General features: G+C 38.7%; 1 protein-coding gene and 1 long non-coding RNA gene across 4 annotated transcripts; one reads left to right on the plus strand and one right to left on the minus strand.

The window, feature by feature from the left end:
- Nucleotides 1–1064: 1064 nt before the first annotated feature.
- THSD4 (thrombospondin type 1 domain containing 4) lies at nucleotides 1065–242763 on the plus strand. 3 transcript variants are annotated; one of them, XM_077785884.2, is made up of 18 exons: nucleotides 1065–1083; nucleotides 21406–21512; nucleotides 25410–25479; nucleotides 36358–36761; nucleotides 46794–47190; nucleotides 66050–66152; nucleotides 108156–108292; nucleotides 182990–183194; nucleotides 211452–211627; nucleotides 215353–215449; nucleotides 216316–216558; nucleotides 218737–218866; nucleotides 220523–220727; nucleotides 221012–221185; nucleotides 229583–229756; nucleotides 233857–234036; nucleotides 235911–236055; nucleotides 236893–242763. In XM_077785884.2, the coding sequence occupies exons 2-18, from the start codon at nucleotides 21484–21486 to the stop codon at nucleotides 237033–237035; spliced, it is 3012 nt and encodes a 1003-aa protein (XP_077642010.1). In that variant the 5' UTR covers nucleotides 1065–1083; nucleotides 21406–21483; the 3' UTR covers nucleotides 237036–242763. The 3 variants fall into 3 exon arrangements, with proteins under 3 accessions (XP_077642010.1, XP_085444820.1, XP_085444821.1); XM_085588694.1 differs by lacking the exon at nucleotides 1065–1083 and adding an exon at nucleotides 1650–1813; XM_085588695.1 differs by lacking the exon at nucleotides 1065–1083 and adding an exon at nucleotides 1914–2042.
- Nucleotides 122022–148899, minus strand: LOC146766519 (uncharacterized). Its single transcript, XR_014957597.1, has 2 exons — nucleotides 145838–148899; nucleotides 122022–143235 (listed from the first exon to the last, which is right to left on the minus strand). It is a non-coding gene; the product is annotated as an uncharacterized LOC146766519 (long non-coding RNA).
- Nucleotides 242764–264159: the final 21396 nt, after the last annotated feature.

Raw genomic sequence — 264159 nt, forward strand, 5'->3', positions numbered from 1 at the left:
GAGCTAGTCTTGCTCACATGCTACCTGGCTTAGCAATTAGTCACTTATTTATGTACTTCATTAGATCATAGTCAGAGCAGCACAGTATTTGCTTCATGAGTGATTGTCTACCACTGCCAAACAGCTTCAATCTAGGTTCTGAAGCTCAGGTGAAATTCTACCTGGTAACAAACCACCTTATAACTCAGGAGGTACTGGCAGAATTCTATCTAGATTAAATATGTTGTTTCCAAACCAGTTTTCTTCCTACAAATGAGACCTCTTGGAGGTAGCATAGGTACTCTTCTCTTAGTGTTCTAATGCAGATTTTCTTGGCATTTGAGAAATCGTTGCCGTACAGCTGTGTACAGCTGTCTTTTTGCAACCAGGATCTGCCATGGTGTTTACAAGGCATCTGAAACTGATTGGGAGTGCTGTGCTGTGGCAATTGCCTGGTGAAAACACAGGAGAAAGTAGGTTTTCTGCAGCAGATCTTTTGCTTAGAGCCTTATCTAGAGCCTATACATGAACTTGGGAATGGAGAAGGTTGTTTTTGTGCAATGAATAGCACAGTCAACACATCATCTTTTACTCTTTTTGTCTGGGTTCAAGTGTAATGAAGCCCAAAATGCTGGCAAGAAAAAAAACACCTGTTTTGCTGTGCTTTAAAGTAAATGCATTCACCTGGCTGGGCTAGTTCCAGCATAATAATAATAGTTGTGTGGGTTTTATAAAGGATAAAACTAAATGTTGCAATGAACTGTTGCCAGTGACTATCTGGTTCTGAGGTTTAGAGCTCATGGTGGACACTTTATTGCTCTTTTCAGTGAAAATACCCTTAGGGACTTAGGACCAGGATAGTTAATATAAAGCAGGAACAGAAACGCATTTCCAGGCTTTTTCCTCAGACACTAACTCAGAAGTTACCAAGAGAAGATCCTCCTCATAGCTGCTTATCGGTGGTGTGGTTTTCACAGTGCCAGTATATCACTGTTACTGGCTCGGTTTCAGACCTCAGACTTTTAAGCAAACACTGTCAGGAACACGAATGACTTTCTAGTTGTCAGTATTTTTCCTGGAAGCAGATGGTCTTTCACCCAGCCAGTGAGTAGGCAGATGACAATTGTCTCTCGCATTTTCTTGTAGTGTCCGAGGGCAGCAGTTCGGGGTGCCTTAGTGCCCTCGTCTCGAAGAGCGGAGGGCTGGAAGAACTGAGATCGGCTCCGGTACAATGCGCCCATCACCCGGCTCTGGCCGCGGAGCCGCGGCAGCGGCACCTGCCCGGCCGCTCCTGCCGAGGAGGGTGCGCGGCCAGCCCGGAGCAGCGCTGCGCTCCCTGGCAGCCTCCGAACGCCGCTCCCGCGGCGCGGGGCCGGACGCGGGTGGGCACCTGCGCTCCCGGTCAGCGGGAGACCCGCGGGGCAGCCGCGAGCCGCGCCGGTGGGACCCTCGCATCCCCCGCGCGTCCGTGCAGCGGCGGCGCTGGCGGCGCGGTGCCCCGCGCGGCGTCCTGCGCTCCGCCTCGCAGGTTCCCCGCCGGGCATCGCGGCCGGGGCTCCGGCCCGCCGCGGGAGGGAAGCGCGGGCTGCGCGGGGCGGCCGGCAGGGGGCAGCAGCCGGCGCGCGGCTCCTGCGCGGGCGGCGGGCGGGAGCGAGGGGAGAGGCTGCGCTGAGCCCCGGAGCCGCCGGGAACCTGCTCGGGTCCTGCGGGGCTCCGGCACTCCCGGCCGAGGGCGCACCGCCTCCCATGCGCCGGGGGCCGCGCGGCTCTCAGCCCTCTCGCCCCCGAGAGCGCCTCGTCGCGGGGCGCCCGGACGGGACGCCGGCGCGGAGCGGTGAGGCAAGGCCCGGGAGGGCGGGCGCGCCAGGTGGGGCGGTGGGCGCCGTGCCGGGGCGCGGGCAGTGCGGGGCGGCGGTGCTCGGAGCCGGCGGAGCCCGAGGCCGCGGGGCTGCTCCGCGCCGGTGTGCGCTCGGAGCCGCGGCCCGCGGGCTCTCGCTGTGCCCGGCTGCGGGAGCGCCTTCGGCTCCGCTCCGCGGGACTTTTGCGCCGCGTGTTTTGGCCGCGTAAGTAGCCATTTCAAAACTGCTCTCCTCGCACGCTCGGTTTCCAGGAGCTGCATCCAGGGGCAGCGTAAGGAGCTGCTTCGTTTTGCCTGGGTGTCCCACCAGCAGCCGTAGCTGCACGTAGCCTGAGCCGAATCCAGCAGTTTGTACGGGAGAGGGATAGAACTGGATAACTCGCCGCACGAAGAACGCGTGTTGCAATTGTTCTTGCTTGGGGCCAGATCTTTTGGTCTAACTAAGCACAGTACGCAAAGCATGAACAGTGTTGGCGTTCGGTGTTTCTCTTCACTCTCCTGCCTCAGGCTTTGTTACTATCTCTCCTTTAATTCTCCCAACACTTGAGCTGTTTGTGCAAAGTTGTCAGGCTAGAGGGTATGTGCTGTAACTGAGGAGAATCTTGAAATGCCTTTTCTTCTCCAGCTGTGGCTTTACATTTTTGCAACTGTCAGTGTGTCCACACGTGTGTGTTTCACAGCTCTTGACACACTTGACATTAATTAATCGAAATTATTTTTTTCCAGATGCTAGATACATGAACAGTTTAGAGAGGCTGGCAGCAGTGAATCCTACAGGTTACTATGTTCTGTGGAAAAACTACTTCCTTTTGCCTCTTTTAATTTTTGTGCCTGATTCTGTATAGACTTTATAAGATGAATTATGCTTGATTTTTGCTCACTATCTCTGTGCTGTTTCAGAGCTGTGTACTTTCATTATTTGTCCACCTCAGCCGTTCCTTGTTTTAGGTTAAAGAATTCTTAGCTTTTTAGTCACCTTTCTTCTGTATCTCTTGTTAGTTTAATTTCTCATTTCTGTTTTTTTTTTTTTAATTTTTTCATAATTTTTTAAATCAAGGCATCAGCAAAACCGAGTTATATGCAAGATTTCAATACAACAGGGTTATATAAGGGCATGATGTCTACTAGCAGACATGACTGATAATTTGGTGCATCAATATTGTGAATAGTCATCAAACTAATAGAAGTATTTGTAACTTGATGTGTCACCTGTTGATAGATCATTGTGATTAATTTTTAAAATCAAAAACCACTGTCTAACACACTAGTAGCTCAATACAAGGGTATAAATTTATGGATTAAATAGTTGCCTGATGAGCTCTTAATATTCTGTCAGTCTGCTGTGCATGTTCTTCCTGTCTTCTGTGGCAAGAGCAGGAACAGAAAATAGCCCAAATCTGTCTGTTTACTGCTGTTTGTGGAACTGCCAATGCACTCTTAGAAAGCTGATCTACCAAGCTGTAGCTTGCCAACTTGGACTTCTTTCTGGTGTAAACTTTGTAGTAATCTACTGGTTGATGTGGTTTTCATCTATTCAGTATAATCAGGGATTTAAAATGAAACTGGATATTGCTGATATTCATTAGACACCTGCAATTCTTGATGCTTTCTTTTTCACCAGGGAACTCCATTTCCAGAGACTAGTGGGAGAATGGATTTAAGCAGACTAGGTGGAGAGATTGCCTTTAACAAGAAAAGTGCTGAAAAGTGAGCATTTTTAGCCAAGTTAGAAACATGAGGCCAGCTGGTATGGATTGTCATAGGGAGTCCTTGAAAGTGAGTATAGGCAGGAAATATGGATTATTTATCATTATTGTGTCCTGAACATAACTTACAGGTTTTATTTAGGAGCAGGGCTAACTCCATGTCTTGCTGCTGCTGATTTTAATCTGAAAAATCTCCATTGTAATTGAAGGAACAATTGATTCCTAACTCTCAGAAACACTTGGAGGTGTTGTATGGTGCAAGATTTCAGTCTTTCTGCATTTTATACAGCAGGTTCCTTCAGAACCCCAGCAGATTTAATTGTAGAAAATTAATTAGGTTGCTCCCAGGTAGTGATGGCTTTTATGATCTCAGTACAAAATCTTTGGTTATGCCGTAGGACAAACTGAGTAACTGTTAGAAATGTGCATTAAATGAAGGCTAAAAACAAAATAAGAAAGCAGAATCATCTTGAAGACTCATATTGGCCTCAGTGTGTGGCTCTGTGCACACAGTGACAACAGAAAAGCAGGGTTTCCACACTGTACTCTCAGTTCTCTATGATGTGACATCAGATGTGTGATATTCAGACTATTCACAGTGGCAGTTGTAATAAAAACAGAGGTGAAGTGCTGGTCAGACACTTAGTGGTACTTGGGATTTTCTTTTTTACTTTGAAAATCAGATTTATCATCTACAGTGCAGTCATTGCAGACACTTCTGTAGACATTAAATTCTATACAAGAGAAGTAAGGTTGGGTGGTTAAGCACTTAAAAAACCCAAGGAGCTCCAAAGTCAACCATGCATAAGCAATTTTAGCTGTGTCCCCTGTAGTGTTGTGTTATCATAACAAGCTTCAGGTTTGGAAGGTTGTTATTTTTTGCAAGTAGGAAAAAAAGTAAAAGAAAACTTACTGTGTCAAACCAACTTCTTAAAGAGTTTGGGCCTTGATAGTAGCCCTTTTACCCCAGTGTTGATAGGGAAAGCATTTTGTAGCTTTAAATTGTGAAATGCTTCCAGTGGCAACAGTGCTGCCTGAAGAACAGATTCTCTGACAAGCCTTGTTCCCTTGAGAAGGCACATATTAGTTAGTTAGTAGTTACTACTACATATCAGTAGTTCAGTTATTAGTTCTTTTGTTTTCAAACAGCAGCTCTACCTGAACTAAATGCAGTTTGGACCACGACTTGGGTAAATTATAAAGCTAATTAGGATATGAATATATGTGGTTCAATATGTGACCAGTGAACATGGTTGCATTGTTAGCAGGATACGTAACAATGTTTTGCATTACAATAGCTTGGTTTTTGTTCAGGATAGTTAGTACTTTACATAAAGTTCTGTTCATGTATATTAGATTTTTAGGAAGAATGCATAATTTAGTACTTAATTTAGAAGATTAATTAGAAGGATGTTAAGCAGATATAAAAAAATTTGATTAACAGAATGATCTGATGGACCTGATTTTGCCTTGTATCTTACTCTGTAAAAAGTAAGAGCTGAGACCATGTACTTTAGTGTTGCCTGGTAACTTTTTGTTAATTTTTGTTCTTTGTGTTAGTGACAATAACAGATTCAAATTCTGTAATTTAAACCAACCCAGTTTTCTCCTCCTGGAATGTTCTGTCCCACCCATTTTTCTCTTGGGGACTTGAGTGTCATGTCACAAATCAAATTTGTGTAACCCCTGCAGGGTTATGGCATTCCCAGAGATGGGTCAGTGTTCATAATTCTGGTTGCTGTTAAACAGTCAGCACTTGTCAGCACCATGTACTGACATCTGTTACATATTTTTTAAATGGTGGTACCAAGTGTTAAATGTGGGGCTTCTCCATAGGAGCTGTTCTGGCACTAGAAATGCAGATAGGATCTCAGTCCAGTCCTTGTGAGGGCAAGTAGCCCTGTGGGCTGCTGAGGTGATGGATGTGTGAGTTCCTGGAATGTGGGCTTCTGGTTTCAACACTCCACTGGCTGCTCTCTGCTGCTCATCGAGGCCATTGGCATCTTGCTTTATCTCTGAACTTCTTCCTCTAGCTGTGGACTAGGTATGGTAATTCCAGGATGTTGGTCAACTGTTAGATTTCCTGAAGATAGTTTGCATGCAAAGATACAAAAAAAAAAAGTCATTTGAATAAAAAATATTTATTGTACGTGAATAAACCCAAATTATGTACTATGTGCTTCATAGGTTTATTACTGTGTTTCTCTAAATCACAGCCTAAGGTCTTATTGCTATTTCACATCAGTCCTGTGCTGCTGCTACTACTTGGCATCTCACTTCAGTATTTATTTTGGTCCTGGTTTTGGAATTTCCCTTCACAGGAAGATTCCAGGCTCCTTATATGGAAAATTTTATTTTTAAAAATTTACTTTTTCCATCAGTTCTGTAGATTTTTTCCTCAGTAAATGCAAAAGCCACTATCTCTTTTATTTAAAGCTCTGGTCTAACAGCCAGTAAAGTCAAGGAAAAGGTTATCAGCATCTTCAATGTCTTTCAGATCAAGCCACTCCCACCTGATGTGCTCTTGTCATTGGAAAGCAGGACCACTGATTTCAGCCATGAGTTTCCAGTGTTTTCTTTGACACTACGAGAGTTAGTAACTTATTCTTTAACTTGACAAGCTCTACTTGTTGTATAGTTGGTTCCAGGAACTGGAGCCTTTGGAAGACTCTCTGGGTACCAGAAAAATATTTAACTTACAGGATTTGGTAGAGAAAATAAATCCCTTTGCAGAGGAGCTACTTGTTTGTAACTGTGATCCTTTATTCCCCTTCCTATAAGACTGCTATAAGCTCATGAGTTATATATAGCCATATATGATTAAAGGTAGAGAGAAATACAGAAAACTACCATTTTGTGAGTGATTTAACTTTGCGTACTTTGCTTTTTTCCTAAATCCAAGCTTCTTAAAATACCAACATTAATAAAGGAATAGTCCCTTTTAATAAATACAAGAGATAACTGCTGTGATAACAGAAATTCCAACTTTTGAACTTTCAACTTCTGAACTTTCTTTATCTTTGGCTGGGTTGTATTGACCTCTTTTGGTACCAAAATGAAGTTTAGCAGAGAGACCTGGTAGTGATCAGACTCTCCCAGTTTCTCTGCTGATGAACTGGCAGGGCTGATGCGACACCTTGGACCTGGCTTGCCCAGGAGGTGGGGCAAGGTCAGTCCTTCAGGACTGCATGGCCTGGTGAGATAAGAGAACAGGAGGAGAAGGCTTCCCAAAGTGAAGTGTTTGTTTGGAGCCTGAGTCTGAAACACTGATAGAAGTACTGTGGTTTCCTGCTTGTTCCCTTCTATGTGACTCATGATATCCGAGTTGGAATGTGTTTTCTTTGCTCTGGTTTTGGGAAAAGGATGGATAAAGAAGCCCTTTTTAAAAGTCCTTCTTCATGAAACCTGCTTCTTGGTGAAAAACATCTGTTGTGCTTGGCCTTGCTGGATCAGCACTTGGATATATGTGAGCATGGATACTACTCCCCCAGGAGAAAAACGTCACTTGGATACTTGACTATTGTATGACTAAAATCTGTAATCCTGAATCAGGCGGATTCCCCTGATACTCCCTTTGGATTAGCTGCAGAGAAGTGCATGGAAGGACAAACCTATCTGTAAATGGCAAATTCAGCAAAACCATTGACACTAATCTGAGAGTAAATGTTTACTTGGAAAGCATTCAGATATCCTGGATTTTTTTTTCCACAGTAAAGATGATTGCTGTAGTCCTGACTTGGTAACATCAAATCATTAGTTGGTTGTGCATTATACTTACATTTTTGTTTGGTTATTTTTATCTAAAACATGTAGTTTCTACGAAAGTAAAAAAAAAAAAATTTTTTTGCTTATCAGATTGGCAAAGAGAAGCAAGAGTCTGTCCAATCCCACCCTGCATAATTACAATAAAATGTCATCCCATGACACAAGCTGCCCAAAAGAGTGATAAATTGTATGGAGTGGATGCAATTACTTAATCTGGCAGAAATGAAAGCTGTCTCATTTTCTTGTAGTTCTGTGGAGCTGCATTCAGAAGCTGGGGAAGTGAGTGGGGAATAGTGGGCAAACTTTCTTGCTGATTTTCAGGGGCTCTATGTGAAATTGAAGCACTTTACTAAACCAGCATAAGAATAAGGATTTAAAAGAATAGAGTGGGTTAACCATTAACTTCTAGTATTGTTCAGTTTTGTTGGCCCAGGAAATGCTGTTCATGCATTGAAACACAGGGGTTAAGGCAGGATGTTAGTTTTGATTTTTTTGTAGTGATAAGCAGCCATTAAAAATGTAATTTATTATACTTCTTCTTCGTGCATTACTTGTAGTATTAATACATATTGTACACTGAAAAGATTGTCTATTTTTTAATTTTTTTCTTACTGCCCCCCTTCAGTTCAGAAATTTGCTTAGATTAAGGCAATTGGAGTACTTTCGTTTCAGTGTTGCAGGATCAGGTTCAGATTTATTATATAGGCACTCACAATGCTGCTGTAATTAATTAATCAATTGTCATCAATCTGTGCCTTCTTCCTGTGTTTGTTGCTGGCCAATTCATCACACCATGGCTGAATGCAGTGATAGTTAAGAGCATGTTCAAAATTTAAATAATAATAACTCAGAATTATTTTAAACAAGAAACAATCCTTCAAAACAATGCAGCTTTGAATCATGAGGGCATGAATGCCCAAAATATCTTTGTTGCTTTCATACTATTAAAATTGGACATAAACGATCATTTTCTGATTTCTTTTGAACCTTAGAGCTTGTGATTTAGTTGTGATTGTTTCTACTGCTTTGAAATGGGAATGGGGGAGAAACTGTTTCCAAATGTAGCTTCCTGGCATTGGAAGATTTAGAAAGGTGGGGTTTATTTCTGCTTTTTGTTTTGCTGTTTTCCTAAAGTTATGTTAGAAGGGCTTTTCAAAACTCTGGGCTATGCAAAATGCCTGTTTCCTCAGACCATACAGATGTTATGTTAAAACAGGGAGCACAGTGTGAAGCAGTGCCCAGAGTGATCCCATTCCAGTTGCATTCCTTTCAGCAAGTCTTCACCTATCTCCAACAGTGAGCACTTTAGAAGATTAAAAGTCACTATATAAGACTGCCTGACTCTAAGCAGTTTGTGCAGCAGCAGTAGACTCTGATTAAAAAACCCCAAATCCCCAAAAGACAGCATATGAAATTTGGTCACACATTTTTAAAAGAGCACTCTATCACCTCTGGCATACAGATTTTATAAGGCAGCAAACGAAGTCCACAGTGCTGGAGGAGTTACTTGGTTTCCTTTGTCAGTGTTTTGTAATAGGCTGTTCTTGTTGTCATGCAGATTCAAGAAGTCTTACATTCACATTTTCAGTCCCTGTTTTCTAGTTTGCAGACACATGGGAAGCACTGAGTGATGTCGGGTGAGGGTCAGTGTGCTGTAATAACTTGCCCTCAAGCACAAATAAGCTCAGGCTCTACTGCCAAGAGATGACCTTTGATTTCTTTTTACCTGATGCAATATGGGCCCTATTCACTCTGCTTAGGCCAAGTCCACTTGAATAGATTTTCTTGAGCAGGAATGGTTATGAAAGTCCCAAACTTGGTCTGAGGGTGGCAGAGATTTCTGGATTGTAGATGACTTTGATACACTGAATTAGATTTGGCTGTTATTGTGGTCAGAAGAGAGAAGTGACTTCATTGTGACTAGCACAGCTGCCAACTCTGAAACTACACTATGAAGTACACTTTCTAAGCTGCATCTGATTTACAGGGATAGTGAGCAAAGTTAAAACTTTTGTTATATACAGACAAAAGGTATTCTTATACCTTAATCTGAAATGTCAGTGACTGTAGATAGAGCCAAAAGGCTGGATATGCTGTCAGTGAGTGGACCTGTATTGTGGTAGTCACACCTCCCCCTCTTGGTATCCTCCTCAGCTGCTATATTGTTAAACTGTGAGGTACAGGGTCTAAGTATAATATTTTTGCTCAAACTGCTGTGTTACAAGTATTTTGGGGCTACCTTATTCTGAATAGTGTATGGCTAAATGGGGAGACAGGATGGAGTCACCTCTTTACTATGCAGTTACTAACTGTACTGATGGTTTCCACCGCTCTGTTAAAAAGGGGTTTTCTTTAACCTACCTTTCTCTGCAAGCCCATACAGGAATTACAGGGAAGTATGGTATTTCTTACTGGTTTTTCTCTTCAACCCTTCTGGCTTTTGCAGGTATAAGTGTGGGTACTTGTGTGCATTAGCTCTGGTGAATGACTTTTCAAGTAGCAAAGCTGATTCAGTTCTTTCAAAGTCAGACTACAATCACGTCTTACTCCTGCTCTCTAAGCAAACTACTATTGGAAGCAGTATCAAGTTTACTTATAGGCTGAGAAAAACTCAAGACTAGAACCTGATCTGGAAAAGATGACTGGAAGTCAAAAAGGCATCTTCCTGACTTGTTTAGGTTTTTTTAATAATGCTACTGGCAAGGGTGACAGGGGCTGTTGGTGATTCTGCAAGGTTGGATCTTTTATCTGTCAACCATAAACTCATTCTTCACAGACCACTGGATGGCATCTTCATAAATTTCCTAATAGGGAGATTTTGATTTGCAGCTGGTGAAAGGTTTCAATTTCTCTGTTCACTGAATGATAGCCCAAAATTCCTTGAATAAGTTATTATCTTTGTGTTTTTTGTCAAGGACTGGTATCTCCTGTAGGAGTGTAACTGTTCGTGCAGTTTACACTAAATGGACTGAAATACTAACTGTCATGTAGACCACCAGAGCACATGAGGCATAGCAGCAAGACAAGATTTGTAGGATGTCTAAAATCCCTTTCAAGCTGACAGGATAAGAATAAACAGCTCTCTCTCCCAACACTTAAAGGATCTTGCAGTTCAACTTTAAAATGCAGGAGGCTGAAGGGTTCACCACATGGAGGTTATGATTGATACAAGCATTAGGATATTTCGGGAACCTGAACCATATAAGGACTTCAGAAAAATGATATTCAGTCTTGGCATCAGTCTTGGGGGTAGAACTGAAAATCTAAATTGTTTCTATATTTCTGAACATGGAGATTGTACATTTCTTCAGCTGTCACTAATCATGCTGAATCTTAATTTTCTCTTTCTTGAAAATACACTAGGATAGTGTTGTTTGTCATCTTTACTAATTAAAGCTTAGTAACTTAGTTTTTTCCCCATTTTTCTCCATTAACATCTTCTCATAGAAAAGAGACTCACCTCTGCAAATGTACCCCTTTAAGTGGTAAAGGCTTGGCAGCACAATTGGCATTTGATGCTACTATCTTGGTTGCCAGTCCAGTTTTGGAACTGAACTATTTGTAAGATTCTATATATATCCAGCCCAACAGATAAACATATTGAATGTCTGTGTTGTTGTGCTGGAGACCTCAACTAAATTTTATTGTGGATGAAAGCTAAATAGAACTCTGTGAAACAGCTCTTCAGTGTGTTCTCTGAGTCATCCCTGTATTTACTTGCATTCAGAATTTAATATTTGCAAAAGATGTACAAGATAATTTACTGCCATTCTTCCAGCTGGCTGTCAGAATTCCATTGATAGTTTATTGTTTCATGTTGGGTTGAAGTTCTCTGGTATTCTATTTTAAAATGATGAAAAAAATACTTAATTTCACAGTGCTCTTGCAAGATCCCTTATTAGACCTATTATTCATCATTATGTAGAATCATAAAAGAAAACAATAAATCTTCAAATTCCATTGTTTCATTTCCGTACCAGTATGTGGGAAGCCTCACATCAGAGAGAATTTTAATCAGAAATAAATTAGAATCTCATCATTCTTATAGTATTATTTAATAACAACATAATTTAGACAATCTTGCACAACTCATTCATTTCAAGATGTTTCAGGAATCTAGACTCTGAAATGCACAATGAAGATGTAAGCTATACAGTGAGCTGTTTTTCTCTCTATGATCTAGGAGTTTTCTATACTTCCTCTTAAAAAACAAAACACCTAAGTCTTAGTATATGCCATTTCCTTGATGTGAACAGTTGATTTTTTTTTATGCTTTATTGAGCAAAGGCATGTTCAGCAGTTACCAGGATGACACAATAATCTCAGTGCTGTTTATTTTGGACATGTGTCATTTATTTTTTAGTGGTCCCATATTCCCACATGGGTACCCGAGAAGTTCTACATCCTTGTGTCTGGCCTCTGGTCAGTTGAAGCCTTTTGTTGCTCTCACATACTGAAACTATTTAGTAAGTATTTAGTGCCCAAATGACCCCAAATGCTAGAGGACAAGGTGTTGTTTGAATGTTTAGGATGGTGCCCCTGTGCCACTCCATGCCCCAGTACAGCACAGCCAAGCTGTTGCTCAGCTTTTTCATAACAGCTGAGTTGAACACAGCTGATTGAAGTGAAGCCCAAGTCATGTAGGAATTGCATGATAGAAAAGAGAAATCTCTTCTTTTTTTGCCAAAATAACAGTTTGCTGACTGCAGAAGAGGACTTTCATCATATTTAGAGTCTATTATGAAAGCCTCGGTCACTTTTTCTTGGACATTTGTTAGTAGAAAATGTCTGTCACTGGGTACCTGTGGTGTTTTTCTTCCAGTTTTGGCAGTATTGAAATGTATGTTAAAACACTTGTCCTTGAAAACTTGAGTAGGAAAGGATTTGATGAGTAATTTTGGGATGTGTTCCCACATTAATCTCCATTAGAGAAAGTACAGGAGTCAGTGGTCTGCAGTGCAGTTCTGCATTGGAACACTGGGCATAGTCCTTGGGTTACCAGGACATTGTTCAGGGGAGAGAGACAAGCTGGGTTGTGGCCTGGCCATTTATATCCATTTATAAATGTATTTTATTTCTAAGAGTATGGACTAATAAACTGCCACTGAATTGTCTTGCTTTTACCTCTACAAACAAATAGGTTTTGGTTGGGTTTCTTTGGGGTTTTTTCCCCTGATTTTTCTTCTGTGTCAAAGACAAATTCAGTCTTGAGGGAATGCCAGCCTTCCTTTAGAATGCTTAACCCAAGGCAGAGAGCTGCATAACAGCCAGGGAAATCTCTGAAGTTCCCCAGAAATGGTTTTTATCCCATTTTATAGTTTAGTATATCAAGAATAATGCTATAGAAGCCCTTGGAGTCACTGTAGCTGAAGTTTGAAATTGAATCCCAAGGATGTTCCTTCTAATTTCAATAGAATGCCTGTGTTGTATTTATAGGTACATGTTCCAGTTAGTAACTGTTCCTCTGCATAGAGTTTAACTTTAGAAAATTAAACATCTCTGATGATAGTGGGTATGAATAGCTGCCCAGAAGAGAAATACTGAGTCATTCTTGATAAGTCTGTTTTCTCTGGTAACTGGGAGATGCAAAGTGATCTCCTCCAAGGACTAAGAAGGCTCAGTTTAGCCATTAGAGATTGGCTAACAAGTTTAAAAGAGGTTTGGTTTGACTTTGCAGTGTTCCTTGTTCCTGTACTGAAACACTTCTGTCCTTATCTGCTGTGGATAATATAGGAATATTTCCATAAAGCATTGTTATTTGGAGGTATTACTTATGCAGAGAGATGGTTCCCACTGATACAGCAAAGAAAATATTTCATTTCTGAATAAGCAAGCAAAGATTACAAGTCCACATCTCACACTGTCTTCTATTTTGTGTTCTGACACTGGTCACACCTCAGAAATCATGTCCATAGAACAGAAGGAACTTTGTAAAAGTTAATATTTTGAAATTGTAGGTGCTCAGGAAATATGATGGGGAGAAATTTTTTTAATTAAAAAAATAAAATATGAGGACTGTGATATATTTAAACCTGCTGCTTAATTCCTTCCTTAGGAAGTCACAGCTATGAAATTCAGGATTTTTATATTGTCACAAATGTTTCTGTGAGTTCACAAGAGGAATTGTTGACTCCTTTTACTTCCCTGTTATTGTGAATCAGCTATAATTTATGGAAAGGGTAGTTTACATCAGTTTTTCTATTTGTGTTGGAGCAATGCAGAGAGTTAATTGTGGTAGGTTAATGACACACACATGTATTTATTTACCAGTAAATGAAATATTTCTTTCGGAGGGTACATTAGCAACAGGAACACTTGTTCTTCACCTATAAATGATGTTGAATGTTGCCTAATACTTTAAAATTATTCTCTGAGGCACAGCTTCCTATATTTTGTCCTTTCTTTTACTACATGGAGGATATTGATGCTTAGGCATGTATTTACAGTTTCTTGAACACCATTCTCGTGGGAAGCAGTTTAAAAAAAAGGAGAAAAAAGGACTTGTGTCTGATAGACAGACATTCTTATTAAACAGATTGGTGAAAATCATGTTTCCTTTTTGCAAAAGGAAGGTATCTTCTAGCTTCACAATAATTATGTAATACACATTATTTTTACATAATGAGAGGGGTGTCTGCCAGCTGCATTACTAAGAAATAGCTGATTATACTCCTGAAATATGTTGTGTTTTACTTTCCTTGTACATGTGCCTTCAATTAGCTTTGCTGAAATATTTGTTTTCTTTGACCTTTTTAAACAGGGTGTGTTACAACTCTCTGAGTGGAGCTGGTGGGTCCTTGATTTTCATGCAAAAGACAGGAGGTCCTCTGAACCACCAGTTAAATGCTGTTGGGAGCCTGTGTTTTGAAGGCAGACTAGGAAAAGTTTCTAACTTTCAGCCTTTCTTCAATTCTGAAAATGGCCTTCATTAAAGAAGGTTCAAGATTAAATTTTCTTTTTCTCTTCTGAAAAGAACATACAGAAAGTTAATTTTCTTTCACATACGTACAGGTAAAGAAATCGGTATGGCTAACAGGGGCTCTAAGAAATTTCCATTATTCCTAGTTGTTCTGAAATGCAGTTAGATGCCTTGCAATATCAGTCTCATGAAGACTTTTATTAAATAAATAGATTTGTAGACTGACATTTCATTTATAATCCTTCTCTCAGTTATTTCCATCAAGGGCATTCTAACTACCAGTCACAGCAGACAGTTTTACCTGAGTTTCCACAAAATGGAGTGGGTGTCAAAATAGTACCTGAACCAAATCTAAAGCACCACTCCACCTACTTACACTTAGAAAAGTATTTAGATCAGGAACTTGTTGAAAACAAATTTGTGCTGTTACTGCTCATTTTGTAGGCAAGACTCTCAATGTTCAACCATAGCAGTGTTCACACAGATATGTTTCTGTGTTTCTGTTACATTGCTTTTAATAGCAATGAGGGATTCACCTTTTTTGTATCAGTGCTTATAGAGATTTCAGGTATTTCTACCTGACTTTTTAGGCTGTTCAATGTTATTTTTTTTCCATATCTTTCTACATCAGTAATCAGATAAGTGTTGATCGGGATTATTGAATGGTTAAAAAAGATTGTTTAATGAAAAGGATTTTCTTACATGTTCAGCCCCTTCTACATTCTTGATTTGGAAGATTCAGATTGCAGCAAAAAGCTCTTCACAAGGAAAGGAAAATTCATTAAAATTCATGCAATGTGGTTTGTTAGAAGAGGTAATGATTTCTAATATCTAGAGCTGTGATAGCTTTCATGGTTTTCAAATGCTAAAACTGCTAGAACCTTTCAGTTCTCTGAGGTGGTTAAGTGTGGAACAGGGAGTTCTTAATTGTTGCGTGTGCAATGAGTGTTAGTGGATCTGTGGGAAAGGGAATATTCAGCCACATGTACACAGCACAAGTGGAATATGCCAGTTGAACATTGAGTAAGGTCTTTCATATGGGAACAGAACTGCTCAGTCTCTGCACACTTTGAATCTTCGAATTTGTCTTATATAGGGTCTTTCTAGTTGGTTCTGCACTAGCTATCCCCAACAGTTATGACAAGAATTGAAATTCTTTAAACCAGTGAATGGTGACAAGCTGGTGTCAAGATTCTTACAGTACCTCTTTAGACAGAGAAGGGAAGGTAAAAAAACAATCACCATGTGGTGGTTAAGCACAGTTCTGAAACTAATTTCAGGGATGTACAAAATTGCACAACCTATCACTTTAAAACCTTGAAATGAACTTAAGATAGGTTTGCAATTGTTTCCACACAATTGCATCCCAAAAATCTCTTTGTCTATTTGGAGGGTAATGTGATCTCAATTTTGTGATTCATTTTATGTTTTGCATAATTGTCCTTTGCCTGGAAACTGCACATGAGAATTTTACATGCAGCAAGCTTTTGTGAGAATTATCTAATACTTTCAAAAGGTAAAAAGGGGATAAAATCAGACTAACAAAGGAATTTTGGTGCAGCCTGAATCTTCAGAAAGTATCATTCTTCTGGGTTATTATTTCAAAGATGTAAAAAAGAGCAACTAATTCAGTTTTTCTGACACTCGATTTTGTGTTTTCTGTACTCTTTTTAAAGTTTGGTAAGTCTGAACTCCACATAAACTATCTTTTCAGAGTTTGCTGATTGTAAATCATGTTAGAATTAGTAATTAGTTTGCCACAGCTATTCCAGTGTGTTTTCTTTGCAATTGAACTGGGTGTCAATTAACTAACTATATGTCATATTTTATACCACAACAATATACTTTAATTGATTATCAGACCTATGGTCTTAAGTCCATATTTAGGCCAGTTATTGAGTTCAAGAAGACATTAGTAGGAGTTTTTAGGCCAGGGTCATTATTTTAATCCTTCCAGTTTTATGGTATTTATTACTAATGCACATTCATCAAATATAGAATGTGTTGTGAACAAAGATTAAGAAAAATTAAATGAAACAAATCCTACTACTCAAATTTGAATGCAGCTCATGACCTATAAGCATGCACTTTTCTGCTTCTCCCCTTTACTTACAAGATTAATGTCTGATCTTGTTTGGTCTTAAATTATATATTCTTCAAGAGAGATGGAAGCAAATTTTTTGCATTGTGGAATCCTCCAGAATGACTACGTTTTTAAAAGCCAAAATTTGCATTTTATGAATGGATATTTTTGGACATTGTTGTGTATAGTTACTGTTGGATTCTGCCACCTTTGCCTCCTAGATTTTCAGAGAGCAATTAGATGCTATAGGGTCGGATGCAGACTAATCGAGTTACATGGTTCTTCTGCTGAAATCCAGCCAAATGAGCTGAATTTGCTCTCGGAGAAGCGAAACATTTGCTGAATTACAGCTCTAGAAAAGGGACCAAACTCCTGAGCAGCCCAGGGTGGCTCTGGGCTCTCTGTTACTGCTCTGTTAGGCTTGGGTGCCCTGTGGCAGCCGGGAAGGGCTCCCGGGGAGCAGCACTGGGGCACCCAGCGAGCCCCAAGCATGGCTCAGACACAGCTCAGGGCTTTTGGTGTTTGTGGGGCACTTACTGATCTCTGTGTGTGAGATTTCAGGCAAAGAAGTGAAAACTGGGTCTTGATCAAGCTTACATTGGAGACAGGCACTGAGCTTTCTTGGACTGTGGTAGTTCTGGGCACAGCCAGAAGGAGAACCTGAAAGTTCTCAAAGCATTTAAAATGAAAAAGAAAGGTACCTGCAGGGTTAGGTGGAGCAACTTGCCGTTTTTGTTTAAATAAAATGTTTTCTTCATGTAAGTATCAGAACTTTTCATCAGATCTAATGCTAGATTTCTCTTTTATGCAGCTTTCAGAGACAAGTGTATGTTTTAATACAGTTAATGAATATTTGAAGAGATTAAAACTCTGGTAGTAAGTGTCAACAGCTGCAGTTCAAGCTGTTGGATGTATGCACAAATTATGTAGCTAGATAAACCTGGCAAACTGTGAGTGCTTTATCAAAGTCTTGCAAATGTAGTGAATTTTGGATGCAATCCAAAGGACTTGCAACGAACATGATTTAATAGATTTGAACAACTAAACCAACACTATACTTTACAGATGTGCAAGGCAGCAGATTCAAAGGCAGTGATTCTCTTTAAAACATTTCTAGATATTCTTTATTTATGATTACCCCCCCACCCAAAGCCAAACAAACAAGCAAAAAGCCCCTAAAAAATCAAAACCAAACTAAAACCAACCAACCAAACCGAAACCAAAATGAGAATTTTTCCTGGCAGTGAAAACATGATTTTGAACAATGCTCAATTTTCATACCTGCTTCCAGTTGCTATTGTCAGTAGCTGGCAAGATACATAATCTGACCAAAAAGATAAATACTGAGGGAAAATGAAGTTGCCTTCATACATATGTGACTCACCAATGTGGAAGAGGCTAAAAGCTCAGAGCACTTCTGAACTTGGTTGGGTTACTGTCTGTTTCTATAAGATAAATCTCACATTCCTGTTGTGAGTTAACATAGAGGGGCTTGGATTGATTAAGTAGGTCCTGTAGATGCTCAGATGTTCAGAAATTTCTGTTACAGCTAATACAAAGATGCAGATGTATGTGTTGACAGGACTTACAAGAAGTATGGATTGATGCTAAAATGACATAGGAATTCATGGAAGTGAAATACCATCCACTCTCAATGCACAAAGGGCACAGTCACATGAAAAACCACGTGTGAGTAGTCCCATGATAATTTAGAGGTGGGGATAACATTGGCTTGCTGCAAAATTTCAAACCTCTTAGTAGGAAGACATTTCTTGAAGTTAATTAGCTGAAGGGTAATGCTTATCTTTGATTTCTCAGAAGATCTTTCTTCCTATTTTCTTAACTTTCTGTGTCTGTGCTGTCTGTCCAGATAATTCTGTGTATTGTGTCATTAACTCTCTGAGAAATTGTTTTTTGTCCTTATCAGCAAATTTCTGTGATTGCCTATGAGCCTATTAGATTAGGTTTTTTACTGGCCATCCCCACCCATTTTTTTTTATTTTCTAATGGTGTGAGAAAGAGTCTGGGTAAATGTCAGTAAATATCAAGGGATGGTTATGATTGGCTCATTGCAGTAGGCTAACTGCTGAGACAGCAGCAGCAGTTGGAAGGTGTTACAAGCACTCACCTGCAGTGTGAAAGGGGAGGAGACTTTAAGCAGAGTCCTTTAATAATTTGTGACCTAATGCAGAATTTATTACATGCAATGAATCACTTCTCCCTTTCATTGTCACCCCTTGGTTCTGGAGAGGTTTATATTCTATCCCATCCTGTGAGCTTGTTGGTTGGTTTAGCTGAGTGGTTTTCTGGGAGGGTGTGTTTTTGTTGTTTTTTTTTTTCCCCTCTACCCAGTTTCAATCAAAATAGATCAATCTTGTTTTCATCCAGCTTGGAAGTGAAATAGGGAACATTGCTGAAAGTCAAATGTTCTAATGCAGTGGAGAAAGCCTTTTTGACTCTGTGAAGTAGAAGACTGTGGGTTGTTCCAGTTAAGAAATTAATATATATTCTGCTGTATGCAGGGTTACTAGAGTTTTTGCTAGAAAGATCTATAGTGCTTTTCAGCCCCTTCTGGGAAGGCAGTTTGACTTTTACAATGCAAGACTTATTGAACACAAGTACACTTCATCAGGCTTTTGAAAGTTTCCCTGCCAAATCCGTGTTATTCAATCCCAGTGTTAACTGTATAGCCATTTCAGGTATTCATTTTGCCCTGGATCTTCTGGAGGGAAAATGATTGTCACATTTGCACATTTTCATATCAAAGACACCACTGCCAAAATGACATGCCTTTCAGTAGGCTGTAAGCACCTAAGCTCTTAAAGTCACTTAAATATTTAGCAGTTTTTACACTATGTGCTACAAATGATATTTCAAAAGAAATGCATCTATGAGTTGTGGTAAGAGGTGTTTTGCAAAAGGCATTGAAATGCAGCTGAAAGTAGAGTTAGTTATGCAGCCTGCCATTGACAATGAAGATACAAATGAACTGAAAAAATTGAAAACACATGCATGGACTTTAGGCGCTGTTTTTAAGAACAGTCTCCAGAAACACTCTGGTCCTTCTCTTGTTTCTTTGCAAAACTAGATCTATTGTATTATCTTTCCTGTTTTTCAAATGAGGTGCAGTTTATAGAAGGGATTAGTGGAGTGTACATTGCTTTTTCAATGTTTTTGTATCCCATAGCAGGGTTCTTTTCAGACTGTGTCACTCCATACAAGGTTGTTGGATGAAAAGATTATTATGGAGTGAAAAATCTGAGAGTACATCTGGAAAAAACCCAAGATGATAAGAATACGAAACCATGTTGGTTACAATCCATGTTATAGACAGATCCTCCATCTTCAATAAGTGATATAAACAACTATTGTACCTCAGTATGCCTGGTAGTTAAGAGTCAGGTAGTAGGCAGCGAGACATTTATTTCCTTCTCAGTTCAGAATTAGTAAATGCTGTGTTAGGGGATCTGTCTGGTGGTGGTGCTGGATGTGTAGACTTGTCTGATGTTTAAAGGAATGCAGCTTTTACTGAAAGTGCTAAAATCTCAAATGGTGTGAATTGTTGCAGGAGATCCAGACTAAAAATCTGTTTTCAGAAGTGCTTCCCATCTTACAACAAGCCAATTTTACAGTGTTAAGTAGTGAAAATGGTGAAGAAGTTGGAGAAAACCTCCGAGATCTACTGACAACTGTGAAGCTGCAGGGGAGGATGAAGTTTAGCTCAGCCTTAGTGCTTTCTTCCTCAGGACTAACTCAAACCTGTTACATACGGAACTTTTGTTGTGGTACTTTCCCAAGTACTCAACTTTTAATGCCTTCCATTTAAAAAACTAAACAATCAAATCATTAATCAATTGTGGAATTCTCTTTTGATGATGTTACAAGTATTTTGGGGTTTCCTAAACCAAATTTGTTGTTTGATTTTTAGGAAAGGATGGGGAATATGTAAACTGTCCAGTTACCTGCAAGCAATCTGCACTTTCCTAGAAGCAGGATCTGTACTTTATCTAACTGCACATTTCTTACGTTCTTGTCAGTCCTGTCCCGTTCTAGGCAGTTTTCAACTATCTGGCTGTCTGACAGAAATGGAGAGCTCTTTATCTGTGAACAGCAATGTTCTCTTGTTTCTCTTCACTCCACTGCATTTCAGCATGTAACCACTTGTAAAGGGAAAGATACAGACAGTGGTTGACCAAGTTTTGAAATGTATGATCTATCTTCTAATAGTGTTTTATTCCCTCTTTTCCTCCCTTCTTGCCACTCCCCCACCAGCCCTTCTGATTTATGTTGTATTTCTTTACTGCAAGGATCTCTTTTCCACTTGAAAATCCTGGTGCATTTTAGATGTCCAATATATGATTTCAAATTTAAGAAAATAAGAACTTCCCAGAGGTCTGAACATTTGAAATTATTTACAAACAAATGAAAGTGCGTTAGGGTAATCCTCCCAAGGGCTGGTAGGGTTTCTGTGTGTTCACAGTAGGCGTGATGCACTAATAGTACTTAGAAATAAGGATCAGTTAAATTTATATTCAGAATACAGTTTAACTGCAGATTTCCTCCTTGACTATGGGCAAGGCATTTAACTTCATTGTGGGCAGGTTTTCCATCTGTGGTAGAGGAAACAACACTACTCTTCAGGTTTTTTCTGCAAACTGTGTAAGTACTCACAGTCATCCTTGCATTGCTCTTAAGGTGCAGAGTATATGAATAATATTACTGTACATTAGAAGTTGGTAACCAAGTTTCATTTCTATGAATTTTTTTAACAAAATACTTTAAATGAGATTGTTTGCTTTATTGTTACACAAGTATACCAAGAAGGCAAATTAAAAAGGCAAGTAAGTCTAACATCAGATTTGCCTTCTTGGGAATCAAACCAAGATTTTGCATCCCGCAGTATTTCTGCAGAGCACTTTGGTAATATTGAAATCCTGCTGCAAAAAAACAGTGTGTGTACAGTTTATTTCTGTAACACACACTGGATATTCAGTTGAAGTAGAGATGACTAATGTAGATTTGTATGCAGTTTTATGCAAATCCTGGGAAATACTGAATAAGCAGTATTAATTGTTTTTCTCCTTTCTTTTTTTAGGATTTGTGAGTGATTTTCATTGTGCTGTACCACAGTGAAGAGGTATTTTTCACTTCAAGATACCTTGCATTAAAAATCATGGTAGACAGTTTAATAGTTTCTTTGAGGTAAGTGATGCAATAAAACATTTAAAATCTTATTTAATATGCTCTTAACACACTGCAGTAAATTTCAATTTGGTGGTCTCTTGCTCTGCTGTTAAAAGTGTCTGTATCGTAGGAGGGTAAATAGAAATCTGGTCCCAAGACCAAATACTCAAGTATATGCATACCACACATAGCATTCTTTGGTGATAGTGAAAAAAGAAAGTTCTCAATGTTTGTTCATGCTTAGAGCATCTGTTAGTGTGTGCCAGTGTGATGGTCTATATTACTGGAAGTTCCTGTGTTTTTTGATGAGGCTGTACAATTACAGTCACTGGGCTTAAATTGCTGATTTACATGTTTTAGTACCTGTGCTGCAATTCATTCACGGATTTGTCTTATGCATTCCTGAAACAGTTTGCCAGTGGGCAAACATAGGAAAGACCTTTCAAACAGCTTTTCTAACAAAGGAAACATTCAGCTGTTTCTAAGCTGGTCTGGCCGGTTCTGTCCTGTCCTTGGGCGAGCAGATTCAGAGCAGACAGGCAGCCCTGGTGCCACACAGACACAGGCTGACCTCCTGCAAGAAGACAGCTGAGTGCTCTGTCTTTGGGATGGAGTCACTGTGACACCTCTGCTCCAACCTTGCTTCTCCTGAGTTTGAGACATCAGTATTTGAACTGCAATTTTGGCACCTTCCTAATATGCCAGGGCAGATTTTCAATCAAAATGGATCTGTCACACATTACTGGCACTACCAGCGTTATCTTTCCCCTTGAAAGATGACCTGCATAGCTCCTCCCAAGCTGTCCCAGACTTGGGCTGTTCAGTAGATTTGGGAGGAAGTTGGGAATTTTAGACAAGAGCCATACTGCACTAGTCAGTACTGATCACCTTATCTGGACAATCCACAATTGGCCATAATATTCCTCCATAAAATGTAGCTACTAAGGGATAGCAAGATGTGAGAGATCTGCTTTGGTACCCTCTAGCTTCATTCATGCAGAGCTAACACTCACTGCACTGACTAGGAAGAACTCTGAGAGGTGTTCTAAATGAGGTGCTAAATTGCAATTATTTTCATGCTACTCCTACAATAGACCTAATATTGCTTTGCTTTGTGCTGGTGCCTCCAAACCTTTCCCAGCTGTTTTTATATATGCTTGTATTTAAGTTTCTATTTTATGTTTTTATATTACTGGCAATTGGTGTTGCCAGTAAAAGAAAGTGAGAGAGTTTAAAGTCTGACTTTGCTTCACTGGGTGCTTGGCTCCAAACAGTGCCTTAACTATGAGAGCAGGGGATGTACCAGCAAGGTTCCTAGAGGCCTGATTTATACAGCCATCAACCAGCTGCAGCTGGTACCTCACCTGTTCAGGTATATTTGAAAAGTTTGGCCTTATTTTGAGAAGCCCTTGTTCTTTTTGACTTTTCTGCATTGTGAGGATACCTGAACCAAACACACTGAAATTGGAGAAGCCTATTTTTGTAGCTTGGGAAGCTTAAAGTTAGTCACGCATGACAAATAAAAAAGCCTGGTCCAGAGAACTTAGCCAAAGCAAGCTGCTGAGGGAAATAACATTAAAAAAATTAAATTGCCACACACTGATTTGAAGCTAGGGGCTTACCTCAGGATAGCTTAAGTATTCCTGGCAAATTTCCTGTGTGTTTGAAATAGTTGCTTGATACCATTGTTTCTGACTGATCAAATTGCAGATACAGAAGCACATTGAAAATCTATCTTTATTGTCCTTGAGCCACATACATACAGATGGTGATTGCAGTGCAACCTCCTTAAAGAATGGTCAGGAAAAGCCTGGCACAGAGTAACCACACATATACTAAAAGTTTACTGTTTAGAACTGAAAACTTTAATCTGGTAAGTAATTTGCTTTGAAGATTACAGTTCTCATTCAGCTCACAACTCACAACCTTGTGTATGATTTCAGAAGAATTTACACATGGAAATCTGTAGACTGTCAGACTGATCAGAAAAATCCTGTCCTGATGAGGATGAAATCATTAATTTCCTTATGGAAAGTCTGAACTTTTTTTTACATGCTCTGAGGGATTATAGGGAACAGAAGCCATAAGGGAACAGGGGTGGGTAGGAAGGCTCTGAAATGGAAGTTAAATATAATTTGCAGAGGATGTAGGCTGGGCCTATCAGATACTGCATTCCACCTACTTAGATGCTTGTCATTTTTCATTGAGAAGAGCTGGGAGATCACTTAAACACTTAGAAAAGAGATAGGCAGGTGAGCTGAAGATGGACTTGATGCTTTGATTTTGCAGTTTGGAGGTCTGATTTCTATTTCTGCCTTTGATTTCAGAAGTGATTTGCAAATCAGGTTATTCATTTGTGCCTTTGGCTTCCATGTACCACTTTGTGATTGGTTCCTGCTCTGAACTGCATGTTTTGACTCCTGCTGTGATTTCTTTGTAGTGTCTTACACTGGCTCTGATTTCAGCCACCTCCTCTGTATTTTGTTTTATCACCAATGAACGCTTTGTGAAATATCAGACTTCCTTCTAACACAATTTTTAAAGGGCTTCTTTTTTTTTTTTTACCCTAAAATGATGTGGCAGTAAAGAAGTAATGACTTTTTCTAGCCTTTCACTGGTTTATTGCTTTGATAGAGAGGGGCATAGACGGTGAGGTGATCATAGGCCATGTGCAATCAGTACTTACCTAATAGTTTCTTTTGCAGTATATTAACAAGAACAAACACAGACTACACAAGATAAACATTCTCCCTAGCAGAAGAATATTTGTATTGGTGGCAATTAAATGCTTACTATTAAAAAAAAACCTTTCTCTTTAGGAGGTCTGTCTCAAAAAATACCTGAAACAATAAAAATTTTTTAAAGGGTCACTGGGTAGGGAGCAAAGGAAGGAATAGGAAATGCAGCTGTGAATAGGAAATGCAGCTGGATTTTGTCTGGTCTGTTAGTTTGCAGATGTATTTTATATCCAAATCCATCAGTTTTACTTCTGCATTGAAATTCAGCAAACCATTAACAGCTTTCCCCCTTATACATACTCTTTGTAGACTGAAAAATCAAACTCCTGGTACAAATAAAGATACCTTGATCTTATTTGCCATACCTGTCCATGTCTTCTGGTGAAGGGGCTTGTTAGAAGGAGACAAACCAGTCTCTGTTGCAAATTATAGTAAAAAAATGACTGAGCTAACTGTGCCTAAGTTGTAACAGGCTCCTAGGAGTCACTAAAGGGGTGAGGCTTGACAGAACAGTTTGTTTGGGCTTGGTTCCCATTATGACTCCTTTCACACTGAAGATGTGGGGACTGGGGCGATGCTTGGCTGCTTATCCTGAGTCTCTGGTGGGCTGTGTTTGCTGCTTTCCATCTTCTGTGCCCATTAGGTTATTCAATTTTCACAAGTGTTAGGCAGCTGGGGAAGTACCTATTTTCTGTTCCCTGTGTGCTGAAGGTGGAGTGTTCATCTGTAAAATGAGGAGGCAGAGGTAGAAGCAGATGTGGTCCACAGAATGTGGACCACAGAATGTGGGTGAATTCTTACTTAGCACTTTAGAAAACTTGCAAAGCATATGCCAGTTTCACACCAAATGCTGAGGAGTTAAAATGTGCACTGCCAGGAATTTTTAAATTTAAACATGAAGTTATATGAAATACCATCAATGGATTCAATTTGGTTCACTTTTGCTTTATAGCTGGACAAATCTATGTATGAACCTGGTTCATACGTTCAGGTATGAGCCTGCTGTGAACAGAATTTCATAAGAACATTTCATACACTTTAGTACATCTGCTTTGGTTAGCAATGGTATTCATGTGTTTACATATCTTCTTGCAGTGTGAAGCCCTGTAAGATGTTGTAGATGTGTGGTTTGTATTAGTGGTAATTACCTGTTCTGTTTCACTCTTTGCCTTTTCAGACTTCTCAGTTCCCTAGCAGTGCTGGGATTTCAGCTTGTCATCCCACAGCCTTCAATTGAACACAGAAAGGTAAGCATTAGAAACATTCAGACTTTGTGTACTGAAAGGTAAATGTGAAAGGATTAGAGGAAGATGTGTAAAGCAATGCAATCTGAATAAATTTCTGGGAATGGCTTCTGTTTGTGCATATGAGGCTTTTTGGTTTCTTTTTTTTTTTTTAATGAATATATGTGTGGTTGAAAGAGGCTCATCATGGTTACTTAGCTGAGTAATTGTATAGAGTATTATAGGTCATAAATAGTTACTAAGGCTTTGGAGCATTTTCATCATGCAAGACATGGAAAAAAGAGTTCCTGTGGGTGAGAGCAGACATGGAGTGAGTGGAGAACCACCCAGTTGCTCACAGGCAGCTCTTTCTCTTGCAGAGATAGAAGTGTCTGAAACAGAAGCTGGACCCAAACCACTCTGTTGTTATTCAAATTGCTAGAGATTGGAGCTGGAAACTGCTGGAATTTCCTGTTGTGCTTTTGTGGATGGTTCACTCATCCTAGACATTGGCATCTCTAAGCAGGCTTGCAGCCTGCACACTTTTCACCATGCTCAGCATTTGGGAGATCTTGGCTGGAATCCTTGGGTTTTGCACTGCTTTTCAGGAAAGTAGTGGACAATTTGTAGAGAAACAGAAAGCAGCAGGGATTATCCTTAAGAGATTTTAAAATCTTACCTCTGATGCAAATTTGAACAAATTCATATTGTTTATTCTAAAAATTGGAAGACTGGTGCTGGAGGAAGATATAACCTTCAAATACTTTTGAATACTAAAATGAAGGTTGTTTTTTTCTGTTTGGAGTAGATGAGAAGAAACAGATTTAGACTGAGGCAAAGGAAACTTAGGTTTGACATTATAAAACACTTGCTATGGTAATGATATAAAGAAGATTATATTGATTCAATAATATTTAGAATTTCCATGATGTAGGTCTCTGTGAGTGTGTTGGACAAATGTTTATTTGGAACAATGTGCAGGTGTTGCTAATTCTGCCACAGATGTGAGGCAAGACCCCTTGAATGCTGTTCTGTCTCTTCACACTCTCATCACATTCACTTCATATCAATGTTGTTCTCATATCTTAATACCACTTGGTATCTCATATCTATTGGTATTCAAACACAACCAATTAATTACTGAAGGTATCAAATAACCTGTTTAAAAACAAGTTTGCTTTTTACTATAGGCTTTAATATAATAATCCAGGATGTGTATTTTTTTGAAAACTATACTGGTAGAATGACATAAAAGACAAGTTTGCAGGGTTTGATTTTTTTTTTTTTTGTGCATGTGCCACTGTCTTTAGGGTAAAAAGTGATTTGGACAATAGCCTCACAGGTATGGACTAGAAACCTGAAGCTGTCTCATTGTCAGAGTTCCAGAAGAAGACAGAAGTCCTGTTAACTCCTTGTGCAGCCTATTTGTAAGACAAGTTAAATAAGGTCAGCAGTGATGGGGTCTGAAACTGGCACAGTCCAGTCTGCAGCGAGCTGTCCAAGGGCTCTATTCTAAACTGCAGGGCAATTTAGTATTTTTGCCTATCTTTCATCTCTTCTCTTTTGTTGTGCAGTTGAGATGGTCAGGCTGCTGCTCTGGTTTCAGTATTCTGTCTGATTAGACATTCTTTTGTAACACTGACAGTGGAGAGATGCTTCAGTCCAGCTTCCAAATGGCCTTAGGGGGAATAAATCTACTAACTAAAATAGAGTAACTCAGAGAAACAATTGCTTCATTCTGGGAAGCCCCGGAATTAATTTAGATAAAATCAGATTCTTTGTTTTCAATTGAATGAGAAATGCCACGGGTCTGGAGTGTGTTCTATACTAGTTAAAGGGACTTAAGGGCATGGTAACCACCTTGGAGACATCCCTTTTACTGAGGACAAGGCACAAGTTTCCTAGTGACAATCTCACAGGCCCCCAAGGCTGGCTGTCATTCTCAGCTCTTACCCTAAGGGAGAGGATTCTATTCATGCCAAACTGTGTTTAGACTGGAACTCTGTATTTATTACACTTTTCACAAACTTTCTGCCCTACCTATAAGCTCCATGCAACAGGGGCTGTTAGTAACTCTGAAGGCCAAGTCAGATGTGTTTCTGAGTGTGAGTTCTCAGCTTTGTAGCTCTGGAAGCTCTATCTATTCTTTTCCTGCAGTAACCCCACCATATATTTGCTGACACCTGTGTATTTCTGGGTGGATATCTCTGCTGTTTGGCAGGGTTCTTTCTATCTGAGAGGAGCTCAGTTGTACAGAAAGAAAGAAAGGGAGAGGAGGAGGATGAGGGATCTGATGAACAATTTTAACAAAACACTCAATAATGAAAGTGGTGTTTGCTAACTTTCATATACACACTCATAGGGTACAGTATGGGGAATCAAAAAACTAGAGCTGAAGTCTAATGAAACATTAGACCATACCCCAATTCTTATTGTGTGTTTATTTTGCATTAAGCTAAGCATGATTTAGCAGGTTGGTTCCTCAGATGCACACACAAAAATCTGTTTCTGGCATAACGGCATGAGACTGATAGCTAGAAGAATGAGCCAAATTACTTCCATAGCAGGAAGTGCACATATTGGAATTAAGACTTGGGGAAATGACAAAAGCAGAGGCTGGGAAGGGAGGGCTGTGTTCTTCCTTGCAGTCTAGGCAGGGTGAAGCTCTGCCCCATGGTCAGCAGTGACTCAAGTGTGTAACTTGTCAGGATTTGCTGAGCTGGAACTCAGCTCCTGCTAACAGAACCACAGCAAAGTCACTGTGGTCTGCCTGGCTGGGCTGTGGAACTGAGCTGGGTTGCACTGGAGAGGCTCAGTCACCGTGGGTTTGCACAGCTGCTGTTCCTTTGCAGCAAATGGTTACAGGTGTCACCCCTTCTTTTCTGGCAATGTTTTTGTTTATAGGATAACTGCTGTCCGTTACGATTGTATTTTCATCCACATCACTTATATGAAACACTTCCAGCTGCAAGGGAGTCCATATTTCTCTTGCAGTTTTTCACTGGTCAGTTTATCTGCTTGTCTTCAGCACAGATGCTTGACTTTAACTGTGCAGATATACATCTGCTCCTTTCATAACCCTTGTTATGAAAGTCTTTCTAGCTAATGATGCTGCTATTCTAATTGCAGTAATCCTTAGGAAACAGGAGATGTGATTTAGGCCATGTGAAGACTTTCCCTTTAAAATTAGCCTTTTAGTACAACAGAATATTTAGAACAACAGCTGAAAGAATTTTCTTACTATCTCTGTGTTGTTACTAATTCCCTGTCCTTGATGGTGGGGATTAAAGTGGTTAGGAAATAAAATTCATCTTTGTCTGGGGAAAGGAGACAGGATAAGGATACATTATTTTATGGGAATATACTCTGAAAAATCAAGGCCAGTGTTTTTGTTGCTTTTAATCTGCTTTATCATGGACCTCTCAACTTTTATTTTTATCTTTAAATTAAAAAATACTGACTTCTTTATGCTTAGAGCAGGACTGTGTTTTTCTGGAAGAAAATATTAAAATATCACAGTTCAAGTTGGATTCCAGTGCAGGTGAGCTTTCAAAGTCATAGATAAGTTTTTCATCTTCTTTCAGAGCAGTTCTGCATGCTAGTTCTGTCCAAGCTTTGGATGAGAGTGGGGATAAAGACTAGGAGCTTTTTGGATTCACAGATGAGTTCTTCTGTTAGGGAACGTTGCTTTCTGTTTTATGACAGCTTGTCCTCTCTGCTTCTGGGGTGATCAATTGGTGCATGACTCACCGAGAGGTCTGGGGAGCTGTTACAGCACTTACAGAATAAATAAAATGTGTATTTCTACCACATGTGGATCCCAAAGAATTTTTCTAAGCATAGAAATAAATAGAATGGCAACAAATTTGTCGCAGTTGTAGATGGCTGACCTTGATGGAGGAGGCCAAGGGTAATATAAGCTTAGTGACCTAGGCCACAAATGGTAGTGAATGGTGAGGAAATACTTCTAAGAATAAAGAAACCTAATTTGTGATATAATGAGGGCCTGATTGTTATTGTCTTTACCTTACTGTAAATGAGAAGCAATCCTACCACGGATAAGGAATGGTTGTATAGAAGTGGTAGAAGTGAGGTCAGGACTGAGCTGTCTGTTACTTGAAAGCACTTAATGGTCTCACAGAAGAGTGGAAAGGAACCTCTTCCTTAAAACACTAATCTCCCAGAGTGCAATGGAGGTGGTCTTGGTGTGAAAAATTAGCCACACTTGGAGGAAGCTTCAAACTTTGTTGGCACAAAAACTGTTCTGAACCTTTTTCAGAGCTGTTTACTTTCTAGACTATTCAAATAATGTTAAGGTTTCTTCAGATGTGGTCAGAGTTGGTTGAAGGGGCAGTTAAGCTGTCCAGGCATTGTAACTCCCTTCAGTGATTTGTGAATACAAAGGTCTTCTATTTCCAGGCTTTTTAGCCCTTTAATCTTCACAGGCACAGATGTTCAGACAGAGATTTTATACAAAGAACTGAAAGCCAAATCGTTTAAGCTGGTAATATTTACACTTACCACGTACTGTAAAATTCAATGGTTTACTACTCCTCTGATTAAAGGCTTCCAAAATGCACTGAAGGATTAAAATAGCTGAGCACACGAACTAGGCAGACGTGTACACATTGTGTCATGATGTTTTGTTTGGCCTCTGCTCCATTTTTCTGCTAGCCTTGAGAGAAGTTATCTGCAAGTGTTTTTTTTTTTGGCATGGGGAGGGCTTGGTAAATTGTTTTTTATCAAGCCACCAATGTCCCACATGTTTCTTATAAGAGGGATAAGAAATACAGTTGTTGGAAATGAACATATATATAATGGATTGTAAAGCCTTGCTGGTGGGAAATTGTCATAGCTATATCAGTATGGACTTTATTGGAAATCAGCTGAGCTAATGCTGGAAGAATATTCCCTTAAAATGCTTAGATTGGTGACAGAATTAAAGGACTTTCATAGATCTGTTTACAACACTGGCAGGGAAACATAATAATGTTATACTTGAACAGGTTCTAAAACTAAACTAACATTTCCTCAGCCCATTCAATATTTGGCACACTCTGCCCTGGGCAGCAGTTCAGGTCTCATATCTGGGAGTCTGACTGATTTTGTTTTTACACTCTGGAAATTTTAAGAAGGTAAAGTCCAGCTCTTACTTTGTGGTTTGATCAATTCTATTCACAAAAGGTGAGTGTTCATGAAGAATGTTGTGTTCATCTCATCCCAAGTATGGCCTATGCATTTTAAAGGGTATCAATATACTATTTCACTGGTGTTTTGAATCTTCAGTCAGTCTGAGCCTGGCTGTGGTAAAAGCTGCATGCATATCCTTTGTGACAGGCTGTGCCCTAATGAAACATTTAATTAGTCAGAAGTGTAAGATAAAGAAAGTGCAACCCTGGAGTAATGGAACAAATAAGGAGTCATATTTTCCAAGTCCCTTGATACTCCTTTGCTAACAATAGGGACAGTTTGGTGTCACAGTGTGGGTTATCATATGTGGGGTAATGAGAAGGACCCTGGAAGAGACAGTGAACCAACACCTAAAGCCTGAAGGGTTTTAGGGAAAATTAACAGAATTTACAGGGGCTCTTTGCTCTGGGAAGCACAGGACAAAGAGGGTAGTAGCAGCTGGAAGTAAGACATGCTGGCTTCTGTTAATTCCACTTTACATCCAGTGTATGAACATGGGTTAACTCAGAGAATACCACTGGTAGTGTTTTTCTGAGCAGGTGATAAAATGTTCTTCTGGATACAGTTTCTTTGCCTTTGGGTGAAAGCTTTGCCTGTTATATCCGTTTCAGATGTATATTTAGAAATATGATGTAGTTTTAATTTGTTCATGAGTCCATTTCCATTGTGGGCATTTACCCAGAAAAAAGAAATTACTGGATAATATGTTAAAAATTAAATCTATGAAATCTAATAACGTTGTATCTAAACTGAAACGGTAAAAAATATCAGAAATGTCTGACTTGGTTTAGATATTTCCAAGTTGAAAGCTTGCCATTGTCTTGTTCACCTTTTCAGTTTTGAATTTGGATTGCTATAGCATGCTTAATATCTACAGGATACTTAGTAACATTGGCTAAGGCTATAACAGCTTAATTATTTAGCTGGCTAAAAGGTATATATGTCACCAAGCATTATAATCATGATTACTGTGAAATTCCATCATTGCTTCATATTTGGGGTATGGTATGCAGCACTGCATAGCCGTGTAAGAATGTAGGAGTGGAAAAGGTGCTGAGAATGAGGAATTCCTTACAAAAAGAAATTGAACAGATTAGGACTGCTGAATTTCAGAAAGAGATCTTGGAACTGGATTGTGTTAGCAATTGCAAATCAGACATCATAGCATGGTGAAGGAGAATACAAAATGATCATTCTTCAGTTGTCACTAAGAAAAATCTGGGAGACATAGTGAAATGGCCAGGCTGCATGTATGACCAGAGCAAAGAGAAGCACTTTCTCAATATAAAATGTACAATCTTTTGGAAGTCAAGACTAAAAATATGCTAAAAAATGTATTAATTGTATTCATGGAGAATAAATTCAGTAGTGGGTATGAAAAACAATTGCAATATAGTGTTTAGCTGAAGGAGGCCCTTAAATTACTGTAAGCAGAAGGACCCTGAACATCTCTGAATATGTCCTGGTTCTTACACTGTTTCCTAAAGTTTTGCTTCTTCCACTCAGTCAGAAGCACAGTACTGAGTTAAATGGGCCTCCGATCTAAGCATTTTCCACCCCAAAACTTTTCTGAACAGTTAATTTGTATTTAAGCTATAGTTTAACAGTATTTAAAATTAGGGTTTGTCAGATCACCACTGTGTTGTCTGCCACTGTCTTCCTGCACAACAAGTTACATTTTAAATAGTTGTGGCTTTCAGTTCAAGTGACATTTCCTCTTCAGGGACATTCTTGCATAGTATAGTTTCAACAACTGCTGCTGAAATCCTGAGATGTGGATCTTATTTCTAAATTCTGACAGAGGCAGTACTAGAAATTGGCACTGGATTTCTATACCTTGTGTACTCCTACTTTTTGCAGAATTTTTGACTCAGGATCAGAATGATTGGTGATTACAATGAATTAAAGATAAACAATTTTTCTATTTAAAATGTCATCTATGTCAGCCTGCTGGTAGAATGTTTAATTCCATATGATTTTAGGAAAAAAACCCCAACAAACTCTTATAGAATAAAACCCATATGTAGTGCAGCTCCAGTGTACAAAAGTGACAAAATACAAGAAAACTGGGGAAAGAGAACAGAAAGGGATGCAGAGAACTGGTGAGTAAAGGAAGGTGTGACCCTGAAAGTACCCTTCTGAAAATCCAGCCTCAATTCTGTTTGCCACTCACTGGTCAAAAGGTGGCAGGCTGGAAGATATTTGGTAAGAGTCACTATGAAGAAAATTTCTCATTTAAGGAATCTTTGATAACAGGAGTTGATACAGTTGTAGAAATTGCAAGCACTTGCACACCAGAAAACTTGTCTTTTCTTTACATTGTTTATTGCACAGCTGCATGTAGTGAATGGTATTGTGTCCACTTCCAAACTTCGGCTTAAAATAACTGAAAAATGTGTAGGAAAGAAAGAAAGGGGGAATTAAAGGGAAAAAAATGGAGTAGAGCAAAATATTTGGTTGTGACTAACTTGCAGTAAATAAAAATCTTGGTGGTGTACTTATAGTTAGAATGAGTCTAGGTCTCCTAGAGAAGGAATCACTCAAGAACTAAGGGAAAGTAGATTAAATGGGTTGGTTGATCTCTATTTATGGGCTATGTGATTCTCTTAAAGAATTTACTCTCATTACTTAATTTGGCAAGAGAAGTTCAGTTTGCATTTCACTTATTCCCCAGTGCAGGCTCAGACTCTTCATTTCAGAAAGTGTGCTTTAATGGGCAGTTCTTAAAGCAGGGACCTAATGTCAGGGATCTCTGAGGATATGGTGTGTCCGAGAGGTTCTGAAACACTTCAGCTGAATCCTGTAATTTCACGTGTAATTTCTTGGCTATATCACAGAGCTGTGGCAGAATTTCTTCTTGGTTACTAAGTTATCTGGAAATCACAGGATCAAAGGAAGGGAACCGGCCTGTGAGTGCTGTAACTCAGCTCCTCTGCCCTGGGGAAGGGTCACTAACACCTCGTTTTCCTGATAGAGCTTTAGGATTGCTCTCAGTGCTGCCGGGATCTCCTCGGGCAATTTGTTCCCGGCTTTGTTTGCCTTCTCTCTAAGCAGTTTCTTGGTTTAATTGGGATCACCTTTAATTAAATTTAAATCCGAATGGTTATTCATGTGTTGGCTATAAACAACACACTCAACACATGAGTTTCCTGCAAAGAGAAAAGTAACAGCTCATTTTTATGTTCTTCTTTAACTAGCTGGATTAAACATTCTTGTGCTGTGTCTACAACTCTTTCACTCTGAGGATTAGGGGGTGTGAAATTACTTTACATTGCCTTCGGTCATATGAGCATCATTTTATCTGAACCAATTCTTGCTGCAATGAAGTTTGGCAGCTGGAAGGTTCTCTCTGTAGCAGGTTGACACTTTTCACTATTCAATTTCTATTTCTGCAAAATGGTACATTTCTTATGTTAGTGAGAACCTGAATTGCTTGTAGGTTACAGTTTTTAGTTGTTGCCTGTGTGAGTGTCTTTGGCATTTAAAAAAAAACAGGTGTACTGAGAACCATTGTAGGAATGATTAAGTAGTCCAAACAAGTGAAACCTTGTCTGATTACGAAGAAGTATTAGTTTTATAGTAAGTAAATTTTACTGCAGACTGAGTTCAGACCAGAAAAGTGTCTCTGTTTGTAGTCATTACAATTTTATATCTGAGGTGGAGCACATTAATTCATAGTGTAAGTATGGGCAGTGAATATTCACTGGAAAATTCACAAATTGAAGAATAGTTTGTTTAGTTGGTCAAAGTGCGAGCCAGTGGTGTTCTGTTACTGGATATGGAAGCAAATTTAGCAGCCAGAAGGACCTTGCTGCATGTTCTCAGTTTGACATTATGTGGTATTAGATTGTACAGGCTCTTGGATATTAAAGGTTGATGCCAAATGGGGTATGCACAGGAAAAAATGCATTAAATACAGGGACATCTGCTCCTGTTTTCAAATGACATGGAAGAAATGGGTAACATATCACACTAATGCAGATGCTTTTTATTAATCAGGAGTTATAATTAAATGCAGTTTTTTCTGTGGTTGGTGATGAAAGTGTGATTGCAACCTCAGATGGGGGAACTGTTTCAGATTATGTAGACCACAACTGACTGTGACACAGCAGCAGCACAAACCCTGTGCTGGCTTGCTTGTTGCACTGTAATGCTGTATTCCAGCCATGTTTCAGCCCATGTTCCAGCCCAGCCTGTGTGATGAGGAGGGTGTGCTCCCTGGCACACTGGGGCACAACTCAGTTACCACAGCCTGGTGCCCGTGATGAGACACCCAGTGTGCAGATGGAAATCTTATACAATATACAATACAATACAGTTGTTATACAACAGTTATACAATAGTGCTGTTACACAATAGTGCTGGAGGCAAAATCATTAATGGAAGTTATGGGTTTAGGTTCTCATGCTGTGAAGGGGGAAAAAGAGACAAGACAAGGCTGGCTTTCCAAAGCTCATTTTGAGGTAGCTGCACTAGAATAGGGCTGGAGAGGTACAGCAAACATGTTTGTGGACAGTGCCTTTTCTTGTCTCCCAGCTGAATTGATGTATGTGTGTTCTTGTTGGTACAAAGCTTGTTCAGAGTACTAATAACCTACTTAAAGGATTCTCATTTAAAAGAATGTTCTGCATATTAATACATGTGAGACTCAGATATTGGGAACTTGCTTAAAAACTTGTGATCCAACTTGTTGGCCAAGAGAAGCAAGAGAAAAACTGTAAGTTTGAGTACTTTGCTCAGTGCACAATACTGAGAAATCCTGACTATATCTAGCTTCAAGAATGGGTAAACCTTGGAGATGGGGATGGGTGATTGTAACCTCCTGGTTGTGCTGCTACCTTTCCAATCAAAAGGTCAGGGTGTGTAAAATATTTGCCTTGAGGGGTTAACTCTCCTTGTGGAAAGACCCTGCCCTTCCTAATCCTTCCTAGTGTCCTTCATGAGAAGGGTCCTCTGCCTTGGGGGCTCTTTTTTTCACTTGCCTTGTGCTGCTGAGTGGTGAGTATGGACTAAGTGGCATTGAACTCCAGACCAAGAATTTATCTTTTACTGAGATTTCCGTGCATGTGGGATTGAGTGGATCATCCTGAAGTGGTAATGCGAGAACTGGGGTAAGAGTGGTAACTTAAGTGTTAACTCTAGGAGCATTTTGGGTTGGTTGGAAATCAACCTGTCCTCTTACATTATTGCCTTTGTAAAAGGTTCCACATTAGATGGGAGTTCCTGAAATATTATTGCAACCACCAGCACTCTCCATTGTTGAAGTGTCAGAGTGCAGCAGAGCAGTGAGTGTCTGTTAACCCAATTTCATTACCAAAAATGACCTTATTTCCTGCTTTTGGTAATATTAACACATTTCCAAGCTTTGCATCATGCAATTTTTCCATTGCTGAGAACAAAGAAAATCTATTTTTATCCAGACAGTCCAAAAGGAAAACCAAAAAATAACCCAACCCAAAAAAGCAAACGAACAAAAAACCAGCACAAAACCCAGAACAAGCAACCCCAAACTTTTTGTCTCCATGTTTGATGGCTGTAGGAGACCTCCTATACTGGCAGTCCTTTGGCAGGCAGGGAATAAGACATGTTACTTCCTATGCCATTCTATTTCTCTCGTGACTGCGGAGCGAATGGCTGAACGCCGGGCTATTCGTGCTCCCCTGTTGTCGCAGTGTGAATTCCGGTTGCTAAGGCTGTGCGTTGTGTCCGCAGGTTCCGCAGAGGATAGAGGAGCAGGGCGATGCTCCCGAGGACGGCGGCGGCGGCGCGCCCGGGCTGTGGGGCAGCTGGGGCCCCTGGTCCGCCTGCTCGCGGAGCTGCAGCGGCGGCGTCATGGAGCAGACGCGGCCCTGCCTGCCCGCCTATTACCGGGAGCGCGGCTACCGCCGCCCGGGCCGCCACTTCCCGGCCGCGGACCGCGCCCTGCCCCGCCACGGCGCCCACCACGAGGACCCGCTGTCCGCCTACCCCGGCCACGTCATCTCTGCCATCCGCACCTCCGTGCCGCTGCACAGGAACGAGGAGCAGCCCTGGGCCGCGCTGCGGAACAGCAGCCAGGGCGGGCGGGCGGCGCTGCGGGGCAGCCGGCACTCGCAGGGCGCCGGCCCGGACAGGAGGTACGGGCGTGCCGGGCTCCTGCGGGAGCTGGGCTTTGCACACCGCCAGGGAGCTGTGCAGCCACCCAGAATGGCTTTTACAGTGTTTACTGCCTTCAAGGCCCTCCCTCAACTACTTACGTGATGTCCAAAGGCAGATGGAATTAACCTACCATTTAAGCAAATTATTTCACTTCCCTTTAAGATTTGTGTTGTGATTTATTGAGAGGTTTTTCCTTTTCTGCTGCACTCTCATTTGACATTTCCATTAAATATCAGAACAAATAACTGTTCTCTAATTGTATTCTTAACTTCAGTAGCCAGCCTGTTATTAATTGGTTAAAAAAACTAACTTTTTGTGTAAAGGATGGTCAACTATCTGTTGACTTTAGTTCTACTCAACACTCTAGTTTTGCTTTGTATGTCTATTTGTTGCCTCTTTGTTTTCTGTTTTTTCTTTTTTTATCCTACCACCTCTTTTAGCAAAATTTCCTGTTTGTTTAATACATAAAGTATTTGAAACACTATAAGTTTTTATTAATTTAACAGTAACAGTCTTTAAGGCTGGGTGAAGCTGTGCTGTTACAAGTAATTCCAATTAATTTTCCCGCTGTTGGAGAAACACTGCTTTATCCACTTAGATACCAATGTATCAGATTTGATTTTTTTTTTTTTTTTTTTTTTTTTTTTTTTTTTTAATATGTGTGAAAGGAAAATAGATGTGTTTCCAGTCTGGAGGCTGAGCAGAACAGGCATGGAGATCCCCTTGGATGGAGCACTCCTTTAATGTCTGTTCTCTCTGTCTTTCCTCTGAATATGTATTCCAGCAGCTCTCTGATTCTTTCTCTCTCAGCTCTCTTCTAGGAGATACATGAAGAAAAGTTTTTTGGGGTAGATGACAAAAACACCCAAACCAAGCAGAACCCAGTCCCTGCCCACAAACATAACCAAAGAAACCTTCCTTCATGGCATCTGCATCTTTAAGATTCCTAGTGAAGCAGTCAATTGTAATTCCCTTTCTAAAGATATTCTTCTGTCCTTAACAGCCTAAGAAAGAATATTACCTTGAGGCAGTATTCCAGCCTGACTGGAATAAGACAGTAGATCTCTGTTGCTGCTGATAAAGACATTCTCAACCCCTGCAAGAAACTCTGTCCATATAAAAGAATACTTGAAAATACAATTAACCTGTTAAGCTCCTGCCTGTCTCAGTGAAGCAAGAGTTTCAAAAATTGGGACCAAATGTTCAGATGTTGATCTTCTCTGGTGTTGCCAATTTCCTTCATCACTGGCTTTGTCTTTGTGTCAAACCCATGCAAATGATAGCCTAGACCTGCTGAATATAAATTCAGTGTGGCACTGATGGTCTTACAGAAGCTCAGGGAGTGCCAGAGACAGGATTAGTAGTGTTAACATGAATGCATTGAGACAAAAGTTGTATTTTATTTTTTCTGTTTTCCTACTTAATAACTGGCTGTAATGCACTTCAGTTCTGGGCTGTGCAGTGTGAGAGCCCCAGGTTGTGGTGCATGGCTGGGTTATTGCTGGCACTGAACTGTCAGCACAAAGTCATCCAGAGGCTCTTTGCTCTAGCCCTTGGCACCTCTGTCTCCCAGGGAATCCCAGCTGGCCTGCCTCTGCTGCCTCTGCTGGGCTTCCATCCCCACTGCTGGGCTGTCCCTGCTGCTCTGGTGGCCTCTGCAGGCCAGCACAGGCTGGAAGGGTTTGGAGCAGTCACTGCAGGATTGGCTGGAACATGAGAGGATGGTGAGCAGAAAATGATACTGACTGTGTGCAGAACTGGAGCTGTGGTATTTCCTAAGAAATGCCTTGCCATATGAAATATTAAAATGCTCACTTTCCTGTATGATGGAGGTGTTTGCTTTTGAAAATTCTTGTGCTTTCCTAAGCACAGTACAAGCTTCTGTACTACAGTTGATTTTCCACCCCCACACACTCTGCCCCTTGGCAAAAGACTGGATTCAAGGTCAGTGTTTTAATCTTACTTGCATAATAAGTTATTTCCATCTTGTGTTAGGAGTTCCCTGGTGGCTTTAAAGCCTGTTGTATTGCATAACTTTCAGATTCCTTGGTGGTGACTGTAAAAACAGAATGAGAACAAAAAATGTTATTTGAAAATGGAATCATTTTGAATGACAAACCTAATAGTTTTCCTTGATTTACAAAATCCAGAGTAAAAACTTTCTTTAAAAAGGAAATTACTGTTCCCATCAGGTATATGGAAAATGGATTTCAAAATGTGAGTTACTCTACACATAATTTTTATACTGTAGAACTGTTTAGTGTTCACTAAAAGGATGATACTGGAAATTCATGTCAGTCTGTTAAATAACACTTGTGTTTTCACAATTTGTACAGTCAGTGGAAACTTTTTGGGGTATTTTTATTTACTGTACTGAACTTTTTCTGAAAGCTGTAATTTTAGCAGACTTCCATAAAACAATAAGAGAGGAATGGACATCTGTGACTGAGATAAGCTCACATTGATAACATGGTAAAATGAAATTGGATGGCTGCCAAGGCAAAGACTTTTGACAGCAATAGCAGCCCTATACAGCAGACCAGTGTGTTTGTATCATTTACCAGCAAGTGGAAATGTTCTCTGCCTGCTTTCAGGCAGCTGACAAAGAAATTATTATGTTTTTTTTTTATCAAAATCCAAAATAGAATTTGTATATAACAAAATTTGCTGTACCTTGTCTTGAAGAGGATATTCACATTTTCAGCTTTTGAAATTTACTTTAGTTAGGCATTAGAAGTCAAAACTGCATGAGAAGTTCAGGGAGAGTGAGGTTTGAGGTACCTACAATTAGAAGTCTGGTTTAAAAAATTTCAGTGCTCCCCTATTTAACTCGGTGAAGTAAGAAGGTTCTTGCATGATTGAAATGTGTTAATTGCAATCACTGTTTGTACACTGGCAAAGGCAGGGAGCTTCCCCACCTTTGAAGAGCTGAGTTTCCTGTAGCACAGACTTGGTTTGTTATTTTTTACCTAGCTAAAGTGCATGAAGAACACCACACACTAAGACCAAACAGGAAAGAGAAGATAGTGAAAAAATATTAAAGCATTTAGACATCTTTATTGAGAGGCACATAGAGAAAAGTAATAAGGGCATGCAGAAAGATAAGATGCTTTAAGAGAAAAAGGAAATCTTGAAGGAAATATTATTCATGGACTAGGTTTTAGTACTTCTTAAATGTTGCATTTTCAATTCTCTGTTTTGGTGATGGAGAAGACAGAACCACAATTTCTCACCAATGTGTTGAATGTAGGATGTTTACAGCTGCCAAATTCACTTTCTCTTCACCTAAGCTTTGGTGGCAGAGCAACAAAGCTCAGTGTCCACTTGTGTAAGCATGATACGTACTTTGTATCTGGGGTCATAGGAGCAGAAAGAAAAAAAACTACAATTATCACCAGAATAATGAAATAACTAAAGCATTCTTGCATAAATAGTGCAAGTTAAAGAAGTATGTTAGTAAGGAAAGGGCTTCCCTAAAGCAGTTCTTGTGTATGTGGAAGAAGAGTGAGAGGAAAAATTTGCAGTGAGGAAATAATCCAAAAATCATCAACTCACATGGCTGTAGCTCTGGGTCTTTATTCTGCTGCCAGCAGCTGACGTGCAAGTGTGCTGTGCTGCTCTGTACCCTGCATAGGGTCACTTTGCATTTCTGGGCCTTTGAGCAATGGAAAGGAAGAGTGCATCATTTAATGTCAAACCAGAATTTCCTCTCTGAAAGTATTTCTTTTGCCCACTCCCAAAGATGCTCTGACCAGGCAAATGTAGGTCACTCTGCTGGCAGGGCTACAGTTAACTTTTAAAAGGACAATTCTGTTATTTCCTTAACCAGTAGTCACAGTGTTGTGATGCAATTTCTGTGACCCGTGCTAGTCAGTTTTGATTCCTAGAGGTGGAAAAATGTGTGACTGCTGGACCTCCACATTCAAGAAGGTATTATTTTCTGAAGTTGTGAGGCTTTATATTTATTGGCATGAGTGTTTGCTTTTCTTAGTATCTGGAATGAAACCCAGCTCAAGTACTTAGCTACCCCTGTTTTCATTAAATCTCTCATAGAATGAAAATGTGATGGAGCCCACTGTGGTTATTAAAGCTTATTGTGGGTTGGTGTGTGTACAGAAGGAAGATAGGAAGAGAAGGGTTGGATCCCTTTGTTAGGACAAATTTTCCAGAAATATCTAAGAGCAGCAGTGGTAATCAAGGAATTCATGTTGGTAGCACTTGGTGGATATAAAGCTGTGTGAAGAAGGTGTTTATTTTCCTTCTGAACAAAATTCTGGACAGGATCTAGTAGCAATAATGGTCAAATGAGGTGTTTCTTCACAAAATGAGTAGCTAGTTGGGATGGTTGAGGCCTCAGGTTGACTTTTTGCTGACACACTTCTCATCAGGGCATTAATCCCCGTGACATGCTCTAGGTCTCATTATTATCAAATTAATACCAGTTTTTATTATGCTACTGCAAGCATGCTTTGAGTGGGATTACCAGAAATAACCCCCTAACACAATGCTGTTATTGCAAACCACCTGAGTTTTCTTATTCTTAATACTGACCATTTCAACCCTTCCTGAGCTGGACACATTGAAGGAGGGGAAGTGAGAGCACTGCTGCTGTTTAGTCAGGTACCACTGAATTATTGCCCCATCAGTGAGGGCTAGAAAGAACCAAACCTCCTATAAGGAGGTAGGGCATCTCAGCAGAGGTATGAGGTCACTTGCATTGAGTTTTTGCTGGTTTACCTGCCAACTGCATGGTTGCATTATTCAATCAAATCTTAAGAGGTTAAGAATTGCCTGGGATCAGAGGTATTATTGAAAAAGAGGATTGAAGTATTTGGGTTTGAATTTTGAAATCCTATCTCGGTGTTGAATGTCACATAAATGAGGTTATACAGCATTTGCTGAGAGATCAGTAAAAGCAAATATACTAAGTTATTGTACTGGGCATATTGCAGCTATGCTGAACTGGGATATCAGTGGTGATCTCTGAGGATGGAAAATTTCATTTAAGATAGTCCACATCCCATTAATTAAACCTGTTCCCAAGAGACAGGTTATTTAGTGACCTTACTCTTTGATTTTACTATCTCAAAAAAATGTAAATATCTTTTCCTCCTAACGTGATATAGAAATGAGAATTTTTGTGGTGTAATCTTGTATAATCCATTTTTCTTCAGAAGAAACACTTTTTAGGCATTGTTGGCTACTGTGTGAATTCTAGCAGTTGAATTTGTTAGGACAAATATGCTCACAATGATTTTACTACTTTTATGTATGTGTGATACATGGAAAGCAGTGTGTATCCACAAATCATGTGTGGTTACCAAAGTTACCAAAATAAAAAAGGCAGTTAGTCCCCTTGCTTTAGTTAATGAAAATGCCAATAGTGAGATGCAGTGACAGCCTGCCCTGTTGAGCTGCCCTGCAGTGTGCTGCTGAAGGGAACAGTGTGCTGCAGTGTGACAGAATTTGGTGCTGCTGAAGGGAACAGTGTGCTGCAGTGTGACAGAATTTGGTGCTGCTGAAGGGAACAGTGTGCTGCAGTGTGACAGAATTTGGTGCTGCTGAAGGGAACAGTGTGCTGCAGTGTGACAGAATTTGGTGCTGCTGAAGGGAACAGTGTGCTGCAGTGTGACAGAATTTGGTGCTGCTGAAGGGAACAGTGTGCTGCAGTGTGGCACAGGTTGGTGCTGCTGAAGGGAACAATGTGCTGCAGTGTGGCACAGGTTGGTGCTGCTGAAAGGAACAATGTGCTGCAGTGTGGCACAGGTCGGTGCTGCTGAAGGGAACAGTGTGCTGCAGTGTGACAGAATTTGGTGCTGCTGAAGGGAACAGTGTGCTGCAGTGTGGCACAGGTTGGTGCTGCTGAAGGGAACAATGTGCTGGTGTGGCACAGGTCAGTGCTGTTGGCCCTGCTTTGCAGTGTGTGATGCTCTCTCAGAAGGGCTGCCTGAGCTCTTGTGGTCAAACATTTCACAGGGGTGTCTGTTCACTGCTGTAAGGCCGGTTTCTAGACCAGTGAGCAGACAGGCATGCATTTTGTAACATGAAACAGTCAAAGGGCTCCCTTCTTTCATTCATGTTTAAATGATTTTCTCCAGATTGATTCTGAGCCAGTGAAAAGTGAGTACATGGAATGCAGAGCAGCACAGGCTGTGGTGCAGTGGAAGTGGCAATGCACAGTGGCTTTTGATAGGAATCAGCCTGAGTGGTGGGAGCTCTCCTTAAGTAGATGGAAACCTGTTCCCAGATCCAGTAGATCAATCATTTTTGTTAAAAAATTATTCCTGTCAAAGAATCTGCTGAAAGACTGTTGGGTATAAACTCACTAATAGTTATGAGCAGTATAAGACAGTTTATTCTGTGACTTAAGGGGGAAAAAATTTATGGTGGAATCTTTTTAAAGTACACCTTGTTAACTGTGGGCCTAATAATATACAAAGCGTGAAAGAAAATTAAAAGCAGTAGGAGGGCTGGAAAGTAAATGATTGACTTGGGCAATTGTAGGCCAGTCACAGTTTTGAATTATGGAGGAAATGCCATGGATTAAGAGTGCATGTCTGAAATTATTTTAAGAACATTATCTAGTAATAAAAAAAAGTACATTAAAAATATATGTCCACAGTGATCCTGTTAGCAGAAATTCACATAATTAGGACTAGGCTTTTTCCAAGTTGACATTTTGTGTCTCCAAGGACTTTTCCATCTCCCCCCTTTTTTTTTTCTTAATCACATTTTAAATATTTGAGTAATATTTCAATAGCTTAATTGCTGACAGGAATAGCCAATAAGTCACTTTCAGTTCTTCAGAAAAAGAATCAAGGCAACTCTGTACTAAATAGTCGAACTGTGAGTAGCTGGGTAGTGTCCTTTAAAACCTTTCAATTAATTACAGTAATGTAGTGCTGCAAAACAGATAATTTGCTATGACCTCAAGTATTAGGTTAAATATTGGTACAGTTCTCCACAGAAATAGATTTAATTAAGTTAGAATGTATGTAATTGATTCAGTTACAGAGGACTTTGCCTACTAAAAAGCAGTTCTGTTAAAACCATAATGAGTAGATAAATTTAAGTCAAAGAGCTTTGATAGGCATCTAAGGGGACTCAGCTCCTTTAGAACTAATTTTCTACCCAAAATCAAAGAACTGCAGTTTTGGAGCATTTTTTAAAATGGAAATTAATAACAGCAATGCCAAAGCACAGATCAGCATAATTTAAAAGACTTTTGCAGTGGTAAATAATGTGGAATATCTTTTGGGAAATAAAATATAAATAAAATTTGTAACCTGTTTTCTGTCTTCCACTTTCATCTTGCCCATAAAACCTCTGTTTCTTCTGATAGATCAGTGTTAAGTTCAGCTTGAGCAGGTGTTAGCTCTGGGTGGATTGATGTGCTGATAGAGCACAACCACAGCCAGCAATACTTCAGAGAATGGATTATTCTGAATTCCCAGGTGAGGAGAACCCACAAGAACCCAGAAAATGCCAGGCCCTGGGCACCCAGAAGTGCAGCTGGACCAGGCTCACTGAGGACAGGGGTTTCCTTAGCATATTAGAAGACTTCAGTGTTCATTCCAGGACAGGACTCCTGGTAAAGGAAGCCTTTGAAGGTTTTGAAAAAAGCATCAAACTTGACCAAACTTGATAAAATTAAAAGAAAGATATAGATGTTGTTATTACTCTATCTGCAGATCTGTGGTGAGATTCTGTTGTCTTTTCATTAGTGTGGTTGTTGTGACTGGGAATACAGGGAAGAAAACCATCTCCCTCTGCTTGTGAAATTATTTCTGCCAATAGACAAGAAAAAATCTTGGGGAAAGTATTCCTATGCAATCCTTTTCTCCTTATCCCTGTGAAACCGGTGGCTGAAGGTTGTTACCTTTCCAAAACATGACATTATTTCTTCAGAAACAGTGAAATGTTGTGAATTGAAAATGTGAGAAATCAGAAGCTTCTTTGGGCTCATTCTAAGGAAACTTTTCCAGCAGTTGTACAACAAGTCTTCCTTGTTGTCATAAATGAATGGTTTTGCTAATGTTCACCCTTGCAGTTTTTCATTTACAAGAGAAGTACTTTGATACTAGAAGATAAGATAAATGAAATGCTGAAAAGCTCATGGAAGTACATTCTTTATTCTGCCTGACATCAGAAGAGAAATAAAACGAGTTATGCTTCAGCTGGAAGTAAGCCAGGGAACCTCCATTTAGAGGCAGTGGGAGAAATGTAAGGAGAAGGGAAGTGATGGAAAAAGGGAAAAAATGAAAAAGGTATGTAGGAGAAAGACTGTATAAAGTGCACTTAAGAGAAGAGGTGGAGGACCAGGAAATTTGTAATCTTACCTGTGTATTTTAAAGACACTGTATATCCTTAGTTCAAAGAGGGTTTCTATTCAATATAAATAACCAGCCCACCAGCTCTGAAAGTGCTTCAGTCTTGAAGACCACTTCAGGTTCAAAGCATTGTTCTTAGCATGAAGTCTGTGAGACAGTGATAATGCATTGATTGCCAAGGCACATGTTTGCTTATGGCTAAAATTAGAAAAAGCTATGACAACCAAATTCCTTTTTGACACTGCAAATGTGCTAAGAGGGGCCAATTTCTACTACTCACAGCTGACATATTCTCAGCATTAGAGAAATTGTTAAAAGTTAGAACAGTAAGAATGCTACATCATCATCATCATCATCATCATCATCATGTTTGCTACAACCCTTACATTAATAGCACAAAACCTGATTTTCTTACTTGTCTGGGCAAATGCATTTTTTGAAATAAAGAATATATTTAGGTTGGCTTAAGTTTAAAGGGCCCATCATTTTTCTTATCAAAGTGCTAAAGAGATTTGTCTGAGCAATCAAAGAGGTGTATATGTTTATGAGAATTATGCCCAAAGAAAGGAGATTGTCAGATCTGCATTAAGCAGCTGTTATGCCTCTGCTAGAGATGAACAGAGTAGATCAGAGATGTCTGCTGGCTGTGGACAGACATGAATTACGTGATGCTTTTCTGCAAATATTTTTCTGTTAAGCAGTAATTTACCTTTAGATAGTAACTCCATTCTTGTTGGCATTTCCCCCCCTCCCTTTTGTCCTAGTTGACTGCAAATATTGTTGAATACTCGCTTTCCTCTTACTCTGTCTTACTCTTCTTCAGTTTAGGGAGCAATAGAAAAGCTAATGCTGTGTAATCTCACTCTTGTTTAGATCTGGCTAAGTAAGCACAAGGCTCACGAGTTCTCTTTCTTTCCTCTCCTGTATAGTTCTGGGAAGCTTTAATTTCCCTCCCTTAATACCAAAAATCATTATACTACTCTCTCTGCTGTAACTACCAAAAGCTTCCTTCAACAATGACTGTCATGGTCAGAGAGCAGATTAACAGGGATAAACTGTTCAAGAGTGCTGGTGGCTTATCTGCTAGGGCAAATCAGCACTCTATTCACACATCTTGAGCCAGGAAGATTGATTAAAAGCCCCATGTGGCCATAAGGCTGGAATGGGAGGTAAATGACTTTCAGGGTTCCCAGCTAGCAAGAGTCCTGGGAGAATATAAGACTTAGGAAGAAAACAAACCCAAATAAAAACAAACCCAAAGAAAGGTCCCTTTGATCTGATGGCTGTCTGACATCTGTAGCACTTCTGTTTCTAGAAAATAAAAGCATGTCAATTTATAATCTCTGGTTTTCACTGGAGTTCAAGTCTGTTTTGCATATATATTAAAAACACAAATGTATTTTATGTACAGAAAGAATTTTTTTTTTTTTTTAATGGTGTCTCCCTTCCTGTGCTGCAAATGTCACCCAGAATAGATGAATTCACTCATTGCTCTGAACTGGAAGAAATGTTTTTTACCAACTTGTCAGACTACAGGGTTAGGATCAAGGCCTTCTGAGATTCCTAATATATCAAGCTAGACTACATCTTGTTGATATTTATTACAGGTCCTGTAAATACCTAACTGCTCTTTTGCTTATGGAGTCAGTAACTGTTTTCTCTCTCTTTCTCTGTTTTTAGAAGCAGAAACAGAAATCCTATTGGTCCAGGAAAGTATGGCTATGGAAAAGTGCCATACATTTTACCTTTACAAACTGACACTGGCCAGCAGCCGCAGAAGCTGCGGAGGCAGCGGCAGTCGTCGAGGAAGCAGCTGTTCCACCCGAGCCCCTACAGCCAGGCTGCTGCTCCTTCCCTGCAGCACGGGAGCCTTTACCAGGAGCCAGGCGGGCCTCAGGCAGGGCACCAGGCCCTGGGGCCCTCGGTTTATCAGCCCCCTTCGTTCCCCGTGTCTCAGAGCCTGTTCCACGGCCGTGACTCCAACCCTCAGGCCCTGCAGGGCCAGCCCCAGCCGCAGCGGGCTGCAGCCATCGTGTGCATTGGTGCCTACAAGCAATATAAACTCTGCAACACAAATGTAAGTCTGCTTTGCCTCTGTTTCCTGTGTTGGACAGCTGTTGGTTTTCCCTAGTATGCAAAATGTTCCCCTAATTGTCAAGTTAACTTGAATTTTTAAAAAATTTAGTTTGATAATTATTTTTGTGAACTTATGTTAGAGTGTGTTGGGGAATACTGAAAGTAGATCCATAATATTACATTTACCTAATACTGTACCTTCAAGGCCTTTAATCAGTCACTTCATCTACCAATACATAGAGTTCTAATTTGATGAAACCTGGGAACATGAAGGAATTTGAGATAAGTATAGTAATCGAGAGAGGGACAAACATGGGCTGAAAAATATCAGAGAATGCAATAATGGTGGAAAATTTTAGTTGTAATTGTGGTGAAGGGACAAGACAATTTAGTGTAAATTTTTCACTTTCATTCAGTGTTATTTTGATTTGTGTGATGAATGTGAATTTTTATGGTAATTCTTAAGTATGTGATTCACAGTGGTGAGGAGTGGAGCATGTTGGATTTGTGTGGCCAGGTTTTGGTGGAGGGGAGGGATGGGGGGACTGCAGGTGTGGCTTCCATGAGAAGCTGCCAGAAGCTTCCCCCATGTCCAGCAGGGATGCCAATGCCAGCCAGCTCCAGGATGGAGCCACTGCTGGCCAAGGCCAAGCCCAGCAGCCATGGCAGTACCATCTCTGTGATGCTGTACTTCTGAAGGGAAAAAAGCTGTTGTGCAGGTGTGATGTAGCCAGAGGAGAGCAGAGTGAGAATGTGTGAGAGGAACAGCTCTGCAGAGGCCAAGATCAGTGGAGAAGGAGGGGCAGGAGGTGCTCCAAGCCCTAGACTGAGATTCCCCTGCAGCCTGTGGGGCAGCCCATGGAGGGCACTGGGGCAGGTGATGCCCTGAGGAGCTGCCACCCCATGGAATGCCCGTGCTGGAGCAGGCTCCTGCCAGGGACCTGCAGACCCATGGAGAGAGAGGAGCCCACACTGGAGAGGTTTGATGGCAGGAGTTGTGACCCTGTGGGGACCCACAGAGGAGCAGTTAATGAAGGGCTGTAGCCCATGGGAAGTGCTCACACTGGAGAAATTTGTGGAGAACTGTGTCTCATGGGAGGGACCCCGTGCTGCAGCAGGGGGGAAGGACTTTTATCTCTGAGCAGCAGCAGAAACAACCTGTGATGAACTGACCATAACCCCATTTTGTCTCCCTATGCCACTGAGGGAAAGAGGTAGAGCTGGGAAGAAGGGAGGGCTAGGGGGAAGGTGTTTTTAGGACTGGTTTTATTTCATGCTCTGATTTTGATTGGTAATAAATTTAGTCAACTTTCCCAAGTCAGGTTTGTTCTGTGCATGACAATAATGGGTGAGTGGTCTCTTCTGATCCTTATCTCAACCCATTAACCCTTTGTTTTATTTGCCATTCCCTGTTCAGTTGTGTTAGGGAGTGATAGAGTGGCTTTAGTGGGTATCTGTCATCTTGCTGGGTGCAGCAAGGGTGAAACCACCACAGTCACTGACAAATCTGATGTTTTTCCAGAAACTGAAAAATGGAGTTTGGATAGGCCATGTTACAAAGGCTGTCTAATTCTCAGTCCCATAAGATGAGGTTATCCTTTTGTGAGTGCTATTCATGTTCTAAACAACATTTAGAGACAGCTCCCAGTAGCATGGACCAGTCCAGTGCCTTTCCATGGTGCTCTGTGCATTCTGTTTCAGATGATACTTTTACCAGCATTCAGTTCTACATGCTTTGATTTTAACTTCCTAATTTATTGGAGTGAAAATCTGTTCTGTGTTAATTTTTAAATAAAACTTATTCTGTTATTATTTGGTTCAGAGATGTTTGTCTGGGTGTAGCTCCATGCTCCAGGCAGTCTCCCATTGTATGTGGGAGGCAAGTGAGGTTTTGTTCTTTGTCCCCATTAGTTGTTTTCATCCTGCTAAAATTTCCAGTTTCTGCCCTTTTAGTATTTTCCTAATAGTATATCTTCCTAATATGTTTTTCTTATTTGTCCTGCTAATCTTACTGAGTGTTGCAAAGATGAAGTTGTCTGTATTTGCATATTAGAAGCAGAATATTCAGGAGAGATCTGGATAAGTTGACATAACTGACCATATTTTTTGTATAGGTGAACATCTTATTCTTCTGCCCCCTAGAAATCCTGATTTGTTTAATGGAACGTGCATAGTGGAATATGTAACAATAGAACACAGGATAACAAAAACATAACCTAAACAAATCAGATGAGTTCCTTTTTGCTTCTTAGTTATGAGTCTTGCTTTATTTATGAATAAAGTCCATTGATTGAGACTAGAGCAGTTGATTGAAAAGACCGAATGTCAAGAAAGCTTTAGTGTATTTGTCTGGAATGGAAAACACGAACGGCTAATTTGAGCCTCTGAGAATAGTCTCTGGGACAAATTCCTCTTTCAAAAAACAGTTTCTGTTTTTTGAAGGAAATGGGAAATGACCTTAGTGCATGGGCATTAATTTGGAAAGTTTTCTGAGCTAAATTTGCTCACTGTGTCCAAGCGATACACAAATGTCCCAGTCTGTATTTCATCCCTCACACATTGGTGAACAAAGTTGGACAGTATTCTGCCTGACTTAATCTGACAAAATTGTTTCCAGGAAAAGAGGTCTTTTCAGAGGGTAAGGGGTAAGAGATGAGGAAGTTAGAAATTAGGTGGAAGAAAGAAGCAATGTGAGATTGCCAGGGTATGGAGAAGGAAGGTTTATAGAGAGCATTTGTTGAGAATGGCAAGTGGGCTGCAGAGTAGAGGGCAGTGAGCTTGTGAATTGGACAGTGGTTGGACATGCAGGTCAGCATGGTGAGTGGTTTGGCCACTGGTAGATGTCTTTTGATAGCAGAGAACAGGAGTGAAAATATTTTCATGTTAGTTTTAGAATCTCTTGTTCAAACAGAAGAATTCAACTGATGAAGAGAAAACACAGATGAGCACACTGCTGCTGCCTCTTTGCCATTGTTGCTTGTATAAATACAGTTATAAAGAAATCTGTAGTGCAGGAGACTTAATAGCAAAGAGAAACTGTAGCTGAAGTAACTTCTTCTAGCTACATAATGATATTCTTTATTTAGTAATGTTTCTGTTACCCTTAGAGAGGCTGTAATTGCTATTCAGGGTTATTTTGCTCCTCAGAATGCGGTAATTAATGTAATTATAAAAAAGAAGTCGCTAAGAACAGTTTTAGTATAAGGCCAGGATGAGAACAAAACAAGGCTGATAGTGTTTCACTTTGTTTGCTTATTCTTTCTGATTAAATGCTTCTGCACGCGGGCTTTAATTTAATTTATCAGCAGCGACATGTACCAATGGTCTTGCCAGCAAGCAGAGAACAGTATATTTTTATTTCTTTCTTTTCTTTGATTCTTCCTGGAGCATACCAAAACAGAAAATCTCATTTATTGGAATTATTCTGTTAACCCTTATCCTGGTGTTTGGCCACTCCCTCTACAGTTTCTCCTGAGGGCATCTAATTAATAACAAATTAAGTTAATCTGCTTTGGTCCATTAGGTAATTTCCTCATTACTGTACATTTATTGTTTTTTCGTTGATAGCTGAACTCATTTCACATGACTGACAGATTGATTCATTAAAGGTAAACTTGTGAGGTTTGGTTAGGGAGAGCCTCGGAAGTGCTTGTATTTGTTCAAGTGTTCTTGGAGGTCATTAAACCTATTTTCTTATTATATAAGTGGCTTCCTCTGTTCAGCACCTTGCATTACAAGCTCACCTCAGAACACACAGCTACCTGTCACCCTCTTTGGCAGGAAACAGGCAGCAAACATCTCTCCTTACCCCACAAACAGCTCTGGCTGATCTAACTGAAACCATAAGCTACCTGCAATACAATAGGATTCTTCTAATGTAGTCTCAATTCCTTCAGAAATAGGGAAGTGGTGAGTAAATCTCCCTTATTTCCCCTGCATTAAAGGAGAAGGAATTATATGCATGTGTGGCTGAAGGAGAATTTGAATTCAACCTTTGTGTGGTTTGTCACCAGAACAAAGCAAGCAACTCAAATGGAACATTTGTTTACTGAGCACTTTCTGTAATTAATTGCCTCGAGCATTGCCAAGTCACTAGCTCTTCACGAGTGCCTGAATGTGTGAGAATATATTTGTAAACCAGCTCCAGGCTGCAGGTCTCTTGGACAGTGTACACAAGGAAGCTTTCAGGCTTCTGGATATTCCAGACTACTTAAGGTAGTTTTGTGACAGTGGACACATGACTGATGCTGAAAATGGTGGCAAGCATCAGCCCTTTATTATTCCCCAGTACAACTTTTTATACCTTTTTTTCTCACATGCATAACACCTTTTACTCTTTTGTTACTGGTTAATCAGCTTTCCACACTTCTCCTTCATTGCTGGCCACCTGTCTTACACAGCTCCACCCCATTGGGGATGAAGCTTGGCCACAGCCCCATTCCTATTCTGCCACAGTTTCTGCATGAAGGGTTATACTAAATAGATCTAAAATATGAATTTTCATTAGCTATGGCTTGAGGTGTGAATTTTTGGCCAAATTCATATAGGACTTTGGAAAAGTCAAGATAAAATGTATGAAAGAGTAACTCCTGAGGGCTTAGTGAAATATTTATGGATGAAATTTTGCTGAGCTTGTCCAGTTCCATTCCCAGTTGCTAGTTTGCCTACTGGTTCATGTGGATTACTGTCATGTCTCCAGTTACACTGTGTTGTTTTTCTCAGTATTTTATGTGACTGGTGTTTAGCAAAACGTCAGTTTTGTTGTGGGGAAGTGTCTAGATAGGATCAGAAGACAATAACAATGTTTTTACTTTCTTGGCCTTGCCTCTTCAGCTATGCCTGCTATTACTGTGGTAGCACAGCTATGGAAAAGTTGGGTTTTGGTTCTGAATAAGAGTCCTCTGCTTGGATCTGTGGTCCTGTGTGCAGAGCTTTTGAGAACAGCACCTGAGCAGGGAATGGGAAACATCTGAAAGCCAATTCTGAAAATAGAAAGAGGTTTTACAGTAGAAGAGATGAGGTGAGGTAAAAGACTCAGGATCAGTCCTCAGTTCTATCAAGATGGGACAAATTAAAATATTTGATTTCCCAAAGAACCTTACTGATGATATTGATGCTGAGTTACAACTGTGCCATTGAAAGGCTTTTTTTGGATGCAGAACCCTAATTAAATAGAATTACAATGTCCTGCCGGAATGTGTTGAGTCCATTAAACAGTGATGTGCTTTTCTGTCACCTAAGGATATAGGTAGTTGTTGGCAGGGTCCCCTGGCACCTGGGATCTTGGGCCATCTACCAGCTCACTGGTGTTCTGCCCAACAGTTTTGAAAATTTTCCACTCTGTAGAAACTGAAACATTTCCAGTGCTTCAGGTTTTAGCTATGGTAGAAAGGGAAATGTTTAAATTTGTATGGAACAGAAAATATAATTTCCAGACAAGTATTTTCAGAGTTGATATGAGGTGCTGCAAGTGTGCACTCTTTAATGTGGTTGGGATGCTCACACTTGAGGTGAAGACTAACAAAAGTCTATGTATTTTTTAGGTGAACATTTTTTTAGACTGAAAAGCTCCTTCTTATTCCCAAGGAGTTACTGTAGGGTTTATTCTTCTTTTGAGATTTGTATAGAGTAGGTGTTTGACATAAGTGGCAAAGTGAGGTTAAGATGACATATCTTTTCCTGAGGAAATTTAAACTTGACTTTATTTGAGGAATTTTCCATGCAAACACTGTGGGATTGTGTGTAGGTTTGGTAGTCTGACATTCTGTGGGTGCAAGGAAACTTATTGAAAGCTTGCATTACTTTGGGCTATACTGTCCTTCTTTTTGAACTTTTTGCTATTTGCAGCAAAGGTGTGCAAATATTAATTCAGAATGATTTGTCACCAGTACAGGCTGAACTTACCAGAGGCTGGCACAGAGATATTGCTTATAAAGGGTCTCATGTAGTTTGATCAGTTGTCATTTGTGTACAAAAGAATCACAGAGAGACATCTTTGATGAAGCTCTTGGACCACAATTGTTCCCTCTGTATCTCTGCACTGTGGTTATGTGACATCCCCTTCAACATCTGAGGACCCTGTATTAGAAAGTGTTTTGCATTATGACATTCTTATTAAAGCGCAAATAATGATGGGAAACTGTCTGCTGTAAATCATTAGGAAAAGTATGTTAAGGTAACTTTAAAAGCTCTCTCCAAGAATTTTATTATGCAAAAAAAAAAAAAAATACTACTGTAGCAGTAAGACAGCTATTTTACATAAAGTTATTATTGCTAGGTTAATTACTTACTAAGGTAGTAAAATGTTCATAAGTCCAAAATCACGCAATTCAGGAAACCTTGATGTCTAGAGGCTTGTTGATTTTAATTGAAAATTGAGTTACTTAGTTTGATCAATAAACCTAAGCCACTTTAAACTAATTAAACATCTAGGAATCCAGGAGTCATGCCCTGTTGTGACAAGAACTATAAAAGCATGGACCAAAAGGAAAGGTGCAGGTGAAAATTGGTAATTTATACATGGCAGGTCAGGGAGAAGTGACCAGTCAGATCTGTAACATTCTAATGGATCACATCTTTGACTTTATTCAAGGGCAGTAAGATATAAATAAACTACAGTAGAGCCTAGGATAGAATAAACACCTTAAGGCCATAAAACAGAAATATTCCACTGGAAAACAAAGGTTAAGAGTATGTATCAGTGATTAAAAAATCTACTAAATGTGTTAGTTAGCCAGTTCATACATTCAATGTCATTCATATGTTTGGATTTTAGCTTGAATGCTCAGGGAGCTGAATTTTCCATGGACTTTGTTAACTTCCCAATATATATTTTCTAGATTTTTAATGTAAAGGAGTAATTCAGAAGGTATGGGTAGCACTAGTACTTCAGTATGTTATGGTACTGCAGGAAGCATTGAGCTGCCTTTTTCTTCTGTGGGGTTTATTTTGAAGTTCTGAGCCTGTTGCATGGGTTGCATGATTAGCTGGAGAAGTCTGCCTCAAGTGGAGTGAATTTGTGTCTGTGAATAGCTGAAGATTCAGACCCTCATTTTTGTGTAATGTCACTGTGACATAAAAATGTTAATAATTCATCTAACGCCTCAAAATCAAAATAAAAATCAGTTGCCTAAAGCTCTTCTTTCCTAACTTCTTGGTGAACTTTGAATGGGAGGTTTCATTAGCAGTTGGAATTGTCTGAGAAGTTACCTTGCTAATTCTTGGAATAAATGGAATACATGTGTCTTGGAGAAGAGGAAAGAGGAAAAAGATCCACAGTTATTCCATCACTTCATCAGTTATGAATAGCAGCATTAGCACTTAAAATCCTGTGGAGTGATTTGGAAACTTCATTGGGATCTTTGTTGAAACAGAATAGGGGTTTTTGTTCTGCAGTAGAACAGGACTCAGGGTGATTTAGGTTGCCTGGTTATCATTCAGATGTAACTTCTGTGCCAAGTTTTAAAAGAGGAAGCTCATCAATGAAAATTGGGACTTCTGAGTTGTAACCAGATGGTTGCATTCCTGCTACATCTGTAGTTTTGTTTAATAGTGCATTGTAAATTTGAGTAGTGTCATTTATCAATATAGGCAAGTGTTGTGGGAGAGATTTGAAGGCATTCCAGCTTGTCTTTGTTTCTTCTTGTCAATTCATATTGACAAAAGTGTTTGTCTGAAATTCCGGTGTGGAATTTTTCAACACTCACATAATTTGAACAAGAAATGTGCTTTTTGTTCATATGACAGTTTAATTGTATCCAGGTTTTCAAAGCAGAGGAGGCTCTAGATGTCATGGTTAATTTACAAAAAACTTTTTAATGCTGTTTAGATGAATATTTGTTAACTATTCCCATTAATTACAGGTATAAAAAACATGGTTTGTTAGTGTCTGCTTTGGCACATGAAAGGAGTAGCTTTTTCCTGGTATTTCTAGGAGATTAGTTCAGTTATTGCTGGTATCAGTGCATAAGTGTGAGACATTTTCCAGCCAGGTAGCAGGAAAAGAACTTATATTGCATGAATACAGGAACTTGCAGTGAAACTACCACCAGTACAACCCCAGTCCTCTCTTGTGCTGGCCAAGGCGAGTAGAGGAAGAAGGAAGTGCAGGAGAAGCTGCCAAAGTTAAGCTGTGGATACTGAAAAAGTTGTTAGCAGTGCTGTCAAGGTTTTAGTTTTAGTTTTGTGTGTTTTGGGAAAGATGGGGTGTTGGTTAGTTTTTTTGTTTTGTTTGGGGTTTCTTGTTTGGGTTTTTTGTTTGGTTGGTTTTTTAATTTTTAATAACAAAAATCCAAACCAGTCTGGTGTGCTTTGTCTCATCTACTTCATCTGTTTCATCAGTTGTGCTGTCTGTCCAGACTTCAGCATATTGCCCATGTAGAGACATACAAGTGTAATTAGTGAAACAGAGCTTCTTTCTAGTGATAAGTTGGTAATGCTGTTTATCTTCAAACTCTTGACTTACATTGGTGGAAAAACCCATCCTGTGTTGTTTATATCTGTCAAGCAGTGTTGGAGGCACTGAGTGATATGTAGGGGGAAGAGGCCAGGGAAACATCCCTGGCACATTCTGCAAAGCAGCTTTGGCTTTTGGCTGCAGCATTCAGGAAGTTACCAGCCAACTCACATACTGCTTTTCCTGAATTTCTGTTTGCATCTTCATTGTTAAAACAACAAGGAATGCTGATGGTCTTGCTGGCTTTTTTGAGACCTCAGTTTAGGTCACTTTCTGAGGACAGTTTTTTTGGATGATGTGAGGTTTTAGTTTGAGCAACAAAATGCCATTAGAAGGACAAAGTCAAACCTGCAGAGGTTTAGAGCTTTCAAAACTGTGTGAGCAATCCTCTGGTAACTCTTGTGTTAAGAAAACTATTTAATTTCCTGATAATATAATTTTTTACCTCAGGGTCCCTGCATCGATCAAGTGCTTAGTTATGACTGATACACTATGCAATGTTATCCTCTTTTTATTCAGCCTTTGGCTTCTTGCCTTAAAAATGCTCTGTGCAGAAGGTGAGAAAAAAAGGCTTCTCTAAGGACTAGTTGTTGATGCTATTACTGCAGTGTTTGCTTTAATATTCACAAAGCTGCTGTGTGATAGCACGACCTAATATGTTGTAAGAAATGGAGCTGCCCTATGGAAGAATGGGGTTTAAGAGAAGTGTTCCATAATTAGTGCCTCGTGTCAAGTAGCTTGAATTGATTTTTTTTTCCCCATGCTCAGTATTATATTTATCACTTGGCAATAGCCAAAGCAAAATTTGTGTTGCCAAAACTGTAATTATGATTTGGCAGCTTGTCTTCAGAACATGTCTAGAGGTTTTCAGTCAGACCCCCAAAACAGTTCACAAATTGAGAAAGGATTGGATTAAGTAATTGCACCATAGGTGACTTTTTTTCCCCTCAAAACTGGTAGAGTAGCTATTCCAGAAACTGCAGACTGTCCTTCATGTTCCTTATTCTGTAAGTCCATTTATATCTACCAGGTTTTACTGTGAATGAGGCAGAGATTATGTAAATAACCCTTCCAGCTAAACATTCCCCAGAGTAAGTCCATTCTGCACACTGAATGAGTCACAGATCATATGGGGAAAATGGTGTGCACTCATGGAATTGAGAATGGACCTCACAGGCACGAAGAGCCAAGTGATACAGTAATTGCACGGATAGTCTCTTCCAGCTTGAGATTAAACATTCTTTTAATGTCACTTACTTTATAGTGTTTAAACAAACAAAAAAAGCCTTCAAAAGCAGAATGCTGTCATGAGATACATCAGTATTCACAGAACTCCTCAGGTCATTGCAGCTGAGGCACTGGCAGAGGGCATTTGCTCTCTTGAGTACTGCAGGGCAGTGAAATGCTTTGCTGTGGTGTGCTTAGGTCTTTCTCATCACAGCCCTTTCTGCCCTTTCTGCATGGACAGCCTATCTCTGCTCCTTCCCTCTGGCTGGAGCTGTCCCACTCTATTTTATCTTCAGTCACACTTCTCACTTCCTTAGTGCTTTGTCTCATATTTTCATCTTTTCTCTCCATCTCTTCTGCCTCCAGTCTCTCCTTTTTCTGCTTCTTTGCAGTTCCATCCAGTTTCAGTTTCTTCTTCTCAGTACCTTCTTCAGCTGACTTGCTCATCCAGCCTCATCCTTGAACGTCAGTCCCTAGATTTTTCTGTTTTTCCAATGTATTCCATGCATTTTAGGTACAGGCTCAAGTGGTTATTAAGAGCAGAAGAGAGATGTTTTCATTTTCAGTCCTTACCCTATTACAGACCTCAGGAGCACTTTCCAATAACTGCTGGAACGCTGCTCAGCCTCTTTGAGCCTCAGGTATGGAACACGCTTGTGAACAGATTGTTCCTCCAGGTTAGATGCAGAACTTTAAAAAGTTTTAATTGGAAGTGTACGAAGTATGTTATCAGCATTATTTTAAAAATTCTTGTGGTCTGACTATAACTGAGTGGATTTCCATAGAAAAAGCAGATGGTGCATTTTTGACAAAAAACCCACTTTCCTGGCTGACATAATTTCACTAATTGAAATAGAATAGGCAGTTACGGTTGGGGAAAAAAAAAGTCATAATATTGGCAACATGGGAAAAAATAAAACACTTTTTCCTTTTGTTTTCCTTCGGGCTCACTCTGGGATGAAATGCTTCAGTCAAAAAAAGAAAGACTAAAACAGATAACAGGAGTGGAAAGTTTTAGTCCGAGAGGTTAAAGTTGGAACAAACTCATCAGTAAATGAACAGTGCTACCAGCTGCAGCTATATTAAACCATTCTAAAATAAGACAAATGTATCTGCCAGTTGGTTTGAGGTGCTTTTTTTCTTTTTCTTTGAAGTATATGACCTACGAGGAAAGAATATACCACAGAAACAGTTTTAGTGTGTGTTGTATCAGAAACTCATTTTTAATGGAAACAAGAACTCTAAAATCTGAATAATGCTTCAATTTCTGTTTACAGACTGGGTTCCTGCAAGCTGATAGTTGTTTTTAAGTTGTATTTACATTGCTCTGAAGGTGTTCACTTTTTGTGGAAAACAAATTGTTCCATATCCTAGATTTCTTTTTTTTTAAACAAAAACGAACAAAAGAAATTGTCCCAACAGAATTATTTCAAATTCCCCCTGGTTGTAGTAACAGCTGTACATTTGCCTGTATGTTTCTGTCTCATGTAACACCACATTGATATTTCTGTTGCCTGGTTGGTCCTTAGACTGGAGCTAGTTCTCTAAAAATATTGTGATTACTGCTGCAGTATGAATTTTTAATTAAAAAGTAGATTATCGTGGTAATACCAATCTGAAACTTCCTTAAAGTTTTAGTCCTCCTGCCGGAAACATTCAGGTAGTGCCTCCTCCTACACAAAGACCAGTCATTTAAATGGAATGCACTAAAATTGAGTTTCCATTGAAGTTGATTGGGCTTTCATAGGGAAAACTGCTGGAGGATTACTCCTGCCCACTGCTGAAGCTCATAGAATGAGATTCACATAAAAACTGCTCCCCAGAAGGAGCAGGCAGCTCCAAGAACAATACTTTTAAAAAATGTAATAAAATACTGCTGGAAGCTCTAGAGTAGATGTTTTATCACAGTGTCATAATTTTCTACAAACTATGAGGACTAGATACATCAACTTTACTTCATGTCTGTAAACTTTACTAAAGCTGGATCAAGCATGAGTTTGTCTCAGGGTCTTTCATAGCTGGTATTGGTGGTGCCTTTCAGAGAGGGTTTTGGAGTGGCTGATATTTCTAGAATAAAGAAGGCTACTGCTAGTATATGAAAGCAACTATTCTTAGTACATAAACCTCCCATTTTCTGAGAAGGACTAATAAAGCATGTTCCATTTTGCAGGTATATTTGAATAATGTAGACAGATGAGACCGTGCAAGATGATAAAGCTGAAAGCTTCCATGTTAAGGCATTCTTCATTTGAACCCGAGTGTGTGAAGTGGAAGTAGCTTTTAATTGATTTCCCATTAAATGAGGCAATAGCTTGCAGTTTAGGCACCTTGAGCACTATGTATTGTTTCTATAAACAGGTATTTGATTGGAGGGATTCTTGTATCTGTGGGATTTTTTAATGCAGCATATTTATATAGAAAGGTGATAGCACTACTGAGAGTGGGAACAGTAGCTGTAGAAAGCAGTTATGATTTCTGATGCAAACTTTTGATGGTTGCTTGGGAGCATGGAAGGAATATTCTGTGTTAACTCCAATCTCGATACTGAAGTAGCTCTTTGCTCAGGGGCCTGGGTACTGAAAGAAATCTGGGACAGCAAAGCAGTAACTTTGCTTTAAAAAACCCCCAACTTTAAAAAGACCAGTCATCTGGTCTTTTGCTGGATCAAAAAAGACTAGCAACAGTCTTCAGTGTGCAGGTGTGAGTTGACATAGGCCTGACTTTCAGGACATACCTTGTGTATTGCTTTACAGCAGATAATGCTCTTTTCCAGCATGGTCTGTTTCCAGTATTTGCCTTCCATTTTCTAACTGCTCAGCTTCCAGCTTATAGAAACCAATTATTGTTTCTCAGAATTTTTTGGTTGGTTGGTTGCTTAGTTTTTTTTGGAATAGTATTTGTAAACTTTTAGCATTAAACATAACTGGAGTATTTTCTTGACACATTTTTGGTATTGCTGAGGAAATGTACTGTTAATTTTCCTATTATAGCTCCTTGATTAGCCCCTCCTAAGGTAGTAGTTCCAAATGTTTCCAGTCGTGCACATTAGATCATTTGGGATGCTTTGCGTGGGATGGATGAGTGACTAACATTTTATTTTAAACCAAAGCTGGATTTGAATCTTTTACAAGTTGCTGTAAATCTGAAATAAAATAAGTTATTTCAGTTTAATCAGATGGATCTGTCAGTGAGAATTTAAAAAGAAAAAAGCCACAAACCTGTGAAGTTAAGCAGAAATACTTCTTTTTTTCCATCTGTTTGGTTGAGCTTTCTTCCCCATTATTAGATGGACTGCATTTTCAGATGTAAAGTGCTACAAAATGGAAAAATGTAAAGCAGTAATAGATGCACTTGCCACATTATGCATTAATGCCTTATGTGTCTGATAGATTGCAGTTAATAAAGATCAGGTTTGGATAGCACTTCAAAGACTTTCCTAGTTAAATTCAGACGACCTTCTTGTTGCAAAGCTGAAATCATTAATGGAAAAAAGGGTTCAGCTGCAGGCTGAGAGGGCAGCAGTTCCCTGGCCCATGGCAGTGGCAGCCAGCAGGCAGCCCATAGCTCTGCCAGGGCCCATCTTCCTTGATCCAAACACAAGCTCATTGCTACCTGGATGGGATTTGGGTAGAAGTACAGCGATTTTGTATTGTGCACACATCTAAGGTCCTTACCATCTGTGACAGGCAGCCCTTGAAAGGAGTGAGGGGGAAGAGAAAGGCTGCAGTCCCCTATAGCTGCCACAGGCTCTGCATGGCCTGGAGTCTGTGGTTAGCAAAGCTCACTGGAGTTCACAGCGACTGTCATTACTCTGCTTGTCTCCATCGCAGCAGACACGGAGGTGTAAATTCATGGCTTGAGGCAGTGCAGAGTCTGCCAGTACAGGTGCTCCTTCCTCATAAACTTGTGCAGATACCACTGCATTCCCAGATGGAAATTCTCCTTGCATGTCAGGCCAGACATTTACAGTGCACTGTCTGTGGCTGTGCACTGTAACCAGAGCTGGCTAGCACTATTTTTACTGCAGAGCTGTTCTTCACATGCATTTTAAAATTTCTTGCACAATTTGGTTTTTCAGGAGCATCAGTTCCATTTGAATTGTGTCTGGTATTTTGTGCCACAGATAACTAGACATATTTAATATGCCTTATATTTTTTTTTTTTTTGGTTGGCAGACAGTTGTCTTTATGTTCTCTTACCATTTTATAAAATTAAAACTATTGGGGAAGTCAGAGAGTCTCTAGGATTTTAAATAGATCATTTCTCTCTTTCAGTGTGTGTTCAGGTGGACAAAACTAGGTTGCCTTGATTTGAGGTAGTACCTATGGGGCAAGCGCAGTCCTTGGCTATTTAAAGAGAAACAGCCTATCTGGAAAATTAACATTTGCAGGACCCTGTATTCCACTTTCTTAAGTGGACTTGGAACTTCTGTAGGTTTTAGGAGAAACAAGACACCAGCAGTTCAGAGCAGAAGTTCAAAGTTCACTGCAGAAGTGGTGACTTGTTGTGTAAAGAACTGGAATTTATAGACTATGCATATTGAAGAACACAATATATTTAAGAGTAAGCTCTGCACAGGAATGAACAATCTTCAGATTGCTGTTTCAGAAACAAGTATTGAAATTATTTTTCTTTGGAGATGTGTTTTTCCTTTGGGATTCCAAAGGATTAAAATGATTATATAGAACCGCTACAAAAATGAAAACGAGTACAACTAGATTATTTGGACTTAATTGAACATGTAGTATTGCACACAGAAAAAATATTAATTATTAATTATGTCTGAACTTGGAGAATCAAGGGATATGGGGCCTTGGAAAAAGCATTTGCCAGTTACTGTAGGTCATAAGAATGAAACATTGCCAAAAATCTTAGTCAATGTTTTAATTGCTTGTAGAGGTGGTTTCAGGACCAAATCAGCCCCTTACACATTTCCAGAAGTGTTATCTCAGCACAGCTTTGACACAAATTTGCTAATGGCAGATGTGAGCCCACAGCTGGCAGACTGATAATTTTCTGGTGTTTTGCCAGCACTTCTTTAATTAAACCACGTGTCAAGGATTTGTTAAAAACTGTGCTTTTCAAATGTTAACCAAAAGCTAAAAGACTAATTGGGTGGTTTCTTTGTTTTATAGTCTTTACTAGCAGCTCATTTTAAGAAAACTCTAATGGTACATTACAAAGAAAATACAGTGTGTTGCTGTCCCTCAGACTACTTTCATACCTGCATATTTCAGAAGAAACTGAGGCATAACTAAAGCTGCTGTTTCCAAAGCACAAAGTTTCTATCAACAGCAGGCACAGTGCATTTCAAGAAGTTTGGCCCGAGGTCCCACAAGACAAAGGAATCCTTCTAAAATTTAGTCTTGAGTGCTGCCTGCCCCATCACTGTGCTGCTGCTGCTGCTGATTTCCTCACGCTCTGAAGGCGCAGGAGGGAATTCTGGCCCGGGTGTCCTCCTTGAAACAGCCGTGTGCAAGTGCAGCAGCCCTGAGACACCTGACCCTGTGTGAAAATACCCGTATCCAGCACTTTGAAGGCACTTCGTTGAGTGCAGCCCCACATGCTAAATTTACATCATTGTGTTGTCCAAGCAGCATATTTTAAGTAGGAGAAAGATCATCTAAAAACATACAAAATTATGCATTCTAGATGCTGTATCTAATTTTGCAGTGCACAGCTGAAAGAACAACGATTTAAAAACCCTCTCCCAGCAGAAAGTATGTATTTCTAGATAATTTATATCTGCCTCTACTCAAAGGAATCTGAGATTTATCTTAGTAGATGCAGAGTATATTTTTTGCTGCTTTGGCCTCCCTAGTCTTAAAAAAGACTCCCTTAATAACCCTCTTATTAATCACAGGACAGAGTTTTTGAGGAAAAAAAGGAGAAATTCCAGATCCATCACTAACAAAACCCTGAATCCAAGTCAACATTTTGTTTACCAAAAAACTGTTTTCAAGTCTCCAACAGGCAGCACAATTTTAATGCCTTGATGTCACTGAGGGGAAACCGAGGGAGAATCACACAGTAAGTTAAATATCACAGCAAAGTTCATTCCAAAAGTCTCTGGGAAATTTTGGAAAGAGATCTGGGCTGTTTAAATCCTAGTCCTCTGGCTTAGCCAGAGAACATTCTTCACCTGCAGCCATGCCAATGTGCCTGCTGGCTGCAGCACTTTGCCTTGGCTGGGCAGGGGCTGTGCTGGCAGAGCTGCAGCCCCAGCGCCGCCACCTGCCCGCTCCACTTCTGCCTGGGAAGGGAAATAGGAGCTGCCTTTGGGCTTGCCATCTTCTCATCACAGATGCTTCTTCCTGTATCTTAGGAGTTTTAGTCAAGCTAGATATGACAGAAATAGTAATTAAATTGAAGTATAAAAATAGCTTGTACTCTCAGGGAACAAATAAAAAAATAGGATCTACAGGACCCCCTGTACTGAAGCTTCACTTTTGATTGTACAGGGTCTTGCTTTTTTATTTTAGGGTTTTCTGCCTACAAAAGTGCTGAAAAGCTAGAGAGGCCAAGAGAAAGTGTATGGCACATGTAGGTCTTTGAGAAAGGCTCAAGGATTTCATTTTCAGGGAGGCTGAGCTGTAGGCAGCATAAAACAGTCATTGCATTCAGCTGTGCATTAACAATTTAGGTGGGGTTAGTAAATGGTGTATTGATGTTAACTAGTATATACCTAGAGTATAATATAACTCTTAAGCCTTGGTGATTCATGGACTATAGTAATTTTGCCTACTTGTACTTCATAGCTGAAGAATATTTTAGAAGACATTAAAAATATAAATTAATATAATCTGTATCAAGAACAAAACAAAGTGTTTTTGCAGACCAGTTTGCTCATATTTTTCCTCAAAATTTTATATTGCAATTAAACCTTGATGAATGAAATGAAGGAAGGGCAATTGAGTTGGGGCTTCTAAAGCAGTAGGGATGTTCTGAGTTAGCCTGTTCTTCTGATTTTTGCTTGATCCACACAGAGTTTAGTGTATTTGTCTCTCCTTGGTCTTGCTTTAAAGCACTGAGGTCTCTGTCTTGTGGGCAACTGTCAGTAAGTTTAAAAACAGAAATGGTAGCTATATGAAAAGGATCTTAGAAGGGATGGGTGTCATTATTTGTTGGCAACAGCAATGAATATTTTGATATTTTTACTCATACATTGCCTGCAGTTGGTGTGAGTGGGGTGTGCAGGAAATGGTTTATGAGCCAGAAATACTGGTACAGAAGAACATGAGCTCAAGGGTCAGAAAAGGAAAAACAAGAAGCAACTAAACTTCACAATAGGCTGGTAGAGAAGGTATGCCAAAAAAAGGGAAAAGCATTCCAGAAAGAAACCCTTCAGGCTGACTTCTTGGCTGGTACAAACTGATGTTTGTTCTGCTGTAATTTAGTGTAGTGACCTTAATTTATGCCAGCTCAGGTTCTATCCCTTCACCTTTAGGACATGTGCAATAATTGGTTTCTGTGAAAAATAAATTTCCTTGCCTTGGATGGTGGTTGTGGTGAATAAATGTTCTGCATTGCTGTACCACACATGGAAGGAGCTGTGCTTCAGTTGTGGGAATATAGCTTTGCTTTCTGCATTTGGCACTAGAAAGACTTTTGATCCCACCCTTCCAGTGGGGTGGTTCATGGTCCTGTTTTCAGGGAAGGCTTTTTGTTTGTTTATTTTTAGGTTTTCTTGGGTTTTGGTGGGGTTTTTTTGTTGGTTTTTTTTTTTTGTTTGTTTGTTTGTTTGTTTTTTTTTTAATAGAAGGTTTGTTGAGGAAATCAGTATTTGCATGTACTTGGAGATCTCAATAGGGTGGGCAAAGAAGCACAGATGGCTGCTTGGCCAGAAACAGTGTTTATTCTAGAAGACTTGTTACCATGATTTTAGTAGAAGATAAAGTAGTCCATGAACCTTCCCCTGGGCATGTCTTTGGTACAGTTTATAGCCCGCTTGAAAACTCTTGACTTTGACATCTCTTTGATCTAGTTACAAGCATCTTTTTAGGGAGATGGTGGATACAAAGCAAGAATTCCTCTGGGACCTCTGATGTGCCTGGCTTCCCCAGCAGACAACCAGTCTTTTTTACTATACAGACATAAGAGAACTGACTTGCAGTTGCAACAAGAGTTGTTTTTAGTGATTCTCTTCTGTTCCCTTTGAAAATACAGTTACTTAGCCATGTACTTAATATGATTTCTAATGTTTTTGAATAGTATTTTTAGTAGTCATTTTTATTATCTAAAGGCTATGCAAAAAAAATGCATCTGTGCCCAATGCTTGCCTATTTTGGCCAGGCATAGAAATTGTTCTAATTAACCCCCTGCATTTGGTAGAAGTCTTTCTCCCTTTTGTATGTGTCCACACACACTTCTGCTGTAACTGCCGTGAGGAATCAGGCAGAACAAAGTCGTTAAGTATTTAACTTGTATTTGCTTTTGGAATCTACTTCACATGCAAACAAGGCTGGTCTGCCAAAGGTGTGCATTGCAGGTGGAACTAAGGAAGGATGATACTTCCACCTGTTAAACCTGCCCTGCCTCAATATCTGTGTGCACACATGCTTGTAGAAAAGCAGCACTTAGTTGCAAAACTCCTATACCAACTCCTGAGTTGCAAGAGCTCAGGATCGGAAGGCATGACTTGAAATGCAAAGTCATGCAGTGGCTATAGTAGCAGCATGTAGAAATACAAAAGGAAAAGTGGAAGTATGGTATGGAAGCATAGGATGAGAATAAGAAGCTGCTGTGGTCAACTTTTAATAAGTTATGGAAACATGTACATTGAGTGTTTCAACTCTGTTGAATCTGAGCCCAAAAAGTTAATGAAGAAAAATGTGAAGCTGTTGTGAAAAGGAAGTAATTCTAATCTAGTATTGAATTTATTTTGAAGTGTGCTGTTGCTGAGGAAAATGACAGCTCAATAGAAGCTTTATTTTTTTTTTTAGAACTGTTGCTTCATTAACTTCACAAATTAATTTTTTTCAACAGGCACTTTTGATACTGTTACTTACAGCACAGCTTGTTACCTGTTTTAAAGAGGTCTCCTGATGTTTATATCATTCATCCGGATTAGAATTTTGCAATGCCTTCACTAACCTTCTAAAGTTCATTAATAGGAAGGCAAAAATAACTCTGCTGTTGATTATAATGCTACTTTTTTTTTTTTTTTTAATCTAAACAGATGTGTCCTGAAAGCAGCAGGAATATTAGAGAGGTACAGTGTGCATCATACAATAACAAGCCATTTATGGGTCGATTTTATGAATGGGAACCTTTTGCAGAAGGTAAGGGAAAACAACTTGGTTTTGCATTATTATACAGATTGTGTTTTGAAAAGGCAGATGTGATTTTTACTTAGTGGGAGCCATCAGGCAGCTTTGATCCACAGCTGATGTTACCTGTTTTTACAGCTGAACATGAGTCAGTGCAGATGAGGGTAGGATTATATCTGATACCCAGTTAAATCTGATAATGTTTGTTTCTAATGTAGCCATGTCTCAGTCCTTATCTATTGTGGGCAAAGTGAGGACTGACAGAGCTGCACCTCTTTATCTCCAATTAAGAACATTCAGTGTATGCTGTTCCTAATTAAAGCCATGTTTGCCCAAAAGGAAGTTTCAGAGCTGTACAACTCTGGTACTTTGTACCATGCCTTTAGGCAGAGCAAGGAGCCAGGTATCCCTGCAAGCACACGGCTGAAGGCACATTCTGCAGACAGCATTACTTCTGCAAGGTGGCCCTGAAGAGTTATGATGTGTTAGCTTTGATGCATCCCTTTTCAAACCCCAGCTGAGAAGACCCAGCCAATGCTGAGCCCAAATCCCTCTCCTTGCTTCCTACACAGCAGCTTTGACTCACTCCATCTTTTGCCAGGAAAGATGAATCAGGGGATCTAGAACATGCCGTGATCATTTCTTTTTCCCTCCCCTGCATAGAACAGCTTGCTCCTAATGTTTATACTGGATCAAGAAGGGCAATTAAACTGTAATTCACAGCACTGTCTTGCTGGTGAGTTAAGTGTAATTATTATTGTTTTTTAAAAAGTTTGCATATTTTTATTTCTCCCTTGTTCAGATTGGTGATGTACATCACAGTGATGTAACAATAACATCTGCAAGGAAGTTTAAAGAAATAGTGAATGTTTTAATCATTCTTATAATTGAACTCTTTAATTTGAAATCTTAAATTCAGTTAACTTTCATTTTTAATTGTGATGAAAATTCCATAACCTTTTGATGGCTGAATAAAAAATCTATTGAAAAGAAAGATCCTGTTGATGGATTGAAAAGGCTACTGTGGGGATCTGGCCACAGGAGTCTCTCTTAGTGAAAAAAGGCTGCATTTGTTGAAAGGAGGGAGACAGCTGTGGACTTTTTTGTCAGAAATTCTCTATAAGGTTAAATATGGAAAAAAGTTTCTCTCCAGGAGAACCTTTGCCTGATATTTTGCCTTCAGGAGGATACCTAGATATTCTTGTGCATCCAAAATATACCATCAAAATGCAGTATTTTCAAATCATCAACTGCAAAAAGTCCTGGTCAGCTGCAGACTTCTTGCTTTGGCTTCTGTTTGAAAATGTCAGCCAGGTATGTGTAATAAACAGCCTTTTAAGCAGCAGGTTTCTGGGTTTCTGTTCCAGCTGGTAGAGTTACACCTGTACAGACACAGGCACTGTGAGCTCTGCTCTCTGCAGGGTCCTGCAGGGATGTTGGGCTTTGCTGGCCTCTTCAGAATGGTGACAGTCAGGGCTGCCCCTCAAGTGTGTAAAACTTGAAAAAGCTAAAAATGTATTCTTTGGGGACTTGGCTTTTTTCTTCCTTCTAAGTGAAGGATATTACAAGGAGAAAAAGACTGCAAAGTTTGAGCAATTTCATTTTCTTAGAGAAAAAGAGAGCTTTTGCAAATCAGAACTTGGTTCACTGAAAATCAAACATGGTTTACCCTAACAGATATTGAGGCTCTTCCCTCAAAGTAAAGCAAATGTTAAATTTAAATGGAAATAGTTCTGTTAATTTTTTTGTTTTATTATTTTACAATGAATTTTTAATGGGAAGTTTTCCAAAATGCATACTTGACCAAGTATTCCCTCCAAATGATGTTTTGGTTTGCTTTTTGTTGTAAATTAATCAGCTCTAGTTTCGGAGCTCTCCTTTCAGGTGACTGCACTTGTCTGCAGGGCAGGACATTTATTTCCCAGGAATCCTGACTGTTTCCAATGTGTGTGTGATTTCACATGTGCAGCTGTGGCTTGTGTTAGGGCTGACTGATGTTGGCTCTGGAGGCTATAGTAGGAGCAGGGACGTGGCTCAGGGATCATCCCGGTGGTGTCTGTACACTTGATTCCGTTCCACTTGGTAGAGTCAAGATGTCTTTGGCTGAAGTGCTGGATGAAGCCAGCCGAGTTTCTAGGAGCAGAGCCACGCTCAGGTCTCGGGAGCAGTTGGAAGAGCTCGCTGCTGGCAGCCAGGCCTGGAGGCCGGAGAGCTGCGCGCAGCTGCCCCGGTCCCATTCCCAGAGCGGCCCTGGTCCCGTTCCCGGAGCGGCCCCGGTCCTGTTCCCAGAGCGGCCCCGTTCCCATTCCCGGTGCGGTCCCGTTCCCATTCCCGGAGCGGTCCCGGTCCTGTTCCTGTTCCCGGAGCGGTCCCGGTCCCGTTCCCGGAGCGGCCCCGGTCCTGTTCCCGGAGCAGCCCCGGTCCTGTTCCTGGAGCAGCCCCGGTCCTGTTCCCGTTCCCGGAGCAGCCCTGGTCCTGTTCCCGTTCCCGGAGCGGTCCCGGTCCCGTTCCCGGAGCAGCCCCGGTCCTGTTCCCGTTCCCGGAGCAGCCCCGGTCCTGTTCCTGTTCCCGGAGCGGTCCCGGTCCCGTTCCCGGAGCGGCCCCGTTCCCGTTCCCGGAGTGGCCCCGTTCCCGCTGGGTGCTCCCGGGGCTGCGCCTCCACCTGCTGCGGGCCCGGCTGGCTCTGGCAGCCAGCAGCAGCTCTGCGAGGCCTGGCAGCCTTTCTTCCATTCCTTCTGCCGGGCCTGGCTGGCTCCTGTGAGCTCCCTGTTCTGGGTGCTGCTGACACACAGGACTTGTTACGGAGCCTGTAACACCACCTTGCTCCTGGAGCAGAGTCGGAGTCAGGCTGAGTTTCAGCTGGGATGAAAATTCCTGTGCCTGAAAGCAGGGTGTGTCAAATGGCACTGGTGTCACTGCTGCATTTTCTGTGGGGGAAAAATGTGTCCTCAGTGTCCCTCAGTGTTGTTGCTGCCAAACCTAACTACTGATGGGCACCACAAAGAATGATTCAAAATCAGCTGGGGCAAAAGAGGCTGACAGAGCTGGGAATCAGCACCCAGCCTTGTGATAGGTCAGGAGGCATCTCAGCTGGCTTCTCTTTACTTGAAATGTGTCAGAATCCAAGCATTGAATGAATGGAGGGATATTTGGTCAGCATGGTTTTTCATGCTGAACTTCAATGGCACTTTTTTCTCTAAAATGACACTCATGTCAATACTCCATCCTGAAGCCTGTGTTGTGTTCACAGAACTCACTGTACAGGTAAATCTGTACATGCTGTAAAATCATTTATCAGTTCACTTTTGTCTTAAAATACCTCCTAGTAACCTGCCTTCTAGCTAGAGATGTCTGCCTGCTACAGCTGGGATAAATATAAGCTCTGAAGAAAATGATATTTATAGCTTCCACAAGGTTTAGTAAATACTGCAACTTCAATACTTTGTGTCAGACGAGAAGCATTTAAGATTTAGTATGAATCAGTTTGAGTATTAAGATGGAGATTGAAGAATAAAGCAAAGCTGCTGCATTTATTGATTTGTGGTTTTTTTCTTGCTGGATTTTTAAGTTTTCACTCATTTTGAATGACAAATTATCTTTTTCTAGCAGATCAAAATGTAGTGGTCCTACGTAAGATGTTGAAGTTGCTAAGAAACTTCTTCAGTCTGCTGGCAATTGATGACACTGAAGACACAGAGTGAGGTCTGATTAATATGATTTAAGTAATTATAAAATAGAAGAAAAGCATAAGATCTCTTAAGAATCTTGGTCAGGTGCTGCAAGATACAATAGCATCAAGCACTTGGAGTACCCAGGAGTCAGAGAGAGCTGGTGTCAGAGAGGAGGTCAGGGAGTGCAGTTACCAGGACATTGCAGAAGCTGCATATGGATCCTGGACAGTCAGCTGTAGGCAGAGAGCAGCTGTGCTGATGTTTTAGGCTTGGGAGGTTGTGGTTCAGTTGCCTGGGCTTTGTGCAGACTAGAAGGGTATAAGGGCTTGAGAGGAGACCATTTATTCACTTCTATATTCTCATCAATAAGATGTTTTGTGGAGTATTTTCCATTCAGTGATGGAACAGCAGAAAGCTGTTCCAAGGCCAAACCTGAATCTATTATACTTGGATTTGGTGGTTGGAGTTCATTACATCTTGGTATGAAACCATTCTAGAAACACTGTGTAGGTTGATATATATGGAGAAATGTAATATTTGTGTCATCTGTTTATGTTAACTGGAAGTGGAACTTCAGTTTAGAGTACTCAGAGAATTGATTGTTGTGTATGGGTCAGGAAGGTGGGTCCTGGTGTGTTTTCTGAATGCCTGTGAACCTTGGCAGTGCAGTCCTTGAGACCCAAAGATAACTGAGTCCCAGTTTATTAATGCTTGGCCTTCCCTGATTTGTGACTGCCAGCTCCCTGGGGCTTAGGAGAGGCTGTGCTGAGCTACATTTACATTCTCTTAGCTTTGTGTGCAATACTTGGACAACCTAATGTTTTCACCCAGAGGACAAGAAGTCATCTTAATATTGTATTTATACTTTCTCAAGTAACTTACTTCTAGTTAGTGAGCATACACATATACATATATCCTTCGACTATATATGTATATATACATATAAACTGGGAATCTATACACAGTATCTCTAGAAATAATCCAGCTGTGCTGCAGTTCACCCAGCTGCAAGTTATTATATTCAATGAGGCAGCTGCTTGAAGTCTTCATTTCTCATTGCAGCAGACCATACTTCTCTGCTTCTCTTTTGCCTCCACCTGTTAGAAATTTCTTGATGGCTTCTATTCCAGTCTGTGGCTAGTTGTACTTTACAGTGCATGTCCTTTAATTGCATGCACTTTATTTCCTAAGACAATTTGGTTTTGCTTCTCCTGTTTTATGTGAAATGCTGTAGGCAGACAGATTCATCAATGAGGCATCAGTTTTGGGAGACTTGGAATGTAACGAGTAGATGGTGTTTATTTTTATTGACTAGTTACAATTCAAATAGTGCCTGCTTCCATAATGATAGGATACAAGACATCCTGAAGCATATACCTGTAATTACTGACAAGAGCTTAGGCACTATAGGCATAAAATCCCTCTTGAATTCTGATGGAATATGATCTCTAATTTCCTTCAGACTCAGTGGAAATCCTTTGTGAGGCAGTGAAATATCCATTTTTTCACACATTACTGAAAATTCTATTTCACTTTTAACGGAAATGTTTTTGAAATATTGGTCACTTATGAGACTAAGATTTATTCAAATGCAGAACAAGAAGTTCACTTATGCTATGTCCCTGTTTCCTCCTTTATTTATTGCTTGTTTGTGAATGGATCACAAGAGAAAGCCCATGGAAGTTTGTAGTTTTATTAGTACAGTTGTGGTAAAGTATCTGAGGCATTTCTTTGACTTCATCTATAAATCTGCTTCCTGAACATCTGTTGTGTTGAGCTTGACCTGGAAATTGTAAATATCCTGTGTATTACTGAAATATGTAACTACTTCTATAGAAAGCTTTAATAAAAAAAATTGCTTAGATATTTATGTATATGGAAACCTAGTGCTTCCACATGGCAACTTACCTTTTATAGCTATTCTTTCTTTATAATTTCATTAATATACATATTTTGATTTGCATTTCTAAGAAGCTTAGTGATAGTAGAGCTTGGCTTTTACAATAATTAATAATGCATATAAATTTTTAAGTGGACTATTTTAAGCAGGGCCCACCATACTCTGGTGACTGAAGTGAGCCATTTCTCTGTAATAGATCACATGCACCACAGGTAATGTTTCTAATTCATTGTGCATACTTTAATTTCCTTACTTTTCTATGTGCTCTTTGGAGGGGAAAGTGGGTTAAGAGTGGTGAGAGCAAGAAGTTGGTGTTTATCGATGAACACCTGGATGAGCTTCAAGAATTGGAAATGGTTGTTAGTGCCTTTAGGAAAATGGGAAATTATCCATCAAAGGTTGTCATTCAGCTGTAAATTCAAGACACTCTGAAGTGCAATGGAAGATAAACCATCTAAACAGAATGTATTTGTAAAAGAAAGTGAGAGAAAGCAGACAGGTCATATCTGTCAGGTCATATTCTTACAGGCTTTAGATAAATGTAGCCTAGGTTTGCTGTAAGAGACACTGCCCTCTGTGTCCAGATGACCAATATTTACAGGTGTGTTTTAGAGTAACTGACCTATACAATTGTATTAATTGTGAGTTGGGGAAATGCCCCAGGAAGAATGATGCCCTCATTTCACTTTTTAGTTCTTTTGGTTGGAGCAGAAAGTTAAGATGGATGTTGTGGCTTTCAGGCTCAGATATAGAAACAAAATTGTATCCAGATTGTGTGATACTGAAGATTCTTAGGCTAGAACAGAATGTAGAAGGAAGATTTCTTATTTGCAAAGCATGTGAAGCAGTGAGTGGTACAGATGCTTTGATACAATGAGTCTGTTTTATCTATTAGTGTCCCTTGAAACAAGATGCAGACATCCAATATTCAAAAATGAATTAAAGACAAACACCTGCACCCCAAAAAATGGAATCAATGGAATGCTTTGATCCACAAAACACAAGCTATTGGTATTAAGTACTTAGTAGCTTTATCACAACTTTCTCAATGTCTGACTTGGCTGTCAGGCAGTCCGTAATAAGTGGTGCTACATGAATCAACAGTATATGAGCTCACATAATCAATCTGTACCAGTCCTTATCTGTCTAAGCTTCTTACATAGCTTCATTGTGTCCAGTGGCTGTGCTGAGCAGCCTAAAACTCGCTGCAAGTGGACAGCAGAGGATTTGGATCTCTTTGATTTGGGGAACAATCTGAGTTGTGTAAAGATGGGCAAGAGAATACCCTGGAAACAGAGGCCTACTAGGGATTGAGGATGTGGTTATGGATGTGATTATCTAGGAGTGAAAATTAGCATAGAGCAATCTTGCTTTAAATTAACATAGCCTAAGAATTTAATCTGCCCTGGCAGTTCCAGGGGCTTGTCTCCATCTTTTCTGAGTCCTCCATTTTGGATCAAGCGCAGCTTTCTCAGCAGCAAAACCTCTGCCATGTATGAATAAGAAATAAAGATAATGCTGATTCCTCTTTTCTGTCAGTTCTCCCAAAGGTTATGTGGTAACCTTTAATCCTACCCACTGGAAGGATAAAAAACTCTTTTAGAATTTCCATTTCATTTTGTAGCACCCAGTCTTTTGTATGTTGTGTTTGCCAAGGTAGGGGAGAGAACAGGGACAAATGAAGATGTTGACTATGCTATTTCTCCCCCTCTGCAGTGGATGGTTACTGTGTCCAAGTAACTGTTACTGCATAATGACTACTGAGCTTTGGGATGCTTTAGTCTTGTTTGCTGGTATCTATTGACTCCTATTGTCCACGGGAAATGTCCTCCATTAAGCATCAGAGACAAAATTTCACTCAAAAAGTTTGGTTTTGCTGTCGAATCAACAATGTTACTTCCTTTGAATTCTTTACAGCAAAGCACCAATGAAAAGAAGGCACCCTGTCCTACACCTCTCTGGGGATACAAAAATTGAGTCAGTCTGAATTCTCCTAAATCTGTTCTGTTTGGTTATAGATTCCTTTCGTAGCAGAGCCATGGAAGATCAGATGCTCTGAGCAGATGGATTTTATAGCTTCACGAGGAAACTATTTTGTATGAGTTCCATGTTTGTATTCCTAGGAGTCCTTGTCATGTAGACCTGCACCACCATTTCTTATAGTGTGAGGACAAGAAAGGGGGGGAACTTGGGGTTCACAGTGTTTTGCAGGTGTGCACTGCTTGCATGAACCCCAGTGATCCTGCCCTATCTCCCAAATTTATGAAACAGTCTGGAGAATAAAATGGAGCTCCAAGGTCAAGACTGTAATAATTTTAACATGTTATGCATTAACTTTGGGGAGTATTGAATAAACAGGGCAGCAGTTAAGCAAAGGATTATCAAGACATGTTCCATTTTTGTTGTTAAATGCATGAAATATTTATTCAACATTCCGTATACAATTGAGCACATTTCTTTTACAATTTGCAGTTTCAAAAATCAAGTGAATACACAATCTTTGCCTCAGTTAATGTGTGTGGAAATGTTTTTTGTTGATTCAATTATGCATTTCGAAAGGTTTGAAATAGTTTCATAGTATTTTCCACGTGTTTGATTTCAGAAAAGCTTTCACATTTATCTATTCCAGCCAAGAGCAATTGTCCTAATGTGGTGCTGTGTGTGTAGCAGGCTGCAGAGCTCCCAGTCAGGTTGCTGCTGAAGGTAAAGAAAAGCAATATAAATATAACTTTTTATAGGTCCTAATGGTATAAGAATTGTTCAGGTCAGCATGAGTTTTTCCCATTCTCTTCAATGGCTTTTGGATGAGGTAATTTAGAAGAAAATTCCACATGTAACTAAAAAAGTGAACAAAACTTATCCTGAAAAACTGTTGCAGGCTGATAATATCCAGATTTCTTTGTTTTCAGAGAATTGGTATGTACATAATTCCATGGAGGCTCAGGAACTCACTAGAAATTTTCAGTTTCTTTGAAAAATGATGAGTTCAAAGAGTGCACCTGCAGCCTCTGCTCTGCTCAGAGGTTCTCTTAAGCAGGGACTTGGAAAACAGTGACATAAACGTGGGATTCAGACTCTTCTTTCATTCTGTGAACAAATTACAGGTACACAAAGAAGGGCTTCAGGATCATCTCAGACACCAAAGTACTTTACTTCCTAACCCCTCCCCAAAATGTGTCTGTCTTTTGTTTTGCTGTGTTCCTGAGTAATTAAAATGGTGACTAGAAATGAAACGTTTATTCTACTGAACTTTTAAAGTACTGACAATTGTCCTAAAAACGGAAAATAGTACATGTATTTCTAGTTCTAAAAAGCTCCAAGCACTGAAGTAATGGAGAAATGGAAAAATGAACTATAAAAAGGGTCTTAGTAAACAGAGACTTTCCCATCTACTATGGAAGACTGATTTTTTCTGAGTATGTTACATTATATTGAAAGAATTACATATTAAGATACTTTTCACTTACAGTTTGTTCATTTTGAGCCCGTTCCAGTCTCAGCTAATATGAAAGAAAGCAATAACTTCAGAGAGACTCAAATGTGAATCTAAGCATTTATGTTCACAGTTTCCATTTGTGTACTGAAAAATTCATGATGCACACTGTCAGTAGTAGAACTTGCACTTTCCAGAAGATTTAGGTGTAAAATTCTGTTTTCTTAATGTAATTTCTATGGCATAAAATGGGTTTCAGAAATTAACACCTATGTATACTGAAAGGGTAAATATATAAGTTCTTGTTCCACTAAAATTTCTGGATTTTACCTGTTTAACATTCTAAATATTTCTCAGTTTTGAAAATAAGTTTTGGGTCAGTTTAAAGTGTGGCCAAAGCCTTTGGTCATAGTTACCAACAGCAGTGTGATGTGAGGTGACAGGTCAGAAGTTCTGGCTAGTTGAAAATTTTAGGAAGCCAGCTGAAGTCTGGAATCTGTTTGGTTTCAGATCTGGCAAGGCTGCTGCTGCTGCTGTGTTTTCCTCATTGGTGGCTTACTGGTATTTGATATTTAAGCATGGTGTGGGGCACTTAAAGCACGAGCAGTTTTTGCCAAAGGGAGATATCCAGGCTGCCTCAGGTGGGCCCGAATCCCAGGTGCAGCCAGCCCTGCCTGCGGGTTCCTGCTGCCCCACATCAGCTGGTTGAAAATGTGCCAGCTGCCATGGCCTGGACAAATGCAAGGTAGAAGTCATTTGCTCAAGCCTCACCTGTTCAGGTAAAACCACTGTCTGTGGGCTGGGAGGAGAAGACTCCATGGTTTGTGGTGTAGGAAAGCCAAGCTAGTCCCTGTGGCTGCAGCTCAGGGCTGAGACTCGCCGAGCTCAGGCTTAGCTTGAAGTCACTGTGCAGGATGTTGAGATTGGGGGAAGGGATGTGATTTTGTAAAGATAAACTGCTACTGAGGGTTCAAAAGGATTAAGGATTACAGTGTATTTTTTAATGTGGCATTCCTTTAAGAGCTCTCAGATTGATGATTTCCAACTTCATCTCACAGGCTTTCAAAGGAGCAGAGTTCACAGCTCTCACTGATGTTACTGTTTGCTAGAAAAATGAGGCTACATATTAATATGAATGTGGGTGCCTACTGCACATTATTAATTAAATATTGGCATTTTTGTGTTCTCTGGAATGTTCTGTTAGTGTTTTGATGGAGTTACTTGGTAGTGCTGAGTGTTATAAAGGGAATTAAAAAGATTTTGCCAATTTAGACAGTATAAGTAGTTGGACTGGCATTTATATATGCTCCTTCTTGTTCTGATGAATTACTATTTTCAAAGCAAGGAAACTCTTACCCACTGTGAAGAAAAAACTTACAATATGGATGAACATCAGAAGAAAGAGATTCCCAGTGGTAGTATATAAAATGAAAAGCAGAACTGGCTTCTATTGTGCTGTTTCCATTAGACATCTTGGAAGTTTTATAAGTGTGGTGCATAATAAATATCTAAGCCACAGTTTGAGGTCTTTTACAAAGGACAGACAATTCTTGTTAATATTTTTCTGGATCAGTCCTCACTCTTACATAGAGATTGATACAAATCTCTGGCATTTGTCCACCGAGCCAACTTGTGAATTTGTTAATTTACTTTCCATATTGCACTGTGTAACTCTGAATTTAAATCCAAACATCACAAATTTAAAATTGAATTTGAAAGAGCCAGAAAAACTGTGTATTAAATTTGCTCATATATCTACACAGCGAGGAGATCTGCCTCTGCATAATTTTGGTTAGAAGCCTAAAAACTCTGAGGTGCAACCCACTCTGGTTGGTTCTGCTGCAATAGTACAGTGATTCCTCTGGAGAGAGATCACAAAGAGCTAACTGTTTGGACCCATTGCACCACTGAGGTGAATATCAAGTATAAAAACAGAAACAGACCTCTAAAAGTTGAGCTTGATCTTTTTTCAGATGTAATAATATGAGTCTGGTGACATCATCAGATCTGAAAAGTAATGTGGACTTTTACTGTATTTTCTTTTCATTGCTCCAGTATAAATGTAACTCCATGTATGTAAAATGCATTACAGCAAATCCACAAGCAATTTCCTTCATTGTAACAAATACTGCATCTCATTAGAGCAAAACAAACCCCCAGTTATGGTGCAGAACATCTGCTTAATAATTTCAAGCTCCTCCAACTATGCTGCCAAAACATCTAAAAAGTCAACATCTAGTCCATTACTTTGATCAACTGAAGTAGTAAAATTATAAACAATGCACCAAATGCTGATCTGGTGAAAGGCAGAGCAGTGCTGCTGGCCCTGAGCTCGGGGGCTGGGACTGGTGGGGATGTGGCACAAGGCACTGGGACTGGGATGCTCAGGGAAGGCAGGGTGGGATGCAGAACTGCATTTCAGGCTTGCACAGGTTTCCGATCTAGCAGTGAGAAAGTTAGTTAATCTTTCTGTGTCCTGATCCCAACTGTAAATTCAGTTTCAAATACCCTCTATGTCTCATGGGTTTTCTGTAATGCATATGAGGTGCTTTAACATTACTGACAAGAGCCAAAGCATTCCTTAAGCAAACAACAGGTCATGGTTTACGTAAAAATTGGCATGTGTAATGCAACTTATTGTTTGTCTACTCTGTGTCTTAGGGAGAGGATCACATTGTGTTATTGCAGTGTTAACATTTTCACTACTTGTGTTCATTCCAACTTTGAACAAAAGCTCAAAATGGGAAAATGTTCCAGGAATAGAAAACATTTTTAAGTATCAAATTATTTGGGATCAGTATTGTCAAAACTTCAAAATATATATATATATATATATATAATTGTAATATTATTAGGATGTAAAATTATTTTAGTTTTCAGTGTAATAAGGTATTTCAGCATTGAAGTGAAACAAGAAAGTTAAAATTATTTTGACATCCTGGTGTTCATTTTCAGCAAAACAAACATATTGTGAGGAAAGATTTCAGTTTTCACAAAATTAAAAATTTTGAAAAAATGGGAAAAATACCAGTTGAATGACTCCACTGTATTTGTAGCTAGATTGAAAAATATGCTGAAAATACAATATGTAAAATGCAATATATCAAAGAGATTCTTGCACATGGCCAAGTCATTTGAATAGAAGAAAAGCTTGATTCTGAACAGAAACTGTCACGGGAAAGCAGAAATACCAGCCAGTTTCCTATTCCTCGTCTTTTATCCAGCATGGTTACATCTGTCTGCACACAGACTGACAAATTCAATTGTGGTGTAGATGATGGAATTTGATTCAGGAAGGTGGCTGGCTTTGCTGGGCCAGGTCCAGCTGGGATTGACTGTGGCAGTTCGGGCAGGTCAGAGGAGGAGGATCCTTTTCAAACCCTGCTTCCCCTTAGACCGAGCCCAGCGTGTTTGAAGATGATGAAGATGATCTGCTCCCTGAGCTGCTGCTACAGGGCTGCTGTTTCTCACCACAGGACAGTTGTTGCCATGGAGTTCCAAGAGCATGAGAGAGAACATGACTCCCAGTGTTTGTCCATTAATCAAACCTGAATCTCAGCAGCCAAACACAGAATAAAAACCCATTGATTTTAGCTCAGTGAACATACAGAACATTAGTAGGGAAATGAGTAAAAAAAGACATGCTGATTAGCCTAATTTGTCTATCCATAGTTTCACTATGTATTTAGAACTTGGTATTCTGAGTTTATAAGGTCTTAATTCTCCTTGAGAGGGTTCTCAATTATTTAACAATCTTGCTATCAAGTGTTTGCTTTTTCTTTTAATTAGTTAGGTTCTGGGCTTGGTTTTGAGGGTTTTATTTTGGTCTTATTCCAAAACCCATATCAGCATTACTGAACATTCTTAATCCTTTATTTCATACAGTATTTTCAAATGTTTATGCATGACTGTCACATATACCATATATGTTTAGCTTAAAAATAATTGGAAGGAAAGTCTAGTTATTTCTTTCATCATTTATGAAAAGAATAGCCGAGTCTTAGACTTAAAAAAAAATCTGGCTTTCTCTAGTGACTGTTCATAAGTGTTGATTTTCTAGCACCATGGTTAGATCTGATACTGCAGAGTAATAAGGATTATTTTTTGCTCAGTATATTGAATTTCTTCCCTCCCCTTTCTCTCTGATTTATCCTTCTTTTATATGGACAATCTCTTCGTCCCCCCTGTTTCAAATCCAAAGGCACATCCTGGAGCTAATGTGCAATGTGTTGCTCATTCCCACAGGTAAATTGGGCAGGCTCAGCTTCCTGCGTGTTTGTACAGCCCAGCCCAAGCACATTTCACCATTATCTGCTTTACAATTACAGCCAAACGACATTTCTTAGCACATTCTGCAAGGAGAACAAGCCCCAGCTCTGTAAAGTGTCAGGGGGCTGTGTTTAGGTTGAAAATCTTGTTCTGTGCAGCCTGCTACAGAGCATGGGGAATTCATCAGTAAACATGCTTGGCACCAGCCCCGCGGGCTGAGACAGAGGAAATGGGATCCTGGTGCTGTACGTGAAGCTATGCCTGCCCTCACTGCACAGCCCGGAGCAAGATCTCAATCTCCAGCTCACATTTAGCATTATTCTTCAGGACATTTTGGGGATAGGAATGATCTTTTAATACAGGAGTGCTTTTTGCCCTTTTTCTAATACACAATGTTTTGTAAAGTCACCTCTGGCTTATCCAATAGTAGCAGTAATTCTGAAATTTTGCTGCTACTGCCACAAAAATTACTTCAGTACTTGGGGACAACACATGTTGCATTCCAAATGCAACAATAGGAGTGGTGGGTTGATGTTAGAGACCTGCGAAATTCAAATCATAACAAAAATATAGTCAAGGCCTTAAATATTTTGAAATTCAAAATCAGGTTATCTGACTTGTGAAGTTCTATGGATGCTGCCTAATGCATGCAGACAAAACTGTTCACACAAATTAATTTTTACTTTTATCCTTACGTGTTGATAGTAATTCTGATGAAGTGTACCTCTAATAGATCTTTTTATTTGAGATTAATTTTCATGAGAGGAGTGTTTACAAAGGGTTAGCAGTAGTCAGAACTGAAATATGTTTTTTAGTTTACTGAAATGTACAAACAGATTTTAAAACCATGTGTCTAAACCTAAGCAGTTAATGTTATTTATGCACTGGTAAATCCCTGTCCACCATTTAATTGAGAATTATGTGTATGCAAGCTTGGGTAGTGTTTGTATATGAAGGAGGTTCTGCATGTTTGTATAGAACATATAATATATTCTAGATGTTGGTCAATTTATGATTTATGAAACTATACTGCAATACATATTACGTTGTTTATTACAGCATTTAGATTATTGACTAATTCACTAAATTATTGCAATTTGCAATAATTTACCCTGACATTTCAATAGATACTTATTGCTTAATTGCTTATTGAAATATTTATTGCATTCACAGGAAAGTGGAAATTTTGCTGATCAGACCACCTGTTTATATTGGCTATTGGTCACAGTTAGTGCTGGATATTGAATTTGGAAGGCCAAGTGAAAACAGCACATGTTCTATATCCAGTTAGCACGGGCATCAACTGCAGGGAAAATACAATGGCCTGAGGATTTGTGTGTGTTGGCAACTGGTATATGCACCTACACCACAGACAGCTTAAAATCTGTATACATTTGTCTTCACAGCTGCTTCTAATCATATTAGCAAGATTGATATTCTTGTACATGCCAGAGGCGATCCCTCTGCTCTCTGTTAAAGCAGAACAATGCAGGACAGGGGCCTGAATTACAAATACAGATTGGAGAGCAGGTGTTAAGTTTTCAAAGAAGAAAAGACTGTGTTGTTAAGAACAAATCCGAGTTTCAAAAGGATTTTTCTACTGCCTGGGATATTGGATCTCTTGAGATAAGATTCAAGTGGTTGTGAAAACATGGGTATTATAGGCATGTCCTGCTATTATCAAAGAGATACTTTATTAATGTTCCTGTTTGGCTGTGAACTCATTCTTCTGTGTTTCTTTTTCTGTGAATTGCAATCAGGCCCATTGCTTCTGAGACTATTGCCTCTTGACAATTTGTGAGACAAAGTTGGCACCAGGACAAATAAGTCGTTTCCTGAAAGACCTTTTTTCTAGGATCATTCATGGTAATTTTTTCTGTGGAAGTCTGCTTCTGAAGAGGCCCCTGCACTTATATCCTCCAGAGTGAGACTTCAGTAAAAGCAGTTATTGCATTACTGTACCTTACTGGGCTTTGGCCACATTTCATGTAACACAGTCTGTGTCTTTAATCAGTCCATAACATAGGAAACTGTTCTGCAGTGTGGTGACCTTCCCAGATGTTAGACATCCTAGCCCAGGGCTGGTGCAAATGGGCAGGTCAGCAAGATATTTTGGGACATAGGAAGTAATAAAAAAAAAAAAAGTTAATATTCTTTTAACTTCATAGGTCGAGATTTCTGTGACATAGAAAATATTTATCCTTAGGATGCAAAGGTTTTGGGTCTTCAACTTTTGCAGAATCACAGAATCAAGTAGGATATAAATTGAAAAATTAATAAGAATCCATGGCAATAATCTTAGGTGAACTGCTGAGTAGAAAGTTTCAGGAACAGGATGGAGATGTGTCTGTGTGAGCCCCTCTGGGGGACAACCTGGATGTGTGGGTGTGAAGATGCACAAAGGAAATTGAGCATCCTGAGCTGTGCTCTGCTCCTTATCCAGAGTGCAGTAGGAATTAGAACTGTGGGGCTTTGCATGAGCTCATGAGCTGGAGAGCTGCTTTCCTGCTCTAAGGGTGGGGAAGGCATGCCAAGTATTTAGGGTACGTGTCCATGCATGTCCTGTAGATCCTGCTCTGTGTACCACAGCAAAGAAAAGGAGAGAATTTCTTGTCAGAACAAAAACTATGTTTATTTCCTTTTTCCAAGGACAATTTTTTCTTCGGGCTTCTTTTACACTACCTTCTACCATGTAGTTAGTTATCTTATAAATAGTCAAGCTAAAGCCTTGAAAAACATGAACACTGCACTGAAATGGTGACGCCTCAACGACTGTATTTTGGGGAGGGATTTTTGTTCACTTACTGAATTTTGTCCTTTAATGGAGTTACTTTTTCAAAATATTGTGCACATGAAAATCAAGAAGTCTTTAAAAAATGGGCCCAGATGTTGTCCTTTTTGTCTGTAGTTTCTAGAGGCAATTTTTGTCTGCAATTTCTACAGCAATCTACCAAAAAAGAAAAGAGAAAAAATACCAAATATTGTGATGTTTTAGATGAAGTCCAAACAGCTGGGAGAGCAGTGCTGGCTAGTTTTGGTACAGAAAAACATTGGTGATAAAACCCATAGGAGTTAGAACATACATGATACCCAGCAGAAATGGGTCTGACTTACTGTCTGGATGAACTCTGAGTGAAGATCCATTAGTCAGTCTCAGAAACATTAGAATTAATTTTATTACCTGATTTGAGGCACTTAAACTAAAAATGGAAGTTCAACTGTTTTGTTGTTTGATATTCTGTGGTACATTGCATGGAATAATCACAATCCTGTGGTAAGAAGACGTAATTGTTATGTGTACTTTTGCTGAAGTACAATATACATGAGGGGTTTTGGCAAGATCTCAGAGCAAGGTGGTGGTTTTTGGATACAAAGAGTAAGATTCTCCTGCTCATTAGGGGAAATTGGAGAGAAAACATGAGCTGCAGTTGTAAATCACAGAACAGCTGACATCAGAAGGGACCTCTGGAGATTGTCTGGGTCAACTCCCCAGCTCATTTGGGGTAACCTTCAGCAGATCTATGAGACCATGTCTGGTTGGGTTTTAAAATAACAGACCCATGTAATAGCAGATCTGTTGCATACTTTAGAGTTAAAACCACAGCTTATTTTGAACAAGAGATCTGGATAAACTCTTAAGGCTGATACTTTGCAAAAAAAGCTGATGTAGCTGAATCCTTGAGAAGTGGCTCCTGTACCCTAACAACAAAATTACTTATTAAAGATGTTTTAATTAGAAACTTTTTCGGTAGTGCATGCCTGAGTAGCAAATAAGTATTACCACTATAGACCTTAATAACTCCATTGGGCAAATGCATATTTTAAAGCTATTGCCCAGCCATTTAGAGGTCCAGTGGGGCTCCAAACTGCCCATTCAAAGCCTCAGTATGTTTTAAAGAGAGAACTTAGAGATGTCAATTGATGTAACTGTGCAGTTCCCAGAGGCAGCATATGTGAAAGTTGGTCTTTCCAGTCTCAGGGACATCAGGAAAATTTTCCTTTATATTCACTGTAGATTTGTGTGGCTTTTTAGCACCCACAGTAATTTTAGATGGAATGGTTGTGGATGTTCAAAACCAAAAGCCAGAAGGTGAGCTTGTAATACTTACTGGAGTAATTCAAATATGACAGCTGGAGGCATTAGATGTGGTCCCATGTGTGTAATTCATTAGTGTAAAATGAGATTTGTCCTTCCAAAATCTGAAACTGAGATAGTTTCATACAGCCTTGAATCCAGTAGCAAAGCTTTCATTCATCTTTGTCAAGGGCTACTCCTAGAACTTCTATCCAGAAGGTTAATGCAGGAGCAGTCAGTTGTCAGACACATGGGAGGAAAGGTCTTTCAGTAATAAGGACCTAACTGAGCTAGGATCTGCCCTAGCTTAAAGGCTGAGTCCTTAACCAGGGCAGGTTTCCATTATGAGCCACCCTGCAGGTGAGGGCTGAGAAAGCTGCTTAGTTCAGCATGGGATTCCTCATCTTTCCCCTGGCCCAAACTGAAAGAAGCTGTGCAAAGCAGAGGCCTTCCACAACCAATCACACAGGTATGAAAACTTCTGACAGCATGTCCCAAAAAACTTGAAAACACCCGCTATTTGCTGGAAAATGAAGGAAGCAGAAACACTTTGTTACCCTTTCAGTCAGCTGATCTCTCCTCCTAGGCCCCCTACAACTGGATAATATTTGCTAGATGCTACACATTTTTACAATGTATATATTGTTATAAATATTTTTCAGTCATAAAAGGATCTTCTGTTTCCTATAGAAACTCACTTAGGGTCCAACTGCTTCCATCAAAGCGTAAAACTCATAATAATGAATGAAATCACATCAGGATCAGACTCTTAAAAAATAAAAAAATCAAAGTACAGTAACAAAACTGTTGAGATTGGATTTGTGCCTATTGTCATGCTGTTGGAACTTAAACTTATCAAGACAAAGCACCAAATGTGCGAAAGCTTAATTCACATGATAGAGAATAGCAAGATAACAATTATCATTGTTCTTTCTCCAGAGACTTTTTAGATTGTTAGGCACAGCAATATTTGGGTAGTATTTCACATCTAAACAGCATCATTTGCCTTTGTCTAGAATGAAATTTGTCATTACAAATACCCTGGAGTAAACCCTTATCCCAACTCAGAAATTAAAGCAGCTATTTAAATGTAAACAAATATGTAATAATACTAACTACAAAATAATCTAGCATGTGGTTATGCACTGTCCAGAGTTGTGGCTGGTGCCACAATATGTTAATAAACCAAACCCAGGTGTGGAAGGCACATTCTTCTCTCCTTCATGATTTTTCATAGAGGAGCACAGAGGAAAGAAGGAGAAAACAATTTCTATTTCTGCTCCTTGTTTTTCCCATGTGGAATGTGTTTGGAGAATTGTTTACTTGGGGTGATTGCTTGATTGGATTCTGGTGAGGATTGTTTGAGCCGGATGGTCAATCCAATCCATCTGTGTCTGGACTCTCATGAGAGGGTTGCGGGTTGTGAGTGAGTTAGATATGGTAGTTAGAAAAGTAGGTATGTAGTTTTAGTATCTCCTTTAAATAGTATATTAATGTACTATAGTATAGTTATAAGAAAGAAATCATTCAGCCTTCTGAACTGGAGTCAGACATGATCATTTCTTCCCTCCAGGTTCACCTGCATTTACAACACCGGGTGATGTAAAGAAGACTCTTTATGTTTTTTTTTTAGCATCCCCAGATTTCAGGTGTTACAACTTTTCAGAGTGAATATGGCATTTTATAGAAAATTCCTACCTTGTCACTGGAATGCTTAGTATTTTTCAGTTGATTATTTCATTAGCATTTTATAGACTGTAGTTTATAATTTTCTCTTAGTATTAAGGGTGACAGTCTGCCCTTTAGCTTGTACATCCAAAATGCATTTGATACTAGCTGTTTAACAAAATCTATGTACTAATGAAAGCAGTGATATACACCATAATTTAAATATTTCCATATATGTGAAGGTATAGGGAACTTATCATTAGATGTTATAAAAGGATAATTTTATTTATTGTTTTTAAACAAGTGGGTTAATTTGAAAGAGCATTGTTAACTGTTTCAAGCATTTGGAAGAAACTGTGTTGTGTCAGCAAGTAAGACCTGGAAGCTTTTGTTTCAAAAGGTTTATATGTTTCATTATTAGTGTTTTTAAATCAAAGTATTTAGCACTTCTGGTTTCTGAGACTGGTGGAGATTGTTGGCCCTTCTCCCTAACCCAGGAGGAGTTGACACCACGCCCAGAGTCTGAAGCAACCCCTCTTCTGCAGAGCTTAATTTATTACTTGGACATGAGACTTGCTCTGTGGTCTACCAAAGGAATCAAGAGGCTCCCTGTAGGTTCACTCCTCCTTAGGTAGAAATAATTTGGCTCCCTCCCAGTTGTGTCTTGATAATTGATCCCTCTGCCTTTTTCCTTAGGAGGGCAGCATGTGCTACTGCCCATAGATGTAGGCTTGTAGGGCTGTGCTTTCTTATACCTTGGAATTCATAGGAAAAAGGGAATTAAACGTGTTCCTGGACCTTGCAGCTGCACAGCTGGGCTGGTAGGTCAGCTTCTACTAAGGCCCTGCAGAAAAAAAGAGGAGCCAAGCATGGGGGAACAGGGGAGCAGAGGAAGCTGATCATTCTTTTCACAGACACCTTGTATACAGAACACAGATGCATCTCTAAGATATGCTTGGCAAAAGTTGCCTTGACTTCAGGAGGCTGATTGGTGAAAGCAGAGGGAAGCACATGGTCAGCTCACCATGCCAGTGCTGCAGTACAGTTTAGGCAGACACCTGGATTGCATCCCTGTGGAAATAAAGCAGAGAGGCTTTAGGGAAGAGGAAATGTCTTGCATCCCACTGAGGACCTGAGCTAGTCCTTGTGGGAGGATGCTGGGTGTAGGTTTTGTATGAACTGCATCAAGCTCTGTATGTCATGATGGTTTATTCCTTATTCTGTCTTCAGGCTGGGGAGCCTTGGGAAATGGGAGCTCAGCAGTGTAGTCAACCTTGCACCTGTGATTTCTCAAAGTAGTTTTGTGAAGCATCACTAAGGATCTTCAACATACATATAATGATTTCATTTGTCTTTGGTTCTTAAGACAAGGAAAGTCTTGTCTGTTCTTTTGAATGTAAGAGAAATATGAGCTATCAGTGCCTTGAAGGATGGAGAGAGTGGTATTTTTTGTTTCCCAAGAGTTAAAAAAAAAGAAAAAGAAAATGCTGTATGTATATGCTGTCCTGTTGGATCTTTTTTACCCTTCACTTCATGTTGATGTGGTTACAATTTTCAGGAATTCTGATAATATATAGATGGTTATACGAATTTAAGATCTTGAACATGTGGAGTATCTGCTGAACATGATCTTGTTTTAGATCCAGAGTGGAGATTTTAATGCCTTAATGCTTCTAATAAATCACCAGTTGAAATGATGAGTTTACTTCATAGAAAGACGTGAATTGCTCCTTGCTGCTTCTTCCAAGAGTTGCCTCACTTATTCTGAATTTGGAAACTTTTCGAGTGGGCTGGAAGTGCTTTCTGAATTGCTAGATTACCCATGTATACAGGCCAGATCAGGATTCATTTATTTCTAAAACTGTTGTATATTTATGCTAAGTTGTTTGTCTGGGAGGTTTGCTCTCTGCTGCCTTTAGTTTATTGTTGGGGTCCTGCATGTGTCCTTCTGCTCCCATTTCCATGTGCACCCTTCTTCTGAAGGAATCAGTTCATATAGAGGAGTGGAAACTTCTGTGAAACCAGTGACCTACATACAAGTGATGATGGGCTCAGAGTCTAAGAATGTGAGCTGTGAGCAGTAAACATTTTGTGGGATGCTGATATTGTCCCTGAGTGCTTAAAGTCTTTCAATGTAGATGTCTTTCCAAGGGCCAGATAAAATAGGTAAATTTTAAGCACAGTTTAGAGCCTCTGTTATTTTTGGTGTAGAAGTTGGTTGCTAACCAAGTCTTCTACAATCACAGAATCATTTAAGTTGAAAAAGGTCATTAGGATCATGAAGTCCATATTAAACTAGTCACAAATACAGAAACAAAATAAATTCAGTGCAAGAAAAATTTGTGTTTTTCAAAAGAAATTGACTGGTAGAGAAAAGTGGTTAATTCACAGAATTTCAAAGGCTATTGCAAAGGGACAGCTCTTAAAGAAAAGAAACTAAATAAATACTCAAAAATGTGGTTTAATTATGCAGTAATTCTTCTTATTGAGAAACACAATAGAAGAAAAAGGGTCACTGAGTCACATATTGTTTGCAAGCTCTAGAAGAGCAATGCATGAAGCGATGTAAAACAGAAGAATGGGAAGAAATTGAGCAAGATTTTGGGGAAGAAGAGTTAACTTTGCCATGTGATTCAGCATAAAGAACTGCAGGAACAAGAAAGAGTGGGTGGGAGCTGTCATCCTTATTGGGGCCATTTGCTTCTGGATTACCTTGGACAATCAACATGATCTCTGTGAGCTTCAGCAGATGGAAATAGGCAAAAACCAAGCTGAAACATTTGTGGTCACTTCTCTGCAATTTCTACAGCAATCTACCAAAAAGAAAAGAGAAAAAAGCTGAGCCTTCCAGCATCCCAACAACAAAGCCAAGTGCCACTCAAATGTTTCTTATTGCCCCTCTCTGTAGGTCCCTTTAGTCAGGTAAATATTCCAGATAAATGAGGGACTGTTAACATTCTAGTAATATGTATGCAGAAATACAATTACAGAATCAGAGTCTAAAAATGAAACAGCAAATAAGTCAGTGCTACTTATTTCAGGATTTTAGGCTACTGCTCCCAAGAACTAGATGTGAGGTCTACAGGCTACCATTAAAACACAGAACTCTCAAAGTGGACTCACTCATATTGTCTCAGAAAATATCCACAGGCTTGCTGGCTGACTGACTTACTGGAAATCTTTTTTTGATCTGCAGACTTTCTGAACTTCAATAAATGAAATAATAGGAGTCATGTGTTGCAAAAAACCAGCACAGTTGGTCCTACTACTGACTTCATGGTAGTCAGTGGGAATTTTGTCATTCTACCTTTTTCCACCACATGATGGTGGAAGATTATTTTTATGGTGCTCAGATCTGTTCATCTTCAGGAGAGAGAACTGTATGAGGCTGTGGTCCTGTACGGAATACAGGGTGGGAGAGCTGGTGGTTCATTAGTGTGGGTGTATATGTTTAACTTTGTACAGTATCTGCCAGCCAGCAGCAAAATCTGGCAGATCATTAACATAAATCCCAGAAAATAGAATTACTGGAATGTTGATGATACTACCTGACTGGCAGTACAGTGGATTCCAGCTCTGCTTTAACAGCATGTTATTAGTGGGCATTACCCAGCTAATTGGAAATGTGCACTCCTGGTACATATAGAACCAAGGAAACCAATGGTATTTGACTTTTCACTTCTGTAAGAAAATATGGTTTAAAGAAGCACATTGTATGAACAGATTTCTGTGGAGTTTGATTATATGTAACTTGTTCAAATGGTAATCTAGGAAAGCAATGAATGAAAAATTACAGTAAAAACACCTAGTTTTGCATCATCACAATTTCCATTTATTCTCTGATATATATTTAATATATAGAGTTGATTATGAACTGTAATCTAATTTACTTATATTTCTTGCTTTGAAATTGTGTAAACAGTTTTTTTGTTCAAACATTTCAAATCTTCATGTACTTGCATAACACAGAAAAAAAAAATTTCTATAATTTTGGTTTTCTCAATTTTCTGAAATTTCAAGTGGATGAAAATCTTAGTTATTTCCAGAAGTAGTTTATTTTAGTAACTCAGACCAAATTTTCTGTGTTAGTTTTTTTCCCAAGAATTGTTATATTGATAATTGTGAAAACACACGATTCTAATATATAATAGATTATTATGAAAATTTACTGTCCTGTATTTATCTCCACAAAAATAAGTGTGAGGAATGAGGTCAGTAGCTACACAGAAGCCAATACATGCTTCTTAATGGGAATAACAGGCAGTGTTTACACTGCATTTATTCCCAGGCAGACCTGATGCTCTGTGTCTGTCCACATCTTCCTCGTTTTCTGGTTCAAGCTCTCCTTGTAACAGCTCTGTGTGTGAGCTGGAACTGTGCTGGGAAACTGCCCTGGCTGTTCCTAGGGACATCAAATGCTTCTTTGACATTTCCCATTAGAACAAAAAGAAAAAAAAAAAAATATACTGTCACCTGCTGAACTGGGTTAGAACAGTGACATCCCAGCACCCCAAGGTTGAGGCTTTCTAGTTTTCTTGCCAGCTCTGGTTGTCCAGATGGTTGGCAATGACTCGGCAGCAGGACTGTGGTATTTGTGGCTGGAGTGCAGAAGTCCTGCTGGGGGACTCTGGCTGTCTTTGGTGTGAGGCTCACTGAGAGTGGGCTGGGGAGAATTTCCATCAGTGGAAGAGCCTGCAGAGGACAGGTGCTGTGGCAGTGCTGCCCAGCTGCTCTGGCTGTGTTTGGCTGTAGCTCCAGCGCTGGGGATGAAGGTTTAAACTCACCTGATGTCAGCACATCCCTCAGCTGATGGTGCTCGTTGGGCTGCAGTGGAGGAGAGCACAGAGGGGTTCTTCAGCACTTTCATCCTTGGGGCTTAAATTTCCTGTCAGTCACGTGGAAGTCTGTGAAATGAGGCTTTTTCAGTCCTAACAAGGTTCTGCTTTTCTGTGCTTCAAAACTGCAATGGGACATGGTCACCTTGGGGAAGCCCCGGGACCAGGCAGGTGTGTGAAGATGAGGATGGAGAGGCATTGCAAAGAGTCTAGGATCTCTTGCAGATCCTGTGCCAAATCCAACAATCCTTACCTCAAATGATTTCAACCACTTGAATTTCAGATTTTTCCTTTTATTTCAGTAGGTGTCTCTCCCCTGAGCAAGGACTATGTGATTATTTGCTGGATTTGATTTCCTCCAATGCTAATTTCTCAATCAGCTTTGATAGTCACCTACCAGTTTTGGAGGAAGGAATGCTCTCATCCTTTCGTTGTTGAATCTAGTCACATGAAGAACCTAAATACAAACAGATGTCCATTTTTAAAAAGTCAGCATATTGCTGAAATTTAATATTTTTGTTAGCGTCACTGACAGAGATTTTATTGCAGAACACTCAATCTCTGGTTTGTATTCAAACAATATTAAGAGATTATTGCTCTACTAAAATTTGGAGGGTTTTCAGTAAGATCATTCTGCTGTATTTATTTATTTATTTATTTAGTGTCCTGACTGGCAGAAACTGGAATTACAGAGTTCCTTTGGCTACTGCTGCTCACCTTGGGGAATGGGGTGGGGTGAGTGGCTTGTGCTCTGTCTCTGCCTTTCCTCTTGCACAGAGGAGGAGGCAGCTGTGCTGAACCATGGCCTCCTTTGTATCCTGTATAGGAAGCAAGAAGATTTCAATCAGGTCTCAGGAGCAGAACCAAGGGATTTCTTTGTGGAGGGTGGTGGCTCAATGAAGTGTCTTGGCAGTGCAAGGGGATATGCATAGGGACAGGGTTCCTGTTCCAGAGCAGGAGCACAGGGAAAACGTGAGCAAATGGAACCATGAAAAAAGTCCAAATTCTTTCAGGTATACAGGGTCATTAGCTACAATTCAGCTAAGCAATATCTAAATACTTCAAGTGTGGGTGAATCTGAGTGGGTCCAAACCAACACGTTTGTTTTCATGTATGCAATTTAGCTTGCTGAGGTGATTATCCACCACAATGACATTTGAGTAGCTCCTCTTAAAAATCAGTGAGAGTTATCTAGAAAATTGTTTTCAGTGATTTCTCAGCATGTTTGCAGCATCCTCATTAAAAAAAAAAAAAATTAAAGTTTTTTCAAGTGATAACAGCTAAGTTGGAAACTTTAACTTAAAAATGTCAAAGGTCTTATTGTCTGGGGACAGCAGCTTTTGCTGCATAAATCTGCATTTAGCCAGATGGAAAGTTCTTTTGGTTGGCTGGGTCAACACATTTAGCCCTTGTGTGCCTCAAGTTCTGTTTTCATTTGGGGCGGGAGCTGGGAACACAGAGAAGATGCAGCATATACAGGAAGAAGGTGAACTTTCTAAATTAAAAGCTTTGGCTTTCTTTACTAGATTAAAACATTATGTTGATGGAAACAGCATACATTAGTCACTGGGAAATTAAAGAAGATATTTGAAGTATGTTGGATCTGTTCTGCGAAAATCAGTTCAGAAGTTGTCAGTGGATCAAGTCTCCTTGGGGTTATTGCAGGAATACTGGAAAAAATCCAGTTTAAAATGAAGTCAGATTATACTTGCAGTAATATCCAAACTATGGGGTTTGCTTTTCTTGCCTGAAACAGCTGCAGATAGAATTGATGCTGTGTCTGCTGGCTGAAGATGGACATTTGTGTGCAGTGCTCCTTGTTAGGAATTCTTCTTTTTAAAAAACAAGAAGACCCAGATGCCATTTTTTGTTGAGCTTTCTCAATTTGAATATTGTCTGAGCATAAATCTGCTTTAATCACAGTGATATCTTGTTGGATATGATGCTAATCAATATTAGGGAGCGGGAGACTCCATTTGGCTCTTTTCACAGTACTTTGTGAGCATCCCAGAAATTATGGGAGTACTTCTGGAAAAAAAGGAAGTTTTATCCTGATTTTGTGGTTTGTAATTTATAGAACATGTCTGGTTACTATTTTGTTCAATGCAATAAAGCAAGTCTTAGTTATGGCAGTATTTAATATGAAGCATTCTGCCTAAAATGCTGTTTATTCTATCTATCATCCTGAAGCCATGAAAGGAGAAGCTAAATGTCATGATTAATTTAATTCTTACAATCATAAATGAGTTTTCAGTTGAAAAACTGATGAGAAAAACTTCTATCTTAGCAATGCTGTAAGCATTTGGGGAATTTCTCTGAAACCAGCTTGACAACTTCCAGTGGAAATACAGAAGAAAAATACAGTTAATTGCTCATCTTTGCTGTTAGCTATTTGATCTAAACTAAGCATATTGAATCATATATAACCAGCAGACATCCTTCTTCCCATTCCCAGTCCTGCCGTGGTGTGCCAAGCCACACGTCAGTACCATCAGCACTCCATCCACAATCACCACCCTCGTCGAAGGGATGCTCTTGCAGTGGAAATAAAATATTAGCTCAAGATTTGCTTTCTGACTCCAGTTGTCTTCTAACATGCTTAGCTCGGTTGAAATGCATTTCATTCACATCTCATTCCTATAAACCATCTTATTGTCTTTTGAGGGACTCACAGTCAATGTTGAAGAGATTCTCAGGGAATTTTTTCTGCCTGTATTTGCTGCCTGCTGCAGAATGGAATCATGGCCTTTGCTCACAGAGGTCTTTGCAAATGGAAATGGATATCAAGAATCAGTGAAAGAATTTGACCAAACACATACAGACTGGACATGCAAGAGAGTTGGAAAATATTTAGAAGATAAATAAGTTTTAATAAATATATGTATTGTAAAATGCAAATTAATACCTGCACATTTGCATTTATTTTTTTCTGAACTTTATATGGATATGTCTGTCTGTAGGTCCAACCATCTGCATTTCTGTTGTGTAGTTTAAAACCAACATGATTGACCTTAGTTGCTGTGAACTAACTTGTTAGTATAAAGTCTAGTTTTGGAAATGGAGAGACAGCTGAGGTAAGAGTCTTCTGTGCTGTAGAAGTATTGAGAGAAAGAATTGGAATCTGAACTGAAACTCACTATTAAGAGGACTGATCTGGTGTAAGAAATACCAGCTAGAGTACCAGGGCTGTGTATAGCAGGTTTTTCATCCCATGAAACAAGCTGTGCTACTTCACATTATTTACTTCATGGCATAACTTAAAGCTTAGAAGGTTTTCCAGTCAGGATAAAAGGAGAAACAGTTTTCTTGATGCATCTGTGCACCCCAAGGCAGTGCAAATTTCTGGATCAAGCCCTCATGTGCACTGGAGATGTTCTAATGTTAAACATCATATACTGCACTGTCTGTGGCTGATACCTGTCTACAGTAATTCCCAGCTGTAACTAATACATCTTCCTATTTAATACAGTTCATAGGAAAAGACCTCCATATGTTTTGAATTCTCTTGCATCTTCACTGGAGTTCTCAAGAGTATGCTGTTAATTTAATATATGATTTTGTTCCATATTTGTATCTTGTGTAACCTGGTCAATATACAGGCAACAAACTTGGAATAGCTGAAGTGTTAGTGTATGTAAGGTTTATTTAGTAAAATACTTGATAGGGTCAATGTCCTTGGCTGTATTGTAAGAAGCTCAGTGGGCTATTAGAGAGCCACAAAATTCAAAATATTTATTTCATCAGTAATCTCCTTCTCAGAATCTATCTCAATAGGTCATTTGCTTGGCAACATCTCTTGTTCCATAATTATTAATTCCAGAAGAATAACAGTTAATGTAGCTTGAGATCTCCTGTGTTTTCCTCTGACTCTTGTTTTCTTTTAAAGGCACAGGGGTTGTACTAGTACAATGAGGCTGTTCCCTTGCAGGGACAGGGCAGTGCCAGTTCATGTCTGTGCTCCTGTTTCCCTGCCAAGCATCTTGGAGTTTAGGAAAATGCCAAATAAAAGAGAGTATTGAACGAGGATGGATATTTAATTGCTTTTACAGGTCTGGATATTGAATCACAGTGCAAAACCCTCTTGTGTTTCTTGTTAAAAGAAGTGGATTTTTCCCCCAAATCCATGATTATGCACTATGGATTGGGCATCATATTGAGCAGGCTGCTTACAGGACTTAACCAGCTTATTTTCACCAGAGGAGCAGGCAATATTTCAGAAAGGGGGAGGGTGAGCTGCTGAAAGCTTGAGTGTGCATATATAGTTTTATAGTGTTTGAGCCAGTACAGAATGGTTTCAATGGAAAATGGATAATCGTTAACATCAGCTTTTGTACAGCTGCTTTTTGGCTAAAAGAGAGGTATTTTAAAGTCTGAGAGTGTGATCCATTATTTTTCACAACAGTGTTTTGCTGAAGTTTCCCCTCTTTTCCCCTCAGATTCTTTAGTTAATAAGGCTACCTCTGCTGTTCCAGCCCAGTTTCTTCCTCTGAAAGGTCTGTACCAGGTGAACCCTAAATCACAAACTGTGCTTGCCCTTTGTTTTTGGATAATATTTGTGAATAGCTTACATATTTGGCTGCAGTCTTACTGCGAGACTTGAAAGGATTTCTGCATTACTGTGTTGCACTGAATCCAACTTGAGATAGGGGCAGAGAGAAGAGCTTTAGCAAATTTTAAGGGAGCTGTAGTGATGTCCCTCTTTCTGTGCTATGTTAGCAAGCATTAATTGATACAGACATTTAAAAATCACCCGCACAATTAAACATTCATTCCCTCTCCCCTCTAATTGCTTTGGGAAGAATGAATGTAACTAGGCTGGACATGGTTTATTAATTTAGCTTTCCTGAGGGTTTGGAAACTTTTTTGCTATGTCCCAGTCTCCAGTAAAATTCAGTATTGTTTTGTGTGGAGTAGCCTGGCTGCATAGACACAAAGCTATAGGCTAATCTGCCTCACACCATCATTTTAAGGTGATTATAAATGTAATACCTTAAAGTTAATTTTCAGAAGAGTGAGTAATTTTATTGTTTCAGGTCTTTGGAAGGGTTTAGATACTTTCACACAGAGGTAATTGTTGGTTATTGTGGTATGGAAAGGAAAAAGTGAAGCATTATCTGCATTGCCTCCTGTTGGTAGTAACAAGTCTTACCTTCAAGAGAAGGAGTTTCTAGTTTTTAAGGCTCTATTTAACTACTATGTGATCATCCTGATATTTTCATTATTACAGATTCATGGTTTGACCTCCAGAATCCAATTAAGCCATTTATTGTGACATAGTTCAAGGGGCAAATCTTAGGTTGGTAGAAGCTAAGGTGTTTCAGGGTATGTGAGATAATTGAAGCAGTCACAGCACATGCCATTACAGAAACCTTTAAATCAACAGCCTGAAACCTAGATATGTGAGTTTGATGTTTTCTAGGCATTTGAGGTAGCAGTTACTCTCTGGGATGCTTTTGGTGTAATATTTAAGATAACAGGTGATAACATTTTTACAAATATTTTAAAGTGTTACATTAGTTTTACTGTGTTGGACTCAGGGCTGTACATTGATCAGGCTGTAGATACTTTCCATGTATAACTGTGGGGACAGAAAATGATGCACTTTTATTATGCTTTCTGCAGTCCAGAATGAGAGGTAGAATTTGCAAGACTGTGAAATTTCACAATTTATTGCTTTCCAGAGGAAAAAACTAACCTATTGGAAATATTTTTTTCAATTAAAACTTTATGTTCCTTGGTCCAATTCTCTGGGACAGAGTCCACAGAGGTGCAAGAAAATCTTCCTTATTTATCATTTTGAATCTGAACATCTGTGTATCTAGGACTGCACTTGAGCATTGACATTTCTTTGGGGAAAAGCTGCAGAGAGAGGTTTGTTCATGCAGAAACTGTTTGTATGAATGGTAACAGTTTCCTTGATGGGGAACAGCAGTATCTGAACAGTTCTCACATGACAGCAAATATATTTTGAGCAAAAGGACTGCTGTGTCTATTATAACTAGGCACTGTGGAAGGAGACATAAGTCAATAAATAAAGATAGGAAGGCTTGTGTGCTCTGTAAGATCTGAGTTTAGGAAATGGAGCCCTTTAGAACAGCACAGTTTGTGCTTGTTCAGTTTGTCCAGTTCCAGTTTTCAGTGGTGGAGATTCTGCCATTTCTGAAAACAAATGGTGCTTAGTTATTCCTTTCAGTGGAAGACTTCTGTGAATTGTAATATTTCATGGTACAGTTTTGGCCTATTACCTCCTGTCTGTTCAACAGCACACATAGGAAGACTTCTATTCCCTTTTGTATTTTATCTCTGCCTAGAGACTGTAATGCCTTCTGCTTTTTCAAAACACAACTATTATTTGAATCTTCCCTCTTTAGCTATGCTTAGTAAAGCGCTGGTCTCTCACTGTCTCCTCTGGATTGTCTTCTCATGGCCCATCAGGAGTGGACAGTGCTGCCCTGAATGTTGCTCTCTGCTGTGATTTGCACATTGCCTTCTGGTTACAGTGTTTGCTTTTCTTTTTTTAAGTTCACACCTTCAGTGCCTCACATTAAATGGCACCCACTGTCACTGCTCCGGATTCCTTGTAGAATTACTGCTTCTCCATTAGTTTTTTTAGTCTGTGTTTGTGCAGGTGGTTGTTTTGTCACAAGTGTAGGATATCATACCAATCCCTATTATATTTCATCCTGCCTTTTCAGACCCTTTCCCCAAGCTGTCAGCATATTTTTTGAGCTCTAATCCTTCCCTCCAGTATTGCTGCCTTTCCCAGCTTGGGGTTACCTGTGAATCTCTCTTGCTATCACATGATCTGCCTCATGCATGAATACCTAAGCTGGAGCTGTATTTGTGAAAGATCTTGCAGATTCTTATTCAGTAGGTACCAAAATTGAACCAGTGAATTACTGAGTAGTAATTAGGAAGTAGTTTTCAAAACAACTTTATGCATCCCTTACAGTAACTTCCAGATGTGATTTTTCACTGAAGTGTCAGACACCTTTGAAAAGCCAAGCTAAATCACAGCACTGCTTCTCCTGCATGCAGAGCCTGTTTGTAGAAGGAAATTAAAGGGGTTTGACAACATTTTTATCTTGGCACCTCCACACTGATTTCTACTGCTGTGCTCGGAGGAGTGGGATGTAGAGTGATGCCACAGATGAATACAGGAGAGACAGAGCCTAGTTTCACAGGACAGAATTCTCAATGTGAAAACACAGACACCCGTTTTCCCCTTGGCTGAGAGAGATGCAGAAGATGAGATAACTTGAGCTTTGTTGTTCTGCAGTAAGAGCATGGAGGCTCCAAGTGCTGCAGTCAGAGCTGGTGGAGCCCAGCTGCCAGCATCAGGGAGCAAAGCTGCCTCCCAGTGCCATCCAGTTAGACTTTCCCTGAGAAAAGATAATTGAGTTGGTGCCTTTCAGTTTTCTGCAGGAGTCTTTACATCAAACAATCAAGGCATGCAAAGATTGAAAACCCAGAAGAAAAATTAGAAGCAAAGTTGCTAAGAAATCTGGAGTCTTATCAATGATGATTATAGCTTTTATATAGGAATAGTCTTAAAAATGAAATGTAATGTGAAACACAATGTTTAGGGTTTTATCTGCTACCAGAAGGGAAGCAGCTTTCAAGTTAGCTGACTGAGCTCCAGGTCGCTGGCATCCTACTGAAAACATTGCTCTAATGAACATTCATGTTTTAAACTGATGTTTATGAGAGTGAAGGAAATAAATATCTTTGAGTATGTAAATAAAAGCACAGAATGTTTTAAGTAATCCTTAAGAATTTATTTGCCTATTAAAGGACTGTGGGAAGAGGCCATGGAAATACAGTTAGGACATTTTAGACCAAATAATAGCTATATTAATATTTAAATGAAGATAAGTCTTCTTTATTATTTCAGAAACACTCCTCACCCCACAATAGTATTTTTTTAATCTTAAGGCAATGTGTAAATGTATGAGGCTCAGTCAGAACATATTGATAAGTGTTTCCCAAGGGACAGTGACCATGAGTCTGGGGCTGACTTTGAGCTGCTGCTTGTTTCTTAATTCATTCTTTCTGCTGTGGCTCCTCGGTGGTAATAACTTGGTGTTGTTCCAAAGAAAAGATTCTTCAGTTACAAACCTTCCAGCAAAGGAGTTTAGTCTTTTTTTCTTGCTTTTCACATTGATCCATGTGTATTCTGTGTATAACAAGTATAAAACAAGTAGTAGATAGTAGATCTTAAGTCTGTGTTCATCAAAGTGGCCATGTTCATGTCAGCATAGAAGACTGTAAATGATGAGGTTATCAATCAGAGGGGTATGAAATGAGTCCAGGAACTGGATTTTTGAGGGTGGGGAAGCATTTCTAAGTGACTGCTTCCTCTGGAGATAGCAAGAAAAAAGAGGCAGGGAATGACAAGGATTCTTGTGAGTTTATCCAAAATTATTTCTCTGGGAAATTTTGGTAAAATCAGTCTGTTTAAGGAAACAAAAAAAAAAAACAACCCAAAAAACCAAACCAAAACAAAACAAAAAAGCAGATTGAGATAACCAAAAACATTATTATTATTGTCTCTGAATTGTGCAATTAAAGTAAAATGAAAGTTGATTTCTATATACAATGATTTTCAAAATGTTGTGTCATTATTTCTTGTAAATAATGATGTAAAAATTTTTATTTTTAAAGACAAAATGTTAGGTTTCTTGGCCCCTAGCTAAATAACTCAGAAAAGTATAACTTCAGAAATCATTTAGACTTTAATTCAAACTCTACAGCTCAGAGCAAGTTTTGTTTAAAAAAGAAAATAAAGATTTTTTTTTTTTTTTTGCCAATCATGTAACAAAGTGAGAGCTGGCTCATTTTGTGTGGGAGCTGATATTGAGAGACAGCAGCATTGTGCTCCCTCCTTTCCCTGCTGTCACTTTTGGCTGCTTGGTCCTTCTTTATCTTCATAGTAAAGAAAGCTTAGGGAACACTTCAGTGAGGAGGGCATGGAGAAGAGTGTGCCATCCATTTACGTGAGGCAAGGCTTTCTGTGGAGCCTTGTTTGGAGTTTGATTAAATACTAGAGATTTGAGTATTATGGTCTATTCATGATAGGCATTACTTTGGGAGTTTTTAGTGTTCATGTGTAGAATTCATGTTTTAATAGGAGAGGGACTTCTAATACATTTAATTTTAAATATGCTTCCTTAAGAGATGACTGAAAGCTTTTGTCTGGAATGCTGCTGGGGGAATCACAAGCCTAAACTTGAATCTCCTTTCTTGCCATCTACCTTTGGCATTTATTATTCTGAAGCATGACATGAAGTCCTCCAGCAGTAGAACAGATATGAATAAAATTGACCAAGCTTGCTGTGGAAAGTCTGAAGGCAGAATTTGAAGGTTCATTTTAAAGTTGCCAAAATACTGATTTATACCATTTAACATTATTTGACGTTCCGGGTTTTTGGGGCTACTAGTGTGCTGATGGAGATAAAATCACATTTCAAATTACAGATCTGGATGCAAGCTGAGATTCCAGAGGCCAATAAGATTTTAATACAGACAAACAGAAATAGGCAGTTCTTTCCACTTGTAAAGACACACAGAAAGCAGTATCAAGTTCCTTCCAGAACATCCCAAGCTAAGAGCAGTTGGGAATGATAGCTCTCAGTGTCCCTCAGGAAGTGGTCAGCACTTCAGGGGATGGAGCATGTTCTGGTATTTTTCCAGATGAGAAGTTGCACTGTATGTAGCAGGTTTACTTCTCTGATTAGTGCCAGTATAAATAAATATATATATATGGCCAGCAAATGAGATTATTTAGACTAGTTGTATTATTTGTCCTCTGTAATTTTGGCTATAATAGTATGTTTCCTAAATATTTTATTTTAAATAAAATCTGTATAATATACTGCAAGAAAGGGCATCTTTCATTAAATCCTATTAGTTTGATGATATTATTTATTGATTTATTTGATTTATTGATACAGTTTTAACTATTGTTGAATATAAACAGAAACAAAATGTTTTGAGCTCAAGAAATTGCTATTTGGTTTTCTTCTACTTACCTAGCCACACCTTAATAATTCTGATCTAAACTCTGAGAGCTGCTCTGAGAAACCTCACCAGAAGTGCAGTCCCCGTGAAGCTGCCATCCCCTGCCTGTGCTGAGGGCCAGAGAGGGCAGCTCTGTGTGGCTGCTGTGCACTCTGGAAAGTGTAAGTGATGGCTTGTAAACCAGATAAACGGCTTTAAAAAGAGCTTTCACTGATGGAGAACTTTGATCTGTTTGCATGGGCCTGTGGAGACATCCAGTGGCCACTGGCTGACAGATGGTTGTCTCTGGATTGTGACTGCAGACACATGAAAGGCTGATGTGAAAAAATGCATTTTTAGGAGTTAGGGTTTTTTTTCTCCCTTCAATTCAGAAAGGAGTTCCAGATGTAACACAGTAAAAACTGAGGTCTGTGGAAGAAACAAAATTACCTGGTTATGTCATTTAAAGGGGGTCTGGCCAGGAGCCTCTGTTAAACATTTAACTTGTGGCAGCTGTACTGAAGCCAGCAGTACTTACTGGTCAGGTGCCCATGTGAGCCACTCAGCTGAGTGCTTTGCTGCACTGAAATTTCATAGAAGCACATCAAACTGAAATATTTTGCTGATTTTCACACATCCAACTGATTAAGAGAGACTCATATGCATGTGGTTTTATGAATTACTTGTTTCTAGTTGATTTCTTTTAATTGCATTGAATAATAATAAAAGTTCCAGTTACTTTTAATGAATGACAGCAAATCTCTAAGATATTATTAATAGTTTTTTAATGACAGAGGTACTTGGGAGGAATGGAGACACCAGGGAAATTGAAGTAAATTACAATGTTTGCAAATTTCTTATTGCCTTAAACACTAATTATGAAGACAAGTTCATAGAACATTGTGGCCTTTCAGAAATATCCTGTTCACTGAAGAGTAAAAAAAAAAAAAAAAAAGTGATATATTCAGGTAAAGGTGAGGAATTTGTTGGGATGGTATCTTCCTTTTAGGCTTCATGCTTTTTAAAATGTATAAGCACATTCATTATAAAAGTCTGATTTTTTTTTTTTTCATTTAATATCAAAACCCCAGTGCAGACAGTATTTCAAATATATATTAAATTGTTGAGACAAGGTAAAGTAATAAACATCTTTATTATATGAGAAAATGAAAAGTGGAAGTAGGAAAAAAAAAGGGCAATGTTTTTCCATCACTGGAATGAAGAATGGAAAATGTTTTTAGAAAAAAATATCTGAACCAGAGTAATAAAACTTTATAAGAAGTTAACAAAACTGAGAGGGACAAAGAAAAAAAATAAACACGACCTTTTCTGGTTATTGTCAGGAGATGTTCCCAGACCTAATAAGGACAAAGTATCAAAAGAGGCTCAAATAAAACAGACCACATCACATTACTATTTCTTTTGGAGAGCCCAGATGTAGTTACATGATAATTATTTCCTGGAAAATGTTTGCATATTGTTATTTAGAAATCTGGCATATGATAACAGCTGTAAAAAGCATTATTCCTCTGGCCACCTCAAAAACTTGTAACTGTCCATCAGTGAAAAACCAGCCTAATTTGGGATCAGTTTTCTGTCATGAACCTTATAGACTCCTAAACTGCAGAGCCTGAGCTCATGCTCCAGTCTGATAACTAAGCTCACATAGTCTATTAGCCTGAACAGGGAAATCTTAAATAAAGTAGCTCTGCTTTCTTGAAGGCTTTTGTAGAGGATGTGGTGTGTTTCGTGTGCATTTTCCTTTGTATAGGAAGCTGTGTAAACTGGTTTGGTAGTACACCAGCACTTGCCATTCTCCACAGGGGATCGCTGCTGGCTCCGTGTGCAGTGGTCACATTGAGCTCTTCCTGGCCTGGTGTAGACTCTAGAGTGGAGCTGCCAGCTGCCAGCCACAGCAGTGTGTGAAAGCACCAGACTTCTGCTGTTGTGTACTGGACCTGTCTTTGCTCCCTCGTGTGTGCATGTGTCTTGAAGCACATCCTGTATGAAAAGCAAATCTTGAAGGGGCTTTAAAGACCATGTAATTCCAACTCCCCTGCTGTGGGCAGGGTCTTCTTTCACTAGACCAGGTTGTTCAGAGTCCCATCCAGTCTGAGCTCTAGCACTTCCAGGAATGGGGCATCTGCAGCTTCTCTGGGCAGCCTGTGCCAGGGCTCACCACTCTCACGGGGACTAATGTCGGTCACCTGCGTGTCTATTGCTGAAATCCCACCCAATCTCAGCATTGATAAGCTTTAATTAAAGGTAATGTTACATGGATTGACATAAGCACATCTCTTAAAAGTTTTTCCTGTTCTGCTATGCTTCATTACACTTCCTGTAAAGCAGATTGATTGTTTTTATCATGAGTAAATACTGAATTACAGTCCATGGCAAGTTGGGCCCTGAAAATTGAGCTGTGCAGAGACAACTTGTTCCTGGAACAATTGCTTCTGACACATCATGGGTGAGTGTATCTTGGCTTGTGATGGAGAAGCACTGAAGTTGACTTTACAAGGCAGTTTGCACACAGAATGAAGCCTAATTTAAATTTGGTTAATCTCATAATGTAGTATTAACATGATTGTGATATTTGCTTGCCAAGAGTGTGCATGCCACTTCTGTGTGGGCACCCTCAAGGCACGTTTCTCAAATTTCACAGCTTGTTATTAACTATTTTTAGCTGTTTAGGCAAACTTACAAAAACTGACAAATGGTAAAAGCATTCTGTAATGTTCTGTGGAGAACTAGAACTGCTATGTAGATAACAACAGGGAGTCTGGCTCTCACATTAAATTAAGATTTGTACTAAGGAACCATCAAGGAGGTTTTGTATATTCCAGTTCCTACCTCATGGCCTGAGGAACGTAAAATTCCTTTGTTGTATCGTTTATTCTGATTGCACCTACAGCCAGCATTATCTGTGGCAGGAGATTTAATGTGCGTGCTGTGAGGGGCAGTACGTGCTCCAAGCAGCTTGAAGTCTTTGGAGCTGAGACAGAAAGGAAGAATGTGGTACATTCTTTAAGGACAGTCAGTGTCATTTAGTTCACTGATAGTTCCATTCTTATTTGATTTGGGTATTATTTCCTGGAGTTTTTTGGTCTGTGGCTATTTTTAATTTCCCTTTGAACAACTGAATACATTATTTATCAAAGGTATTGTGTAATGCTTTTTCTTCTGACATTCTTTTTCCTAAGAATATCACTAGATTGCAGTTCTGTGCACTGGCAAGCTGCCTGCCAAGCTCTTTCTGTATCCCTTCAAGCTCAATCACAGCCTGGCCTCCTTATCCACCATGCCCATGTGCCTCTCCACAGCCTTTCCTTGGGCGGGGGCTTGCTGAGGATGGCAGAACACGTTGGAAAAGGAAGCTGAAGGAGGGGAGGAGCTGACATGAAGTACAAAAGTCCTCCCACACACTCGGTGGTGTGCAGGTGGAGGGTCAGGAGGCAGAAGGCCTGGCTGGAGAGTGGGACATGGGGGCTGTGCTATGCTGAGGGATTCTGGTTGTGTGGAAGGTGGAGTGCCTGTGGTTCAGGGTCACCACACCGGGGACCGGCCATGGTGACCGGCTGTGGTGTCCAGCCGTGGTGACCTGCTGTGATGACCAGCCGTGGTGACCAGCCGTGGTGACCAGCCATGGTGACTGGCTGTGGCATCCAGCCCCGGTGTCCAGCCCCAGTGACCAGCCATGGTGACCAGCCGTGGTGACCGACTGTAGTGTCCAGCCCTGGTGACCAGCCGTGGTGTCCAGCCCCGGTGTCCAGCCCCGGTGACCGGCTGTGGTGTCCAGCCCCGGTGACCTGCTGTGGTGTCCAGCCCCGGTGTCCAGCCCCGGTGACCAGCCGTGGGCTGTGCCAGCCCTGTCCAGCCCAGGGGAGGTGGCTGGAGCTGGGGGACTGTGCATCCCACCGTGCTGCTCCAGGGCCCCTCAGCATGGCACTGGGACAGGCCAGCACAGTGCTAAGATGTGAAAAATGCTCTTTCTCGCTGACATGCAAACAGGTCTATTCACAAACTCATGCAAGTAAGAAATGTTTCTGAATGTTTCTGTCTTCCTGCCTTGTTCTGCCGTGGGTGGGGTGTTTTGTGAGGGCTTTGATTACACTTTAGCGTGAGGAAGGCGCGGGTGAGGGGCGGGCGCGCAGCGGGGCTGGCTCGCGCCGGGCAGCGGCGGAGGGCGCGCGCGGCCGTCGCTGGGTCCGCGGCGGCCATCGGCTCCCTCAGGGACGAGCTCCCGGGGAGCGGCTGGACCCGGGCCGGGAACAAGAGAAGAACGTGTTCAGTTGCAGGGAGTTTTCGCTTGTTCTCGCTCTCCCGGGAGTTTTCTCTCGGGCCGCGCCGCCTTTGGCCCGCGCTCGGTGCTGGTCTCGCCTCATGGCGGGCACACGGCCGGGACCTCGGGCCGGCAGCGTGTCGTGGGCGCGGATACGCCAATGCTTTCCCTGTCGTGGGGGTAAAAGATCAGGGCTGGTTCTTGACTGTTAGCCTGTGAATCCCGGTGGAGGGCAGACAGACACTTCTCCCTTGCTCTTTGATTCCCAGCGGCGTGCGGCTGCCGTCCCCTCTGCAGGGCCTGAGGAGAGGCCTCAGCCCCAAATGCTGCTGGAGACACAGTTTGAACTCCAGCCACTAGTTGTAGTGTGATGCACATAAATTACTCCTTCCCCTTTGAAAAATGTGTGGATACGTATTTTTCTCATCAATCCTCTACTGCACTGAAATCTGCAATGAAATGTGTTGTTACTTGTGATTTAAGTTTGGTCAGTAAAACCAGTCTTAGGAGAATGGTGGAAAGTTTTCACTGCAATGTGTGCTGTGTGATGTGCAGTTTTGGAAGGTGAAGTCTTTGTGTTCTTACTGGGGGCGTGGAAGGCAGTAGAACTGTGCTGTAGTTCTGCTTTAGCATGCCTGGCTCTTATTCCTCCTAGGGAAAGGTGGAAGGTAAGTTTCAACAGAGAACTTGGGAAAAAACCAACTCCTGAGGCTTGCAGTTTGGAGAAGACCAGAATGTCCCTGAGGTACTTAAGGATAGTTTAGTAAGGATGTTTTAAGGAAAGTACTAATTTGTTGATTTAGATACTTTTTCAGTCTGTAAAATGAAAACCAAACATTACATGTTATCAAGATTTTTCACTAAAGGCACCTTCAGTTAAATCAATAATTAGTGTGTCTGGCAGAACCTGTGTGGCAACATTAAACTTCACCCAAGTTCACTATTTAATTAGGTGGGATAAGGTGAGACTTTGCACAAAGACTTGGTTATGCTAAGGTAAGCATACAAATAAACAACGAATACACTAGGAGGACATGTTAAACGGTACTTGTGTAATTAATTGTCCTAGAAACTTCAAAAGAACTGAGTTGGTTTTTTTTTTGTGGAATGTGTCTTGCTGCCAGCTAGTTGGGAAGATATATACTTTTGTGAAGTGTAGGATAAACTGACATGGGAATCAAAAATGTGACCTGTGTGGAATCAGTTGCCTCACAGCTCTTTGTTTAATTGACATCTTATGTCCAGTTGCCAAGCCAGTAGTGTATCTTGACCTACCACCTAAACTGTAAAACCTCAGGAGTTGTGGCAGAACACAGGGTAAGGGAGGTTTTTCTATTAGTGTGGTATCTTGTTCTACATGGGAATTCTAAAATGTGTTGGTTCTGCTGTAATTTCTGCATCTTACACAATAATACATAATGCTTACATAAAATTCTTATGGGAAATGCCTGTCATTCAGCAGGGACAATTCAGTTTACAGATTTTGCTCTCTGGAGACTATATGCCTAGTCAAGGCAGTACTTTACAGGTACTCATCAAAAGAATCTGAATATTGAAGGCCAGAGGGTAATAGGGCATGTTTGTTTTTAAAGCCTGATTTGTTTGTGGTCAGAGACAGTGACTGTTCTAATACTTCTTTTTGTATGACTGGGAACAAAGTTCCTGATGAGAAAGAATGAAACACAGAAATAATGAAATGGGAATTATATTTTTACACAGCAAGTAATCTCAGCCTGCTTGGGGTTGTTACTTAGCTGCATTAGCAATGCAGTAGGCTGACCTGTCGCAGCAGAAGTGAAGGAGAGAGATCCAGGAAAAAATACCATGCTCCAACAGGTAATTTTTTCATCTCCAAGTACCACTAAACTTTCAACTGGCATCTAGAAGGCCAGCTAATAATTTAAATAACAAATATTTTAAAGTATCAAAACTATGGGGGAGATGGTGAGAGGAAAAATATGGGAACGTGAGGCTTCAGGATACTGAACTTAAGGGAACAAACACAGATGATAAAGACATTTCAGAAACCCTAAATAGCTTGTTTGACTTGATTTTAGAGAATGGAAAGATAAGAAAATGTACTCTCCAGAGGTGCTGCTTGATTGCTTTGTGTGTTATGAAAATAGGACACTTTCAGACAGAGAAAAGGACAAGTTGACTTAAATTGTAATGAATCTCTGAAACTGGGTTATATTTATTTGAGAACTCTGAATATAGTTATGTGTGAAGTGATGAAGCTACTAAGAATAAAGCTCAGTTTATCGTTAGACTTGACTGTTACACTTGGAGATTGAACTGCAGGAAATGCCTCAGTTTGGGATGGTTTTTTTTTTGTTTTGTTTTGGTTTTTTTGGGGGGTGGGGGAGTTGGATTTTTTTTTTTGTAATAACTAAATGAAGTCATTGGAATCATAAGCTGGTGAATTTAAAAAATGTCATCCATTGGCCAATGGATGAATGACCTAGTTGAACATGGCATGCCTGGCTTCTGCAAAAAACCCAAACTCGGTAAACAGATGTTTGACCTCTCTTAAAATTCGTGGATGCTTTTGTGGATTTTATCAGAAGATTGCCAGACACAGTACATGATGTATATGTGTGGCAGTTAAATGAGTTCAGCTGTATGAGGCAAAATGGAGGATACAGAATTGTTCTGCATTAATCCTATGTCTGCATAGGGGGTAACTGAAGTTACCCCCTGAAAACAGTTGTTTAATATATATTTGAAGTGATTGCTTTTATTTATTTTGGCTTTTTGTTATGTCTTAGCTGAAGATTCAAAAATACACTGAAGTCAAGTAGAAAATCTTTTGAACACAATGTTTTAGCATTAGATGAGGGCATATAGATTAAATAGGTGTCCTTTGACACACAGATTAAATAGTAGGTATCAGCTTCAGTATAGGGGATGAGCTGAAGTGAGAGGAATTTCAGTTCATTATTGTGGCAGCAATGAAAGTATTGTCATAAAAGAGGATTTCTGTTTGGACCTCGCTGCCACTGAGTATCAACATTACTCTCGGTTGGAAAGAAACTGAAGATACTGTTATGTCAGTTAGCAAATGGGGTAATAAGCTGAGAGCAACTCTGACATGACAGATGATTTGCAACAGAAAGGCTACACAAATGTGTTAACAAACCTGATAAGATGTGGGGACTGTTAGACTCTATCTTCTCAAGGAACAGATTTTCACAGGAGAAGATAACATTTCTTGCTTCTTGTCTCCTGTGTTCCTCTCACCTAGAGTTTAGTGGACTGATTTCCTCTTGGTTCTTGCATGTTAGCAGAAATCACAGGGTTTTTAATGATAATGAATTTTATACATTTTTGAAAATGAAATTTAGTGGAATAGAATGTAAGAGTTGAGGGTTTTTTTAGTGGAATACCCACTAAAGTGTAACTTGTAAAAATGAAGAGAAAAAACAATGGAATTTAAAAAAATGTGCATCTCTCTTGTTTAGAATGTATCTCAGTGCTGTATGTTTGTATGCCTAATGGACCTGAACAGACTGGGGACTATAAGTGAGCCTGATTTGGTGCACATCCTTCTGATTATGGTGTAATTTGTCTGGCACTCAAGAGTTATGAAATGCCATAACATGTTACTAGGCTTTAAGAAGACAGCTGGGCAATGTGTTTGAGGAACTAAAAGTACTCTTGGTCATTTAGGGAAGTGACATTTGTCAACAATCGAGGTACTGTTTACATTGTCATAAGGTGTGCTGGAATGCTTACCTTGGAGCTGGTTCATTTGATGTGGTCACTTACAATGCATTGTTTGCATACTTGTTTCTTCCCCTCAGACCTTACTGCTCGTTTAAGGAGCTTTTCCTTTTGCGATCTCCTGCTGTGCTCTTTGTAACGGGGCCTTGCATTGTGTCCACAGTGAAGGGGAGTCAGAAGTGCGAGCTGAACTGCCGGGCCATCGGCTACCGATTCTACGTGCGCCAGGCGGAGACCGTGATCGACGGCACGCCCTGCGACCCCAACGGCACGGCCATCTGTGTGGCAGGGCAGTGCAAGGTAAGGCAGGGCTGCCTCAGCTGCCAGAACCTGGCCAATGCTGGCTTCAGCTTGCTTCTTCTTCACAATTTTGTTTTTATTAAAGTAGATGTGAAAAACATTAGCTGTTATTATTACAGGTTGGGTGATTTCCTAACTAACGTGTGTATTTACTGAGAACAAATTAAGGAGTGCTGAAGGGATGGATTCAGGAGGTGTTTTAGCCACAATTAAGGTGTCTGGCAATGAGTTTTTTCCACATATTTTACTTTCTACAGAAGAGGTTCTTTGAAAGAACCAGAACAAAAAGATTGAAAGCTTAAATAAGAACAAAATACAATATCTTTCTTTGATTCAGAGTGGAGATATTTTTCAGAGTCTGCAACAGAATGGTTTCTTTGGATTGCCTTATAGCTGCTTGTAGTCTAACTTTTCTGATTGGGCCACATTTGCCTCAGGTCTTACTGACTTTCACTCAGCACTGATTTCTCTTAGAGAGCAATTGAGTGGCTGCTTTTCATGGGTTCAGAAAGAGCTGCTGTGTTGACTTTTTGCACTCTGCTGTGTAGATTCCATTTGCAATGAATAAATACAGTTTTTTGCAAGATGGTAGCAATCTTAAACAAAATGTTACAGTGTTTAGAAGAAAAAATTGTAATCTTTCAAGTAAGGTTAGTGAAAGAAATAAATTCCTAGTGAGGGGCACTTGATGCTTGGCTGATGTTTCCTATATATGTTGGCAAAAGCTGCAGAAGTGGCTCAGATGTGACTCATGAACTCAAATAGTGAGAGGTCATGTTCAGTTTAAATAGTTGGTTTGCCAGGGGAAATCACTGATGAATACAGCCTTGTCCTCTGCATGTCCCAGTTCCTCTTACTTGTGCACATCTGGACAATGCCATGTTTGTCCCTGTTCTGTGTTTCTTAGTGCAAGCAAAGCCATAGCTTTGAATTCCCTTTGTACAGGTTAGATCTGGGTGAAGTTGGTTGTGCTTTAAAGCTTTCATTGATCTCAAACTAATTCAGCAAGGGCCAGAAACTTGTTTTAATTGCATTTCTGATCTATGACTCATAAAACTGATGAGTTGTGTCTAACAAATGCATGGTCTCTATCACCCTCTGTTGGACATTCTTTTACATTACCAGAACAATAATATCCTTGTGTTACAAACCATTATTTATATTGTTCCCAGGACCATTGTTTTTGGTTAGTATTTTCAGCCTACCTTATCTTTAAGAGGAAAAAAAATGGAAAATGTTGATATAATAAAAATCACTCAGAAATATAGTAAAAAAATATGATATATGAGATGAAATAGTCCTTTAAAAAGCTTGAAGTGAAAATACCCAAAAATTAGGGTATTTCATCATAAGACTGTATTTCTGTGTAAGTTTGGTTTTCTGCACACTTGAACAATATTATTTCTGATGGATTTTTTTAAGTGAACAAATGTTTTCATTGATAGTCCTATTGAGTTCCACTTCTGTTTTTTAATAGTTTTTATTTGGTGCCACAGCAGGTTATTCCTAACACATATGCTTGGAATGTGTTTCAGTATTATTGAGTAGATGCTGTTTTTGTAAATATATTTGCTACTTCTCTTCCAACCCTACATTTTAACAGTGCTATTAAATTAAAGAGTGACTGCCAATGGAACTTCCTTCAGCTTGCTATTTAGTCAGAAGTGTCAGGTTTTTTCCCTTCAAGTTTTTTTTTTTTTTCTTCTTTTGTGTGAAATGAGTGTATCCTTATAATTTTTCTGGAGACAGTGGGTTGGTCCTACTCAGTAACTTTTAAGCTTAGAAGAAAAATTGAGAGAGAATACTGAGGAGACTTTAATAAACAAGGTATGAGAAAAGAATGTTCTTAATAATTTTGACCTTGCCCATAGATTGAGAAACTGCCTCTAGGGCAGAGTGTTGCATGTGTTTTTACATGTGTCTGGGACACTCCCACTCAGAGAAGTCGTCCCAGTACCGGGGCAGGTGTGAGCACCGACTCGAAGTAGTTTTGGAGACCGAAATGTTACCTGGGAGCTGTGAAGAAAATTAGTTTTGCAGAGATGTCGGTTACCACGCGGGGGCGCGCTTTACAAGGGATCATTGAGCATTTCACCCAAAATTCTGTTTGAGTGCGGGCTGTAGCTACCTCCAAAAGGTGCGTGAAACAACTATTTTCTGTCTCCTGGTATTACATTTTCTCTTGCAATGTAGTTCGTTTTCATCTTCCAGCGAACTGCTGACATTAATAGAAAAATATCTAAGCAGTTTTAAAATGCACACTGGAACTTAAGTAGCAAAATGATTGATAATAGAGATTTTACCTGCCTAATACAAAAATAGTGCATCAGATATTGAAAAGCCTGCAAACTATCTAGGGAGGTAATTTGCGTCAGCTATAGGAAGCCTAGCCAACCATGCTTAAATGTGAAAAACCTATGATTACAATAGAACATTCTCTCCTCCTTTCTGCTTTTTCATAGATACCATTGTAATTTCTTGGCTGTTGGAAATAGGACTCTTCATTGTTTCTCTTCATAATGACTTGCTAATGCCAAGCTCTGCATTGTGGAACACCTGCCAGGCATTAATAAGATGTTAATGGAAGAAACAGGTTCCTGGGAGCTAAGATACAACTGCTTATTGCCACTTCTTCCCTCTGTTTGAGTAGTTTTTGTTAAATGTTTTACAGAGTGAACCTCTGTGAGGTTTCTTGGCCACATGCTCTATAAAGTCTTGTATCCTTCTGTCATTTATGAAGCAACAATGAAATTTTTTGGTATATGATCTTTGACCATGACCTAATTTGTTTCTGATAGTTGGATACACAGGAGCAGCAACCACCACGTGTAGAACCAGTGAAAAGATAACTCTGCTGACTTTGAAATGATGTGAAATCTGGTGGTAGGTGGTTGTGAGTAGCAAATATTCCAGTTCAGACAAAATGACTAAGCACTGGATCTGTATATTTGTTCTTTTCCTATTGTCTAGCAGCCTCGTGTGAGAAGACCTCACAATCTAAAGGATGGAGCTCCTCACTCTTCCATGGAGCTGCTGCCTGAATCTATAGTTCTGCATCTTCAGTTTTGCTATAAACGATCCTGTACAACAGACCTTATCAGGTTCACATGTTGCTTACAATGCATTTAACATTTGAAAAAAATGAAGCCCAAACCAAACAAAATGGTATTACAAAATATCTTCATTCTAAAAGGTTTTTAACTGCTTTTATATGTGCCACATATATAGCATGTGTCTTGGGAAAGGTTTGTTTTGCTTCAGTTTGAAGCAAAAGTAGGTGCTGAAGTGCAGCATAGAATGGCTAATCTAGATTCTGGTTCTCTCTGTGCTCCACACTCTGTTCTCCTGTCAAATGTGCTCAGTAATGTCTATCCTGCCTATCAGAAGCAGCTTGAGATACAGCAAAGTAATAGAGAGTTGTGTACCTTTATTTTGTTCTTATTTCTGCAATTTTTAAAACAATAATATTTCAGGTGTGGTTGTCTTTATAAAAAGGTAGAATGTAATCCTTATCTGCAGTATGCCTTTGTAGATTGGCTGACAGTAGAAAATACATCCCAGCTATGAGCTTAATTGTGTCACTAGAGAAATTGTTCTGAAATGCTGTTATCTCTAATGATTAAGTGACACAATTAGGGAATTTTATTATCCTTGAGTTATGCTTCTCTTTGAACTAGTTTGAAAAGGATAAATCCAAAGTAAATCTGAGAAAAATCTGAAGTATTCAAGAATGCTGGGGATAGCAGTGGAGTAGAAAATAAAATCTTGCATGTTGTTGGGCCTTGATTTTTTCTTAAACAGTTTGATGTATATCAGATTGAAAGTGAAGTCGGGTGAATAATTAATGAATAATTAATTATTTCTTAGCTTGGAATAATTAAATCACTCCAGTTTAGTTTTAAACAAACAAGATAAAGTCCTGTGGTACAGTGGTATAAAAGGAGGCTGGGAATGTTAATGAAGAAACATTCAGTAATTCACCAATCCCTTCACACAGTTGTTCATAAAAAAACCTGAACTCATGATCACTGATTTTTTTCTGAAATACTGGCTTTCTGTGATGGAGAAATTAAGTGTAGACAAGAAAAAAGGAGTTTGGATAAAAATAGAAAATAAATATGGTCTCAGCTGTTCCTTTTTCTCAGTCCATTGCCAAGTATTCATGGATGCACTCTAACAAAACAAGCTATGTTAGCCCATAGGAAGACAGGTTGCTTCACTGTCCTGCAGTCACAAAAGAGGAAACCAATGAAGAGCTGTGTACTCTGTATCATGGGGGAGGTACAGGGTTTGATGTCATGTCTTTTATACAGAAATTACTAAGATGTAGTTAATGCCTTTTAAGTAACTACTGGAATCAAACCTGATTTGTGTTACATTACAGCAGTTCAAAGAAAAAAAAAAAACAACAAGAAATTCCAGCCAGTTGAAATACATTTGATTTCAATGAATGTATGGGAAAGCAGTTGTAAAAGAAAGTAATGTAGCTAGTGCAAGACCCCTCTTCTGAGGTTAAATAGCAAAAGGAAACAAAGCAATTTAGATTTTATTGTAAAGGAACAAAGAGGGGTGCAGCAGAAGTAAAGTTCTGAAACTCACATTTAAGGGATCTGTTAAACACCTGGACAAGCAAGCAGTGGAGAGAAAGCTATTAAGAAAGGGTCTGGCTGCATAAGTATTCATTCTTGTTCTCCTATTTAGAAGAGGAATGAAAACTTTGCAATTACTCCTGCATATAAATGATACCTTTTGCTGTTAATTGGTTGAATTATATTTCTCGTCCTAGAAGTGTTCAAGCCATTTGACTTTCAGCATCGCATTGGGGTGGTTAGCTTGGAACTCCCAAAAAGGGCTTATAGATTCCTCTCTGCAGAATGCTTAAAAAGATCCTTAGTTAGCTGCCTGAAAGTAGACATTGCCAGCAGACCCCTTCAGACAGGTGTTAACATGGGAGCATCTGAATTTGGCTTTCTGACCATGTGTTCTAAGGCAGTAGAGGCTCTGAATGGGCAGAATCAGCTTTGTACCATTTACCCAGAGAAATTCTGGAAAGGGGAACTCACTTACTGGGGAAGTAGGGTTATGTCATGCACAAAAATAAAAATGAAGAAGTTCTTCTTGAATTTATTGTTGTTTGCTAATGTTTATACCAGAAGACTGTCACTGTAAACAGTCAAAAATTATGTTATCATAATAAATATAAGAGCAAGGGGAATAAAAAAGAATTGTACAGTATTAGAGCAGGCTTGTATATCACATATTTAATGACAATTCTCCTTTGGTTGTGTACTTACTCTCTCCTTGCTTGCATGGTGTCTGTTGCTAGAATTTGACCTGCAGTTGAGTTGGAATGTGCAGTAAAACTTTTAAGTTACTGTACATTAAAAAAAATGACATATGTAGCTAGAGACAGCTCATTAGCAGATTGATGTGTTCTCATGGCAGGTGGGGTCATGAAGTAGAAGGGGGGCTATTTATGAACATTTGTGAGGAAAAATAAAGGCTTTCATGTGTGAGGATTTATGAGGTAAGTGCTAAAACAATAATTGAAGCAATAAATGGAATTAGTATTTCATTTTAATTTGATTTGTTTTGTTAATTTCTCTGTCACTTTCAATCCATGCTGCCTCCTGTGATGTCCATGGTCTGGGTGTCAGGCTTTTTTCTCTGTTTGCACTTGTACTCCCTTGTGCTAGCAGTGTTAGCTTTGTTGACTAGTGATATTTCAGGCCTCACCTAAAAGTCAGAGTTCTTAGAAATACAGTATGGAAGTGTATTTACTGCTAAAGGTTTGTTCATCTCTCTTTTTTTTTTTTTTTTTTTTTTTTTTTTGTTTGTTTGTTTGTTTAATACTCTTATACTTGGTGACAGGTGAGTACTAGTAGTATTTAAATTATTGTTATCACTGATGATATGAAAATTTTACTACAATGCAATAGTTTCAGGAACTTCAGAATTGAGGCACTAAGACTTTTTCTTTGTTAATTATAATAAACTATCAGAAGCAAATAACCCAGAAGTCTTAGTGAAAATAGAGGAAGTTTTAGAAAGCGATGACAGTGCAGCAAAATGTTGTCTGACCTAAGCTGATTTTTATCAAGGAGCCAAAGAGTAAGTTAATGCTTAATTTTGTTTTGATGACTTTTAGGAGCAAATTGAAAATGCTAATAGCTGTAACAGAATATTCCAAAATACCTATTCTTTAGTCAGGAAACCGAAACAGCAATCTTGGAAATCTACAGGAAATTAAGTATTTAGGCTTTGTTTTCATTTAACTACATTATAATATTGCTCTAGAGCCTGGAAAGGGTCCAGTATGTTTTTAGGCACTTCTATTAAAACAAAGATTACAGTTTTGGTAGACTGGGATAGGCAAACTTGTCACATGAATAAATAAATCCTTGGGAAGAAGGTCCATAGAGGCTCTAGTTGTGTGTATATATCTATTTTTCTTTCTGTGCAGCACTTGCACCCACAGATATAGATGCACCCAGAGCAAATAGTTAAGGAGCTGTTCTGTTTTAAAATATGCTTGAAGTATTGACTTATTGTGTTAGACCAAAACTGTGGAAACTGTAACTCTTGAGTTAGGCAGGTGCTGTTGTGTCACTGAGTCCCTGGGCTGAGCAGAGTGGCTGCGTGGTGCTTCAGAGAGCTGGTATGGATGCAGATCCCTATTCCAGCCAAAGTATCCAGGCTGCTCCGCAGTGGATTTCCTGTGGGACCTTGGATATTTCATTTACCCTCTGGTTGTTGTTAGTCTAGCATTGTGCAAGGGCACTGAGTGCTGAGTGTGCAAACTGCACCCAGAACTGTTTTTTCAGACTCTGCAGCCCTGTTTAACCGAGGTGGAGCCCAGTAGTTTTGTGACTTCCCTCCCTTGGGTTGCTTGCTGGCAACTGGTTCTCATCTCTTCCATGTGATACATCTTTGTCCAAATGTGTTTTTAATGTCCAGGTTCTCCACTTCAAAATGAGAATTATGTGGCAAATCTTTGTTTCACATGATTAATGTGATTTGTGTGTCCTAGTGGTAGTGAAATGTACTAAGGCCAAATTAACAGCAGAGTGTTGTGCTTCCTTGTAACTAGCTGGGGTTTGTATAATTTATGTGTATTTTGACCATATTCATCTGCAAGAAGTTATGCTTTGCCTTTCAGCCAACCATAGGTGTGGGAAAGCAAGAATCTGAGTCTTAACCCTTTGCTGAGACCAGAATTTGAATTTTTGTGCAGCAGCTCATGTTTACAAGATACAATTTAGTTTCACAGGAGTCTATGCAGAGTTCCCTTCAGTTTAAATTTCACATTACTTAAGCTTTCACATTAAGGTTTTGAGCTCTTTTCAAAAGTTCAGAATCAAAAAGTATCCTGGATGCCATCTGGTACCACCTCAGTCTGTGAAATTTAATAAGATTAGAGGTTGGAAAATGGTGTATAGCTAGGTCAAAATGAGCTTGTTTAAACTACACTGAAATTGAATTTTTAAGAGAACCTGAAATCAGCCAGATTTTCATATGGCTTCACTCTGAAACTGCCACTGAACAGCTCTCTTTTTTCTCCCCACAAGTGCCAGGGTGTCTTGACTTTTGAAGTCCTAGTGAGCAAAGTCACTAATGTATGTATGATAAATGAATGTATGATAAATTAGTTTTTCATTTAAAGTAATGTAAATTTCCATAATTCCATGTTTGCTGAGAGAAATCACAAACTGACAAGATCACACTTAATGGCTCATACTTCACAAAACAAGTGATGTGAGCTCAAAACCTTCTTCAAAAGTCTTTTGGTTGCAAGCCCGTCTATTTTGGCATCTCAAACATTTTATTATTGCAACAACAGATTTTTCCTATCTGCAGAGATAACATGAAAACTTGAACAAAACAGAGATGTGATGGTATTACATAAGACTGACACATTTATCCTTTTTATGGCCACAGGCTTCTCCGCAGTCACAGGACTATACCATGTTCTTGCTGATGAAGAAGCAGTCCAATTTCCTGGGGTTCTGATAGTACGGTGTCTTTGAACAAGAGCATTTATACCTTGTTCAGTGAGGTCATCATAATGCTTGTGAATAACTTCCTGTTCTCTTTGTAACATAGTAACATGTAACTCTTTGAACTGATCCGTTTAAAGCCTCCTGTAAAAACCTACTTGACCACATGCATTAAAATGGATCAATTTTATTTTTAAAGTATGATGTATTTAAATGTATCAATAATGTTTGCCATGTGACATTGTTGGCTTCTAGTTTGAAGCAGCTTAATGTGGCATCTAGGTGCATTTCATGAATTAAAAATGTGACCAAGGTTAAAGTTGTTGTGTCCACCATCAAGCAATACTAATAGTTCACTGGGAGTGTTTTAGTGTGGTTTCCCTTGTGTGTAGTTTTTACAAATCCTGTGAAGTGGAAATCAGAAACATATATCTTATGTATCGTATTATACATGAGATACATGTTATGTATCTCATAACAGGGAAAGATAAATTTGAAACCAAAATGTGTTTTCTTCTATAAAATACAAAATGTTTTTACACATTGTCTTTTTGTTTCCATACTAGAGCTGTGTCTATAATCATAGTAGCTGCTCTGTGCCAGGCTGTTGACCTTGCAGAAATCAGAAATGTCAGACTTTTTAGTTACTGATATTGGACTGTTGCTGATGCTATTTATATGTAGTCTAGCTTATTCTTATCAAGGTCATGAATACACAAGGAACTGTGGTGATAGAGGTGGGAACGTGCAGATCAGTTTGGTTCCTGTGTAAATGTGGAAAATATCTGCAGAATTCTAGTGAGCAACTTAAGAAACTAGCTGTGACTAAAAGCAGTCCTCTAGTCCCAAACGTTTCTGTGACAGAGGCACTTCCCTTCCCTTCCTGTCTGTGCTTATTCCCTGTACTCCAAACTGTAGCAGGGTGTGAGCCTTTACACACAAATATAATGTAGTTCTGTAGATGTTTCAAGAGTGCCTTGGTGATATGCAAAGTGGAAGCATTGCTTAGCAGAACATTTTTTAATGGGACTAAGTTCCTGCTGTGATATTAAATGTATGTTCTTGCAATGGAGATGCTTCTTCTTCAACGTTATCTTGACATAAGATCCCAATAAATTAATGTAGTCTTGTTTTCCTTAAAGCCTTTCCCCCGCCATATCTGTATGACTGATTTGTACCCTTTGGCACACAGAGTTTGATCCAGTTATGTAGAGTGGAAAGTGCAATGAAAAGATGAATTGGGATTCTTTAGTTGCAACCTACTTGGTGATTTTGTTGATGATATTCAGAACAGAACTAAATCTAGACAGTTCTGTCATGGATTTGCAGTCACACAGGTAAGAAAGAGCATTCTGTGGAGGAGATAATAAGGCACTTTGGAGTCTTACAGAGGTTAGGTAGTATGAGAAGGAAATGTTTGTTTCACACGCCTGTATAGTATGTGCAGTGTGGTAAATATCTTGAAGAAAACATGGCTTTAAATCAGCTGCTGTTGGCTAAGGTTAGAATGTACTTAGGGGCTGGATGTGAGACTACATTATTGCAGATTCCCCAGAAAACAGTAGCCACCTGTGACTATGATGCTTGTTCATCAAGTAGGAAATAATGCAGCCTGGAATTAATGCAGCTAGAGACTTAAGATAATAGGTTTGCCTTCCATTTGCTGTGGGTAAAGGGTTATAAAATTACTGTAGTTCTGTTCCTCATTTAAGTAACTAGCTGTGGCTCGAATATTGATTTTACTCATACTAAAAAATTAAGTTTCCTAAAAGAAGTCAACCTTTTGGAAAAAAGTAATCTTTTTAGAATAGCTCTTAATTTTTCTGTGAGCTTTCATGACCCAAAACAATATGAATAAGAGGCAGTGACACTGTTCCCTCGAGGAAGAGAGGTAGCTGATAGGGAAAAATAGAGTAAACATACTTATTAGAAGAGAATCCAGGCCTGCATCTCAACAAAGTCTGCAGCAAATTTATCCATTTTTAGCAATTTCATTGCTGCTGAAGCCATTTTAGGCTAAAACTAATTAGTTCCATTAACTATTGTGCTGGAGCTTGAGATGGTGACCTTATGAAGAACAGAAAGATATCATGAACCTCTAATTTATCTATCTGGTCCATCAGGATTCAGCACACCTTTTCTGTTGTTGCTGAGGAAATTGTCACTTCAATGAGAATACTCCAGGCAACACATTGATTATACTGGAAAAGCATCTTGGTTTTTTTTACTGTTTTTTTCCCCTTTTGGGATGCATTTAATGGTGAATTGTTTCCTTTTTGGCAGGTTCTTTGTGATCAGACAAATTTTTAGAGTGATGGATGTCTCTGTGCTGAAGAGAACATTATTTTAGGGGGAAACAATGAATTTCATGGAGCTATCAGCAATTCTGTAGAAACAAATAAATTTTATTCATGCCTTGAAATTCAGTGCAATAAACATGCATGAATTTTTTCTGAGAGCATTACTAGCTAGTATGTATTGCATGACTTCAAAAAGATATGATTCAATGTAGGCTTTTGGGCATGCCTCACCTTCCCCCTGCTTCTGGTGCCATTTGACTTCAGTGATTCTACATTGCTTACATACATTTCTGTATTTTAGAGACTACATTAAGCTATTTGATCAACACTTGAATTGTCTTGAGGTAAAAGTCCTACATTTTTGTCTTACGGAGTATTTTTCTTCAGGTGGTTCAAGCCAGATGTACCATACACACATAGAGGTAGTCCTTTATGTGAAGTAGAAATGTGGTTTTGGGTTTCTATAATTTTCTGTGCTTAAATGCAAAGACCACTATGTCTGAATTTACTTCAGCCACTGCAGAAGATCTCTTTGGGGTTTGTGTTGATAGACCAGATTTCATTGTTATGCTTTGTATGTGACCAAAGCTGAAGAATTTGGTGAACCTTTCTCACATTTTTAAAAATAGAAATCCTCATATTCATGCAGTTATTTTCTGATTTAAAATTCTCATAAACAGTGCAAGTAAAAAAATTTCCATCTTATGTGGTAAAATAGTTAGAAAGACTGAATGTGAAATATCAAGAGGTATGAAAGAATAGGCATTCACTAAAGCTTATTTAAGTGAAATGTGGACACGGGCAAATTGGGCCCTAAATTTGGGGTCTTAATATAAAAATATTAATTTCAAAGTGTGTAGAGAGGGAGGAAACAATTTATAAAATATAAATATATTCACGTGGTCTTGCCCAACCATTGAGTATTATAAGGAAGTGTAATCTCATTGTTGTGTTGAATGGAGGAACTACATATGCACTGCAGCAGTATTAGTGTCTGAACAGCTGGCATTTAGAACCTTAAGTTGGCATGCTGACCTGCATGGAAGCATCCTAAAATATCTGTATTCTATATGACTAGAAAACAGTCATTATTGTATATACCTCCTACCGTGACAAGGCTTCATTTTAAAGGGATTGTTGCAGTTTATGCTCACATTTCAAGAAATGGGGCATGACTGAAAAGTCTTTGACCTGTGGAAATCTTACCTGCATGAGGATATTGTTTTACAGCCTATAGAATTTTATTGAAACAAATAAATTTTTTTACTGCAAGATTTGTTTGTTTGGAGTGAGCTGTATGTGGCAGATGCAGTTTATCTTACGTGCCTGAAGTTTGTTAAGTCCCTTTGCCAACACAAAGTCCCAGTGTGATGGACATGACTTCTGAACTCTGGAATGTTTGCAGTGGACTCCTGGACTGCTCCAAGGTCATTCACCTCTGTTATGGACACTAATGAATTTGTACAGCTACTGAGGCTAGATTGGAGCTTGGAATGGCTTTTGTAGGTTGTTTCCCCCATCTGGTACATTTATAAAGCTTAAATTTCTATTTTCTAGGAGAGCAAGACATTTCTTTTAAAGTTACTGTTTTGCAAGTAGTAGTTGGACATTGTGATATACATCATGGATGTTTTACTGCTACTGTTTATACTGATGGAGACCAGATACTGGATAGAACCAATTAAACCAGTCCAAAAGGAGATTATAAACAGCAGTGTTAACTAACTGCATCTTGCTGGACTGTAAAATGCTTGACTTCTTGTGTAGGGCTTTTTAAAATGTGTGCTTCCAGTTGTTGCTTAACCTTTCAATTGTACCAGATACTTGAAGCACTGGACATTTCTTTACTTTTCAGGAGCTATTACAGCAAAATATGATGTATTTTCTGTGAATCTAATGTATTAGGAGTTTAAAGTCTTGTGTTTTTGTAGTTATATTAGTGAAAACAGTACTTAAGAAAAGCTTCGGGCTTATTTTGCACTATGAGTCATTGTTAAAAAATGGGTTCATGTTATTTGTTTTCTCCTGCAAGGCAGCTTTGCTGAGTAAAGTATAAGTATAACTGAAACTTGATCCGTCAGAAAATGTGTTGTTTAATTGTTCTTCTAATGTTAAATGATTTCTGGTAACCATTTTATAAAATCACATAAATATCTTATCTATCAGGTTTTTGGTCATTTGAACTGTCATGTCTAAGTGCCCTTCTGAAAGAGAAATAATTATTCTGGTTTTATAAGATAGAAAGCTTTTGGGTTTGTTTTTGTCAGAACCCTTTTATCGTTATCTACCCTGATTGTTAGGAAGCATGAGGAGGACTCATCAGTCTTGGAAAAATCTCACTCCTTGTTATGTTTAAATCATCTTAACAAGATGAATGAAACCATTGGCACTTCATATACTAGAGACAGCTGCCTTTGTCACTATTCTCTTGAACATCTGTGATGCAAAGGGGAGGAAAAGTTCTCAGTTTCACCATTGTGCTCCAGGTTTTTCTGTGTCTAACTTGCTGTAGAAGTTTAAGCTGCAGGGCTGAATTCTTGATTACAGCAGTGCACCTTGTTGAAATTATATTCCAAATGTAGACTTTGCATACATTGTTCTAAAACTATTTAATATTAAGTTCAACCCAATAACAAGGGAGAGAGTTGTCAGTGCTTAGCAGCATTGGAGAATTGTATTCCTTAATAATTGGATAAATTATGAGAAACAACATAAGCACACAAAATGCTTGCAGCTTTTCTTTTACTTATGATTTCTAACAACTTTATTGAATGAATATTCCTAAAAGTGCTCAATTTAGGTTTGAAAATATCTTGGTAGAATTCAAGAATTGGATTGCCAGCTAACTCTGATTATTGGGACCTTCTGTAAAGATAGTGAAATTATTTGTTGTGTTGTGCATATTTCCTAGAAAACTGCTGTGCCTTCTCACAGTTTTGCTGAACATTTGTTCTCCATTCTGCCTTTTTCCTTTTTTAAGGGTTTGGGACCAGGCCAAAGAGCACAATTATGCTTACATGGACCTTGATTTTTAAATGCATGCCTAACTAAGCAAGTAAGCAGTCCCATTAATGTCAATGGGATTAGGTGCATATTTGGAGTTAGGTGCAGGCTTAAGTGCTTTGATGAATTGAAGCTTTACTGACTGACTCTTGTAACACAAGAAAGCATTTCTAAGCACAGATATACTAATGAAAATGCTTAACTAATGTATCTCACATGGATACAATCAGAAACACATACTTAATAGGGGGAAAAGTTACAGTAGATGAAAAAATAGTTAATGACACAAAATCCTCGAGGAATAGTGGCCACTATTATTGCACTGAAGTAGGAAGTACAGCATGTGCTGCATTTTTTTTTGTTTATTTTGGTTGGAAACAATTGCAGCCAACGTAACACAGAGTTGTGGTGGCAGTAGTTTATCAAATCTTGAACAGCATCATTCCAAAATCTGGCAATTACTCACATGGGACTTTTGGCTCTGTATTTTTACTGGATTTCTGCAAACTAGCAATTTCCTTGAGTGATCTTACTTCTGAATCTAACATTTTCTCTGGCTTTTTAGTGATTCCCAAGCAGAAATCTGTATTTAGGTAAACAAAGCCATGCTGTGACTGTTTTCCAGCAAAAAGAGAATTCATACAAAGAATAAAGCAAATAAATCTGTTTCTGAAGTGGAGTCTTTGAGAGAGATCTCACAGCCCTGTAGTGATCAGCACATCCTGTAACAGCGAGATGATGTAATCAAGGCTGTGTTCACTTGCAGTCAAACCCACGCTTTGTATCTTTTTTGCACCAGTGCCTTGCATGCCAATCAGCCCTCAACCTTCCCAGCTGTGGGAGCTCACCTTTGCCTGTTGACTTTGAAGTAGTCTCACATGATTGCTCTGATTGTGCGTGTGGCAGGGAAACAGCTGACTCTGCTTGGGAGGGGAAGGCCAAAAGCTGTGACAGGACTAGGAGCGCTGCTTTATCCCTGCAGCTCGTTGCTGTCTGCTTCTCTCTAGGAATAAAGCAGGAGCACTGACAGGGCACAAGGAGGCAGGTGAGAATGGAACCCATCCTATCCAGGTTGCTCAAATAACTCCCCAGACAAGGATATAAGAGATGTTTCCATACCCATTTTTTTTCTGTTGCCATGGCATCATCAAAATAAATATTGTTCAGATCTTAACTCATATGAGCATTCTAAATTGTCAGTTTATGCTTCTGCACATACTGTGAAACCAGATGATCTTTTCTTAATTTCTGAAGACTTGGTTGTTCTGGAGACCCTTTCCCCCCTCTAACAAGCCCATTTAAGTAACTGCACAAGTTTACAAGCAAAATCAAGGAACTTTGCAAAGCCCTAGAAGGTCTTTACTGGTCTCATGAGGGCAGTGGGCTCTAGTTTGAGAACATCTGCTGTACACAGTATCAGGTATTATGTAATTGAATGCTTTTCAGATGCCAAACTATCAAGTTTTTTATTTTTGTTGTAACATAAAGTTGTAACTAATAAATAACAAGCCAAAATGCACTGAATGTTTTGATACTGTTTAATTGCTCTTTGCTGCTGTTTTTGACTGAATTTTTCCTTCTAGGAAATAAATATTAATTTAGGGAATAAGTAGATTTGTGCTAAGGCTTGTGAGAACAAAGATGTCGGTTGAAATCACACTGTTTCTCTTTTTTATATGTGTTTTCTTGTTTTGACTTGGGGACTTGAGAAGTTTTGGGAAATGCATACATTTAGGTTTTGGGATTTAATAGTGAAACACATTAATTCTGTGTACAGCAAAGAAAAACATCACATTTTATAAATTCTGTTTGTGGAGTGTTAGAGGTGTAAGTAAAAGAACATAGGCAGATTTTTAATCCCTTCACATACTCCCAATGCCAGACTTTCATCTAAAACAGTGAATTTTGCAAATGTACCTGCAAAAGTAGCATCAGTGTTCTGATAGACCCAGTTGTTTTTTTCTAGGTACTTTGTGTCATGTACTTGTGCTACAAAACAAGTAGAGCAGATAAAATTACGTCTGTAGGGGTTTTTTTACTTGTCTGAGACTAGAATATGTAAACCACTCTTTTTTGTTTTAAGCCTGTCTGCTCCTTGGAGGTTTTTTTTTACTTGCTATTTTGGGTTGTAGTTTTGTTAATACTTTTAGCAAAATTTATCTTGATAGTTTTGGCCCAGTAGCTGAGTAATTTTATGTCAGTGTAGCTATTTGGTTTTTATAAATGTCTTCTGTCCTAATATTCTGACTTCTGAGCTTTTCAGTAAATCAGATTTAATAACTGCAGCCTGTTCTCTTGGACTGGCATATTTAGGATTCTTGCTGCATTATTCCTAATGATTTTGATGAAAACCCAGGAAGCCTGTGATCAGGCTGTTTGTTGAAATGAACTTGGGTTCAGAAACTGTTGGGTAAGTCTTTTGCCTATTGGTCGTAGCTGGTGTGGTGGAGCCCAGAGGATGACATGCCTGGCTGCAATGACATTTTGTAAAAACATTTGGAGGTGCAAGAAGTGGGAGAACTGACTGTACTATAAGAATGGTAACCTTCATAATAACCTTCTGCTTTAAAAACCTCCAGAATTTAATGGATTACATGAAAGCCAGAAGTCAGTTATACATGCACATTTGTTGAATTATTTTTCTTACACTAAACATAGTCTTATACTGTGATTTTTGATGCAGTGAGTATTGAGTTTATTTCCATGTCCACGATCCAGAAGGTGATGTGGTGTCTCTGCAGAGAGATTTAATTCAGAAGCTTTATTTCCTGTGTTTTCACTTCCTTTTTGCATTTTTTTTTGTTTTTTTGTTTGAGTCTCTTGTAAGATAATAGTTAAAGTTGCACCCCTGAGACTGAGGTATGCATATGACATCCAGTAAAAAAATTTTCAGCCAAAAGCCTCAGGCGCTCAAATAATCTACTTCTAGCTTGCTTTGAAGTAATCTTTTGCCATGCTTTTTGGCAGGCAGATACAAGGTTTTTTGGCTCATGCTCCTTGCCATGCAGAAGCTTTGTAGCCACATGATGCTGATCCTGAGTGTGCCTGGTACTTTGTCTCAGAAAGGCATGTGGTCCCACTGTTAAATTTTACACTTTCACCCTTGCTCTGTTCAGGGAAATTTGGCATCTGGTGAGTTTGAAGGAGGACAGAGTGAGTTGCATCTGCTGCAAACTATCATGTAGTTATTTCTGTAACTGTATAGAAAAAATTGCAAAATGTACCATCTTTGGCTGTAAGGCAGCAGTACTCAGTGGAAAACTGTAAGCAGGAATCCTTGGATGTTGCTGTGTGGTGTTTGTGTTGAGTGGCTGCACTGATTTATGAAAATCTTTTGTGGAAGTTTTTACCAGTAAACCTCAGTTTTCACATGGTGGACGATTATTTTAGCAGCTGTGCCTAAGGCTGTCATCTAGAGAATATTATGGTTCTGAAAACATTTTAGCATGCCAGCCTTCTACTCAGGAGTAATTAATTTCTATAATAAGGTTTTAGAAGGCTTAGTTAGTAGTTTACAGTTTACTGTGTTCAGGTTGGCTTTTTTGGGATCATATGAACCCTTCAGTGACTTGAGTCTCTGGTTAATTCCTTGGTACCATTGCCAGTGAACCTTGTGTGGAGAAACCTGACTCCTGGCACAGGAGGACTGTGTGTCCCAGAGCTGGTACAGCTGCACAGAGCTCAGGTCAAACAATTCAGCAGGAGTGACCTGCATCGCTGTTTGCAGGGCAGCCTCAAACCCTCCAGGGGCTGATGGTACCCAAGAGCAGGAGAGGGAAATTGGCTCATGTGTTCTCAGTTCAAAGAGTGCTGTTAAGGAAAGCTATGCAGCCTGCTTGTAGGGTGGGTATGTTGGAAATAAAGACCCAGATATTTTTCAAACTTTTGACCCCATAGCATTTAGTGCATGCTTTTTTATGTCGAGGACTCTTGAAATTTTGGGTTTTTTTTTTTTCCCTTTGAAGATCTTTTTTAGGGACAAAGAAAGAATAAGAATTTGATTGCATACAAAATGTAAATATGTCATCAGGAGTTCATTTTGAACACAGTTGCAGATTTCCTGCACAAACTCTTTTCTCTTTATCCTACTGAGCATTTGTTTTTCAGTGCTATGCCAGCTGTAATAGCTCTGGGCATAACATGGGTAAAAAGTCTTGAGATTTTTGGACATGTTCCTTTTGGAACAATGGTGGAAGCCATTTGCCAACACAGACCTGACCCAGTAGTTGTTAGTTTAGCTTGTCACAGCTAAATTATGTTCTGTACTCAGAGCAGATCCCTTGATCACTCCCTCAGGGGTCTCTGCCTTGCACAGCAATGTGTGTGCTGCTGAAGACCTTCAGCAACCTGGGAGTTTGGGGTCCTGAAGTCACTGGTGCCTTGCTTAAAAAAGTGCTCCAAGTACTTACTCATGAATGCTTTGTTGGGATTTTGAAATACTGAGCTGGAAAAGTAGTTTACATTTGTAATTTAAATTTTTAAATTTATTCTTGAAATAAAAAAGTGCTTACACTCCAAAGAGTAGCACTCTTAGAAGCACATCAGAAATCTAATGCTGAATACGTGGAACAGTAATTTTTGAGCAAAGGATGCTTTTAGAGATGTTTTTACATTTGTGTTGCTTTATGGGGGAGATTTTCTCAAAGCACTGGGAAAGATGAACACAACAGATGTACTGACTTGCACTAGGATCTCTGGTTTTCTTGCACTTCAGGTGCTTTTGAAAATTTCCCCTAGGACAAGGTGGGTTGTTGACTGAATGGATTTCATCAACTTCTCTTTGGATTTGCTAAACATTAAATATTAATTACTGAAAGTAGAATGTGAAATTTAAGATGAAGTTTGGCTTCTGGAAATCTTTCATAGCAGTGCCTTGTTTAATGAGCAGATCTTTTAGTGAATTTAAGAAACTCAAACCTCACAGGGTGAGCTCCAGTTTTCTACTTGTCCTTATCTTTGATGTCAGTGGCAATCCCTTGAGGATTGTGAAGGAAACATTCTTAAGAGCTCTGTGGGTCAGAAGTGCATGTTGTGATTCTGATCATTCTCACTGTCACCCCTCTGCTCCCCAAAGAGGAAGGGCATTTCTGTGAAAGTTGATGTATGTTTAGGAATGTCTTTTTCTGTAGCCATTGCATCTGCAGTCTGTGTCTTACTGCATGGGGGAAATGTTATTGCCACCCACAGATTCTGTCAGGAAAGGATTTAAAGTTCAGGAAAACAATGGAAAAGCAATATAATTTTTAATTACTTGATAAACTACAGATCAAGGCCTTTCATGATTATAATGTTAATGAAATATGATGGTTACAGTACTTGTGTCATTTAGAGAAAGAAAAAACCTCTTTCAAAATTGTCAGTAGAGAGAACCTGGCCTTGTTTGTTTCTAAATGACAAAAGTGTTATAGCCTGGTGCACAGTTTTTGTATTTGACATCCTTACTTGTTAAATAACTAATTTAAGGTGTTCAGTTGAGTTTTGCAAGTATGTACTTTTAGTGTTTTATGAAGGGTGGTTCTTAAATACATTCGTTAATTTTCCATTCTATTTTTTTTTTGTTTTGCCCATTTGGTAAGCATTTTAAATCATGACCTGAATAATTTTATGCAATCTCTCTCAATATATACCGAGATAATCACTTCAAAAGTATTACTTCAAATGCCTTTGCTTGGATATAAAGTGCTAATAGTAGATTATTGAAAGGACGTTGCATTCCTATTTCACAGGATGCTGGGAAGAAGCACTTACCTGGGAGTTCACACTAAAGTAGTGAGAGTCCGCCTCTAACCCATTTAGCTCCTGCACCTTTTTTCATCATCACACTTGTCTTTCAGTATATCCTCTCAGTGAATCATGAGTATTAGTCAGAGTCCTTCTCCTCCCACTTGACTCCCATCTTTTCATTATCAGCTTCTTCATTCCATTGTCGAGTCTGAGCTTTTGTTACCAACAAGCCTTACCCCTGCTGCAGTAGGTGTTCTCTTGCCTCTCCTTACTCCTCATCACTGCAACGTCAAAAGTCCTCCAGGAATGTTTTTCATTTTAGCCAAGGGACCACACAGCTAGAAAGAAATCTACACAGGTAATAAGAACATAGTGCAAAAAGAATATAATCCTTTGTTTTGCCATTTTTAATGGCCCTTTTCTGTGCACACTTAGGTTTGGCTGGAATGTTCATATTTGAAAACTTGCAATGCAACTACGCTGCCTTCTTGTCTTTCCACAATTCTAAGAAACCCTTTATTCACTGTTTTCTGGTTAGGGTCTCTTGTGCCAGGGGATGGGTAGTGGATGCATTCATGATAATGTTTTTATGTAGTAATACTGGTTAAAAAGTTATTACTCTATAGACAGCTGCCTATTGTAAACAAAAACAAAATTAGGAATAATCTGTAAAATATCTTAAGCTAGCCTGGCTTTGGAAAGTCTAAAGCTTTGGTTTTTTTTTGATGGAGCAGGGAAAAATTATTAGATCACACCTTATTAAAATGCAGAATTTTTAGTGGCTCATGACTAGCTCAGACAAACAGTAACTTGCCCAATGTTTGAGTTAAATTAAAAATACTTTAAAATAGCTGACATTTGTTACATTCATATTGTACTTAAATAAACAGTAATGACATCAGATGTCAGTTTGAATTTATGACATTAATCGCTATTATAAGTTGCTCTCCTGACCTGTATATTTTCTATACTAATCCTGACTTTTGCTGGAAACGGAATTAAACTATAGTTAGCTGTTAAAGCTGCATAGCCAAAACCAGAAATCTGATTGGTATAAGACTATATTTTATAAGTATTAGTCCACAGCTTAGAAACAATGTGGTGAAAAGTCCAAGTTTTGAAACGCTGATAAAAAAGTTTGTATGTGGTAGACCAATCAGTATGGGTTAGAACAAACAAAAGTCACGTGCCTGAGTTAGCCAATTGCTCTGTCAGCCTGACAACATGAATGTCATAATGTATATTTCTTAAACAGATGCTAAACTGACCACAATGTTCTAAGTCTCTTAATTGCTGAGCTCTTTGCTGCTTAATAAGTCACCTGAATTTAATCTTGCATGAAGTATCTTAAATGTGCAGTGTTGTGATCCTTCTGTTAAGTCAACAACTACCCCAGTGATACTGTGTAATCCTGTGGATTTCAGTTGAAAAGTTGCCTAGTTTTGCCTCTTTAGTTCATCAGTTTGATGTTTGTGCCAGATTTTGTTCTGTTTGTTGAATAAAATAATGTAGAACACAAGACATGAAATTAACACAAATATCAGCCTACCAAGGGAAAGAAAAAGTTGTTAATGTATTCACAACAACCACTTAATTACCCATTAAAGTTGTTGGCATAATTTTTCATACTATATTAGTAGAAGTATATTCAATAGACATTAAGTGACATCTGTCTGAAATGTGCCCTTCCTTTTTTCAGCTATTACAAAGAACATTCTGTTTAGTTTTCATTTTGGTTTGTTTGCATAGTGACAGCAGTCTAAAATAATTTCCAGCTTACTTGCGTATGTATACTAAATTTCCCTAGTGTCACCAGCTATTTGATCACAGAATCGTAGTAGTTGTCCTTGACAGATAGTTCATGCAGAAGTGTATCTCAAGCTGTGTAATGTGAATTATAAATCAATCTCTTCAGTTTTCTTGGTTTGTATAGTACACGCTCTCAAGAATATACGTTATCCTGCATATATAAACTGTCAGCATCAAATGTTTGGAATCTGTATTAATGTCTGTGTAGGATTCAAAACATACCTGCATAAGAAGAGAACTGGGGATCACCAAAACTTTTGGTAAATAAGTTGCTAATAATTTTCTAGAGAAGTGGTATATAATTTTTTCATATTGTTCTGAAAATCTTTGCAGAACTGTCATTATTGCAATTACCTGAAAATAACTATTGGGCTAGAAGGAACTCTTGCCAAAATAAGCAGCTTCTATGAGCTAAAAGAATATCGTACAAAAGTCATGAGAACATTTGCATGGCTCTCTAATAAGAAAAGAGACACATGAGTAGTAAAGACCTATAGAGGCTTTTCTGTTACTTCTTGGCAACAACTGCAGAAAGACTGTGAAAGAGGAAAGCTGTCGTTGTTGGGAGGAAATCTGGGCACTTTAAGAACTTGTGCTTGTCATTTCTCTCTTCATTTAGGGATTGACCAGAAGGAATGTTGAATGTAAACCCACTGTAACTTTGAAAGTGATGATTGGAACTGCATCTTCAAATCAAGCTATCACAGCCTAGCAGTTTTCTATCATGTTAGATTTCTCTAAAGTTTTCTAATTCTCTAAATTCACTAATATTTTCAAAATTGTGAAATTTGGTCTTCATTCAATGCTGGCTGTCCATCTAGGAACACAGACAGCTCATTTCCCTTGTGCTTATGTGTAAGAACCTAGCTTTTCACAGTCCCTGACCATTGCCATAAACACAAGATCCCCATTAGCCCTTCTCATCTGGCACAATGAAGAGAGGACAGAGGGAGCTTTATATGGTATGTAGCAACAGAACACGAAGCTTAACAGAATTGCTTCTCTGTACAACTGCAGTTCTTTCTTATTGTAAAGCAAATTTAAGACAAGCCTCATTTAGGGAAACCAATCCCAAATCCTCAAGTCAGAGGTGGAAGAGACACATTTTTAAAGGGTTATTTGCCTCTGGCTGAAAAAATACTAAGGTAGCTGCAAAGAAAGATTGAACTTCTCTAATACAGCAGTTCATAACAAGTATTAAAGCCCCTGTAGGAATAGTTTCATACTGTCTGATTGTCGTGTCCAACGTTTTTATTGCACAAGTGCTTAAGGTGCTGTACTTCTGCCAACACACAAATTAATTCTTTCTAATGTTTGCTAGAGGATATATGGTCAATGTCCTGGTAGTTCATATGCTTTTACAGTGGAGTTTTGATCTTGATTTATGCAGTTCTCTGGCTTAATTTTTAAAATATCAGAATTGTCCACTCAATTTGCCATAAGATATTTTAGTTCTAATGGTGAACCTGTGCATTTTATCCAGTATGTGTTTTCAGGAATGAGTATTTTGTCTTAGTTTGAACTCTTAAATCACTTCAGGCACACAAGCACACAGAATATTCAGTGTTCACTAACTTCTCTTGTATGAAATACTGATTAGAAAAAAAATGTGTTACATAAAGACCATCACTTTCATGTCACATGGTGGCCAGACACAGCAGCTGAAACCCACATTTAGAAATGAAAACATTTTAATATAGTGAGAGTCGATAGACATGCATCAAAGTGAAATGTTATTTTTGTAGTGATCAGCAGGCTTCAGACCTCCCAAGCTAATCATAAACTTTCCAGGCCAATACAGCTAATTTGTTCTCCTATTGCCACTGGCCTCCAACTCCCTTTCCAAAGGGAGATGTCACACTTGCTGCTAGCTAGAAAATTAGCAAAAGGCCTTCTATTTCTGCTTTTTTCTTCAAGCCTGTTATGTGTGTGATACTTTGGTTGTATATACAGTGTCTATTGGTGTGTCTTAGATGTATTCCTGAATAGAACTTGGACGAGCTACCCTCTCCTTCTCTCAGCTTATGTTGCACAGGTTACAGCAACCATATGTTCAAGGCCTCAGCTCTTCCTCTAAATCATGACCTCTTTTCTTCCTGGAAATGTTAACCTGGGAGACTAAGAAGGGGTTTTGTGTATTTGTCTAGGCTATCCAGATGTAGAATATTTTGCCCAGTGTTACAAAACAGTGAATTTCTACGAAGTTACACCGACCATTTTAACTTATGTGGAAAAGGCACTTTGAGATGCAGAACAGGTATTCCAGAGGACAGCTTAAGATGATTAAAGTTGCCAGATTGCATCAAGTCAGTCTGGTCAGAGCTGCTTTGAATTGGCAGATGCTGTTCGTCAGTGTGTCAGCAGGCTGGAGTTGAACAAGATACAGACTCTAGAGGTGCTGGACATTTGCAGTTCTCTAAGAAAAAAAAAGGCAGAATTTGAAATAGCACCAACCAAATGAAAACCAGTCTGAATCTCTGTACAGGAGATGGTCACAGTTTGGCCCCTCTGCTGACAGAATACAATTCCTGTGATGCTTTGGTAGCTGTATCTGTTACTGCTTACATGTTAAATGGGGCATCCCTGAGTATGCTTTCCTTTTGAAGCTTAAATAAGCTTTTTATCATCATGATTTCATTTTTTTTCTTCAGCATTTTGATGGGTGAAATGAGCACGTTTTAATCAGATAAAGAAGAGAGATTTGTGTGTAGCGTGTGCCTATAAAACACTAGGTTCAAAGAGCAGATGAGTGTATAAGTTGGACAGAGGACCTTGATATCAATTATTAAGAGAAAGCAGAATTCATCACAGATAGAAGTGTAGAATTTTTATTTTCTCAAAAATATTTCTGAATTTCTGTTTAAATTCAGATTTGAATGGAATTTTAGTTGTAAAGGAAAGTTATCTACAAAGATGTATTGTAATATGATTTTAAAGATTTTGATTTTGCTGTGGTTTCTTTTCCAAATGGAGACAGAACCAGGTGCATTTTTAAGATTTCATAGCCTGTTATATGAAATGATAGGGAGATAATATAAGAATCTTAAGATTGTGTCTGCAAAAGTGTGTTACAGAAGATTGGAAAAAGTAAAATCAGTCTATTTCAGAAGCAGTGTATTTATACTGCTGCTGTTTTATTGGATTTAATTGCATGGAATAGGTGGGTTCACATGCTCAGTATGTTCCTGGGAATTCCTGTATTCCAGTGTTCCCACACATTATGCAAGTGTATGTTCAGAGTAAACATTGTGTGATTGATGTGAATAGTAATAGTGGTGGTAAACTGGGGTGTGCTATAGCCTGATTGAATTTATGGCAGAATGCAGAATTAGATGGAAGAGTTGTCATGCATTGTATAAAAAGTCTCTTCTAGAGAAAATTCATTAGAACTTAATTTCATATAAAATTAAGAGTTTGTATTTCTTAAGTGTAATCCCAATCCACTTTTCTGAACTTGAAAGTAATTCAAAAAGAACTTCCAGCTCAGAAACTTGTTGCAAATCTGTCAGTTAATACACATACTGTACAAAGAATGACCAAGATGGGTGCAGCATGCAATACTTTCAGATGTTTGACTCTTACAAAAATGTTCTCCATAGTCTTACTACAGCCCAAATAAAAACAGAACTACCTTAAAATAATTTTTCCAAACTTCTCTGTGGTCAGCTGATCACATCTGATAAACTAGTAACAGTCCTTATTGCAGAGCAACTGTTAGCTGTCTTTTCTCCTTGTGCTTTAGGAATTTCATTCATGAGTTTGACTTAAAATTCTTAGATACTTAAATGCAAGGAGAGATTTCATTTTCAGCTCTTTCAGAATCACACTTTTGACAATTTTCTTTGTCCCTTTAAGTGTAAGATGCAGCATCCTGTAACTGATCAAACTGTCCTCCTGTTCATTTTCAGTTTGGAAGAGGAATGTCAAATTCAGCATAATGGGGATGTCTTTTGGATTAAAACCCTATATATTCTTCCAATTGAAACATTGTGTTAGAATACTCATAACATGAAGTTGCTTAGAGAAGACATTTGTTAAGGTAGGGGTGTCTGTGTGTTGGGTTTTTTTTCAGCCATATAATGGACAGTCTTTGCTTCCCACTATTGTATCCAACTAAAAAAACAGGGTTTTTTGTCTAGAGTTACCCTTTATGGTACTGCTGTGGAATATTGGCTGGTATATTTCTGTAGGGATTTTTTTCCCTTCTAATTTTTATGCAAAATGACCAGGTGACAGCAGTAGACTTCCTCAATTTTAAAATTTGCTGGGAAAGCTATATTTGATTTCAAATCTAAACCTATCCATCACTTTGTGTTCCCATGTAAGTACAAGTTGTTTTTGTAATATGGCTATTGTATGAAGGTGAAAACTAAGTACTGCTGTTGGATTCTCCATGCGGGTCTCTGTTTTGAAAGCTCTGCTTGCCAAAGATGTTCTTGTACTTAAATAAGCCTTATAGGCCGGATAATATTGCAAGAGGAATGTGAAGGAGCATTAATATGGCTGAGTGAGGGCATATATATTTTCCTTTGAAATATCTTCCCTGCTTGCCAAACCGCCTTGGCAGGGAATAGCATGATCATAGCCTAGATGGGGAATTGTGGATGTGTCCTGTATTTTTCTCCATGATGAAAGGAATAGTCTGTGGCTTCTGCACAGATTGAAAGGCAGTGATTGAAAGTGTTGGGGTGGTAGGACAGATGTACTGAAGGGCCTAACTGGTAATCTTCTAAAATACCCTCAGAAGCTGATTATGCTCTGCCTAATAATACATAGAATAGGTGATCTTGCATCTAAAAAACTTTTATCTTCTTAAATATATTATCCTTCTAGATATGGATATGAGAATATTTACCAAAACTAAGCATAGTATCTGACTTTGAATCCTTCACGGTTAAAGTTTTTAAGAGTAAATTAAAAAGTCAAGTTTTTTTCCTAGAAAGAAAGGTTACCAACTTGAAATCCAATCTTTACTAAGCACATTCTTTAGTGTTTCTATGTTGCAAAAAAAATCTTGATAAGTTATATTGCATGTCCTAAGAATGAGATTTTAAAAGCTTTTTTAAGACAAATGCCTATTATTCTGTAGTAATACTTCATAATAAATATTCTCATTCAAAGAATAGTGCTTGATTTAATTCTTTGTCTATTTTGGCTTTGGATGAGTAGTCACTAGGGTTCCATGGCAGACTGAATTTGTTTAATGCCATTTACTGCCACATTTTAGCCTGTGTACTAAATTATTGTCTTGATCCACTTGCACATAATGTGTTTTGGAATTTGAAACATTACATATTTTGTATGAATTAGACTTCTGGTCTAACATATTGTGCAGAATTTTGCAATCCAAACTTTTATCTATGAAATCTTTCATAAGAAAGAAGAATATCAGTTCTTTATAGTAAAAGTAAAAAAGAGAAAAATCTGTGTGTCATATTAGTAAAATGAATGAAATGGTTACTGAGCCTGAAAGAGAAGCAGTTTCCAATCAACCCCACCTTTTCTGATTAAATATAAATTAACTAAGGCACTATAAAACAGCTACTTACTTTGCAAGATCGAGAGAAAAAAATATATCACAGACCCAGCAGTTCAAAACATTATTTAGATATTTGTGGTTAAGAACAGATGCTGAAAACATTATCATTGCACTTTATTTGGTGTTTTCTTGGAAAGAGATAAAATGACCATACTTAATTGTAAACTTGCTTCTAAAACAAGTAACGACAAATATGCAAACTTAAATAGACAAAACGGCCAGTGTGGAAATGATGGCTGGATTTGTTTTCTTATTTGTCACTGGGGGAATTTTTTTATCTGTGTGTGCCTTCATTCTCCATGCAGCTGTCCAACATCATGGCAAAACCCAAAAAACTACAAGTGGACAAAAAAGTAAAGATGAGATATATATTTTTTTTTTTTCAAAATTCTTAGTTTTGTCATTGTTTTGGATGCTTGCACAAATCCCTTGACAGTATATCTAAACCAGCAGTGGTAAATGGTTTGCAAAACACATGTGAAAAAGGCAAATCAAATATAAACCAGCTATGCTCCCAATGGGCTAGCAGGGTTCTAACACTGATACCCCAGGCAAATAAGTACCTGCTGAGTACTATGAGTATTATGGCATTGGACATGATCTAGCATATGGAGCTGTACCTAAAAATAAGTGATATATTCATTGAGCAGTAGCTCATTGTGAAAAAATCTTCATTGTGAGGAAATCTGAAACATTGTTGGAAAATTATTTGAGATATGCTCCACACAAATATGAAATTATCATATTGAAGAGATTTAGAACTGTGTAGGAAATCTTCCAAAGGAAATCTTCCTTCCACAATGAAGGAATTTTCTGTGAGTTTTATTCACTTGATTCTTGTTGGAATTCTGATTGTTTTCCAGCCATGTGATGGTGTTGGCTGCACAGATGTGCTTTTACAACCAGATTTCTTAAGCAGTCTGATTTTATGTCTCTCCACGGGCCTTTAAGATTAGAACTGGTATTATTGCTAGCTTTAACCCACGTAGACAGTCTGAGTATGGGGATAAAGTAATCAGCACCATTTGTGTCTTTCAAAATGCACATGGAGAATGTTTCCTCACTTCTTTTGTTCTAGGTGACCTTTTAAGAAGTAATTTTTTTCTTTGTGTTCCTACTGGAGTTATTTCTATACTACTGGAATTATTTCTACATTTATTTATACCTTGTTACCAACAAACAGTGTTTCCAGATTTTGTGCCATTGTTTAGAGATTTTACACTGTAAAATTAAAACTGAAGCCTTTATATACACACACACACACTTGTTTTAATATACCAAGGTGTAATAGTTATATATAACTGCTGACAGATAAAATGGCATGCTAAGTGACTTCTTAAGAAAAGTTTTCAGAGTACCAAAAAACTTCATGCAATCATTTTGGGCTTAACTCTCCCCCTTATATAGTAGAGAAGTGAATTTGCCTGCATTTAGACACGTTGTTTGTCCAATGAGAAAATCTGGCAGTACTGAATTTGTTTCATGTATGGAGTCAGTAAGGGAAATTTCAGGTTAAATTATACTGGATGTGCTCTGGGTACTCAGAGACTCATCATCTTTTTATTCAGGTATTTATCAGTTTGTGAGTTGCTAATCCAGTAGTAAATGAAATATTTGAGACACAAGGATGCATAATTATTTTAAGATGCTCCTTATCTAGTTTGAGCTGCATATGAATTTTCAGAATTCATACACATGCCATTTAGCTGAAGATTTAACATAATCTGTAGCTATATGGTTCCAATTTCCTGTGTAGCAGAAATCAGCCACGCAGAACTGGTCATTTTCAGAAATGGTATGTGTACTTGAAAGACACCTAGAAAAACTGAATGAAGTCTGCTCTAGCTGTGTGCTTCCCAAGCTTTTAAGCATGTGGGACCACTGTCCAGATGGCTGGAAGACTACACTTGCACTGAAGGTTCACTTGCTTCTAATGGGCAGCATGTGTTTAATAGGATTACTTTGAAAGCAAGCACATTTATAAGATAAACTATCCACAGAATCTACTGTATAAACAATTAGATTCTCTAGATTTTTTTTATCAAGGCAATAAAGATGTGCAGTTTCTATTTATTTAGAAAGAGTTTATTCAATGTTATACATTATAGATCTGCAGAGAAAGAGAAGCCTTGTTCTAGCACTGCAGCTATGCTTCTAATTTGTACCTAATTTGCACCAGCAGTGTAACTGATCTGCTGGTGCTGTGTGTTTTTGACCTGGCGTGGACCCCCAGTGATGAAAAATGAGCCTTTAGCCTACTAACAGGGTAGATTTTGACCTAGGCTGGTGTTAATTCTTTTAATTTGCAATGCATTAGAGGCAGGCAGTATGCTAAGATCAGACAGTCCTGTTGGTAGAGGTGGTGAATTGGGAAGATGGAATCAAACAGAATATGGAGAGATTTTTGGGAAGGAATAACTGCATCTTGGACTCAGGAGTTTAGTAACTGGATGGAAAAAGTTGAGATGTGCTTGCTGCTCAAAGCGTAGGCTACAGTACTATGAGATTAGTTCTCTCTGCTCAGTTCAGGTAACTTGGGATGTGTAATGAAATTACTTTGGAAACCTTCTTCCTCTTTCTTCTTGTATTTGGATTCTGGATGCGTGTTGCATCCAGTGTATTTTGACCAGCATTGCAGTTAAATCCCAAGTTTTCTGTGAAACATATACATTTCCTCTGGCAACTAAACAGTTATTTTCCTTTTTGTTTTTCTATCAGAATAGGGTGGAAGCTTGGTATTCCTATAAACTATCAAAAATGCAATACATCATGATACAAGTCTTCCAAGATTCTTTCTATTCATCCTTTGGATCTTAATCTGTGATTTAGTACCTCTGTGACATCAGAGAACAGAGGTGCCTGTGCTGTAGGTTTGTCCTTGGCTCTGGTTCTCCAGCTGTATGACTTCTGCTGGGATGTTGACTTTCTTTTGCTCCGTGGAATGCTGCTCAAGTCCTGTCCCCTCATTAGTCTGTGTGATACGTACAGTACTGACTCCTTATTGGTTACCTCTGTTTCAAGATTGTTGTTCAAGATTGTATCTGCTGCCAGATACAGTCTCCTACCTTCTTCCTTTTGCTTCGTTGATTTCTGCTTCTGCTGGCCCTCTATACACATGGCTAGAAAAGTGAATTTTGGCCTGGACACAGATGTTCAGGGCTCTGACCAGCCTCAGCTTGGTGCTCACACAGGCTACCTCAGCAGCCACATTTAAATTCAGCCCTGGGCCTCCAGTCCCAGTTTGAGCTGCCTGGGAGGCAGCCTCAGTGTGGCTCAGCCTCAGTCCTGTGTGCCCTGGCCAAGATCCTGCTGGTCTGCAGCCTGCTCCATGGACTGGCTGCTTGGCTTGGCCCTGGGCCTGCCTTGGCACTACAGACTTGTTTGACCCTGGACCTGCCCTCCCTGGATCTGCCTGTCTCTGACTTGCAGTGGCAGTGGGGAGTCCTGGCCAGTGAAAGCACCTGCCTTGCTTCCCTTGTTGGAGCTTGACACCTGACTCCCCATCCCTTTAGGGAGCTGCTGTCACTGCTGTCACTGCTCCCTGACAGTTTTTGAAGGTGGCTGATACTGTTTTATTGCTTTAGGAAAGTAGAAAGCATGAAAAATACTGGCCAGCTTTTGCAGAGCTTTCTCTTCATCTTTAGTTGGCAGGAGGTGATGCTCTTTTCTTCAAAAGTAGATTTTACCATAATGTTTTTTACACAGCTCTTATCTGCATATTGGCCTAGCATGTGTTACACTTGATCCACTCCTGGGAAGGACTCACAGTGATCTTCAAAGTTCTGGTTTCTTCTGTCTCAAAGAATATCATTAATGCTTTGAGAATTTTTACCACTGTAGAAGATGACTGGTCAGGGGATGTATATGCAGGAAAAGATGTTCTACTAGGGCTTCATCCTCTGAAAGAATTTCAGGAAAGTTTCCAAGCAAAACTGAAAATTACTATTGCATTCACAATCCTACCTGGTTAGTTTTCTCTTGGAGACGCTTGTTCCCATCAGTTTATGATGGCATGTTTAAGGTAGCTGTGGTTTGCCAGCCGGACACTTGGGAAAATGGGAGTTGCCACTAACATCTAATTTCCAAGCTTTTCGTTCTGGATCTCAAGAGGCTTTCCTTTATAATTCTGTTCTCACAGGAGGATGTATGGAGTAGGTTGTGGCATATTGTGTTATGCCATTCGGTATTTTTTTTTGTACTTTTCTGTTTATTTGATTTTATAGTTAAAACAAGTATACTTACATGATCCATATCTTTAAATTACTTTCTACATGTAGAATTAGAAGAATCAACCTTTATGCCTCATGAAGAAGTGAAAGATTTGAAAATACCCTGATTCAAACTCATATTTAGATTGTTTTACCTAGGAGGAGGCTTACTGTCCCCAGGAAATAGATATGTATTATTTGTATGATTTATAATTAATTATATATAGTTACAGATTATTTAGAATTTTTCATGGGGATTGATTCAATTTTTTTAATGGACCAACAGATTTAGTCTAATTTCTTATTTTAGGTAAAATATCCAAATATAGCACTGGTACCAAGTATAGGTTTATTCCAGGTTTCTGGCAGTTGCAAAGGAATGGGTTCTAATATTTTAAAAGGTAAGGTCTGCTTTTCCTTTGGGTTCTACTTTTAGTGGCTGCTCATTTGCCACACTTCAACAGGAAACACAGATCCAAATGCCTTATGTGAAACTTGGGTGATGAGAGGTAATTTTCTAGAAATATGTGTCACTTTTTTTCATGCATATAGAAAAGGAGATTAAATAGGATCCATCAAAGAGCTCTCTTCCTTTTGGTTTCATGACTCTTGTGTATAGGAAGAATAATGTTGAATAATATGTTATGAAAATACTTAAGAAAATATTATCAAAGTTTAAGTGTGAGGAGAAACAGATTATGGTACTAAAATATTAATGCCTTATTAGGAAAACAAAGACATTGATTAACAAATTCAGAAATAAGAATTTTTGCCACAAGATGAATGGTAGTCATAAAAATTCGAAGTTCAAATAATGGTGTCCACTTGTTCTGTAGTCAAAATGTTGTGTTTGTCAAAGGAAGGAATGCCTCATAAATGTCATCTTATTCTCCTTGCGCTATGCAACTACTGTCTGGGGAGGCAAAGAGGTGCTCTGAGAACCTGGGATATAAACCAGAATTCTATCATCAAAATAGAAAATTGGAATATGGCCATGAAAAATACACATTCTAGCCCAGCCCTGGGCAGGTGATAACCAAAGGTCCTATCCTCCCTCTAGCACATTGTAAGGCCAGAAAGGGGAGAGGCATAATAGATTCAGTAGCAAAGAAAAGATTCAAGATGATAAATCAATTTGAGGTTAATATTCAGCTCTTTGAAGTTGGACTTTCTTAGTAAAGTCTGGCTTTGTAATCAAAAGTTTTAGCTTTAGGAAGTCAAGAGCAGGGAGAAGAGGGAGGAAATGCTCAGATTTCCTTTTAAGGGTTTGAGTGTAGTTTAAAGCACTGTGCAGTGCCAGTACCATGGCAGTAAGAGGAGAAAATGGGATGGTCATGAAGGTAACTTGTTATTATGGAAGCAACTGACAACTTCCACTGCTGTAACCTATGCTGGGTTGACCTAGGCATAGACCAATGTTTGACACTTGCTTTGTAATGCTGTTCTCGTAGGATGTTGTAATACCTTTATAACAGTGTGTACTTTCTAAACTGATCTCTATTTCCTCACAAAAGAGAAAGAACAAGGTGAAAAACAGAGAAGTGAAACTTGGAGTGACTTTAGATTACAAACAAGTGGAAAAATGAGGATTGTGCAGTTTAGGAAGGGAAATAAGCAGGAACAGAAGTTGGAAAGTTGCCCAAAAAAAGTATCAGTCAGAACACAAAGTGACTGTATGGAATAATTGATTACAAACTCTTTAAAGAGCATTTATGCACAGCAACACTTTGTCTTTTCCATAACTGTAAAGTGGAATAAAAAAATTATTAGACATACAGATTGAGAAGTAAATCTCCAGCTTCATTATATGAAGTAGCAGCAGGAGACATGCTGCTCCACGCCGTGGAGTATTCTGGTAGCCAAACAATATTTCAGTTTTAGGGACATGGCTATCCCCTTAAATACTTATTTTGTACAAGAAATTGTGTGAAGTCAGCTGCTTTTCTAACAAAACACTTGAGCAAAAGGGTACAAATAAAAGCTGTGAGTTACTTGAGAAAGTGTTGGTATTTCATATACTAAATGGAGTTAAAACTTCAACCAAGAGAGAATGCTGAGGTGCAGTGGAATATGTGTGCGGGTCTGGAACTTGTTTCCTCCAAGGTGCTGCACGTCTGGGCTTCAATGCACAGGGCTCCATGTACTTAACCCCCAGGCTGCAATCATAGCTCACCCTTTGCCTTCCTCCCCAAGCTGTGTGGGTTTGGTTTTGTTCAGTAGCATCCATAAAAGTCCAGGTCCTTCTTGTACCTATTGTGATTTCATCTGCTGAAATCCAGATTCAGTGTGATCATGGCTCTTCCAAAAGGACTGCAATAGCAAGAACTGCTTTAGGTGTAGAAGGCAGAGGATAGGAGAGTATCTCTTGCCCTCTTTCATCACCCTGTCTGCCAGGGAAATGCAGAAACCAGGGGAGTGGATGTATACACCTTTGCAGGGATAAAGAAATCCCTCAGTGCTTCAGCTGTAGCATTTCCTGAATCCAAGAAGGTAGGGTAGGGAAAGGCATTTTTCTGTCTCCATCCTTCTCAAGTACACTGGGTTTTTTTCAAGTAAAACACATTCTTTCTGCAGTCTAAATTATCTGTTTGCTCAAGCACACATAATGTGGCAAGGGACTTCTTTATTTCAAGTGTTTAACATAAACATTATTTTTAAAATAAAATAACCTCATAAAAGAAATTTTGAGTAAAATGTTATGGCCAGTGTCTTTCAGTAGTTCAGGCTAAAGCATAGTGGTAATTTATTTTAACCTTAATACATCTGAATAATTAATTCAGAAAGGAATTCTTCCTGGAAAAATGAGATGAGGTAATCATTGGAAATGCCTATCTGACAGCAATAAATATGGCAGCCATCTTTACACATGACTTCATCAACATAAAAATTTTCTCCCTTCCTTCTTTTTTTAAAGTAACCTGTAGATCATCAACTGGAAAAAAAATGACCAATTAAAATAAAACCAAAGCATACAAGATTTTCCACTTGATTATGTAATTTGTATTGAATTTCTTGTACATTCAGCCTTTTTCCTCCTCTGTTAAATTTTGACATGAAATACTGAAATAAAAAGCTAACACCTTAAATAGTAGTAGAATATGCAGTATCTACTGCTTTTCCTGTTAGTAATTCCTGGAAGATGGTGTCTGTCCAAAGCAAATGAATGCTATTTTAAATACTTGTTTTAAGAAACAGTTAAAGGACTTGTTGGTTATGCTGCAGCAGCAAATTTGTTTTGGCCTTCATCTTACTTTTAAATAGTTCTTTGGTTTAGGTGTGTCAGCTGAGCTGGCATTGATTCAGTGGCATTGATGTTGCACCTGTAGTGACAAAACATGAATTAGAGTAATTATTTTCACTTGTATGCAAAATGCACAGAAATCGTCATTGTCTCGTTCTAAAGTAACTCAGTCTGAAATATGTAGTCATCCTCCATGTTATCTTGCTTTAAGAATTTGAGAGATAAACTCTACAAACATTGAGGCTATAGGAAGTAGAAGTCTTTAAAAGCTTGTTTTGACTCGTGTTTTGCCTATTATTACTTTTATATTAGGAATTTGGTCAACTTTCTAAGCTAATATACCTTTAGCAGAAAGAGTAGAGGTGATACTTTTGAGAAGTTTAACAAACTTGTCCTCTTTGAAATTCAGGTACCATTGCCTCAGGAGGAAGGTAGTAAGCAAACTTCATAAACTAATCAATATTTACAAACCCTTTGAGACTGACAGCTAATTTTTTCAGAGATGAATGTCAGTACTTTCTTAATAAGAACTTTACTATCCAAAGGTTCTTTTTTTGTTTTGTGTATTTTTATTTCTGAGAATAAGAGATAGGAACTTTTCCCCAAAACATTGTGATGGCTTTTTCTGGTTTTGGTTTTTGTTTTTCTTTTTTTAAACTATAATCTCAATTATACACCTAAAATAGATATGCTATTATTTTGCTATGTTTCTAAGTAATAGTGTTTTTATGTTGAAATTACTGACATCTTATTTCTTACATTTTACTGTTGCAAGGTATTTTGGTCTCTCTATCTGCTGCTGCACAACTTCATATCTGAAATAGCTCATCAGTCATAAGCTGATTTTTTCTGTTGCCCCAGTACTTTTGTAATCTCCAGTGTAGTGATTGTTGAGGTTTGCAGAAAAGTCTTGATCATGGCTGCAGCAGTGGAAGTTGTGCATGGTGTTAAGTTTCAATTTGCTCTGTGCTGCAAAGCAAGGCTGCACTTGTGCCTATGGACCAGCACAATTTCATCCAGTTCAGTGGGATAAAGCTTGAAGGCACAGGAGCGTGTATAAGCAGATCTCTTGTCTTAACATGGAGAACAGTGCACCAGCTTCTGAAATTCAGGGAATTCTGCCTGTATTTTTCATAGAGGGAAAATGAAATGCATATGGAAAGAATTAGTTATATGACTTATTAAATGGGAATGTTAGTACAGTTTTCTGTGTTCAGAAATTCATCCTAAGTTAGATTTCAGTTCAGTTAGACTTTAGTAAGATTATTCATTATTTATAGAAAATACAGTGCTCTGGGGAATGATCAACAGAAAGGAGACTAAAATCACGGGCACTCTTCATTTCCTTAAATTTGCTTTTCTGCCTGCCCTTAAAGAAGAAAAGATGGGCAATATTGTGCCCATGCTATGTATTATTCAGAAAAACAAATTCACTTTGTGAAGAACAGCAAAGCAAGACAGAGTTTAATTTTATGGAAGCAGTGGTCAATCTGCATGGAGGAGTTTTCATCATTGGAGCTTCTGTTATACACTGCAATCTGAAATGGTGTGTACTTTTAAAACTTTTTCAAGCCCTGAATCTATTTTAAGAGTATCATAGTTGCAGCTCTTCTATTGGAAGTGTTTTGAACTCCAGTTTAGTTGGCAGTTTGCTCACTTTCCTTTTTCCTTTTGTGGTACATCTAGATATTTCAGAAAAATATGGAAGGACAGATTGGCTTCCTGACAGGGTTTTGATGGAAAATTTCCTTAAGTTTATTCAGCTTTACATTTTTATTCTCAAGACTTTGCCATAGGCAACCAGTGTACAAAGTACCTGTAATGGCAGCTCTGCATTTAGCTGTCAGCACCATGGTATAATCTGCAAACGTTCAACTTGCCTTAAAAGGGGAGAAAATACTTCTTTACTGTAGGTCTTGAAGGGAGGTGTTGTATTTGTGAGAACAACATAGTAATGGAGAGCTCTCAATTGTTTTTGTCAGAAAGTACCATTGAGTGTCAAGTTTTCAGAAGCTGCAGATTTGGGCTGTCAGTCACCATTCTTAAGAGTCCCCAGCTGACCCCTGTGGTCATTCAGATCACTGGGGAGAGCCACTCTTGAGGTCCATACTGAAACTCTCATTCTGGCTCCTGAATGTTCTGAAGCTTGCACTCCTTCCTCAAGGGGAGTCACCTGAAGAAGATTCCACTGGGAGCCCAGTCCTGGCCAGCCTGCATTGCAGGGCCTCCTCCCTGTCCTCCCTGGTGTGCCCTCGCTGAGCATGGTGCTCGCAGGTACTGCAGTGGTGCTGCCACCACCACAGCACTGCAAAGCTTTGTATCAGAAGGGGAAGAAAGGTGTGACCTGTGAAAGGTGGTCTTCTGATCTGAGAGGTAAAAATGAGCAGGGTTTTCTGGAGGTGCTGAACAAACACAGCATTGTGAGGTTAGGCAGGAGAAGGTGGGATCTTTATGGGCAATAGTGGGAGTCTGTAAAAGGAAAGAACTGAGAGGGAAGATGTACAGTGGCAATCATGTCTAATTAACAGAGGTCAGATTTTGCCTTGCTTGAGAACCAGATATCCAAATGCAAATAGAACAGAATTTGGACTTTTCAGCAGTAGTGCGAATGCTAATTTTCTATACTGCTTTGGGAGTTTGACTGTATTTAATTGCAGCTCTGAGGAAGACTATTTTATCTTTCACCTCTCATAGTAGAGGAAAAGACAGGTTGGTAAAACTAGTTTAAAAATAGCCTGAGGAGGCTGACATACTCAGCTGTGTATACAAAGTTCACCAAATTACAAAAAGAAATATAATACTTAATAATGGTGTTCTTCTCAATTTCACCACCTTTTTTACTTCCTGCCTCCTAAAATTTCGAGATATTTTCAAGTACCTGTATTGTGAGTTCAAGTGGTTTACTGTCTGACATATGAGACCAGGTTATTCTTGGGTCATATTTTTGAGATATCCCCTGGAACCATATGGATAAGAGCTATGTATTTACATGAAAGATGAGAATATAGTGTGGTTTTTTGAATTTAGGAGTTGGAACTTTAAGAAAGGCTTGCGATACTGCTTACTTAGTCAAAGCAGATTATTTGATGGGTTGGATCATTATAAATCAAAATTTCTTTTCTTCAGCTATAATATACAAATGAAAGAAAGACTACATCCATAGCCTACTCCAGGATTATTCTAAAGAAAGGAGGTCCATTTCAAGAAGCAGTTGTGATGTTCTAGAGAGTGAATGGGCACCTGGGTTCCCCTGGGCTGTTGCCCTGGGGCAGGGATGAGAGGCAGCAGGTTCTGACAGATAAGGCAGGATCAGGCCGTTCAGGTTGCAGGACTGTGCTGGTGTAGGGCTGACTGTAAAACCATAGGTTGCTTCCTGGTTAGATTTTAATTTGTGATTTATTTATTATAAACTTGTTAATAAAAGGAGGTGCTGTACCTTTAAGTAGCACATACCGTCTAACCATCAACAGGCATCTCTTGCAGCAGCTTTAGCCTGTTTCTCCAATCATGCCTGCCTAAGTCAATAACGCTTTGCCAAAGCTCCTCGTGCATTAAAGGTTACCGTTTAGCTTGTTCCATGAATCACAGCAGATGCATAACTTGGCAGTGACCATTTCTGTCCCTCCCCTTCTTCGCTTCATACTGACTGCAGCCCCCCAGCTCAGGACTGGCCGAGCCCCCTCCCCCAGCAGGGAGAAGTCATTACATGAAGAGATCAACTTACCAGTTGTCTTCAGAGCAGTGGCTGAGAGCAAAGCTCCTGGTCGGACCGTGAGTGCGAGAGAAAGGGGGAGAGGGAGACAGACTCGTACCTACAAGAGCTCAGGGCTGTGATCCTGAGACACAAGTGCATCTGCTAGCTGTTAGTACTTGGCAGAGGGTTTGCTCCTCCAGGGTAGCTCTAACTTTGGGTAATAATGTTTGTCAGCTACCTGATACTAACGTTGCTCTGCTTTCAAACAGCAATGTTAGCAAGACCTGGGGGTGAGGTAAGCAAAGTACAATATCTTGTCAAAAATAGTCTTGTCACAATTGCATTTTTCTTCGTGTCTGTTAAGATGGACTGTGGATGATTTTTATGCTGTTAGACATTTTAGAATTGTGTTGTGTTGTTTAAAAAGCTTTTGCTTTGGTTTAGTTTTGGGGGTTTGTTTTGTTTGGGGGATTTTTGTTTGCTTTTTTGCTTTGGGTCTGTTTTTTTTTTCCTTTTTTCCTTTGCAAAAGCCAAAAGGTACTAAAGGAGAATAATCTGAAACTTAACTTCTCTGGATTTGATATACAATACGCTTTCTATGAGAGATGACTAATTTGTGAATTTTTCTTTACTAACATACAGAGAAACATGATACTCTGCAGCAGTAGATGGTATTGTTTTGTTCATATTTTCTGCAAAAATGTGTGTTAGAAAAAAAGTTTTTGCACAGCTTACATTTTGGGGATGTGAGCATGTAAAAACTCCAGGCTTCATTACTTTAATAATATTCTTTTTGTGCAAATATATGTAATGTTTAGTCTGGGGCAGGGCAGAAAGAACTTCATTTTTTAAAACTGTATATCACATAATTAAAGAGGGACTCTATGCGTTCCTAGTATTCCTGATTCCTAAATCTTCAGCAGTGGAATAGAACAGCTCTTTATATGCTTTAAAAAGTTGCTGCTTGATTTATGAAGAGCCATTTTCCAGATTTTTTGTCCTCATCAGAGCAGTTTGTCATCAAGTACTTATTTCATACCAAAGCAGAAATTTTCTGCTACTCTTTGCCATTTAGGAAATAACTTAGCAGGCTTGGTACTATTAGATGTAAAATATTCCATCTAATGAAATTACTTGCAGAAAACACATTTGATACTCATTCTCCATTGCTCTACCTGAAATGGGATGTGTAGCTGTGCATTTTAAATTGAATCATTGGATAATTTTGTTCCATAAATATGCCTTCCTTAAGTAAATCTTCTGAAAACAGTGATTCTACTTTAAAGCTTTATTGTGCTGTCATAACTTAATAGTTGCCTAATGAAGTCCAGATCAATTACTTTCCCTGGTAAAGGTGGAAGTGAACTGGAAAAAAACCACCTCGTCCAACACTGTGTGGTTGACACTCTCTGTAGCTCACATGTCTAGAAATAAACTTTATTTTGCTTTCAGAGTGTTTTAATAAGAGAATCTGTAACAGCTTTGTTTCAAGAAAATGTCTCTTAATGAAATCTTGTGCTGCCTTTGATCTAGTTAAAGCACGGAAAGGTTTTCAGCAGTGTCTCAACAAATTTAAATGGTTTGATGAACAGAGCAACTGGAAGCTGATCATTGCCCTCTAGTTGTCACAGAAGTTTTTAACTTCCTGCTTGATTGTTATGGAGCATAGAAAATGATAGATGGACTCACCTTGTTCAGACTGAGGGACCTTAAAATCTGTGGTGGCTCATATGGAAAATATTTCTGTCACCACTGCATGCACATGTGGTCTTCAGAGATCCATATAAAGAACAAATCTAGAGCAGCAGCAGTGTTGCCTGCCAATTATCCTCGTTAGTAAGTAAAATAAAAGCAATGCTGTGTTCTTACCTGGAAATTAATTTCTGCTGTAAAAGTGCAATGTGGAATGTTTTAGCACTGTGATCCATATGCCAAGTGCTTTAAACTGGACTGTTATTCTTAGTTTTTCAGCTAATACAGCGGACAGAATATAAAAAATTGGTCTGTTGCTTTAGCAATGAATTTTGAGTTGTAGATTTTAGCATAGGTAGTGAGAAATTTTCTCCTTTATTATGTTCATATGCATAATTGTGGAAATTTCATAATAAAAATATACTGTGTCTATTGTTATTAATATAATATTTTTTTGTCCTGTATTGTAAGAGACCACCCGATAATCTTGTGCATTTCCCTGGTCCAGCTGCAGAACCTTGACTACATAAATATTATTTCTCTAGGAAATTACTCAGTAAAGATTTTTCCTTTGGTTGACATGAAGACAGAGAAAATAAGTGAGAAGCCATTTTTTAAAGGAACCTGAATTGTCATTTTGTGCTCCTTTGGACTGTTTTGTATACCTCTCTGAATATTTTAATTGATTTATAGGTATGTATCTTTGAAAGTTCTGCCCATAAAAGTGTCAGTTTTTGATAGATTATGAAGTCAATGGGAAGTTGCTTTTCTTGCCAGCTTGTTTTGTCTGTTTTTTAATGCTGGAAAACTTTAACTGTTCACAAAACAGAAAATAACAAAAAATTCAAGTATTATGTTTTTTTCCCATATAATTCTTAAGGAACCCCTAACACTTGTTCTAATGTGTGTATGGTTATGTTCTGCTTTTCATTTGTTGTTGATTTAAGGCATGACTTGGCATGAAGTCAGTGAAACTATGTTGCATCACTTTTCCATCCAGGAAGGAAATAAAGTTGTATAGATTTGCAACTTGTACCACATTTGTATGGCCAAGCCCAGAGCTTGTGTGTGTGCTTCTCAGCAAATGAACACTCTGAACTCCTAGCAAAACAATGCTTAATCAAGGTTTCCTCCTTCTCACTTCTTTAATCTGCTGGTTTGGAATCAGCTCTAGCAGGAAAATTGTTGGTTTGACTAGATACATTGGGCTTGAGAAATCTTTGAGCAAGCAGGGAGTTTTCCTGAGGAATAACCCATCCCTGTATTTTCAGGTATTCCTAAGTCATTATTCTTCACTCAAAAGTAGGTAGCCTTTTAAACTCTGTTTTCTCAGCGTACTTATCAGATATTTGTGCATGCCTTGGGATTTTAGTTGATTCAACTGAATTTTCCTATTTTAGTAGCTTCTTTTAATCCCATATAAATTGACCATAAATCAGTACTGTCAGCCCTATCTGCCTCAGTACTGGTGTCAGTGAAGCTGTGCAAGTGCTCCAAAGTCACCAGCCTGGCCTTCTCAGCAACAAAGCAAAACCAAATGGTGCCATTCTGAGTTTGGTTTGAATTGTTTTCTATTAGTTTTTTAAAAAATCAGTCTAGCTGACAAAATGTGTGGGCAATGGGAAGGAAGCCTCACATATAACTTCTGTGTTGATTTGATCTGTATTTTAATGGATAAATAATCATAATCTAATCATCAAAATACATAATATATGACTTAACACAGAACTTTCAGCATGTTTACATGAACAGGACAGGTTTTAAGATACTTCATTATTTTCAGTTCTTGAGTAACTGTTGTTCAGATAACAGCATGTTTTGCCACATTAATCAAGCTGTTTATAGAAGCAAGTTTTGTTTAAATAAGTAGATACTGTTTAGCTTCAGAGTACTGAATACTAGATGCTGTTCAGCTTTCTTCATAAAGTAGTTCAACATGAAGTGTAGAAGATACTAAACAGTGTCCTTGAGAGTTGTTTTAATATATTTTTATTATAAATAAATTTCACAGATGTGAAATGCTTCCCTTTGGAATTTGGGCATAAAGAAGGTGAAAAAGTCACACTCCACCCTCTAAAATGAGTAAAGGGAGCCTGAGCAACTCTGGGTGAGATTCTTGGTGTGCTGCAGACACTGCTGGTTCTCATCTGTGGCTTGTGGGCCAACAAGTTGAGCAGTTGTCCTACACAGTGTCGCAAGCTGCAAGATGAGGAATAAACAGACAGGAGTGTGGAGGGAGCTTAGTGCCATGAGCTCCTGTTCATCTCCACCTCCACACTGCCTGGCCTCTCTGCACTGTGTGAACTTGTCCACAGGAGCCAGGGAGGCAAAGCGAACTTAACTAGCAGCATTTTAAAAGATCATTCACTGAACAGGGTCAGGTGTCACAATCCCCACTGCACAAATGCAACCCATTGCAAGCAGTAACTCTCTTCATCTCAGTGAACAACTCAGTGTTGTTACTTATTTCCATGTGGTACAATATGAATGGAGCTCTCCCTTGTTGATTTTGCTCAAGCAAGAAAGAATACAAAAAAAGAAGCAAACCACAAAATACCCTAAACACCTTGAGGTCATGGTCTTTTTGACACTGTCTCTTGATTGACTGTTCTCTTGTCAAGGAGGAGCTCTCTTTCCTGAGACTGACTGGAGTACAATTTCTGACGTTACTCAGTGGAATCTTCTGGTGTTCTGTGGTTAGACCTGCTGCACTTGTGAAGAGGCAGGGAGCTCCCCAGCAGGTCACTTCTGCAGCAGCTGATGTGAATTTAGCCAATTCTCTGAAAGGGCAGCATGGAGAACGAACATGGCAACGCTTATGCTGCATGATTGTTGGTGGTCTTCTTTTATTGCATTCAGCTGTACCTTACCAGCCATACAGGGCTGGCCATAATGACTGTTGTATCTGTGGATTTTGTAATCTTCAATTTTTTTATCCTTATGATAATTCTGTGAGGTTGTGCTGTTATACAGCTGTTACTTATAAATTCTTGGACCACATAGGTAAAATACAATTCAGAGGCTCAAAACATTATCAGTAAGAATTTTACATATGCCTGAAAAATCAGCCTTTCTAGCACATGAATGCTTTTATATCTGAGCACTGTCTCAAGGAATCTCTGTATGGCCAGAAGATGAACAGTTCAGTTGTGTCTGCTCAGTCTCCAGGATGGAGTTTAGCTGATGCCACACCTTCAATCATGGGCAGGGAGCTCATGATGTGGCCCAATAAAACAAGCATTTCCATCTCTGACTTCCACAAGGCCAGCATATAAGAAAACGTAATTTCTCTCACTGACATATGGGCAAAAATAATTCCTCATCTCTGTACCTGAGTGTTTCCATCTGCAAGCCAAGGTTAATAGGGTTTCCATTGAGTCTCTTGAGAAATTTATGCATCACCTTGACTGTTACTTTCCCATAAAACATCACCCTTAACCCTTCTGTTTATGAAGCATGAGAATGTTTGAGAATATCTGTGGACTGGTAACTAAAGAGGGATTTAACCATTTATTTATTTAGCATACATAAAAGAGAGTTGTTTGGATTTTCTTTAAAATTACCTGATTAGAAAAAATATATGGTAATTTACATATGGCAATAACTGCTGACATCAGCATTAAAACATCTTAAAGTAAGACGTATGGTAGTTGAAGAATAATCCTGTCAAGTAAATATCCACAGCATTGGCAAATTATAAGAATATGCTCTATGTATTGGTGTAAGTACCACAGTACTCTTTTATTTGACCTCTGACATTCTTGCCTCACTCTCCCTAGCTTTATTGTCTATCTCAACTTCAGTATTAGTAGTAAAACCCTGGTTTGTTTTGAAAACTCTGGTGTAAACTTGGTGTAGTAGAATGTTCAGTTTAGAGTTAATTACATCCTAGCAAAATGACTCCAAGTGTGTTCTTTTACCCTATGTGCTTAGGGGGAACAAATGTTCTTCCCATTTTATTCTCAGGATTTCTGTATGGCATTAGTTCTTCCTGTTAGTTGTATCTGTGCCTATTCTTGTGGAAATACAGGACTGCAATCCCAGCAGAGTGGTGTGCACTGACCAAAGTCCATAAGGGTACTTCCCTAGTAGTTCTCTAGATCCAAAGTCATTTGGCTTTGGGCTTTGGGCTCTGGTTCAGGCTGTGCTGAGCTTCTTGTTCCATGTTGTAAACATCTAAAAGATGGATTGAGGGCTACAGTAATTCCCACAGTAATTACAGCATCATGCTCACTCCTAGCATGGTGAAGCTAAATTCATTAAGTCATTACCAAAGAAATGGTTACGTGTGATGGATGAGCTAATTTGTTTCTGAGACATGGTTCATAGACCATTTTCTTAAAAGCAGTTCCAGAAACTTGTTGGATTGCTTATTAGATAGACATATGTTTAAATGACTTTACCATGAATTTTACACCTGGAAATACTATTTTCCCTAGAAACTAATAGTTTACAAAATACTTTGCTAATCATGTTTCATTATCAGTATCCATTCTTTTGATTTGCTTGATTTTTTTTTCACCTTTGCTTTTTGAAGTAATAATTCTCTTATTGAATTGTAATGGATGTATTTTTATCACTAATGTAAATGCTCTTTCTTCTGGCTCAGTGAGTTTAGCTCCTTTTCTGAGGATTTTAATATTTGCTCCAAACATGCTGAGCATATAAATGGAGCAATGGATTTAGAATGCAGGTAGTTTATACTAGAATGTATTGAAAGGTAGTCACAAACAACAGAAAAGGAGGAAATAAAGATATAGTAAGTAAAATAAGTCACACTAATTGTTTTGTAAATCATAACAGTCATTATATAAATAGATTTTTCTTCTACAGGCTCCCTTGGTTTTCCTATCTCTTCATGGCAATTTTATAAGGGTCTGAATTTTTAAGTGCTCTGATGTATAATAGGGCACAGGAATGTGTTCCAAGACTCATAAAATCTTTAATTAAAAGAATGGAAATTCTTGTAAACTCCTGGTGGTTGCCTTTAAGTGATAGCACTCCTTAAAACACTTTCCGCTCCCCTCAGCCTGTGAGATTATCTTGCACTTTGTTACAGCACTGTTAGGTTCTGCCCATGGATGATGTACCCATTTTAGGGAAACAAGCTGATTATTAGAATTCCCTGGCTTTTCTGGAAGGGAGACCTGGCACACAAAAGAGACTCTGCTGAGTAACTAAACAAATGCTTTGCTGTTAAAAGTTGAAATGGCATTTCGTTAGCAGCTTTCCTGCAGGCACTGCTGTACGTGGGTTACTGGCAGTGCTCACCAAGCTGTTGCTCAGAGCCTCGGAGTCCAGAGTTGGGGGCACTTGTGCAGCCATCAGGAACATAAAACAAGTATTCAATGCATGGTGGAAAGACAGTGGCCAGAAGAGTACTGGTATGTGACACATATCCCTGTCCTTACTTGATCTGTAGCTTTCTCCATTTTTCCTTCAGTATCACTTGCTGTTCATGGCAGCCAAAACGACAGCAGCAGGGATCAATCATCCTTCACTGGTGTGTAAGGACCCAAGGGCACCAACACAGCAATTATATCACTGACAGCAGCTACATTGCTTCTCTTTAAAGAGCCCTGCTAAATGAGACACATGAAAGTGAAGCATGAGAGAGAATTAAATTAAAGGTTTGCCTGTGTATGTCATTGCCTGAAGCTGTCGATCTGTTTCTTCATGGGTTACAGGTATTATTTTCCCAGCATGTGGGTTGTGAGGAAGGTTTTATCAAGAGACAGAAGTTTTTGACAAATTTCCACTCCTACCTATTTGGCAGTCACAGGAGAATGAGGTGAATTAGGAGTCAGTAAATTAATCCTTCTACCATAACTGCTTTTTGACTGAAGCATATGTTTACCTACATATTTAATGAGATTTCTTCCCTAAATGTCATGATGATGGGAATAAATCCTCAAACATTTTTGACTTCAAGACAAATCCTTTTGTTATTCAAATTCTTAATCAAAATGAAAAGTTTTTTTTTTTTTAAAGTGCTGACTAATATCACAGGTAGATGATAATGTATAGTAGGAAGCTTGGTATTTAATATAAAATTGCCTCCTTGCACCTTGGAAATTGAAATTACAGAAGCAATGCTAAAAGCATGTGGAAATGTTGCGTTTTGATCCCAAACAGTTAATAGATTTACCATAAGAAATCACCGCCTCTGAGGAAAGGGCTCTTCTTTCTATTAATGTAGTTATTTCACTATACATTTCAAATGAGCTTTAAGTAACTGCTGCAGAGACAAGAAAGCCACATTTGATAACATTTGGTGTGTGGAGGATGTATTAACATCTGTATATGAATAGAATGTCTGCAACACGTGCTGGACTCTTGCTTGTAAGTACTTGAAAACTGAGATTTATTTAGTGCTCGAATGAGCAGGTGATAGTGAAGCATTGTAGCCAGGGGCACCAACTGTTTTGATGTTGTTAACTACGAGCTGGTATCCTCTAGAAAAGCACAAGGACACAGACTAACTATATAAATAACTTTTCTTATTTCCTCATTAAATGGAAGATTCTTGCTGAAATGGAAGAATTATCTTGTTGGAGCCAATGCATTAAACTGAAGATCCTTTCTTTAAACATTTCCTTAAATATTTTGATAATGAGAACTTCAGGCACAGATTCTCTTGGTGATGTGGAGGAACTGAAGAGAAGAGGTGATACGTACATGGTGCCCAGGTGACACAGAGGTGATGAGTGCATGGTGCCCAGGTGACACAGGTGATGTATCCTTGGTGCCCAGGTGACACAGAGGTGATGAGTGCATGGTGCCCAGGTGACACAGGTGATGTATCCTTGGTGCCCAGGTGACACAGAGGCGATGAGTGCATGGTGCCCATGCAATTGAGGATTGCTCTCATGTACTCTGCTCATGACATGAGGTGGTTACAGTGTCATTTGCTGTGTGACTGCATCTCATCCTTTTGAAAATTTTGAGGATTCAGGTGATTGTTCAGTACTTCAAGGTTAACTCTTCAGTGTTTTCCCAAGGATTTCTGTTATCCTGAGCATTTACCAAATGCTTGTAATGGATTATGTTTGTTGAGGTGCTTGGCTATTGGTGATGAACAGTGCATTACCAAAGAAACCAATAATTAGGAAGGATCAACACAAGAAATAGAAATATTTCTTCAGCTGCTTTATTATGGTTCAGGAAATGAACAAAGCTAAACCAAAGCAAGATGGTAAGCATTGGGTCATTGTGGTAGTGAAAGTAAGAAAATTCCTAATGCATCCAGCTGTCACAATGTCGCTATTGGGCATTATCTCTACTTAGACCATGTCAGCAGAGGCTGCCTTGTGTCCTGCCACTTCTTTCTGAATGGCCACCACTTCTGATTTTCAGATGAGAGTGCGAAATACTGGGAATGACAACTAATGCCATGATGTTTTATTTGTAATCATAGAAATTGGTTTCGAACCATGTAAAAATGGTTAATAACTAAGTAAAACCATGCTTAGGATTCAGTTTAAGGTAAACAGTAATAATGACTTGTTCAGAAGTAATTAAAAAGTTTTAGAGGTACTAACCTCCCTCTACATAGGTGGATCAATACTGAGAGGTTTTAAAGGAACCTCTCAGGTACAGTTCTAGTCTCTTCTTTCTTACTCCTGACAAATTACCTAACTGTCACACTATTTTAAGGGTGTTAATAAATGTTATTTCTTATGTGTGGGTTTTTCCTGTCCATCATTATTGCTTTAGTAGTGGATACATTGAATCATTTGGCATCTTTCAGTTTTGTCATTCTCACTGCAGTATATTCCTCTTGTGACAAATGGGCCATCTAGTTTTTTATGAATTCCCCAAAGGCAATTTTAGGAAAGAAGAATCTCTAAATATCTGTTTATAAGACATTCAGTGCACTGAAAAAGTGGGAGTTGCTTGAAAACTCGAATTCATTTTTCCATGTTGTCAGAAGCCAGTATTGATGCACAGAAGTCCATTAGTCCTTGGAAAGAATGGCAGTTGGTGTAGCTCCAGCTGTATATGCAGCCTTTCATTTTAAGAATTGATTGAGAGCAGATGAGATCAAAAGTTACCATCTGCAGCTGTTTCTAGCTGCTAAATAAGCATTAAGGACCTGGTGAAGCTGTATTTTAGTGAAGAATAAACACTACAGAACTTGCAAGTAAAAATTTCAACGTTAATAGTACTGTAGCACTGGTCTCACTCAAGTTTCAAGTTTTGGGTTCTTCCCTGTGTTGACGAGAAGGCTGGGAATGACTAGTGAGCAAGTTAAAATTCACACAACTTCACATCTTCCTGTAATTACAAGATAGTTCTTGGGGAACAAACTAATGGTGCTAGAAAAATGGTGCTCCAACTTCTGCTTCAAGTCAGAAGGAAATTTCTACTTCATTTTAAGCAGTTTGGCAATATTTTATAAAATAAGATGTGAATGCTGTTAAAACATTGTTTGCTTTGGGAGGATTTGGCCAAGGAAAGTAAGGAAATGACCTGAAAAATAATCAGCCTTGTGGAAACTACTGCAGACTTCATTAGGGAGACATTGCAGGGAAGCAAGTGGAGGATCACCACTGGGAATGTCAAGGTGAAGTCTTGGCTCAGATAAAGATTCTGAAAGCCAAATTGTCACTGATTTAAAGCTGTCATTATTAGGGTTTTGATCTCAATGACTGAAGATTTAGGAAAGATGTCATTAGCCAAATCGTGCTGCCTTGATTAGATGCAAATTTCCCTATGTGCATTGTACAAATATCTGTACAATGTCTGAGTTGTAAGTGCATTGGTTGGGAGGATCTGGAAATAAATGTGGTATCCTGCAACATAAGGAATGAAAAAAACATCTGGTGTGGGACATTGCTAAAAATAACAGGAGCTTACTAAAGTCCGTGCAAGTCCTTTTAAATTTTAGAATAGAGCTAAAATTCAGTAGACATGCTGTCCCTCTTTCATTTGTAAAAGTCCTGCAGTTTAATAAGTTTCTGATTTTTATGAATTTATTTATTAAATTACATTTTAATGATAAAAAACTTTAATAACATCTGCCATTACTTGCTTTGAATCTATGAAAATATTAAGCCTTTGTCTCAGGGATCACTTAGCACTTTTAATACATTATTCACTCACTGAATTATAAAAATTAGAGATAAGTAAAAGGAGTTAATTTTTATCCAAATAATTATATGATAATTACCTGATAATTACAGATAATTATCATACAATTACCTCTGAGACACCATTGCTGGGCTGCTTCAGAAGATCAGAGTGATGCTTACCAGTGTATTCACATATACATATAAATGCAATCATTGTGTCTCATTGTGGTCTCTATTCTTTCAGCATAGTATCCCATTTTAAAAAGACTTCCTGACTCAGACAAAGAATAGAGTTTTTCACTCATTTTTATATTACTTGTTATTGACAAGGTGTGTCAATAACAGTATTCATTGTGTCTGTGAGACAAGTGAACATGAACTGCTATTTTAACTGTATTTTATGGCATCTTCTGGATAGAAGGTGTAATCTAGTATTGCTCCTGAGTTAAGGAGACACCATTTCTAGTGGATTGCAGCCTTGGTGTATATCCTTGGTGGCTGCATAAAGCCCAAACTACAAACCCCAGTTTGTGAGGTCACATCAGCAGTTGTACAACATGATCAGATGCATGTTTGGATTGCTAGTTGGGTGGATGGAGTTTTCTTGGATTTTGGTTTTATTTTTCTACTTTCATATCTATCCTTTAGGTTGGTTTCTACTACAGATTTGTTGAACCTCTTCATATAAAATGGAAACTGAGGAAACATTATAATTTCTTATCAGGAATCAAACTAAACTTCATGTCCTTGAATCTCTAAAAAGTTTAACTAGATTTTCTTCCTGGTATTTTTATTGTTTTGTCTGGAGAGAAAGGGACAAAATAGGAGTTTTAATAGTCATATTGGAATATAACACTTGAAATGTCCTTGTAGGTAAGGGTGTCCAAGTTCCTGTTTCAGGTCACCTTCTCTTATCATCTTTCTTATGACAATTTCCATTTTCCTTCCTGTTATATTTTCTTCTATCCCTGAAGGTTCAGAGATAAGTAGTTAAATTTAGGAATACACTTTTTGTTTGGAAAGAAAACTGAAAAAGTTGCATAGTTTGAATATTTGACAATTTCCCAGAAAATGTGTAAGATCATGAAGTTTACAATAGTAACAAAGAGAAAAGGAAACCTTCAGATATTTTGGGATGTTTTTTTCTGATTTGGAATGTCATCAGAATTGTTCTGTCAGCTTTAGTTACATCTATGCATACCTTAATTTCAGCTGCAGCTGCTTCAGTTTTGATGGCACAGGCTGACCCTCTTAGCCTTGTCGTGTATTGCCTTGTACCATAGGGATCTTTTATTATCTGGTTAATGAAATATCTCCAATAAAGCTTTTCTGACATTGTGGCATTAAGAACTGATAGTTTCTGTAGGGATGTTCTAACAGAGGTAAGATTGGCTTGTGCTGTCAGGTGTTCCTGATGGACTTCTAATAGGATCCCTGTTTCCTCCTTTGTCTCCTGTTCTCCAAAACTGTGGTACCTGTCTCAAATGCATAGGGAAGCTAGTTAACTTTTCCAGGGTGTTTGAAACTGGCCAGGTCTTAAAACTTCCCACTGACTAGTTGCTGTTCTGCCAGTATGTTTCTTGTCTTTTCTTATGCTTAAGAAATAGGAAGCTTATGGTTGAGTTTTCACAAAACACTACTCAGCTATAGATACTCTTCCTTGTAAACTCTGCTTCATGAGAATAGACCTTTTCTCATCTATTAAATAGGGATACACAAAACTTTTAGATGGTAGAATGCCTACAAAGAAACTGTATGTCATGACTCTCTGGAAGTTATTTCCATTTTCAAGTCCACCATGCCATTCACTTCTGAGATGTTCTATTCACTTTGCCATCTAAGGTTCATCTGGAAATCCTAAGGTAAAATAAGGGAGTCCCAAGGCACAGAGCAGCATCAAAGTGTCCACAAATGGTCTTAAAAATTGCTGGTGTCACTAATCCCTTGTTAGATATAATGAGGCCCTAAAATTTCTTTTTGAATTGCCTTCATTAACCTGAATCCTGTGTAACTTGGAGAGGCAGATTTTAAATGTCTTTGTTAACATAGCAGGAGAGGTTATTACAGGTTAATCCCTGAAGCATGACAGTTTTTATGCAGCCATAAATTTATTTGTGTACATTAAAAATACAAATGGTTTAAAGTTCAGCCCTTGCAGTCTGTCTGGAGCTTAACTCAATGCACAATCATGGCACATTTCCAGGTAGTGGTTGTGCCAGGCTACAAGAGTTGGTTTCCCTGTAGTGGTGAAGCTGAAATCATCTGACTCCACATAGCTGAAGTCAGTTTACTGTTGAATTGGCAGCAGTTGTGGTCAGGCTTCAGTTGTAAGAAAATGCTTTATTGCTTCCAAGTTTCCCTTTCAGCAAAGAACACTTATAAGACCATAAAACTGTCTGTGTCTTTCTAAGATCTATCATGGCAGCCTGGTAGAACAGCATGTATTTTTTATTTGAAGAGTTAGTGTTTTCTAGTTATGTAGAAGGCTTAAGTAGCAATATTTATTTGTCCTCTGACTTGTTTCCTGTTATCCTCTGTCCCTTCTGAAATGCACTGATCTGCATCGACAACAGGGAGAGTTTAATTCCTCTACTGGTTTTAAAACAGCAGGAGATGCAATTGATGGGAATATCTGCTGCAGAATAGTTCAGCACTTGCCAAAAAGAAAAGGAGGAAAGTGCCACAGAGGTTTAAACCAACACTGTGTGAAGTGGCACAAGGTGATACCTCAGTGTTAATTTCCAAGATAAATTCCATCCCCACTGCTTTTGTGTGTACTAACTCTGCCTGCAAATCCATTTGCAGGACCACTGACTTTACAAATTCTATTTTTGCTTGCCTTTGGCCACATTTTTAGTTAAGTACAAGAGCGGCATAACATGTTATCACACATGGCTTCTGTCTCAGATGTGTTTGTTGGCTTTCAGATAAACCTGACATAAATCTTTTGGAAAATAAAGTGTGTTGTTGATACATTGTTGAGAATGGTTTTTCTTGGTTTTTTACAGGTGCAGAACAGAGAAAACTGATGAAAGAACTTAAGGTGTTAGATTGTTTTGTTAGTGGTATGTCATTCAGTCTTATCAAGGTCTTAAGCTCAAGTTGAATAAAAGTATTCAGTTAATATATCAAAAGTTGAGTTTATATAGGTTGGAAACCTACTTATAAATTTGAATCTAAACTTAGAAGCTAAAAAGGAGGGGGAAGGAAAACATTCAGAAAAATTAAAATTAAGCACGACATTTAAAATGCAGTTCTGTGTAATGTCAAAGAGTGGCTTACATGGGTTTAATCAAATAATGCTTCATTGTAAAGCTTTTAAATGTTTCCCTTCTGTATGGACTAGTTTTCACTCTTTACCCCACATCTGTTTTCTCACAACACTGATTGTGTTTAGGACTGTCCAAATCTGAGAACACAGACCAAATTCACACAGAGTGCATGTACCTATGTGTCAGAGAAAATATACTTATTCAGGCAAGTGCAAGCATGCTGGGATGCCTTGAAGACCCAGAATGGACATGTCACAGCAGTGATACTATGTCTATAAAGTAGCAAAGTGTTGTATTTTCTACAAAGCATTTCTTTGAACCTAAATTTTCTAGAGGGGCTATGGGACATGCTGAAGAATAGGTTTTCATTAGTTGTCATAGATTCTCATGAGTTTTCAATAGGACATCTATTGATGAGGTTTTAAGCAGAGCTTCCCACTCAAAAGATACACAGGTCTAAGCAGAGATGCATGTTCAAGAAATCATTGCCTGCCTTCTTTTGCAGAGAAGCTTTTATTCTAGGTCCTAGATTTTTTTTTCTCATGATTGCTATGTTAGAAGTTGTACTTAAAAGCTTTAACTACACACACAGTTAGTGTCATCCTGGTCACTTAAGTCTTTCAAATTGTCATACAAGCCTTTCTCTCTTCCTTTTGTTACATGTGTTCTACAACCTAATGTAAGTAATATGAAATTATTAGGATGCTCACTGGTATATCAAGGTAAGTTTAGATTAGATAGAAGAGAGAGGTTCTTCCCAGTGAGGGTGGTTGAACACTCTCCCAGGTTGCCTGGAGAAGCTGTGGATGCCCTGTTCTTGCAAGTGTTCAAGGCCCTGTTGAATGGGGCTTGGGACAGTGGAAGGTGTCCCTGCTTATGGCAGGGGGGCTGGAACTGGATCATCTTCAAGGTCCCTTCCAACTCAAACCATTCTATGTTTTTGTGTTTTAAAGTAATTTATGATCTTCATGTGTGGAAACATGAGCTACTTACATGCAGCCATGACTTTCACTCACATTGTCCTCAGCTTCCAGAGCCATGGATATTCTGAGCCAAACTCAGTGGTTGTTACCCAGGCAAAACTCCCACTGACTTCAGTGGGAGTTTTGCACAAGTAAAGACTGAAGGATTTGGTTCACCAAACTTAGAACATAAAGTTTTCTATAACCCTACGCTGAATTCCACAGAAGACAGTGGGTGTTTGAAGGAAAAAGGAAATACACTTTTTTTCTACAATAATTTCAGCCCTGTTAATGCTGAAGTTGAAAACATTCCTTTTGAGAAAGCCTAACTTCTAAACTCTGCCAGTATTTTGGACTGGGGATGTTAAGAATTACATTTGGAATTCTTTCTACTGCACTGCCAAGTTTAAAGAGATACTCTTCAATGAATTAGAGTAATTATTAGTATGGTTGGTGTTTTTGTCATGTGGTAACAGGATAGATGTTCTGTGAAATATAGCAGTGTACTTGCTTTTTCTTGCTTTAAATTTTTAAAACAAATATCACAAATACAAAAGCCTTGAACCAAGTCCAGGAAAATTCTGTTTATTTATACAATACAATAAATATACAAAAAGTCCATCTTAAAATTATTAACTGCTTACAACGTGTTTTAAAATCTCCAGTAAAATGCAATTAGAAGAGTTTTCTTCATCACAGTGTTTGCTGCCCAGGTAGCATATGCCCAGATGAGTGTCTAGTTTGTACACAACAGTGCAGAATAAGTACTACATACGGATAAATAAGAATATTAGTGTGTTTCACCCACTTTTCTCTTGTGTTTGTGTCCCATCAAAATGAAAGACACTGCAGAAGCAAGCCTGGAATACTTACATAGCAAAAATGTAGCAGTAGCACCTCCCTAGTTACTCTATAATGGAATTGAGGAATTCCACACTGAACAGGATGTGAGGAATATTTCCTGTGGATCTAGGTTTTATGCTTTCCTGCTCAGAGAGGCTGAGCATATCATAAACGTGGCCTGTTGAAATGTTTCTGTGGGCCAAGGTGGTGATTGATGGGAATTGTATAGGCATGTTTGCTTTTCTAGGATCACTTTATCTGCTCTCTTGGTGGTTAGATTAGGTACCACAGTAGCTCTAATCTATGATGTTCTGCATAGCACTGGAGAAAGTAAAGGAATGTGGAAATGGAACAGGGAAACCTTGACGAAACCTCATGTTGTGAACCCTGGCATCCTGAAACCCTGCCTCTGGATATAAATCCTGTGGTGGATCTGTGGCCCAGGCTGGGAGGAAGGGAAGCCTGCCAGGGAGGTCTGAAGCCATACAGGACTGTAGAGAGGGGGTGGAAGGGCTGGATCCTAAACCACAGATAGTTTCTTCAGCCCTACAAATGTCATTGTTCGTTTTATGCAGTGAACATTACCCGGACTCCTTGTTAAGGTTAGGCAGGCTTTGAAAATTTTGTGTTAGAGCTTCAAAGTGCTGCAAATTTTGCTCTAGGGTATAAAGTAGACTCTTTTTTAGTTCTAGCATCAGGTTTCTAAAGCTCTCTATGATACAACTTTCATTTATACTGAGATACTATGCATTGTATCCAGAATAATGGAAATAATTTTTGGAAGCTAATCATCACAAAGGCACCAACTGACTTAAATAATGTTTTCTTTGAATTCTAATCTACACCTAGAAAATTTTAACAAATATATAGTAAGAAACATTGTGTAGTGACTTTTTTACAGCTTCATATGAAATGGTAGTTGCAATCTGAGCTAAATTCTTCAGAAAGAAAGTATTTTAAATGTAATATGATGAGTACATAATAGGCTTCATTCTGTGGTCTTTATAAAGTTTCCTTTGCCTATATTTTGCAAATCTGTGCTCCTTGCATAAGCTATTTGAATTTCCTGGTCATTGATCCTGCACAGTGTAGTGAAGGAGCAGAGAATTACTTTTCCTCCTGTCCTGTTAGCTGTGGGCTTGAATATCTATTTGGTCTTAAGCTGCAGAGCACACAGAGGTGGAAACTCTTGGCTCTGCTTCATGTACAGAGCATGGAGGAGTGGAAACTTCTGGCTCTGCTTCATGTTAGTTTGCACTTCAGGCAATTTATTCAGCACCACTGTTGGATCACAGAATCTTTGCTGCTAGCATGCCATCTTGGTAGTCTGACAGGTACAATGGTCCCCACTACCACACAGCTCACTGACCTTCACTTCTTGAGCAGGAGAGACATTGGCAGAAACTCATCTGCTCCAGGCCTGCAGAGGTCTGGTGAATTTTAAAGCTGTCAGGCAGAACTTTCCAATGAAGAAGTATCTCACATTGTAACTGTCATTACTAGAAGCACTGCTGTGCTTTATCAGTGTGAAATGACAAAACAATGTAAAGACATTTTAACTGAAAGTTTCTTGTAATTACCTCCACTAGTAGCGATTGCGTTGTCTTTGAGTTGTCATTTTTACATAACACACCCATTGTTTTTAAACTGTTATAAAGAGAAGCAAAAGAGTGAAATCTGTGTTAAAAGCTATATTAGATTTCCATAAAGAATGAGGCTATCAGGCCAACCACATCTCTCAGTCAATGGGCCTTACTGTTCAGGAAGCAAAGATTAATACTCAGCAGTGCTTGCCAGGCAAAACAAATTGGATGTGCAGTCAATTCTGCAAATTGAGAGGACAGGTCTTGAAAAATTATGTGTTAATCCACAGCCTTAAAATCAAGACTCTTCCATAGTCCTGACAAAACTCAGAAATGTGAGATAACATATTTTAAAATGAGCTGCAAGTAGAATGAGGGTAGGTGAGATGCTTTGTGTTGTCCTACTTTGGCAAGACTGAAGTAGTGATTGATTTAATGTCAGAATAATATACTTAAGGATCTAAATGTATTATAATTCTTACTTTAATTATTTTAAATTGCAATTGGTTTAATTCCTGATATAAAGGGTTCAATTATTTGCATTTACTTAACACAGATTATTCTTGCACACAAAACCTTTTTTCAATCTAGCATTAAGAAATAGTCTGTATTTCAAGTTGCCATGTGTCTTCCATATATTTAGTGATTTTTTTCTAAAAAACATGAATTATGATTATAGTTGGTGTTATAATTATATGGTCTCTTTCCAATTAACAGTTTTAAGCCTTTACTGGCTTTTAACAGAGCCAGGAAAACTGTTTTCAATTGATGATTTGGTTTAGAACTGATGGATAGTAAGTAATAACTTGTGAGTAATAATGGATTTTCAGCTTCATTAAAGATAAAGAAAAGTTTTAGAATTCTAGAAAGCTTTCCAAATTTATCCAGCAAATCAGAGGTTTTGTAAAAGTAGCAAGAAAATATGGCTTACTATGGACCTTTGCCTACTTCTCCCTGGAAATTAAGGTAATAAAACTGTACAGTGGCTTTTGTCAGTGGTTTTTGTGTTTAAATCTCAAGTCACATTGATTTTACCACTGGCACAAGACATCCCCACGTCACTCTGAAACACCAAGACGTATCTATCCAAGGACTTTGGCTGGGATCACTTCTGTGCAAGGTGGAGGGCAAGGAGTGCCCTCTCCAGTCCTCGCTGTCTCCTGGGTTGGCTCTTGCTTGTGAGGAGGACTTGGGGATTTTGGCTGAATTTGTCTAACCTTATAGTTAGGAGTGACTTTTTGACTCATGAACTCGCTCCATAAATCCAAAGAAGAGTTGCAGGGCATTGTCCCCTTTTCTTGCTCATGGTAACTTCATGGTAATGGTGCTTGCACCTGTTGCAGCAACAGGAGCAGGAAGGGTGAATGTGACCTGCTGTAACACCCAGCCCTCCTGCTCCTGCCAGAGTGCAGAGCTGTGATGCACTGGCTATCTGATCTGGACATGAACATTATGTTTCTCAATTGAATTGCAATGAATAGTGTCCCTTGTTGGCAGCACATGCCTTTTCTTTTAAACTGTTGCTTGGCTGTTCTGGAGCTCATACATATTTTCATCCGCAACAATCTGAATATTTTTGGTACAATTCTGTACCTAGACTTCTGTGTATTTTGAAGATGTCAGTCAGTGTTATGGCTTTACATCTGCAAATATTATGATGATGCTCTGTGTCTTACTGTCTTTTGGAATACTTCAATAAGCTGCTTTTGTAACTTTTTTTTTAGTGTATTCTCTAGACATAACTGTAATCTAACTAATGAAAAATGGTTCAGAATTCCTTATAGGAATAGAATGACTCGTCAACTATCAACTGGCATCAGAATGGAGACTAGTCTGCGCAATCTGCTTTCTTGTTAAATTCTCTCATTGTATCCTCTGTTCATCTGATTACTAAGCTTCAATTGACTGCTTTACTTTCAAACTGTTTTTCCTCAGCCAGCACTGATGTCTTTGCAATCTGCTGTAATTTCACAGCCAGTCTGTCGTCACTAAAAATACAGTTTGGTAGTATTATGTAATATAATTTTCCTTCCTTTATGCACTTCAAATAGTTTCCACTTACATAAATTTTATTAAAACAACATCGTACTATCAGTCTTTTGTTTCAGCTCTGGAGTTTAATTTGTACTGAACTATCAGGCAATTTTTCCAAGTTTTGTATTTATTTTGCTAATGATATGTATGTTAAATGTAGATGTAAGTAATATAAATGCAGTCTGGAATGTTCATATGGAAATATATTTATTCTTATGCAATAAGTTGCCTGTATAACATGGCTGCAGACACATTTGGATAATAAAATGCCTGATTAGAGCATTGGTTTTCAGCAAATTGACAACACCTTGTTGACAGCAATTTATATAGCCCTTCAGGGATTTTGGCACAAGGGGATATTGCACATTTTGATAGTGGTCCCTTATTATTTTAAAGACTAGGGAGGGCATTATCCTGTGACTCTCCAGTTCCAACGTTACGTAAAATAAAACTGCCTAGAAATTGTTCTGGTGGACTGTTTTGTTCAGGTGAATCTTAGAGAAGGAAAGATCCAGGTTGTGTAGAATTGTACTCTGTAATGTTTTTGAAAACATTACTTGCACTTTAGTCCTTCTCCTTATAACCATCTAGCTGACTTAAGGCAATCTTTAGGACTCATGAAAGAGTTGGAATTTTCGGATTGACTTTCAGTTGATTTCAAGGGCATCGCTTTACTTGCTTTGTGTAATGGTATGGTTTGATTGATTAATTTTCCCCCTTTTTTATTCCTTTGTGTTTGTATTGTATTTAATCTCAAGTTTGTTGTGGGTTTCTTAATACTTTGTTGTATTATTGCACACATTTTTAAATTATGTGCTTCATGTATCATTGCCTTTTTCAGTCACAGCTGCTTGTGCACTGTGAACAGTTTGCTGTGTAATGGAATTGCTGAAACTGCTCATGGTTGGTTGTGCGTGGTTCTGCATGCACACTTTGCATGATGCTCACATGCTGAGAGAAAGTTTGGTTCCCTCCACTTCCTCTTGCAGAGAGCTGCTGGGAAACCCTCATTATTATGGTTCCCCTGAGGCTGAAGAATTGTCCTCCTCAGTGCATACAAGTTCCTCCATTGCCTCAGATGGAGCTGTGCTTCTTGGATATTTACATAGGGGTGAATGCAGAAAACAGATGCTTGCCTGAGTGTTGCCAAATTTGATCAGGATATTGATTCAGTATAACAGCAAATACAGCTGCCAGAATTCTGTGCTCTGGACTATTTTATGAATTTGTTCCAGGTGGAAATTCACCTCTCTTCCTTCTCTCCTTCCTCTATGGGAAACCAAACTGTGTGTTGGCTTGGCTGACTCTTTCCTTGCTTGCCATTGGTATTTTGTTGGCTCTTTCCATATAGCTTTTGGCGGTGTCTCTAATTGGAACAAATCTAAGTTTGCCAGAAGTACTATTGACACTGTACTTCCCTGCTTTTGCAGTTACTTGTTTTGTACTACTTTATGCTAGGGAAAAGAGAGAGTTTATTTTGCTTTTTTGTGTTTGCGAGTCTGTGTGTGTGTGTTAAATGAGTCATGAGGAAATCATTCAGATGTGGGTTTTTTTCTCAGTTGTACAAATTCATGCTATAGTTAGTTTCATTTTTGCAACAACTAATTATTAAGATATTTATGAAATACCAGAATTAGATACCTTATGACATCCATTTGGGCAACCTAATTGCATTTGTAAGCCCTTAAATGTGTATATCAGCTTATTTTTCTGGATGTTGTATAGTTTTTGTTGCTACTGTACACACTTCTATGACATTTCTGTTTAATTTGTGACACACTCTTGAGTTAGGGCTCAGTCCTAAAGACCTCATTCAGGGTCTTATTCAGAGTAAGGTCTCCACTGGAGTCATAAATTGCAGGTCTTCATACCTGGCAGTATTGTTTCCCTTTAGTTGGCCACTGATTGTTTGGTGATGCACACTCGAGTAGATTTTTAGGAGAATGACAATTAAACAGCATTTCTAAAGAATTGAATACTATTTCAAATTCAGAGAGAAGTCGTATGCAAGTTAGAATCTGATAAGGATACAGAAACCCTAGCAAATATATGTACCATAAAAGTTTAGATGTGTAAATGTGCTCAAAATAGATTTTTAATTCTATTTTGTTGAATAGCATAAAAATTATTTCAGAGTTTTTAGGCTGTTGGCTTCTAGAAGACAGAGCAACCAGAACAGTCTTGGGCAGGAGGACAGTTGTCAGGGATGTCTGGCTGGTTGTCAAAGAATTTGCACTGTTCATACTGTTCATACAATTGTGTTTGCATTGGACAGTTGAAATTGCTATACCAAAGCAAATATTAGTCAGGGTGCCTGCTGGTTGTGTAGGACCAGTTCAGTAAATCCCACTCCAGAGGCACTGGGAAATGGAGGTAGGTGGGACACACATCTCTTTAGCTGTTGATGAATTATATTCTGGAAAAGTGCTACATTTTTTCCATAGAGTTTGCCTGATTGAAAAATATGTGGGTTTTTTCCAAGAAATGAAGTAGCAGAATTACTGTTGAATACAGTGCCCAAAAATAAAGTATTCAGGAGGCTAAGCACAACACTATTTATCATTTCTCTTTCCCTACCCCCTGCTATGAAAAAACAGACACTTGAGTGATAAACTAGAGGGAAAAGCATGCGGGATTGAAAAAGGAATGGGACTCAAATTCTTCACAGCAGCTCACAAAGTAATGTTTTTGCCTGCAAGCCACAGCAGGTACAATAGAACTAAGTGAAAGAAATGAACAGTTTTCTATTTGAAAAGCACTCACTGGCAGAGTAATAAATTTTAAAAAGGCAGAATTAAATGGAAGAAAATCCTCAGTTTACAGCCAGAGGAAAATTTTTATTTATTTTCAGCAAGAGCGTAAATGTGGCTTGAATAAAAATGCTGAGTTACTTTGGCTTCCTATAATGTGCTCTATCAGGGACTTGGAGTAGAAAGAATAAGCCTAAAGAGCAAGAGCCCTAGAAGAGTTGTTTTTGTGATTTTGCTGGGGATCAAGGATGGGCAGACTGATTAATCCAAACTGTCATGTCTTGGCACAAATAATGTGTAATAATTAAATTACATCAGTGAGTTTGCTGGGACTTTGGAGTGAGAGATTCTAAAATGTCTAAAGTACAACCGAAACTGAAATTGTATGTAATTGGTGCCATACAGTGAGTGAGTGAGAATATATATTTAATCCCTGAGGCTGAGCTAATTTACTAATAGATGGATTGTACATTCTAAGAACAGAAGTGCTAGGAAAAAGATGCATGTGCTTTGCTGTTACAATAGCTTCCAGTTTTTAGTGTAGAAATCAAGCTAGGAAATTACGTCCCATTGTTGATACTAGTTTCTTGAAAGAACAGCTCAGTTCTTGTTGCTGCAAGATGTCAGTGATTGATAATTTCTCCATCAAAGGAGATAGGGGTTACTTGGTTAGGCATTCCATAAATGTTCTTTTTGCCCAAGGCCAAACCTGTTAACTTTTACTTTACCTTGTTTGGGGGGTGTCATTTTCAGCTCAGGGTAGGGAGAATATTGGATTGGAGTTCCTTGCTCCAGAGTATTAGGGTGACTTTGCATGTTATGACTTAATCAAATCACAGAGAGGACAGAGGTGTTGTATATACATAGGCAGCCTGAAGGTGAAATTGTGGTGATCCCACTTCCTTCCATGAGCTGTTTATGACTTTCTGGTATTTAAAGAGCTGGAATGTTTCTTCAGGGGAGGACTGAGGTCAGGCCACAGTAGGTGTCTCTAAACCTCCTCTCTTAGGCCTTGGCCAGATGCTGTTGTGGAACACGAGCGAGGCTGTGCAGCCTCAGGAGCAGTCCAGGGATGACCATGAGAACTTGAAAAAATGAGCTTGAGCAGTCAAGAATGAGAGCACTGCTTGCTTGCACTCTGCCCCGTTTGGAACTCAGATTCTGAAGCCTGGACTCTTTCTGCCTATTCCCCTTCACCATGCCTTGGGCCAAAAGAACATTTTTGGAATGCCTAACCAAGTAACTGGCAAGCCAGATCTTTCAATAAGATATGTAGCATTTTCTTACAAAGAAAGGATGTTTCTTACCTCCTGGTGGTACCATCCCACCTCCTTACTATGGGTGAAGTGTTAGGGTGCACCTCTAGCTGACCTTGGAAATTCATATGGAGTTTGGATAAAGAGTTTGAGAACTTACTGAGAGATATACTTGAATATTGTAATTTTTGGGTATTTGGAACAGTCATAAAAACTTATTTGTTTTTAAAGAAGGAAAGCTGTGAATTCCTGCTCCTCCAAGAGGTTTCATCAGGAAATCGCCTTGACTCTCATGAAGGCCAACAGTCATTAGATAAAAAGCCACTGGATATCAGCTGTTTGCTGAACAGCTGAAGTGTTAAGACTCAGTACAGTACTTTGTACAGTACTTTGGTACAGTTTCTGCAGGTTCTGGCTGTAAATGACTCATCCTCTCCTCTTTTGTCCTCTTCTGTGCTGGGAAAGCATGTCTGCTGTTGCTGTGCTCCAGTGTGTTTCTGTCCTCATCACGCACTGACCGTGTGTTCCTCAGTCGTGTACAGCAGAACACACAACTTCTGAGCTGCCTCAGGGACTGTTTCCCTGCACTTCTGGCATGACACTACCAGTTTGTAGGCTGAGGCTGGAACTTACCTGAAAGTCTGGAGCATGCACAGTGTTTTCAGTGTTGTACTGCCCAGTCCCTAACTTGTGCATTGTATTGACCATATGCCATGGTGATGGTCAGAGCTTTAAATCTTGACTAGACACAGGAGAGAAAGGATCACATCCTTCATACCATCTCAGTCTCCTTGCCAATTTTGAGCCCCTAATCTTAAAAAGCATTTCTGAGTAAACCAGTCATAAGTTCTTTTAAAAATATTTGCAAAACACACAATTTTATTTAATCCTAGGTTTTGAAAAAAAAAAACAACCACCAAAATTATTTTTGCTGTTTATTTTCTTTGAAAATAAATGTTCAGCTTGTTTCAAGTCCCTGGCAAGGAAATTTTCAGTGTGGGTTGTTAAGTTTTTGGCAGAGCTATAACAATCTAAAAGCAACAGAGATACTATTGGAAAGCATTTGAAAATATTAGCCATTGCTGTAGTTACCAGCTCTGCTTGTGTTTCTTTCTTGGGCATGAAATTGTATCAGGTCAAGTAGTCTCGAAGGTGGGTACACCAAGATGGAGAGGAAGGACATGAGCCAAGTGTCAGTGAGCAGTGCAGGATGAAGCACAGGTCATGGTGGTCCTTGGGTTCAGAGGAGATTCTCAAGGTATCGAGTTCCTGGGTGCTGCTGCTGTTGGGGTCATGCATCTCACAGCTCTTGGTAGCACAGTTCCAAGTCTAAGAGACACAATTAAACCCCTGGAGGGAAAAAAAAACAAACCCAAACACTTGTTATTGAATTTCAGATTTATTAGAATTAAAGAAATTAATTAAAGTTGTCCCAGGAGATAATAGAGAACACTGTATTCTGTGCTACCTTTTTTGTGAGCAACATAATGGATAAAAAGAAATACATGCAGTTGAAAGAGAGAGCTAATGAGTAAGTATTTTGTGCACATATATATTCTGGCTATGTTAGCTGCTGTTTCAAGATCAGACATCTGTCCTTAAAATATTTTGCTGCTTGAAGGTTTTTTTTCTTTACCTTGAAATGAAGCCAAGTTTTTCCTTCATAAAGGAGAACACTTGAATAAACACAACCCTAGCATAAAGCCAGTTGGGACTAGTCTCTTGGCAAGGGCTAGAGTTCTTTTCACATAGGGAATTATTAGAAAGACAGTGAATCTAACTTCTCCCCTCTCAAGGGTCCCTCACATAGTCTCTATTCTTGACTTCTGTAATACTAAGCAGCATGGAACAGAGTTTACAGGAGAATTACACTGGGAAATTTTTATATATTGTCCCTTATTTTTCAGAAAAAATGAAATATTTCTTTGTTTTAACTTTGAAATTGCGACAGATGCAAGTACTTGTTAACTATGGTATACCCACAGAGACATTTATTTACACATAGCAAGCAGGTAAAACTTATTACAGAACAAAGCTGAGAATTCTGTGTGGCTTAGAAAGGTTTATGTATTCTGGGGAGCAGTGTTGGGACTATGAATTGGATTCTGCAGAAGTTGGCACACATTTGTTTTTCCTACAAAATTGCTTCTAAGAGTTGGATTTTCTGTATGGTAGACCAGGTCACAAGAGTTGTAAAGCTAATAATGTCTGAAACCAGTTCAGACATAATTTCCAGTCTCCTTTGTCTTCATTTATATAAAATGATTCTTCAGTGAGACCTCTTGGTTTCTAAGTTTGGGGAGTAGCTACACAATACAAAACCCTCTACTCTTTTTGCTATCATGAGAAAAAGCACTTGGAAATAAAACCCCCAAGATTCAAGTAGACAGAATTTACTCCTGTATTTCCATTAATTTTTCTCATTCACCCCATTAGTCATCAAACTTGCTGCACAGTCCCATCTTAAGTAATCAGTGAGACATGGAATGACAACGGTACTATCTCTATTTTTATACTTTTATGTTTAAAATGTAAGAAAATGCTGTTGTCAAAATTATTTTCCAAGTATTAAGAGAAAGAACATTATATATATATATATATATATATATATATATTCTTTCCTCTTATTCATCATTGCTGAAAAAATCTGAATACCTGATCCATGTTTAGATGACTACTCAAAAATTGTTTCTTTTCCCTCTCCAGTATATCAATCCAGGAAGTAGAAATGCGTAAAAGACAGAGAACCATGAACTCTCACCTTTGGAGCTGGGGAATGTAAGGGCTGAAAGCTGGCAGATGACAGATGGGACTCAGAGGATATCTCATCACATTATGAACACAGCCAGTCCTCTGTCTCCTATTGTGTAACATATGTCCCTCTCTGGGAAGATAACCTGCCTCAAATGTGGATCCTTCTTTCTATGTATTCTCTGGTACAACCATGTGCAGACACTGCAGTGGCCAAAGAAATGGATGCGTTCCTTGTGAATGCCTTGTGCAGGCTGGATGCAGCTCCAGGAGCAGGCAGTGGCCATGGTGCTGTTGTAGGTACTCGTAGTGCAAACCCTGGGATGTAAAGTGTTTACAGGAACCATCGTCAGATTAAACTTGCTTAAATCCTAGTGGCAGGATTTTTGTTCAAGTAGTAATGATACAAAGGGCATAGCAAATACATGGTGACTATGTGCTAACTTCGGGCAACACAGAGAAAAGTAAAACTCCTGAAATCTGATCTTTGTTGCATATATATCCATCTAATCATTAGGAAGCACTGTATTGCATTCCTTTTAGCTGTTTTCCTGGTTTACAAGGGGCATCTTTGTGTTTGAAATTCAGATGATGTTTGACACAACAAAATTTAAACTCAGATCTGTGTATTTGAATGGTTCTTGAGTCTACAGTGAGGAGACTCAGTAATTCTCAGGTGCCCTTGATTTATCTAGCTTGATTCTCCCCCATTCACTGATAACTAAAGGAAATCCAAGGAAATCAGATTTGAGGTTGCATTTGTGATTGTCCTTGCTATAGCACAAAAACTGAAGAACTTGTGGAATCTAATTGCAGCTCTTTGAACTTCGGTGCTCTGGGAAAAGTTAGATGGGCTATTTCAAAACCCAGAAAAGAACCCAAGTGTCATGGCTGTGACTTTTACAGAGCGTTCCAAAATGGATGATGCTCTGGAGAAAAAATTTCACCTTGTAAAACTGCTTGCAGTTTTCGTATCTATTTTGACCTGGCAAGATGTCAAAAAAAAAAAAAAACAAACCAAAAGATGTTGAGAAGTAGTTCCAGTGAGATAGGGAAATGGTGTTTGAGATCAAGAGCTCTTAAGTGATTCGAAGAAAGGTAGTAGAAGAAGGAATTACTGTCTCTAAACATTTTAGAGCAAACAATGTAGTAAGAATATGAGGGATAGCAGTAGGCTGAACTCAGAAATGATTGGGTCAGTTGTGAAAGTGGTGCAATTGCATTTGTTTGCAAGCATATCAGATTTTTGCTTAACCTGCCAAAATTAACCAAACCTTTAATGAGTTCCATCCTGAGAAAACACTGTGAATGTGTTTGTGGCTCTGCACAGAGCCTGTAATGATATTTAAACCAGGACTGAACTTTTGAAAAATGTGCATTCCTAAAGAACATCTTAAAACCAGTTAGCTTTATTAAAACTATTAGATGTAACAGCCTCCTGCATAGGCACTAAAGTAAGTAATATTCAGAGAATGAGATTAGGAAAGGAAGGCTATGAGTGTTGAAATGAACATAATGCTTCAAAAAAAAAAAAAAGTTAGGAATGAAGAAAGCAAACCAGAGCAGGTTGCTCTGTGTGTGTTTCTGTGTAGGAGTGTGTATAGATGGATGAATATGCGTGTGGCATCTCAAATGCATGGCCTCCCCAGCTCAGGTGGGACTGCTCAGAAGCACACAAGGTGCAGTTATGCCAATGAAGATGACAAGAGAATGGAATAACATGAGCAGGATTCCATAAGCTGAATATTTCAGTCTGGAAAAACAATAACTTGGGTGAGAATGACTGAGTGAAGTCCATAAAACCTGAGAGTTCATGGAGAATGTGAAGAGGAAATTATTGTCATTGTCTGTCTCAGTACAAGATCTCTGAGTCATTGGCAGAAAGTACCCAGTGCTATTCTCAAACGAAGATGATGTGGCATGTAGTGGAACTGACTGACACAGGAATTAGGCACATGCAATTTCAGGAAGGAAGCTAAGCATATTCAATAAAGGACTACTAAATGATAGAAAGACATTATGTTTGACTGAGGAAGTCTTTGTGCCTCAAAGTAAAAATGTAGCCTGGAAACATATTCTGACAAAATAGCATACATTTTTCCTAGCTTTAGGATCACTCTTATGGACCCATTATTGGTGCCTTTGGATAATGGACCTTTTGATGTGACTTGCAAGGACTTAATGTTTCTGTGTTCTTGTAATATGATGGGAGAGTTTTGGTGATTGAGTCTAACAATTCAAAGGGCCTTGAGATTCTTCTGAAGCTCTTCATACTTTTTTTTTTTTTTTTTTTTTGCTAACCTGAATATCTTCACATTAGCTAGAAAATACTAAGAGTCAGGAATTTCTAGAACAAATTAAGGATGAAGTAATTATTGACACAATGGTGAAGTTGAACGTGCTTTTCTGAGGAGGCCATAAGACCCCATTTTTTTCCTTATTTATAAGCCAATCAAAATAGAGAAATGCATACAGTTTTCTATTACTCAGGGACCTCATCACTGGTGGTTTGCACGTCTTCTCTCTGATTAATAGAAATAAAAATATTTAAAGAGCTGCAGCACTGGAATATGTCAAAATACTGAATGCAGAGTATTGCTTATACCTGACCATATGTCTTGATCTGGCAAGTACTATGAAGCTGCTAAAATACAGAAAAATGTTGAATATTTACAAGGGAATTTATTTTAGATCTTAAGTAATAGGCAGGTCAAATCACTGTGAATTCTAGTATTGCCTTTTCATGTCTACTTTAAGTTGTTTAAAACAGCTTAGTTTAATAGCAGCTTTAAAACCCCCTTCAGTTTCAGGAATACCTCTTTTGTAATACAAGCTGCTAAATCTAACCCCTATGCAAGTCCTGTTAAGTCCTATACACAGGAAACTGAGGAAGGAACTTGGTGCATTCAGTGGCATTATCTAGAGAAAGATCATTCTTAAGTTTTGGTTTTCTGTGAGAAACCGCTTCACTCTTGTCTAAATAGGTTTAGAAGTCAGGAAAAGGTATTTTGGTCTATAATTCTGAGTTACAGGAAAATCTGCATCCTAAGAATTGGACTTGATCAAGGCGGAGAACAGACAAATTATAAATAATCAAATTCCCTGTTTTCTGGCTGCAAAAATGTCACTCAAAACATAAATTCCATTATTTGATAGTGTTTAAGCATGACAAATGATGTAAACTGGTTTGTCCCATGTAAGAAGTCTATTAAAACACATAAAGGAGGGATTGGTTTTGTCTAAAAATATACTGTTCTATATAACTATTATCTTTATATGAATCATGCTCATTGTTATAGAAAGAGGCATGATTTTAATGAATGGTTTCCCAGAACTTTGTTCTGCCCCTCTTTACACAAGCTCTACAAGTAGGGATGAGGTGCTGGTGTTCTCTCATTTCAAGTCTGTTACCACAAACTCCCATTGTAAAAAGAAAACTCATCTCTGCAAATAATTTCTCACAAGCAGGTGAAGATCACATAGTAGGAAAACCTCCTGCTGCAGTACAAACCAGAAGTATTTAGAACAGTGTTTTAGTGTGTTGTATAGACAAGGATTTGTTTGGGCAAAACTCCTTTAAACCCAGGAGCAGTAAACCAGGGTGGAGAATGTGAGCCAAGGGAATCTACTGCACACCTTGGTTGCAGGATTATCAAGGAAGAGCTTGAACAGGTAACAGAGTAGCTGCTGGAAATACTGTTTCATATGATAGTAAATGTATTTTTTTTCTTTTGATAAGAAGGGATGTTTCTGAACAATCAGCATAGGACTGTGGCACAAACCTTCCAGCAACTCTGTGTTCAGAAGCAGGTGCTAGTTAAATCCAGTCCTTGCTGGCTGAAGAGCAAAGGATTATCTCTTTTTAAGATAAATCTAAGAGGTCTGATAAATGCTCAGGGCCACATGAGATTCTGAAGAGAAGTGATCTGCAGCTCTGTGGAGTCTTCCACAAAGAAATGTTCATAGGTATTTGTTGTATTCATAGGAAATGAGTGTTCCTATTTCTGCCAGTTGTGATGTGGTCACACGCCTGGAAGGAGCTTTATGTGCCATCACATCTTCTGCTCTTGTGGTCTCCTCCCTCTTATATTTGCACATTTCCTCCCCCTACAGCATTGATGTGCAGCCAAAAATGCAGATGCCTGAGTGTTAAATGGACTTTGTACTTAACTCATGTAACAGGGCTAGGGTGCACTGCCTCCTTTCCTAAATTCTGATCAACAGGAGTACATAAAACTCCAGAAAATTGAGATTCCATGTGTTTTCCAAGGCATTTGCACAACACTCCTCCCCTGCCCCCAACTTGATGTTTAAGAGCTATTATTTTCAATAGGATAGGCAGAACTTTAATTTTTCAGTCCTGCAAGTTCAAATAGAGCTTTGCAAGAATAAAATTATAAAGTAGAAAAGTTGAATCTATAAGATTCCTTTGAAAGACTCCTTTGCAAGTATTTGCAAGTATGCATTTACAGCTGCTTATAGTGAGAAGATAGCATCTGTATTTGTGTAAATACATAAATTGTGTGTATTTGGGTGAATCACCCATATTACTTAAAAGGATTTAATTGGGGTGCTACTTAGCTCTTTAACACCAAGGATGGAGAAAATAGAACTGTGTTGAATGGAGGCTTCCACTCCAGGCTGTGCCAATGGAGGTGTCTCCTGCACTGTGGAGTGGGTGCTCTGCCACTTCTGATTTTTCAGAAGAAACAGATTGTATTTTTGCCTCATTCAAATAGCAAACTGGACTGGTATCTTTTCCATCTCTTGTTCCTAAAGGGCAGGACAAAAACAGCATCAAAAGACTGGCATGCCAAAGTAGTTCCTTTGAAACAATGAAATAGTTGCCATAGAAGCAGTGACTCACTGCTGTGTGGGAGAGGGGAGTGTTTGCCTGGAAGTGGCTCAGGAAGCTGTTCTGAACACCACTCATAACTGAAACAATTTGTGTTCTTCACTCTCTTCCTCAGGTTGGCTTCAAATGTTATTACTGTTTTTTTCTGCTCCTTATAACATTCATGAACCAGAAAATAATAATGGCAGGTATTGTAAAGCTCAGGAAAGAATTAAAAGGCAGAATTTTGGGGTTGGCAGGGAGTCAGTGTGTGGCATTGAGGAAATAGCTCCAACTTTGGTGAGGTTATATGGGGTTTTACACTTGTTCTCTGAAGTACCACCCTTTTGAAGAGAATTGTGGAGACCTTTCATTGAATCCTGAAATGGCACAGTACTACTTGCCAACAATAATATGAGATATGATCGGAGTGGCACTGACATGCATTAGCTTTAGCCACTTAGATAAGAGGTGTTTTATAAAGGCAAAGAGTTGACATCAACTACGTGAATTGTATTATTTTGTTTAACTGTTTCTTGTCATTGCCAACAAGGTCAGTTTAGGCTAGATTTGGAGAATCATTTAATGAATTTTCAGATTGCACTGTTACTGAATTCAGTACATCTGTATATTCAAGCCCTGTCTGCAGTTTTGAAGGCTTTACCCTTATGATCTGCATCATAAATATGCACTTTGTATACAAATTTTAGTAAAGAAGATACCCTTCTTAAAGAACTATATTGTGTGGAGCTGCTATTTGACCTTAGATATTGAAATGGTTTTCTGCTTTTCCAGTTGAGTTGTTTAAATAGAAGCATAGATTTTGCTTATTCTTGCTGAATCTGGGCTATCAAGTAATCTGGCAGACATGAGTGCTTTGTTAATATGTGATCTAGGAATATTTATTTCAGATTATTTTTAGTCTGCTTTTGTACTAGAGCAGCTTTAATATCCTTGTGGTTTTAAATTTCCTGAAGTGAAAAAACAATTAGTGCATTTTAGAGGTGCATATATTATTTGGACCTATTGTACCTCTTGAGCATTAGAACTTTTAGGGTATGGAGCTTCTAGTTGTAAATTTAACATTCAGATAACAACAACAACAACAAAAAAGGTCAGCCTTTCAATTTGAGGTATTTCTGGTAGTTTTTTCTATCATAGTATGTGAGCAATCTGATCAGTTTGAAAGTACAAAGCCTCAGAACTGAAGCCCCAGGACCCTGGATGTGCTTGTGAGTGTTCTAGCAGCAGGTATGTATGGGAGCAGCCTGGCCCAGGGTCCAGCCATGGTGAAACTCCTTCTGTGTGGGGCCATGTGCCTGTGGATTCAGTGCCAGAGCCTCCTGGGAGTGGATACAACAGATTCCTCCTAACCAAGGCAGAAGTGAGAGCTGCTGATGGAACTGTACGGGATCAAATGGGGACATGTCCACAAGCCCTGCACTCACTTTCTAGAGGTGTGTTTGCCAAAGGAATGTACATATTAGGATTATTCTTCATCTTCTTTACTCTTAAAAGCTGCTAACACAGCTACTTCAAAACACTTGAGTAAACTTCTTTAATAAGCTCTTTGTAGAGTGAGGTCTCAAAGCTGAATAGCTCTCTTGACTTTGATGGGTGACAGACAGCAACTGTCTGTTTGTATTTCAGGTCTTTGGGGGTTTAGGCAGATTTCATAGACCCTAAATTGGGTTTGTGTATGGGAGAGCTACAAGTTCCATTTAGAGCATCTTCCCTCAAAACAACAGGAGAGAAGTTGTTTTCCTGTCTGAGGTATCAGTGTGAGATTCATACTTTAGATTTTTCAATCCTTTTTTATTAGCTGTTATTAGTTGATATCTCTAAGACCATCTTTTCACATTATTACTTTTTCTGGATGACTTTACTTTTTCCATTGTAACAAGAATAAAACCTTTTTTCTCTCAAGTAATTTTCTAGCCAGTAAGAAACTATTGAATATCTTGGTGAAAGAAAGAGTCTTTATATGTCTTCACATGAGTAGCTTTTTTTTTTTTTGCTAAACTGGTGCATATCCACATACTATAAATGTAATTTAAATTCTAAAGGTTGTCAAAAATCAATAGCTTACTTCTTCTTACTGTCTGAAATTTATCTGACCAAATGAAGTTCAGCTTAAAGCACAGATAGGTAATGAAACCAACTATTGTGCAGGTAAAAAAATCTGTGATTAATTAAGTGGACCACATCTGGATATGACCACAATCTAATCGTGAGGGGCTGTAAATAGCATCAAAGATTTGTGAGTGTTAGGTCTGTGGACAGCAGGAAATATTTGAAAGCCAAAGCAGGATCAAATGTTTGGGTAAAAATTATGGTTATAGCTAACCACAAATCAAGTGAGAGCCATTAGAATGTTGTTTGTTATCCTGTGGTCGAATGTAAATTCTCAACATTGCTCCTTTGATTCGTAAAGCAAATGAGGGTTAGGCTGTGACCTTGAAGACATGTGAGAATTGAAGTGAGACAAGCAGGCTCTGCTGCCTTTCTTGTTCTCTGCTCTGGGAGGTTTTCTGAACTATGAGGTTTACCTCCTGCTCAAGTATAGCCATGGCTACTCATTGCTGAGCAGCCTGTTCAGTTTGTTTCTACTGAAGGACATCCACCACCAAACCTTCACTGGTGTCTGTACACATGCAGTGCCTCCTACAGTAAAATGCTGCAAACATGGGCTGTGCTGGCATTTCCCTGCTGTGCTGTTAAAATGGCACATGCTGGCTAGTACTCTCTAGCAGTCATAACATCTTCATTGGTGTCTCATTTAATACCCTTCACAGACACAGAAATGGAAAGAATTATGTTTATCTAATTGAAGGAGTTAAGGTCATACATGAAGGTCAAAGATTCTAACAGCAGCCAGAGAAAAGTAGTAGTGTTATGCTCAGCTTCTTCACACATTGAGGGGAGAGCCATCTAGCCAATCTCTAGGCAGACCTGCTTAGACTTCAGAGGAAAAAACTCAGAAAAAGTAGTGTCCTTCCTAATAGAGAGGAGAGAGACTTACCAAAGGCAAGAAATAAAAGTTGGGGTGAAAATATCAGAAACTGACTGTCTGGGAAAGGAATCTAAGTCCTCTAATGCAAACTGTAATTCTGAAAGATGAGGAGCCAGAGCTTTCAGATGCCAAAGCAGTATGTGCTTCCTTGTTCCTAATTTGCTGTACCTCCTGCCTGGAGGGAAAGGATTACATGAGCAGTATGTCTGTAATACCTTACTGTCAATACCTTATTGCCAACTTCGCCAGTCTTAATTTCTCCAGTGTGGCTGTTAGACACTGAAGGAGACTCTGAAGGCCTTGTTAAAGTCAACGCACAGAATATTAATTTCTCTCCATTAATGTGCGGAACTTGTGAATTGCAAGTTCAGACACAATTTGAGCTTGATACATCCATGATGGTTTATCTCAGTCTTCTTTTTTGGGGCTTTTTTTTTTTTTCTTTTGTCCTTACTACATTTGGAAATGGCTTCCGGGAGGGATTGGCTCTGCAGTCTTTCTGAGGGCTGTTAGGGTGACCAACCTGCAGGTGAGCCTGAGGTCCTCTTGCCCTAAATGAAGATGGATGTGGCAGTTACGTTTGAGGCATCATTGCCAATCACCATGACCTCATCTGGTCCCAAAGATTTGTATACATAAAATTTTCTCAGGTGCTTCCTAACTTGATCTTTCTCATTTTCCCAAACTCAGTGGAAGTGATTTAATTTTACACAAAAATTCACGTGAATGAAAAATTATATACATACTTCCATTTGACACAGTTAAATCCAAAAGTCTTTTACATTTATTAGTAAATTTTGCTTTGTGAAGACCATGGAATTGATAGAATTCTGCCCTGTCAAATCCATAAAGAGGCTGACTTCTGTGACTTGGCAAATTTCCAGTTGATGTCAACTTTGAAGTCAGTGAGGATTTCTTTGGAGGAAAGATATGAGGATTTGGATTAAAATATTTATTTATGATTGATAAGTGAAGTCCACCTGGTCACCAGACAAGGAGAACATATGATACAAGAAGAAACAGTTTGAGATTTCTTTTCAATTTCAGTTTAGTAGACCATTTAATTTCATTCCAAAGCAAAAGAAATCCTGGGCTGACTGAAAAATTTAAAAGAATGTATTACTGGTAACAAAGCAGCAGGAGTTGTTACTCATGTGGTAAAGGCTAATTTGAAAAGAAATGCTTTTCAAAGAAAGAAAAAATTTCATGTTTAGGTGTAAGAAATTAAATTTTGTTGTTGTTTTGCAAAGACCTACATTTTGATTTCATGAGGATTGTAAGTGCCACCTTGTGGACATCATTACTCTTGTAGCTCATTGTAGGACACCATAGTGAAGCAGAATAATAAAATTTAGTTTCAAAATCTCTAACAGAAATTAGTTATGTTTTCTTTGAGGTTTGGGAGATTTTGATTGATTTTCCAATATTGCTGTTGATGTGCTGAGGTGGAAGAACACACTACTTCAATGTCTGTAAATAAAGCCAATACTTGTCTTACTGTGGAGTCCTACTACTTCATGATATTTGTAGTTCTTACAGGAATTCCTTTGTTGATCACTCTCAGATCTTTCTCCTGAGTAAGCTATCAATGGATTACTGTGGGAGTGAAACCCCAGATGTCTGGTATTCTGACAAACTCCTTATGTTGTGACTCCCGATGTCCTTGTGTGAAAGTGGCTGGATAAAATGGTTCATGCAATGTCAGGAAGTAGCCTGTGCCATTTTTGGGGGTGTGTGTGTTGCAGGGGTTTTGTTGCTGGACATCCTGGCCCTGGGTAGATAAGCTATGCCATGTTTGTAAAGGGTTTGGGGAATGTCTTGTCTCCAATGCGTAGGTTCAGTGATGCCTGAGGTGATACATAGGTACAGCAAGCCCTGAGTTGGGCATTTCTACCCTTTTCACAAATAAAATCAAATTTTATTTTGAGGAATACAGAGTTTCTAATTCCATGCAGCTGATTTTCTGCTCGTTAATAACTTAAAGGTATTGTGATAAGATATATTAAATATCTGCTGCTTATCTTAAAGCTGTCTTCTAAGGATCTGCAGCTTCCTCGCTAGCCAAATCAAACTGAAGCCTGTACTCTATAAGTAAATCCCGTGTGGTTTGTCTGTATGCTGCTTAGCTGTCAGCCAGTCACAAATTCCTACTTATCTCCAGGCTATACTTAGGCCACAACCAATATCAAAATTCCAGGACATTAAATCTCTTCCTTGGCTTGCTGCTGAAGTGTTTTCTATGTTGTCACAAAACAGAAGCTGATTTATCTCAGATAAGTTGTTTTTTAAACCGTTAGAAAAAACAAAACTGTTAGTGTTGTTTGCAAAAACAGTTACATCCCCGGTCACCCAGGATTCCTTTAGCATCTCATCTTAGGGAAGCTGTTTTATGGATTTTACAAATCAAGATCAGTTGGATGGGGATTGGAACAATCTGGTTTAGAGGAAGGTGTCCCTGCCCATGGCAAAGGGGCTGGAACTGGATCATCTTCAAGGTTCCCTTCCAACCCAAAATATTCTGTGATTCTAGGAAATTATTTTGTTTTAAACTGTCCTGTCCAGGTGTGTGTTACTAAGTGGATTGAAGGTTTTCTACTTGATGAACAGGTGGGTTTCTTCTCTAACTGTCTAGATGCAGTATAAAGATTTCTCTTTATACGTCTTTTGGTGAGAATAGGCTGAGTGCTCACTTTTAGAGGAGATTGAGACAAGACTATAGAGAAAGTAGTCCTGCTTCTGTAGAAAGCCTATTTTGAATTATAACAAAATCAAAGCTCTCCACCTCTTTCCTGAGTAGCAGCTGTGGGAACTATGTTTTTTTGGCTTTGCTTTCAGCTGAGGAGTATGCAGTCAGCATGATCAATGCATTACTGCTTGTGGTGTGTTCTTGGATTTTGCCTGGCAGGATGTAAGAACTGTTGGCTACCTTGAAAACACCAAGTCTGAGAACCCTTTGGGTTTTATTGCTTTTTTCCCTATAGAAGACATTGCTGAAATGCTAATTCACAAAATCATTTCAGAATTGATTCTCCTTTGAAAGTCATGATATTCTCGGTTGTTGTGTCCAAAGTCTGCAGTTATAAGATCTTGGAAAAAGAAATCTTACTTTATTTTGCAGAGCATTGGCTGTGACGACTATCTGGGTTCTGACAAGGTGATTGACAAGTGTGGAATATGTGGAGGGGACAACACTGCTTGCAAAGTTGTGTCTGGAGTTTTCAAACACACGCTAACAAATCTTGGCTACCACAAGATAGTGGAAATTCCTGAAGGAGCTACTAAAATCAACATTACTGAGATGTCAAAGAGCAACAACTATTTGGGTAAGTTGCATCTCAGTGAATGAAGAATGGTTTGTGTGCTAGTGCAATGGGGTGGAGGTTATGCCAGGAAAGGCCCTCTGAGCAGTGTGAAATTAATGTCAAGAAGAAGGGAGGAAAGAAAATAAATTGTTAAACAGGTGTTTTGATCAGAACTAACTGGCTGGTTTTAATTCTACATTGATCTTGCATGACAAACATTATAGACCTGTTACAGTCTATTTCCCTGCCTGTCTGACTTGGCTTTAGTTTCTCCTTTCAATCCGTTCCGCTGTGCTGTTTCCCTTTCCCACATCATTAACCTTCTCTGATCAGTCAAGAATCCAGCCAAGCAGATGCTTGTGTATATAAAAGGCTGCTTGAGTAGAAAAGAGCATCTTCTGATTGCCAAAGAGTTTCAGTTCTTTTAAAGTGAGATAATTTGATATTGAGGAGATATTCAGAGAATCCAAGGTCTTTGTACAGTTATTTATTCAGAAGCAGGTCCTTAATTCAAAACCACGGAGGATCCTGGAATATTTATAGTAACATAACATTTTAATGTATACTTCTAGATATGTATAGTGGGTTTCAAATTAGAGATTATGTGGAATTTATACCAGATCTATATCAGTCTTATGTGTATTTATGAACTATTGCATTCCCCACTGTAACCTGTAATGTTCCCAGGTTACAAAGCCCTTAGTTTGTCTACATTTGTGCATGTTTTGTAGGTAATTCTGATGAGTGGACTGGAGAGACAAGAGTTACTTATTATTTATAAAATCTACTCCTCACCCTTCGGTTTTCTCTTCACCATCCTTAGATCTGTCTTTAAAATCACTATTGCAGATGATAAAATTGGAGCCACCTGAGAAATTCTGTGCTAGCTTGGTGTGGTTATTGCTAGAAACTGTCTAGCTGTACTAGAAGTTTCAAATGCCAGTCCTCTTGTTGGACAGCCGCTTTATCTCCCCTCTGGTAGGTAAAGCATCTCAGCTGCTGCTCAGGTACAAAAAAAGGAAGGTGCTCATTATGGAATTGCTTTTACTCTTTTCTACTTTCTTCCCCTTAATTCCTGCTGAAGCTGAAATGAATTCCACAGAAAAATTGCCTGTAGATTAATATGAGGAACAGTCTGAACTGGAAAGTGTGTTCCATAATTTTACCAAAAATTTACTTCAAAATTGAAGAAATAGTATAAGCTACCCACAGTCCAAGAAAGCCAAATGTTTTGAACCTATTGTCTGGGTGGTCTCTGTTCTTATTTGTCCTGGTTTCATCCAAATGAGGTTTTGATACATTATATACCAACATACACCAGCATTTGTTTTTTTTATGAGAACATCAACACTAACTTAATTGATGATGAACTAAACCAATCATTCTTTCTAAAGAATTTCCATGGATACGTACACATTTGGTAGAAAATGGGTGAGAACATAGCTGAATTGGCAGTACAGTGAAAGTAGTCACATTACTAATATATAAAATCATGGAGTTGAATGTAATTTTTCTGTCAGATTTATGTGCCAGCATCTGAAAACAGCTGACAGAAAAACTCCCTTAACTATATTAAAATGTCCTGAGCCACTTGAACATTTTTGTAATGGGCAGGACAGAAAGAGAGTAACATTTTTGTTCGAAAATAACCAGGCTGTTGGCATGTATGGGAAAGTGACAGAGTTTTACTTTCCCATGCTACTCCTTAACTTCTTATGCCCTGAGCTCTTGGTTTATGCTATCATCTTTTCTTTCTCTCTTTTTTTTTTTTATCCATTTCATATGTTTTATTTAAAAGTGCTGGTATGAATTTAGTCTGCTAAATTTGCCAGCTCCCTCCCATGTTAGGAATTCTTGAGGATGTAATTCCAGCCTAGAAGAATTCCAGCCACTCTGCTTACATTGTTACACAATAAACTTGGTTTATTAAAGCAGGTGTGTTACACCAGGACAAAAATGAACATGTTCGAGCAGATCAGAAAGCTGAAAATAAGAGAAAGGCTTATCAAACAACTTATTGGACAAGTGAAATGGTAATTATGAAGTTGGTTTCTTGGCATATTGGATAAAATAACATTCAGAATTGAAACATTTTTATAGTACACGTAACACTGGTGGAGCTGGGAAACTTGAAAACTCGAACTGTTTGCTCTATATTTATGGTAATAAGCAGAAGTCTTGAACTTTTAAAATAAAAAAATTAAAATTGTTCTTATGCTGCAGCAGCAATGAGAAAATTAACCCAGCAGCCATTCCTTTAAGGATGTAGCTCAGTGCTTTGCAAAACTGAATTTTCAATACCCTATTCTGTCACAATGCAGTTGTAGCCATCAGAGCTGCTTGTAAGGACCATTCCCCCTTTTTTTTTTTTTCCAAGGCGCATCAGTTGGTTGCTTTTGGTTTTTCTTTCACTTTGTACATTTTCGTTTCTTCAATGCAAAATTGGAAGTCAGCTCAAGGTCATTAAGATTTTTTTTTTTAGGAGATGATGGCAGGTGTTCCTAAGTGTCAGTTACTCTGTTTTTCTCTGTTTGGGAGATTGTCTTGAGTTCCATGTGGTTTCATTAAGCAGGGTTACCAAGCTCAACACTTTCCTCTAAAGTACTAAGCAAGTGAGCAATCAGGAGTGTTCACAAGGAGATATTTCTTTAAAATCAGGAGGTGCTGGAAAAAGCAGGCAAGAATATGATTTTCAAACTTGGCTACAAGTCATCCAGATGTTTGAAAGCTTCTCCATACTGCTTTTGTGAACTATTTTGTATTAGTCTATTGCTCATTTTTGTAAAGCCCTCATAAAAAGCACAGTTCTAACATTTCTGCTGAATATGATTCAGCTTACTGAGTTTTCTCATTTTGAGGACTGCATTTTTGGCTTTTGCACACAAGCTGGAGTGATTCCAGAATAACATTTTTAAGTTCTTGCCACTGGAAAACAATAAACTTCTGTTAAAAAGAGAAAGTATGACAGTGCTTTAAAGTGTTTCTGGAATGTTATCTGGGTCGTCAGAATATACAGATTAAAGGAGATGGGCTAATTGGTTGTTCATGGAATTCTGTAATTAACTTTTAATAAAATCCCAGTTTAGAATGGAGTGAATTTCATACAGCACAAATAGAGTATTTTCTTCTCCCCCTGCCCAAGTATTCCAATTCTTTTTAGGCTTTGCACTTCTTGCAGATCTTTACTGTAGGAGGAGTGTCGATGTGAGAAAGGAAAATATTTTAGCAGTCAAGTTGGGAATGGGCTACAGCATTAACTAGTGTGTCTTAGTGAGCCAAAACAGACTAAGAGAGCCATGAGGTGTATCTGAAATTGCCCAGGAAACATCTCGTGCTGGTTTTCTAGTGTGTGTTTGTTGGGAAAGAAAGCAGTCCAGTTTTGGAGTGCTATATAATAGCTATTCATAACTATTAATGATGTATTCCTCAGTCTGTATATTTACTCTAGGGTTTTTTTTTTACAGTTAAGAGAAAAAGCTGTGTATTAGCAACTCTATAAAGTGTAGAGAAGGCTATAGGCTGCACAGCCCTGAGCTATGTCAGAATGACTTATCAAAGTCGTTTTCAGCAGTATTTTCTTACTGGCTCATGTGTAACAGAACCTTTTGGTAACAGAACTGCTGACCTTGGACAGACCTTTCCATTGGCAAAGCACTTCTGTCACATGCTAGAGACAAAGACATACTTTTTATCCCACTGGTAATCATCAGCTGGACAGTTCTCATACCCCGACATGGGAAACTTGCCACTGAATTAAGTAGGACCATGATACCTTCAGTGGGACCAGCACATTACAGCACTTGTGCTGCAAAACATGTGGGTTGGAGTAGAAATATTTCTGCATCTTTGGGATTGGGATTTGAGATAACAGCAGAATTTAAAGCCAGATAACAGATCTGAAGTGATTAGTTGGAATGTAGTTTTTTTTGCATGTTGTGTCTTGAGAACCTAATTGAAAGAAGCTGGTTGCTATCCATATCCACAGCCTCAAATGCAAGGCAATCTATTGGGAAGGAAGTGTCAGCAGTTCAAATTAAAATTTAGCTTAATACAGAGTTGAAAGATACAATGCACTTTAATGAACTTTAGTTGAGATAATCTGGTAATGTCTGTAACTCAAGGAGCAGTTTGTTTCTGGAGCAGTTGTCTGAGTGTGGAGTCCTGTGGGTTTGGGATTGAGAGCAGGAAAAGGTAGCAGACATGCTGCCTGCCATCAGAGGCCTGCAGGGCTCTGAGGTGCCCCATCCAAGGGAAGGTGGATAATTCCCAGTGTGGGCAAGTCTTCTAGCATTTTCTTTCTTACCTGAATGCTATTTTCCACAAAGATGTTTGTTTCATAGTGAATGTATTTAACTGCTAATTGTAAAGCTCATTACAGTTCCTTCAGGGAATATATTATGTATTTCAGTTTTGTTTTTAATGGAGTTCAGTCATTTCAGTCACTAAATGAGATAGAGACATCTTTGTATCTAATTAATTTTCCCTGCTTTCTGTAAAATGATACTCTGCTATTTCTAGCATCTCCTATTAGCACATGCCAGTATACACATTTTATGATTAAAATAAAAGTTGCAGATTAATATTTTTTTAAACAAAGGTCCAAGGGGTGTTAATAGTACTATTGTGAATATTGGTGTGCCTGAACATGAATATGATTTTAAGGAATTTGTTGTATGAAAACAGGGCCTGAGACTACTGGTGCTGAGAAAAGGTGCTCTGAAAACCATTTTTATTCAATGTTCCCTGCAGCAGATAATATTCAAACAGTACATCTCATGATGAAAGATTGTTAGCAACTCTTGAACTTAAAATAACATTTCAAAATCACTTTAGAGATTCTAAATTACAGCAAATAAAGGTGTTAGATTCGAACACTGGCAAGAATTTAGAAGATAAACATTGCTAGAGGCACTGCTGTGATCATGTGAAGAGCTTTATAATATATATATTCATTGTTTTCCTTCATGTGGTGCTTATTAAGTCAACTAATATGCCTCAAAATATAATTTTTAAATTGCTGTTAATTAATTTTTTACACAAGATTAAATGTTTCTGTGCAAAAAAAGATACAATGAATATAGTAATATGGAGGAGAGGATGCAGGTTTTAGGGCTTGGAATGAACTTTATACAAGGAATCTGCTTATAATAAACTTCTGTTTCAGTGCTTCAGTGTGCCTTGGGCTCAGTGGCTCTCCCACTGCATGAGAGCTGTCAGTGCTCCATTGATAGTTCTCACATTTCTGCTCAAAACCAAAGCCTGCAGTTTATCATTTGAGTTTGTGCAGTGCTGTAACCCAGAGCTATGCTATTATGTATGTTTATTGTGATGGATTTGAGACCTTCCCAAGGACTTGAACATTGTATTAATCATTGAGTGCATCCCTGTGTGTGTCAGTGAATTTGAGTTGGAGTGTCTCTCTTGCATCTGTGGCTTTCTGAATGCATTGCTTAAAAACAAATGTAATTACAATATCTGGATAAGAATAACTATTTTTTTTACCTTTTGTCCTTTGTACTCTTGACTGTTCTCTGCTGGTGTTAAACAACAAAGATATTTCTTAGTACAGCCAACAATGTGCTCCAAAGTGCAGAGAAAAGATTTAAGGAATCACTTCTCAAATAAACTGAACTTAGACACAGCAAGTTCAAACCATAAGGAAACTTCAGAGTGAATTATTAGTGTCTGCAGAGGCAGTTACAATCAGTGTGTAAACTTCAGCAGCACATTTTGAATAATGTTCTTAAGAAATGCTTTTTATGATTAGGTATCCTAGTGAAACTGTTGTGTCCCTATTTCCTGAATACTGAACTGGAAAGTCAGGAAATACTACTCAGGAAGAGAAGAACTTGGGGGGGTTTTGGAAAATATTTGCAAATCAATTGTTCTGATAAAAACATGGAACTGGAAATATAAGTTGATAACTCCTGGTTATTGGCTTCTAGCCTACCTCTTTGTCTCCACTCAGTCTTGTCCTTCAGTGCTTCAGATTCTACATTTGGTCAAATATTTTCTGACTCTACAAGACTGGCCATTAATAGCTTCTTTAGAAATTTTGTGGCACCTTAAAAGTTCCAATTCAATGTCAGTTTTAGAAGAGACCTGATGAGCAGAGAAGAGTCTTAACTTTTTCCACTTAATTCAGTTTAGTTAGCTAGCACTGCTTGTTGTAGATATGGTGATTCTCTGAATTAATAATGATTTTAGTTAATTGCTCTCTGTGTGGCCATGCCTTAATTCAAAAGCAACACAGGTCTCCTAAGAGGCTCATCTGTCTCAACAGGGATTTAAAAACAGCCTTAAACTAAAGTGTCTAATGCTGACTTATCCAGGAATGTACTTTTCCATGGCTGTTATTTTCTGCACAGAAGCCCAGGGTCTGATCAGACAAACATGCATTTTTTAGCAGCTACCCAGTTTAGCCTGTGATTTAATATTACAGTAATTGCTGACAGATTCCCTGCAGGATTTATGTTTAACTGGGTATGCTGGCCTGAGAAATTTAATAGGTCACATTTCCTTGAGCTGAAAAGTGTGGTATTGTGGTTGGTTGGTTATGGCTAAATGGGTTTATATGGTGATTTTTAATAATTTCATGGTCTTCTTCTGCAAACTGCAGTTTCAGTATGTGTGGGGCCTGCAGCTTGCTCTGACATTAAGTGGTGTTAATTACCTTTACCATAGCCAGTCTGGCTCCCATATTCTTTGTGAAGGGTTCAAGGCAATGGTGGAGAGGGATGAGGAGTCTCTGGTTTATGCCTGGAGATGACAGGAATCTTAGAAGCATATTCTGGCAAGAAGTTTTGGATCAGCCTGAGTTTGGATCTTGCTTTTCGTGGTTGTATTCCTGTGTTGGTTGATAATGTATGTATAGATAAGCTAGGAGGAAAATGAAGATCAACACAAGTTTGCTTCTAATGCAGAAGGGTTATAAACCCTATTTCTCACCTGTAGTTCATTATTAGGATGTCCAGTTCTCCCTGTACACACTTACACTTCTATACACTTTCAGTTATTGTCCCTAAAATGGTTTCAAATTGATTTTCTGCAGGGAATGTTTCTTTCACTAAGTAAATGTTCATCTTACTATAGCCAACATGTATTACTTGGCTGGGATGACCACTAACTAAAACCCTTGAAGCTGTTAAGAGTTTGGATGAAATTCAACCCTAATGAATTCAACTCCACTGAATTAAAGTTGCACAAGCATCTTACCTAGTGTAATGACCTGTAGTTGGAACAGAATATATCCACGACATTATTCTTTGCTGACCATATATTTTTTCAACTACTGCTGTTGCTTAAATAATTACAATTTAGAGTTTCTGGCAGGGTTATCTTATTATAGTGAATTCCAAAGTGACCTTTTCCCTTCTGGCTTCATTAAATAGCCAGCTGGTATCTAAACTCTGTATAGTGGTCTGTAGGGTTCCAGGCACATTTTGAAAACATACAAAAGAAATACTTTCTCAAAAACTAGTTTGTTTATTTTTATATATTAAATGGCTGATCTTAAAAGAATTACAAAAAGACAGACTTTGCTGCTCCTCTGGATGATGGAAATACTCTTACATCTGGCTTCAGGTTAAGTCTTGATGGCTAGATTAACTTGTATGTGCCGGCTTTCCACCACTGTCTCACAAAACAGTTCTCTGCAGGTCACTTGCCATCAGTGTTTTCACTCAGGAGCTTTGAAATAAGTTTTTCCTTTTTTCCTGAGGGCAGGAGGTCTGAGGGGTAACCCTGAGCTGGGGTGCTGAACAAGAAATGCCATGACTTTGCACCTAGTCTGAATCTGCAGGAGAATTCTCCATGTTACTGTTTTTCCAGGTAAATGGCTTCTTGTTTCTTTCCAGCTGCCAGTTCTGGCTGTGCTTTTTGGCTCATACCTGCTCACTGGTGGCAGTGGTCATGACCAATTTTGGAACCCATAAAAATCACATTTTCATTTCCTAGTTGTGTCATCATATGACAGAGGTGGTGGTGTATTCTTTTACCATTTGTTTATAAGCATTGTTCTTATAAAAACAGCCCTTATTACGCAGAGCAGCAGCTGAAACCTGCTGTTGCTTTGATGATCTGCCCTGTAAATACATCATCTGAACAGCAGCCAGCAGCAATGAGTCCCACTGAGGTGTTGGTTTCAAAAGTTCTGTGTTAAAAGAATTGTTTTTTCTTACTCATTAAATAGGGAAAGATTGCTTTGAAAGGCAAGGAAAGGATAAAGAGCAATATGCAAAATAGTGAGAGGAAACTCAGAAAGGCTGGTTGTTCAGTTTAACTTGTAAAACACCCAGCAATCTGGTTGCTTATATAACTTTGCAAACCCCCTTGGCATAGAAGCCTCTAGAGAACTGACTCTGCAAGATTTTCAGTATTTCCTGCTTCTTGTCAGACCCCAAAATCTTTAATTTCAGCCTTCCTCACAGTGTTTTGATTAGATTTCTGTTTCCAGTTATGGACAGAACCAAGAAACTTGAATGCAAAAATTTCAAAGAAGATGCATTAAAACATGAAAGAGATGGTCTGTTTGAACAGTTTTTATTAATCTGAACCCAATTAATGGGACCTTTTTAGATCTTGAAGGTTTAGATTATTTTTGTCTTCTAGATAATGACCAAACCACCAAGCAGTTTCCATGCAAACACTCCCTTGAAGGGTGCACAGTATTTGGAATATCAACTCATTGTTTGTTCAAAGCTTCTTAAAATACCTAAGCTCTCTGAACAGTGGGTGCTAATGGGGCATCTTTTGGTGGATGCATTTCATGGCACTGGCCAATACTCAATAAAATGAATTCTCCTCTAACTAATGCAGCTGACTATCTGCTTTCACTCCATTCTTCCTTTGTCCCTATAAAGGCCAAGAGAGGACTGTGTTGGAAATGTCATGTACTCTTTGGAAGTTATTACCTTTGCGAGTTGATTGAAATCTTTGCATGTAATTGGTTGCTCAGCTGTATTTTACCTGGAAAAAACACTACTTTATAAAGTTGTTAGCAAGGTGTGGTCATTGGCCTGATACAATACTATTCTCCTTTTCTTATAAATTTTAATTCAAAATTAATTTTATTCTGTGACTTAGCTGTGCATAAAGAATGATCAGAATCTGTCCAAATTCATGAACTATCCATAGGCAAATTCCCAAATCTCATGAAGACACAATTCTTCCTTTTCATGCCAAGAGGAGAAGTTGTTACTAATTTAAATAGTTGTTCAACTGCTACATAACAAAACTTAGGAAAAAATGGTTGAGAACCTGGTTTCAATTGTCACAGATATTTATGTGCAGCATTCTTTGATTCCATAATCTTATTTTATTCTGAGCAAAATTCTCTTTTGGATTGAGAAAAACCCTTCTTTGTTCCTTAAGCATCCCTTGATCTAGTCAGATAGAATGTGTTCTTACGTCTTTGATTCTGTAAAAGAAACTTTCTTGGGTTTTTTTTTCCCTGTTCCTTCTCTTATTTCCCTTTGAACTGCTCAATTTCAACATTTTTGGGTTTTACCCTTTTCAAAATCTCTTTTAGTAAAATAATCATGCAGTTGAAATTCTACATGATTAGTGGCTTCATGGTTGGAACCAATAAAGAGATTTCATCTGCAGAGAATATTTTTATATTGCAGCATTAAATTCCAAAAGAAATCCAAGTCCTTTCTAATACACAATATATATGGGGATTTAAATCTTGATTTATAGACTGTATGATTAAGTTAGTCAAGGTAGATTAAACTTTATCCTTTATTTCTTAGCTTGCCCAGTGTCTTTGTTTTCTGTTGAATATTACTTCAAACACTTTGTGTCAGAAGAATTTGGGTGCTTAGAAGCACTATGGACCCAGTCTCGTTTTCATATTTGTACCCATGGCAGCAATAGTTGCCCCTTGGTCATAACTCCATTTTTTGAGTACCAAATTACTGTAATTCTGAAAATGCTGTGAATGTGTTGAGAGATGTGGGTCAGGTGAATGTCTGCTGTGAGATTATGGGCTGGCTTTTAATCAGCTACCTGGCAAAGGTTACCAGCTTGCATGGCTAATCAGGACACAGCTTAGGGACCTCAAGACTGAACAACTGAATATCTGTTAAGCACTGATAACCATGAAGTGCTAGGGGAAGCGTTTTAAAGGTGTAGCAGTCCAGCTGCAGTTGTTGTTGTTTGGGTTGTTCCTTAGTCCATTGCCTTCAGTCCATTCCCCTACTCCAGCTCTTCTGTGGGAGAGAAGAGCGCGGCCCTGAGGCAGCGCGCGCTCACTCGGTGTGAGTGTGGCACCTGCAGAACCTCCTGCGGGTCCTGAGCAAGGAACACCTGAACTTCAATCAGGATTCTGGGCAGGAGTCTCCTTGAAATCATGAGGGAGGTGAACCTCAGGGAGGAGCATGAGCAGAACTGTTAGGAGGACTCTAACCAGGCATGGGGACATTTAAATTATAGGCCACACCAGAGCTTTGGAAAACTTGGAAAAGAGATGTGCTTTATTGGTGAAATGAGGCCTTGTCATTGCAATTACTTTTAAAGACCTAAGGCAACAACACCTTAGTGTGTGATGTGTCTGCTGATGTTCAGTCAGACTGCAGAATTAAGATTCCTTCAATAAGAGAAACTGAAAGTTTACTGTTGAATTTCTGTCATAACACTTCATCATTCTCTTTTAGGCTTATATTGCAGAGGACTGGGGGGATTGAATTTTTCTCAAGTGTCTTTCTAGGCCAAACTAGAAGGGGCTCTATTCATAATGATAGTTCCTCAGATTTTTTGATTGTTCTTACAAAATACCTTTTCTTTCCTTCCCCAAGTCTAATTAATACAGGGGAAGACCAAGTAATGGAAATTTGTTTGGCGTGAGTTTAAATTTATGAACAGACAATACCTTTTTTCATTTGTCTCTGCCAATTTAAAAGGGAAAAAAAAATACAGTGAAATATGATGCAGTCCTACATTTGTGTCAAGAGGTTGTAACTTGTCAGCATCAAAATTTTCTTTTGCATTTTTAGCAAAGCAGACTTCTGAAGAAAAGTCTCTGACGTATCTATTGAAACAAAAGCACCTAGTCTTAAGAACTTGTGGTTCCTTCTGTCTTTTTCTATTGATACAGTGAGAAATAGATTTTTCTTCTAACTTTTGCCTCGCTAAATAGCACATCCCTGAAGCTTTCAAGTCTCTAGTTCAGAAAAATTACTGATGGATTGTTTTGAAACTGTTCATAGAGTCCTAATGAGCACCAGACCTAGTTTATTGTTCTGCCAGCAGTTAGCTTTATTAGAGGGAGAGCTATTTTGCATTGAAACTTCAAAGTTTGTGAATTACTTTAAGCAAAGGTTCACTGCTTTATGAATGAACAGAGGATTCCTTCCCCATGCTTGTTTATGTGAGTTCAGTTCTGAGCAGTTGTGCAGATTTTGGAGAACAACGAAGGAAAATTACAGCATTTTATTGTGCTCTGTTTGTTTGTAAAGAAGTGTCACATGTTTGTAATTTAGTACATTGCTATGAACCTTATAGATAGTATAATTTATAAAGATAAACATGGGAAATTCCATTAATGTGTTCAGATTAACATTGAATTAACTTGTCTTGACAGTGGCCGTTGGGAGTGTTCCTTTATGGCAAAAATCTGTCTTTAGCATCTCCACTGCACACATTATTGAAGCAAAGGTGAAATCAAACTGAATCATTTTTTTTCCTACCTTGGAATATATCTAAAGGTTGAGGAGAAAGAGACAGGGACTGTGGAGTGGGATAGGATATAAGCATTTGTGTTTTATTTCAGTATCATCCCTAATGCAGATGTAGCAATAGAAGTTTGACACTTCCACAGAGGTGAGTTGATGAAGGCTTTTTTCAGTCTTTCAGCTTTATCACTTGTTTTAAGCAGAAAACAATGGTAATATGGTCAGGATAGCTATGAGGTCTAACCCACATCAGGCATGTTGGAATGTAGCTAACCTTTTAAATTTATTATATGCATCTCCAGTGGCCTTAATTCTGTAAGTGATGGGGGGTACTCTGTAGAGACCCTCAGCTCTGCTTAGTATTAAAGTGTTAATAAACTGTCTGTCAGATTGTAAGGTGTGAAAATCTAAACCTCAGAGTGCTGCATGGTAGAACACAGGAATACTGTGACAGAGCACATAGACCTGATTATACAGTGATGTTATACAATTTTTAGTGTTTCTTTAGTGTATTTTGTGTATGTGTCTGAAATGCAGATTTTCCTGATGAATTTGGTGTTATTGATTGTAGAGTTGTGTTTGCACTGTATATCCCCTCATAATGGTTTGTCCCTCCATATCCCCTCTTTGTTCCTGTTTGGTTCATCCCAGCTTTTCCATCAGTACCTGCATGTCCATCACACCCCAACCCATCCCCCTGTCTCCTCCCAGGTGATGTGTCCATCACCTGGTGACCCTTCCCCTTTGTCCAGATCCTTCCCCCAGGGTCACCAGGTGACTGGACCCCGGCTGGGACTCCTCCCTGACCCCCTCCTCAGGGGTCACTCTGGGGCCTTACCCCCAGAGAGCCACTCCCATGTCCTTCCCCCTCGGGTTTCCCGCTCCCCCTATATCTGGCTGCTCCGGGCTGGGAGACCCTCTCTCTTGCTCTGGATGCCTTTTGAGGTCAGATGTGGCCTGGGATCTCTCCAGGCCCTCATTAAACTAATCCTGAGGGAGAGCACCTCTTCCTTTGCTTGTGGGACCTGCTTGTCTTTGGACTCACGTGGGAGCTTCTCCAAGCCCCCCGGGATCCAAGGAGAAGTTCCTTCCCTCTGCCTACCTCGCCCCACTCCCCAGCTGGCCGACGTCCACAGGGGATCTGTCCCTGTGGATTCGAGGGAGAGATGGAGCAATTAGTAATGGACTAATGCTGCTTTCTTTCCACTTGGTTGAATTGTGTCATTTTAATTTACTATGTTGGAATTTTCATCCTGTCTTAGAGGTAGAATGAATGAACACTCAGCTGTGAATTTATATGATCAGACTGTGGCATCTGCTCATATGTGTGTCATCTGTTGCTGTGGTCTTAACATTGGTACAGCATTGTTAATGTGGAGTCAAATTCCTGTTGGGTTTTGTTTTTATCAGGAACTGGTATCTGTTCTGTATCACCACCTACTTGGGCTTTTTCTTCCCTCCTCCAGTACAAAACAACCATCCTGTGACTTTCTTCCCTTGAAAACCATGAAAAAGCCTTTAATTTCCGAGTTGCAGTTCTTATTTCTTGTTCTGCTCTCCTTCTAAGGCAGTTCAATGCCACCCCTTGCAGGGGTGAAACTTCTATCACTAATTGTGCAGAATAATACAGTAGTGGAATTCACTAGATCTGCGTAAGTGCTGACTATGACATCTTAAAACCTTAAAAACACACTCCATAAGTAAGGTTATTTAAGCAAAAGTTTAATGTTAATAGTAATGTGTGTAATTGGTCTGAGTGAGCAAAGTCCAGGCTCTGTTTTTGCATGTTGTACATCCAGTAAATTACAGTCATCTTTTACAAAGCACTGAGTTAAAATCAAAGATAAAAGTGAGGTGCAACCAGAGGTGCTGCTTGTTGGCATTCCCAGCAGGAATGACGGAATGGAATTAAATGTTTATTTAGAACCTCTTGGCTGTCATGATGATCCAGCTTTCACAGAGTCCATATCCATGGACTAGGTGATCTTCTGAGGGAATGCAATAACAGGCCAGAGCTTTCATCTCATCTCCTGCATGGCTGAACATTCACAGTGCCTGTGAGCAGAAGCAGAGCTGCCCAGGTTTCCCGGTCTTTGAAAGACTCCCACACTTAAGTAGATCATTAAGATATTCCAGAAGTATTTAAAAACACTGCCTCTTAAAATTAATCATAAATAGCAGTGTAGCTGTTTAGGGCTTAAAATCCATTCAGCATGCTGAGTAGTTCCAGAGGGAAAGTGGGAACAATAACTAAAACTCCTTGCTATGCAACGCTGCCTCCTTTACCTTCTCTCAGTGGTGTTTTCTGCTGAAATCCACCAGTGTATGGGTTTGTGTTTCATGCCTCCATCCAGAGTTTGGCTTTTGAAACAAAAGCTCCTTGGTTCTTTGAGAAAATCATCACAGAAAGTGCTTCTTATCTTCAATGTTTTTCTGACATTAATTAATTGGATCCTCACCATCCTGTGAGAAGGGTGAAGGAGCAGCCTGGAAACGCCCATCAAGCACTCCTACTGTACTGAACACTTCTGCAGCCTAGCTGGAAGAAATGTTTTGTTTTGTTTTGTTTTTCTCAACTGCCCAAATAACTTTAATAGTGTTTGAAAAGCAAGGAAAATTAAAACTACTTTTGAACTTCCAGCAGACTTTTATGCATTTGTGCTTGTGGATGTAAAAAAGCTGCTGTTAAACAAGCAGGGGCAGATCCTGTACAGCTCCCAAATTACAACAGTGCCATTGATTTCCTTGGGCCTGGGCTGCCACAGGCCAGCTGAAGGGCCTGGCTCCTTGCTTGGGAAGCAAAGCAGTGTATAGTAAGATCTGATGTGAATAAAGAGCTTTAAGATCTGTTCATCATAATGGGAGTACCTAAAATGAAGATGTACTCAGAAACAGATGGAATAGATTTTGTGTGAGAGTCAAGAGAAAGACACGTTAAATTAATGGAAAAGGAAAACAAAACAAAATAAAGTTATCAGTATTTGTGGATATAACCTAGTATGGACTTGGAAAATATTTTATCTCTCCACTGAATTACTGAAAATTCCTTTCTCTCTGAAATGACCATTATCCTAAACTGTATCTGACAGTAAGTAAAGGGAACCATTTTATATTTTGGTATGTAGGGTGGGGTTTGTTTCTGTCTTCACTGAAGTTAATCAGGAAATGCTGTTAACCGCTGAAGTTGTGTGGATTTTTGATAGGATTATAAATGAAAAAATGTGCAGTGTTGAAACACACTGGACTTGGAATAAATGCATGTCATAATAAAAATAATAAATAATAAATAATAAATGCATCTAGTTTACATTGTTAATTCATGATCAGATGTTTTCTTAGAATTAATGTTCCTTTAAGATAATACATGATGCTAAATTTGGAAGTGGAGTAGTTGTTAATTGAATGGGTTGGGAACTTGGAAACATTGAAACAGTGATTGATTAAAAGACTGATAAATGCCATGCTAGACTATGCGTAACATTTCAATCTACAATTTTAATGAGCAGTGTTACCTTCACTCAGTCAGGTTTGTAACATCTTCCTGTTTAGTGCAGGCAGAAATGAGCCTAAGAGATGGGAGAAGAGCTCTTGATAAATTTGTGGTCTACTAATTTTGGTATGTTTGCATAAGGGTGAGCTTGCAGTAACGTGCTGTCTTTCTTGGTCATTGGCAGCCAGGGGGACTGAGGGGACCCCTCAGAGTGCAGCAGTAATCCTGGGGTGTGAACAGGTTTTAGGGTGGATGTGGTGGTGGCTCTTTGATCTGTTTGTTTGCATGCACAAACACCAATTAGAAGACTGCTGCTTTTGTGCAATAGGTATAGAAGGTCCTCATTCTTTACAAATTTAATCCAATTATGTGTCCCCCTTTTTCTGCTGCTTTATTGTACCTACTCAGCTTAAGTAAGCATTAGAAACCATTACTGATCAGTGCCTTGAAGTTCTTATGCTGTTTCCAGCATTAGTTGCTGGATAAAGTGCTGAGCTTCCTGCCCTACTCCTGGCTGAGAGTGATGAAGAAGCCTTGTCCCTGTGTGGTTAACACTGAGCTCAGTGTGCTGCAGCACCAGCAGCCACCTATTCAGGGTGGTAATAACTGAAAAATGGTGTTACAAAGCCCTACAGTCTTCATGATGCTGTTAGAAGTGGAAAGAAACTGTGTTTATATTCATATTTGAGAAAGGAATTGAATCCTTTTGTTGCTTTTTTGTTGGTTTTGTTTATTTTTGGGCATTTGGGTTGGTTTGGGGTTGTGTTTTGGTGGGTTCTTTGAGCAGAAAAGAATCTCAATACAGATGCATGTAATGATTTTACCAGCTGGAATGGAAGAGATATTGTTGGATCAGCTAGTTATGGCTTCTTTAGATGAGATGGGCAGGGTTTATGTTTTAGGTCAGTTTTTTTTAGGCAGCTAGTCTAGAAACAAAAATGATAAATGGAAAAGGTTAGAGGAAGTAAGGAAAGAAAATTCTAGGTGAAAGGCAGTATAAAGGGAAATACCAAAACTCATTCAAATAAAAACTCACACTACCAATGCGTCTTTTAAAATGCTAGTAAATATTTTAACCTGGATTTATATCTAATAAAATCATCAAGGAAGTATCTGGGGATTGCTGATTACATGGATTGGTAATAATAGTCTCTGATACAGACTCTTTTGGTTCAATTAATTTGTTCAAGCTTACCTTGTGCATTTTTTTAAAATGTAGGTGACTCAATAGTTTTATTCAGTGACTGTATGTGAAATTCAATTGCTTTAACTACCCAAGCTCTGCAAGCTTGACAGTTAGTCCCAGCCCACTGTGCTGTGCACAAAATAGTTGCATTCTACGTGTCTAGCCTCTAAAGGATCTCAAAGCTACTCTGAAGTTTATACAGTTGATTCTCTTTGCTTTTTTTCTCTCCCAAAGCTTTTCTTGGTTCTTTGGTCAGCAATGAGACCATTACAGTGTTTCCTTAGTCAGAAATAAGAGGCGAAGTGGAGGCTGCAGCCTGTCCTTCCAGTTTAACACCTGTAATTAAGCAAAGGCCATGCACAGTTGTTCAGCAGATATTACAGTGCAGCAAAGCAGTTTCTCCCAAGCCATGGCCTTTCCCACAGGATCCCAGGGTGTGCAGATAAACAGCTGAGCCACCCAAGGAGGGGCAGCCTCCCCTGCTCATGTGTTAGGCTTTGGGAGAGGCTCTCTGAGGTCCTGTCACTGGAATACAATGTGCACAGAAACATCACGGCCTTGATGTGTGACTTGGCAGTGACCTGTGAGTGTAACCACTTGAAATTATGGCAGTCATTATGGTCTAGTCCACAAAAAACTGGATTAAAAAGGTGGATTTCTTTCTGTTTACCCTCTCCCTGATAAAACTCCTGGTTTTGCTTGAGTCATATTGAAATAGGTTATGTAAAGTTGAGCACTTTGTACCATTGGTTAAGAGTGTGTGCTATCATTCAGCAGCATCAAGTATTTCCTAGACATGTGTAACATGTTACATTGCAGTAATTGTTTCATTTGTGTTTATAACGGGAAGCTAGTTTAAATTACTATTGGGAGGGTGGATATTTAAAAGGCTCTTCACTCACAGACAGCATTCATAAAAAGACTTGCTTATTTATCTCAAACATGGAAAAAATGTTCCAGCTGAGTATGAAACTACATGTGCTGGATGTACTTTCACAAAAAATTAAATTCACTATTAATGTAAACAGTGTGAAAAATGCTGTCTCAAATGCAGAAAAAAATAGATTATGGAGTATATGAATTTTGGTTTAAGCAAAAATTGGGGCTGTATTTAATAACTTTTTTATGGTTTTGAAAAAGTGGTACTGGAGATATTCTATTAAAGGGAGAAGGTAGAGCTTATCAAACTTTAATAAGACTTAATCAAAGACAGAAAGATAAGGATTTTTTTTCCTAAGGTGAAATTGTAAAGGAGATATTAAAAACTGGCTTATGAAATGGTGAATGTTTAATGTTCAGAATGATAAATTAACTTCAGTCGTGTTTCGTAGTTTGAAACCAATGTATATAACAATCCCTGTACAATGTATTGATCGGGAAACCTGTGGGACTGATGCAGAAGGTCTAGAAGATCAAACTTGAGAATTAGGAGCAACTGTCTGCAGAACTGTTTGCAAGTGATCTGCTTGCACACTGTAGGGGGGAAAAATTAGTTACTTCTTATATTCTTTCGCACGTATGCTTGCAAAAACTTAAATTCAGTTCCTGATGGCAAAGTAATTCCACAGTTTGTACTAGCTATACTTATCTAATTTTCTCCTATTGTCTATTTGTAATCTGGACTGCACTGTTTCATCTGTGCTGCAGACAAAATGCTGCCCTTAATTTGCCAGAATTATCTGATGAGCTGAGCTTAGACTCACAACATGCAAACTCATAATTTTTTCCTGTGTTTCTGTGAATAGTTTGATCAGAGAATTTTTTTTTTCATTACCTTAGTAGGTAGCTTGGGAATAAAGAACAGCAATAGAATGAGATGTGATCTGAAATGCTCTTTGTATTTGGAATGATCTTGTGCTACTTTTTGTGAAATATTTCAGTCATATTCTGTGTTGGTTTTGGAGCTATAAAAGTCATCAATAAAATGTGATGATTTCTGGTTTTGTCATGTCTACATATTTCTGGGCTTACCTCCAGGTATCAGTTGTGTGTTTCACAGAGTTTGATGGCTTTGTCAAATAAATATCAAATCAGTTCCACCCCAGAACATCTTTTTTATATTTAAATGTGTGGACTGACATAAACATTAAGATGAGTGATACCACTCCAAGCCTTTATAGCCAGAAGATAATGCCTGAGTAAGCAATACCAGTGCTGTATTTCCAGCTTTCCTCTGACCACCCAGCTCATTGTGCCAGATTTCCTCTTCTGCCAGAGTGTACTCAGGTAAATGGAGACAGCCTCTCACAAGTGTCTATGTCATTTTTCCTCACTAGGAGCCAAATAGTCCAGAGGATCTGTGAGAAATGATTGTTGTTTGAAGTGAAAGACGAAGTTTTACATGCTGCTGTCAACTTTTTTTGAAAGACAGGATGAGTTAAGAGCTGGATTATTTTGTTCAGGGCTGCACATGGGCAGTCTGTCTGCTTTAGTTTGTGGCCTGTATCCTTACTGTAATAGGCACTGAATTAATCAAAGCACCTGTATCCTTACCCCAGAGGCAACTAAATTAATCAAAGCCCATCTTCTCCCACCCAGTCTGGTCTCTGTTTGCTCTCAGGTCTCCGTGCCCATGCCCTGATCTCCCCTGGTCCCAGGTTTGCCTGCACTGCTGGGTCCGTGGCTGCCTGACCCCACAGACCCTGTGGATCCTGCTCCACCCTGCTGCCAGGACAGGAAAACCATTGCAGATTTCTCCTCCCTGCTGGTGTCAGTATTCACTCAGACCTGACTGTACCTGGGACTTGAGTGTCTGTGTCAGCCCAGCCTGAAATCAGGCACGAGGTGTGAGAGGCCTCCAGAGAGCAGCAGTATCAGCCACTGGGCCAGAGCAACTCGTGTCTAAGCTAGGGGACCCAGCAGTGCTTTGAAGCTCACAGACTGTGTGTTTTGAGTTACAGTGTTTAACTTTACCACACAGAGCATCCAAAATTCTTGAGAAATTCCACTTGAAATTCAAAACAGCTTAGGAGAATTCATTAGCTCCAATTTTTCATAGCAAGGAACAAAAGCTATTTAGCAAACAAAAGAAGCAGTTTCTACTTCAGCTTTTAATTCTCGTGAGATAAAGTGCTCTTTTCTGCAGAGATGTCACAATCTGCTGGTTTAGTTTAGCTGTCATACAATTATTCTAATTCTTGGCAGTTGTCAGGAGAGCAAAGAGGTACAAAACACTTTTTGTTATGCTAGCTGGAGAAAAAAGTGGGTTATTTACACATGTGCATTTCAGGAGTCTGGCCCTTCTGACTGAAGCAGTGTCTAGATTAGAAGATAATTCAATTGCATTTATCTACCCAAAGGACTTTTGCCAAATGTGTGCTGAGTTTCTGTGCTGGGTTCATTGTGTGTGCTGGACTGTGCCAGAAGGCTCAGCTATCATGTTCAGAGCCATTAGCAGCCAGTCCAATCAACTCCTGAAATACAAGAACAGATTCTAACTGAAATAATGTAACTAAGACAAATCATATCATCTTCAGGTTCAGCTGGAGCTGCATGTCTAAAATATCACAGCTACATTGGAAATGTATCCCTGTTGGAGACTACCAATGAATATTGTTTGTTATTTCTAAATCCTTGATTTACAGCTATTGCCAGTGGAGAGTATTTCCTGATGTTACTGACATAGGGTAGGAAATACACTGCTATGAATTTGAGCCCTGCTTTTTCACTGGGTTTAGACAAAAATTCCAATTATGCTCTATACGAACTGATGTTCTGAGGCTGCCACTTAGAAACTGTAACCTCAGTTATGTCCTGCCTTCTTTACAGAAATAAATTAAGAATGTATTAGTAAGAATGGGAAGAGAAATTTTGGATTTCTGTATTTTAAAAAAGCCCACAATTTGAATTATATTCCACTGATTAATTTCGAGAGTCTTCTGAACCATAGGAGTTCCCTTTGAGGTGCTGCATTTCCCAAAACAAAATAGTAGATATGCAATGGGCTATACATTTAACATAGCTACAGATATAAGACACATATGATTCTTACTCCGGTTCTCTGGGGCTTAGTGTTGTCCTTCTTTTCATATTTAATTCCTCTCAGTCTATTTTCATGCCAGTCCTTTTGTCCTTCCCCTTCAGTATTTTCAGGGCAACAGTAAAATTACATACAAACTAAATAGCAGGAAATTTACAGACTTTAGTGGAGTTGGGAATTTAGTCAACCACTGGTACCCCTTCAACTCAAGGAAAATTTTTGTTCAAGTTAGAAGAGAGAGATTTTTATATATTATTTTAATAGGACTTAATAAAATGTATTTGAGGTATATAATTATAGAGAATGGCTAGGTAAAACTAAATGGAAAGTTCATCATTCTTATAATGCACTGTCATTGTGTATATTAATTGTGTAAGTCCTTTTCGGTTAGGTCATTTGCAGACTAATGGAATCTGCTCTTTTCAGATCTTATTGGATGACCTATAAAATGCAGGAATTGTTCAGGAGTGATGGCATTTCTAACAGGAGTTCTTTACTCATTGCAGTCCATTCCTCAATACAAAGTAGGAATTGAAGCACTCTTGATGAAGAACTTGGTTGCTGTCTATTTAATTGTGGTGGTTATTGAGATGCAGTGCTAATATTTGCATATGTCATGAACAGCATAGACCATTAATGCCTTCACATTTCCCTGACTTTCATAAAGCCTGTAATGCTAAAGAGGCCTAGGCAGGTTTATTTTTGTGCTAGAGACCTCATAAACATAGCATTAGCCTAAAGATAAACTTCATCTGTGTTGTTTCCTCTTATTTTTTCATTTGCTTTCCTGGTAAGTGTTAGTTTGGCCTCCAATAAATGCTTTTAGAAATTAATTCTATGATCTGGGTAGGGATATCTTCAGTGTTCCCTAATTCTCTGCTATTTAGAGCTGTGTCTGAACATTCAGAATTACTGCCTTGGCATAACTTACTCCCCACGGAAAGCATTGAAATCATGTAAGTGTTACTAGCTTTGTACTTAGAAATAATAATATTGAAAGTCGTCAATCACTCAAGAGCACCTGCTTGGAAAATGGGAAAAGGCATTTTATTAGAGCAATTTTAAAGAAGGGAAACAGTAGGAGGAAGAAAACTGAAAACGAAGCCCATGATGAATTCATAAGGAGTGCTTATGCCCTGCACTGCAAGAATTAACAAAATGCTGAAATTCTGCTTTGATTAATGTTTTTACTTGCATCATCAAATCTGCTTCATGAATTCCCTATTTCCAAAGCTCCAGGCTGTACACAGACACAGGTTGACAGTCTTTGTGTAGCAGCTGGGTAATAGGATGCAAAACATCCCCTGTTAGAGTAACACTACTGTTTATATGGGTTTTCCAAATGTCTGTATAGCACACTGCTTCCCACTGGGACTGAGGATGATGTGTGGGAGAGCAGCAGTGACATTGAAGCACAATAAATGGCATATGTCACATTTAGCAAATGTCAGGACATATATCTGTGTGTATTTTGCAGTGCCTCGTGTGACAAGGTCTCAGAAGTTGCAGCATGAGAATGCTGTAGTCAGATGGGGGGTTTCTCAAATTTTGCTTCTCATCTCACCAAAAAGACAGAAGAGGAAGCCTAGACTAGCTAATGTGGTTTCTTAGACTAGCTAATGTGTTTTTGTTTCATGGGTTGTTAATAATACCTATCAGGGAAGACTGCTAAAAAACATGGGGAAATCCTGCATCCTCTCCTGACAGAAGCTCAAGATTTGGTAACATGCAGATTGACTCTGCTCTTCCTTTGGAAATTTTACTGAAGCCATGGAGACTTCAAACCTGCTGTAGTGTCTGGGCCTGAACAGACTGTACAGCTATAGGATAAATCTGGCTTTTTTCTCAAAGCCTGTAATACTTATTTGCAACAGTAGTTAATTGTCTGTTCTGCTTTGCTGCCACAACATTTTCCTTTAGCTGATGTATCAACAGGGCTTTTGAAATCAAGCACAAAAAGCAACAGGCACAACTGAGAGAAGTGGAAGATTCTCTCTGAGGGAACTGGGGAAGCAGTAGTTCAGTGGATCCTCCAAAATAGAAAATGACTGCTGCAGTGCAGAAAAAGAGCATTTCTGTTTGCAGTGATTAACTGCAAAACAATTGCGTTTAAACAAATAAAAAGTATTTTCTTGCAGGTAAAAAAAAAAAAAAAATTCAGGAGTCTTTTAAAAGTGATAGTGGGATTTGCTGCTCTCAGAATCATTAGGAAATGCACCCAGAGGGTGCCTGCTTTCTCAAAACTGGAACAACGCTGAATTAGACCTAAGGCAACAGAATAGGAATCTCATGTACTTGCCTTTTTTTGACACTGTCATGATGGAGGGATAAAACCTGCCAAAGTGGGACCTCAGGACAAACTTGGAAAATTGGTTTAATGAAATTACTGTTTCAAATTTATTCCCCTTTGATGCAGGTTTTCTTTTATATGATAGCTCCCTAAGGAGAATATCTAAATAACTTACTGAGCAGGATTATGCTGTTGACCTGAAGTTCTACTGTTAATATTTTAGATAAGAAAGAAAACTGTGCCTTGGAAAACCTTTCCTTGGAAATAATAGTATACTTGAATTATCATTTCCTTGTAATAGTGTTGGGAATCTGGTACTTTTATCTAGTGCCTACTGTGAAAATATTTAAGCAATTACTCGAATGCTAATGGTAGCAATAAATACTAAATACTATGTGTCATATTTAATTTATATTGTTATGACAACTACTCAGTTCATGGATAAATGCAACAGTACCTTTACAAAATAAGCACATGTCCAAGCTATTCAAAGCTGTAAGCAAAGATGCTTGTTGGATTTCTAAAAAGCAGATTTTGAAGTTTCTTCTAGGTGAAAAAATATTTGTAAGAATAGGGATCTATATTACAGTGTAGTTGTATACAAAGGCGACAACCAAAATTTCAGATGCTTTGCACATCCATATATGAAGTGCCTAAAATTTGAATCCTTGTGCAGGAATTCTGATTCCTAGGCTTTGAAAAAGGACTGGAAATACCAGAGGATCCAATTTACTCTTTAAAGATCTTAGAAGCACATGCTTCTAAGGCATTATTATTCTTGTGTGTTATGTTTGTTTCTGGTAGTTCCTGGATTATGAATAGTAGAGGCATACCCTGGTTTTTCTCTTCAATTTTCTATTAGAAAATAGTGGTTTGCATTAGGATTATGTAAGGCCATAGCACATTTCTTAGTGGAGAGTCCCACTCACTGGTCCATGTCCTTTCTGACACAGATAAAGTGACCAGTAATGGCTTTGAACTTCCAAAATGGTTGGCAGTTCCTGAACACTTTACCTCAGCTATGCACTGTTAGAGGATGCCCCATTTTTGTTACAGATCTGTACCCTTACCCTGTCTTGGTTTCCAGAGAAGAAACTAAATACAGTGCAAGAGCTAAAGGTGTTGAAGCTGCAGGGACACTGGGTTTTGATTTATGCAATCTGATCCTAATTGAAGGGCAGTAAGTAAACTGCAGAGCATTTTCTAATATCCTCCATTGGCTCTGAAATAAGAGGTTTGTAGGATCAGATTGTTAAAATAATTTGGCTCTTGCTAATCATGGCATCTTAGCCCTACTCGTATTTCTTGAATTTAGATCAGGGTCCTCTGGGAGCTTTGACATGACCTTAATAGGAGTCTGAATTGAAAAATTCAGAGGCAAATAATTGCTAATTCAGTTCATGAGAAATGTGCCAAATTTCTCCTGAACATTCTGTAACTAAGATGTGTTCTAATAATCAGCAAATATCCATGCTTCTGAAAAGGAGTTTTTTTTCAGAGAATACACTTGAACTAATGAATATTTCATTATTTTAAAACTGCCTATTATTGAGTTTCTAGGCATTTGGCTTTTTCCTCGTTATGCAGAGGTACTTTAAAGTAGCCTAGAAGCTGTGTGCTGTGGCTTAAGAGTATTTCTAGACTGTGGTCTATGTGCTCCCTCTTTAGTGACCTAAAATGTATTGTGTATTCCATCCTGCAAGATTGACAGACATGAAGGCAGACTGTGTTTTGTGACACTGTATAGTTTTTTGGATTTTTTTTGAGTTTTTTTTTTTTTTTTTTTAATGTCTGAAGCCCTCTTCAAGTCCTTTTGGTGCAGAGAGTTTTACAATCTGTGTGCATTCAGAATTAAGCACTGGTTTTAGGAGTTGCACTGGTGTGACAGCTGGTCAGCAGGCTGTAGGTATGGCTCAGAGCAGAGGCCAACTCTGTGCATTTTGCTGGACTTTTCCACTTTCTGGACTTCTCCATTTGCTGCACTCTTCCAACAAACCCCTCCCTTCCAAGTTTTTCTTCCTGTTACATTCCTCATGGTTTGTACTGTGAAGGAGACGTCGCCAAAGGCTATCTGTGAAGGCTATCTGTACAAGATGCACCACCCTGCACTGATTTTTATAATGCAGTATCTGAATATTTTAGATTTGTCTCTGAAAGCTCCATATAATGTATTTCGTGCAGGAAAGATAAACAGAAGTTGCATGTTTCTTTCACTTCTTTCATCAAAGTGGTTACTCCAAAGTAGTCTGATTATTTACTGCAGCTATATCTGGGCACTTTCTTTAAAGTTGCTGGGAAAGTGGTGTTTCTATAGAAAGCTAGTATGGCCAAGACATTCTTGGACTTTAATTCAACTTTAATTCAACAGCAACAGGATTGAATATTTAAAAGCTTGTTAAAATAAAATACAAAGAAAATGCTTCTAATGTGATATGTCAAGTAAAAATTGTGCTTATGGTATAAAAATAAGATAGTTGCTGCACTTTGCCTATAAGATGCTTTGGTTTTTGATTGGCAGCTGCAAAGCAAATGCAGCCTGAGCGCCCCATCCATCTCACCCACTCGTCTGTTCAAGGTGCCTTTGCTGAGGACCTTTATCAGAGAGCATTTTATTATGTCTTTTCAATCTTTGACTTGCACCTTGAGTGCATCTGCAGCTTGTCAAGGTTCCCTGGATTAAATCACCAGTGGAGCATTTGCAATTGAGTTCAGTGGCCAAGCCTTGACCTGGATTCCCCCTGGCCACAGTTGCAAGGCTGCTGCCTCTTCCCAGAGAGAGGAACTGCTGCTCCCTGCTTCACTCTCTGTGGGTCAGGGCCAAATGGGAGACACTTCATGTGTGTGGGAAAGAACTTCAATTCTGTCTGTCTACAGCTTTAATAGGGCTTGTAAAGCAATTAAGTAGGACTTAGGACACTGTTCTCCCAGACAGAAAAGCCTTAGGACAGAAAAATATATTGTATTGCTCTGCATGTTAGTGCTGTTGCCAGATTTGAGAAGTTTCATTTCATTATTGGTACTGTGCCTATTTTGGGTGAAAATGAACAGCAAATAGCGAGGTACTATACCCACACCTAAAATATTTCTCTTCAGATATGGTTAGGAAAATAGGAGTCATTCAGCAAGACACATGAAATATATATCAAACTGCTAATATGGAGAAGTTAATCAGAATTGTATCCTAAAAACCTCCATATCACTTGTGCGAAGCATTATTGAAGGCCACTGTAAACAACACAGTTTTAGTTAAAGCTGTTTCCAAGATGAAAGATAGATTAAATGAGCTACAGCCTGTACAGGGAATTCCTCATGAGGACTTAATGGTAAAGCTTCTCATAATCTTTCATGCTTTGGCTAAAAATATTAGCACCATAAAAATTCTTCAGGGGGCAGACTTGAGGTGGTGGATGCAAAGTGATCAAAACATAAAAGAGGCACATTTTCCCTTTTTATGGAGAGGCCTCTTTCAAATGTGTCATATGATGGATTTGAAATGAAAGTTTAATGTGCACTCAGTTTTTTGGACAGCCATCTTTCTACAGCTTCTTTATTAATAACAATTTAATCTTAGCCAGCTCTCTTTTTTAATTTTTTTTTCTTGAGCTCTTGATGATTCATTTATCTTACTTGTTTAGCATCAATCTAAGAAAAAATACTCAGATCATAAAGTTAAGAAAGTGTTCCACATTAATAAACCAATGTAAAATCAGTCTCCAATGCATTTTGCAGAAGTTTTAAATCCATAGTTGTTTAAATTAAAAAGTAACAAAGTGTAAATAGTGTATAAATAGCAAATAATGTGACTGGATTTCCTATTTAACCTCTATGCAATAATTTTTGAGCTGTAATTTTTCCTCTCAGGACAATATGAGGAATGATGAAGCCATTTCAATGGCTGATATTGTATAAAACATTTTTAAAGTAATGTCCACAGTATAGAGATTGTTTTGTTGGCATGTCAGTAAATGAGACCTAGGAAGCAAGTGGATGTATGGCAGCTCTTGGGAAAATAAACATGTAGCATTAAGTAAAATAAAAGTTCAAAATGTGTGGTTACATTTACAGAGCCTCATCCAAAGCCATTAAATTAATTGACATTTTTGCTTTTATAAAAATATTTCATCAATATTAAGCAAACTGTAAATAGTTGGGTAGTCAGCAGCAACCCCTCCAAGTCAAAAGATTTTGAATTTTACAACCTAACAAGACAAGGGAGTGTCATTGTCCCTTCTGTCAGGACATTCTGTTCCAAGTCCTGCAGCAAAGCACAAAGACTGCTTCTATTGATTAGTTGAGTTAATTCAGATGTCTGGAATATGTACAAACAACAAAAGTTTCGTCTTGAATGTGTATTACTTTGGAATTAGTGGCATAAATTTAATTTCCCATCATTTAGGCTATGCATGTAACTTTTTCCTAGTAGCATAAATAGTTGCGTATAATGTTGAGAGCATTTTAACTGAATATCACTGTTGTTGAGACAGATTGAAGAAGAAGCAAATTGGAATAACTGTGACCTTGTCCCTAAATTTTTTTTATATTCAAAGCTTGTACCTTGAATTTGGATTTTAAGAAGTAAATTACCAAGCAAGATACAGCCAAGGGTATTACTAGATTTTGTTGTCTCTTTTAAAGTTTTTATTTAAAAGCAAATTCTTTTGTAATAAAATTGAAAATCTATGAGTAGAACCCTTAGAGAAAAGGTTTTCTTGTTCCTGTGTACTTAAGCAATGTCTGATAGGGTTTCAGCCTCAATATATCTTTTTTTTGTTAAATAATGCAACTGTAATAGTGTTTAAATTATGCCTGTATGTGGCAGGAATTTCTGACCTTAAGGACTGAAAATTATAGTCACATAGACAGATAAAGAAAGTAGGAATGAGGAGGAACAGAAGCTCCTGTGTTACCAAACCACTGACTAGCCCGTAATAACAAAGGGAAGGTACTGCCCAGTGGGACACCAAATCATATTTAGTCAATCCCTGGCTAGTATCTGATTTGCAAGTGACTTCTTTAATGCAAGAGATCCTACAGGCATTTTCAGAATGCTCAGCACTCCAAGCAGTGCTGCAGATGTTCTGACAAAAAAATTTTGTTCTGAAAAGTAAGTGGAGGGACCAGCCAAAGGGCTTCACAAAGAACAGGAACATTTGGCAACTCAGGGTACTCATGTGGCCCCTATATTGTTTGTCCTTCTACCTCGTGTTATGCACTGGATTTAGGCAGAACAGAGCACAGAGTCAGATACAGAAAGCCAGTGCATAAATCACAAAATAGTCCATGCAATGGGAAGAGAGTGCAGGAAAACCACTTCCTTGGCATCCATGTGTGTTGTGTGTGCTGCTGGCTGGCTGAGAGTCACGTGGCCACCTGGGAGAAACTGTTGAAAAAGGTTTCCAGGCTGTCTTTGATTTTTCTTTCTTTTCCTACAGCATAAACATACGAAGTGTTGAGACACAGTTTTCTAAGATTGGTTTGTGTTTGATTTGTTGAGGTTTTTTTTCCCCACAACTACTAATATAACTCTGTTCTTTCACCAGCTTTGTTCTCTGGCATCAGGAATAGCTGAGAGTGTTCTGGGCAGCTGTGGGGAGCTGGTTGGGCAGCAGTGTGGGAAGGTGCTTTCCTCTGACCAAATGTTGTGTTTGTGTCCCCCTCCAGCCCTGCGGAGCCGCTCAGGACGCTCCATCATCAATGGCAACTGGGCCATCGATCGGCCGGGCAGGTACGAAGGTGGTGGGACAATGTTCACTTACAGACGCCCCAATGAGATCTCCAGCACCGCAGGGGAGTCGTTTTTAGCTGATGGGCCAACAAATGAAGTCCTTGATGTCTATGTGAGTTAGTATTTAAATTATTCTTCCTGATGGAAAAGAAATTGTTCAGCTCATGGTTAACATGCAACACTAAAATGGTATTCAGTAGCAACACTTTGTTACTTTAATTCTGAAATGTTAGTTTTGATATTTTATACTTGTTTGCTGTGGTATCCATTTTGCTCCAGATCATAGGAAATCTACATAAAGCCTTTTTTCCCTCAGACTTCACTGATCCAGTTAAACCAATTGAACTTGCTCAGTAAAGTAGAAATAAGGCATACAAATGTTCAAGGCATTTCTTTTGTGAACTGGATTTCCTTCTGGTAATTTCCTATTGAAATAAATTTGGTATAGTTTAATTTTACAGTGAAGAAGTAAATACTTAGGCCAGACAAGACCTCTCATCATCTCAGTTTCCTTTAAAATAAACAAGTCCACAAACCTATAGAATGTAGGATTTGAAGCAGGGCAGTTTTAATATGAAGCTGTGATGGGAGACCATAGATAATGGCTATTTGAGAAAGGAAGACAAAAGACAAATTGTGTCTAAGGGGGAGAAATATTGAGAAAGCTTTTTACTTCAGATGGGATGGGGTTTTAGTTCATCATACTGAAATAAAAAACATAACTGGAATTGATTACAACTTCTTCCAAGATAAATGGTGTGTTCTGAGATTATACACTCCCACACAGTAATATTAATTTCTTGAAAAAACTAGATTAACTGAATATATTATTCTTTCCTACAGGCTTTTTTGTCCTTGAGTGCAATATGGGGCAGAAAAGTGAATGTGCTGGAAAATTTCATAGAAAATAATTAATAGTAACTACCCTGATTACTAAGATGGAAAAAGTTAGATGTTGGCAAAGTTATTCCCCATATGCTATATGGTGTCTAATAAAGCAATGTAATAATTATACTAATACTAGAATCATTAAGGTTGAAAAATATTTCTAAGATCATCAAGTCCAACCGATCCAAACTTCTTTTCCAATTGATTGTAATGAATGACTGGGAAAAACCTGGGGAAATAAACAATTTGGCTCCTAAACTGTGCAATGCAGACTCTGTGTTTTTCAGATGCTTGTGTTTTTGTGAGGCTCCAAGGTTTGTGAGTTGAGGCTTGGCCCTGAGTTATTTTTTTTCAGCCAATTAATGCCTAATATGCAGTGACCCAGAGAGCAATGGGTTAGGAAATGGATCAAACAGATATTTCCAAAGTAAAATCATAAAAAAGCCTTAAGTTTTGATGTTTGATATTGTAATGTTTTTGTGTAGGCTTAGGGAGTGTAAGAAAGCTGCCACGATGGGTGTAGCTTTACCAGCTTTGCTCTGTGGATGCTGCTCTGGATTGCCACTTCTCATTTGACAGGGCTCTCACTGGAGATGTTTCTGGTTGATAGGAGGTATTCTACAATTCAGTATAAAATGATAGTTTAGCCTCCTTCTTAATATACTGTGGGAAGATAAGTGCTAGATGGAAAAATATCAATGCTCAATATGACACAGCCTCTCTCCTGGGTTTGAAAGGTGTAGCCAAGCAGATATAGATGTCTTTTTTCAGACTTCATCTTACTGTCCCTGAGTCATGTAATTCTCCATTCACCCATACTCATGATCTTTATGTTCCGTGTAGAAAAATGAAGAGATTTCCAGATGGGAACTTCAAATGGCTTTCTGTTCTGTGAGATCAGGCTATCTTTCTTCCACTCTGAAATATAAAATTAAAAGCTTTCTAATTTACAAGAGATTAAAAGTAACAAGAAAGAGATTCAATATCTGTCCAAGTGTGCATACATTGCTACAAAAACTTAGGTCCACTAAGTCAAAGCAAAACTGTTCTATTATTTCAGGTATTTTCGTGCAGGAAAGCTGGAACAATATACTAATTAGGGACTTCATCAGTTAAGCTCTGTCTAAAATATGCCTTTCTGTTTTGAGAAATATGATGGAAAAACCATCACATGTGAACCAGTGGGAAGTTGTTCCTGGAACCATCTAAAGAACAGGGTCCTGGTTCTGGAAGGGGAAGTTTACTCTGCTGATGAAGTTAGTTCACAGTTCTTGGTTCTCTCAGGACCACAAAGAGGGTGTATTTTTTGGATAAGAAGGTGACATTGGAAGGACCCAACCTTACAAAAAAAAAATACTGGAGGCAGTGCATTATTAGATGGTTCAGAAAAGTGAGCGTTCTCTGAGGGACAGTGTTTAGAGGAACAGATATTACATTTGGCAAGGAAAGAGTGACTTTGACATAAGTTAAAACAGAAGTCTGAATCCCTAGTTGATATTAATAGATGTGAATTTAGTGAAACCTTGACACATTAGTTGTCCTCCGCTGGGTCACTGGGCCATTAGCAGGACTTCTAGGTCCATGAATCCTTGAGTTTCATTGGTGAGAACCAAAAAGTCAGAGATAGCTCTGGTTTGCTTGTGGGTTTGTTGTTTTGGGTTTTTGTTTGTGTTCTGATTTGATTTGGTTTGGTTTTAAAATGTACTTTGGGTATAGTCTGAAGCTTCTATCAGACTAATCTCCACAGAGAGTTCAGGCTAAAACATAAGTGTCAGTAGTAGCAGTACTGAAGTAATCAGAGCTAAAGTGCTGAAACTAGCTGCTCATGAGAGCCCTGCATTTGTAGTCTGGGTGTGCTCAGGCTCAGAGCAGCAGTGCAGTAAAATTCAGTTGGGAATGGAGTGTGCTGCTCACAGTTTATAAAATCTGTCCTAAAGTCCTATCTTTCTCAGGTCCTATTATGCCCAACTGCTTAAACAAGCACACCTGGAGTAACAGTGACTGTCAGAGTCATGCTCCTGTCAGCTCACGTGGGCTTGTGCAGCAGCATTCTCAAAACACTGAGCTTCATTTTCACATTTAAAGGAGAAAACCTACTGGTTACTGCCTGTGTTTCATAAAGAACACATTGATGGAATTGTGGTTTGTTGTAAGGCATCTTTGTTCAGTTGAAAATGAATGTGGAAGGATGCAGGAGGGCTGTGGGTGATCTTCAGCTGCTGCAGCAGGTCCATGGGCCTTTGGGATCTGCTCCCTGACCTTTGCTGAGCCGTGCTCCTGGGGAGGGCAGCAGGATGGCTCCAGTTTGAGCTGGTGGGTTGTTGGGCTCCATGGGGTGCTGAGGAGCTGCAGGGGCTGGAAGCAGCAGCTGGGTTGTGATGGGCACAGAGTAATGTGTGTGTGCTGTCTGCAGGTGTGCTCCTTGAGCCACTGGGGAGCTTTAAAAACACAGTAGGCTGCATGTGTAGGGCTGGGGGCTGCGGTGTTTTGTTTTTTCTGCTTTGTTTCTTCTTTAATTTGTTTCCTCAGGCTTCTGTCAAGTTCCTGCTATCTGAGAGTGTTTTGATGACCTTAGGACCATTTCTTCTGCTTCTGAGGCCTGGTGTGAGCCTCTGCTGCTCCCATTGCTGAGGGGGGAGGCTGGCACAGCCCACAGCACACCTTGGCCCCCAGCATGGCAGTCTTAAGTTTTTCAGAGAAGATTTAGACAGTTTCTTTGCCATCGAAAAAGCTAGCTCAGTTTGCAAACACAGGAACTTGCATTTTCTTCTTTGCAAACAGTAACTTGTATTTTCTCATTTTTGTGTTTTTTGGAGGCAGTCATTAACCATTGCTTCTATCCCAAAGAGTGATAAATAATGTTATGCAGCTGATCAGTTCAAGTTGACATTTAAGTATTAGTAAAATAAAAAGCGGAAGAACTCAATGTATGGCTGGTTTTCTTTTTAGATGATTCATCAGCAGCCTAACCCGGGTATACATTATGAATATATCATTCCAGGAGACAATGTCATTAGTCCTCAGTTGCTTGCTCACAGGAGGCCAGGTAAAATGCCACCATTTCCTTTTATCAAATACTTTTTGTTATTTAATAATCTAATTGAGAAATTCATACCAATGAATTAGTGTAAATCCTGTCATTGATGTGGGAGAGGCCCAGAATTTCCCCCTACATGTTGAATGAGGACTCACCACAGATTTGTTAAAACTTCAGTGAATTAAAACTGGCAGGGTTTATTACGCTTTAGCTGGGAAAATTACTACTTTGAGTAGGAGTGTTGTAACCATGTCTCAGAAATAAAATAGAACATGATCTTTCTTTTCAGAGTGTTTTTATTTCTGAGATAATTTAAAACAACCCTCTACAGTTCCCCTTTCTTCTGGCAACTGGAGAGGATCAAACAGAACAGTGTTCTCTTCCCAAGCAAGAATTTGGGCAGCTCCTGCCTGAGCTGTGGGTATGTGCTGTGTGTACATCTAGGAAGTTCTGAAGGACAGGAGAAACTTTGCTAGTGAATTTGGTCCTTGCATTAACATTCGTGACTTGCTTTGACAAATTCTGAGTGTTTGGTATGTCCATAATGAGGAGCAGCTGTTCTGTGACATGGGGAGGCACAGAATGCAGAGCAAGGAACAAAACAAAAATGCTTTGGGAAATTTTGACACTGGGTGTTTTAACTCTACATTTTCTTTGGAGATTCTTCAGATTTTAGTTTTTAATGTACTTGCTGGCTAAGACTTGTTTATCTTAGTTTAAAACAATACAATCTTTGCAGGTCACTATTAGCAGACTCTGCATAGCAGAATAAAGCTGCTTCCAAGTTTAGTACTACTCCAGCTCTAATTATCAGAGAATCATAACATAGAATAATATGCTCATTATTTTACTTTTTTATTATTTTCCATCATCAGGGGAGCCATTGAATGGTCAGTTAGGAATGCCAGAAAGTACAAGTCATGAGGATGAGGATTTGCATAGAGAGACAGACATTCTCACTGGACAGTCAGCTGGAACTTTTCCAGTTATTCAGCCAGGAAGATTTCCTTCTCATCAGCCAGAAAACCAGGTGCCTGCTATGCAACCACCAAGACAAAACCGAGAATACAACTGGAAACAGGTTGGAAAAACTGAGTGCACTACTACATGTGGGAAAGGTAAGTGCTTTGCGTATGCACAAAACCTTGTTAGACCTGCTGTTTTCTGTTCTCTTACAAACAAAAGTCATGTAATTACTATTACCTGTGCTTATATTTAAATCAGTAAAGCCAGCAAAATTAGAAATAGAAAGCATGGAAATTATAAGGAGATATATGGCTTTGCCTCTAAAAGGAAATACTTCAGCATTTATGGCAAGCTGCTCTTTCCCATGCCCTTGATACACAGCTATTTTCCTCAGCATCCTTTGGCATTCTTTACCATTCCTTTTGCCTCTCCAACTTTGTTAGATACACCCACCATGCTTTTTGTATCTTTGTCAACAGTTTTCTGATCTTCATGGGTAGGTTTCACAGGCATTTCATCAGACATATCTTTATCTCATTGGATGTTGCTGGAGCAGCAACTACAGAAATCTGAGGTTTTAACAGGGACAAAGTGGGAAGGAAAAGGGATGTAAAGGGCCTGGGGAGCTTTTGGGAAGTGGTGCATACACTGCTTGCATATACTGCAAAGATTAAGCTTTGCTGACAGACATTCACAGTGGCCACAGATTTTGTGATGTTAAAAGCGAAATCTTCTGTACTATACATAGCCACCCACTACCATACCCATAAAACTGCAGAGGTTTAAAATAAACATGTACCAGTGTGGGAGCTCAGCTGACTGTCACCAATTCATATACATGTAGAACATCTTCTTCTTAATTAGTTTTAGAGGACACTTTGTAAATTTGGTTCAAGGCCAGATGGGTGTGCATGTTATAGGTACATACAGCTGAAAAAATACAGCAATATTAATAGCAATCAAAACTGCTTCTCAGTTTAAAAAAAAAAGAAAAGAAAACTCCTTGGAGTAATTACTGCGAAAGTACTAGAGTTAAAATACTACCAGTAAAATTCAGACTTCCTTAAGTCAGCCCTTTTGTGAAGAAAAATATTTTAGTTGGCATTTAAGCACACTGTGCTTTTACTACAAGTCATGTAGGCAGAATCCATAATTGGGTCTGATTATTGGCTAGCAGCAATCTGTATCAACTACTGAATGACTGAATTCCCACACTCAAGGAGAATTTTAGTATCCAAATCATGTAGTTTATGGTGTAGTTGCAGGAACACATCAAGGTAAATGTATTCTTTCCACCATAGAAATCTTGGTTGTGTATGCCTGTAGCCTTTATCAACATTGGCACATGGTTCTTGTCCTTTCTGCAGGATCCCTCTTGGCAGTAGTATTAATGATGTCTGAGTCAAAATGAAGATAGAAAAACTGTAGGACTTAAGAAAAAAAGTTAAAATAAAAAAATTAATTTCAGCCTCCTATTTATTCCATGAAATTTAGCAACAGAACTGCCAGAAATTAGTGTCTCTTTTCCCATTATATGAAGAATGTGTGCATGTTCTGATTAATTTCAAAAGAAACTGGATCTTGAGAGCTGGATCCTGAGACTATTGAGACTGTATGAACATTTCTTGTGATCTTGCTGTGATATGCTCCTGACTCTCTGATGGCCCTAAGGCATTTCAAGCCAAACTAGGTTATATAGACTGACAAGGAAAGGAGTGGAAAAATCAGGAAAAAAATTGTACTATTAAAGTCTTTGTTTTAATTTTGAAGCATTCAGTATAGGACACTTTCTGCTTTTTTCTTTCCTCTATGTTTTCCATTTTCTTCTACTTTATTTCTTCATGAAGAAGTATAGATGATGGTTTTTAATTATTCTTTTTAAGATCCACTGAAGTTAAATGACCTTAGGAAATTCCAAGTTTGCAAGAAAAAAAAAAAAAGATATTTTTGTGCTACCAAAAGAAAAGGGAGGCTAAGTTAACAGTTTTGATGAAAACCTGAGAGATTTCAAAGCACGTTTGTAAAACTTTGTCTCAGAAGAAGACTGTTATCTTTTTTTCACAAAGTGAAAATGCTTCCCATGAGAACTGCCACCATCTCTTGTCCTAAATTTCTATTTAAGATGACTGAGCAAATAGATCTGCTGGGATTTGGACAGTGCAGAAATTGCTACCGCATCCTGTCAGCTCTTACATTTGGAAATTTTGGATAAAACCTTTGTCTCTATTTCCTGTTTTCAATTTATGCTTTTCCTTTGTGCATCAATGTTGGATGCTGCTCTTCTTGCTATAGAGTGTTTTGCAATTCTTTACCTAATTGTTTAATTTCAGGATCACAGTACCCAATTTTCCACTGCGTCAACAGAATCACTCACGATGAGGTACCTGAGGGTTACTGTGACAGCAGCACCAAACCCATTCCAGAAGAGGAGGCCTGCAATCTCTTCCCATGCCCTGCCTTGTAAGATACTATAACTTAAGTGAAGAGAAATAAGCCAATATCATTGAGATCATGCACATCAAGGAGGCTATTCTAAATAGGAAAGTAGTTTGAGCTTGCACTTTTGTTGTAAATTGCAGTGGGTTTTTTTTCCATAGTTGTTGATGGCCTTCTTCCCCTTCACAGAGGGCAATAGCATGCAGAGTAGACAAAAGGGAGCCTGGAAACTAGTAGGTGTAGCAGTTTCTCAAAATGTGTGTGATTGTTCAGGCAGACACTCTCTACGTGGTCTCTGTGGGTACACATTTTTCAAGTGAGAGGTTTCTGCATATGCCTGTGTAAAGAAGAGGCAGTGCAGGTTCTGTCACTCCACGTGAGATCAGCATGCTCTAGTGGCCATACTTTCATTATTTAAGGATGAGATAGTGATCACAACAGCCCCCTTGTACATTCATGTCTCTTCCCTGAATTGAGCAGTTCTTGGGCTCCAAGACTGGGTTCTGAGGTGGTGGTCCTTCTTTCCAGCACATGGATACAACCAGCTCAGGTGTGGTTTCCTTCTGAATCTACTTGCTGTTGGGAGACTGTGAATTGCTATTGGCTGAGCAACTTCTTTGAAACACTCAAAAATTTAAAATATAAATAAAAATATAAAAAACAACCAAAACAACAGTCCATCCAGGGCGTATCCCAAGAAGAGAAAAGGGTTAAACCCAGTTGCCATTAGAGCAACTTCATTTTAGCTCAGTTTTCCATCTTTCTTGTGGTTATACTCTTCAGCTCTCTTCTGAGCAGCAAGTGGTCATTCCTTATCCCAAGGAAGTTTCTAATGATGTAAGTGCCCTTACAGGCTCAGAGATGTCTCTGATGAGCAATTTCCTAGTGCATATTAGTTACTCAGGAACTTCTGAAGATAGCTTCTCTCACCAAAAGCATTTTCCTTACCTTTTTCATTCTAACAACTCATAGTCATTCAGGATAATATCAAGAGTATAAACGAAGAAATGTAAATATTTAAATGCAGAGATTTTGCTTGCTGCCCACAAGAGTTCTGAAATAAAATGTGTAAACAGTTTAGATACCTCCTTTAGGTGTGTGCCTGTCTTCATGCTTGTAAAGATATTTATATGAAGGTGACTAAATAAATACAGTGACTTTTGGAATGAGAAGGATCTATTTAGAGATTTTTTTCAGCCTTTAAAATTAATTCTATTTGTTCATTGCTTATAATTTATTATTTCAGTTTTACTGATGAATGAATGTCTGGATTCATTTCACGATTTTGTGTTGTTGTCTTTTTTAGAGCCTTTGCTGCAGAAAAAATTTATGCAGAACATCTTAAAGCTTTTGGGAAGTGTCATTAGAGCAATAATATATATTATAGACAGATTGTTTTAAAAACCAAGCGGCTGTTATAGGCTTGAGTAACATTTGTAATATGTCTTGAGACCATGAATTGTGCAGTCTGTATCCATGCTCATAATTAGCAGCCTCTGCAGGAAGGCTGTGTAAACAAGTGTGTGATGGTGCCTCCTAAGGGATTGTTGCACACACAGAGCCTGAAGTATGATTTTATAAGATTCTGGACCAGCATAAGGATCATGTCATTTCAATTCTGTTAAGATCAGTGTTAGAGAATTCTTTGTGGAACAAAGATATCCTTTTTTTGCACTTCAGCTGGGATATAGGAGAGTGGTCTGAGTGCAGCAAAACCTGCGGGCTGGGCATGCAGCACCGGCAGATCCTGTGCCGGCAGATCTACGCCAACCGCACGCTGACAGTGCAGCAGTACCGCTGCCAGCACCTGGAGAAGCCTGACACAACCAGCACCTGCCAGCTCAAGATCTGCAGTGAGTGGCAGATCAGGACAGAGTGGACCTCAGTAAGTAGGATCCATTCATTTGGGGTAGAATACCTCAGAAAGAATACAAATTTTCTTCCAGGTATCACTAATCAAACATCAATTTGGTTTTGTTTAAAACAAAGTGGAATATTAAAAATCTTCGAAATAAGCAAATCTTATTTGCTACTTGACTATGACCATCAGTTCCCTAACCAGAAAAATGTCTTAGCAGGAATAAATGAATGAACAGTATGGTCCCAGCTCCCTGGTAAACCACTGCAGTCCTTGCAGAGAGTCCTGATGCAACCTCCCTTTTGTCACAGTGTTCAGTGCCTTGTGGAGTGGGGCAGAGGACTCGAGATGTGAAGTGTGTCAGCAACCTTGGGGACATTGTTGATGATGAGGAATGTAACATGAAGCTGCGGCCAAATGACATCGAGAACTGCGACATGGGCCCCTGTGCCAAGAGCTGGTTCCTTACAGAATGGAGTGACAGGGTAAGGCTTCTCAGTATCTTTATCCTGCCAAACATTCTAAAACAAGAGCATCAGAATTTTAAAAATACACATCTGTACAGCCATAAAAGGAGTAATCTTATTTTCCATGTTTATTCTTGGTCTTTTAAACAGGCAAAAGCAAACAAAAAAATAATGATCCCATGGGCTTCTTGAGTTTGTGTTAAGATACAAGAATGCATAGAAAGGGCAAGCCTGTGCTTACATGGCCAAACGTCCAGACTTAGAATTGGCTCTGAGTCTAAACTTTCCAAAATATTGAGTGTACTGAGATTTATTATTCTTCCTTGCTTAGTGTTGAATCTCGGGATTCAGACTTTTAAAAGTTTCCCCACTGTTTTCTTAAGGGATATAGATTTGAGGCCTGATATCTGGGTTTAAGTTCAATCCATAAACCAATTATCTCATAGGTGTAAAAAGAGGAGAACAACTTCATAAACTCAAGCAGGCTTGATTCAGGCTCTTGTATTTTGTGAACATGGATGGGTTTAATTTTCTTCTAATGAGTCAGATTCTCTGCATGAAAGCAGTAAAACCAGTGGTGATTTAACTTGTTTCGTGATTTAGCTCAGAGCTGTTGTTCAGTGGTGATATTTATATGCTTTCACTAAGAGGCTTACAATCATGGGCTAAGAAAAGCCTGATAATTTGGTCCCTCTGATGGATGCTTGCATATCAGTTTCATCTGTAGGCAAGTTCAGCCTTCAGTCTGTAACATCCTGGTTGCATCTCCCTTTGCTTTGACAGACAAGTAATGTAATTTTTCAGTGAAGCTGTAAGATTACATTTATAACTTCATGATTTCATTGTTTAGATCACTTTGTGATAGTACCTCTGAAAGCCAGGAATGTCAAGCTCACAGGCTGGGCTTTAGTTTGGACATTCAGAAGATTTTCCACATGGTTTAGATGCCGAGATGGATCAGGTACTTCACAAGTAGGGCAGATATCTGCTATATTGCAGAACTTTAAAAGGCTGATCAGATTCTTGTTATAAGGTCTGCAAAATTTTCAGCCCTCAGACAACTCAAATAGATTTTATAAAGAAAACAAAAATACAGATTACTGAATCCATGTCATTGTGACTTTTTTTCCAGTGTATGCTCCTGCATAGTATGGACAGAATGATACCAGGAGGAGTAGAGGTATTAGTGCAAAGGGCAAAGATTTTGCTGTAGGGAAATGGCAGTGCTTTTTTTCTTCCTTTTTTTTATTTTTTTCTTATAGATCTGTTCTTTGTACAGTGCTGTTAAATCCATTTTACCCTCAAAGACATCATTTTGACCAGCTGCTATCGTCCAGTGCAGTTCCACCACATAAAGCACAGACATTGCAATGAAAACTCTAGCATCATCCTCTTGATTATTCTACCCTGATATTTAGTCCTCTGCAGAATTAAAAGCAGCTTTTGAGCTGAAGGTTATAACTGTAGAATGTTATTATGCTTATTTATACATGTTAAATGAGACGTGGAAGTGAAGCAGGTAATGTGGAAAATGTTGGAGGGTTTTTTTTTTTTACCACAGACTTTTTAGGGCTGGAGAGTAAAGAATGGATTTTGTTACCTTCTCAGTTTATATAAGTGTACAGATTAATTTCTTCCAAATGCTTGCTACTGTAGTTGGCATTATTCACCATCACTTCTGCCAGGAGTGGGTTTGGAGTTTGATTCACAAAGAGGATGTAAGAAACAGCTTATTTCAGGAAAAAAAGTAGATTTGAGGTGGAACATGCAGGATCTCCTCAGATTCACACATAACCTGTAACTCGGATGTTGAGACACTCAGGGGCAGTGATTCCAGTGGCAGGCAGTGAAATACAGCAGCAGTGAACAGATTTGCAAGGCCAGGCCATTGGCTGTTAGCTGTCTTCTTGTGCCTTGAAAGGGCTGCATCTTAGGAGCAGAAATTTCTCTTTCTTTCTAGAGGAGTGTGTTTCTGTTGAAAAATAAGAGAAGAATTCCATCATGGAATAGAAATGGTCATTCCCAGGTGTATGCACTTTGCATGTGTCATTTCCCCAAACAATTCCTTAAAAAGTACTTTAAGCCAAGCCACAGTTTAGCAATAAGCATAGATCAGCGATGGGCAGCCACAAATGGTTCAGATAAGCAGCCAAAAGTTCAAATGTTTAAAAAAGCTTGTTCAAACCTCTTGAGTCTGCAAAACTGTGCTGGAAATCTCACAAGAACAGACCTTCTTTGTGAGATTTATTACATGCCTACTTCAAGTCCCAGCTGGAAATACCACAGAACAGTCTTTCCCATTGTATTTTGACATTTCAGCCATGCCTAGAAATAAGAGGTAAAAGAACTTATCATAACTTCTGGAACTTTGAAATGGTTGAGTTCAAACTTAGTTACAGCTGGAAGAGAAGGCCTTTCCTGAACCCACTTTGCAAACACTTCATGTGTACAGTTGCGCATGCAGCAAGTAGAGATTTCCAGAAGCCTGTCAGAGATTGGTTAGGCATGTACTTCCTCTTTCAGCAAGGGATAGATCAGACTTCCCTGTCTGGATTGATGGGATGCATGGGCCATTACAATATAACCTTGGTTAACTAGCAAAATATCAATTAAAAAACAGAGCAACATAAAAATTACCATTGTCTTTGCTGACAGCAGATCTTCAATTTCAGGATTTTATATTGGTGCAGGATTTGACATGGGAATTCTTTAACACTGTTTTAAGAACAGAACATGGTCTAATTTAGGAATGATGAAAAGATTTTGTTTTCTTATTTTACTGAGACCATACAAAATTCTAATTGATGCAGAAATCACGCTAGTTATTTATATTATCATTAATAGTTTGTGTGGTTCTGGGCTAGATTATTATATCATTGTTTTTCCCTAAATGTGACGTCAGCAGTATTACATATGTGCACTTAAAAAATCTGTAGAACACATACAAATTTGTGTGTAGGAGTTGTGTTTCCTTCCCGGGGTGGGCTATATGTTGCTTTATCCTGTAAATAACACTTGGCTGCCTTCTTGCTGTGTTCTCCAGTCTTGATTTCCCACAATGTATTTATGTATTTTATGGGCCACCTGTTTTGCCCCATGGCATTGACCTCCTTGGTGTTATTTTTTGCACACACTGAATTTTTATATATGTAATTAAAAACCCCTTCATGTTCCTAATACAATGCAGTTCTTGGTTTGTGGTATTTTGATAAACAGGTATCAGAGTCCATTGAATGTATGTTATACAAACACTTTTACCTACAAAGCTTTCGAGGTGTGTGGCCACCATGTGCACTCTGGAAAGGAAGGAGGGAAAGCAGTTTGTCCTTGGGAAACATTAATTTTCTGAAAAAGTATATTCTGTTGTTCCTTGTATGGGAAATAGGTCTAAACACCATCTATTGATACCCCCAGGCTCAATCTTGAGAGAAGCAGAAATTTTTACCCACTTAAATGGAAAAGATTACAGGTTAAAATAGTAGTAGCAAAATGAGACTGGTTGGTCGTACTTTGTCTTTATCTTGAGCATAAATAAGACAATTAACTTAAGTTTCATGACTTTGACTTCTATGTGATCTTTAACCTCTTTTGCCTATAGAGAGTCTGGACAAACTTTTGTGATATTTTTATGTGCATTTGTAGAAAGATTGCTTCCTGTCTCATAATTCTCTAAAGATGTCATCCTGCATTAAAGCAGCAGAGTTCCACCAAACAGCGTCCATTAATCAGTAGAGTAAATCTGGTGAACCTTACTGAACTTAGCAACAAAATGGGATTGATGGGAGCAGATGAGATTCTTGCAAACATTTCACATGACTGATTATTTGACAGCTCTAATTGCTGGAAAGTTTATTTCTCCTATGGGTCAGGAGCGGGAAACTGCATTCTCCTGATTTACAGCAATGGGAGACTCACCAATGTTTCCTTCCAGCTAACTGGAGCATTTCCCTCCTGCATTTTTGTTTATTCCTCATTTCCATCTCCTCTTTTCATTTGTTTCTCATTTTATGTTTAGAGCCTACTTAGAAAAGAGGCCAAAATACAAACAATTCTTAGATGTTAATGAGATTCTGTGGCCAAAATAAAATCTTGGGAAGAAAGAAAAAATGCTGCACATCAGGGAACATAATCAAAACAAACCAAACACATGCTCTGGATTTTACTCTTCATTAAAAGGAGTAACAGCAATGCTTCTGTAATAATCTCCTGCAAGAGAGAACTTCATAAAAATCAATGCAGTCTTCCTCTCAATTCTAAACATTGCCTAAAAGGTTCAAGTGTGTTTGTTGACCAGTCAAATGTGGAACTACCAATTAATATTGTAGCTTACACTCTGCTTTCACTGCTTTTTATTTAAATCTGGATACTTCACTTAAAATCTCCTGAATCTTCGGGGAAAAAAGAAAAATCACCATTAAGCTTGTGCTTTATTTTTTATTATCACTGTTTATTTGTTTTAGTATAAAATAAAAGCAAGATAAAATACCCTTTTTCACTGATTTCATGTGGGATTTATATGGAAATAGAAGGTTTGCATTCTTTATGTATAAATATGTAACTCGGTTCATATTTGCAATGAAACATACAGCCAGGAGGGTTTGATAGAAGGGAGATTTTGTGTTTCCTGCTCTAGTCCTGGCCTTGTTTTCCCCAGTTCAGCCCCTAAAGCCTGCCTGGCTGTACCTGTGGTTGGAAGGACAGCACTCTAAGGGAAACTGTTTAAATCTAGGTATGAGAAAATGTTTTGACAGTGCAAAAAGATATTTCTTCTGTCATTCCCTTTTAATTTTTTTTTTTCCTTTTCTAAGAAATCAAGGCAGGTCTCAGTGGGTTTATGTTTTTCGAAAATCCACCCCAGTCTGCTGTGGCAGAAGTGATCTTCTGAAATACAATTCTGAGTGTATTATTGGAAAAACAAAGGTTCCATAATCTGTCTAAAATCCCTTCTGAAATGGATTTTCTCAGAGTAGGTAGAATCATGCTAAGGAGTTTTATAAATGTATTTGAAACATAAATTTTTATTTTTATATTTTTGCAGTATATCAGGAGGATGACTGTAAAAGTCTTTACTATCTTGTGGGAGATAAAAAGGTGATGAAGGTTAAAAGTTTGGTAGACAGAAATCCTGCACAAATGGGGGTGTTTTACTCAAATTCAATTGGTTGTTATTTAAAATTTTAATTAAGGCTAGCAGTGATGCTGAAGCCTGTGTGAAAGCTCTCTGGAGGCCCAGGAGAATTCCTGCTGCCACTCTCCTGTGGTCTGCTGCCACATTTGAGTGTAATGAGTAGGGCTGGCACATTAGTGAAGAGGAACCAGCACTGCTAAAAGGGATTTTTTTTTGTTCTACCCTTGTCTTTTAGCTGTGACAAAAATTCAGGCTTCCACTTAGAGTTTTCCAAGTTTGCAGGAACTTGCCTTATTTTCCTGGACTGCTGCTCATTTGCTTTCCGACAACTATCAGAGCCCTGAATGAAGGGTTTTATTTTTAGTTTTTAATGGGTATGGAAAGCTTCTGAAATTGAACTCATGAGGGAAGGACCTCAGGAAGAGGAAAAATGGCAGACTCCTTAAAACTCAGACGGAGGTTTCTGAGGAATTTGTGCCAATTAAAACAGGACTGTGAAACAAAATATCTTTAATAATAGGACCAGAATAAAGTTGCAGCTTGTGAAAGTTCCTCATGTTTCACAATGTTAGGTTATGGCAGTTATTATGTATTAATGCAACAAATCAATGGCGCCAAATTGAAAGTAATGGGTGTGTCACTTGTGAAAAACAAGGGGAAAAGATTCATTATCCAATTCCCTACACCCTGCCTTGGACCTTAGAAATCCATGATTTTCACAGAGAAGATTTTTTGCTGAAAAGGAGATAAAAACATGAAAAAACAAATGCATAATGTGAAACATTCAGGTTTAAGTTTGCTTTGTAAATCCTTAGAGGGTAGTTAATCTGTAGCAAAATCTTGCAGCAGAGAGTGGAACAACCCTATACCTTCCCATTTGGTATTTCCTCTGTTATTTGATATGCAAGCCTAGTTCATAGCATAATCATTTAAAACATAAGACTAGGGAGATTTTCTGGATGACTTTACAGACTAAATTTGTTCCCAGCTCTGGTTTGCAAAGCAGAAAAGCAAACTAGATTGTCAAATGAAAATTAGTTATCAATAAGAAAAGTATTTGCAGAGTATATGCATAAGTTCTCTCTGTTTAATGTAATTGGACACACTTGGAATGGGAACAGGCACAGAATTGATTTCCACACTGTAGGTTTGAGTGGGAGCCACGGGGTGGGGCTCAGCTCACCTGCGAGTGGCCTGTCTGAAATGGGTGTAGTTTAGTTGTAGTTTATATGAACAGGAAAATGTTCACTGCTAGCACAATTTATGTTATTCTTCTATTTTCAAGATTTTTACCAGTTTACCTTGAAAAGGTTTCCTTAGCCATGAAATTGATTTGCTGAGGAGGTGAATATATTTTACATACCTGCTTGAAGGTGGAAAACTTTGTTGTGCACCACCAACAGAAAGGTTCATTATGTTACTTCTAGCCATCATTTAAGAGATGCTTAATTACTTGATGTTGCAGATGGAGGAAGAAACCTGAATTTCTAGTTTTTCAAAAATTGTACTTTGTTAGAAAAAATGTTTCTAAAGAGATGAATCACTTCTTTAGTTTTCTAGGTATTCCTTTTCAGTAAAGCTTTGCTATTCTATTTGTTTCTTTCCTGTGAAAGATTAACTTGCTGATAGGAAAAGTGGTTTTCTATTCTGTATCAGTGGAATAAGTGTAACATGACTACATGTTTCACACAAGTAGCCAGTGTTCCTCCCTGCAAGTGAGTAAAGAGCAGTTTTGCTACCAATGGCATTTTCAGTCACTGAGCTCTCTCAAGAAGATGAGTGGCTGTTTTTGTTGGTCTTGTTAATAGTGGTGTTATCGTGGCATCTGCTGTTTTGCAGCTGAACTATTGGAAATGAACCCTGACACTGTTACCAATGGCAGCTAAATCAAGTACATGATCAACTTTGTGTCTCATTACCAGTTTTTTGACTCATTTTTAGTCAACAAAATTTTTTAAATGTTCTAATGCAGAGTTATATCCATTTATAAGGAATGTGGTACTCATTGTGGAAGTAATACACAGTTCCTCCTAATTACATTGTATGTTTAAAATCTGAAATAGAAATCAAATGCATCTTTTTCTATCATATATTATGTATTTATATGTGGGTTTATTTGCATGTGGAATATAATTGCTTTGTTTAAATTCCATTGTATACATATCTTTCAGTGAGCTGCACATAGGTTTTTCTTCTTTGTTAATGGTCTGTACACGGAATGCTAAATGCATTTTAACAGAAAACAAAAGGGAAGATCAAGAAATAACTAAGCAACAAAGGAACAGTCAAACATAAGACTTTATTTCCTTGGCATGTTTCTGGTTTTTAAATGTCAATAGTTTGATGCTGCTTAGGACAGTGAAATACCAGAGACTTTCCTGCTTCAGTAGATGAAAGAACGAACTCTAAGGGCATAAATGGAACTTATCCTGTGATTTGTGAATGACATGCATACTGTCTCTGAATAGGTGGTATAAGAATCTACATATCACTGTTTAGTAAGAGATTTCAGAATTTAGCAGTGTAACTTTCAGAATGGTGAACATTAGTTATTGGAAAGTCATATCATTAAAATGCAACAGGGACTAGATGTAAGCTTCTATGGGCACCTCTTCTAAACAAATTTAAAACTTACAGTTGAAATAGGTTGGGCAATAACTCTTGGTAGTTACAGTCATTTACTGAGGATTTACCTGAATCTTTTGAAATTACCTGTCAAAATAATTTATATTTTTCTACTTTATTGTGCTGTCATACTCTGTCAGTTTGTTATATGGAAGAGTTCCAGGATGTGTTGTGCAGTCACTTTACTCCCAGTGCCACAAGCCCTTGCCTTGTCCTTTCAGCCAGTGTAAGATCCACCTGGCTGACAGCTTGAATGCTTGGAGGAGAAACCCGGAGAGCAAAACAAAGGCTGAAATAGGACTGCTGTCCTATTTTTATTGAAATTACCCATTCTCAGAGCTACTAATTAGTGTGAAAAAAAATGAATAAAATGAAAAATGGAAGAATTTGTGGACAAGAAGAAGAAAGGAAAGTAAGAAAGCTAACAAAAAGCTGTAAACCAAGAGATTTCTTTCTTAGCTAATCCTTTCATTTCTGACTGTAAAGACAGGTACTACTTGTAGTGTTTTCAGAAGTATGAAACTGTAAGACAATTTTCTACAGCTGTATTACAAGTACAAATAATTGGCTTTGCATGAATGACAACTTCCATGGCTGTCACTTGTCATTTCCCTGTGCAGTCGGAGGGCCCACAAGTGACCGTGTTGTGTCTCTCGCTGCAGTGCTCCGCAGAGTGCGGGGACGGGATCCGCACGCGCTCCGTGGTCTGCATGACCAACCACGTCAGCAGTTTGCCTCTGGAAGGCTGTGGCAACAACAGACCCTCGGAAACAACTCCCTGTAATAATGGGCCCTGCGCTGGCAAAGTGGAGTGGTTTGCTGGGGGCTGGACACAGGTAAACCAGGCACCAAATCTAACATATCTGTTGCTTTTCTATTGGTATTTTACTTTTAAACCGGTATTTGGATGCAATAAAGATGTGTACCATAAGGTATTTCTTCATCTCTCTAGAGTATTTTTTGGTATTTTAGAATAAACAAATACTGACAGATTATCTGACAGAGTATCTAAATACTGACAATCTAAAGTATTTCTCTCAAGAGTATTTGGTATTTTTTCGTGTATTTTACTGAGTTGATGTTTAATACTTTTCAGCATCTGCTCAGTTTTTTTACTTTGATGAAAAAAAAATGTTCTTCTTCTCCTCTCTATCTTCATTTTTTGCTTTTCACCTACTGACCCAGCGTATTTATTAAAAGAATGGTGATAGAATTCTGCTCAGCATGTTCAGGTAAACACAAAAGCAATGGATTTGCAATTCTTAAAGTAGAGCCTTTGTGATCATGCATAAATGCAGGGCGATACATACCTATACATATGTATGCATATGAAATTTCTAAAAGATAAAGAAGGCAAAAAGCAATGGCTAAATCCAAAAGTTAGCTTTGGTATTGTTGTACTGAAAGCCATTAACAAAACAGGCAAAATAACAAATTTTGGTTAGTGGCCTCTATACTGATGCTCTTTCCTCAATGTAAATTCTTCCCTTCATCCACATCTAGTAGCCCTTGTTCCAAATGAACATTTCTTCTGTCAGGTACAAAAGCATTTCAGAAGCTGTTAACTCATGCCCAGGCATTTGTGTCCCTTTGTGTAGGCTCTGGCATAGCCTGGAGAGCTTTGGGACTGCTGGAGCTCTGCTGTTAACTGACTGCACTGCAGATCCCACAGTCCTTCCAGGAGATAAGGAGCTGGAAGTTAAACTGGTACAGCTGAGGGGGAGATTACAGAGCTAATACTGTGCTAATGCTTTCAAGTGCAAGTAATAATTATTGTGTATAAGAATATGTGCAACAAAAATAACATATTCAGATTTTTAAAATCTTTATATGCAGTTCTAATAACAGATGAAACCCAGGCCTTGTTACTCAGGCTGCTCCAGATAGTGAATAGGAACTCTGTACCCATTTTTTCTGTGCTGGAGAAGTGTTCAGTCAGACCATCCTGACTATTCTTTTAATTCACCTTCTTTCTTTGCATGGAATTGAATTGTTTGATGGACACAAGGGTACAGTCTTTCCCAATCTGAAAGTTGAGTCTGACAACATCAATTCTACCAGCCAAGTCCTGGCTAGTCTATCTGGTTTTCAATAACAAAATGAGAGCAGTTGGTAGCGCAGAGCAGGAGGGAGCACTGAGGGCTGGCCTTCCTCTGCCAGAGCTAAGGTTGGGTGTTCAGATGGTGCCTGTCATGGTTTGACACTGGCACAATGCCAGCATCCCATGAAAATGCAACCTGTCATCTGAATGCTGTGAAATGCAATCTAGAACAGAGCAAAGCCGGCCAAACTTAATAACAAGAGGAAAACTTTATTACGCTACTACTACAACTACTACTACTATAAAAGAAAAAAGGAAGAAAAGAAAAACCACACAAAATTCAAAATGAAAACCTTCCAAAACATTCCTCCTCCCACCACCCAACTCCAACAAACCACAGCGAGACACATTTGGACCCTTAATCAAGTCTTCACCCTTCAATATAATCAATACTGAGTCCATCAGGGGAGAGAGGAGTCTCCCTTGCACCATAGACCCCCAGGAAACACAGATGCCACCTCTTGTGTTTCCATGTCACACATGGCACCGCCCAAACACACCGAGCCAGTGTGACACTCTCCTCTCCATGTCACAGTGCTCTCACCACTGTGCATGGACAGAGACTGCTTATAGGGCCCCTTTAAGGATGCTTTGGCAAGGACCAACAGGAACAACAGTCCAGTGTCTCATTTTGGGACTACAGTCCCCCCCCATTTTCCCCTGGGGCCGAGGGTCCAAGAACAGAGATCGTCTTCTCTTCTTCTCTGGAGACAGAGGGCATCCTCACACCCTCCTCTGCTTTCCTCTGTTCATTCCTGAACTGGTAGTTGCTGAAGGAGTCTCTTGGCTCACCATTGCATCCCCCTAAAATGCAGTCCCTCTTGGAAGAAGGAGTGGTTTAGTCTATGGTTAACAAGAAGAGTACAGCCAAAAGCCACTCCATCATCTCCCCACAACCTTCTTTTCCTAACATCTGAGGTCCCAGGCTGTCTGTCTTTCCTTCAAATTGAGGAGGAGCAATATTTCATAAAGCCTTCATTTCACAGGAAAGGGTTAAAATTCCTGGACTCCCTGGACAGCTGAAATCTCTGGCCCAGGACTCTGTCTCCTGTCTCCCAGGCTGGGCATCTTCCCCCCACACTCCTTCTCCTCTGCCAGCAAACTCCCAGGTGTCTGCAGGCTCTCCATGTCTTTTCCTCTAGGTTGGGGGGGAACAAAGGCATCTCAGACGTTCTCCACCCTTCCGTCCGCAGGAGCTGGCCCAGCTCGGTTCCCAATTCTTCATCCCCTGGTCTACCTCTGCAGGCCACATGGCTTCCACTCCCCCACCCAGCTCGTGGCTGGGCAGGGGAGGTCTGCACCCTCCAATGACCAGAACCAAAGAGAGCGAGTGTAGAAAATAGCAGGCTCCAGCACGGTGTAGATGAAAGGAGGCAGAGATCTCTGAAGGTTGCTCTTGGGGAAAGAGGTTTATTGGGGGTGCAGAGGGTTCTGCCTCGTGCTCCCAGGCGCAGCACGTGGCCGGGCCTGAGAGGGTGGCAGAGGGGAGAGACAAAAGGAGGGTCTAGGAGAGGGGAAGCTCCAAGAGAGGGGAGGAGGTTCCAAGAGGGGAGGAGGTTCCAAGAGACCGCGTGGCCCCTCAAAGCCTCCTTATTAAGGGGCTTCAAGGTGGCTTGGAATAAGGCATGGTCAATGGGGTTGCATGCACTAATGTTTTAAGGGAGGGATAGAGGTGCGGGGTGAACCATACATCTTTTGGGGGGTGGGATGGAACAGTCCATTTCACCCCAGGACCCATCCAAAGGCAGGGGTGTCATCCGGCCAGCTGGGAGAACTTTTCATCCTAGCTGTATTATTTATGAACAATCATATTTATCTATCATCTGCAACAATTCCCCCGTTTCGTTAAACCATTTGAAAGCTAAACACTGACTTAATTACTACTTTCCAAGTTCTCCTGGGAATTCTGCTTTTAACCCCACTGTGTTCTCACAGGCGTGTCCACCTTCAATTGGTCACCCCGAGTGTCAGTATCCAAACCTGACCTCTGTCTGGATTGACCTCTTCCTTCCAAAAGAATTATTTTTATTTTTCCATGTCAAACCACGACAGTGCCTGTAGGAGGAACCATTGAAAGAGATGTTTTGTGTTAAAGAACATGCAGTTGTTGTACTTCTTAAGGTTCTTCATTCAGCTCAAGAGTTTTGTGGGAATCTGGTAAAGGGATTGTAAATTCTACCAAAGATATAAAGAAGATCTCCAGTGTTAGGAACATTTCATTAGTTTAGGCTGGAAAAACTTTCTGAAAATCATAGTCCTTTATACAACCTAGAAACCAGTATGTTGCTGTAATCATCTTCTAAAAACCTTTATACAAGTGCCAGAAACAGTATTGTGTGTGTACTTAACCTTTAAATGGGCAGTAGGAATCCAAGTGAGTCAAATTCACTTTTCAGAACTGGAACCAACACTACATCACATAGATACCTGAAAGCATGAATATAACACCCTGGCAAATTAAGGCATTTTCTAAAAACAGCACAGAATGTGAGGCTTTGTAAAGCTACAAAGCTGTGCTCTAACCTTATAACCCTCTGAAGTTCAGAAGATCCTGCTTCAGCAAGAAACAGTAACACTGTTTATGGAGAAAGTGAGTTATGCTTCTCTGTTGATTGGAAAAATAAATACCAGTTTCTTGTTGTTGCTGCAGGTAAAACCACACTTTGAGACTTTTCCAGAAGTACACTTAGTCATATGTCTTCTTCATGAAGATAATTAGAAATATGTTTTGAGTCCATGGTAGCATGTGATGTGGAGAAAAGTTACTTTGTAAACAAGTTGAAGGACATGAAAAGAGTAACAGATTTGCCCACTTTGTTTTGTTCCCTGATACAGTGTTCTACTGAATGTGGTAGTGGAACTCAGCAGAGAGAAGTGATTTGTGTTAGGAAAACTGAAGGTAATTTTGATGTTTTGAACCCCTATGAATGTTCATATCTGGAAAAACCTCCCAGCCAGCAGTCCTGCTACCTCAAACCATGTGGATCTAAGTGGTTTCATACAGAATGGAGCACAGTAAGTCTATAATATTTTCCTGTATCTGTACTTTGTTTGATACATATTTTTCTGTTTCTGTTGAAAGAAAACACCATTTGCATACAACCACCCATCTTGAAATTGATTTAACTTTGCACGGGAGTGATAATAAAAAGAAAGCATACTCTTTGCCTGTTGGAACATAGAAAATTCAGGAAGTATCTTGACCAGAAAGAGACACTGCACAGTTGTCTTTGTATCATTGATGTCTTCTTCATAGAATCTTCCTGTTTTATAAAGTTAGTTTGGCCCTTACAGTGAGACTGTGTGGTGCACTTAGAAGTTCCTTTCAGATCTCTAGTTTCAATACAGTTAAGGAGCATTTAATAAAGAATAAGGGATGAATTAATTTCTTAAGAGTCAGTTTTACCATAATATTTTACTGTAAACTCTTCACTGTAATACTTAGAATTTCACTGAGAGAAAATGTGTTGTATGACTTCATGTATCTTCAGTTTCCCCTGGAAGTGGATCAGCTACATTCACCACTGTGCCACGAAACACTTCAGTTACATCTGTCTTTTTATAATTTCTTGTATCTGACATAGATTATTGGTTTTCTACCAAAAAAGTCAACATTATTGTCCTAAATTAAAATCAGAAAGTCTGTTGTCCTCTTAGAATGAGATGACACTGTATTGAGTCCACTGGACCTTTAGTAAATCAGATTGCCACTGGCAGCTCTGCTATGTGGATGCAGCTCAGAATGGTTTGATGTGAGTCTTGGTTCCATTCTAAGTGCTTAAAATCTCTGCAGACCTGAAGTCCTTATGGCTGGATGTGGATGTGGAATAATTACAGTGTTCTGTACAGGCATGTAACTGGAGTAATTCTAGAAAAAAACATGTTCTGTTACTGTTACATATGGCTGCCCTTTCAAATGTAGGTAAGGGTTGTGCTTAAAGATGAAAAAGCAGTCAAAAAATACAATATTGAGATACTTCAGTTAGTTTCTTACAATATGTGATTTTATTATCATTGTAAGTTGTTTATGCAATGTTAGGAAAAGAAATAATTATGCCAAAAAAAGTGAGAAAGAAAACATTCTTACTAGTTTTGGGCTATTAAGGTTTTAATCATAAATGACTCAAGTTTAATTAAGTTTTTGAGCATTAGGTCAAACTGGACAGTGAGCCAAATCTCAAAGACCTCACTCAGGCAAAATCCTTGGCCAGTGGGGATTTGCTTCAGTATGGCCAGAAATGTGTAATAATTGGCTTTAAAAGTACCATAACAAGCAAGTACAAAAGTCTCTGCTTCATAACAGACCCTGAAGGAGAACAGAAATATTTTCCTTAGAAATTCAAAGAAACATAAAATGCTTAGTAAAATCATTGTGTTGCAAGAAATGAAAAATAATTGAGTGCAAGACAAAAAAAAAAGGTAATTAAAATTATTCTTGCTTTTATATAAATAGCAAAAGGGACGGAGGAGGGCAGGGCAGTCAAGTAATAAAGTTCAGTGCAGTTAAGTTCTTAAAGCAGGAAATGTGAACACTATGGAAAGAGTAGATTTGGGAAATACATCTAAATGAGTAGAGAACAACCAGACTAATTAAAGAAGCAGATGCTAAGTAATAGATTCCAAAAGGGAACTGTTCTAGCTTGATTTCAATTGCACAGCATCCACTATGTTTATTTGTCCTCTTGTTGTTCCTGTGGTCAAAAATGTTTGGGAATGTTGAAGATTTTACCTGTATAATAAGGGCTTCCTAGGTAGAAAATGAAAGCCAGTAGGGTGAAGTTGATAAAAGGCTGCAGTGATCCCTGGGTCTGGCATCAGGGTTCCCTTGGTTTCTTTCTGTAATTACACATCTCCTATGGCCTTCATGAACTTCAGCTTCATTGTTTCAGTGTTCCAAGTCCTGTGAAGGAGGATTTCGGGTTCGGGAGGTGCGGTGTCTGTCGGATGACATGGCAGCCAGTACTCAGTGTGATCCACAGCTCAAACCTGAAGAGAAAGAACCATGTAATACACAGGACTGTGTCCCTGAAATAGGTAAGGCAAAGGAAACTTCTGTTTTAACTGTGGAACTCCATCTAGTGGAGAAGTTATTTTACAGTCTTGCAGAGGCTTTAATAGTGTATTTTCTTTATTGAGTTCAGGGTTTTATTTTTACACAAAATACAGCTCTTTTCTGTGATTTAAAAGTAGGTTTCCAATAAAAATGTTTTCCTTGTAATGTGTAAGAAACTGGCTTATTCTTGAAGTTGCTGAGAATGTGAGTAATCTGCTTCTGTGAAAATGGGACATAGAGGGTGTTTTTCTGCAGCCTCCTTGCATTCTCCAAGGTTTCTCTTGGAAGAGTATTTAAAACAAAAAAAAGGATCATTATATACTGTATTTGGAAACAGGTTCTATAAGAACCAACAAAATTAAACTAAGGTATTAAGTGCAATGAAGCAATTCGCTTTCCTTTTGTATATAGTAAATACAGGGATGCACTTAATTTGCATTGGAATTACTTATTCCTCTCATACAGATTTGATTTTTATAGTAATGAGGATGGCTAGGAAGAGAAAGATGCAAGAATTCAGAGACAGTTTTAACTCTGAATGGTCTCCAACAACTTTCAGTTGAGAATTATTCAACATACTTTAAGATAACCTTAAAACCTGGGGAAATGGAGATAGCTACATTTCTTACGTGCTTTATGTATCTTTATATGAAATCCTAAATAAACTAACTTATTTGCTTAGATAACGTGTTTTAACCTGAAAATGAATGTTTAAATACAGGTCCAAGGGGTTTTACATGGTAAAAGGAAGAGAACTGATTATTTGTTGCTCTAGTACTGTTTTCTTTAGTTTCTTCTCTCTTCCTGTCTCTCCACAGATGAGAACTGCAAGGATAAGTACTACAACTGCAACGTGGTGGTTCAGGCCAGGCTCTGTGTGTACACCTATTACAAAACTGCCTGCTGTGCCTCCTGTAGCCGTGTAGCAAACAGACAGCCCGGCTTCCTGGGGCGCAGATAACACCTCCTGCTCTGCTCCCAGCAGCAGGGGCACTTCACACGGAGCTTGGGCACTGCTGCTTGGACTGCAGCAGTTGTAGCTTCTTAGAGATGGGGTTTATATTGCTGAGTGCATCAAGACTATGGTTAAATCTCACACCCTTTCAGTTACAATTATTGTGCAGTTATCTCTTTTAGGATGTTTGTTGTAAAATCATGATTTTTTTAAAGCATTCATTTTTAATGATACTATTATTTGCACCTGCTCATCAGATACTTATTTAAGGAACATGCTGGCCTTAAGATTGTGAAATTAATGAAAACTAAAATCAATTGCAGGCAATTACTGGAGATAATTGACCAGTATGGATGCAGCTGCTCCAGTATTTTCTGAGTGCTTACTTTTACTTGGTGTTTTGGACTGCCTTAAGTTAGAGGACTAAATCAATGAAACATGCATGAGAAAAATGACTTCCCAAAGAATAAAACCCTTGAAAAGCATTTATCATCAGTTTCCTAGCACTCTACCATATATTTTTAACTTCTTCAGTCCATTCATAATAAATCAGAGTCACTGTTAAGCTCTCTCAGTTGTCGTTTTAACTGATGCCCTGTCCTTAGGCAGCAAATACATACACACTTGACTGCCAGAAGGTGCCTTTATATTTAATTAATAAACTCGTAAAGATATGCTTTCATAATTTTGTATGGAATTTAAAATACATTCCCTACCAGAGTGACACTAGTGTCTAGCTCCTTAAGTCTTTAACAGCTGCAGCCGTCAGTGAGACAGGTTAACCAGAAGAGTCAAGAGCCTTTGCTGGTATAAAAAGTGATAGTTTCCATTGGTGAGGTCTCTTTTCTGTAGGGGACTTATTTCAGAACTGGGATCTTGCCTAATTCTTGTCTCTGCACTATTGTTTAACAACTCCAAACCAAAGTACTTTGTTCAGATCTAGTCTGGATATGTCACCAGTTTCTGAAACAACCACCAAAGGAGAGAGGCCTGTGTGCCTCATAGCAGTCTGTTACTCCTGGTATCAGGCAGCAGTATGAGTCTAGTAACTGAGTATCTGTGCAAAGGGGATCTAGCTATTGGCATTCTTCAGGTCTTGATCACTTATTACAACATACTTGTCTTTTTTTGCTCAGTGTTTCATTGCACAGATCTATTCATACCACTCATCTTCTATAATTTAAGAATGGCTGCAGACTTAGAGCTGAATTTAAGTGGTGATTTTTCACTTCTGCAATTACTGTACTAAGCCTTGAGACTTGCTAAAGGCAAATAGTATACTATGCAGTGCAGATGAGGTTTTGAATTATCTGCATGTTCTCTAGCCTTTTTTTGAGAGGTCTTTCAAATGTGTAAATAAGGCTGAGGGGGAAAAAATAAACACCTCTGCTTATTCAGCTGTTTATTACAGCATATTGCTTGTAAATTAGTGATGCCCATCTATGCATCTGTTCCTAAAGTGCCTGATGTCCGAGTTGCAAAGCAGCTGTAATAATCTATGTTCAGTCAATCCCAGAGGTGTGGTTAAGGTATCCTGCCACTGATGCAGAGCCATGTTTGAGCCTCATTGTGTATCCTTTTCTTCTTGCTGCTTTGGTGGAGAGGAATGCTGGGAGGCGAAGGTTGCTGGGTGTGAAACCAGTCACATCAGTTTATGTGCTGGGAGTTACAGGAAGGTAGAATTCCTGTAGTCTAAAAGCTGCCTTGCTTTGAGATTAACTTCTGAATGTTTTGATTCGGTCACTCTTGAAAAATATATTTTGGACATGATAAACTACTACTGTTTGGCTACATGAAATGAAGAAGTGTTTCTCCTAAAATTTGGAGGTACTATAAATCGTGACTATAAATTGTTGTATGTCAGCCAAAAATGTCATTGGCTGTTTCTGTACACTTTGACTTGGGCTTTTTCACTGTAAATAATAGACATAAAGTTGTTAGAAACATAAACTCTAATTAGGAAACTTCAAGTTCATGAATCTTTCACAGTCCTCCTGTTTCCTTGTATTACAAAGATTTCTCCACAAAGATAACTTACAGATTTTTTTATCATATTATGTTCCTTAGATTCTTGGCCAAAGAATTATATTGATAAAATGCAGGGTAAACAGCTCTGGAATCCAGTACTTCTGAATACAGATTTTCATCTGTGTATCTCTCATCTGTGTATTGCAGCAAATCTTGATATGCATTATAAAATTTTTGCTGTTATCTCTTTCATCCCAAGGAAGTGTTTCCTGTCAGCTTGAGGGAAATACCTGTTCCATAAAAAAGGCTTCCTGAAATCCCCAAGGCAAATGAGATGCAGAGAGAATCTGGTTTGCAGTCATAGAACAAATTCTTCTTACACATGCTTTGGCTGTGAGACTATCAGTGACTCAGCCCATAGATAGATCCCCCTATTTTATAAAATTTGTTATTTTGCTCTGAAATATATGGCCATGTGCTTATTTTACAAAGAGGATCATCTTGTAGGCTCTGTTAAGCTGCCACTAATATTGACAATGTTTGTGAGAGCTATCAAGGAATATATACATACACATAGCAGTATAACCCTGTATTACATCTAAAGTATGCAGCTTTGTGAATTGAATGTAGTGAGCTATGGTTATACAAATTGTACTTTATTTTTAAGTAACGAGATGTATTTTTCAGATGTACCAGATTAAAAAAAAACAAAACAGTTTTACCTAATTAAATATCTAATGGTAAATAAATATTAATGGTAGGGAAAGTACCAGAATGCTGCTGAACCTAATCATTTATCATCTCTTCTCATGTTGTCAGCATTATTAAAATAGTTGTTCCTGCAACATGAACTAATGAGCCCTTTTCATCAGCACTTTGATATACTAATATTGTCTGCACAAGTGCTGTGCTAAGATTTCACCATCTCACAAAGCATGACTTTGTGCCTATAGCAAGTGTTTGTTCTAATAGAGCAGTGCCCCAACTTAGGATGATGCCTGCAGGGGATCCGACTTTATTTTCAAGTCAAAGGTGGCCTTAATGAATGTGGTAGACACAGAGCAGATGTGAAACCAGTATAAGTAAGTAATTATGCATATTATCAATTGCAAATATCAATTATGCACACTTCTGATTTTTAATGTTTGAATTTCTTTTTCTGACATTTTAACATCAGTCAAAAAAATGCAGAATGGTAGAAAAAAATGCTTCCTTGCCTTGAAGATACTTTATGCAATCCAGGAAGTCCAGAGTAAGTTAGATACTTTATTGAAAGAGTCCAGCTTCTTATGGGGTAAAATCTGCATACAACCTCATGTCTTACAGACATGCAGCTGGCCAAAATCAGCTTCATCCAGAGCAGACTCTGTGTCTCAAAGCACTTTCCATTTGGAATGGAGGAGGATTCCTAGTGCAGTTGTTTATCACCTTACCAAGGGCTTGTCAGGGTTTACTAGCTCCTATGCAATGTCATCTTCAAACATATGTAGGTAGAATACCTTGTGTATGCTAAATTTGAGAACTGAATTAATGGAGTCCTCCCTTCCTCTCCCAGAAGATGGTGTAAAAGCCTGAGGGTTGCTCCTGTGGATGTGTCTGCTTTGGCCAGCAGTGAGACAGTCAGTGTTTGCTTTGGTGGCTGTGACCTTCAGCCCCCAGGGCTCTGAACAGGGAAGGGCTTTTTAGGAAGCAGGGCAGTGCTGGGGTGCAGCACAGGAGACCTGGTGTGAGCCTTGAAGCTCACCCTGGATGGCCACAGGCTCACTGCAGGACCACCTCAGAACCCCTGCACAGGAAACTGCTGTCTTCCTCATTACACACGTAAACTTCCTGCTTTTCCCAATACTTCAGCAATTGGAGAACTTTGTCTATGAATAAAGCAGTGTTTAATGTTGTTGCTTAGATCCCAATGTTGTGGCAATATGGTGCAGTCTTGTATCAGCCATGCAGTCTATAGTCCTGGACAGTGCCAGTGGTCAGCACTGAGGGAGGAAGGAGGGAGATGCTCAAACAGCCTATGGCTCATACAGGAGGCTTGGCTTCCTCTCTTCATAACATGTACCACTGTAAGTAGTAAAATGTGCCTTTTAGGGCTTTGTTTTTCCCCATCTTCATCCTGACCTATCTCCCTTTTACACCATCACCAATGCTTCTTCTCTCCTTCTTATCTCACTTTTATCCCTTTGTCCTTTTGATGACAATATTAAATTTTTCCAGAATTACTGAAAATCCTGTACTGGCCTTTGGTTGTAAGAATCTGTGTTAGAAATAAGCCCAGCTGTTAAGAGAGCTGTATTTTTGCCAGCCCCTGGATTTTTGTGTCTGTGCATATCCATGTTGGCTAGTTTAAAATGCATAGTAGTAAAGGGCATACTGAATTAATTCCTGAGCACTGAACCTGTGGTTGCACAGCTGTTGAAGTCTGTGGTGGCCCTTTATTCTCATATGTAACATCAATTGCACAGAAATAGTTATGGTCCTCACCAAGGAAAAGCCGTGTGTTTACCTGGTTTTCTTGAGACTTAGTGTCTGACTTCTTGGGAGCTGTTCTGTGTATTGGGCAGATAATTCATATGCATGCCTGTAATTGGAACAAAAACCATGAAATTTTGAACATGAAAGTAAACTTAATTTATTGCTATACTTACAGAATGTTTGTGGGAGATGAAATTAGGCATTGTTTAGAAAACAGTAAAATAATTATTTCTATATCAGAAATGAAAAATCATCCACTCGACATTTTCAATAAATTTTAAAGCAAACTTGTAATCATTATAATGTTTCACTGTGGGCAAAATTCACTGGGGAAAGGGAGAAAATTTCATTTAAGAGAATTCATAGCAGACCTGAATTTGGTTTTTTACTTCTCACCTTTTAATAACCAGAAGTTCAGAGGAGCAAGAGTCCCCAGTTTTCTATTTCCCCACATAATGTAATTGGGTACAGATAAGTACCATCATACCTGGAGAGGAGGGAAGCTTCATTCTGGTGAATCATTGACCTTGCAGCACGTCCTTGCTGCTGTTTTTCCTGGTTTTCCACACTGTGTTTGGATCTCTTGAGACCAGTGGCCTTGCCAGGTGTTGGGTACATACGAGCTTGTGAAGTCCCATCATAGTCACTCAGGATCTACAGAGAGGATCAGGAAGGACGGGAGACAAAAGAAACCCCTTTATAATATGTATAAAATTGTCTATTTGACCCTCATAATTGATTTTGGCAGAAGGATATACTTTATTATAACTTATTTTGTTGTTATTTGTAAATACAAGATGTCTATGGGAAATATGTAATTCTGAGCTGTGTCTATGGAACAAGCCACTGCACCAAAATATTTCAAATATGTAGAATAGGCAGATTTTTATTAAAAGGGACCTAATATGTATTTATTTACATATACCATTCAAATTTTGTCCAGCTTTTTCATTATACTAACCCATCTTTTTAGGGAATTTTATAGCACAGGTATTACATATATATTTTTGTATATATGTCATACTGTAAATCCATAATACAATTTTCTAAACTTTCTGATTAGCCAGTTCCTTGAGTGAATTAAAGGGGGAGAGCATAAGCAAATTGCTTTCTGACTCGTTCAGGAATATATATCCGTGGCAATGTACCTGAACCAGAACTGTACAGCATCATTTTCATATTGTATACATTTTCTCCTTGATGAAAAAATGTTAACTATTTTTGTTTATGACTAATTTATTTTTTATTATTGTGGAAAATAAAGTAACTCAAGATGAATTTATGTGACGCGTTTGGGGTGTTTTTGTTTGATCTGCCCCCGAGGAGCGGCCGGGGGCCGGCGGTGCGCGAGCGGCGCCGCCAGGGGGCGCCCCCGCCTTCCCGCCCGCCGGGCGCTGAGGGGACTGAGCGCGCCTGGCCGGGCCGCGGGGCGGGCTCGCTGTGTCTCGCCGAGTCCTCGCTGGATCCTCACGACGTCCCCTCACGATGTCTCCTCACGATGTCCCCTCACGACGTCCTCTCACGATGTCCCCTCACGATGTCCCCTCACGATGTCCCCTCACGACGTCCTCTCACGATGTCCCCTCACGATGTCCCCTCAGGATGTCCCCTCACGACGTCCCCTCAGGATGTCCCCTCACGATGTCCTCTCATGATGTCCCCTCACGATGTCCCCTCACGATGTCCCCTTGTTCGGGAGCAGATCAGTGAACGCCGGGCTGGCCCGGGCCGCATTCCGGGGCACCACGTGTGGGGAACCAGCGCCTGTGTCCTCAGAGGTTTTAAGTGTTTAATAGCTGAGGGGAGGGAAGAGGCGGGGGGGGGGGTTTCTTGGGGTTTTTTTGTTTGGTTTTTTGTTTGTTTTGGTTTTTAAAGTTGAATTTGAGGTATTAAGCTCTAAAATTATAATATTATACAATAATAAATGTCTTGCTCTTCCCCCAGCTGTTCTTTACGTTTAAAATAAAGTTTAAATGTAAAATCAGGAGCCCTGTAGCAGCTGCAGTAGTTCTCTGTGGTGATTTGTCCAAGCCCTCCAGCCTGAGGATCCTGAGGATTCCACATCACCAGATGATGCTGGTTTAATTCCCTGCTCTCTGTGATACCTGCAGAGCGGACCTCTAAGGTAAATACAGGGGCTGTAGGCAAAGTACAAGAGTTGTGTGCAACCCTGCACTGAGCAGCTGTAGTTATTGAGTGCAAATGCTTGTCTTTAATGCCTGTCTCCATACCCTATTTCTATGTTAAGCTTCAATTTGTTCATTCAGAATACTCTTACACAAACCGTTTTACATAGTTACTGCTAGCCAGTCTTAAAACAAAATAGAAACTACTACAGAGATTTTATTGATAACGTAAACTTCAAATACTTGCTATTAAATGAACCCAAAACCTTGATTTTGGTTCTCCACTGATGCAAGTTCCAATGAGGAACAAATAAAGAAAAGGCAATCCTGGCATCCTGCACATTAATATTTGAATGTGCTTTGAACTGAATAGATCTCAAGCTCTGCCTACTCTCTGGGTGCAACCTTTTTTCCCCTGCAGTTATCACCATCAGCTGAGAGGTTGGGTAGGAATTACATTCTAAGGTGTAGGTCCTTTCAGTTTCAATCTGTGCTCATGCAGAGCACCTGTATGAGAAGGTCACTTCCCTTGTACTTGATGTAGGTGGTTTTAGTCTGAGGCAGCAAGTCTCTCTGAGGTACTTGAAACAAAGCTGAGATAATTCTAAAATAAGATCCTTTCATTTCCATTTAAGTTAATGGCATTAAGAAAAACAATCCTTTCCACAACTGGAATTAAGGTTATTATACAGGACAAGGAATGGAAATTGTATTTCCAGGTAGGAATTATGTTTTCTCTGCAACTTTTTTTTTTTGTATTTCTATTAGCATATATTTTGTGGCTTTTCAGTTAGAAAATACTAGCTGCAGTTGAGATAGAAAGTGCCTCACTTCAGAGACAGTCAAATGACAATTTCAGCTAATATCAATGTGAACACTATATTTTGGGTTGTTTTGCTGTGTTTTATTTTTTGTAACTAACTTCATCTTGTTTTATTTTTCAACATAAGTCAACATTTTGCTATGCTTAAGAAGTAGCTTGAGTTTTCCTTCTACAGTGCCTTTCATTTTTAAAACATTGCACTATGCTTTCCAAAAATTCGGAGTTGGAAACAGATAATCTTTTAACAGTGCCTTGCCCATTTCATACCAATGACATTTGACAAGGAGTTCTGTTGAACCGTGGAAGAGCCTTGTGATAGCAGTCAAAGGGCTGTGGGAGCACTGTCTGCCAGTGCCCTCTCTGTCAGGAATCCAGAACTGTTTTGTTAGAGGAAGGTTCTAATCAGCGTTAGGGGTCAGGCAGCTGATTTCAGTTCCCTCCTAACACAGTAAGAATAAGAATATAACACTTTTCTTCCTCATACAAATCTGAAGTACAGAATGTTCTACCAGAGTGGGTAATAAGTTTATTTATCTGAATCAGATTTGTAACATTGAGATGTCACCACCCACCCCAAAAAAATCCCGAAAAAGCCCCTTAATTTACTTTCCTTTTTGTGATGTATTTATAACAATGTCTTCCTGTTCTGCCTGTACACAACCAACCTCCCAGCCATTGTGTTACAAGTGGTGAGAATGTTGTTTGACAACTAAATGAAAAAGTACTTTTTGAAGCAGTTCCAGAACAAGAACTTGCTGTGTTATACGTTGCTTTGTGAGAGCTTAACTTAGTTTCCAGACACTGTACAAAGAAAAATTCCTGCCATAAGCCCTGCACACACAGACCCCAGGGAAAGCTGCTGAAGACTTCAGGGCTGGGTCTTTGCATGCAAGTGTCTTTCCACACAGCAAATGATCCAAAGAGCAACTTCTATAAATAGTGTAATTTCCAACTACAGATATATCTGTCCTTTTCTGTGGATTCCTTGCTAAACATTTTCTCAGTTGAAGTAGAGATGGTTCTGTAGCCAGCGTGCACTTAAATAGCCCTTGGAGATCTGTATTAGATTTTTGTTGGCTTTTGTTTGAACTTTTAAACTGTCAGGTTATTTTAGCAGCATCTCTGGAAAAGCATTGCTTCTTGGTGTTACTTGCTCTTTTCCATTGTTGTGACAACATATTAAAACCAGGCTGTGGCTGATACCTCTGTAGCATTTATACCAAGGGTATTGCATTGCCATGCAGCACTTTTCTGAGCAGTGTCTTCTTTATTTTAGAGTACGAAGGGCTGTGGCTCAACAAAACTTTTAGATCAAAGGAGATATAGATTTATTTGCAGATTTCCCAAAGTAAGTTTTGTCACTTCTTGTCTGAAACAACTGTATAGAGAAAATGTTAATTTGTCTATCAGGTGGTTTTGAAAGTGAAATATAGTTAATGGTCATAAATCAGAACTGAAAAAAGCTCCATTTAAGGGATTGTGTTTAACAGAATAACTGTGCTGTGACAACTTTCAAGTATTAAGTAGCTGAAATATATATTTATAAATAAGGGATGCTAAGATACAGCTGCTTTATCCAGAATCAAGTTTCATCAAGAACTTGATCCTGGCAAATATGTGTCTGTATGGCCAGGGCATCTTTGCACTTTTGGGGAATATTAGTGTAAGTTTCAATGTTTCCTTCTTCTCATAGGTAATTCCTGGTTATTTCTTAACTCTGATACTGCAATATTGCAAAATCTCTTAATGTTGTGATCATATATACACTTCTGCAAAGACATCTTAAAATTAGAGTTACAAGTTCATGCTTTGGGATGCATAGCATTTTTGCAATTTCACGGAGAACTTTGCTAAGACTATTCTTGAGGGACTTTGGAGCTTGTTAGTGCAAGATCTGTTTCCATTGCAGGTGGCTGTTGTAAAACATCAAGAGAAAGTAGTGGGCCCTGTTGGTTGTCCGGGAAAAAAAAACCAAATCCTTCTTTTTGTTTACAGTGCATATTCTGACATCATTTGAGGCAACTATACAGTTTGGTAATGGAATTCATGACATGTCAGGTACGGCAGATGGATGTGTGCCAGTGTTTTAATGAATTAACATGTTTGTTTTTTTTCTCTAGGGTCTGGAGAAGTCCTAGTCCAGAAATTTTATTTTTTTTTTAAAAAAAACAAGATTTTTTTTTTTCCAGTGTTTTCATTAGATTTTAAAAGGCAGCTGCATTTGCTGGCAAGTATCTGAATGAACTCACAATGATATTCCTAAAGTACTATCTCAAACTAATTACTTATTCATTCCAACATGCTACCTACTGGTGATGAGTTTCCAAACTGCTATAAGTTGCAGCTGTGTTACTGTCTAGAAAGTCAAAAGTGTATGGTTGTAGGCTTTCTTTGTAAATGAAGGACAATAATTATAATAAACCTTGACACTGTGAGCTTGAGAAAAAAAAAAAAACAAAGTAATACCTTTAGGATTTTAAATGAGTAAAATAACTATTGTTCATTGTATACCTTGCCAGTAAAGGCTTGCAAATTTGATGCAAGTGGTTTAACATTTATAATAAAATCTAATCCCTTATGTGCCATGGAAAGCAGAAAGAAATGACAATTGCAGTTAAACAACTGATAGATTGATAGTTACAATTATCCTTCATTAACTAAGTGTTGAATGCCAGCTGCTGGATAAGGCTCAGGTTCCATTCTGGAACCCCCTGGTTACACTGCAGCCTAACCCAATTGAACACAGCTGAAATTGGTAGTCATTATTTCTTCTGAATTTTTAACTGTAAATCACTTCTGTATGTTTTCTTGCATCAATCTACGGCCATTTAAACATAAACATTCCACTGGAGTTTTAGCTGGGTAGAACTAGGGCAGAAAGTTGCCAGCAAAACAATCATATTCAGGTGCCTTACTTCAAGAGAAGGTATAACTGAGGCTAAAAGCACAGCTTTTTTTACAACACTGAAAAGCATCTGACATGGGTTTGCTTCAGTAGCTATATGTCACAGTAATGACTATGGGAACCATATGGTACTCTGAGAAAAGAGCAAGGAAAGTGTATTGTGAGAGAAGGACAAAAGAAAATGGGAGTGTCCTGTTGTCTGCCTGGGAGGAGGAAGAATAAGAAGGTTCTTTTCTGCCTTTATGCCTTCTCCATTAGCTTTTATGTGTATGCCAACCATTCAGACTTCTGATTACTTCATCTAAACAGCATGAATATTTTGTCAAAAATGCTACTGCTTTATGGAATATTTGGAAAAATGAGAAATCCTTCAAATCAGCATTTTATCCCAAAACCTTTGGTCTAGGTTCTGCTCTAGAAGCTCTCTGGATACATCAGTTGAAGGTTGAGGCTGTAAATGGCATCCTTGAGTTCTGCACTTCCATAAAAGGCTTGGCTTTTCTCTCAGTACCTGTAACTGTACAATGTTAGAAGATTATTAGAAATTAAATTAATTCTTTGTAAGTATTATGTTTGATACTTGGCAAAGTGGTCTGAAAAAAGGAGTAAAAACCCATGAAACATCACAAACTTAAATGTAATTGCCTACTTTTTATATAGTGTTGTTTTTGATTTTCAACCATCCAAACTGTGCAGAATAACATTGTGTCAGAGTAGAACTCAGTGTAGCAAACAGAAACCACCTTAACAAAGACAGTAAGTAATAAAAATAAATCTATGAAAGAATTCAGTCTTCAATTCTGGCTGCTAGAGATATTTCTTGAGGTTGGTCAAGGCTGACAAACTGTAGCATTTGCGCAATGACTGCTCTAATTAGTTTGGAAAATAAAGATTCCTGCTTATATGTCCATATTTCTTTAAAACAAGGAAATCTGCTAATCTATTTTTTTTTTTTCGTAATCTGAGGTGGTTGAGTCTACCTCGATCAGATATACTGTAGCAATTGGATGTCCCTCCCCCCAGATGTGACTTTAATGGAAAGCTTCAGTGCCTGGCCAGATAGAAGTGTTCACCTAGGGCTGTTCAAGAGAGTTAAATCTAGGAGCTGCTGTGAGAGCAAAATTCATACTGGTATGAACTGTGGAGTTTTATGCTTTTCAAGCATCTCTCAGTACAAATGTTTGCTTGGGAAGTTTTGCTTCTCCATGTGTTGGAGGTTTGAGCTTTATTCCCTTTGCTTTGTTTTACCCCAGTGTTTTGTGGTACTGGTGCTTTCTCTTTGTCTTGTGGTATGGGTGCTTTTTCTTCATCTTAACAAAGCTTCACCCTCCTCTCGTGGTTGTGATCCTCAGCTGGAAGAGCTCATCCTTGCTGCAGGTGCTGTGGTTTAGTTTGTTCAGATGCTGTTTAATATCATGTGGCTCTTACAGAACATGGCATCTTCTCCAGGCTAGGGACCTTGTCCCTGCTCTCTTTTTTGACTCTTAAAATTGTGGTTTAAGTTTATAAAAAATGTGAAACTTGGTCTATTGGTTTCCTTGTTTTGGCATGTAAATTGCTTAAGTTGACCAATTTGGTGTGGTAGCTGGTCAAACTTGAGTTTGTCAGCTGTGATTGCATTCCTCAGATGCTAGAACTAATTATGAATTATTTTACAACAGTCCTGTTTGAATAGTATTCCTGTGCAAAAATTTCAAGTCTCAAGGCAAAAAAAAGATAGACCACCCTATTTCATCAGTCATACTTGAGTATTTCTTATCTTAGATTTTTTTTTCTTTGTGAGTTTAATTTTTGTGAAGAATTATCCCAGCACACTGTGCTAAATGTGACTTATTATCTACCAGAATTTCTATGGGGCTCACAGGAGTTAAACCAAATATCTCATTCTTTAATTGTTTTGTTTAGTCTTTAGTGAGTTTGCTCTAATCCTTGAATCAGCTACAGCATTAAGCTCAGATGAGCCCTTGGGACTGAGCAGTTCTGTGAATATTGACATAGGCTCATAAGGAAGAACAGTTTGTCTTGTAGAATTCAGAAAATATATTAGTAAATTAACTCAAAGCCTGTAGTTGGGGAGCACAGTATTTGTGCAAGAGGAAAGAGTGTGCAAGAAAATTTGGAAAAGAGTGTGCAAGGAAATTTGTATAAGAAAAGGAGTGAAAGTTTGACCAGAAATGCTGTTAATCCTAAATAGTTTACACTTTTGAAGGCTGAAGAATCCCAGAAACTGCATACTAAAATGTGAGATTATTTTGAGCTGCATTGAGTTTTCAGTCATCCACATGGATGGGGAAATCCTAGTGTTGCACATGAAGCAAGGATTCCTGAGCTGACCACTAACTCTTCAAGGGTTAATGTTTTACTTTTCTAGTAAGAGCAAAAATTAAAAAAAAAAAAAAAAAAGCTTCCACAGCTATCTTATTTTGTTTGAGAGAATCTGAAATGCAGTTGCTTATCTATGTCCAGATTCTGCTCAAATTTGCCAGCAGCACAAGGGGAATTGATGAGAGGAGTCAGGGGAAAGCATCAATCAACTTTGTAATGTCTGTGCTAAGAAATCTAATTATCTGATTATGCTGGAGCACCGTGAAAGCAGGGTAACAGGGAATGGCTGTGGGATTAGTGAGCTTTGTGGCAATTTCCCCAGATAGTAAAGTTGAAAAGCATTATGTTCAAGCTGACTACTGTGTATGCCATCTTTTTCTTCTGCTTTTTTCTTTTCTTGCAGTGGGAATTGTGGAGTACTATTAAACAAATTAATTTCACATGCATATAGAAGTATCTTCTGTGTTCAGCTAGGTAGAAGCACCAGTACAGTGCACATATAACAAAATCCAAACTGCTGCATTTATATCCACAGGAAAGTCATTAGGAGTGATACAATTTTGCACTTTATGTGACTGAATGTGGGGTGGGTGGAGGTCACTTGCAGAGTCAAGCGAGTGGTTTGTGAGTGGGTCAGGACATGAGTTTCCATTGGTGAAGGGTCATGGGATGTTTATAGCTCTAGAGCCTGGTGCAGTATAGATGCTGGGGGAAGAGCTGCTTTTCATAGCGTTTCTCCTCAGCACTCAGAAGCAGACAAAAGAATCTTTTTTACCTTTAATACAATAGCTATTGCAAAGGCTCTGATCCCCTGCAGGCAGCTGAAGTGGCCCAGAAAATAGTGGGGAAGAGTGAGTAAATAAAAAATGTGAATCCAAGAACTTACTAAAAAAGGAAAATTTCGTGTGGTTTTATGTTAGTTTTGAAGACTAGTTTCTCACTTTTTCACTTATAAATGTAGTCTGATTACTATCAGTTTTATCTGTGTGATCACAGCTCAGTCATTACTGAAGGAACAATGTCCTGTCTTAGTATCTGCTAAAGAGATCAAATCATAACTTTTTCTAGGGTAAACAAAGCATTTTGCAGAAAGAATTACCACCTGCATTGTGTTGTACCCTTTTTATTTAATCAGCAGCATGAGTATATTTTAACAGAAGCCAGATACTTTAAGTATGACTTGTTTTTCCTTCTACACTTGGCCAAGATTTAGAAGTTTGTTATGACTTCTGGTTCAAAAGACTGGATCTTATTTGATTATGGAGAAGCCAAAATCAGTTTGTTGGTGACAGAGCTGTGCTGTGCAGCAGTCTGCTGCAGGCTTTGAAGTCACTGTTTAGAGAGCTCTTAATTGACCTGGTTTTTTTACTGAATGTTTGTTTTCTTTTATTAGTTTAAAATTTAAAAGGTATGTATTTTGGATGGATCCCATTCTTTGGAAAGTTTGTTTTTATAGGTTCCTGTATCTTTTATTCTTTTTCAGATGAATAATTTTTATTCTTTTGTAGATGAATCAGTGGCCTTGCCTAACAGGCAAATCCCTACTGAAAATTTAGTCAATTCCAAGTGCCATTCCTGGGTAGATGACAAAAAAAGGTCTTAAAATTTTACAGCTTTTTTCATTTCTTCCCACCCCCTTATTTTTAATGGGAACATATTAGAAATTCTGTGCATTTTTTTCAGATGACATCAAGTTATATGTAAATTTCTCTCTAGAAACAATTTGGAAGTAGGTGGGGGTTTTTTTAGCAAAATTTTAGATTTCTTGTAGTACCATGAAATGTGTCATTCACAGGAGTGCATGTAAAAATGTGGCCTTTATTTCTTGAACCTTAACCTAGATTATCATAAAATGGGCGTTCTGTCAGAAACAAGTGCCAGCATTTCTTCAGCTGTTGGACTTGACTTTGTCTGAGTTTGATTACCATTGTCATTGCTTCCACAGCAAGAGCCCTTCAGAAGTCATGTTGGAAAGCTTTTGGAGAGAAACATACTGTGTCCTTCTGTGTCTGAAAAATAATCTGGTGGGAAGTATATTACTTTTATTTTGATTGGGTTAGAAGACAGCTACATTACAAATACTAAAAGAAATCAAAATTTGATACAGACTGGTTTAACAGCAGATTCCAACAGCACATACACACTTTACTTCAGTTCAAAGCAAATTGCACACACTGCTTGAGAAATTTTACAGTTTGAAATCATTTAATCTTAGCTGTGTAATAAAGCTATAACAATTGATGAAAGCTGCTATACTCGTATTCAGGCACTTAAGAATATAATCTGAGATGCAGAGCACGTTTGTGTTTAGAAATGCTGAGCATAGATAGTTTTGGAAACTGCCTCATGTAAGCTGTGTGTGGCAGGGGAAAGGAGAGGAGGCACACTAAAAATGGTGTGCCAATGATAATCTTCAATCACTTTCAACAGGTGAGAAAAGGTGAAGTTTGCTGATGGTAACAGATGCTACCTTGCCCTACCATACATTCCAGGTGGGTTTCACTTCTCTGGAGGATGATGTGTGTTTATCCAATAATTTGAACTTCTGTGAGTAAAATAAAGAGTAAGATGCCATATAGATCTTCCGGAAGGTATTAGCCCATATTGCAGGGATCTGAAATTCTGTATGTTCCTTTGATAATTTTCACATTTTTTGTATTCAGTCAGATTGTCTGCAATGTGCAGAGATTAAATCTACTTATCTTGGCAAGTACTGTATTTTTAATGCATTATAGATGACAGGATTCTGTTTGTTCAGTTCTATCTTATTTGCTATACTTTATTTCCTCATATTTTGCCATGAAATCCTGATTGAAGAAAATCTGTTATGATTTACGAAAATAAAAGCTTGAGAGGTTGAAAAATGCATTTATAGTGACATACTCATTTACCTTAAAGTCCTTGTGACATACAAAAAATCCAGTATCAAAATAAATGTTGTTATAGTCTCTCCATCAGAAATTAAGCGAAAGCAGCAGATGTCCTGTATGAACAATGACTATGCTGAAAGGAAAACCAAATAACTAAATGCTAGAGCACTATAAACTTTAAATCTCATACTTAATGTATATGACATTAAATTAACTATTTAACCTTATATACATTTGTACTGTTTAAAATTCTCACTTTGCAGAAATCCTAGCCTAAACTTCCCCAATATTTGTACCGGGCATGGATGAATGCTCTGTGCAGAGTTTAGAGAGGCCATAGTGAGTCTTGGGAGGAGGACTCAGCAGGCCAGGCTGGGCTGGTTTTTACTGTGGTAAAAAAGAGCAAGGAGGCTCTTTTCCTCATTGCAGACACCTGTTAGAGCAGAGCCCTTCTGCTCAGGTTAGTTGCACACCTTCAGCTGCAGTCTGATAACACAGCCTGACTGCTGCTGAACTTCTTGTTTGCTGTCTAGTGCACATCTTTGTCAGCCAATTTAGTGGGGTTTTCTTTCTCCCTTTTGCCTCTTTAGTCTGTTGTAGGAGTCCTCATAATGCAAGCCTAAGCAATGAAAATTGAGTCCTAAGAGTGAAGAGCTTAGGTGTCAAAGGGTGACCTATTTTTTTTGGTCACATCAATATGAGTCAATCTTCAAAAAACAAGCATGTGTTAATCTGCATACTACGGGGCTTAACCTAACTGAAAGGAGCCAATCTGAGAGTCACTTCACATGAGAGTGTTTTTCTTTTAAATGATAAAACACAACCAGGCCTTGCAATTTGAAGTGACATCTCTGAAAGTATATAAGGAGGCAGTAGTCAGCTTTGCAAGCAAAATGAAGTTGGAAAGTAAACTTTGTTGCTTTAGCAATTACAGAAACACGTTTGAATTTTATTTTTTTCCTGAAGTGTGTAAATAGGAAACATAGTCACTTCATTTTTGTTAATTTGGGAAGTTTTGTCTCCTGGCTCCTAAGATTTGCATACCAAAGTGAGTAGCAGTCTTGCATTTGGGAAGTGTAAGACTAGAATACTAAGCACTCAATCTCCAGGGCTGGAAGAGTAAATTCAGTGACTCTCTACTGTCTTCTGTAGTAGGTGGTGATTGGAAAAATATTTTTCTGAATATTCAGTCCTACATTTAATGAAAATTTACATAAATCTTGGATCACATGTTGGCTTTAAGCCATGTTTGTTCAGATAGAGTACAAAAGCTTCTCAAACCTCTGGAGGAGAGCATTTCTGAAGGTGCTGTAGGTGGTTTCCATTGTCAGGAGTCTACCCCAGGCTAAAAAATCTTGTCCTTTCATTTGTAGAGATTAATGGTGCAAATTGAGGTAACTCCTTTATATTAGTCCGAAAGAAAAATATGCTGTCAGTTCTTTAATTCTTTTCAGACTTGTGAGCAGGCCTATACCAGTAATTAGCTTCAAGCTTAATCCTTGAACAGAAAATAACATCAGAATTTTGTCAGCAAGAGCAGGTTTCTGAACTAGAATAAAGGAAAGCAATTCTAATTAAAGCAGTTGATCCAATGTAGCTGTTATTTAATGTAGCAGCTATTTGCTCAGTGTAGGAATTTTGCTGTATAGAGTCAAATTCACCTGTCTTGAGTAATGAGTTCTTAAATAGAATAAAGCAAATGGCAGAAAGTCCTTTATCTGGTATAGCCTTCAAATTTGCAGAAGACAATGGCTGAGGACCTGTTTCAACCAGTGTTTTCATGTGGACAAGAAGATACAGTGCAACTAGGGAGATTTGTCTTAACTCTTCTTTCATTACCTAATTTTTTAGTATTATTTCTAATCTTGTTCTAGAAACTGCAGTGGTGGAAATGATAGAGGGGAAATATGAGATCTTCCCTCTCCTTTTCGCAGTCTGTAGCTGTCCACTGGCAGAGACTGACATGCTGCTTGAACAATCCTTCCTTAAGTGTAGGTGAAGTCCCAAACAGTGATAGAAATATTTTAAAATAAAATAGGTTATAGCAGGAAATGACACAAGACCTAAACCATGGGTGAGCCATGATTCTATTTTCAAAAGCAGTGTTCAAGATAGCTGAAGATTATCAGCCTTTGAGGCCCTCAGTCCAAAGGATCCTTTTGGAATTGAAGCTCTAGTTACTCTTTAGAATTATGTGGTAGTAGTTAAAATATTCAGTATTACTTCTCAGTGATGTGTGTAAATTAAATCAAAGTGACTCCTCTCATCTATGTCACTGTATTTATATGGAGTGTGTAAAATAGTCCTTTTTTAATTAAGTAAACTTTTAATTTCTTTGAGGTTTTTGAATTATGAGCTTTACTGTGCTCAACCACCGATGTTATTTCAGTGTATGAAAACTTCGGAGCAGTGCCTTTCTGTTTTTTCATCTTTTGCTACTTATTTTTTGTGTAGTTCATAGAATCAGTTGTACAGAGACACTGTCCATGTTTTTTCTGATTCCTTGCAGATCATGATCCTGGCGTGTGTCTGAAATTCCTTGCAATGCACACATTATAATAATAGTAAATGCAAATCCAAATAATTTATAAAGTGCTAAAACATTTGAAAATTACAAATTCATTATATCTTCATATTGGCATCTTAAAGATTGTTGGAACATGTACATTGACATGAAAACTGTGCACAAGACAATATCCAGTACTTGGCCATGTCTCAGGACAAGAAAGGGTGTGAATTTGGAGAAGCTCCATTATTCATGTGAATGGTTTTACTAAAGAAATCTCTGTGGCTGGCCTAGTACCATTTTAAAGGTGCACAACTCCTACATGTTAATGTAATAGAAATTTAACAGCTGGTAAAAGTTCTGTTATAGTTATGACATGATTTGGAATTGTGCAGTTTCTTCTCATACAGCAAGATAAATGTTACTGTGGTAAAAGCATGAGCAGAGATTCAAGGCAGTCTTTTCTCTTATTTCTGCTCCCCACTGTGGCTTAAAAATTGTTGTCTTGAAACCAGTTATATTAATCAATAATGTGCAAGACTGTTTTAGCCAAGGTGGCTTCTTTTATTTATTTATTTTTTTAACAAGCAGGAGGTCTATTGGAAGCTAAAAGACTGAGAAGCCATTAAGAGTCTTTCCAAGTTTGGTTTAAATAATTTTAAATGTTCCTATCTCCTGTGTATAATTCCTTGGGGAGAAAGTAATGATGGATGCCACATAATGGCTCTGCAGAATGTGACTAAAATAGAAAGATCTTTCACATTCTGAAAATAGAAATGATACAAGATGGATATTTTATGTGTTTCAGAAATAATGTATGCCCTTCTTGCTGGCAAGCATAAATTGTAATATAAAAATATACATGAGCTTCCTTCAGTGAACATTGTTTTTCTGTCTGTGATGCACCTTATTCAGCATCTTCAGTGCCACAGAGGAAAGAAATCCTTTTTAATTCTGAAGGCAAATACTCAGCATCAGTCTATCAACTCGGCATCAGGGTGAATCATCAACTTTCCTTTGGCACTCTGTCTTATGCTGGAGTATTTTTCTACATGTATTGGAAACTTCCAAAAAGAAGTAACTTCAGCATAATAATAATAATCTTTTGCCCATGTTGAATTAACTGTGAGCATAAAAAGGAAAATATTTCATATTGGTTGCAATGTAGGAGTATTTTCTCATTAGGAACCTGAGTAGTACTTATATGGCTTGAAAGTGAAATTAGTTTCTGTTGAAAGACTTTATTAATTCTTTCTATTATTATAAATACTTGGGGAACATAATCCAATGAAACAGAAAATCAGATGATCAAAGAAATTATAAAATAATGACTTCATGTTGTTATTATTATGAAGGCAAGTTTTGCATTTCACAGTTCTTTAGAACTGTGATTAATTAGATAACTTTGACTTCCATCAAAGCATTTACAAATATTAGTAAGCATGTGGTTCTCATTTTTCATATCTAGACCTTGGAAGCATTTTATCTATGACCTTCCTAATCTTACACAGTGCTGTAGGGTTTTGGACTGTTTTTCTGTGTCTTTGCCCAAGCTGCCTCTCACATGCTGTTATAATAGCCCTGGGTTTTAGCAGGAATGCCGTGCTGAATCAGCTTTGATGGTGGCAGACAACACAGAGTCTTGAGAAGTACCTTCACCTGGCTCCATTTCATTCTATTTATAATGTGAAACAGAGATTATGTCCTTTTACAAGATAGTGAAAGACACTTTAGCAGCATTTGCAGTCTTCCTTAAAAATAATAAAATGTAAATAAATTATGGAGTTGTTCCACAGTGGTGAGGCTGAGCCAAAGCTCAGATAGGATGCACAGGTGTGGATCAGTGGGGTTCACAGCCAGGCAGAGGCATGGCAGAGCTGGAGACAGGGATAACAGTGGGAGCTCAGGCAGGGATAAAGGCTCTAGCTGAAATGGAGCCCCCTGCTGCCCCTGCAAGGGCAGTCTGGGAGTCTCCCAGTGAGGCCGGGCAATGCTCCTAAGTCTGTGAGCTCACTCACAGCCCTGATATTGGCTCGTATCCATGCCTGGTTTTAAAGATAAGATGCTTTTGCAGGAGGAAAACGGGAAAATAATATCCTGAGGAACAGAGAGAAATTGGCAATATTATGAGACCTTTATGTAATTAAAACGTGTCAAAGGCAATAATTAAGAGTAGTGGTCACAGGCAAGAGTTCTTCAATAGAAACAACAGCTGCCAAAAGGGGAAAAGCACTGGATGACACCAAGTCAACTTACTGTGGCCCTGGTGGCCACAAGGTTGCCAAAGATGACTGGCGAGCCTCAGTAGATTACAGATGCTATTTGAGAAGATTTTTCTTATCCCCTGACAATATGATCAGTACAAACATTCAAGTCTGTTTCCTCATGAAGTGGAAAAAGGATTCTAGCTGCAGGGCCTGCTTATTTTTCTGGTGGGTTCTAATGGGGAAGAAAAGTTGCAAAAAAAATCAGCCTTTGATGTTCTGTTGTCACTATCTTTATCCTCATATTGAAGAAAACCTTGTATAAAAACTGTGCCCTCTTGTTCTATTTGGTGGTCTTTACACAAATCTCAGTTCAAAAATGGCAGGGAGGGCAGTGAGGAGAGGGTGGAGGGTTGACTGAAGGTTTCAGTGCTGAGGTAACAGGATAGGGAAAAGCTGTTTTGATGCAGAGTGACACAGAGTCCCCAGGCAGGTTCAAGAGAGAGCCCTTTTTAAGCAGTTAGGCCTTTATCAGTTACATTCCATTTAAGCACAAGTGTAATTTAACCAACCATCATAAACCATGATGTGAGTATGCAATGGTTTTATAACTTGTTTCTCTACCTCTAATTCAGCTGAGTCAGCCAAAGTAACAGGCCTGAGCCATGACTTTACAAGGGTAACCTTGTAAGGCCTTTATTTTGTAAGACTTTACCTACACACAACAAAAAGCCTTTGTCAGTAGGATCCAGACCATTTACGGAAACAAGAGAGGCCCATTTTCCTACAGAATCGTTTCAATTGTTTCTAATTTTGGATAAATTATTAATATATTAGAGATTTATTAACTTGAAGTTTCAGTGAAAACCAAAGTGATTAAAATGCACAAAACAAAATTGCAAGCAAAGAGGTCAAATTTTTGATGCAAACTACATGCATGAATGGCAAATCCAGCCCCCTCTTTGTCACTTCTCAGTGCTTTTTGACTCCATCACATCTGTCAGTACAGGCAATCATTGAAGAATATGCTCTTCTTTCTCAGTAGGAATTATGACAATTTACAAATGCTGTTCCCTTTCCCATCTTTAGGTATTTTGTAATTAATTAATTCCACAGAATAGTTGAATAGAATAATATAAAAAGATGAGCACATAATTTCCCAGTTATTAAATATATTCCACTGATAGATAAAATATATGATGGGCCTCTGGTGATAACTTTTTATTCTCAGGGAGCTTACTTCCTGCAGCTTACCAGAATTAACATGATAATGAAGCTGCAAAGATATCTTGTAGGCACTGATGAATCAGGTTTATGCTCCATAATTTGGAATACTCACTGTTTAGCTACTGAGTTGCTTAACTGAACTTGCTACCCTGCAGGTTTTTGCATTAATTTTTCCTGAACTGCTCCTCTTACAGTTAACCCTGCTTAGATCAGTTAACTCTTTCTTTTTTCTTCAATAAAAGCATGTCATTTTTTCCTCTAGCAAAGTGAGATTAAGTTACATCAGAAGAGAATAAGGCATTATTTTGCTTACCTACCCATTGTTGGGTTTCAGTGTCTACTCCCTTCTGGGAGAAAAACAGCTTGCAGTTGTTTGCTTCAATCAATAGACTTCAAATTTAATGAGAAACATGGTGTGTTAGCAATATTTTCAAGTTTATCAGAAGTACAGCACTTCAGTAAGGGAAGGCACTGGAATTTATAATGCTTTTGCCATTTGGAGATAGTGCAATGACATATGTGTGACTGTATGTCTTCAGTTTCCATCTGTGTTAATAGTCACCAACAGGAGTTTTTAACATTTCAGGATAAAAAGTGATCGGCATTTATGATACAGCAGCACTAGAGAAGGCAGTTCCTTTCTCATATAAATATACACATACTTATATGGGGGTTCAGTTATCATTTGCTTTTTAGAAGCAAAGCTCAGTTTAGGGAATTTTCCAAAGATATTATAAAAGGGCATAAATGCTGTGTAAGTTTTGGTGTTACAGAGCTTTTGTTACTACAGAATTATTTTGCTGCTATAAAAACGTTGTGGCTCTCACAAAATTATTTGTTTCAGCAACAGCAATAGTAAGAACTGATGTCTTTGCTGTCTGAACATCGACTTTGAAATATAAAGTCTTTCAGGAGCTTTAGATTGAAGCCCAAGTAGGGATGATTCAAACTTCTGTCTCTTGGCTGCTAAATTAAGGGGGGTTTGCAGTCTTTTGAGAAAGGTGTGTTGGCTGAGACCTTCCAAAGTCAAGTGCCATCTGGTCTGTTTTGAACATCAGCAGTATTTATCATAATGTGAAAGTATTCATTGTCCTCGCTCTTTCCACTTACCTAAATGGCTTTATCTTCATGCAATACCTTTCCAGTTTGTCTGTCTAGATTCCAATAACATGGGCTTTATATGGATCAAGTGAATTTCTTCCTCTAGTGAAAGGAACATCCAGTGTAACAAGGAGCTCTCCAAACATTACAGGATTGCAAAATAATTGTTTTACAGCCTGGGAATAGCAATCCTCAAAAATTGTGCTGGACACCTGCAAGAGCTACAGCAGTGCTTGGTGATGGATCAACTTAAACAAAAGGGTGTTTTCTTCCCCTAAATACTTTTTGAACCATAACCCAGAGGTTCTGTAATTCTAGTGTTGAGTGCTTGATGAAATATTTTTTTTATTCTGGTAAGAAAAAAAGCAGGTGACACTGTCTACCCCTCTGTGACCCGTCACATGAACTTTCTCATCATTCATTTTTATGTAAACCTTAGTAGATTTGAACTTTTCTTTATCAAAATGCTAATATATTGACAGTACAGAACATTATCACTAAACTAGATTTTAATGATTAGAATCAGAATGAAACATAAAGTTTTATTAAGAAACTGTAGTGCTTTAGAAAGAAAACTATATACTAGTATTCTGAATGTCTAAAAGTGTTTACAGTATTATCTTCAGAACATTTTATCATTTTCAGTTTTCTGGTATCATAAATGCTGAATGTTTGAGATTATCATAGTAAAATACAGTAGCTGATATTTTGGTATCATAGAAGTAAAATTTCTTGACATCTCACATTCATTACCTATGTGTGCTTATTTACAAGCTTGTCTTGCACTATTTCAGGATACTTTTGGCAGAGCTGGCATTGGAAAGTTACTGCAAATTATTAATAAAAAGGGGGATTAAAAGAGGCTATACATCTTTATTTACATTATAAAATTGTACAAAGACAATTTTATAATGTAAATAAAGAGAAAAAAAAATCCGCTTTAACACCGAGTACATATCTACCTATAGGAGATTGAATAGTTTAGTAGAAGTTTAATACCCACTACAAATCTACATAGGTTGACATTTTACTCTGGAAGATTTGTGTAAGGTTTGTCTTTGAGTTACACAGGAAGTGGCTTGATTTCCAAAATATGAGATTAGTCCAACGAAAGGGTAAAATAGAGGAAGACTGCAGGAGATGTTGAAAGCAAGAGAAATCCTCAGGCATAAAAATTCTCATTAACTAAAAATATAAATAAGTTGGGGATAGTTTCCTTTTCTTTTGCAATTACAAACAGCTGTTAGTAATCTTCTAAAATCAGTATTGCTAAGAGCAGTCACTGCAGTAATAATGGATTTCCTCCTTCAGTAAAAAGGAATGCTCCAAGGAAATTAAATAATTTTAGAATGCCTAATATACCTATAACTTGGAGCGATCCATTTTTGCTGCTTATAGAGACTAAATGTAACAGCCTGTTAGACTTAGAACCACAGTTTATAATGTGGAGACTGACTTGTGATGATAGCAGTATAAAATATTTTCTGGTTATTTCTATACTTGCAGAAGCTTTAGATTCCTAATACTTTGGATTTTTGGTGCAGGTTCTACACCATTTAAGATGTTGCTCTCTTTCTGGAACAGCAATTAAATTGTTGAATTGAATTAGAATAGACTAGAACTTTCAAAAAGCAAATGCTGCCAAATGACAAAGTCTTTTATTAATAGTCTTTCATTGTGTATTGCCCCTCTACCTCAAGCATTCCATTAGAAAAGGTCACATGCCATCAGCCAGACAAGAAATCATTGTGCAAATTTGTCTGCAAATGTCAAAGACTGTAAAAATAACTGCAAGGATTTCAATTTAGTCTTGTGTCCATACACTGTGTCCTGATGTGTCAGACCTACTGCACATTGACAACTGGCTAGAGAGGACTCTTCAAACTGCAGCCTGAGGCTTCAGCTCTGTAGGCCTGGCCTGTGTTCAAAAATAACACTGGTTACTGGTTTTATCAGAGTTGTCTATGGGTTGGTCTGCACTGGAGCCTCTAATCACAGGTCAGCTACTCTGCACTCAGTAAGTTGTTGGAACAAAGCTTCAGTGTGGCAGGTTGTAAGCTTCATCTGTGGCCTGCCAAATGTGAATTCACAAATGACCAAACTGCTGTCTCTAGTGGTAAGCATTTTTGTAAGCCTGGATGGTGTTGGGGGATTTTTTAAATTATAGTTAGGAATTGAGAGAGCAAATTAGTTTTTGCTACTTACCATTTTCTGTTAGCTCTACAATGAACTTTGCCAGTTTAAAACTTTGAAATGCACTATGTCCTTTTCCAATAATCTTGAAAGTGATCGATAGTATTTGAAAGATAAGGGATAAACGAATCAAATCGCTCTTTCCTGCTTCCATTCTTATCATCATGCAGATTATCACACAGGTTTTGGAAACTGTAACAAAAACAGTGAAGTGCAGTTTGCTGGTTAGCCTGAGCTGTGTGTGGGCTGGGGCCAAAGGGGTTTCAGCACTGTTTTTAGCTCCCTTCTCAAAGCCAGGAAGGGCTCATGTGACTGCATGGGGAACAGGAGCCCAGGAGCTGAACATTAAATAAAATTAACTTCTCAGTGAAACCCTTTCTTGGATTTAGGGTACCTCTGTGGCTCAGATTTCATGAGACCTGTGGGGAAAATCACTAAAGGTTGTGTAATAAGTGCTAAAGATTTCTTTCCCAAAGCAGTTTTTCTAAATGCTTTTCTAAATGTTATTCCATAGAGGAGATGGGGTTTTATTGTCTGGCTCTACATACTATTTTAATTTCTTGAGGCAAGTTATCCAGCTCGCTTCCTATTGTAGATGTATACTTTGATTGATATTTCCAAGCTTGAAAATCTGCAAAAGCAGATTAAGCTGGTTTTATATGTTGAAATAGTGCCTTTGCTGTGGAACATTCTGTTGCCATAAGTGAAGAGGTACAGTAATTTTACTAGAAAAAACTCAAAGATATATTCTGGTTCTATTTATTCCACCATTTAAATTTCAAAAATAAGTAACTTCTAAATTATTAGCACAAGTATGTAATATTGCAATAACAAGTGTCAGATATAGTTGTGTTTGCTGAGTTGTGGGTTTAAATTCCTTCTGTTAGTTTGATTTACTGAGACGTTATCTTGTGGGATTTACAACAGAGTAATGAAAACTTCAACTCCAACCCTTCAAAACTCTGAACGAGGTAGCAAGTTAAGCTTTGAGAAAGAAATCCAAGTTCCCCAGACTGCTTCCTGATAATGTCATGAAGACAGAGCTGTAAAAATAGCCGTGTACATTTTGTGGCTAAATGTCACTTCGGGAACTGATGCCCCTAGATGGTGCTGTAACTCAGAGCCTGGTTAGGAAACCAGGAAGGCGTTTTCTGATCAATTATGCTTTGCCTAGATGATGCATGAGGTGCACAACGAAGTTGGCATAAGTGTATTGATTTGAGACAAGAATTAAGCATAGAAAATTTTATGTAACATCACCAATGGTAGGACTCTTTAACACTATGAAAGGATTGAACTTTATATTTATGAGGGTTTCAGGGTGGGTATTTTGTAAATACCAGGAAGGAGGGTTATAAGGATCTGTCAGCCATGCCTGTATGTGCACATGATGATTTTGCACCTGTATCATACCTTGGATCAATAATAATTGTTTACATTCTTATTATTCAAGTACAAAAGTAGACTTGATTTTCAAATAACACAGTGAATTTTGCAAAAATAATGTATAGTTTTTTAACAATGTCATCATTTTAATATTAGGTATGTGAATGTTGCGGTGTCATTTAATCCCAAAGGAAGCAGTCAATATAAGCCTTATATTCTCTGAAGCTGGAAATTTGGTGGGATGTGGTTCTGTTACATTTCCTTCATGTGATCTGATATTTTACTAGATAATAACCTTTATGATGCTTATTTTGCATAAATTCTATAGGAATAATTATAGTAAAATTCTTTTATCTGAGCAGTGCTCTGGACACATTTTATAATACATTGCTCTTAAAATGGATTTGCTTTTAGTATCATTGTTGGATTAAGCAAAAGATCATATCCATAGGAGTACTATGACATAAACAGAATCAGGGAGACATTCAGACTAGATATCCCCAAATAATCTCTGAGTTGTTTTCAGGCATTTTTTAAATTTGAGTTTTTCTACATTAAAAAAAAAGTTGTTTCTATTTGTATCTTTAAAAATTATCTTTTCCACACAAGTCAATTGCTGTCATTTAACATTGCTAAGCAGTTGAACAGATTGAATAATATCTGTAAAGGAAGCCAGTTAAACATCTATGTAGTGCTGGGATCAATGAGTTGGCTTCAGCATTTGCAGCTTCAAATCAGACCCAGTTCCTAACATCTACAGATTTTTTTATTGTAAACAAAATTCAATTTCCAAACATAGATGCAGTGCTTAATTGTGTGTAAATAAAACATAATTAAAAATAAATAGCTAAACAGTCTTTAAATTAAGGTAACTAGTCCCAGTGGTCCTCAGCAACTTCCAAATCAACTCTACCAATTTGCAGGTACAGAAATGATGAAATGTGATTATCTTTGTAAAGTTGATCTAGAATTTCATTAAGGTACTCTTTCTGGAAATATTTGGTAATGTAAAGATACACAT

The sequence above is a fragment of the Lonchura striata genome, chromosome 10, assembly GCF_050655825.1.
Source record: "Lonchura striata isolate lonStrDom1 chromosome 10, ASM5065582v1, whole genome shotgun sequence".
In the NCBI taxonomy this organism is placed as follows: domain Eukaryota; kingdom Metazoa; phylum Chordata; class Aves; order Passeriformes; family Estrildidae; genus Lonchura; species Lonchura striata.

Bases quoted from the DNA above. Each gene is read 5' to 3' on its own strand.
- THSD4 (XM_077785884.2), top strand. From the start codon at position 21,484: ATGGTAGACAGTTTAATAGTTTCTTTGAG. The intron at 36,762-46,793 runs GTACGGGCGTGC...CTCTGTTTTTAG, and splicing joins GGCGCCGGCCCGGACAGGAG to AAGCAGAAACAGAAATCCTA. The intron at 216,559-218,736 runs GTAAGTGCTTTG...GTTTAATTTCAG, and splicing joins CACTACTACATGTGGGAAAG to GATCACAGTACCCAATTTTC.